The 288,358-nt window shown below is 40.4% G+C and overlaps 3 protein-coding genes, 1 non-coding gene and 1 pseudogene across 6 annotated transcripts; 1 reads left to right on the top strand and 4 right to left on the bottom strand.

Moving 5' to 3' along the window:
* Positions 1-8,274: 8,274 nt before the first annotated feature.
* On the top strand, positions 8,275-56,962 carry LOC126458074 (general transcription and DNA repair factor IIH helicase subunit XPD). Its single transcript, XM_050094888.1, has 15 exons — positions 8,275-8,408; positions 8,619-8,718; positions 8,819-9,073; positions 9,154-9,387; positions 15,874-15,997; positions 19,774-19,870; positions 20,106-20,239; positions 30,317-30,485; positions 38,046-38,234; positions 38,321-38,492; positions 46,183-46,461; positions 54,209-54,385; positions 55,273-55,383; positions 55,470-55,568; positions 56,521-56,962. The coding sequence occupies exons 1-15, from the start codon at positions 8,404-8,406 to the stop codon at positions 56,656-56,658; spliced, it is 2,283 nt and encodes a 760-aa protein (XP_049950845.1). The 5' UTR covers positions 8,275-8,403; the 3' UTR covers positions 56,659-56,962.
* Positions 56,963-58,992: 2,030 nt separating this feature from the next.
* Positions 58,993-238,028, bottom strand: LOC126458075 (juvenile hormone esterase-like). Of its 3 annotated transcripts, none has more exons than XM_050094890.1 (10): positions 237,794-238,028; positions 112,440-112,565; positions 103,665-103,824; positions 103,197-103,382; positions 93,603-93,787; positions 81,069-81,243; positions 64,661-64,839; positions 60,867-61,014; positions 60,616-60,748; positions 58,993-59,303 (listed from the first exon to the last, which is right to left on the bottom strand). In XM_050094890.1, the coding sequence occupies exons 1-10, from the start codon at positions 238,013-238,015 to the stop codon at positions 59,123-59,125; spliced, it is 1,695 nt and encodes a 564-aa protein (XP_049950847.1). In that variant the 5' UTR covers positions 238,016-238,028; the 3' UTR covers positions 58,993-59,122. The 3 variants fall into 3 exon arrangements, with proteins under 3 accessions (XP_049950847.1, XP_049950848.1, XP_049950846.1); XM_050094891.1 differs by lacking the exon at positions 237,794-238,028 and adding an exon at positions 146,987-147,203; XM_050094889.1 differs by lacking the exons at positions 103,197-103,382; positions 103,665-103,824; positions 112,440-112,565 and adding exons at positions 207,033-207,218; positions 207,510-207,669; positions 214,876-215,001 and having other exon boundaries at positions 59,002-59,303.
* Positions 101,587-101,704, bottom strand: LOC126459569 (5S ribosomal RNA; annotated as a pseudogene).
* On the bottom strand, positions 183,397-199,408 carry LOC126458077 (esterase E4-like). Its single transcript, XM_050094892.1, has 5 exons — positions 199,232-199,408; positions 190,195-190,373; positions 186,376-186,523; positions 186,118-186,250; positions 183,397-183,727 (listed from the first exon to the last, which is right to left on the bottom strand). The coding sequence occupies exons 1-5, from the start codon at positions 199,272-199,274 to the stop codon at positions 183,547-183,549; spliced, it is 684 nt and encodes a 227-aa protein (XP_049950849.1). The 5' UTR covers positions 199,275-199,408; the 3' UTR covers positions 183,397-183,546.
* On the bottom strand, positions 218,520-218,594 carry Trnas-cga (transfer RNA serine (anticodon CGA)). Its single transcript has one exon. It is a non-coding gene; the product is annotated as a tRNA-Ser (tRNA).
* Positions 238,029-288,358: the final 50,330 nt, after the last annotated feature.

Genomic DNA, 288,358 nt, shown 5'->3' on the forward strand with positions numbered 1-288,358 from the left:
CAGTTACTTATCTGTAAAGGAAAGTATAAACTGCCTATTTACAGCATTTCCCATAGATAAATATTCTGTAGGAAACTGCTGCAAACTCAGTGGTATAACAATTTAGCTGCAAAATGTAGCTTATATTATAGCATCTATATATAGAGCACCAAGTGCTATTTTCAATAGTTTTATACAATTCGAGGATAGGGTACTGGAGGAGTAAACTAATCTTATGTGGGGATATGAATATCAACTGTTTATCATACAAAAGAGGGGCAGCAGCCTTTTCAGTAGTTGCACGAACAACAGACTGGATGATTAACTCATCTGGCCTTGTAACACTAACCAAAATGGCCTTGCTGTGCTGGTACTGCGAACAGCTGAAAGCAAGGGGAAAATACAGCCGTAATTTTTTCCGAGGGCATACAGCTTTACTGTATGGTTAAATGAATATGGCGTCCTCTTGGGTAAAATATTCCGGAGGTAAAATAGTCCCCCATTCGGATCTCTGGGTGGGGACTACTCAGGAGGACGTCGTTATCAGGAGAAAGAAAACTGGCGTTCTACGGATCGCAGCATGGAATGTCTGATCCCTTAATCGGGCATGTAGGTTAGAAAATTTAAAAAGGGAAATGGATAGGTTAAAGTTAGATATAGTAGGAATTAATTAAGTTCAGTGGCTGGAGGAACAAGACTTTTGGTCAGGTGAATACAGGGTTATAAATACAAAATCAAATAGGGGTAATGCAGGAGTAGGTTTAATAATAAATAAAAAATAGGAATGCGGGTAAGCTACTACAAACAGCATAATGAACGCATTATTGTGGCCAAGATAGATACGAAGCCCATACCTACCACAGTAGTCCAAGTTTACATGCCAACTAGCTGCGTGGATGATGAAGAGATTGATGAAATGCATGATGAGATAAAAGAAATTATTCAGGTAGTGAATTGAGACGAAAATTTAATAGTCACGGGTGACTGGAATTCAAGAGTAAGAAAAGGAAGAGAAGGAAACGTAGTAGTTGAATACGGAATGGGGGTAAGGAATGAAAGAGGAAGCCGCCTGGTAGAATTTTGGACAGAGCATAACATAATCGTAGCTAACACTTGGTTCAAGAATCATAAAAGAAGGTTGTATACATGGAAGAAGCCTGGAGATACTGGCGGGTTTCAGACAGATTATATAATGGTAAGACAGAGATTTAGGAACCAGGTTTTAAATTGTAAGACATTTCCAGGGGCAGATGTGGACTCTGACCACGATCTATTGGTTATGAACTGTAGATTAAAACTAAAGAAACTGCAAAAAGGTGGGAATTTTAGGAGATGGGACCTGGATAAACTGACAGAACCAGAGGTTGTAGAGAACTTCAGAGAGAACATTAGGGAATGATTGACAAGAATGAGGGAAAGAAATACAGTAGAAGAAGAATGGGTAGCTTTGAGAGATGAAATAGTGAAGGCCGCAGAGCATAAAGTAGATAAATAGGACGAGGGTTGATAGAAATCTTTGGGTAGCAGAAGAGATACTGCATGTAATTGATGAAAGGAGAAAATACAAAAATGTAGTAAATGAAGCAGGCAAAAACGAATACAAACGTCTCAAAAATGAAATCGACAGGAAGTACAAAATGGCTAAGCAGGTATGGCTAGAGGACAAATGTAAGGATGTAGAGCCGTATATCACAAGGGGCAAGATAGATACTGCCTACAGGAAAATTAAAGAGACTTTTGGAGAAAAGAGAACCACTTGCTTGAATATCAAGAGCTCAGATGGAAACCCAGTTCTAAGCAAAGAAGGGAAAGCAGAAAGGTGGAAGGAGTATACAGAGGGTCTATACAAGGGCAATGTTCTTGAGGACAATATTATGGAAATGAAAGAAGATATAGATGAAGATGAAATGGGAGATATGATACTGTGTGAGGAGTTTGACAGAGCACTGAAAGACCTAAGTCGAAACAAAGCCCCAGGAGAAGACAACATTCCATTAGAACTACTGATAGCCTTGGGAGAAAAACTCTACCATGTGGTGAGCAAGATGTATGACACAGGCGAAATACCATCAGACTTCAAGAAGAATATAATAATTCCAACCCCAAAGAAAGCAGGTGTTGGCAGATGTAAAAATTACCGAATTATAAATTTAATAAGCCACAGCTATTTTCAGATGAATGGAAAAACTGGTAGAAGCCGACTTTGGGGAAGATCAGTTTGGATTCCATAGAAATGTTGGAACATGTGAGGCAATACTGACCCTATGACTTATCTTAGAAAATAGATTAAGGAAAGGCAAACCTATGTTTCTAGCATTTGTAGACTTAGAGAAAGCTTTTGACATTGTTGACTGGAATACTCTCTTTCAAATTCTGAAGGTGGCAGGGGTAAAATACAGGGAGCAAAAGGCTATTTACAATTTGTACAGAAATCAGGTGGCAGTTACAAGAGTTGAGGGGAATGAAAAAGAAGCAGTAGTTGGGAAGGGAGTGAGACAGGGTTGTAGCCTAACCCCAATGTTATTCAATCTGTATATTTAGCAAACATTAAAGGAAACAAAAGAAAACCATGGAGAAGAAATAAAAACTTTGAGCTTCGCCAATGACATTGTAATTCTGTCAGAGACAGCAAAGGACCTGGAAGAGCAGCTGAACGGAATGGACAGTGTCTTGAAAGGAGGATATAAGATGAGCATCAACAAAAGCAAAACAAGGATAATGGAATGTAGTCGAATTAAATCGGGTGATGCTGAGGGAATTAGATTAGGAAATGAGACGCTTTAAGTAGTAAGTGAGTTTTGCTATTTGGGGAGCAAAATAACTGATGATGGTCGAAGTAGAGAGGATATAAAATGTAGACTGGCAATGGCAAGGAAAGCGTTTCTGAAGAAGAGAAATTTTTTTACTTCAAGTATAGTTTTAGTGTCTGGAAGTCTTTTCTGAAAGTATTTGTATGGACTGTAGCCATGTATGGAAGTAAAATGTGGACGATAAATAGTTTAGGCGAAACGAGAATAGAAGCTTTCGAAATGTGGTGCTACAGAAGGATGCTGAAGATTAGATGGGTAGATCACATAACTAATAAGGAGGTATTGAATAGAATTGGGGAGAAGAGAAATGTGTAGTACAACTTGACTAGAGGAAGGGGTTGGTTGGTAGGACATATTCTGAGGCATAAAGGGATCACCAATTTAGTATTGGAGGGCAGCGTGTAGGGTAAAAATCGTAGAGGGAGACCAAGAGATGAATACACAAAACAGATTGAGAAGTATGTAGGTTGCAGTGGGTACTGGGAGATGAAGAAGCTTGCAGAGGATAGAGTAGCATGGAGAGCTGGATCAAACCAGTCTCTGAACTGTGGACCACAACAACAGCAACATCATACACAAGTCTGAAAACAGAATTTGTAACTCTGCTTAGAACATGTGGTTTTCATAATACTGTTGAGAGTTTTACTATACTGAGCAAGGCCATCCAATCTGCCATTCATTATATAATTATAAACGTTGAATGAAATTGGTATAGATGCCTGATAAATGAAATGAGTTTATCAGAACACAGCTCACAGAACTTAGTTATAAATGGTGTTGTGAAGGTCGATTCTCACTGCTGGTTCTTTTACATAGACATTAGCATCTCTAACATTGGAAAACGAAAATTGGCCAGAATTTTACCTTTATGACACTACATACATATCATTCTACTGGATATTTACTTAAAAGCCATAGAAGAGTGCCTGCCAAGTAAAACAAGAAGAGTGAAGAAAAAAGAGGGTCATATACCATGGTTGGTGAACAGTTTACTTCTATCCTGAAAAAATATAAAACATCTTCTTAGCATTAGTGAAGATGCACACAAACCTGACCATTTTGATTAATATTATAAAGCTTGCAGAACGACTTCCAGTAGGAAAACAAGCTGCAAAAATTTTTATGGGAACCGTAACTCTTTGGTCATCAAACAGTCAGGAGCACAGAAACATAATTAACAAAGAAACAAGAAAATCGTAAGACAGTAATAGCAAATGCCTAAAACTCAAAGTATACAACAGAGTAGTAGAAGATCGCATAGCAGTAGCACTTTCAACAAATCATTACAAACGTATGCCATAGAATTACACAATATAACAAAAGTGAGCCTCTGCAAGCCCTACAGCTACTTAAAAATAAGCAAGACTCAATCACTAACTTATGTTATTTGTAACTTACAACAAGCAAGGGGTAGTAAAAGTGATAAAGACATCATGATAGTAAAATCTCTAGTGACATAAGTGGGCCTTAAATTAAAATTTTAAAGTTAATAACGAATGAAACGGCCAAAATGCTTTGCCACCTAGTTAGTTCATGTCTGACAGAAGGTAGTTATCCAGAGAGAATGAAAATAACCAGTCTCTTACCACTCTGCAAAAATGGAGATCCAATGTATTCTGGCAACTACAGACTAGTTACATTGCAGTCCATTTCCTCAGACTTTTTTTAAATAATGTGCATTAATGTATATCACATTTTGAAAGAAATGACATCATAAATGGTAAACAATTAGGATCCAGAAGGAAAATTCAACAGTTTCAGCGACCTTTGAATGTATAAACGTAATCACGGAGGGGTTAGATGAAGGCGAAAATCCTTTGGCATATTTTGTGTCTTATCAAAAGCTTTCGACCTAGTTGGCCATGAAATTTTAATACGGAAACTTGATCACTATGGAATCAGAGGAATTAGGGGTGCAGCTCTTAATACCATGAAACGATATCTGCAAAACCGAAAACAAACAGTAGGAATTAAATTTCAACAAATAACTCAGGATCTAGCACAAGACAGCTACTAGGTCCTCTGTTGCTTCTGATACTTAGTTCATAAATGACTTACCTCTCTCAACTGAAAGCAAAATGTTTCTATTTGCTAATGTTAGCATCAGCACAACCATTGGCACAAATCTATGTGATACCAATACCTTGACAAAAAGCGAAATGTTACTTGAGTCTACTTGTGTAAATCTGATGATGCAAACATTTACATCCAAAGCTGCTACATAAATAACAAAAAAAAACGCTCTGAACAATATTTTGAAGTCAATACATAGAGCCCTTTCTTCAATACATTGTTTCGATTTTTTAAATTACCAAATAACACAAAAAGAACTGTATTTTTATCCTTCAAGAGAGTTCACTTTATCACTGTCGAAAAGGTTTTTCTTAATGAAAAAGTTTCATCTATTTATGCTCACATTTATGCACAGCGTAGCCCTCTTTCTTTGTCCATGTGTTGTAAAACAAATTCATCTTTCAGTATCAGATATTTGGCCTCTTTTGTGCGAGAATACTCTTAGAAAAAAAAATCCAGCTCCACATGGAGCTTTCAGAAAGTGTCATGAAAACAAAGCAAACAATAAAATGAAGATTGAAGGCCAATTCTCACCGGCTGTCATGGCATCACCAGGTTGCAGTACCACTTGTTAAGGTGTAAGGCCAATTCACTCTGTTCATCACCTCACATCACATCATTGGTGTCAAAACATTCCACAATGGATTTCATATGGTGGGATTCACACTGGTCATCATATCATGTCACATCACAGCAAATTAAAACAGGTTATCTGTAAGTTACATAATAAGAACTGCTTTAATACATCCGAAACTCTTTGATGCCTATTGTTCATTTTTGAAAGTAGCGTTTTAATACGCCTCAATTTTCATTTTGTCGTGCATACATATTTTGGTCGACTTACAGTAAGTTGTAATGTTCATTTACCCTGTTCAGAAAATAGATTATTTGAGTAGTATCACAGTCTAACACAACAGTCACGATATTCAGTGCATTTTTTGTTATCCATTGCAGTTGTTAGCGCCCCAAGAGACCAGGAAGTTATATTGTTGATTTCTGCGAGATCTCGTGAAAGTGAACGCGAATCGTAATTGTTTATATTAGTCTGCAGAATGGTTCTTACAAACGGGACCATCTGAAGCGCAATAAATTGCAGCAACAACGGAAGACAACACCATATTTGCCTTTCTTTAGGTTTCCTAACAACTCTAGGAGGTATGAAAAGCTACTTTACATAACAGCTTATTTACAATTTTCTTGTAACCTATGGATATTTAGAGCGGAACCCCATGTTCTTCAAGAACAAAAATATTGCTAGTAAACAAAAGAAGACCTGTCCTTTTGCAGAAAGGTATCACACATCCACTCAAAAACGTGAAGTTTTCTTCGTTGCACCTCCAGTGAAATTAGTGAATATGGAACATAGGCAATGTGTGTGCAATTAAATACTCGTACCTACATTATTCGATGTAGCAGACAAGCTACCACAATCATAGCTGAAGAAACAAACCACACAGGCCTGATAACAACAGAATAAAAGCAGAAAAATTGTTTCCCAACATAGAAGAAACCAATTTCACAATTGTTGCTGCATCTGAGCCACAAACAGTAAGAAGCTTCAACACATTCGCTTTTGAAACAAAAATAATTATATTTACAAAAATATTTACATATTAGAAAGTCGAATGAAGTGTAAATCTGTGCAAAACATGAAGCTCCCCAAAAAGCTATTACATGTCAGAGAAAGTGCCTGTCATATTAACAGACAAAAAAAGAAATATATTCTCAAAAATGTTCAAAAGTGTGTGAATCCCTAAGGGGCCAAACTGCTGAAGTCATTGGTCCCTAGACTTACACACTACTTGAACTAACTTGTGCTAAGAACAAGACACACACCCAGGCCCGAGGGAAAACTCAAGCCTCCGGCAGGAGGGGCCGCACAATCCGTGACATGGCGCCTTAGACTGCGTGGCCACTCCAAGCGGCCAATATATTCTTCTCATGCATAAAATATGTGTTTATATTCTCTTGTTTTCAGCAGAGTAAGCTGCAATTACACATATATTCGAATGTATTTCTTCATCATTAAGTTGTAGCTTATATCATTGATCTAGGAGGTTCCTCTGTTTTTACTTGTATTTCATGATCATTCATGTCTTGGTAATTTAATAATGTTTGGAACGCAAAAATTTAATAACTATTTCACTAATTGACTTTAAAAATGATTAAAAACAAACTGTACTTTTATGGCTGCTTTCTCGCCACTGGAAGCGCTAGTGTCACATCAGCTGTCAGATGGTAACAATTTTCACAGGAGTGAGTGTGGCCATTGTATATGTTAGATGGTGGTAGTATCTTAGGTGTCGTGCATTTGGTGAGAATTAATGAATCTTCAGATAAAATCAGAGAATTTAAATTTAAACTTGCTGCACAAATTCTTTTCAATTCCTGTTTCAGCGTCTATATCATAAGAGGCGCTCACACGTTCAGTAATATTGTCAACCTGCCAATATATTTACCGTCTGAGGGCGTGTATTGATGTACTGACTATTCTAGAAATATTGACAAGTAGTATTAACGGCCTTCAAAATATTCTCAGTATGTCAACACATACTGAACGTGTGCTTTGACAATATTCTCCAATCAAATGTTGACAGAGCTGGATGTGTCAGCCACAGGGCGTTAGTGTACACTGTTTATATTCAATTCGCCTTTGCTCACATCGTACCTCAAATTAAAATTTTTAAGTGGTCTTTCAATGTACAACAGTTTTAATAGACCTATGCAAGGGTAATCGCTGTGTGCACCACTTTATGGTGGGCAATGGAGGAGTCTCTGTGGCTCTGCTTTGTGTTTGATGGTATTATAGAACTACACTTCGAGCACTCGATTGACCTACATGTCGGCAGGAATCTCAAAGTTACCCCTAATCTCTCGTTGACCGCAATTGCTTCTCTCATTAACGTATTTTGCTTCTCTGTTCTATCTCTTTTCAACATTAGTAACGTGTTGTACCGGTACTGTCCAGAAGTCATCGGAACATAATATGCAATCTTTCTGGTGGATGGTTCTTATTATTAGTAAGTTAACACGTGATCAGTATCTAGTTTGTTGTTTCGATCATTCTCGGACCCATTTCCTCTGTTTCGCTGGCTTCTATTACTTGCGAGCTATAGATAACGTAATTACAGCACACACTTTCTTTTGGACGGGATGTTCTACATACTAGCCTTGTAAAACCGCGTTGTCAATTAACGATTTTTGTCTTTATTATTGGTGGCGTGAAGTCGCTCCAATGTGTTGAAGGTTTGAAAAATCTGTGTCGTGAATAAATATTGGACGTGTGCAGGCCCCTTTGTTGCTTCTCGTTTGGGAATGTCTGCTTTGGAGGTACTTTGGCTGTTCCAGTGCAGCCAATACAACTTACATGCATCACAAATAATAACAGTTTGGCTGTATGTAGTGAGTACGTTGGTAGGAGCGTCCATGAGTCGAGTGATTGTGTTGATACACAAAGTTATAGCTGTGCACAACATGTGAATGTTTGGAATTTTTTGGTCTTGGCATTCCGAAAAATTATTAGAAAATACACATTAAAATAATGAGGTATGAATAGTACGGAACATTTTCTTCCTCATCTTTTTTTTAAATATATAAGGTTCACTCCCGTCATGTAAACGTCAAAAAAACTTTGTTTCATCGTACTCATCATTGTGTCATTAATACTCCTTTTAGTTTAGCAGTACATTATGTGGTTTTGCCCTGTCATGAACGTTAAAAAGTGGAATTACTTATTTTGTGGATTTATATTGATAGGTTGGATGTCGATGGTTTACCGGTCTATTTCCCTTATGATTACATTTACCCGGAACAGTATGCATACATGTTGGAGCTTAAGAAGGGCCTGGATGCGAAGGTATGCAGTAGTGCTGACGTAGTTTTTGGGAAAATGAAATACGTGTGATCATGTAAAATGTGTGAACAATGTTGCTGTGATTACTTTTTACTTTTTCCAGGGCCATTGCCTGCTGGAAATGCCGTCAGGCACTGGTAAAACAATATCACTATTGTCCTTGATTGTGGCTTACATGGCGAACAACCCATTGGATGTAACAAAATTAATATATTGTTCTCGTACTGTTCCTGAAATTGAGAAAGTTATTGAGGAACTTAAAAAGTTAATTGCATACATCGAGAAACAGACTGAAGAGAAACCTAGGATACTTGGGCTGGTCCTGAGTTCACGCAAAAATCTGTGCATTCATCCGCAGGTATTCATTTATCAGATTTATATATACTCCTTCCTTTTTGGAATAAATAGGCCTAACTTAAACTTCACTGTTATTCACAGGTCAGTAAAGAGCGTGATGGCAAAATAGTCGATGGTCGATGTCACAGCTTGACTGCATCGTACATACGGGACCGTCACAGCTATGATGAGTCTGTTCCTGTGTGCAACTTCTATGAAGCCTTCAGTACTTTTGGCAAAGAAGCTCCAATGGCACCTGGTGTATATAGCATAGATGATTTGAAGGATTATGGTCGAGACATGGGTTGGTGCCCATATTTCCTTGCTCGATATGCGGTAAGCTTATGGTTTTACTGTTATAAATCACTTACAATCCACCAAGTGTCTCCAGTTCTTCTGAGTCTGAAAATAGCTGCCCATTGCTATATACCTATGTCAATCATTTTGAAGTAATGAATGAAATGTTGACATTTTGGGTGGTAGATGGACAGCTAATTGTTGAAGTTGTAATCCTGGTAAACTGTATTCCTTGTTACAAAAGTGCTGGCTGTGATTTGTAAAAATTATATTATTTTCCATTGTCTTCATTGTCAGACCATCTTGCATACAAACATATTCATCCTAAATATCTGCCCACTAGTGCTTTTTAAATGGTCCCACTTCTCCCTTCCCACTTATGAGTATAGTTGGGTCAGTAGATGTGTTACATAATAGTAATATTGGACTCCCTCTGAATTCTTGGTTGTGGTGATAGATCTGTAGCAAAGCCTGTGGTCTAGGTTAGGTTGAAAGGTGATCATTTGATTGATGATTGAGGAAGGCTGAATTTGAAACCCAAACATCACCTGTAGCGTAGCTTAATGTTTATATCTGTGCCATATGTAAATGCACTTTGCCATATTTAATGCAAGTTTCGTCATAAAAATTAAAACTGCAAAGGAAATTCAGGATAGGACTGTTAAATAATGGCCACATCTCCTACAGTTATTTCGATGCATATTATGTTCCTATGCTGTATATAAAGTACGAAAAATGGAAGAGGGGTTCACAACGAAACTTTTACTTGAGATACATTTGTTCTGTTAGGTGTTCTTCGGCCTTGTGTCCTCATGTAAGATATTCCTTCATGAGTCTGAGGCCACATAATCCTTAAATGTCAGGCAATATTATGCAGTGTAGTTTCCACCATATTTGTGCAAATGAACATGCTTCTCATGTCAGGGGATTTGGTAACACTGAATACGTAGTGTGCAGTACATAAAATGCTAAATTTTTATAAAAAGAGTCCTCACATGTATAGGAGAAACATGTATTCTATCAGCTTAATATGGAGAGTTTCGATTCTGAATTGTAGATTTCTGTATAAAAATGTAAATTCACAATAAATGGTTTATTCATTGAGCTGTTTGATAAAAGTAAAATTATTAATTCGTGAAAATGAAATGCAAAGTGCGTTCGTAGTTATTTTTTATCTAGTGTATTGCTATCTGCATATATTTTGTTTCCAAGGACAATTTGTAAGTCAGTAATACAGAAGATATGCAGACGGTAACTGTGTATAAAAAAGTAACAGTGATCTAGTGTGAAGAAATCAGCTGTCACTCCTAGATATTATCTAATTTTGCAACATTGTACAATGTGGTTTATACTAGGGTGCACTTATCCACACCCGCATGCAGCTGAAGGCAACTTCCACCATTTGTGTAGTGTTTCAGTGTATCTTCCATGTTGTAATCACCTGATAGAAGAGGCACTGAGCAGTAGACACAGCAGATGTAAAAGAAGACTGAAGTACTGGACAATGTGAGAGTTTAATCTAATTTTATCTGTCTGCCACTCACCGCCACCTCTATGTGATAAGTAGGCTAGCAGTACCGTATTCCTTATTGTTATTCTGTCCGTGATTTTCCATTGTTTGATTTTATCTCCCATGTTGAATTGATACAACATCTTCTAAGGATTGTTCCTCATTTGCCAGGAGAGACTGCCTCCATTAGGTACTGTGATCTCTTGTCATTCAAAAGCAAGAGAAGTGCAGCTAAATAATTAGCTCATTTGGTTGTAAAACAGAGCCCTTCATACAGAACCCCTCTGTAATCCTGACTACATGCCATAAGTAGATGCACACTAGCTTAAAGTGAAATACCCCTGTACTTCTGCCTGTACCTCAGCCCATAATTTTCTTTGTCAAATGCTAGATATTGGGATACACAGGGTAAAATACAAAACAGTGCTGCTTCAGCACACTTAGAATTGTGAAAAGTGAATATAAAAGTTTTATCATTTTATTTTTAGAAATCACAGATTCAGATTAGCCTACATAAGAGCTGAAGGGAAGGAAAAACTCACCAAACAGTTACACTGTTGATTTGGTTGATGCTAGTATAGACTATATGTACATCTACACAGCTAGTGCCCCAGCAGGGTAAATTGTACGAGCACTGCTAGACTCTGAATGTCAAACGTCAAAAGTTTATCATATCTGTTAACATATGCACAGTGAACAATGTCTGGCAGAGATGCTGTCGTACAGTGAGGAGAGTGACAAACAATACCAAATACTAAGCTTCAGGTCTTATCTATAACGCAGTGGAGCATGTCTATAGCTGAAAACAAGGCAAGTACAAAGACTCAACACCCTAGTAAACTCTATACTGTGTAGCATCACATGCCATAAGTGGAAGTACTGTCCTTGGCCAATTTCTATTATCATAGAAATCTGCCAAGGACAGTACTTCTACTTATGGCATGTATCGGTTAGAAAAATGCACCGATGATGACTGATATCAGTCGAAATTGATTTGCAACAGGATAAATAAATCATGTTTCTGTGACTGGTTGCTTCATTCTTTATAATTTTGCAACTGATTTACTTCAATAAAACGTAGATTCTGTCGCATTACAGTGTGGAATAATGTTCGCAAAATTACAGTTTATGAGAAATGTTCTTGGACAAAAGTGCCAAACACAAATTAATCTCTCCCCCCTCCCCTCATCCTCTCTCTCCCTCCCCCTCTCCTCTCTCCCTCCCTCCCCCTCCCCCTTTCCTCCCTCCCTGGCAGATGAAGTTGAGCTTCATCTGCATTCACATTGTGTTTGAGTGCTGAATAGGCACATGTATGAGAACTGGACATAGTAGCTCAGCTACGAACTTTCCTTACTGTTCAGAGTACACAGACACACTTTAACGCGCACACACAGAGTTACATTCCTGGCGATGTGTACTATAGTGGTTATCTTCACTCATTTCATTCCACCCACATATCTGTAGCATTACATACCTGCATCATTCTGTTATTCTTCTTATATAATATCTTGCTCCTCATTAATAATTCAATTCATAGTATCTTTTATTTGTAGGCTTTCAGTTTTTTTCCCCTTTCTGTAGCGTTGAACCATTTATGTATTAGGATATCTTCTTACTATAACAGTTTGTAAAACATGAAAACCATTCAGTCCAGCGGGAGGTATTTATACCCTTTCTAGCAGCCCATCTCTTGATTGCAGAGTTAACAACACATTTTCTATCGCTATAGAAGATATAAATCTCCATTATAAGCGCACAATTTTCTTGAGCAGGTCTTGCATCTGTCTTATTGTCAGCTTTGTCAAATGATTCATTCCTCTCTTTACGCTAGCAATAAATACACAATAAATTTTATTATATAATAGAGACAATCCACTAACAGATTCTATTTTAGTCATAAAATATTTGCCCTTAGATTCTTCTTTATATGTACTGCTCACTGTAGAATTTTGTGGTAAATTCGTATCTTGATTTATACCTGCCTCCGCAGCCAAGGTTTCAAATGCAGATTAGTGTGATAGAATTCTTCTTGGAAGGAGCAAATTTAAATTCTTTCGGTGGGAAATATCTCATCCCACTAGTTCTTGGCCACATAGATGGTAGTGAACTGACTAAATGATGTTTTGGGAGTGAAGCCGGTTATCGTTTTCTACCATCACATAATTTTTCAGCTGGGCACCTGCTAGGCACCTGCAGATCAGCTGCCAGAGACTGACGTCAATTGCCCTCAGCACACAGTTTATTAGTGGGCTGTATGTGTTGTGTGCATGCACCGTGATCATAATTTTATTGCGAGACCGAACAGACTCCCAGCAGGCAGTGCTCTCAGTGAGGGAAATGTGAAATTCAGGTTGGGTTGTTGATTGCCATGGATCTTGACGTTCCCTGTTATCTTCACTGTGAGCAAATCAATGAAATAATCGGGTTCCATCACACTTTCATAGTGTGGTCCCATGGAGAAGACAAAGTAATGAATTTTTCTGCCATCAAACTCCATTCATAAGAAGATCCAGTTTACCATGGTAACATCAAAAGAAGATTTTCTGCCATTCTTGGATTATCTGGTTATGTGGAACAACAATGGCTCTTTGGGTCATTCATTTTAGTTCAAGCTCACTAATGTGGATTTAAATTTGCATATTCACACCATGAGTGTGCTTAAGACTGTTGCACATAAGGCACACATAGTTTCCAATTACAAGTTTGTCTACGGAGCTTGTCCAAAAAAAAAAAAAAAAATCAGCACTGAACAAGGAGCACAGTAAGCTGGCAAAATCAGCAACTTTTCTTTTGTTAGTTGGCAACATGTCATTCAAAGTAGGCAGGATACTCCAGAAATTTCAAGTTTAAGTGTTTTCTGTCCACCTAAGATTGCAGGTCTTCTTGGAACGATAAAATATGATTTATTATTGAGGAAGGCAGGAGTATGCCATGCCAATGTGGTATGGGTTATATACACATATCCTGGAAGAACATTGCACAGAACAGCAACGCTGCACTCACCTTCCGCTACTTAGGAAGTCTGAAGTCTGTCATTGCAGAACATGTATATCCACCAAGCACGCAACGAAATATGGTGAAACAAGTTTAACTACTGCTAATTTATTTTGGGATGACATTATTAAAGAATCTGTGGAGATGAGCATTGTGGAAACCCATATTAACAAGGACAGTAAGCTAATAATGTATGGAAACCCATAGTTTCATGATTTTCTCTCAGAAAAGATAAGAGTATGCCAAGGGCCACAGTGAGTGACAACACACCAGATATCCTGTTTCACATTTCCACCATTGAGGGTACTGCTTGCTGGCAGTGTGGTCAGTGTCACAACTATGATCACGATGCATCCATGTAGCATTTACCATGCGCAAATAAATTGTGCTGTTGGGTAGCCGATGGTATTCTTCGATAGCTCCATTCAACATGTCCGGCAAGTACTAAGATGAAGTATCCTGTGTGGTAGAAAACTGTGATCGGTTGCGTACCTGAAACATCATTGAGTATTCAGTCGTTGGGAAGATTTCAAGATTCACAGCAAGCCTACTGCTGACATCCCATGGGATAATAAGTTAAATATTGGTGTTGCTCCATGCAGCTGGTATGGATGGGTCGAAACGGGGGGGATTCCGTAGGGTGCTCTGTTGTTTTTCCGGATCGTGTCCTCAAGGTTCGACTGCCTCAGACTTTTGATGTCTTTGATGCAGAATTGTCTGCGATCTTGCAGGCACTGGAGCAGATGAGACATTCTTTCTGTCCTAAATTCCTTGTCTGTTCTGATTCACTAAGTGCCCTTCACTCATTGCAATGTTTGTATCCAGCAGATCAAATAGTCCAGACCATCCAGGATGCCCTCCTCCAACTGCAGTCACTGTGGAAGGTGGTGTCTTTCTGCTGGGTTCCGGGACACGTCGGCATTGCTGGGAATGAAAGGGCAGCTCTCAGCCAAGGAGGCGTGTCTCGATCCACAAATATTTCGGTGTCCTATCCCCCTGCACGCACTCACCTCGCTGTTGAGCTCAAGAGACATGTGTCGGTGGGAGGATGATTGGCTGGAAATGACTGACAATAAGCTCCGTTTAGTCAAGCCCACAACGCGTGTGTGGGCTTCCTTCCAGCCCCATCGACGGGACAAGGTTCTCCTCACTTGGCTTCGAATAGGCCGCAGTCCTATGACGCATGGCTTCCTGCTCTGACGAGAGGACCCTCCAATGTGTGGTGCTTGTGGCGTCCAGGTCACTGTGCGCCACGTTTTATTTTCTGACCAGCGGGCCACGGCTGACTTGCCAGCGGACCTGCCGTCTCTTTTAGGAAACACTCGAACAAATGTGGTTAAAGTTTTAAAGTTCTGTGCCTTGTCAAATGTTTCTACAAAGATTTTAGGGAGAGGGTCTTAATTTGCTCGCTGTGTGACAAGCTTGCCCATATTTTATGTAAGTGGCCAGCCAATGACAATTTCCTGTGCCATTCTTGCTACTACGTTTTTGCTTTCCTTACGTTTTACTTTCTTATGTAGCATTTTCCTTCTTTTCCTGCTTTCTTTGCATGTGTGCTTCGATTTTGCTAAGTTTGTCCACATTCGTTGCTTTTAATGTGTGTCAGGGCGCTGATGACCTCGACGTTGAGTGCCCATAAGCCCCAACACGCACGCACACACACACACACACACACACACACACACACACACACACACACAAACACACAGTGCCACAGTGCAGCAGATGGGGCAGAAATTGGCAGAAGCATAATGAAATCAGCTATTATTTTGTTATCTGTATCACATCTTTGCCTTTTTTCTCAAATACTAAATGTAGAAAGGTTCTGTTTTGTAAGCTCGAGGCTAAAATGTGTTTACACTCACTATATTGTTCCTGTTTTTGTGCTTGCTTGCTATGAACTCTTTACCTATTTTAATTTAATTACTGTAATGGTTTTGTAGTTTATGATTTGTCAGTCAGCTTTGTAAAATTTTGATTTCCGCGCACCTAAGCCTTTCTATTTTTATAATTTGTTTCAGATCACACATGCCAACATTGTTGTTTACAGTTACCACTATCTCCTAGATCCTAAAATTGCTGAAGTTGTGTCCAAGGAACTTAGCAAGTCATCTGTTGTAGTGTTTGATGAAGCACACAACATTGGTAAGATAATTTTGAATCCCTTTTCTGGGGCAAAATGGCCTCAGATTTTTGCATAGCTTTTGAAACAGTAACAGTTTCCAGTACTTTTGCTAGTGCACACATTTTAGCCACCATAAGAACAAATGACCGTAATGTCTCATAGCACCTACTGAATCATTGACTTTGTATACCATTGTTCGTTTAAGAGAAAATCTGAGTGCTTTCACAGAAGATATTACATTTGGTCTGTTGAGTAGGAAATTTACCTCTCATCTCAAGGAAAAGTAAGTGCCAAAATTAGGGAGTGAGGACTCAGTGGTGGTGGGAAGCTACATATTTTAAGAATAATTGGGTGCTCCAGGGGCCCTCTTCACTCAGCTCTAATCAGTATGCTGGTCAGTCTCCCAGGGTTAGTAGTGGCATATTGTCAGTAGCAACAGCATGCGAAAGCGATTTATGAAGCAGTGACTTTTCTCTTTTTAGTCTGATAAAGACCACACTTCATCATCAGTCCTCCCCTCTGTTTGCTAGGTATACCATATTTACTCGAATCTAAGCCGCACTCGAATCTAAGCCGCACCTGAAAATAAGACTCGAAATCAAGGAAAAAAAAATTTCCCGAATCTAAGCCGCACCTGAAATTTGAGACTCAAAATTCAAGGGATAGAAAAGTTTTAGGCCGCACCTCCAAATTGAAACACAGTTGGTCCATTGTAATATGAGACACAATTTAGGTCGAATGAATGACGATATAGCTACAGTAGTTTGGTTCGAGTCGTAAGCTTAGCAGTAAAGCTTTACCAGGTAGCCATTGCTATGCGTCAGGCGCTCCGTCCTTATTTATATGGGTACCCTTCCTTTTTCACGTGCTATGTCTGGTTTGAATCGATTGCTTATTTTTCTTTGATCTGATAAGTGCCATTCTCTTTGTTATAGGTGTTTACGTCACTCTATGCTGAAAATGCGTTTTTGTACTGTGTCATGCATTGTTTGTCGCATTCTGATAATGTGTGTGTACGACCTGTCGCCGCTCGCGGCATGGCTTGCTTTTGTGCGCGCTAATGCCGCTTACGATAACAAAATAAAAAAAAAGAGAGGAATTGTCTCTTTAGCATAACAATGGCAAGAGACTGCTATTTGTTGTTTCTTACACTGCTGCTTTCTTTGGTAATGATCAACAAGAACCAAATAATAGACTGCGTATGATAGAAGATGTTCTGAACGAGAGTTTAGCTAAAATTTTTCGCCATTTGAAAATCTTTGCAGATGCCTCTTTTGTACATCACATTCTGCACAGAAATTAGAGTCATCTTAGATTTAAAAATCTAGTCAATTGCCGTGCTTCATTTCTGACTGTATCACTATTAGGCATAAGAATAATACGAATATAAACATGACATGAAATGTATATTCTCCCGTGTTTGCTGTTGTCTCACACTAGTTTCGTCGTTTATTAGGCAAACAAGATTTAAATGAGATAGCAGCAAACACGAAAGAATACATGGCAAAATGTTTATATTCGCATTATTCTTATGGTGAAGAGAATACTGCATGTGATTCACAATTCATAAAAGTTCCTATTAGCAACCATCTCTTCTCACAGGTAGGAAAAAATTCAGAACGTAGAGTTGGCTATATTGACAAACATCCCAAACAGTCTTGCCAGTCGGATTTTCATAGTACATTGAAATGCTGCTACATTCGAAGATGAACAATACGGAATTTGTATTTACTTTGTTGGATAATGTACGAAAATGCAATGGTCGAAACTCGGGGCAGAGAAAAAAAAGCTCGTCTTCCACCTTTTTTTTTTAATTTATTTACTGAGTCAGAGGTTTTGGCGCCAGTATTTATCTTTGTGCCTGCAAAGCATGCCTGTGTAGCGCTACATATATTTGACGGCAGAAGTTAGTTGTGGCGGTACCAACATTTTTCAGAACTTCCGCTTACTTTGCACTCGATTCTAAGCCGCAGGCAGTTTTTTGGATTACAAAAACCGGAAAAAAAGTGCGGCTTAGATTCGAGTAAATACGGTAATGCACAGTTGGACAAAATTTCATTAAGATGTTACATTTCTCTTACTTTTTTCAGCTCTTGGGTAGGCTGCCACCAATCGTTTTGGCTGTGTTCTTTTTCTATGATATAGCATTGTAATTAGCATTCCAACATTCAGTCTCAGTGTATGCTTAGAGTATTGGTAGGATACTGCTGGCCTGGAATACTGTCACTGTTGGGATGATTGGTTTTGAAGGGTACTGGATATCATTTCCTGTCCGTTCTGTTCTTGATTCATAGTCACTCCCAGAAATGTTGAGATGTTTCATAAATATTGCAGTACTTTATAGTATTCAAATGTGCTCATTTTCATATTAATTACTGCCTGTATGTTACATTATATATGTTGACTGGGGTCCGATGGCTCCTTAGTATCCCACATCACAACCTCCATAATAACCTATTTTGTGTATCTTCAATGGTCAGATTTATGTTGGTCATACTCCCTTCCATCCACTGCATCAATTTAAATCATTCTGATCCTCCTGTTTGTCAGTCTATATTTAAATACAGTTTTAGATATTCTTTACTGTCCCACCCCCATTAAGTGGCCAAACCAAAAAACTGAGTATATAGAACACAAACATAATACAGAAAAGTTTATGAAAACAAAGTATGGAAAAATTAAGTGTTGGTAGATTCAAATACCTTGGGGAGTGGATCCAAGCCAATGGACTGGATAATGCAAGAAATAAAGAAAGAATAAAAAAGTTAGAATTTGCATATAAATTAACACAAAACTACTACAATAAGAAATCAATATCCATACAAGCAAAGGTAAGACATTATAATTCAGTTGTTATGATACAAGCAACGTATGGATCAGAGTGCCTAACATTGAATAAAAAAGGCGAATTAAGAGAACTAGGAAAAAGAGAGAGAAAAATACTAAGGAAAAGTTCTAGGTCCTGAGAAAATCAAGGAAAACAGGTGGATTAAAAGGAGAGATGAAGACTTATACAAAAATACAGAAAAGATCACAGATACAATGAGGAAGAGACGGCTAAAATTTTACGGACATTTAAAAAGAATGGACGAAACACGGATTAAAAAGAAAATTTTTAATTACGTTAGTAAGCTGAAAAAAACTGTAGGATGGATAAGAGCAGTAAAGAAAGATGCCAACAAAATAGGTGTTACAGAAGAAATAATACATGACAGGAATCACTTCAGGCTACTGATAGAAAACGCAAACTATGAAGAAGATCAGCCAAAACCTTGACCCAAGAGAGTGTGGACAGATGAGCAGAGATGAGCAGTTGGCGAGAAAATGAAGTAGTACTGGGAAGAACGGAAGAAAAAGAAACACCTTAAGTCTTAAGTTGTATGCAGTCCATAGCAGGCCAAATTCATAAATAATAATAAAAGAAAGTGGTGAATGTTTTGTGGCTGCTAAGTATTCCATGAATAATTACACTACACACTTTATCTAAAATCCTGGTTCATGTCCCTTTTAGAAGTGGAAAAAATTATTTTGATACTGAATTCATTGCTGCTTATGTATGTCTATAAAGAACTGAAGAGTATTGCACTATTTCTATTCTTCCAATATTTATTTTGTGTACTTTTAAAAGTAATAAGTAGTGTTTGAAAATTCAGTGTGTCCATACACTGTACATTTGGCAATGATGTGTGTTCATTAATAACATTAAATTAAATATTGCAAAAATAAAATACAATGTAAATAAACTGCACAATAAAATGAGGGGGCAGTGCTAGTTGTCATGTTGTTCTATTTTCAGATAATGTTTGCATTGACTCAATGAGTGTGAAGATAACAAGGAGAATTGTAGACAAGAGCACTGCCAACATCCAGCTGCTGGAACGTACTATTGCTGAGTAAGATCAACATTCTTATTACTTGATGCAGAACTTTTCAAGCAGAAATAAATTTAAACCAGTTCTGTGACTGATTATGAGACTCGAGCCAGGCGCAGATGTAGGCATGGTAACATCTGGATTTTAATAATTAAAGTTGTATTTAGCAAATACTGTAACAAAATCAGCTGTGAAATAAAGTATTCCTATTTCTTATAAATGAGGAGTCATATTGATGTACGTTACTGTTTTCCAGAATGAAGGAAGATGATGCTCAAAAACTGAAGGAAGAGTACCAGAGATTGGTTGAAGGATTGCGGGATGCTAATCTTGCCCGTGAGACGGATATTGTCCTTGCTAATCCTGTTTTACCAGATGAAGTTCTTCATGGTGAGATATTGAGAATATGAAAATTAGAATGTATGAGTTGAAATGTATTGTTAGTTTTGTGCAGTTGTCTGGTAGAAACAACTCTAAATATTGCAACTGTGTTATTTTTGTTTGTCTGCAGACATTCTATGTAGGACAGAACAGCATTGCACAAATTGACTTTAGCGCAGCAGCAGCGTAGGTAGGTGTTATGAACATCAGTCAGTAGAGAATGGCATAAATAGAATTATATTGGTTACATATTACAAAAAGTTTAGGTCTTTTATGAGATTTTGATGATTCTCTTAGAGCTATCGAAATTGCATAATAACCAGAACCTGTTGTCATATTCCAAAAGTGAGAAAAATTAGTACTACGGAATGATCAAAAAAGTCAGTGTCATAAGACATGTTTGTTGCTGGCAGGCATATTGTTTACTCAATAGCTGTATGGTTTCATTGATAACAGTGTTTGCAAGTCATTTATTTTAATATGGTGTAGTTGTTTTTTGTCATATTACTGAGAAGAATAATACTGGTTTATTTGGAAATGTGATTCCATTTGAGACTGGAAAATATAGAGGTTCTCTTCTGGTTCAACTGGGTTAACTTGAAAAAATTGAAACTGTGTTGCAGAATTCACTTAACTTTTTGAGAGGATCAGTGCTGTCATTGATTCTGTGTAAAAGTGCGCAGAAAGCAATGATCAAGTTTTTCCTATATGATCATATATTTTGTGTGTGCTAAAACTGCAGAAATTGCATAAGAAGAAATGGTCATACTGCAGTTGATGTTTCCAGGCATTTCTTGACAACATTCAAGTTACTTAATTTTGTTCCATCGTTGCAGCTTGATAAACAGCCAGAACAGAAAATTTTGCTCATCCAGAAGCACATGTTCATTGTAGTACATAAACAGTCCTGACACTATAAAAATGGGAGTTTTAAATAGCCCAGCTTTGAATTTTGGTTGATGCCATTTTTCACACATCCAGTGAAATTAAACATCAGCAAAATCATTCGTTTGGCAGGAAATTTCTGCTGAGCAATATTTTTTTCTGTGAAAGTATTGCTTATCAAACCGTGTGACCTAGTAGTATATAATTTTGAATTGAAGACTTTGTATTGTTAGATGGACATACACTGATGAGCCAAAACATTATGACCACGTGCGTAATAGTGTGTTAGTTCACCTTTGGTACACACTATGTGGCATGAATTCAACAAGTCCTTCATATGTTTCCAGATCTGTGTGGTGCCAGACATTTACACACAGGTCATTCTATTCCTGTAAATTACAAGCCTGTGGTTTGTGGACATGGGAGTACTCTCCCACCTATGTTCTCTTGGGTTCAGACCCTGTGACAAAGACAGTTATCATGCTGGAACATACAGTCATTGTTGGGGAAGACATCAGGCATGAATGGATGCAGGTGGTCCACAATAATGCTCACTCCACAGCTGTCATTATGCTTTTGATTACTACGTTACAACAACAGGTCCCATAGAAGAACAGGTGAATGTGCCTCCTAGCATAATACTGCATCCATAAGTCTGCATGGAGTGGTGCATGTTTTGAATAACAGTTTGTCCAGATAATGGTGTATCTGTATACTACATATGTAACAAAAATAGTCATTCATCTTATTGAGCAATGCATTTCCAGTATCGACAGTCCCATACTCACTACAAGTGGATCTGTTGATGGGAATATAGAGATGTTTTTACCCGCAGAACCTCATGTTCAATAATGGACACTGAACTGTGTGCTTCGAAACACTTGTGCCTGCCCTAGCATTGCACTCTATTAGCTGATGAGCTACTGATCTCTGTCTGTTCTGCTTTACACAGTGGAAAGCCTCTGATGTCCACATTCTGTCATGAGGTGTGAACGTCCAGCGTCTTGTTGCCTAATTGTCTCTTCAACCAATTTCCATAGATGATCACAGCAGAAACATGTAAACAGTAGACCAGCTTCGCTGATTTTCACGTGCTCGTTCTCATGTATCAGGCCAAAACAGTCTGCCCTTTCTCAAAATTACTTGTTGAGACTTTCCCCATTTGTGACCTGTAGCGTCACTACAATGATATACCATTTGTCTCTGCTCTGCTTACAGGGTGTTTCAAAAATGACCGGTATATTTGAAACGGCAATAAAAACTAAACGAGCAGCGATAGAAATACACCGTTTGTTGCAATATGCTTGGGACGACAGTACATTTTCAGGCAGACAAACTTTCGAAATTACAGTAGTTACAATTTTCAACAACAGATGGCACTGCGGTCTGGGAAACTCTATAGTACGATATTTTCCACATATCCACCATGCGTAGCAATAATATGGCGTAGTCTCTGAATGAAATTACCCGAAACCTTTGATAACGTGTCTGGCGGAATGGCTTCACATGCAGATGAGATGTACTGCTTCAGCTGTTCAATTGTTTCTGGATTCTGGCGGTACACCTGGTCTTTCAAGTGTCCCCACAGAAAGAAGTCACAGGGGTTCATGTCTGGCGAATAGGGAGGCCAATCCACGCCGCCTCCTGTATGTTTCGGATAGCCCAAAGCAATCACACGATCATCGAAATATTCATTCAGGAAATTAAAGACGTCGGCCGTGCGATGTGGCCAGGCACCATCTTGCATAAACCACGAGGTGTTCGCAGTGTCGTCTAAGGCAGTTTGTACCGCCACAAATTCATGAAGAATGTCCAGATAGCGTGATGCAGTAATCGTTTCGGATCTGAAAAATGGGCCAATGATTCCTTTGGAAGAAATGGCGGCCCAGACCAGTACTTTTTGAGGATGCAGGGACGATGGGACCATGGGGCTTTTCGGTTCCCCATATGCGCCAGTTCTGTTTATTGACGAAGCCGTCCAGGTAAAAATAAGCTTCGTCAGTAAACCAAATGCTGCCCACATGCATATCGCCGTCATCAATCCTGTGCACTATATCGTTAGCGAATGTCTCTCGTGCAGCAATGGTAGCGGCGCTGAGGGGTTGCCGTGTTTGAATTTTGTATGGATAGAGGTGTAAACTCTGGCGCATGAGACGATACGTGGACGTTGGCATCATTTGGACCGCAGCTGCAACACGGCGAACGGAAACCCGAGGCTGCTGTTGGATCACCTGCTGCACTAGCTGCGCGTTGCCCTCTGTGGTTGCCGTACGCGGTCGCCCCACCTTTCTAGCACGTTCATCCGTCACGTTCCCAGTCCGTTGAAATTTTTCAAACAGATCCTTTATTGTATCGCTTTTCGGTCCTTTGGTTACATTAAACCTCCGTTGAAAACTTCGTCTTGTTGCAACAACACTGTGTTCTAGGCAGTGGAATTCCAACACCAGAAAAATCCTCTGCTCTAAGGAATAAACCATGTTGTCTACAGCACACTTGCAAGTTGTGAACAGCACACGCTTACAGCAGAAAGACGACGTACAGAATGGCGCACCCACAGACTGCGTTGTCTTCTATATCTTTCACATCACTTGCAGCGCCATCTGTTGTTGAAAATTGTAACTACTGTAATTTCGAAAGTTTGTCCGCCTGAAAATGTACTGTTGTCCCAAGCATATTGCAACAAACGGTGTATTTCTATCGCTGCTTGGTTAGTTTTTATTGCCGTTTCAAATATACCGGTCATTTTTGAAACACCCTGTATATACTTTCCTTACCACATCATGTGCCCACAGTGCCATGTGTGACATTTGAACATGGACAGTGCTCATAATATTTTGGCTCTTCAGTGTGTACCATAATTTGCCTTGACTAATCAGAATATTTTTCACATTCACCATATAACTTTTGTATGGAAAACATTTCCTTGAATCATTGTCATACAGTAAGTAAGAATCTATCTTTTCCTACCTTGTTGATATTCCTACCTGAAGTCTCCATGGTTTGAGTAAAGATGCGCATAGTAGCACAATTAGATGATTTCAACAACTCAGATCCAACACAGCGTCCCTCTGCATAACCATCTACAAATGGAAGAGAGAGCTTTGGCGCTTTCTGACGAAATCTGTTTCAAACACTTTGTTGATATGTAAAATACAAATACAGATATTTTCATAAACATCAAAAATTAAAAATAGAGGTGTTGATTTCAAATATGAAAAGAGGAAAATATTGTTTAAAAGTTAAAAAAGTTGCATAGAAATGTGAAGACTAGTGAGTTATTTCATAACTGTGATGATGTGCTACAGGGAGGATAAGAAGAGAGACAGTTGCTTAGGTGCACAGAGGTGTTCTACAGTAAAACTTTAGAAGGAATGTTCACACTCTAACTTTGAAGGGCATATTGGCAATGCCTGTCGCAAGTTGTTGCAGAAAGTTATGATAGCAGTACAGCTTATTTGTATACTTAGTCATGTGGTGGGATGATTTTGTTTCGCTCACCAGAGAAATGTTAAAGTATTTAATATAACAACTTTATGATACAGTATACCACATGCTAGAATGGGATCAAATTGAACTTAAACTTTTTTACGTAGGGTCAAATAACTACAAACGCTTAATAAATAATTTAATACTGAGTTTTCATTTTCCATCCTTAAGCGTTTCTTTTAATCATATTTGTATACTGCTGGTGGTCTGTGAATTCAAGTAAACAGAAAATAATTAAAAACAGAACTATCAGCTTCACTACTGATCAGTCAGTCACAACAACCAAAATTTTATATTCACCTTTGTTGACTTTGCCAGCTCACAGACAAATTGTCACCTTTCAACCTATTCTACAATTTGAGCTGCATTTAACTTAGATTTAATATTCACATTCATTGTCTTCACCAACTCTCAACAAGACTCACATTCCAAGACTCACATTCCAATCCAACCTACACCTTGGGCTATGTTATAGATCAATCTTGCCATCACAATGTAGATTTCATCTTTGAGAAGAAATCATTAATAGTATTTCACTTTTTCAGATGTTAACTAGCTGTGTATTAATACATTTTTAAGATATTCAATGACAAAAATGTCTTGTGCAGCAGAAGCAGAATGTGAAGGAAAGGCTGTTCACAAAATGTGATTAGTTCATATGTCCATACCATAAAGATACCTGGTTAACAACTATTTATGACTACCAAGTACCATCCTTACATTGGCTGCCTCCAACTAGCCAGATACCAAAATCTGCACTGTGATGTGGACAAGTTTGTAAAGTTTGGCCCATTTGTACTGTGCATTGAGAACAGATAATTAAGTGTCGGCTGACAAGCATACCCTTGTTTCAATGTTGAAATCTTGGTAGTCAAATGGTTTCAGATAATTCTTTCTGAAACATGTTAGGTAAGGGGTGTGTGTGTGTGTGTGTGTGTGTGTGTGTGTGTGTGTGTGTGTGTGTCTATATATATTAATAGATCTCCGAATGCTGTCTTAATTCAGACTCAGAGTGTATACGACCCGGTTTCAGTTTTCAGTTAAATTTTTGATTTTGGCTGGTAAGAAACAATACCCTAACAAAGGATATTACTGTAGCCCGCTACTGCAGAATAATACTGCAGCATGAATGAGAGAAAAAAGAAAATGAAAATAAAACTTAAGTTGCAAAGGAAAAGCTTCATATACAACAACAAAACACAGTGCTTCTACAAGCGTCTGCCAACAGCAGTGTGTTAAAGGCTTTCGAAAGACTGTGCAATGCTTCATAACAGCAAATTGCCTCCGATGAGTGTGATGTGACAACCGTTTAAATTAGATTTGTTTAAGCAGTTGCTTCTGGTTACATGCGCAGTTGCTTCTGGTTGCAGAAGTGTGGCTGGGTGCCGCTATCTAGTATTGCCCTGGTTCAGAAATATCGTAGACTCGGGGCTGATGCACAGAGCAGTCTGAGGTGTGGTGGGGAGGTGGGTTGTCTGTGGCCAGGAGCTATCAAGTGAATTAAAATACATTCACATAATTACGGAAGGCTAAAATATGTTGTTAGTTTCAGATTTTATTTCCACCTTTCTGACAGTCAAGCATTAATCGCCTTACAGAACAATGAAGTTATTTTTGTCAGTTTGCCAAAGAGATTCGGCTTTTATTAATCCTTTCCACTGAGGCAAACAGTTTATTTGAAACGAAGTGTTTAATTTCACATTATTGGCTAGTTTCAACTGTTCGCTGCATTTCAAGTGCACGTATTGCATTATGCCATAATAAAGAACCAAACATGAGATAATACAGTACTGGTACTCCAAGAAAATTTACATCCGCACCTGAACATACGAATGTGCACTTTAAGCCGAATTGTGCATTTTAGTATGGTTCACGAAATTCCAATGCTCTTGAAGTATCCTCTGATGTCTTGTTTCTTTTATGACATAATGTTAGGTCTTTTAATGTTTTACACGTACGGACGTATGGGATTCCTGCATCATTGTAGCTGCACAAGCACGGTGATGCCTGTTATCTGGTGGTCTCTTGCAACTGCTGAAATGAACCTATTTCTAACAGGTCACAGGAAAATACTGTGAATGGTGGTTTGAAAAGCGTTACATTCAAAGCAAATTTCCTTTTACACAAGATGAACTATGTGCTCGAATGTACGATGAATTTCTTAAATCACAAAGCGTTTGACTCTCATTTAAAAATCAACTCTTTGAGGAGGACCATTTAGAAGAATTTCGAGGCCAGAAGATCAGACATTTACATTGTTACTCAAAATTTAGTGGCACATTTGTATCTTAAAGTGTAACAAGCGCAAAAAAGATCAATATTATATGTTGAAGCTTAGCTTCTTTTCCAGCTTATTAATCTTCGAGACCAATATTATATGTGAATACTATGTATATTAATTTAAACCATTAACTTTCCTTATTTGTGTGTTCGCGCTACTTAAGAGTGATCTTGCTATTGGCTGACTACATCATGTGTCTTATGCTGTCATCAGTTGACAAGATCACGTGGTGCCGGGAAATTCTATATCTGTATATAAAACCATAAATATTCAAAGGATTGATGAGTTTTATAGGGCCAAGGAAGAGTATTCTGTCACTTAATATGGAAAAAGTGTATTTTCATCTGGGAGAAAGTTTATTTTTAACTGGGAAATATGGGAAAAATCTGGGAATTTCTTTTTTTCCTTGTCCGTGTATAAGCCCTGAGACTACAGTGTGTTCTTTAAACCAGGTCTCAAAAGTTCTGTCAGTCAGACCTGTGTACTGTTAATGACATTCGTTGCGCATAATCATATACACACTAAAAGCTATATATTTACAACCTAATTTGTATCGTGTTTTAGCTAAAAACAAGGAGTTTCACTTATGCAAAACCCTGTTCCTGATCTAGTTGTCTGAAACTGTTGTGTTATTGTATCTGTCACCATGTGATTGAAACTAAACATTTGGTAGGACCAATAGAGACGCATCTTGAAATTTTACAAACAACACCTAAGAGACATTTTTTGAACATCTTGTAAGAACTAGAAATATAAGGGAATCACCTGAAAGAACCAGATAAACTACTCCATCTCCAGTGTGACTTCAAGAATTTTATGTACCTCAAAAATTTTGGTGACAGACAGCATGGATAAAATACTTAATGTCTAGTGTGACTTCAAGAATTTGACTTACTTAAGAATTTTGATGACATAATCACTGGTAGGAGAAGAATACCTTAGCAGCTCACCGCACTGACTGGAGACTTGGGCACAGGCGGACTGATCTCAGAGAACCTCAGACGCCTTCTCACGAAAACTCGGTGTAGTCACTTTAACGTAATTGTAAATTTTACCAAGGCGTTTCATTTATTAATGTTAGGTGCATTACTGCAAAATATCAGTTCGTTTCCACTCCCCATCTTATCTTCCCCCCCCCCCCCATTCCCAACTCATAATCAATTATGTATGGGTCTTTATGGTACATAGCGGGTATAGTAAAATGCTAATGCCAAAAGATGTTGTCACAAGTGCGCTATTGTACTGTTTCCTTTATTTTAAAGGTTCAACTATGTTCTTTTTAAAGAATTTTGACTTTTCACAACTCTTGATTGTCAGTCTGTGTCATCTACTTACTCAAAACCACTTAAAAAGAATTAAGTTTTAAATATTTCCCGTCTATAATATCTGCAGAAATAGTTACTTAATAATGTTTTATGTTTAGAACTGAAGATGATCATAAAATGTGATCGAAAATAGTTCTCATGTGGAACTGTTTGCAACTGATACTGTTACAATAAATATTTTAAACACTTGCTGAATCTCTCGTGACAGTGTGTTATCCATTTTTAAAAGTGACAATATTATTAAATTATTTCCTTCTCAGCACATCTGGTAAGTCCCCCTGACCTGGGGTTCTGAGTGACTTTTCTGAACTGTACCCCTTTCCCTAAACCTCTCCAGTCCTTTTCCTTCACCCGTTTTCCTCCCCCTTCAACTCTTCTGCCAGAAGTAGGACCCACTGGCTCCGAAAACTTGTAAAAGTTAAACCTTTTTGTTTGTGTGTTCTCCTGCTGCTGCTTACTGAGTAAATGTTTTATCTATCCATTTACATTATGTTGTCAATATTATGAAAGGGATAGATTGCTTTCACCATATAGTGGAGATGCTGAGTTGCAGTTAGGCACAACAAATAGACTGTCAAACAAGTAAGCTTTCAGTCAAAAAAGCCTTAATCGGAGTTAGATCTCTCTCTCTCTCTTTCTTTCTTTCTTTCTTAGCAGCTAGAGCCAGTGAGTGTGTGTGTGTGTGTGTGTGTGTGTGTGTGTGTGTGTGTGTGTGTGTGTGGTGTCTAATTCCGATGGAGGCCTTTTCAGCTGATAGCTTACTAGCTCAACAGTCTTTTTGTTGTGCCTATGTGCGACTCGACACCACCGCTATATGGTGAGTAGCAATCTATGCTTTTATGATATTGTCATTATTCCAGCCTGGATTTCCATTATTAAAACTTTTTTCTGTGACTTGTCAAGGTGCCTCAATGCTGAAGGCACTTTTTGAATTAACTATCACAAATCACTGCGTGACACATCCCAATTAACATTTTGTTGTATCAAGTCAGATAAATGCCCCAACAGTTCCATAAAAGTAGATGTGGCTAATTTCTTGCCACATCCTAGCTAACTTTATTTTTATTATCCACTTGCAATGACCTTAACATCACTTTTGTATTATTACAGAAGAATAGAATTTAACTGATGCACTCATATTTAATATTGTGTAGCTGTCAAACTGATGTAAGATAAAGCAGTTTCAGTATAAAGGTTGGTTTTGATTACCACAGTGCTTTGCTAGGCCTGGTCCTGTTGGAGGTGTTATGACATTGCTTTCATCTGACCTTTTAATTGATATAACTAGTCAGTTAAAAGGGACCCACAGTCAAACATGAACTCCGAACCATGATGCAATTTGGAATTTTTTGCAGTACACTTAAACATTTTTGAAATTAATTGACAATGTTTTAATTCAATTAATTTTTTGAGGTTCTTTCAAGGAGTTGATTCTTTATGCATTAATAAAGTCTAAGAAAAAAATGAAATACCACTTACATATGAACTATTTATAAATGGTGATAGGTGAGCACAGAAAATGTATAGATGGAATGGTAAAAAGAGATTGTTTATCTCTACTGATGTAGTCCCATATTGTATGAATTCTGCCTCCTATTTTGTGTGTTCATTTATTAGCTGTAGTTTTTATCTTGTTTATTATTAGTTATTACTGTATGGAGACATCACAAAGTTAATAACAGTTTGTATGTGATACTTAAAATATTACTCTTCTGTTTTTGCAGTGTTGTGTATGTCACAAAGGAAAACCTGAAATGTAATAAGCATGTCTTATAATATCTAGAATTAACCCCTTAATGCCTGCATAAATTTCTAGGTGAAAGATAAAAATAAAACATCTTGGTGCTTTGGAGATGCTCGAAACACTCAGGAGAATGCAGCCCTTGTCATAAGCATTGGTAGCTTCATGAAGAATCAGCATCTACCGCCACTGACATTTAAAAACAGTTAACCTTTCAGTTATTAGCACAGCATTGGTATGATGTGAATTCATGACAGTCAGCATTAAGGGGTTAAAGAGCATTGCCCAGGAACTCTGATTCATTGGTGTTTCTCAGAAAAACATTAAGTGATAAACTGTCTAATTGAGAATAATAAATATCTTTACAGAGGTAGTGCCGGGAAACATTCGAAATGCTGAGCACTTTGTTGCCTTTCTAAAGCGATTTGTGGAGTACCTGAAAACACGTCTTAGAGTCCAGCATGTGGTTCAGGAATCGCCAGCTGGTTTCCTCAAGGATGTTGCACAGAAGGTCTGCATTGAAAGGAAACCACTGAGGTTAATATGAGCATATATTAAAAATGAGTAGATCTTCAAGATGTGTTTCATAATGTCTGTATTATATGTACCTCCTGTATCTCTTGTAGTCATTCTAATTTATCTTATAATTGCAATATTATGTATGAGAATTCTGTAGTTGTACTCTGTTAATGCATACCACATGCTTAAGGTGAATGATGGAACGTTTTCTTAAAAATAACATGGCCAATGCTCTGCCACACCCCTCCACTATCAGAGCATGTTCCATGTCTCTAAAATTATGTCCCAATCTTCATTCGTCTCCCACACCCGTCTTTTTTAAATCACTTTGTATCCAAGCCATGTGCTGTATTCTTCATTGCCACAACCATTCCCTGATTTCACCTACTGCAGTATTGAAGAAAGTTGTGTATTTGACATCATATATAGTAGTTTGACCGTAGCAGTGATTGAGTGGATATTTTGAATTTTGTGTGTGTGTGTGTGTGTGTGTGTGTGTGTGTGTGTGTGTGTGTGTGTGTGAACTAAATTACAGTACCTCATTAGGAACCCAATTAATTTTCTTTGTTTTAGACAAATGCCCCACTGCGGATTCGGGGGTAAGAATAGGACCGCGGTATTCCTGCCTGTCGTAAGAGGCGACTAAAAGGAGTCTCAACTGTTTTGGCCTTTTGATGTGATGGTCCCCTAAGGGGTTTGACCCCTCCATTTCAAAATTTTCCGTTAGTGCGTACCATTTGGGGAAGGACGCCTTACGTGGTGCATTCTATATCCATCTTGCCGTAAGATCTGGCACACCAGATATTGTCATGGAGTTGGACTTACACCGAGCATCCGGCCACGTCAGCTGCAGTGTGTTCCGGGTACCATACATTCCCTCCATTGTGCACTTCCATCTTTGCCCTCATGATATACATGGATATTCCACACCTGACATCCAGCACAGTAGCCAGTCTGTTGTGGTGGGGTTGTCATGTACCCTCTTGGTGGTAGCCCCCTGACTACACAGGGATTGCAATGCTGATGCCTGAGCTGCTACCACTCCATGTATGCCGAGGAGTAGATGCCTATCCCTCTGGGGCATCAGGACCCATGGCAAAGGCCATCCTGGCAGGCGGTCTTTGCTGTGGCTGGGTGGCACTCGTGGGGAGAGCCCCTGGTCGGAGTAGGTGGCATCAGGGCGGATGACCCGCAATGAAATGTGGTACATCATTTCTCACTGGTGGGCCTCCACCAGCAGTCTCTAAGCGATCGAGGTCTAACCTCAACGGCAAGCAATACGATCCAAGATCATTTCCCTCCCTGGCCACTCCATGGGAGGAATGTATGGCTAAAGAAGGCAGTGGAGATTATTCATCCCGGTACCTCGTCTGTACGCTAGTTGATGGTGAATCATTTATTCCGACCAAGCCTCAGTTTTTTGTGGAGCATATAGAGGACAAGTTCGGGGAGGTGGAGGGCTTATCCAAAATGCGCTCTGGTTCAGTTCTCATCAAAACAGCATCCTCTGCCGAGTCACGGAGGTTGCTCGCTTGTGACAAGTTGGGGTATGTTTCAGTTAGCATCAACATGGTCCAGGGTATTATATTCCACAGGGATCTTCTTCTGCAGTCCGACGATGAACTACGCGCCAACCTCGAACGACGAGGTGTTCACTTCGTCCGGCACGTCCATCGGGGTCCGAGGGATAATCAGGTAGCCAGCGGTGCCTTCATCTTGGCCTTCGAGGGTGATGTCTTACCCGAGAAGGTCAAGGCGATGGTTTACCGCTGTGATGTAAAGCCATATATCCCTCCTACGATGCAATGTTTTAAATGCTGGAAGTTTGGACATATGTCATCCCTATGTACTTCCAGAATCACGTGTCAAGATTGTGGACGTCCTTCACATCCCAATACTCCGTGTGCCCCGCCTCCTATCTGTGTTAACTGTGTAGAACACCATTCCCCCTGCTTGCCGGACTGTAGCATTTTCCAGAAAGAACAGAAGATAATGGAATATAAGACCCTGGACCGCCTGACATACACCGAAGCTAAGCGGAAATATGAAAGGCTCCATCCTGTGCCAATGACGTCCACCTACGCCGCTGCTGCAACAACGGTTCTCCCATCGTCACGTACGGTTGGCTCTAAGATTGGTCAGAATCCACCGGCCCCCTTGATTGTGAGGGGGCTCTTCACTCCCTGTTGCTCCTGCTCCATCTACTTCAGGAGCAACACCCCCCCAACCATCGGGGACACCTGTTCCCACTTCCCAGCCGGAGAAGCGTAAGACTTCTTCGTCTACTCTCACCAGGAGGGGGCCCCTTGGGGACCTCCTTTCGCAAGTTCCGACCAGCGGAAAAGCGGACACCTGCAAGTGGCTGAAACAACCATCAGTCGCTAGTCGTAGGGCCTCACGGTTGTCGTCCGTCCCTGGAACTGACCCAGTGAGGCCCTCCCAGCCTGAACTGCCGAAGGCACGGCGCGAGAAGCAGAAAAAGAAGGTTCGCAAGAATCACAACAGTGCGGTGGCACCCGTCCCACTGCTTCCTACAGGCTCCGCGTCTGAGGATGAGGTTGAGATTCTGGCATCTGCTGAAGACCTGGATCTCACCGGACCCTCAGACGCAATGAATGTCATTCACGTGGGTACTGAATCAGTGGCAGCCAGTGACCCAGCGGCGTAATCTGGCTCCCCAGTCCCTTCACGCCTTTCTCAGCCATGGACAATATCATCCTCCAGTGGAACTGCAGCGCTTTCCTCCACCATCTAGCTGAGCTCCGACAACTTATCAGCCGTCACCCTTTCTTCTACATTGCTCTTCAGGAAACTTGGTTTCCAGCGATGCGAACCCCCGCCCTCCGTGGCTATCATGGTTATTATAAGAACTGGGCAGCTTATGAAAGGGTATCTGGTGGCGTCTGCATCTATGTCCTTCACTCTCTTCACAGCGAGTCTGTCCCTCTACAAACACCTTTAGAGGCTGTCGCTGTTCGGGTGTGGACGCCACAGGCTGTTACTGTCTGCAGTCTGTATCTTCCACCAGATGGTGATGTCCCACAGCATGTCCTCATTGCGCTGATAGTGCAATTGTCGCCACCTTTCTTGATACTGGGCGACTTCAACGCCCATAACCCTCTTTGGGGTGGGTCAGTGGCAACAGGTCGAGGCGCCACCGTTGAACATGTACTGGCACAGCTCGAGCTTTCCATTTTAAATGATGGTGCCTTCACAGATTTCAGTGTGGTGCATGGCAAGTACTCTTTCTAATGACACCATTGATGCGGTGGTTCACTCGGTCACCATCGGCATCGTTACTGCTGCAGAATCTGCCATTCCCTGTTCTTCTGGGTCCCCTCGGCGGAGGACTGTGCCTTGGTGGTCGCCTGAGATCGCTGAGGCAATTAAGGATCGCCAGCGGGCGCTCCAGCGTCACAAGCACCATCCATCTTTAGAACACCTCATCGCCTTCAAACGGCTGCATGTGCGGGCCCACCGCCTTATCCGCCAGCGCAAGCAGGAGTGCTGGGTACGGTATGTTCCCACTATTGGCCTCCATGTTTCTCCATCGCAGGTCTGGGCAAAGATTAGACGCCTCTATGGCTATCGGACCCCTTTCAGCGTCCTTGCGCTGTCGCTGTATGGGGCAATTTGTACTGACTCCGACATAATTGCCAACCACGTAGCAGACCATTTTGCTCTCAGTTCCGCATCTGTGAATTACCCACTGGCTTTCCGCTCCATTAAAGAGCGGTTGGAACGTCGGAGCCTTTCATTTCACACGCGCCATCATGAATCCTACAATGTCCCATTCACTGAGTGGGGAACTCCACAGTGCCCTAGCCGCTTGCCCTGATACAGCTCCCGGGCCAAATCGCATCCATTGTCAGGTGCTGAAACACCTCTCAGTGGACTGCCAGCGACGCCTCCTCGACCTTTACAACCGCAGCTGGGTCGAGGGTGAGTTTCCATCGCAATGGCGGGAAAGTATTGTTATGTCTTGAAACCTGGCAAGAACCCATTGGAGGTGGACAGCTATTGCCCCATTAGCCTCACCAACATTCTTTGTAAGTTGCTCGAATGCATGGTGAGCCGGCGGTTGAGTTGGGTACTCGAGTCTCGGGGCCTTCTAGCTCTGTCTCAGGGTGGGTTCCATAAAGGTCGCTCTGACGCCGACAATCTGGTGAGCCTGGAGTCAGCCATCCGTACGGCCCTTTGCCCGCCATTAGCACCTCCTCACTGTCTTTTTCGACAATGCGGAAGGCGTATGATACGACATGGCGCCATCACATCCCCTCTACGCTTCATGGTTGGGGTCTTCTGGGTCCACTGCCGATTTTCATCTGAAATTTTCTGTCGCATCAAACCTTCCGCGTGCAAGTCGCGGCCTCCCATAGTTCCCCCCGAGTTCAGGAGAACGGAGTGCCACAGGGATCTGTTTTAAGTGTCTGCCTGTTTTTAATTGCAATTAACGGGCTCGCTGCGGCAGTGGGAACGTCTGTCTCAGCGTCCTTGTATGCTAACAACTTCTGCCTCTACTATAGCTGCATTGGCATTGCAGCTGCTGAACGTCAGTCTTGGGCTGTAGTGCGTGGCTTCCAGTTTTCGACTGCCAAGACCTGCATTATGCATTTCTGCTGGCGACGAACAGTTCACCGTGAGCCGCGGCTTTATCTTTCCGGCAAACGTCTTGCTGTGGTGGAGACACATTGTTTTTTGGGTGTGGTTTTTGATGCCCGGTTGACTTGGCTCCCGCATATTCGGTAGCTTAAACAGATGTGTTGGCGGCATCTTAATGCTCTGCAATGCTTGAGCCACACCAGCTGGGGTGTCGACCGACCTACCCTCTTACGGCTCTACCAGGTGTTAATCCAGTCCCGTCTTGATTATGGGAGCCTGGCTTATGGTTCTGCATCCCCATCTGCATTGCGGGTGCTGGACACAAACCTTCACAGCAGGATCCATCTTGTGACTGGTGCTTTCCGGACCAGCCCTGTGGACAGCATACTTGTGGAGGCAGGTGTCCCTCCACTGCGGTTATGGCGCCAACATTTACTGGCCGCTTGTGCTACGCATGTTTGTAGCTTGCCTGAGCATACTAACTATCGTCATCTGTTCCCACAGTCGGTCGTCCATCTCCCAGGTTGTACAACCGTGGTCCACGTAAGAGAGCTTATCTCCGGGCTTAGGGTTTTCCCTCTTCCGCCTCCTTTCCGGGCCCCTCTGCATACACCCCCGTGGTGTGTGCCTCGACTTTGCCTTCGGCTCGAATTGGCACTGGGCCCGAAGGACTCAGTCCCTCCGGAGGCCTTCCGCTGCCACTTTTTATCCATCCTTGCCACGTATCAGGGCTCTGGCATGTTTTACACTAACAGTTCGATGGTTGCTGGTCGTGTCGATTATGCTCTAACTCTAGGGGACCATTACGAACAATGATCCTTGCCGGCTGGCTGCAGTGTTTTCACTGGTGAGCTGGTCGCCATCTTTCGTGCCCTAGAGTATATCCGCTCCTGCTCAGGTGAGCCCTTCGTTACCTGTAGCGACTCCCTGAGCAGTTTACGAGCTACCGACCAGTGTTTCCCTCACTCTCATCTGGTGATGGCTGTCCAGGAGTCCCTCCATGCTCTTGCCCGTTGCGGCCGCTCTGTGGTATTTGTGTGGACCCCAGGCCATGTTGGGATACCCGGCAATGAACATGTAGACTGCCTGGTGAAAGAGGCCACCAGTAAACCATCTCTGGACATTGGCCTCTCGGTGACTGAATTGCGGGCAATGTTACGCTGCAAAATTTTCGAACTATGGGACACTGAATGGCGCAACCTGACCACACCAAACAAACTCCATCCTATTAAGGCGATGGCGGATGTGTGGCGGTCATCCATGCGAGCCACTTGCCGGGACTCAGTAGTCCTTTGTCGGCTCCACATTGGCCACACCCACTTGACACACAGCCATTTACTGTGCCATGCGGACCTACCTCTATGTCGCTGCGGGTCGGCTTTGACAGTGGTCCACATTTTGTTGCCCTGTCCAGTTTTAATTGTGCTCATGCAGACGTTTGCGCTGCCTGATACGCTCCCTGCCCTTTTAACTGATGACTCTGCTATGGCAGGCTTAGTTTTGCGTTTTATTTGGGCAGGGGGCTTTTATCATTTGCTCTAAGTGTTTATCTTTATTTAGTGTTGAGTCTGGCTTTTGGCCTACAGTTTTAGATTGAGTTTTTAATATGTTTCTCTGTGGTTGGCTTTTCCTTTTTTTCTCTATGGTCGACCGACCACCATCACACTCTGTGTGATTTTAATTCGTTTTGTCTGGTCTTTGTCTAAGTTTCTGTCCTGTGTCGTCTGTCATCTTTTCCTTGTTCGCTTTTATTCTGTGTGGGTGTTTTTAAGTTTTGGAAAAAGGGACCAATGACCGTAGCAGTCCGGCCCCTTCCCTCCCACAAACCAACTAACCAACCAGACAAATGGATGGCATCAGATGGCATTATTTCTGGGAATTTCTTTCTACAGGATTGATTTTTCTACTTATTTACAAAGAATGACTAGGAGGAGGGATAGTGCTAGAGAAAAGTATTATTAGTGTGATCTGATGTATACGATAATAAGGTGTGTCAATACTAGAGGAGCCGGCCGCGGTGGCCGTGCAGTTCTAGGCGCTCCAGTCCGGAGTCGCACTGCTGCTACAGTCGCAGGTTCGAATCCTGCCTCGGGCATGGATGTGTGTGATGTTCTTAGGTTAGGTAGGTTTAAGTAGTTCTAAGTTCTAGGGGACTGATGACTACAGCAGTTGAGTCCCATAGTGCTCAGAACCAATACTAGAGGTGTGGAGGATCTTCTGGATGTTGAAAGCAGTGGTTCAGTGATGACTTTCCTCCTTCCGGTCAGAGAGACTGGACTTAATACAGGAGTTGTCCTCCTCTGGTATTTCCAGCTACTCCACAGGAGGACACACTCATTTGTAGTACCTGTGGTGTACCTGTATCAGTACACACATTTTAATGGAGTGCATTTCATATTCTGGCTGGTAGATTAACAAGGCTTCTGTTATAGTTTAGGACAAGGTGTGTGTTTTAGATGTTTTATAATTTTGTATATTTTGTTGAGCAGTTAGGTTCAAGATTTAATTGGGTTTCAGAATGGCTACCCTGTCCATTTTTGATTTGTGGTCAGCGCCACACACATTTTTTCTGAGATATTTTAGTTTTTCTCTAGTCCCTTATTTTATTACAGGTGTCAATAATTTAGTACACATTTTATCATTAGCATATGTATTTGAGTGTTAGTGTGTTTTATATTTATTTTAGTGGAAAATTTTAATTGTTACTGTTTTTAACTCTATTCATCTCTGTGTATGGGCACAATTGACCATGATGTTGTGGTCATTAAATCCTACCACTACTGCTACCTACACTACACCATACCACACCATTCCATTCCATAGACAAGCATAAATTGCATAAGTGCTGCGCAAAGTAAAATGGCTGCAGTGTGAGGGAGATACTTTTTTTTCCAAGCACAATATATTTTACTTTCTGTATGACTACCGCAAGTAATTTTGTTAATAGTGATGTGTTTCTCTGTTGTTTTGGTTCAGGTTTTGCCATGAACGTCTGACTTCATTGTTAAAGACTCTGGAGATATCTGATCTGACAGACTTTTCCCCACTGGTTCTTATTACCCATTTAGCAACACTTGTAGCAACATACACGAAAGGCTTTACTATTATTGTGGAGCCATTTGATGATAAAACTCCAACAGTATCAAATCCCATACTTCATTTCAGGTTGGTATAACAAATTTCCTTAAAATTGTTTTTTATTTACATTTTATATTATGTAGACTCAAACCATGAAACTTATTTTCTTGTAGTTGCCTGGATTCATCAATTGCTGTTAAGCCAGTATTTGACCGCTTTCAGTCTGTGGTAATTACTTCGGGTACACTATCTCCTCTGGACATGTATCCGAAGATACTGGATTTTCACCCTGTTATCATGAGTTCATTTACTATGACATTAGCGAGGCCTTGTCTTCTGCCAATGGTGAGTAATTAGTTTGTACACCATAAAAATGCACTGGTGTAATGTTTCCATGTATCATCATCATGTCATATAGGTATATGACACTAACTTGTCAGGTAAGGACAGTATAACTGCTTACTCTGTATTTCAGTGGTCACTTCAGTTATTTGTCAAAAAATATTTACAGAATAAAAAGTGTATCTGTGCTCAACCTGCATGTTGATTGGAATGCTATAGTCCTTTATTAGGCATGAGTCTCTATAGCCTACCTCCCACAAGTGAACTTAGTCAGTCATTTAAAGCGGGAACTACTGTTTAATGCTGACTCTAGGCTGTGGGGCACCTGACATTGCCCACAAGATTCAAATCATTGCCAGAGGTGGCAAATGACAGAAGAAAATTCTAGCACTGTGTGTGGATTGAACATCAAATGTTTGGGTTTGTAGTCTGACATCCACTTGGCCAGCAAATTAAGCCAAAAATGATAACAGACAGATTGTTTGAAATACATTAGGTAAAAAGGATACCAGTTGTTGGCATGCCATCTTAAGTCTGGCACACCTAGGTGTAATTAACAAAAAAGTGGAAGAATTATGAATATCAAGATTTTGGAATTAATCTTTCACTGAGAAGTAAGGAAAGAAGGTGGGAAAGGGAAAGGTATTTGATGTGATTAAAAATATAATGGTAATAAGTAAATCGTGTATCAAAGGGTAAATGAAAATATTCCAAGTAAATGGAATAGGAACTTCAACAATTCTATATCCAAGTACATTTCAGACTTTCAATACAGAAATAAAAACAATACAATTGATGAATTGTGTTTGTTTCAAGGTTATGTTGTCTCTAGTGCCTCCTTTTCCAGTACACACTGACTGAGCACTATCTTTTCACCTTGACGGAAGCATTATCAAATCACAAATGCAGTTAACAGATAATAAAACATTCCCTCTGCCATCCTGTCATCTAATATCTTTTAATTTTTATGCATGGTCAGGCTTACTTTATGAAACATTTTACCTTCTGTTCTGATTAAAATTATATGCATTGAACAGCAATGTTCAGATGTACCAGCTCATCCTTGTGCACACAGTTGGCTGCAACAGAAAGCAAACTAATTACATTCAACAGCCTTATAAGCACAGCTCACATTTGGAATAAGTGGGGAGAAATTCCTGTATCATATAGGGGATGACTTCCGTTGCAAAGCATTTTATGGAAGTAGTTTAGATCCTCATGTCTGCCGCTGGAACCTGCTGCTCAAACTGCTATTACTAGCTTAAGTACACAACCAGTGATCTTTCAATGATGCTGCCTTAAACCCTGAATAGTAGTAATATGGATAAGCCAACAGCTGTGCCCACACAGCAGCATTGCCTAACAACTTCATGGATGCCTTTCTTATACAAAGTGGGGCAGAATGGACTTCCTGATTTGATGGGTGAGTTGGAAAAGAACACTGCATTCAGTGCCACCGGTAAAAACCCAGGAATTTTTTGTTGTTCAACTTTTAAGTTAATTTTTTGTAATTTTTACTGGTAAGAACCGATACTCTAACTAAAGGATATTACTATATCCCGCTACTGCAGAATAATACTGCAGCATTAAAACATGAACGAGAGAAAAAAACGAAAATAAAACTTCAATTGCAAAGGAAATGCGCCATATAAAATAACAAAGTTCTCGTACAAGTGTCTGCCAACAGCAGAATGTGTCAAAGGCTTTTTAGTACCTTTTCCCACTTCTGGCTGCAGAAATGTGGCTGTTGGCTGTGTAAGTAGCAGTAGCAGCAACCAGCCACATGGTACCCGGAAAAATTTTACTGGCGAGCCCAGGCTGCCAGATTCAAGCGTGTGCAGCAGGCCCCGGACCGAGGGGAAGGGGGGGGGGGCAAACCATGGTATTTGAACCGGGTGGCAATTTCTGGGAGGGGGGGGGGGCAAATTCATATTCTTGAGGAAAAAAATCTTGTTTCACAAAGCACATACCATCCAACGCGCGTCGATGTATCGATTATTCATATGATTTTGAAACGCACCCCTGCTGGTTTTTGAACACATTCTAAGTTGATTTCTGAATGAATTACAGGTTGATTTTTGAATGTGTGCATATTGATTGTACGTGATGCCTCTGCCAGGGGAATCGTCGTCACATTTAGAAACAAACTTTCCTGCAGACAAAACGGGATGGGGCTACACGAGCTGAGCGGAATAAAGCCGAACCGGTGAATGCCAAGTGCTGCTTGTTTATGTGGTTGATTTGGTTTGCGAATGTTCAGCGTTGTTATAATTACTAGCGAAATCCATAGATTCAGACTACCAGAGTGAAAATAAACGACTAACAGGTCAGACAGATTACGTACTATCTTCTCAGTGTATCCAAGAAAGTGAAATTTTGACAGAAAACTTTTGGCCAGATCGCTACACTAGACAGGGCCAGTTGTAGTCCACTGCTAGCAGCCGCTTAAGCTCCATTCTGGAAGTAGTGCGGGAAACACATTGTAAGAACTCGTAATAACGCCTAACTGGAGAACAATCGCTGGATACCTCAATCAGTGGTTGTGGCAGGGGTAGTAAAGTTAACCAGAGAATGAGTTTTGGCAGTGGTAGAAATAGTTACAGAATTAGTGATGATAAGTGACTGTTAGAACGAGGAAGGAGAAGAAACAGGGGCATCACACAAATTATGGAAGTATATGACGATTCCAAATTTATGCAAAAATTTCGTTCTACTTTTTAGTCTCGTGCATGAGAAACTGGGAAGCATGAATGAAATGTGAAACTATTTCCTAATGTAAAGCTTTTTGATTGTAGTAGGCCAAATAAGTAATTCGTATTGGTACTTCATTAATTATTTTGTCTTATTATAAAAATGATCATTATTGCCAAAACAGTGTCACTTATTTGGTGTGTGTTACAATTGCTGCAATATTAGAAAGGCCTATTTTGTTTTATCCGGCACACAGTGACAAAATAGACATAATCAGATCGAGAAACCACACCAGTCTTGGGTACTAATTGTATTAACAGCTTTTTCAGTATTAGACAGCGACATTTTCATTTTTCACGTAGCAAAACGTTTGACGAACTTTGATAAGGTAATAGTTCTTTTGCAGAAAGGAAAGGACGCCATGTAAAGCTGTAGCAAGATTAGAGAGAAAAATTGCTAGAACCTAAGGATTGAAGAAATGTGCACTGTCTCTTGTCTTTACTGGCTTTAGGTATCCTATATTTAATTTTGTGTTACACACAAGAGCAAGTTATTAGTTAATAGGCAATAAAGAGTCCACATTTTCTGAAGAGTTCTTGTTCTCCTGGTAACAAATAATCCTATACAGTATTAATTGCGAGGGGTTGGGCAGAATGTCAAACCGGCCGACTGGGTGCAGAATAGGCACTGCAGAACATTTTAATTTCCACTGTCCCGATATAGTTTGATGGCATCCATTACAAAATATACACGTTTGAGTTCCACAGAGTGAAATACAGTGACGTGCACTATAAGAATGTTGTTTGAAAAGGCATGGCACTGCACTGCACACTTAAGACCAAATAACGTGTCTTACATTTCCTCGAAGATATATGTTTTATGTATCAGACTCTTCAAAAAGATATGCGCTACAAAACGAACTTATTTTCGAAAAGATTCCGCCCCCCCCCCTCCCCTCAGCGTTCTGCTGAGCAGAGTAGTCTGAGCTATAGGGGGGAGGGGAAGGGGTAGTCTCCACATGATTTTTGTTTCCTCTTCGTTTTCTGCTCTCACGTCAAATGAAAACAAGACGGATTTCTGTGGCTGGGAACTGTCAAGTGAATTAAAATATAATCACATAATTATGGAAGACTAAAATATGTTACTAGTTTCAGATTTTATTTTGTTTCCACCTTTATGAAAGTCAAGCATTAATCGCCTTGCAGAACAATAGTTATTTTTGTCGGTTTGCTAAAGAAATTATTAGGGTTTCCTGCTGAGGCAGTGAATTTATTTTAAACGAAGTGTTTAATTCCACATTATCGTCTAGTTTCAACTGTTCGCTGCGTTTCAAGTGCACGTTTTCATCTTCTAGCACATGTGGCATTATGTCATAACAAAGAATCAAACATGAGATAATACAGTACTGGTACTCGAAGAAAATTTACGTCCCGAAAACTACACTGAAAAGTTTCATATCAGGTCGAGACCTACGTCATTGGGAATTTGGACATACGAATGTACACTGTAAGGCGAACTATGCATTTTAGTATGGTTCACGAAATTTCGACCCTCTTAGAGTATCTTCTGATGTCTTGTTTCTTTTATGACAAGATGTAAGATCTTTTAATGTTTTACACGTACGAACACACGGTCTTCCTACATCACTATAGCTGCGCAAGCGCGGTGACGCCTCTATCTGGCACTGTCTGGCAACTGCTGAAATGAATCTATTTCTAACAAGTCGCGGGAAAATATTGCGAATTGTAGTTCGAGAAATGTTATTTTCAAAGTAAATTTCATTTTACGCAAGACGAACTATGTGTGAGAATGTACGATGAATTTCCTAAATCATAGAGCGTTTGCTCCCTTTTAAAAATCAACTCTCTGATGACGAACCATTTAGAAAAATTTCTAGCCCAGGAGATCAGAGATTTTTGTCGGTATTAAAAATTTTACTAGCGTATTTGTGTGATACATCTTAAAGTGTAACATGCGCTAAACAAATCAACATTACATGTGAAAGCTTAGCTTCTCTTGTGGCTTATTAATCTTTGAGACAAATATTATATGCCAAAGCTTTTCTTTTCTTGTAATAACGCCGTGTCTATTAATTTAAACCATTAAATTTTCCTGTTGATGGAATTCGAATTTATACTTTCGTAATACGAAAATATCCAGCGTACATGTTGCTGCACATCAAAGATCTTTCCAAAACGTGTTTTTTCGCCCTGAGTCCCGGGAAGTTCTACGCTGCTGTATAAAACCATATCCATTCAAAGGATACGTTTTACAGCTCCGAGGGAAAGTATACTGTCATTTAACACGGAAGAAGTGTATTTTCACCCTGGAGAAAATGAATTTTTATCCAGGAGATCCGGGAAAAATCCGGGAATTTTTTTTCTGTGTCCGCGTATACACCCTGACATACTGAGTCGTTCAAAAAAATTTTTGAAAACTCTTCTCAGCATATCTTGTGTTATGCCATCTTCCATGATCCTTGATCAAGCTTTGTAAGCCTCTGCTTTGAGGTATCCCCAAAGAAAAAACTCTCAGGGGCCCAAATCTGGGAAGCAAGGAGGCCATGAAACATCCCCTTGTAAGGAGATCAGATGACTGGGACACCGTTCTTGCAGAATTTGGCATGAATGATGGGCAGTACGAGCCATGGCATCATCCTGTTGAAACCAAAAACACTTCTGTGCCATAGTCCTCACCATACTCATCCATTTTGCAGAGTAAAAATTTCTCCAGCAACTCACAATGACGCACAGAGTTCACGTAACAGTTGCACCTCAAGATCCAAAAAAGTAAGACCCAATAAAGCCCATGGAGGACACAGCGTACCAAACTGTCACTTTGGGGTTGTGCCAAGGTCTTTGGTGAAGTTCACGAGGGTTTTCAGTTTCCCAGTAATGAAAATTTTGCTCTTTATTTGGATAGGTGACAATGCACTTCATCGCTAGACCACAAAATAGGGTTAGATTGCACAGAGGCTAAGACTGCATTGCAAGCATCTGTATATTTCACCCAGTTTTCTGGACTAAGTTCTTGAATAACCATCAACTTGTAGGGGTGAAAGTGAAGGTTAGAGTTTAATATTTGTCTTACTGTTCTGGACAATATTCCAAGAGTAACAGCATGTTTCAGCACAGAGTGCGGCCAAGACTGTTCAATGGACGCTCTCACTGCCAAGATGTTTTCAGGTGTCCTCACTTCTTTAGGTCGGTTAGCTGGTTTTCTAAGAAGTGCACATCCTATCACCCTAACACTAGTAATCCATTTCTTAATGGTTGTAGAATCAGGAACCCTGTCATGACAATTCAAGGCAAACCGCTTATGGAAAGCCCTCTGTGTCGTCACCATGCTATCATTGTTTTTAAAGAATGTTTCTATGACAAAGCTCTGATGTTCACCATAGCATGGCATGGTGACTACTGAAAATGTTGTTGTTGCCCCCACCTACCACCACTACTCCCTTTGCACTACTGCACCTGCATCTTCAGTGATTGATTGAAACAAGAGAGTCCATTCTGCCCCATCTTGTATTTAACAACCTAATCCTTTTTTTGACGAATAAGCTAAAGCTATTTACTTTCACCTCATATGTATTGCCAGACATTTTATATTTTATCAACACAATGGTCTTCAGTACAGCTTTGTGTTGTACAGATTTCTTAAAATGTATACAGTTATTAAAAACAGTATTAGGAATAGGATAGATTGCTACTCACCATAACGATGAGCCAGAGAGTTTCAGACAGGCACAACAAAAACACTGTGACACGCTATAGCTTCTGGCCAAATCCTTCTTCAGCAAAGAACACACACACACACACACACACACACACACACACACACACACACACACTTTCACACAAGCAAGCACACCTCGCACACACATGACCACTACCACCAACGATCAGAGCTGCGGGTGATTGCAGTTGTGTGTGCGTGAGGTGTCTTTGCTTGTGAGAATGTGTGTGTGTGTGTGTGTGTGTGTCTTCTTTATTGAAGAAGGCTTTGGCCAAAAGCTATAATGTATAACAGTGTTTTTGTTGTGGCTGTCTGAAACTCAAAACATCATTGTTACAGTGACGAGCAATCTATCCTGTTGACATTCCAACTTGGAGTTTCTACAGTTATTAAAAACCATGCACCTTTGTGTTGCATACTGAATACCTTAACATGATCCTCCTTGGATGCTTTGTCATACACTTTCTAATTTTCAGTAGCTTTTTTTTTTTTTTTTTTTCTTCTGTATCAGCTGCCAGAGGTCACCAGTAATTTATGTTCTTGTTTCATTCTAAAATCCGAAAATGAATTTTGCCCTCTACACGGTGAAGCTGGCATTTCGTGAAAGCCTGCCGTAACTGTGTTTGCATACAACAGAAAGTAACACTTCCAAAACATCAGTCACTTTCTTTTCAGTTTCTGACTTGCAATTTACCTGGTCAAACAATGGAAAATCTGTGACGGAATAATGAAAGACTTATGAAAGGGATAGATTGCTACTCACCATATAGAAGAGATGCTGAGTCATTAAAATACTTTCTCTCTCTCTCTCTCTCTCTCTCTCTCTCTCTCATTCTCATTCTCTTGTGCAACTCGCACACATCCATGACCACAGTCTCTGGCTGCTGAGGACAGTGTCTAGCCCCAGCAGCCAGAGACTGTGGCCGTGTGTGTGTGTGTGTGTGTGTGTGTGTGTGTGTGTGTGTGTGTGTGTGTGTTTTGGAGAGGACACATCACTAAGAAATTTTGTTGTAAAAACTATAGTATCCTTGAACACATGGGGCCAGCATAAGTTACTGGAGGAGACCGTAGTTTTTGCAGAAATAGTGAAAGTGCTCTTTCTGTCATCTCCTGTTGGTCCCTGTTGTTCATTTTAGAGATTCTTTTCTTTATAGAACTTTCATTCAGTGTTAGTCTTTCAGTTTCTCTTTCAAAAACTAAAGTATGATGTAAAAAAAATGTGACTCAAAAAATATGCTGCTACAGAGAATATATTTTATTTTTTCAGATAGTGTCAAAAGGCAATGACCAGGTAGCAATCTCATCACGATTTGAGACACGTGAAGATGTTGCAGTAGTTCGTAACTATGGTCAACTTCTGGTGGAAGTTGCATCCAATGTCCCTGATGGAGTAGTCTGTTTCTTCACATCTTACCTGTACCTCGAATCAGTCGTCGCTAGCTGGTATGATCAAGGAGTTGTAGATAACATTCAGAGACATAAGCTGCTGTTTATAGAGACACAAGATGCTGCAGAAACAAGCTTAGCACTTCTGAACTACATTAAGGTTTGTAAATTAGTATACCTGTATGCATATTTACTACTAACATTAATGTCCCTATTTGTCCTAGTGTTCTGTGTGTAACTCAGTTTTTACTGTTATTTATTTTTTTCCAAGAAGTGACATTTTTTCTTTCGAAAATGCAGCTATGCTGGTGCATATCTGAAGGGTAGACTCTTATTTTGTACGAGTAGTGTGCTGTATTTCTTTAGGTATGCAATTTATTGACTTTTGTTTTTATATATTTACTTTAGGTGTAATGGAGACCACTCATCGAAGCGTTGAATCTCCGACAGGTGCATACAAATGAGAAAGAAAACTTATTAGCTTTCGAAATAAAGTCTCCCACATTTTGTCAATGGGTCACACAGTAACAGGATTGCATTTTGGTGTATGGACTAGGGTGGGGTGGGGAGGCTTGGGGTTGTGTTGTGTTTGGTGGAGTGAATAGGGGAGGGAGAAGTGGGAGACAGGAGGGGGGGTTGGAGGTGGGTAACTAGCAGCAGGTTTGTTGGTTAGGAATGCGGCATAGTGGGGGTGGCAAGTGCATAGGCTAGGCACGGGTTGCGGAGCCAGTGGACAGCAGTGCATGAGGAAGGTGACATGGATTGGGAGGGGCTGACAGGACAGAGAAAGGGGGAATTGTTGGGTAGAGAATGTGGGGACAGCGGGTTAAAGAGATTGAAGCCAGGATGGCTGCATGAGCAAAGAATGTGTTGCAAGAATAACTCCCTTTGGCATAGCTCAGAATAGTTAGTGATGGAGGTAAGAATCCAGATGGCCTTGCTTGTGGAGCAGCCATTGAACTAAATTGTGTTGTGCTCAGCTACATTTGTGCCACTGGGTGGTCGACTTTGTTCTTGGCCACTGTTTGGCAGTGGCCATTTATTCGGGAGGACAGCTGGTAGTTGTCATACCAACATAAAAATCTGTGAAGTGAAGTGATTTCAGTAGAGTTGGTATACGACATGGATGCTTTCTCAGGTGGCCCTGTCTGTAATGGGCTAGGATAAGTCTGTGACAGGACTGGAGTAGGAAGTGCTGGGTTTGTGGGTTGGACAGGTATTACACCAGGGTCTTTCACAGATATATGATCCTTGTGGTGATGAATTGGGATTGGGAGTGACATAGGGATGGACCAGGATGTTGGTTAGGTTGACTGGTTGATGTAATATCACTTTAGGAGGGCTGAGTAGAATCTTGAGCAGGATGTCCCTCATTTCCTGGCATGAAGATACATGACAGAGGGACATCTTACCCAAGCTGAAGTGGTGTTCTATCACACACACACCCAACTAACATAACATTTTGGTCCATCCCTATGCCACTACCAGTCTCTTGCCACAAGTATCACATCCCTGTGGAAGGCCCAGATGCAAGACAAGCCCACCCCACCCCCACCCACCGCACTTTGTACTGCAGTCCAGGCTCATCCTATCCCATAAGACATAGAGCTACCTGTGAAAACAGCCATGTCATGAACCAAGTCTGCTGCAATCACTTCACAGCTTTTTACGTCAGTATTACAACCACCAGCTGTCAAAATACCATGAGTAGCCACTGCCAAACTGTGTACAAGAACAAAGTTGGCCACCCAGTGGCACAGCAGTTTGTTAGTTTCGTGTTCCACTGATTCTGTGTTCATATATTCTTTTATCAAATACTGGCTACCAGTTTTTAAGTATAAATTTGTCAATGGAATAGAAGTATTTGTCCAAGATAAATGATTTTAAGTTGGATGTAAAACTTGCTTCACTGTCAAACATTTAGTGTTTGTTAGAAAAATGATAAAAAATTTTTGTAGCTGCATGTAGCACTTCTCTCTGCTTCCCTCCCGTGTTGTAGGTACGTACATAACTGTTCATCTCGAATTGTGATGGATTATTTATGACGAATTTCATTACTGAATGTATGTATTGTGGCAGGGCATTTAAATGCCTACATTCTTGAAGAGGTACCTGCATGATGTCTGTAGTCCCTACTGGTCGCTTTTATGCAATCAATATATTCTCTCTCAGTGATGAGTTACCCAGAAAATTATTCTGTATGACATTACTGAGTGGAAATAAGCAAAATATATCAGAAGGTTGATACATTTGTTTCCAAGATCAGCAATTATTCAAAGAGCAAAAGTAGCTGAAATTAATTGTTTGAGAAGCTAAGTAATATACTTCTTCCAGTTAAAGTTTTCATCAATATGTAAACCCAAAAATTTGGAACATTGTACCGTACTTACTGACTCCTGCTCATGTACTGATATGACTGTTTGTTGTACAGAAGTGAATGTAGTGAGGTCTTTTTTTCCAATTTTTATGGAGAGTCTGTTTTCAGAGAACCACTTAGTAATTCGTTTGAAAATATAATTTACCAACTCTTCTGTTGCTTTCTGTCTAATGGGATTTATCATAACATTAATATCATATAAAAAGTACCAGTTTTGCTGCTCAATATGCAGTTGAGCACACCATGCTAGAGTTCAGTGACTGCTTCACAATCTGAGCCGTCTGTATCCTTCCCTCCACCACCTTCTACTCTGAACTGTGTAAATGGGAGTTATCCTTGCAACACATCTTTCGCTTGTGTGATACTCGTGGCTTGAGTCTACATTAACTCACCAATCCCACATTCTTTACCCAGCAGTTTCCCTTTTCTCTGTCCTGTTACCCCCCTCCCAATCCACATCATCTTCATTGTGTGCTGGAACCCACCAGCTCCAGTATTCGTGTATCGTGTACATTGGTGTCCGGTTATCAAGTCTTAATGTGCTACAGTACAATTACGCCATTTCTCTTTGAATGTGTGCTAGTTTGCAAATAAAAAGATGAAAACATGTTTTGTAATGTTCTCTCCACAATAACTAGAAACCAGTATCAAGTGCTGTAATGATCATCAGCTGTGCTATGACAAAGTCAGAGAAGGGATGTGGTTATCTGTTAGTGACTGTGCGTGCTGTGATGTGACATCATCATCGCTCACAGCACCAAGTCATTATTCTTCTTTGAAAGTGTTGTGATGACATTCCCTGCTTTATTTCTTCGTTGGTGTTGATGTAGTGGCTGAAAAACTAGGGGATCTCTACTGTGAATGATGTAGCTGACAGGTGCACACTTGCATTTTACAGTTCTTTACTTTCACTGTTCACAACCCCCAATAATACAGTTATATATGGTCAGTGCACTAGTGTTCTAACTTCCCATAAGCCTCATTAATAGTTTGCAGGTGAACATCCACATACTGCTACAATATTTTACTTTTGAACATCTATGAGCAGTAAAAACATAACTACATAATTCACAGTTCTTTTGTAATAATCAGATATGTATGGAACAGACACTGTCATTGCTTTAACACACAGCCTGTTGGTGTAACACTTATTTCTCTGTTAAGTTGATCTGAAACTCAGCTGTGGGCTGACTCTCGGGACCAAAAATCAGGCCCTTATATATCCTCTCAATAATAGGCGCTGAAACTGCACATTGTTTGAAGTTTAATTTACAGACATTACAATTAAAATTTAACTCATTAGATTAACTGAATACATTAAAAAATTCCATCTTTTTAACAGTTTCTTCTGCTACAAGAGTTAGGCCGAATTATTTGTTTAAATCGTGAAATTAACAAATGTGGTTACACAAACAATACTTTTGACAAAACTGTTAATTACTTTGGGATTAATTAAGGGCAGGCTTTGCTAACATGTTTTCGAATAGAGCCAAATAAATACTTTAAGATTACTAGCATTTCGTCTTCCAAATGTTCATAATTGTTACAGAATTTATATTTATTTATGTGTCAACAATAGAATTTAAGTTACAAAACAATTACTGATTTCGCCGTATAGTGAAAGACAGTAACTAGAAATAGTCAAAATAAATCAGAAAATCAACTACATACTTAAAACTAAGCACAAAATTGGATCTGGTGTTATATTCTTTAAAACTGAGGGCCAACCTTTCTCTTTTATGAAAATGCAGATTATACTCACATATGTTAATGGTAACCAGTTAAAATCGAAAAAATTAATTTAAGCAGGCAGATGTAAAGCAAGAGGGGAAGTAAAAATATCCCAGCATGCCTCATCACAGTGTGTGTAAATATTGTCATATTGTGCAAGTGTAGAGTATGAGAGACTCTTGAGGAGCTGTTGACTTAATGGTGCCATGGCCAAGCAGTCATGCTACCTGAATGGAAATCCACTGACTCAGGTTTGATTCACACTGCTACTATTTTTCCCTGCCTATCACAATATTGAATAATTAATAGTAAAATTTAAATATATGCAAACATTTCAATTTATGTACACAAAAGTAACATATTCAATTTAGTTACAACTACTACACTGTTAACTCAAAGGTAAATAAACCAAGTATTTGTAGAAATTTAGTATTAAAGTGTTTCCTGTAGATGATCTGATTTCCAGTAGATCTTTGAAGGAGAAAGTAAGAGTTAAAGAGTTAGGTGGATCTACTCCAAATGTAAATCTAACAACAGGAAGGTGTGGGACAAAGCTCATCGATTTGGCTCAGATTATGTGAGCAGAAGCTGATAGATGACCCTTTCAGGTTTCTAGTGTATTTTGTCTGAGTGGGTGTTACAAAAAGTAAAACCTTCTCTAAGGATTTACGCATAGAGTAAGAGGGATTTTTGGGCTGCAGTTTACATAATGCCTCGGTAGCACAATGGTGAATCACACCGACTGGCAGTTAGTCAGCATGGGTTCAGTTCCCGCTACTACTGTGATTTATTCTTCATTTACTTCTATTCTTTGCAATGTTTAACAAGTGATTACAAAATTTAAAAATATTTTAACAGGTCAGTTTATACATGTAAAATTAATACATGAATCTAGTTAAGATTACTGTCCTTATAAATCAAAAGGCTATTGAACACCACATTGTAACACATTGGTAAAATTTTGAAGAAGCCACCACTGATCATGTGCCTAGCCCACACACCTGCCACCCCTCCTATCCCGTATTCCTAACTACCAAACCTGCTGCTTCCCTCCAAGCCACTGGCTGCCTACCGCCCCCCCCCCCCTCCCTCCCTCCAAAAAAAAAAAAAAAATCCCTTTCCTGTCTCCTGCCTCTCTCTCTCTCTCTCTCTCTCTCTCCCTCTCCCTCTCCCTCTCCCTCTCCCTCTCCCTCTCCCCTTCTCCCTCTCCCCCTCCCCCACCCCATCTATATGTGTTTGTGTTTTGTGCTGTAGCTTGACAAAGGATTTCTCCCAAAAGTTTTCTTTCTCTTTTATGCATGCCTGTTGATGACTCAGTGCATCTGCTATTCAATGAGTGGTCTCCTTTATTGCTAGAGTATTTACATTTTGCCAGAACTTTCCTATCTAGATATATTGATTTTTCTTTAGTTTAATGGGCAGTGAGCCATTATCACCAGCAGCTTTATTATTTTTAACATGAATATGATAACCTTTAGCATAGCTATAGTCTTCCTACTTTTAGAAGTATTATATGAGGAAATTTTGCTGTGTTTTTATAAATTCTGGCCAATTCACAATTTTTTTTTTCCTTTTGACACATTTGAAATTGAGTAATCTGGTATACAAAATCTTCTTGAACCTATTCTGATCATTTGGTGTATTACTTTTAGCTAGATAGTTCAGAACATTCAAGAAGGCAATTTGCAATGAAACAAGTTGTTGAAATATAATTTGTGGTTTATGTGATGCATTAACTCTTTTTGTTTCTTCTTCATCTGCAGTCCACTTTAGTATGCACATTTTTGGAGACATGCTACGTTATGTAAACTCTATCCACACTTGACGCATCACCTCTTCATCAGGAATGTGATTTGACCGTGACAGGAAATTGGCAAATTTAGTTTACAACATAACCCACAGAGAAAATAGTCTGAGGGTAAAAAGTGAGGGTGTTGTCAAGTTCAGAAACTTTGTTCACCACCACTGTTCTAACGCCAGTGAAAAGTGTTCTTAGGACACATCTTACCACAAATGACTAATGTGGTAGTTCACCTTCTTATTAGAAAGATAAAGCCGATTCACTCCACTAACTGATATGTTTGGTGGTGCTCTAGTACATTGAGGCTTTTATCATCATTAACTGCATCTAATTAAATTTTTAAATACAGTATGTATCAAGATCCACAAACCATTTCTCAGGCAGTGTATGGGTCTGCTTTTGCTCTCTGTGGCGCTCTCTGTTAATATGGAAGTTACACACTGATGCCTTCACGTATGTCCTAGCTAAGAAATATTTATCTTTCTCCATATGGGTTAGTATGCATTATCAACGGACCTGATTCTGTCTTCCCTGCAATATTTTGTGTTAACATGACAATAATATACAGTATAACCCCATCTATCTTCACATAATTAACATTTTCCCACCGTTTTTTATCGGTCCCATCAAATTTTATGTGCCCACAATGTTAATTTGCACCTGATTTTGCGTGAACATATTTATAATTTTCCCGCGATTTACACATTATGAAAAAATGTTTGTGGAGAAAAAAATGATGCTGGCATAATGTTGTCCATCCAGTAGTGTTTACAAATATTACATGGTTAAGTTCCTTGACACCAGGGCACTCTACTCAGAGGATTTGAACCAGTAAATGTGTAAAAATTGGAACAATTCATGCCGTATCTCCCGCTGCTGCCAAGCTCTAATTGGCGTGGTGGCTGATGTGAGTAACTAGGTTCATTTGAATGAAGATATTAGACCAATCACAACCATTTCCTAACTGTCGCTAATGCGCAAACACATTTTTGTGATTGTTATGATCATCGTGACACCTTCGTCGAACCATACTTAGCATGTTTCGGCGTTTGGCCACTTGGAGCACTAGTTGACACCGTCATTCACTTTGTGTTGTTCAACCGTTTGGGTATTTTATTCATGCTGAGCAAAACGTCTTTCGAAAATTACTCTGGTACTCAAATGCAGTATTTTCGCATGTATCTTTTGTGATGTTACACAAACAAACAATGTGTGTGTGTGTGTGTGTGTGTGTGTGTGTGTGTGTGTGTGTGTGTGTGGTTTTGTACATAACTGATGAGGCACAGTACCTGATAACCTCAAAAAGACAGCTACAGTGCAAGAGATGCAGAATAACACATATTCAAACACCATACAAAGTACTTATTTACATATTTGCACTTGACAACAGGAAAAATTCTCAAAAAGTGTCATTTTAAGCATGAAAAATACGTAACTAGTGCAGTATTTCATCATTTAAATGAATGACAGCTGCAGGCTTTCAAAAACATTGATTATGACATAGGAAATTGAGTCAAACATTCCTACTTCCCAGACAGTTATCAGTTCCAGTTACGTTAGCGGTTTTTGTTAGATAATAAACCTTCATTAGATAATAAACAAGTCCCTGACAAGTCTTTTGATGCCTCTAATGTACAGATATCATTCATAAAGGCAAGGGGGTATCCTATACGTAACCTTTACAGCTTAAAATGTTATTTCCTACATTTTACATTTTCCCACATTTTACACCATTTTTTGAAGTCCCTTGAAAAGTGTAAAAATGGGGTTCATTGTATTAGGTAAGAGTATGTGATGAAATTTTGTGATCCAGGAAGGTAGAGCCATCTTAGTGGAACTTCTTGTCTTTGGAATGTACACCATAATTAAACTGTGCACCAGGATTATATAGAAATTTTTCCTTTCATTGTCAGTATTCTGTGACTAAGACATTAGTACATGACCTATGGCTTAATGAAAGAGGTGTGAAATCTGTAGATTTTTTAAAATCCCTTACAGGCATGTGAGAGTGGGCGTGGTGCAGTACTTCTTTCTGTCGCACGAGGCAAAGTGTCAGAAGGTGTCGACTTCGATCACCATTTAGGCAGAGCTGTGCTCATGTTCGGAATACCATATGTGTATACACAATCACGCATCCTGAAGGCTCGGTTGGAGTACCTAAGAGACCAGTTCCAGGTATGTATCCACAGTGAATAAGATTTTTATTTGAAACTGTACATGACAATGCATTTTGTATCAAATTCTCCAACCTTTCTCTCTTGATAAGTGAAAGTGCTGCATGTGCTGTACTCCACTTGAGAACACTTTTTCTACCACTGAGACTGTCTCAGGAAATTGTTGTACATGGAAATGTACCCACCTCGCTTGTCTGTGTAGTATATCATGTGTTGTATGGCACTCTATAGTGATCACTGCAGTGGCAAGCAGATGAAAATCAGTTTAAATGTCAGTGAGCACTTTGAACTGCATCTGACAGACCAAATCAGCACAATGAAGCTACTTTCCAGTGAAACATTACGTGCCACACTTTTTCTCATAACTGACCATCACCCCACTTCTTACCTCATTATGTGTTCACTACTTTTATGGCATTTGTCACAGCACAAATAGATTGTAGTGCTTTTAAGTGTGCAGTCTTGTATATTTTCTGCGTTTATTTAGTCTTAATGTTGCTGTCTTCAAATGAAATATTTTTAGTTTTTACTTTGGCAGAAAACATTCCTATGTACAAATTTATCATCTCTTCTTTTATGATACAAGTTGTCAATGTAAAAACCTCATGTTTTGCTTCTACAATCTTAGCTCCTTCAATGTTACATTTCACTCTGTGCATAACTGAATTCTCTCCAGTTGGTAGTTATTTGTTTAAAGACAGATAAATGTGCACACATTTCCAGACAGTTTTAAGTTACAGAATCCAAACTCACACAGTTCATGTTAAAGTTCTTCAGCAGTTTCCTTCATTTATCCATTATATTTTGCTCAAATTTCAAGCTACCTCATTTTCTGGATGCTTCCATTATTACTTATGAATTGTAATCTACAAAAACACATTTTCACAGATAAGGGAGAATGACTTCCTCACTTTTGATGCAATGCGACATGCAGCCCAGTGCGTGGGTCGTGCACTGCGTGGTAAAACTGACTATGGTATAATGGTATTTGCTGACAAGGTAAGTGACTTTGTGTATTTCGTGTTGATAATCTCAGTTTATTACTTTACAAAAAAAGTATTCAGTGATGATTTTGTATCTTTAAGAGATTCTCACGCCAGGATAAGCGCAGCAAATTACCAAAGTGGATACAAGAACATCTCAAAGATTCATTATGTAATCTTTCAACAGAAGAAGCTATCCAGGTAATTCAAAAAGATTTTTATAAAATGGTTTTGTGTGTGTGTGTATACTCTTTGAAGAGCACTAATTTGAATTTAGTTCAAGAATCTTGTTTTAGAATTAACATACAGATAACATTTATCATTTAGACCAGTTATGCAGATGACATTACATGGTAAATACGTGGTGTTTTGGTTAATAGGCTCTCAACATTTCAATTATAATATTTTTAAATAATTAAAAGGGGCTTTCAAATGCACTTTAAGATTACCTCAGTCTGCTAGACCAGTATTTAAAACAAGACTTTGTCTTGTGAACAATGCACATTCTGAATGAGAGTTGCAGGCATAACTTGTAGGAAGTGTAAAGGTTCAGCCTGTCACTACCTCTCTTCTGCTCTCCAAACTCCACAGAAGCTCTCAAATGTGCCTTGCTGAACTAGCATTCTGAATATTCTTCTCACAAGAGTACCAATGATTTTCTATGAAATTACAATGCTAGTTGCAAAAGCAACAAACCACTGCAGCAAAACAGTACAGTAGGTGTTGTTCATTCTTTTGCAATTAACTACTGTTCATGCCATTATTCTTGTCCCTGCTGCCACACATTCTGTGCTGAGTGGCATTCCTTCAACTGTGCATTTTAGTTTTGTTTCTTTTGCCTTTTATTTTCCTCTTCTGTCATTCTGATCCACCATTCACTTCCCAATCTTATGTTCTGTGTATCATCGTACTTTGCAAACTTTTCTAGTTTGAGTAGTTATTCAATTTGTTGATTGCCATAGCTTCAACTTTATCCACATGCGCCACTGTGCAGACATGTTAGTCAAGTGTATCCCTTTAAAAGAATGCCCAATGAGAAATTTGTGAATGAAGAACTACAAATATTGTTGGCTATAGTGTATGCCCAGTATTATAAATATTACAAGAGCTTCCAAAGTTCTGATTGTGAATGTGTGCCTTTACTTTCTCCCAGATCGCTAAACGATGGCTGAGACAAATGGCACAACCATTTAGCCGTGAGGACCAGCTGGGAGTTTCACTGTTGACACTTGAACAACTTCAGAATGAAGAGATGCGGAGGAATCAGCAAGCAGCTGCTGAACAAAACTAGTACACAGTGTGACCAGTCTGGTTATCAGATAGCCACTGACTGAGGAAAACCATTTGAAAATCACATCAGTGTGTGTGTGTGTGTGTGTGTGTGTGTGTGTGTGTGTGTTTTGCTCAATATTAAATTTCCATTAATAACACTGGTGAAGTATTTATTGCTTTTATTTTTGTATTGTTTCCCAGTCCATGTTGTGTAAATGCATCATCTTCAGTACAAATCATAGTATTTTTTATATGTGTACATTGTAATGTAATTACATGTTCTCATTTTACTTTGAATGTTTGTAATAAATGTGTGTATAGCCTCCTTGCTTTTCTTTTTATACTGAATTATCCTCATCGCTGGAATGTGCACCAACACTGGTTTTAATTCCAGATCACTCAGTAGTATCTTCTGTAGTGAGCTGTTGTAACATGTGTATTCTGGAAAATTTCTGTCTTATATCTTCTAAGGGTTTGCTACACATATCTCTGTGCCACATTAATAAACTTTTTTCTGGAATTTGGTAAAGTTAGTGTGTTTGTAAACAATGGCATTGTGTCATGATTGGCAATTATGGTTTAGTCCAAGCAGCAATATAGGAAATACACGTGCATATAAGTATTAGAACATGAAACTTCTGTAATACATGTTGCCTGATATGAGTTACTGTAGCACAATATTTTCAGTGATTCCTATAGGTTGATAATTTACTTTAATTGCATTGTCATACAATACTATCTTGTAAGGTAACAGCAAATTAAAGTATACAAACACTTTCATGATAGTGCGAAAGAATGTACGATAATTCTACGCCAGTCTCAGAAAAATTACCAGCAATGTGGATTCCATGTGTAAACAGTTTCCATAATGAAAAATTGGGGGAGGTACCGTATTTACTCGAATCTAAGCCACACCTGAAAAATGAGACTCGAAATCAAGGAAAAAAAAAATTCCTGAATCTAAGCCGCACCTGAAATTTGAGACTCAAAATTCAAGGGGAGAGAAAAGTTTTAGACCACCCTAACATGAGACACAATTGAGGCCGAATGAATGAAGATACAGCTACAGTAGTTTGGCCCGAGTCGTAAGCTTAACGGTTAAGCTTTACCAAGTAGCCATTCCTATGTCAATTAACCAAAATGACAGTCACAATCACATTATTTATTTTGTCGCCAACCGGTTTCAACCCGTGATGGGGTCATCTTCAGGGCAATTTACACTGTGAAGTTATAATATTAGTAAGTAATCATGTACAAGCAATTGCTGCTATCTCCACGCAACTATTCATTGCTATGTGTCAGGTGCTCCGTCCGTATTTATACGGGTACCCTTCCTTTTTCACGTGCTTAGTCTGGTTTGAATCGATTGCTTATTTTGCTTTGATCTTATAAGTGTCATTCTCTTTGTTGTAGGTGTTAAGTCACTCTAAGATGAAAATGCATTATTCTACTGTGTCATGCATTGTTTGTCGCATTCTGATAATGAGTGTTTACGACCTGTCGCCGCTTGCGGCATGGCTTGCTTTTGTGCGCACTACTGCGGCTTACAATAAAAAAAAAAGAGAGGGAGGAATTGTGTCATAAGCGAAACAATGGCAAGAGACTGCTATTTGTTATTACTTACACTGCTGCTTTCTTTGATAATGACCAACAAGGACCAAATAATAGACTGCATATGATAGAAGGTGTTCTGAACGAGAGTTTAGCGAAAATTTTTCTCCGTTTGAAAATCTTTGCAGACGCCTCTTTAGTAAATTACATTCTGCACAGAAATTAGAGTCATCTTAGATTTAAAAATCTGGTCAGTTGCCGTGCTTCATTTCTGACTGTATCACTATTCAGCATAAGAATTATACGAATATAAACATGACATGATACGTATATTCTTCCACATTTGCTGTTGTCTCACTCTAGTTTCGTAGTTTATTAGGCAGACAGAATTTAAATGAGATAGCAGCAAACATGAAAGAATACATGGTATAATGTTTACATTCTTCTAACTTCTCTTTTAATTTATTTACTGACGCAGAGGTTTTGGCGCCAGTATTTATCTTTGTGCCTGCAAAGCATGCTTGTGTAGCGCTACATATATTCGACAGCAGAAGTTAGTTGTAGCGGTACCTACCAACATTTTTCAGAACTTCTGCTTACTTTGCATTCGATTCTAAGCCGCAGGCAGTTTTTTTAATTACAAAAACCGGAAAAAAAGTGCGGCTTAGATTCGAGTTAATATGGTAATACTAAGTGGGAATAGCAATAAATTCACACCAAAAAAATCACATGAAATTTAGATCACAGTAAACATTAAAGTTTACACAGTTAATAAAAAGAAGCTGTTTAAACCGATTTTTTATTCATTTAACTTAAATACATTGTCAAAAGCCAGACAGCACCAAGTAAAATATTTTTAGTGTATTTGTAAAATATGCTTCAGTGTGTTAAATACTTTTTAATCACAATTAATTCAAAATAGACCAAGGATATCATTTGTGAGCACTAACACAGGGCAGTGGAAAAAGTTTGCTCCATTCAGACATGCGATCATAGTAGTATAAACCCTTCTTCATTGTGAGTTGTGAGCCTATTTCCATATATTGTTTCTGTGATGCTGTAAGTGGTTTCCAATCCACATTTACTGTGTCATCCTTCTCTGACGTTGGATTGCTAAAACATGAAAGTTTAGTTGAATTTTTAATTTTCACTTTAGTTTCTGATAGGATGTTGCCCTGCCATACACTGTTGAAATTAATGTGTATACAGTAAATAGATTAGACTGAAGACAGGCATCATCAGACATTTGAAAATGACCCTTTCATTCAGACAGCAGATCACAATATGCTAATATTAGCTGTCAGTTTCAGTGATTGCAGTCTGTCCAAAATCCTGATGGAGTTTCCTTTTGCATAATGTTCATAGCTAGCTGCTTCTTAGATTGTAATATTGGTGATTTTTCTCCGCCCAACTACTAAATTAAAAATTTTAATTTTAATAATAATAATGGAGGGAATAAAGGTAACAACTCACTACGTACTTTGAGTGTGGTTGATCTGCACGGCCAGTACAAGATTGCTAGCCTGGATAATGTAGCAATCGTGGAATCGGACAGCTAATATTTGCGTATTACGGTCAATTCTCTGAATGTTTCAAACATTTAGTATGCACATGCATGCTGCAATAGTTAGCTCTGAAGAATGATGTCACCCAAAAGCTTGGCAACATTATTAGTGCCTATCAACCCCTCAGTGTTTCAACTAAATGAGAGTTGTTGCCTTTGCTTCTTCCATTATTTATATACAAACAGGGACTTTCTACTGCAATGGTGTAAATTTCAAGGATTATGGTTTTTGATAACAGTTGTAAGATAAGCATTTATACTCCAGTGACTCAAGGAATGGGATATTCAGCTTGACTGCAGAAAGAATGGGAAAAGGGGAGACAATTCATTTAGAATTTACATCTTAAGATTATGAACAAGTCTAAGATGCGATAGTCAGTATCAGATCTCAACTCTATACTTAAGTTGCTACTGTTCATGTAAAAATATGTAAAGCATGTAACCATATTTCATGCTGCCATTGCAATCCTAACAGCAGGAGAAAAGTGTTATGTGCTCTGATGCTTCATACGGAACACCAGTAATTAGTGGTCTAAGAGGTCATGGAACCATACGTGAGGACAGTTGCAGTGTACATAATCATTTAAGTTGTTGGCATTACTGTGTGTGGTGCGTGCACACAAACACAACTCACACATGCATGACCATAGCCTCTGGCTGCTAAGACTAGACTGCGCAGCAGTGCATGATGGGAGAAGCAACCGGGTGGTGGGTGTAAGGAGGAGGCATGGGTGGGGAGGGGTAAGGATGCAGTGTATTTCTCGATACCTGAAGAAGAAACATTTAGCATGGATAACTTCTGAGTGTTTCACATTAGCAATAAATATTATGATGAATGTAATTAGTTTTATTGCAACTTACCCTGATTTGGCAAAATTGGACCACATTTTAGTCATTCTCTTGACTGTTACGTACTCAGGGTCATCTTTATTAAAGAATGGGAAAAGCGTCGAAATGTAGAATAAGTAAATTAGATCATCATGATGCACAACACCTTTACATGAAAGAAAAAGAAATATATTTGTATTATTCCATTAAAAATAAAACTCAGATTGAGGCAAAAGCCGGATTTTTTTAATGCTCATTCTGCAGTTTCTCTAAACTTTGCATACCGTAAGGTGTAGTAGTTCCAGGTGCATCCACCCAACTGTATCTTCCCTGATAAGTGAACTGGTAGTAATACACTGGAAATGTATTTCTTTTGGATAGCATTCGAGCCGATCGATATACTGGGAATATCGTAATTGAATCAGCGTACAGCTGAAAGAAAAGTGATCTTATTTTAAAGGTAACATACAATAATATGTCTGCTCCACAATACACTAAAGTCTTAGTTCATAGTGGAATAGTGCATACATATTATGCAAAGCCGCTGCTGGGCAGCCATCCAGCGATACTTAGCCTCTAGGTGTAGTAGGGCAACAAACATGCATTGCATTGCATATGTGCCAGAAACTCACTGATTGGAAAGAGCTGCTATACATTTATGTTAAAACAAAGTGTGAAAGTTACCTCATATGTCACCTTAATCGAATTACAGTGTAATTATAGATATGAAAGGTTTGAATTTACTAGGCAGTAGCAGTTACATAAACTAATAACTTTGACATTTCATTATAAAATCTCAAGCTCCCAGGAACTAATTTCCTGTTTTTCAAGTCTCCTTTGTATGCAGTGCTACAGGTCTAAGTCCCTGTTGATATCGTTGCCAATCCAACTGAAACTGATCTCTCTGATTATAAAATAACACATGAATCTTATACAGCAGTAGCAGGATGTGTCTTAAGGCTAATAGGTGGTGGGGAAGGAGATCGATGGTCACTTCTAGCATCACTGTTCATGTTTACTGTAACAACATACAGCGTTATAGCCAGTGTCTTTCTATATGTGGCACACATGGTAACACATTACCCAACAAATAGCCATTATCGCTGATAAAACTGTATCGTTACATCTGTATTTCATGGACAGCTTTCATAGATTTCACTTGCTTGAACTCCCTCACCATCTCTCTCAAGACTTACCACGTTTTAGAATTCCATGAACTATCCTGTATACTTTTACAGTTTGTATCCTAGATGCCTGTCAACTTTGAAGGACTTGGGACATTTGATTCAGCATTGGATGGCTCTATCATAACTTTCTAGAAGACAATGGGGGCCAATACTGTTACTGGGATACTTAACCAATAACTGTGTTTGAAGAAATATCTGTAATAACTCTGACACTTTAGCTTACATTCCGGAAAGGGAAGATTCAGATTTCCATTTGACCATACAGATTTAGGTTTCTCATTGATTGTTTATCCAAATTACTGCAGGCAGAAGACAGAATGGTTCTTCAGACAAGGCCAGGGCCGATTTCCTGCCCTACCCATGTCCAGTCTGATTTCATACTCCGTCTCTAAGGATCTCATCAATGGGGTGTTACTTTTCTGACGTACTTCCACTTACAGGTTCTGCAATCAAGACACTATGCCAGTGGATCAAACACATTACCAAAAATACGTAAGGATTCCAAGCTCCTGTCATGATTCGCAAGCTTATTCACGTAAATCCTTGACAAGACACTGGAAACTGCATGGTGGAGGCTATATGCTACTAAACTTTGAAAGCCATCAGATATTTTCCTGTACTCATTTGCTTTACCTTTAATTTGTATATGTTGAAAAAAAATCTCCCATTAGTTTCAGAAACTGGACATTTGTCAAAATACAAATAATCTGTTTGAATCTGCAGCAGTTCTTACACTCCCTTTTCCTCCTCATCCGTTCAAAAGGAACATAAAGCTAAACACTCAGTATAAATCTATTTTGATTGCTCAAGTCCAGTAATATATTGTCAGAGTGCCTTCATTCATATATTAAAGGCATTATACAAATCTCTGTTCATACCTCTTCTGCACCTTAGTAGTCACCTTTGATGCCAACCCTTTACACCAGTATTTCTCATGTGAATTGCCTATTTACGTGTTGGTTTTTTTAATCTGTCTTTGCCCACTTGAAAGAAAACGTGATCACCTTTCTATTCATTGTAGTCAGTCACGATTTGACCTTAGGCGAGTGGCTTGGAATCTGTGAACCAGAGAATTTCTCTTTTCCTTGCATCCAAGAAGCACCTATCAAAGAGTTGTATAGCCTGGTTGGCTAGAAGACCCTGAAGGATACTTTCTGCCTCTTAATGAGAAAGGGTTTTCTTTGTCTGTGCACACCCTTTTCTCATTGCGTGTAATAACTGTATCTTCCTTGTATCTGTTGGGTGTAAGTGACTATAATGGATTGTGTGTGTATGGTAGTGTGGTGTCATGTTTGTATTGAATGATGACTATGAGAGAAAAGAGAGGCTGAAACCCAGTGATGGCACATACCCTACTCCTCTCGAATAACACTAAGGGGCCACTGAGTTTATGATCCTCATTCAACAGGTGGCTCACCATCAACAGTGTCCTATGGTCTCACTCCATGAGAGACTGCAAAGACATTTTGTATTTAATCAAGGACACTTGTGCAAAGTCCCATGATCAAGACTTTTATGCCTCTGCTTTTCTTGCTGGCCAAATACTAGTGCCGAAAATTTCTTCCATCATTAGGATTCTCATCCGCTATCTTTGAGTCAAGTGCTAGCATGGAGGCATATGTTAGCAACTTTGGCCACGGGGCAGGGGAGGGTGGGGGGGGGGGGCAGATAACAGTCACTTATTTTAATTATGATACAATGATCACATCTGAACCAAGGCTGAAGATGGACTGCTGAACTTTCTGAAACATCTAACCACCTCATGTTCAGTGATAAGGTCCTGATTCTTTTCCAAACTTTCCATTACATATCCTTTAATGTTGTCTATCCAGCTTTCAACCAGTTCTAAATTTTATTGCATGTTGAATCCCTCATCAACCAGTAATATTCCATTTGGCAGTGGATGGCCATTCCATCACTGCTGTGGTGTGGAATGCAAATGTCATCTTGGCCCTCAGGTTTCTATTTTCTGAAAATGAACTCCTATTTGCTACTCTTCCCATACCACCGAAGTAGCTTTAATTGCTCTTACAAGCTCTGCATCATTCTAGTCACATCCTATACATTTTCATTTTCATGAGTAATTTGATGCCATAAGGTTTATATTTGTGTGGCCCACCACTGCAAAGTGTCTCTTAAACACCAGCCCACCACTGCTCACTCCAGCCCGATTACTAAGTGAATTAATAGACATCTTAGTGCTGGCTGCAACATACAGATTTTTGCAATATTCCTTACAATGTCTGCATCTCAGAAATTAGATGGAAACTTAGTACAAGCACTTTCTTGGTTCCCTTCCACCCAAATAACTTCACATCACCTTCATCAGTCACTGTCTTTTACTTTTCACTTCTCCATTTCCCATCCCCTCATTTGTCGTATAATTTTTCCTCATATTCCCTTTGGTATTTTGTTTCATTGTTTTCCTGTTCTTCTTTAACTAGTTTCTCTTTTCTCAGTTACTGTAGATGCTTTTATTTGCAGTATATTCAGTATGTATCTCTGACGATCACTGCTCACTCTGCCAATCCCAAACTTTTTGTTATCGATCTTGTGGTGATCTTTGGTTAGGAGATTGGTTTGACACAGCTCTCCACACTAGTCTATCCTATTACATTATGGTTAAAATAGCCTTTTTTTAAAAATTTTCTCTCATCTTGTTCTTCAGATTATCTGGGCTGCTGGGTGGTTTTCAGTTTCCATTTCAGAATGTGTTTCATCTTTTGCCAGTTAAAAGAGCCTCTGGTTCTGACCACTATGATCTGTATCACCAATTTGTCTGCTACTGCAAAGTAAATAGAAAAGTTTCAACAAGCATTATCAGTTACTTAAATTGGTACAATAACCATAACTTATGCAACTAACGTGCGATTTCCAATTTTTTTACTTACTTCTCCAAGTTCATTTCTTGTTTTATTTGTTATGGGTTGATCATGAAGGTAGAAACTCCTCAGATTCTTGCTAATTGTATGGGAACTTTCTGTATTTCGTTCATATAGAAAAGAAATTGGATAAATCTTTTCATAGTGCTCAGTCATTTCTTCAGCTGCAGAATCATTTGCAAGAACCTCTGAAATGTGGATTAAACGAACAGGGTAATGAAATATGCTTGGACAGTAATAGGGAAGTTATAGTTAAACGTAACTTAGAAAGATGTAAATCCAAGTATTCAACTGGTTTGACTTTTCTTTTTTAAGCACAGTATTTCAACACCTTCATCATATACTGCAAGTGGTCTTGGATGTACTCACTGAAATTTAGAAATATATTCATTATTATATCGAGAAAACATAAAAATAACAAATTGTTGGAAGGAGATTAATAACTGATTACACTTAAGGCGTACATGTGAAACTCCCTTATAAAACATTTAGCAAAAGTGTGCATCATATACCTAATGAAAAGATATAGTACACTCATATGGTGGATGAAGAACCAATACCATTCTTAACATGTTAACTGACACGAGGCTGCTCTCAGTCACAGAAGAGAGTCACACCATGTACTAATCTGGTGGTGAAACATTCATCACTTTGCATGTGGCAGTCAGTGTGTTAAAAAAATCTGTCAAATACTTTGAAATTAAGTTTGCCTAGTATAGGTCACAGTTATTCTAAATGTTAATTAATTAGTTTTATTTTCCATGGATCATTTGCATGATAAATCAAAATGATGTGGAATGAGTCATTTTACATTCCCTTCACAAATTAACAGGTGTGAGTTAGTAATCCCTACCCACCATCTTTTACACATTACAAAAATAGAAATTGTTCTATTGAACAGGAGTAGTTGTCAAGGAGAAACTTTTTCAGTTTGTTTTCAAGTTTTGGTATGCTTTGCTGTCTGCCGGACATTTTATATCTCTGGGTAAGTTATCAAAAATTTTAGTTGCTACATTGTGTGCCCATTTTTGTGCTAAAGTAAGGAAGACTGAATAACATTTGCCAGTCAGAGAGAACTTCACTGTACAACTAGAAATCAATCTATAAAAAAGGTACTGCGAAAGGTATTGTAAAATAATAAAATGTTTAATCATAAATAGACCTTTTTGGCAAAAAGCTTATTTGTTTGACAGTATTGTTGTTGTTGTGCCCATCTGTGATTCAACATCTCTGCTAAATGGTTAGTATTAATCTAACCTTTTCATAAAATTATTCATTAAGGACATAGAATTATTAGATGAATTTGTGAAGCAAAAACTCATACATATCATTGTGAATAGTGAAGCAAATAGTTGCACAAATTCAGAACACACTGATTGTGGTCTTGGTTCAAGTCACATGGTATTATGGAAACCACTGAAGTGCATGGCAGAGGGTACTTCTCATTGTACCATATAGTAGTTCCATTTGTGTATGGAGTGCGGGAAGTCTCTCAATTTACAGAAATTGGTCTAATTTTGTCTCCCCACTCCCTACAGGAGTCAAACACAGGAGGCCATAGTACATTCCTTGATTCCTCACTTAATACTTGTTCTTGAAACTTTGTAAGTATCCTTTCACGGGATAGTTCACATCTGTCTTAAGGGCCTGCAGTTCTGGTTTTTCAACGCTTCTGTGACACTCGCCCATGGATCGAGGAAACCTGTATTCATCTGTGCAGCCCTATCTGTGTACTTCCAGTGTATACTGTTAGTTGGTCATGGCAGTGGTTCAAGTCCTCGCTCAGGCATGGGTGTGTGTGTTTGTCCTTAGGATAATTTAGGTTAAGTAGTGTGTAAGCTTAGGGACTGATGTCCTTAGCAGTTAAGTCCCATAAGATTTAACACATATCTTTTACTGTTAGTTCCGTTTGTTATCAGTCCCACACTCTGGAGCAACAGCTACGGTAAGTTGTGTGTATTTTGTATACCACTGCATGTCTTTTGCTTTCACATTATTTTTAATGTTTTATAGAAATTCTGTGAACTATGCACAGTGAAACCCCACTTTTACACTTTTCAAGGGACTTAAAGAAAATTGTGTAAAATGTGGGAAACAACATTTTAAGCTGTAAAAGTTACGTTTAGGGTACCCCCTTGCACTTTATGTATGATTATGTACATGTTGTTGTTGTGGTCTTCAGTCCTGAGACTGGTTTGATGCAGCTCTCCATGCTACTCTATCCTGTGCAAGCTGCTTCATCTCCCAGTACCTACTGCAACCTACATCCTTCTGAATCTGCTTAGTGTATTCATCTCTTGGTCTCCCTCTACGATTTTTACCCTCCACGCTGCCCTCCAATACTAAATTGGTGATCCCTTGATGCCTCAGAACATGTTCTACCAACTGATCCCTTCTTCTGGTCAAGTTGTGCCACAAACTTCTCTTCTCCCCAATCCTATTCAATACTTCCTCATTAGTTATGTGATCTACCCATCTAATCTTCAGCATTCTTCTGTAGCACCACATTTCGAAAGCTTCTATTCTCTTCTTGTCCAAACTATTTATCGTCCATGTTTCACTTCCATACATGGCTACACTCCATACAAATACTTTCAGAAATGACTTCCTGACACTTAAATCTATACTCGATGTTAACAAATTTCTCTTCTTCAGAAACACTTTCCTTGCCATTGCCAGTCTACATTTTATATCCTCTCTACTTCGACCATCATCAGTTATTTTGCTCCCCAAATAGCAAAACTCCTTTACTACTTTAAGTGTCTCATTTCCTAATCTAATTCCCTCAGCATCACCCGACTTAATTCGACTACATCCCATTATCCTTGTTTTGCTTTTGTTGATGTTCATCTTATATCCTCCTTTCAAGACACTGTCCATTCCATTCAACTGCTCTTCCAAGTCCTTTGCTGTCTCTGACAGAATTACAATGTCATCGGCGAACCTCAAAGTTTTTATTTCTTCTCCATGAATTTTAATACCTACCCCGAATTTTTCTTTTGTTTCCTTTACTGCTTGCTCAATATACAGATTGAACAACATCGGGGACAGGCTACAACCCTTTCTTACTCCCTTCCCAACCACTGCTTCCCTTTCATGTCCCTCGACTCTTATAACTGCCATCTGGTTTCTGTACAAATTGTAAATAGCCTTTCGCTCCCTGTATTTTACCCCTGCCACCTTTAGAATTTGAAAGAGAGTATTCCAGTCAACATTGTCAAAAGCTTTCTCTAAGTCTACAAATGCTAGAAACATAGGTTTGCCTTTTCTTAATCGATTATGTACATAATCGATTATGTACATAACAGGCATCAAAAGACTTGTCAGGGACTTGTTTATTATCTAATGAAAGGTTATTATCGAATAAAAACCGTTGATGTAACTGGAGCTGATAACTGTGTGGGAAGTAGAACGTTGACTCAATTTAATATGTCATAATTGACGTTTTTGAAAGCCTGCAGCTGTCATTCATTATTTAAGTAATGAAATACTGCACTAGTTACGTATTTTTTCAATGTTAGCACAGCACTTTTCAAGAAATTTTCTCGTTGTCATGTGCAAATATGTAAATAGATATTTTGTACGGTGGTTGAATATGTGTTGTTCTGCGTCTCTTGCACGGTAGTCGTCTTTTTGAGGTTATTTATGTAGAAAACCACACACACACACACACACACACACACACACACACACGCATTGTTTGTTTGTAACAACACAAAAAGTACATACGTAAATACTGCACTTGACAACGAGAATAAATCCTCGAAACACGTTTTGCTCAGCATGAATAAAATACGTAACTAGTGATGTGTTTAAATTAAAAACATTTGAGCAACGCAAACTGAATGACAGTGTCAACTGAATGACTGAAAGTAAAATCTAGAGGAACTGTGGTTTAAGGTCAAACATTGTTTTTTTTTAAATTCTACATCTATACTCCACAAACCACTGTGAAGTGAATAGCAGAGGCTAATTATTAGGGTTTCTTGCTGCTCCATTTGCTTATGGAGTGTGGGAAGAATGATTGTCTGAATGCCTCTGTGTGTGCAGTAATTATTCCAATCTTATCCTCAGAATACCTATGTGAACGATACGTAGAGGACTGTAGTATATTCCTTGAGTCATCATTTAAAGCCGGTTCTTGAAACATTGTTAATAGATTTTCTTGGAAGAGTTTACATCTGTCTTCAAGAGTCTTCCAGTTCAATTCCTTCATTATCTGTGTGACACTTTCCCACAGATCAAACAAATGTGTGACCATTTGTGCTGCACTTGTCTGTATAAGTTCAGTATCCCCTGTTACTCCTATTTGGTATGGACCCCACACACTTTAGCAGTATTCTAGAACCAATCCCATAAGTGATTTGTAAACAACCTCATTCATAGACTAATTGCACTTCCCCAGTATTCTATCAATAAACCATAGTCTGCCACCTGCTTTACCCATGACTGAGCCTATGTGATCATTCCATTTAATATCCCTGCAAAATGTTACATTCAGGTATTAGTATGAGTTGGCTGATTCCAACTGTGACTAATTGATATTGAAGTCATAGGATACTACATATTTTTTCATTTGTTAGGTGCACAATTTGCCAATCTTTGCACTACTTTGAAACCTTATCAAGATGTGACTGAATATTTATGCAGCTTCTTTCAGGCAGTACTTCTTCACAAATAACTGCATAATCTGCAAAAAAATCTGAGGTTACTATTCATATTATCTGCAAGGTCATTAATATACAACATGAACAGAAAGGGCTCCGACACACTTCCCTGGCAAACACCTGAAGTTACTTTTCCATCTGAAAATGACCCTCAATCCAAGATAATATGCTGCATCCCCCTTATCAAAAAGTTCTCAATCCAGTCACAAATTTCACTTGACACCCCATGTGATTGTACTTTGGACAATAAGCATGGTGTACTGAGTCAAATGCTTTTCAGAAATCAACAAGGGCTTCATTTACGTGACTGCCTCAGTCCAAAGTTTTCAGTATGTCATGTGAGAAAAGTGTGAGTTGGGTGTCACATCATCAATGTTTCGAGAATCCGTTTGAGGTGTGCTGTGTGCTGAAGAGATGGATGGCTGTTGAGATGGAACAGTCACTGGTGGGAAACCTCTGGGGAACCTGCCGCACCTCGGTTGTATAAGGCTTACTAAGCCATGTGGGGCTCTGTCTGAGTGGACCCTTATTTCCCTAGCTGCTTGTGGGAACGAAATGGTTCCTCTGAAATTTTTTTTCCACCTCCCAGCAGGAAGGGTGGGCTGGTAGGCGGTACTATCATCCAGTGTAACAAGAGGGCTTGTGTAGCCAGTCCTCCTGACTCAGGCTTAACAGGACGCATGCTGCTAGTTAGAACGTGTTTTTAATTGTGAAGCAAAAAAGAGGGCAGGTTTGAGAAGGTTTCACCTTTGTATATTCAGAAAAGTTTAGAGGGCATTGCAGGTGCTCTGAAATTCGTCAAATGATTGTGTAATGGAACACTGTTGGTTTAAGTACCTTCGGGAATATGCCATAGATAAGGAGTTCCACAACAACTTGAACTATAGCTAAGGTGTTGTAATCTGTAGAGATCTTGTTGACATTCCCAAGGAGGAATTGTATGATGAGTGGGCTCAGGAGGGGATCATTTACATGCAAAATATATTGAAAAGTGTGGATGGGTATCTCATAAAATCTGACTCCTTCATCCTTACCTTGAATAGCATGAAACCCCCAGAAAATATCAAGGCAGGGATTCTTCATCTGAGCATACAGCCATACGTCCCTAACCAAATGCTTTGGGCACAACACCTTATGATGCAAGAGTGAAACCATTTGTCGAAAATGTGGCAAGGCCACCTATGATGGCGTTTGCTGCTGCTCCCCTCCAAGATGTGTAAATTGCATTGGGGACACCCTTTCTGGAGTAGAGACTGCAGTGTCTTCTTTGAAGAATGGAAGATAAGGAGATTAAGATGTCGAAACGCATCCCATATCGTGAGGCCAAAAAGATCTATAAGGCCATGCAGCCTCCCACATTCACCACAACTTTTGCTTCTGCCCTTAAAAAGCATATTTTGACAGCCAACGCTTCTGCACAAATGGAGGTTACTAGTGTCAGCACTAGTACTTGCGTTTGTCAGTGCACATGTCAAGCTGCAGTTGTTTCAGAGCCCATAGCCCTCCCGCAAACATCAGATAAAGTGACAGTTGCCACCACTGCGGATCTTCAGTACCTCCAAAGGTAGAGCCCGGTAAAAAATCCAGCACTGCCCATACAGCTGCTGCGATAGCTCCTCCCAAGCCCTCCCAGTCCAAAAAAGTAAATGGGAAGCTTCCATCATAGCCGAAAACAGGTGGTAAATTGTCAGATGCTGTCGATGTCATTCAACTTGATGGCTCTGCTGCTTCTGCTTCAGAGCCAATAGATTGCAAAATATGCCCATGGGAACCATCTTGCCCCAGGGCTGAAACTCCTACCGTTGTGGGCTCCCCACTCCAGCGGAAAGGCAGACGAAAGTACAACCTCCATGATAGATGACTCCTGTACTACAGTGGAACCTGAATGGGTTCAGGACCTATGTGGAGGAACTGAAACTTCTGGCACAGTCACAACCCTGTATTTGTGTTTACAGGAAACACCTTTCAAAACTACTGATGATGCCCCTGTGCTACAGGGTTATACTCTCCACTGTAATGATGACCTGACTGGAGAATGAGCCAAGGGAGGTGTTGCTTTGTTTGTCAATAACACACACCCCTCTTCTGCTCTTCCCTTAGTAACTGACCTACAAGAAGTAACCACTTCAGTTCATGAGAGTCAGTACTTCCCTCCACAGGATGCAATAGACTCTGAGGCTTTCACAGGCCTTATTGAACAACTCTCCCACCCATTTCTTCTACTGAGTGATTTCAGTGCCCATAATGTTTTATGGGGCTCAAACTATACATGCCCCAGGGGTCGAGTCTTGGAGAACCTCATGTCGTCTCGGGAGCTGTGCATCCTCAACGTCGGTAGTCCCATGCATTTCTCAGCTGCTACAGGGTCATCCTCAACTATTGCCTCAGCACAGTGGGAAGCAACTGCTGACCTTCATTCCACTCACCACATCCCACTGTGACTCCACCTACTGGATTGGGGATTGGTTGAACAGAAGCCACTGAAATGGGTGATCAGCAGGGTTACCTGGGCACTGTTCAGCCAGTTGGTCATGTTTGAACACCATCCAGAAGTGGGAAGACCACATTACGCACATGATCCATCATGCCACTAACTTCTCCATACCACAGTCTTCAGGTCATCTGCTGAGGCAACCTGTACCTTGGAGGACAGATGAGTACCATTCAGCAATGTGGGTCAGGCGTGCTGCTCTTTGACGGTTTAAATGCCACCCGTCAGTGGACAACCTCACAGCCTTTCAAGTCGTGAGAGCCAAGGCTCAACACGTCATTAAGGAAAGTAAGAAAAGTTCATGGCAAGCATTTTGGACTCCATCAACTGTTCCATTTGTTCTACAAAAGTATGGGAAGCCAACTGGAGGATTTCCTGTAAACAGTCATTTACCAATAACAGCAGTGCCAAAACAGGGGTGTCTCCAAACAATTCCCAGAGACATCGCTCATCATTTTGCAGAAACTACAGCTGATGCAAGCCAGGATCCGACATTTCATTGCTGCTACCATGCCGCTGTAGAAAGGAGGAAGTTGGACTTCAGATCCAACAGTTCGGAGGCCTACAACTCTCTTTTCTCCATGTTGGTGCAGGAATCAGCGTTGCCTGAGAGTCACAACCAAATCTGGTAATGTATGCTTTGACACTTGCAGTGGCAGCAATGGAAATCCTCCTCAAATGTTTTAATCTTATATGGCAGACAGGCAGCTTTCCCAGCTTGTGGAGGGAGACAATTCTGATACAACTCAAACCAGAAAAGGACGGCACATCTCCAAGAAGTACAGTATCTCCTTAAAGAGTTGTGTAGGAAAGACCCTGGAGTGAATGATTAACCATAATTTGGTCTGATTGTTAGAGACCAGGCAACTCCTTTGCTGCTCTCAGTGTGGATTCCAGATATTTTGGTCCATTGTCAACAACCTGACCCTCCTAGAGGCAGATATTCAGCAGGCTTTCCTATGTAAACATCATTGTATCGGTGAATTCTTCGATAACATTCTGACATTTTATCTGAGTACCATTATGTAACTTTTTACAGACAGATCAAAACCGGGGGACTCTGTTGGTTGCTCTGTTGTTTTTCAGGATCATGTCCTCAATGTCCAATTGCCTCAAGACTTTACTGACTTTGATGCAGAACTATATGTGATCTTGCAGGCACTGGAGCAGATGAGATGTTTTTCCTGTGCTAAATTTTTTGTCGTTTCTGATTTTCCAAGTGCCCTTCACTCTCTGAAACATCTGTACCCAGCAGATAATGTAGCCCAGACTATCCAGGATGCCCTCCTCCTTCAACTACAGTGACTGGGGAAGGAGGTGTTTTTGTGTTTTTCTGCTGGCTACCAGGACACATGGGAATTGCGGGGAATGAAAGGGCAGATCTAGCAGCCAAGGAGGCACGTGATGATCCTCAGATATTTCAATGCGCCATCCACGTGCATGGTATAACCTCACTGTTGATTCCATAGTCTTGCTTCAATGAGAGGATGAGTGGCTGGAAGTGACAGACAATAAACTCTGTGTAGTAAAGCCCACAACGCGGCCATGGTGTACTTCCTTTCAGCCTCATAGACAGGACAAGGTTCTGCTCACTTGTCTTCGCATAGGCCACTGCCCTCTGACACAAGCCTTCTTGCTCCAGCAAGAGAACCCTCCACTATATGGCACTTGTGGTGTACAGATCACTGTGCGCAACATTTTACTGGACTGTGTTTTATTTTCCGACCATCGGGCTGCAGCTGATTTGCTGATGGATCTGCCCTTTATTTCAGATAACATTCAAACGAATATGAGTACAGTTTTAAAGTTTTGTGAACTGTCCAATGTTTTTTCCAAGATTTTAGGGAGTTGGTTTTAATGTGTTAACAGGGTGACTGGCTCACCCACATTTTACATGAGTGGTCAGCCAGTGGAATTCTCCTGTGCCTTCCTTTTAGCTCCTTTGTCATTTTACTTGTGTTTTAGTCTCCTGTAAAGCATCTTTTATTCTTTCCCTTTGTCTTAGTGAATATGATCACATTTTAGTAATTTATTCCACATTCATTTCTTTTAAAGTGTGTAAGGGTGCTGATAACCTCACAGTTGAGCACCCTGTGCACCAAAAACACACACACACACACACACACACACACACTTTTTTCCAAAAAATGGGAGTGGTTTTTTGTTTGCGGGATCTTCTATAGATTACAGTTACAAGAGGGGCTAACTCAGCCACAAATCCAGTATAGAAACTGATAGGGATTCCATTGGGCCTTGGAGCTTTGTTCAGTTTTCACGATTTCAGCTGTTTATCAACACCACTGACACTGATACTTATTTCACTCCTCTTTTCAGTGGTATGAGGATTAAATTGTGGCAGTTCTCCTGAGTTTTCCTTTGTAAAGGAAAATTTGAAAACCAAGTTAAGCATTTCAGCTTACGCTTTGCTACCCTACATTTCAGTTCCTGTCTCATTCTCTAGGGGTTGGAAACCAACTTTGGTGGCACTAACAGCAACTAATTAATAAAATGTGTTTTTATTGTCAAAAAATCTTTGCAAGTTTGTAAAAAATCCGTGTTGGATTCTCCTTACAATTAATTAATAAGGAATTTCATTATTGAGACCAGTCTTATCTTCAACTACACATAATCCATTATGGAAGCCCAAATTATAGAGCCAGCAAACCACTTTGTGGAATTCTATCATAAACAATCCCCTCAAATACTTATGAAATAGATAGGCAAGCATAAGAAGGGCTGATGATAGTCCCAATTTTTGTTGACTGGTGTCATTACAAAGTAGTTACTTCTGTCAGTCACTGTACTATCCTTTTTGGTTGGTTACAAGGAGGATACAGTTCACAAGTTATTTACCCTGCATCCAGTTTTGATACAATATTTGAACCTCTATCATACTCATGTATTTTTATAACCCCTCTATCTATTTTTAACTTCATTCACAGTGGTGTGCTTGAGTACCTTCCCTGGGTTCGGTCCTAGCTGATTTACAACTTCTATATGTAGCTCTGATTCCATAACTGCAATAATCCTACTCCTATTTAACAAATGAGGTGACACCCTTAAGATTTCCAGTGAACAGCATGACATTCCTATTTGTTTTGGTAGTCTTCTTTATTTTAGTGAATAGTGATCCTAGAACTGAATCTGGATTCCAGTCTCCCTGTGGACAGTGCCGCTGAGGTGGGGGCTGTTCGCTACCAACAAATCACTTCTCTTTATGCCTGAAGCAATTTAGAGTGCTTATACAGTGACCCAGCACTTCTATATACAATCTGAACTCTGATACTGCTTGTGACTCTTCACATACACAAATCCCAGTGCAGTAAATGGTCCAGTTGTTATTAGTACTTGAACTATGGATCTTCATAAGTACAACTTGGAATCTGGATCACAATGACAAGGAACCCCTTAAGCGCAAGGTTGCAAAAGGCCAATTATGTTTACGGTATTTGACACCTCACATATTGTCTACCATGCAGCCACAATATTGGTTTGTAATGACAACAGGTGGCGGGATTGGAGGTATCCAATAGTGAGCACAGCATGAGGCTATGGAGCATAGTCGAGCTGCTTAGTCAACGAGTCCCTCGCAACAGTGCTAATGGTGTTGATACAAATCAGAGCAATGGCTATGATAAATAAAGCAAACATTGCATTTTATCTACAACAACAGTTGCTGATGTTGACATTTCATCTGAAAGGAATCCACAGTGTGAGAAAGAAGTGGCAGGTAAAATATTAATGTTTCTGCTAGATGAGTCTGTGGAATGTGTGGTGTCATATATACGCGATTGTGTGGACAATGTACATGAGGAGTACAAAGATGTCGATATGTGCTTAGCAAGTGAAAGTGATACTGAAACAGCTGTCAGGTCATGTAGTTCATCATCCTTATTGGACATAGCTACAAATTCTGTCTCTGAAGTGAAAAGCAGTAAAGGATAACCTTTCTCCTTGGAGCAGATACTAAACATAATTATGTACATGGAAGATCACCCACAACAGTAAAAAAAAAAAATTTGCAGATATTCAAGGGAGAACAAGGTGCACTTGGTACAAATACTTGTTTGCGAGTTTCAAGGATGCTTGATACAGTTTACAGGATGTGTATGGCAGTGATCTACTACATTATGCACATCAAATTGTTTTCAGCATGGATAACAGTGATTCCATTGCATAACTCCAAAACAGTGCTACAGAATTGGAAGATTTAACAAAATTTCAAACAAAATGTGGACTTAACAATGCACAGCAAACTGCAGAATTGGCCTGAAAATTTTTAGATGAGGAAAACAAACTTGACTCGTCATTCAGTAAAGAATTTTATTTTCAACTTCGACCAATCAGGATTTGAAGAGGAAATGCATATAAAAGGAACCTCGGAAATAAGAGGTACCAAGAGAGTTGTATCAAGATCAACTAATACCAATGCCTTAATGCTTTCGTAAGTTGTATACAATAGGCTATTTTCCTAGGTTAAAAATATGGTTCGTTTTGTTGTCATTGTGATTGATTATAATATTTAAATAGCACTTACAGACAATATTCTCACAAAATATATGTTACTTTTACGTAATTAAAGCTTAAAAATCATTAAATATCAAGCACAAAATATATGTTACTTTTACGTAATTAAAGCTTAAAAATCATTAAATATCAAGATCTGGTTACATGATCGAAAATGCTCTGTTACTGGCTGATGCTCTGGTGATGTCACAGGCTAGGAGTAAGATGAAGCTGTACTTGTGTTATAGGAGCATTAGCCAAAGTTACGAGGTTTTTACATAGTTTACTGCAAACATTTTAGTTATATAGTAATGGAAAATGCAATTACAGCTTTTAAATAACAACAGAAAGGAATTTTGGAATGCTGGTAGTGGAAGCCTTGTGAAAGTTGATGCGTTTAAGCTCCATCGATTTAGAGCCGGCGATATGTGCAATGATGGACATTCTTTTCCCTGCTCTATGCAACATCATTAAATTCACTCAAAACTAAGGAACTGTAGAACTTTTGCAAATGAGTCCATATAAAAACTAGATTGTCAAATATCAGTTGTGAGCTATGATCCAAAGCACAACAAAATTATTCTCGGCAGAACTTAGTGCTGATTCCCTATGTAGAAGCCAGTCAGCAGAAATATTGCATCTGTCAGGCATTCTGTGGCACAACAGTTAACACCTTTGACTGGAGTGATGTTCGGATTCTGGAAGGGAAGTTTTACACAAAATACGAAAATAGCTTTAGCAAGAACTGATTGTAGCAGTTCTTTTGATTGTGGGATGTATTGTACATAACTTCACGTTAGTCTTAGTCTGAGAAACAGACAACAGACGATAAATGCACTTACTTTGCAAACAAACGATTCACTTTTTCGGAAAGCATTACTAGCAAGATATCACCATACATACACAGTACAATGAGGTGTAGGACAATGAGGTTATAGGTTATATATAAAGCATGTGCAGCATGCAGGTGAAAGAAATGTAAGGGGTGTGATGTTTTTTAGTGTAAACTTTAGTTAGTATCTGAAGCAGACTTAAGTAAGATGACAAAACTGCAAAAATTTAAACAATAAGGACCATAGCTAGACAGTACAAAGACAAAAACATTGTTTCTAATAAAGTAAAAAGTGTATGGTCACATTAAAAAATACCTTTTAGAATGCGATGTGTGTGACCAGCAATTGCAAATGTAAGTACATGTAAAGAGCAGGGAAAACATAATAATATTCTGTTTCTGATCAATGTGGTGGAGTTTCATAGTCGTGATTTGATTTTCATACTAGAAGACTGTCAAGTCGTTTTACAAATAAGTTGAACTGTTCTTTTGGACTAGATTTGAACCAGCTATCAGTGGACATTGTCTTCTAAAATTTGATGGTTTACCGCTCCACCAACTGAGGAGCAGTTAGGTAAAATGACACTTTTCACTGGGAGTTTAATTTCGTTGAATGATGCTATCCTTTGTTGTAACAATGGGAGAGCATATCTCAGAGATAAGTTTATGTTAAGTTCACAGTGCAACACATTTTTAATTAAGTTGGTGAACTTGTGTGTCGACATGGTGGCAATTTACCGGTACAGTGCAACTGCATTTTACACATCTTCTCATGCTCTGGAACACTCAAAAACAACATTTCAGTAGTTTTTGTAGATGTATTTGTACAGTTTGATACTATACACCACTTGTAACGCATGTTCCGAAATGTAATTTCCAAAACAAGACACCACTGTGAATTAGCATTATGACAGCAGGAACAGTGAACTAACCAATGAATCATAGGAATCATATGACTGTAATGGAGTGTTTTATTGGGCATTCAAATTATTTGAATTTAATTTCTGTTTTTATAAAAAATATACTGAAATTTAAGAGGGAAAGAAAGCATGTTAGAAGCATGTTGTTGTTGTGGTCTTCAGTCCGGAGACTGGTTTGATGCAGCTCTCCATGCTACTCTATCCTGTGCAAGCTTCTTCATCTCCCAGTACCTACTGCAGCCTACATCCTCCTGAATCTGTTTAGTGTATTCATCTCTTGGTCTCCCTCTATGATTTTTACCCTCCGCACTGCGTCCTACCAACCGATCCCTTCTTCTAGTCAAGCTGTGCCACAAATTTCTCTTCTCCCCAATTCTATTCAATGCCTCCTCATTAGTTATGTGATCTACCCATCTAATCTCCAACATTCTTCTGTAGCACCACATTTCGAAAGCTTCTATTCTCTTTTTGTCTAAACTATTTATCATCCACATTTCACTTCCATACATGGCTACACTCCATACAATACTTTCACAAAACACTTCCTGACACTTAAATCTATACTCGATGTTAACAAATTTCTCCTCTTCAGAAACACTTTCCTTGCCATTGCCAGTCTACATTTTATATCCTTTGTACTTTGACCATCATCAGTTATTTTGCTTCCCAAATAGCAAAACTCATTTACTACTTTAAGCGTCTCATTTCCTAATCCAATACCCTCAGCATCACCTGATTTAATTCAGCTACATTCCATTATCCTCATTTTGCTTTTCTTGATGTTCATCTTATATCCTCCTTTCAAGACCCTGTCCATTCTGTTCAACTGCTCTTCCAGGTCCTTTGCTGTCTCTGACAGAATTACAGTGTCATCGGCGAACCTCAAAGTTTTTATTTCTTCTCCATGGATTTTAATACCTACTATGAGTTTTTCTTTTGTTTCCTTTACTGCTTGCTCAATATACAGATTGAATAACACTGGGGAGAGGCTACAACCCTGTCTCACTTCCTTCCCAACCACTGCTTCCCTTTCATGCCCCTCGACTCTTATAACTGCCATCTGGTTTCTGAACAAATTGTAAATAGCCTTTTGGTCCCTGTATTTTACCCCTGCCACCTTTAGAATTTGAAAGAGAGTATACCAGTCAACACTGTCAAAAGCTTTCTCTAAGTCTACAAATGTTAGAAACATAGGTTTGCCTTTCCTTAATCTTTCTTCTAAGATAAGTCATAGGGTCAGTATTGCCTCACGTGATCCAATATTTCTACGGAGTCCAAACTGATCTTCCCCGAGGTCGGCTTCTACCAGTTTTTCCATTCATCTGTAAAGAATTCGCATTAGTATTTTGCAGCTGTGACTTATTAAATTGATAGTTTGGTAATTTTCACATCTGTCAACACCTGCTTTCTTTGGGATTGGAATTATTATATTCTTCTTGAAGTCTGCGGGTATTTCGCCTGTCCAACACATCTCGCTCACCAGATGGTAGAATTTTGTCAGGACTGGCTCTCCCGATGCTGTCAGTAGTTCTAATGGAATGTTGTCTACTCCCGGGGCCTTGTTTTGACTCAGGTGTTTCAGTGCTCTGTCAAACTCTTCACACAGTATCATATCTACCATTTCATCTTCATCCTCTTCCATTTCTATAATATTGTCCTCAATTACATCGCCCTTGTATAGACCTTCTATATACTCCTTCCACCTTTCTCCTTTCCCTTCTTTACTTAGACCTGGGTTTCCATCTGGTTAGAAGCATAAAATGATTAATTATGTCATGTTAGAAGCATAAAATGACATAATTAATCATTAACACAATTTCCAGAAAAAGAGTCAAATGCACTATTATGCAAACTGTTAATCTAGATGGTAAATTGGCTGGATAGTTATTCATTGTGCTTTGAGACGTTGGAGTTGCTCTGCTCCCTACAGTTCTTTCTCATGTGTGTGATCTTGCAACAGTGGAGTATATTTATGTCACAGAAAGCAAGAGTGGGAAAATGGGTGTAAGAAAACTACAACTATGGTATGAGCACTACTTTTGGCCAATAGGTGGTCAAAATAACTTGCCTTTGCTTGATTCCTGGTCTGCAGTTAAAGACCATACTTTCTGTCCCTCCTGATAAGTGCCTGACATTGCAATTCATACCACCTGGAACCACTAGGCAAATTCAGCCCTTGGATGTTTGTTTTTTCCATACCTACAAACATATTATCGCAATATCTGCAGCTATTCCTTACAGGATAGCCAGTTTGACAATAAGCCCCACAACAGAATGTTTCGCATTCAGTTGCATACCATCACATTCCATCAGTTCTCATCACTCCCTTATACCAATATGATTCTATATGCATTCTTTAAGAGTGGATACCAAGCTGTATGTCCTGCATGGGTTGTATCTCCCAATGAGTTCGCCTCTGATCTCAATGGTGCAAACCTTTGTGATCAGTGTGGCATGCAATTCCTCATTCAGTGTTCATGATTAAAGCTAATGGTTTGTTTCGAACATTTCTTGAATGTTGATGATGTCGATTTTGTGAAGTGTTATACATATATTCTATAGAAGATTGATCAATATACCTCTCAGACACTCATTTTCTGTCATCCTCCAATACATGTGATGAGTCATTAGCAGCTAATATTTTTCCTGTAGTAATTGTTAACCAAACACTTTCAAACAAACGTTACTAAATACTGAACTTGCTACCTCACACTCAAGGGGTTCCTTGTGTGTCACCAAGTCACGCTTGACAAAAGACTTAACACTGTCTATATCCTGGCAGACACATTTACACCAGACAACAAACAGTTCTTGGGACAAGATATTTGTTCAGATTCCTATCACACCATCCTGATTTATACTTTACATAGCAGCTGTTTATCACTTCTGGTGCATGACAGAATACTTTTTTAAAGAAGGCAATTACCAATTTCTTCCTCTATTTTCCACAAAAATGGTTAGATTATTCTAGTATTGAGCACTATGGATGTTAATTACTTACGCAAAGCTTTCCATGAAAAATCATCTTTAGTGCTTCCAGTCATCAGTGGCACATGAGTAAAATTTCCTGAAAGGAATTGTTTTGTTGGGTCTTCTGTTAGAAATCTCTCTGCTCCATTCCCATAATCCTTTTCAATAGTTGCTTTGTATATCAGTATTGGATCATACACAAATTCCTGAAGTAGAAAAATTCACTGCAAAATTGATATTTTGACAAAGTATACATATAAGATCATAATACAAATTAATACCACCACCTTCCTCTGTCTCACTTTTTTCCATCTTTTTATTAGTTTTTTCAGCCTCCAAAAATAATCCTTTATTCCAAAATCTTGAGACTGTACTTCAGTCTCCCTAAATATATTCCCTACTTTGGGACACAATTAAATTGTGACTTTATTGTAACAAAAGTTTCAGAGATATTTGAAATTTAAAATACAATTTGCTGTTACATACACATTGTGATTCCGTGATGATGTTACAAATTTTCAGGAATGATGAAGAAGGTTAAGTGCATCAATATGAAGTAAGTGACGCTTGTCTGGAAATGACTGAGTCGAATGTTGTAAGTGAAAACTGTTTTAATACCTTTGACAGTGGACCTCTTCTACTACAGGCTTTTTGCTTCCCATATTTTGGGAGGAAATAGTATGAACCAAAACAAGAAATAAATGTCCAGTAAACATGGGATCTAAGATGCATACCTTAAGAGCTATGAGCACTTGTTCATGTTTGTTACTGTGAAACACATCAGAGGAGTAAAGTTGCAGGTATCTTCTGCGATCTCACAAAAGCATCTGACTCCATGAACTATGTCTTGCTCATCTACAAATTGTACAAATATGTGATTAAGGACAGTGCTATAAATTGGCTTACATCATACTTACACAACAGAAAACAAATGGTAGCTATCACCTCAGATGTAGTGTATTATGATTCTAAATGGAGTACAGTACCACAAGGTGTGCCTCAAGGCCCCATTTTGGGGCCAATCCTGTTCCTAAGCACACTGGATACCTTAGAAAACTGGTTCCAGTTAAATGGGTTGAAACTGTACATTGCAAAAACCCATATGATACAAGTCAAAGCCAAACATTCCAAATGTATGGAACTTAAAATTCAACATAACAATCAACGTATGAAATAAGTTGACACAGTCAAATTCCTGGGGCTAAGTGTGGACAATAAATTAAGCTGGAATACACTTCCTATCAAATAAACCAAGCAGTTTTGCACTTGCAATGCAGATACTAGCAAATTCCAATGACTTGAGTACGCAAGAAATTCTTTGTCATTTTTGTTTTGAATCTGTCATTAGATATGGGATAATTTTCTGGGGAAGTTCAAGTAGTGTATAACGAATACTAAAACTGCAAAAGAAAATTGTCCAATACATGTGTACTACACTGCAAACAGAGTCTTCCCATTATTTTGGAAACTACAAATCCCAACTGTTCCCTCCATATACATTTATGAAATTATAATCTTCCTACACAGCAGACAAAAATTATTTGAGGGAATCATTTTAACCAAACATGTAACACAAGAAATAAAAATAATTTTATGCTATCCATGCACCATTTGAAATTATATGCACGGACTCCACAGTATATCAGGATGACAATATTTAACAAGTCAATGGGCAAAAACATGTTTAATATGAAGCTAGAAATTTTGAAAGCAAAACTACAGCAGATTCTGTGGGAGAAATGCTGCTATTCGATACAAGAATTCATAGAGGATGAAATGATAATTTGAGCAAGGGGGTGATTAAGTGTTAAATTCTATTGTGTATATATATAACAAAATTGTATTATTATTATTATTATGCTGTTTGTTAACATTGGCTGTTCTTTGTTTATGGTGAAACTTTACCACAATTTGACCTGCCTCCTGTACCTGAAGCAAATGATTTAGATTATGTATGTTTTGAGACAAATAAACCATAATTCACAATTCTTCTACTAAACAAGTGCTCATAGATCTTAAGGTATGCAGTTTAGAGTCCATGTGATACTGTACATTTTTTTTCTTATTTTGGTCCATACTACCTCATCCCAAAATATGGAAAGTAAAGGGCTTGCAGTAGAAGAGGTCACTGTCATAGTTGTCACAACTATTTCCATAACTTTTGACTTGATTGTTTCCAGACCAGGTCCTTAACCTCAAACTGATACATTTATCCTTCTCCATCATCCCCAAAAGCTTGTAACACCATCATGGAACCGCCCAGTATGTTCTGTCTTGATCAAAGAAAATAAACAATTAGTCCAATTCAGTTATTTATATTGATGCGTAGAAAACTGTAGGGAGAATAAAAGGAATTTAAAAAAGTAAATTTACAACAGATGAAGTGACAGCTAATGAAAAGAGGAAAAAATAAAACACATAGTGACAATTACAGCTTCATATTTCATAACTCCACCTTTGTAAAAATATAACAGCAAAGGCCCCCTCTTCCACCAATGTGACAATTATGTGTAATGTTCGTTAGTGTATATCTAATGCTGAATTGTGTGTAAAACATTTAGCAACAGTAGCCATTAAATAAATAAAACATACATGAAAAAAATTTCATTGAATGGATGCCCAGTATTAAAATTAGGATCAGTTGCATTTCCCTTGCTGCTCCAGAAATTTAACAGATGACTTCAACTCTTGTTCAGAAGATAATACTACTTTAAAAACTTATATTCATCTAAAACTGAAGGGCTAAAAACACCCAAAATGTCCACTCACTAGTTTGGGTGATGATAAAACATTCACCACTAAGCATAAGAGGCATATGAGCTGCTGTTTTTGAGAATCAGCCATTCCATTTTCAAAACAAGGATGGAGAAGGAAAATGTGAAGTTCTTTCAGAGGATTAGCTATTACAACCATGTAGCTTATGAGGACAAGAGGGCTACCATTAGATGTGGCTGAATGAAAATTCTATAGGAAAAACAAATAGGAGCTGAAAAACTGAAAATTAAGAAGTAACAGAGGGAGCAGTCAGTGTGTCAGAAATATAGAAAGGAGAAACTGAAAAGGCAAATGTGTTAGAGGGTATGCTGGTAGATGCGATTGAGAAAAAGAAGATTAAAACAAAAGAGAACTTTGAAATGTATAAAAAAATGGGGTAGCAAGGGAAAATCCATCAATTAGTAAATATTAAAGGGGATTTAACATGTAAAAGATTGGAAGGAAGTGAAACACAAGAGAAAAGGCTATATTTTCTCACTTTCTTTCTGTTATCCCTTTGCCTCCCTTTCTATCTTTTCATTCCTTTAAATGACAAATCTAGGCAAAAAGGCTATATTTTCTCACATTATTTCTGTTATCCCTTCACCTCCCTTTCTACCTTTTCGTTCTTTTAATACTTATCCTTGTTTTTTGTTTGTATGTTCATTCATCCATTTCTTCCATTTTCATTTGTTTTTCTGTTTAAATAGCCATCTGTAATGACCTCACTATTGATAGAAGATACAAACTTCCTTCCCTTCTTTCCTTTTCAGTTTCTCATTCATTCCTTTGCTTTTAACTTCTCCTACTTCTCTTTTCCCTTTCTACACCTGGCACACTTTTCTTCTCAGTTACTGACTTCCCTCTACACCACTTCTATCTCTCTCATTAGCTGCATTCTGTTTTTTATTTCCATCTGATGATATCCACTCACCTGTTTCCCGAAAGCTGCAGCATGAAACAAATCACATAACCCAGATGGTAAAAAGGTGAAAAAGTTTGAAGTGAATAAACAAAAATGCCAGAGAGGGCATATAGGAAGAGAGCAGAAATAACCTCAGAATGAGAGGTGGAAGAAAACAAAGAGATAACAAAATTAGCAGATAAAATTGTGAAATAGAGCCAAAGAAGAAGATAAAATTGTGAAATAGAGCCAAAGAAGAAGAAAAATTCTGTCATATAGACAGAATTACTTTTTGCTGGCGTGCTAACTCACATATGCAGACTCTGGAATTGAAAAGACACTTAGAACATTAGTAGGAAAAAAAAAGAAAAAAAAAGAAACATAATAATACTACATAGAGCAGCAGGAAATTAGATATTGCTGACTGATGTAAATAACTTGTATTTAACGGCACTCGTATCAATATATATTGCTGGACAAAGGGATGGGTAATTAGTGGCTGAGAGGGAGGCAGCAGATGTTCTGCTAGGAATGCGGGAGAGAGGGATGGCAGGTGCCCAATCTAACCATGTGATACACAGATACTGGAGCTGGTGAAGTGTGGCGCACCACGAAGAATGGCGGCATGGACTGGGAGGGGGTGAAAGGGCAAATGAAGGGGAAACTGTTGGACAGATGCTATGGGGACAGTGGGTTAACAGAGACTGAGATCAGGAAGATTACATGAGCAAATGATGTGTTGCAAGGATAACTTCCATCTTTTTAGTTCAGATGGTGCTGGAGGAAAGGATCTAGATGGCATGGGTTGTGAGGTAACCATCACCTTCAGCATGTTGTTCTCAGCAGCATGTTGTGCCGCTGGGTGGTCAATTTTGTTCTGGGCCACAGTTTGGCAGTGGCTATTCATTCTTGTGGGCAGCCTGTTGGTTGTCATGCTGACATAAAAAGTTGCACAGCAATTGCAACAGAGTTGGTATATGACATGGCTGCTTTCACAGGTGGCCTTGCCTCTGAAGGGATATGACTGACAGAACGGGAGTAGGAAGTGCTGGATGGATGAATTGGGAAGATCATGTACTGATGTGTTCCACAGGGATGCGACTGCTGTGACAAGGGGTTGAGAGTAGGAGTGGCTTAGGAAGAGATCAGGAAATTGTGTAGGTTGGGTGGGAAATAGAACACCATTTTAGGAGGGGTGGGAAGGGTCTTGGGTAGGATATCCCTCTTTTCTGGCCACAATGATAGATGATCAAAGCCCTAGCAGAGGATATGGTTGAGATTCTCCAGTCCATGGTAATAATGGGTGAGGAGAGGGGTGCTCCTTTGTAGCTGATTCTTGGATTTGGTGGGAGGATTAGGAGTGCAAGAGAATATGGCATGGGAAATCTCCCTAACCTGTGGAATCCCACCCACTTACATAACCATAACAATTTTCTTCTCTGGATCCCACCTCTCCTTTCAGTATCCTTCACAGATCTGGTACTGCATCTCCATGGTGCAAACATCCCAGAACCACATCTGTTCCCTCCGCAAGTCAGTGTTACTGTGCAGTCCCTGAGCACTCTACATACCACCTTGATAAATTATTAAACCTGTTGGCATCCGAGTCCTGCCTTGGAACACTACTGCCCATCAACACCTACCCTACCCACAGTGAACCCCTTTATCAGTCCCTCATAGCCTCCACACGCTGCCTGGCTGACCTTTTCAGTTTACCACATCCTCTAAAACTCCACAAAATCCAGATCTCATACAAACTCAAAACACTGTTGTTAACCTTACCACCAAAATCTCAATCCTATGTAAGTTTTAGTGCTACCCAAAGGCCTCAACCGCAGCCCCACACCCAAGTTTAACCAAGGTGCACTCATCAAAGGCCTAAAAGACCTACCCTCCTCCTCCTGATTCCTCCAGTGGAAACACTTATTTGCACCAACCCCTCCAACCAAAGCTAATTAATTCCAACACTGATCCTTGCCTCTCCCAGTTCATATCACCATTCTACTGTGACCCTCCCTCCTTCCCACCCAACCACCCTCTGGAAAACACTGTTGTTAACCTTACCACCAAAATCTCAATCCTATGTAAGTTTTACTGCTACCCAAAGGCCTCAACCGCAGCCCCACACCCAAGTTTAACCAAGGTGCACTCATCAAAGGCCTAAAAGACCTACCCTCCTCCTCCTGATTCCTCCAGTGGAAACACTTATTTGCACCAACCCCTCCAACCAAAGCTAATTAATTCCAACACTGATCCTTGCCTCTCCCAGTTCATATCACCATTCTACTGTGACGCTCCCTCCTTCCCACCCAACCACCCTCTGGAAAACACTGTTGTTAACCTTACCACCAAAATCTCAATCCTATGTAAGTTTTACTGCTACCCAAAGGCCTCAACCGCAGCCCCACACCCAAATTTAACTAAGGTGCACTCATCAAAGGCCTAAAAGACCTACCCTCCTCCTCCTGATTCCTCCAGTGGAAACACTTATTTGCACCAACCCCTCCAACCAAAGCTAATTAATTCCAACACTGGTCCTTGCCTCTCCCAGTTCATATCACCATTCTACTGTGACCCTCCCTCCTTCCCACCCAACCACCCTCTGGTCACCTTCCAGGCATTCCTTACCACCAACTTGGTTTATTTTATTTATTTATTTGAGATACATATTCCACAGATCCAGTAATGCGTGATTACGCACGGATGTGGAACAAGTCAAAGCAGATACAATATAGATATCATACAATACAATACATACTGCTATATTACACATGGGAGGTGAATGATTCTAAACTAGTACAATACAATGATATAATCAAAATAATAAACAATACAATACAATACAAAAATACAATAGTGATAAAAAACAATACAGATAGCAATGACATAGGAAATAATCTGAATTACTACTCAAATTATTTATCTCTGTTGAAGAATTCATCTAAAGAGTAGAAACATTTTTCCAGCAGGAATTCCTTTAGCTTTTTTTTAATAGCATTTTCTTTTCTTTTAGAAACTTTATATTACTCGGGAGTGCGTTAAATATTTTTATACTTGTGTACTTTACCCCTTTTTGTACCAGACAGAGATTTTTCCGTTCACAGTGCATATCACCTTTCCGTCTTGTGTTATAATGATGGTATGCCTCATTTGTTTCATATTCAGAGGAATTGAGAAGAGTGAAGGCCATGAGTGAGAGGAGATATTGTGAGGTAGTGATTAATATACCTAACTGCTTAAAAAGATTTTCACATGAGGTTCTTGGAGGGACACTACGTATAATTCGGACTAGTTTTTTCTGGCTTACAAAAATTTTTTTTGAAAGTGGTGAGTTGCCCCAAAAGATTATTCCATAGCACATCATTGAATGAAAGTAGCCAAAATATGCAGACCTTGATACGTTGATGTCTCCAATTTTGGAGATTATTCTGATGGCAAATGTTGCTGAGCTAAGCTTTTTTAGTGTTTGTTGTATGTGGAATTCCCAGTTGATCCGGTTATCAATGTGAACGCCTAGGAACTTTGTGCACTTAACGCTCTGTAACTGTTGGCTCTCATGTGCAATGTTAATCTCTTCTGGGCTTATGTAACTGGATTGGAACTGCATGTAATTTGTTTTACTGAGGTTTATTGCTAGAGAATTTGCCGTGAACCAGTTCAGAGCATTTGCAAGTGCTTGGTTGGTATTTAATTCTACGTCAGAGGAGGTTTTGCTGGCTGTCACAATACTTGTGTCATCTGCAAACATTGTGATATTGGTAGCACTATTTGAGGACAGGGGTAGGTCATTAATATATATAATAAATAGGAGGGGACCAGGGACTGACCCTTGCAGAACTCCATGATGTACTGTTCCCCAGTCAGACTCTACCTCTCCTACTTGTAGATTGTTAACACCTAATACTATTTTTTGTTGTCTGTCTTCTAGATCTGATCTGAGCCAGTTACCCATTTGTCCACGGATTCCATATTGGGCTGCTTTTCCTAAAAGGTCTCACGATCCTTTCCCAGGTCTCATCCCAAGAACACAAACCTCTCAACAAAAGAAAAGACAGCCATTCACAGTCTCAAAACAGACCATTCCCTGTGATAAAAGTTCCCTCACCATCATGATGAATAGCAGTGACTACTTGACAGAAGGTTCTGCCAACTGCTAGACTCTTCCACATACAGGCTCTGCCATTGTAATCCTTACTCGGGAATCCAACATACCTTCCAGCACCTACTCAAATCTTTGGGCACATCTCAGAACCTCTTCCCTGAGTCCATCTCTGTCCTCACGCCAATGACACGCACATCCCACTTTTATATGCCCCCTGAAATCTACAAAAACGACAATCGTGGACACCATCTGAAAGGATTTCCACTCTTGTTGACCAACGCCTCCAATGAACTGTGTGAAGCCTAACCTCTCATGTCGAAGATACTAACCAGCTCCTTTACAGACTCTTGACCATCTCCATCGCTTTACCACTTGGATCCCTACTTATCACTACTGATGACGCCTCAACGTCCTACACCAACATCCCTCACACCCATTGTCTTGCAGCTATCAGACACTACCTCTCCCATTGTCCTTCTGACACCAAACCCACTATCTCATTCATCATATACCTTACCAACTATATCCTCAATCACAATTACTTCTCCTTTAAGGGGAAGGTATGTAAACAAATCCATGGCACAGCCATGGGCACCCGCATGGCATCCTCTGCTACCAACCTATTTATGTATTTATGGGCCATCTAGAGGTAGCCTTCCTAGCCTACTAAAACCCCAAACCCCTTGTCTGTTTCAAGTTCACTGACGATACCTCCATGGTCTGGACTCAGGGCCAAGCCACCCACCCTACCCTCATTCCTCCACAACCTCAACACCATCTCTTCTATCTGCATCACCTGGTCCTTCTCAACCCAAAATGCCACCTTTCTGGATGTTTACTTCCAGCTGTCTGATGGCTCCACCCGCGCCTCAGCCCATATTAAACCAGCTAACTGCCAACAGTGCCTGATTTTTGACAGCTGTCAGCCCTTCCACACCAAAACATTGCTTACATACCGCCTGGTCACCTCTGGACAGCATATCAGCAGTGATGAGAATTTCCTTGACCAGTATGGTGAAGATCTCACAAGGGCCTTCACAGACAGCCACTACCACCCCCCCTTCCCCCAGACCTAATCCACAAATTTCTCTTGCTATCTGTCCAATTTACCCACCCAGTACTTCCAACTCCTGTCCTATCATTGGTTTATTCTATCTCATCAGAGGCAGGGAAATCACCCTACAGCTTTTTTATGTTGGTATGACAACCAACATGCTATCTGTCAGAATGAATGACCGCTGCCAAACTGTGGCCAAGAACGAAGTTGACCACCAAGTGGCTCAACATGCTAGAGGTCAATGGTTGCTTCACAACTTGTGCCATCTGAATCATTCTGTCCACCACCAGCTTTTCTGTACTACATAGATGTCAGTTATCCTTGCAACACATTCTCTGCTTGTATAATCCTCCTAGCCTTAATCTGTGCTAACCCACTGTCCATACAGCCTCTGCTCAACAGTTTCCCCTTCCTGAATCATGTCATCTCCTCCAAATCCACATCTCCGTGTCACCCTCATTGTGCACCACACCTCACTGGCTCAAGCCCAGTGTATCACATTCCTAGCCTGTACACCTGCCACCCCTCAACCTGCTTTCCTAGCCATCACAACTGCTGCCTCCCTTTGAGCCACTAGCTGCCGCCCAGCCCTAATCCCTCTTCCAGACACCCTCCACTCCATCCCTTTACCTACCCCACCTAACAAAAACATCTCTCTATCCTAGTCCACTTGTCAGACTGCAATACGGGCTCTGTGTCTAGCATATACAATGCAGAAGCAAGCAAGGTTTCACTCTCTTTTGTGTGTTCCTGTTGATAGCTCAATGATTCTGCTATTTCATGAGTGGTCTCCTTTATTCCTAAATTATTTACATTCTGCCAGAACTTTCCTTGATATGTTCATCTCTCTCCTTATTATATATAATTTTATGTAAAATATGTTCTCATAGGTGTCGTAGCTGCAGTACAAAGAAGCAGAGTAGAGCAGAGTAGAACAAAGAAACGTATTTTACATTACAAAGAAAATTTTAATGCTGCTAAGAAGTAAAAGCATGTTGTTAGTGTTTCCTCTGACCCCGTCAATGTCTTTCTGAAAGTAGCTCATAAAATATTTATGGGAAATTGAAGTACTGTGATGAAGCTATTAAACATAGGACGTTACTATGGAATGGTCATTTAGAATGAATGAATGTTAATAGGTGTGAATGAAGCTGTGGAGTCTAGGAATCTTCAAGAGGGGAATTGGGAAGACTTTAAACTACGAATGTTGAGAAGCAAGAAAGAAAATTAGTATGTTAAGCATATTAGTTCATATGGTTCAACTAAGAAAAAAACAGCTTTGAGTAGTGAAAGGATCAACTAATTCTATGGTAGTGGCAGTGACCTGCATTGCAATTATCCTGAACAAAAGTCATTTTATTAGCTGCTTGAAGTGCTAGTGCTATGAAAAAATAAGGAAAACGTAAAATTATCTTGACAGGGAAACATAATATTTTATTTGTGTCACATCATAATTAAGTTTATAATAGCTCTGAACAAACTCTATGTTTAAACTTACTTAGTGCCTAGATATATAACAAAATGGCATCGAATCATCATATTGATAGGCTGACAAATAGTTCAATTTGGAGCAAGATTAGCAACGCCAAGATTGTAGTAATGACAATAAACAGGAAAAAAACAGACTCAAACTTATATTTGGAATAGGTGAAATTAATCAGCTTCTAATTTCCAGTACCTCAGAAGCACAACTTCAAAGACTGGAAATACTGATCAGAATGCAGAAATCACTAGATTTTACAATCAAGTCAGAAACCTGCTTCAGGATAGCAAAATACCACAAAAAGGCAAAAACAACCACATAACACACATACTTTGTGAAACAACCGTATACCACTCATACTTTGTGCCAATTCTCACTTATGGTTTAGAGACATGTACCCTATTGGCAAAAGACTGGAGTGGAATTGAAGTGACAGAGATGAGATTCATAGAAACTATTAACCAGACTGCTAGAAAGGACAAGATCAAAAAAGGAAGTGAACAAGAATATAGCCAGCATTGAAGCCCCTATTACTAGTGCAATATAGATATGCAGACTGCAGTGGTATGGGTAAATTATGAGAATGGGTGAGAAAAGACCAACCAGAAAATATTTTGAAATAAGTGTCCAAGGCAAAAAAGACCTAGAGGAAGGTCCAGAAAATGCTGGATAGGTGCAATGTAATTAGGGGTGGAGGAGAGAAGATTCCAGAGGAAGACGTCCAGGAACAGAAAATCTGTGAAGACATAAAGGGATGGCAAGCACTTGCACACCCCTTCTGGGAGACTGGAGCTGGGAAATGATGATGATGATGGTGGGTTTTACAAACAGAAGTCTCTCTCTTAAATGAACTGACATACAGACAAAATTCTTGCATGTCTGCCATACTTTCGCTCCACAGTGGCTTCTACATCTGCATCTACATCTACATCTACATCCATACTCTGCAAGCCACCTGACGGTGTGTGGTGGAGGGTACTTTGAGTGCCTCTATCGGTTAAGATAATGTTCTGTTGCAGTGTAATAAAAATTAACAAAGTACTTTATTCTGTGTAGCTCTCTCATAAGAGTATCAGGTTAGGTCAATAACGAAAGACTTAAAGGGGCCTCATCAAGCACAAGATTTATCTACAACCTGGCTGGGAATTGAACCTGGGCCCATTGCATGGTAGGCAAACATGTTACCATTGAGCTAAGCAGGCAGACAATATTTTAAGAAGTTTTCAATAGACACAAGGCAGGAAATTGGAAATGTCTAAAAACTCGAATTAAATTAAAGGTACATTTTATTATTAGCTCCCTGTATATAATCTGAATTGTGGGAAATCCCAGGTACTGCATGGATTAATGTCCAAAGCAATGTGAGCCTCCATTCTTGCAATATGAAAACAGCTATTTATCTTTCAAAGCTGTCAGATTACTCATCAGTGTGATGTATACAATAGATGTCAAATATTAAATGAACATAATAATACAAAAAACAGTTTTTTTTAACATTTTGCTTTTGAAGCCTCATTATTGCAAATGTTACATTTTCCATTGAACAGTCTTCTGTGGTCATTTAAGGACTATCTGGTTTTGGAACCTTGCACGAAGAGTCACAGCCTCTTTGTCTATATCAGTGCTAACTTAATCATAGCTTCCATCATTATAATGTGCTGTAAATTTGTGTAACTGAAAATCAATTCTTAACTGTGCAATATTTTGTATTGTGACCAAAATATAACTCATAATGAGATTTTCACTCTGCAACAGTGTGTGCGCTGTTATGAAACTTCGTGGCAGATTAAAACGGTGTGCTGGACCGAGACTCGAACTCAGGACCTTTGCCTTTTGCGGGCAAGTGCTCTACCATCTGAGCTACCCAAGCATGACTCATGCTCCATCCTCACAGCTTTACTTCTGCCAGTGGCTAAGCCATGTCTCTGCAATGTCCTTTCTTCCTGGAGTGCTAGTTCTGCAAGATTCACAGAAGAGCTTCGGTGAAGTTTGGAAGGTAGGAGATGAGGTACTGACAGAAGTAAAGCTGTGAGGATGGGGCGTGAGTCGTCCTTGGGTAGCTCAGATGGTACAGCAGTTGCACATGAAATGAAAAGGTCCTGAGTTTGAGTCTCAGTGTGGCACACAGTTTTAATCTGCCAGGACGTTTTATAACTCATAATGTTTTAGAATGCTTTCTTAGTCTACAGAAAACTAATTAATTGTTTTTATGACTTTCAACACCACAAAGGTGCACAAAAAATTTGCAGATCACATGATACTTACATAAAATCCAGTAATGGAATCAGCAATTTCCTGAGCATCTTTCTCTTTTAAGCAGTTGTATATTTCCTTTGATGAATTGTCAGGGCAGTTCAATAGCTGTGCTTGCTTCTTTGCTTGTCCTAATGGATCATGAAGTACAACTGACTGGACGCCACCACTCATTGCAATTGCCCGATGAAACAATCCTAGGGAAAATTATAATAGCAAGTAGTCAGTAAAGATACATTACATATGTTGACATAGGTACACAAAAGTATTCATAGAGTTGTTCAGTAATATGAGAGTTGAGGATGGCCAATGCAGAACAAGGCTGCTGTTTTATTTTAAGTGGTTTCTCATCATATACATTTAAGCTGCTGCTGGTGATGATTTATTATGTTCAAGTATAGAGGTAAGGAAGATGATTCTGTGTTTTATATTACTCATTATACACTAGCAATAGACTTTTTTATTTCAACTGTCATTACTTATCAATATTTTAAATAGCTAAATGACAGCCAAAAATAGAACTGATTTGAGTGTGTCCAACATTAACAGAATAGGGGAGGAAAACTTCAAATTCTAGGTTGAGGTTATCTTTCTCCTGTTGCTGCTTTTTTAAATGTAAGTTATAATATACTATTGTAGGTACATTTCTCTTACACTCTTGACAATTTAATTTTATATTGTATGTGTGACTCCTCATCCAATTTCTAGTTTCCAAAAATTCTTTCTTAGACAATGAAGATCATGCTATTATTTTGATTGATCTTCTTTTCCCAGTATCTATACACTTGTTTTGTTAGTGGCATCTGGCTCAAGCCAGTGTTAATGTGTGAGTGTTTATTGAGACAATGTGCATACCTGTGTCCTGGGACACATCACTTTTGTATGATGGCATCATAAGCACCAGCAGAGTACAGGGGAGGAGCAAGAGACGACACTTTCCCACATCTACCACCCCCCTCCCCTTCCCAGAATCTAAAGTACAGAGTTTTTATTCATTACAAAATTCTCATACACTTATAGAAGTGATTTCCTGTGATTATTGTTAGCCAACTTTAGCACCTATGGAATTTAGTTTTTTGTGGTATGACACACCTCAATACTGACCAACTCATTCATATCAAAGATGCCAGTTTTGGAGTTCTACTGCCCCCCTTCCGAACAGGAAAAGATTCTTTGGAAACCTGTGGATGGCATCTCTTTTAATTGATATTCCATGACTATCAAGTGTTAATACAATGAAGGATATAAGTATACAGTTCACCAGAAGACATAATACCAATTCATCCATGCTGTTATTCAGGTGTGGAAGACACAAATGAGGAACTCCTCCACCTACAAATCATAAAAAGTAATTGCAGTGCAGTAATTTAAAATGTATACTGAATAATAGTCATGTCTTAAGTGTATCAATAACAATGACAGCTGATGTGATGATAACATTTATGAGTCATAGAACACATCAACAAAGAATAATTCTGGATAAAAACAAAGCCTAATTTGCTGTTGAAATCATTGAACAATGACGTGGATTGCTTTATATAACCATAGAGTTAGTGTAATAAATTGTATTAGAAATCAGTCAGTGTCTTCAATTTGTTTTCGCAATTACAATCTGATTCAAGAACAAACAAGACATTTGAATTCATTTACCAACCATTGAACTGATGATCTCCATTAATTAGTAACTACAACACAAATGATGCTAAGGAATATAGAAGAGGAGTCTTTTTGTTATTTTTGCCATTAATAGACTACATTAGCAAACTGAAAATTCACAAAGAAGCTTGTGCATTAGAATACTGTACCTTCTTCCTGCTTTTAATCACCATGATGATTTGGACCTGAGGTATTGCTGTTCTCTAAGAATGAACTACAACTAAAGATTCACACACACACACACACACACCCACACACACACACACACACACACACACACACACACACACAGCCGGCCGTGGTGGTCTTGCGGTTCAGGCGCTCAGTCCGGAACCGCGCGACTGCTACGGTCGCAGGTTCGAATCCTGCCTCGGGCATGGATGTGTGTGATGTCCTTAGGTTAGTTAGGTTTAAGTAGTTCTAAGTTCTAGGGGACTGATGACCAGAGATGTTAAGTCCCATAGTGCTCAGAGCCATTTGAACCATTTTGAACACACACACACACACACACACACACACACACACACACACACACACAGAGAGAGAGAGAGAGAGAGAGAGAGAGAGAGAGACCATCTCTCAGTGCTGTCTGGAGCTCATCTCCACTATTGTGGTGAGTAGTAATCTATCCGAATTCATATTATTGTTATTCCATCCCAGATTTTCCATTGTTTGCTTTTACCATAATAGTCAGTTTGTTTAGATGTTCTGATCAGTTTAACAATTTGGGATGTATTTTTCTGAAAACTATGTCAGTATTTTCCTTGCAGACTGTTTGATCCAATTTCCTGTGGTGTTGATGATTCAATAAAATATCAAACAATTATTCTTATATAATAACAATGTCTACATTAAAATGTTGAAAGCACCATTAACTCAGACTTTTTTGCAGATAAGAGGGCCATCCAGGAACAAAGGAATGTTTTGCCATACTGATATTTTCTTCAATGATAATTTTGGCTCATACTTTGTATACTTTTCCACATTGTTCCCTTTCACATTAAGGCACTTGTTGTACCTTGGCACCAATTTGTGAATACTCTCTTCATTCCATGTGGCCACCTGACTGCTCAACCAGGTCATGACAGCATCCTTCAGGTCTTCATCATTTGAAGAGTGTTTACCAGCAACGTGCTCCTTCAGTTTTGGAAACAGGAAAAGGTCTGATGGTAGGTCCGGGCTTTAGGAAGGATGCTCAAAAATGTCCCACCTGAATTTCTCATGTAGTGAGGCTTGTAGCTGCCAGGCAGTATGCAGACTTATAGTGTCACGCAATTGAACAATTCCATGGGAGAACTTGCCCTTTCAGTCATTCTAGGTAGCCTGCTGAAGATGTTCAAGGACAGCACAGTGTACATCACTACCTATGGTCACATTGCAGGGATTGAAATGGACAAGTAGGACCCCTTCGCTGTCCCAGTGTACAGAAGTCAGGAGTTTTGAGTTGTTGCAGTTTGTTTGAACTTGCACAGTGATTAAAGATGAAGCCACTCTGTAGGCTGTTGCTTCAGTGTGATAATGTTATGAGAAAGCCATGGCTCATTTCTTGTAACAATTTGATCAATGACTGTATCGGCATCTCCTTCATAATGCTTCAAGAATGCTAATGTAGCACCCATTGTTGCTGCTCTCTGGTCATCCTTGAACATGCGCAGCACCTACTGTGCATGGCTTTTGTGGTATGCTAAATGCTGAGTGACAATTTTGTGCACAACTGAACGAGATACTTCATGATATGTTCATACACGTCACTAATGGTGACTCATCGATTCTCTTGAATTACACGACCAACCTTTTATTTCAGCACCTCTGCTGTGATGGAGAGCCGCCCTGCTCTCTCTTTGTCATGAATAACTGTTCTCCCTTTCTTAAACATTATCCACCATTTCCAGACATTGGCTGCTTTTATTGAACCTTCACCATAAATGGTAATACGTCTGATGCAAATGTCACAGGACCCAACATTTTCTGCTTGCAGAAGATGAATAACACCTTGCACCTTGCAGTTGGCAGGTATTGTGGTTGGTACAGTCATGATCACAGCAATCTCTGCACTTACCACATGTGGCAACTATCTGCATCACACTGACCTAATGAGTGGCTGCCACAAGACAGGTGCACAGACTGTATGCACAAACATTCTTTACTTTCTGTATGGCCCTCACAGATTATAATATGCTTTGTTAGCAAATGAATGTAACACATGCTGACTAGAAGAAAAGTAAGTGGTAGTGTCACATGAGGTATGTGAGTCACTCTTGAACTATCTTATATTCCTAATTCATATTGTAGGCTTAAGTTTTAACACAGCATAAACACATTCAATAAAGCTCACAATTTGCAGCATTGTCCCCAGAACTGATTGTCGCACTTTGGTTCTGAGTCGAGTGGAAGGACTGAACCAGAGACTTTAAAGGTTCTGTGACAAGCTAGGCTGCAACTGCCTGGACTTGCACCACATGCTTGAGAGCTGTAGGGTCCCCCTAGATAGATCAGGTGTGCACTACACATCAGAAGTTGCTGTACTGGTAGCTGACTGTGTGAGGGGTGCACACAAGGGTTTTTTACATTAGGTGACTCTCCATCCAATACAGATAACGACAGCTGTAGGAAACCCAGAAGTTTCACTGAAGATCAAAAGAAATGCTTTCCACAGCAACCAAATGCCAGAGTTAGAAGCACTCATGAAAGCAGAGAAGTTCACATAACAGTAGGTACAGAAAGCTGATCAAAACCTGAAATTGTTAGCAGTGAGAATTTTGAGGAAATTTTAAGTGTATATCAAAAGCAAAGGCAAATGGGAAATGGGGCTGGCGTATTTGTCCCAATAGGCAAGAAACTCAAAACCACTAAGACAGAAATTGAAGCTGCATGTGAGATTGCATGGGCAAGACTTAGTATCAGGGGTGGGCGTCAAATGATACTGTATCCTTCTGTCGCCCACCAGACTCATCTCCTGATGTAGCTGAAAACTTCAGAGAAAACCTCAGTTCACTTGTACATAAGGTCCCCAGTCATTCTGTAATGATCAGAGGAGACTTTAATCATCCATCAATGAATTGGGAAACTTGCAGTTTTGCGAGTGGTGGGCATGATAAGAAATCCTGTGAAACTTTACTAAATGCCTTCTCTGAAAATTGCCTAGAATGGATAGTTAGGAACCCCACTTAAGATGGAAATATAATGGATCAAGTGGCAACAAATCGACCTGACCTCTTTGAGGATGTCCACATCAAAACTGTTATCAGTGACCATGACACAGTTGTGGCAACAATGATTATCAAAGTACAAAGAACAACCACAAGAAGCAGAAAGATGTATATGTTCAGTAAACTATACAAAAAACAGTAATGCTGTATCTCAATGAGTAACTTGAAACTTTTAGCAGAGGGCAGGAGCATGTAGAGGAACTCTGGATCAAGTTAAAAAAATTAGTTGACCATCCACTGAATAGATATGAACCCAGTAGAACAGTTCATAACGGGAGGGAACCTCCATGGTATAGAGTCACTGCAAAGAAAATTCTAAAGAAACAGAGATTACTGCATAATAAACAAAGCATAGAGCTATAGATAAAGAGATGGTGAATGTAACACACTTGGCTATCAAGGCAGCAGTGCAGGATGCCTTCAGTGACTACCATAGCAGAATATTGTCAGGTGACCTTTCACAGAACACAAAGAAATTCAGTGTATGTAAAGGCTGTTAGTGGCACCAAAGTTAGTGTCCAGTATCTATCAAATGAGACAGGAACTGAAATTAATGGTAGAAAAGCAAAATCTGAAATGCTTAACTGTTTTCAAATGTTCCTTTACAAAGGAAAACCCAGGAGAATTGCCCCAACTCAACCCTTGTAGCATTGAAAACACAAGTGAAATAAGTATTAATGTCAGTGGTGTTGAGAAACAGCTGAAGTCATTAAAGTAGAACAATGCTCCAGGCCCCAATGGAATCCCTGTCAGATTCTATACCAAATTTGTGACTGAATTAACCCCCCTCCCCCTTTTAACTATAATCTATCATAAATCCCTCAAACAAAAAACCATTCCCAGTTCTTAGAGAAAGGCAGACCCACCTACAAGAAGGGTATTAGAAGTGATTGACAAAACTACCTTCCAATATCCTTGACATCAATTTGTTGTAGACTCTTAGAACATATTCCGATCTCAGACAGAATGAAGTACATTGAAGACAATGACCTCCTCAATGCCAACCAGCACGGATTTCAAAAACATCGACCACATGAAACTCATCTCGCACTTTTCTCACATGACATACTGCAAGCTTTGGATCAAGCCAGTCAGGTAGAGCAGTATTTCTTTACTTCTAAAAAGCATTTGACTCAGCACCACACCTATGCTTATTTTCCAAAGTATGATCATGTGGAGTATCATGCGAAATTTGTGACTGGAGTGAGGACTTTTTGCTAATGAGGACACAGCATGTTATCTTGGATGGAGTAAACTCAGGCTTTTTGCAAATGATGCAGTTATCTATAATGAAGTACAATCTGAAAGAAGCTGCATAAATATTCAGTCAGATCTTGATAGGATTTCAGTGTGGTGCAGAGATTGGCGACTTGCTCCAAATGTTCAGAAATTTAAAATTTTGCATGTCAAAAATGAAAAATATATTATCCTATGACTATAATATCAATGAGTCATTATTTAAATTGGCCAACTCGTACAAACAGATGGGTATAACATTTTGTAGGGATATCAAATGGAATGATCACCTGGATTCAGTCATGGGTAAAGCAGGTGGTAGACTTTGGTTTATTGGTAGAACACTGGGGAAGCATAATCAAACTACGAAGAACATTGCTTACAAATCACTCATGCAACTGGTTCTAGAATATTGCTCAAGTGTATGGCACCCACACCATATAGGGCTAACAGGGTATATTGAACATATACAGAGAAGGGCAGCATGAATGGTCACAAGTTTGTTTAATCCATGGGAGAGGGTCACAGAGATACTGAAGGAACTGAACTTGAAGACTCTTGAAGATAGATGTAATCTGACCCGAAAAAGTCTATTAACCAAGTTTCACGAACCAGCATTAAATGATGACTCAAGGAACATACTACAACCCCATATCTATTGCTCACATAGAGGTCATGAGGATAAGTTTAGAATAATTACTGCAAGCACACAGGCATTTAAACAATCATTCTTCCCACACTCCATATGTGAATGGAACCTGAAAAAACCCTAATAACTGGTACAATGGTATGTGTCCTCTGCCTTGCACCTCACAGTGGTTTGCAGTGTAGAGATGTAGATGTAGATGTGTAGTAAGGCTGGTATCATCATTTCTTAATTCAAGTTTATTTTCATTAGATTCATGTGGCATAATGTAGGCAAAAGAAGGAAAAAAATTGTTTTGACTAAAAAGCAAATTTAAAAGTCACATACACTGTTTAGTGCAGTCAGGGTGTGTACCATAAAGCCATCTGAAATCGCAGTTCATGAAAGATGTTTTTATGAAACATTTTGAATTCCAATTTAATGCTTCATAGAGACATCAGTTCTCTTGATGTTATTTCTCTTCAAACCAAGCCCAAAGCACTACAAAACCAGCCCGTACCAGTCCTGTCATATGTCAGAATATGAGGGGCCCTGTGGAAAAGTGGCACATGCCACCCGTACAGTGATTTTGTTAATTTAGTACAGCAAGGCAGCCGTTGCCATCTAGTGGGAACTTCTAGCACTGTGGCATGTGCATGTTCCTTTAAAGAGAACATATTATATTTGCTGTTATTCAGGACTGACACATTCACAGTGGAAAAGAGGCCCATGCCAATAGTATCTCTGTGTCTCATGAGTCAATTCATCTTGTTGGCTGACTTGGTTTTGGAAACCCAATTAGAAAGCGTTTCTCAATTGTTGTTCATATGTTTCCAAGATGGCGGCAATAGGTGTTGCTATTAATGTTAACCACGAAGAAAATGCAACAGTGCATGTAAAAAAAGAAGAATTCATTAAAAAAAATGAGCGGAAAGATAACGAAAAAAAGAGATTAAGAAACAATGGAAAGTAATATAAATCCCAAAAAAATAAGAGTGCGCCCAAGAAATTGTTGCATAGTGACAGTGATCATTGCTGCAAAACTAAAACTAAACTCCATCCGAACAGGCCTTGGAAGGCCCAACGGTACCGACCAGCCACCGAGTGAACCTCAGCCCACAGGTGTCACTGCATGCGGATATGGAGGGGCATGTGGTCAGCACACTGCTCTCCCGGCTGTATGTTAGTTTACGAGGCTGGAGCCATGACTTCCCAATCACGTAGCTCCTCAGTTTGCCTCACAAGGGCTGAGTGCATCCCACTTGCCAACAGCAAACAGCACTCAGCAGACCGGATGGTCACCCATCCAAGTGCTAGCCCAGCCCGACAGTGCTTAACTTTGGTGATCTGACGGGAACCGGTGTTACCACTGCGGCAAGGCCATTGGCTTGCTGCAAAACTAGTTTCTGCAAATACGCTACATTGAATGAAGAACAGAAGGAGGCGATATTTATTGACTTTTATTTGTTTGCAGATTATAATAAGCAAAATGCTTATTTATTTGGGTTAGTGCGGCCAATTGCCATTTCTGTTAAACAATTGAGGAGTGTCTGTAGCAATGAAGAATGTGACACTGAGAGTCATGAATCTACAACACATGTATATATACATACACCCAGGCAGGATAGAGGAGGCAAGCATTGATAACAAGAGAAAAAATTAGGTTAGAAATCACATCAAAATGTTTCCGAGGGACACATCACATTATAGTAGAACGCAGAATCCGAACCAGTCCTACATGACCTCTGTTCACTCAATTGCTGGAATGTATTGTTTGTACTATGAAGATATTAAAAATACAGATGAGTTCCTATTGAAACAACATGTGTATGAAACCATTTTCAACACAGAATATAATATTTGTTTTAAATTGCTGTTGAGTGATACTTGTTGAATTTGTGATTGTGCTAAGGCACGTAATAACACCAAATCCACGGACATCAAACTGCACCTTGAGATAGCTGAAGCTGCATATAGTGCTCTGAAAAGTCAAATCAGTATGGTAGTGATGCACTCATTTTGTGCATGGTCTTACAATGACATTGCCAACACAGTTTTTAAAAGAGAAAACTTTGGACATATAATTTCTGTATTCACCACTGTAGTGATGAGAAGGTGGTGATGTGTGTCTGGTCCGAGAATGTTGCATCTAGAGGAGCCGATGAAAAGCAGTGTTTTAATAGCTTTAGACATGGTGAAGGAAGAATGTCGTCAAAGTTCACACAGTCAGACTGAGAAACCTGTGCGAGTTAGTTTACAGAAGTGTCATGGATGATTTACAAAGCCTGCAGACTCCCAGTTAGTTCCTAAATATCCAAATGGATGTCAAATTAAGGCAGCAAAGCTCAAGGACCTTCAAAGCTTACAGCAATTTGTGCCTCCAATATGTTCAAGTTTTTATCAGTCATTGTTATGTGGTTGTAGTGACGATACAATGGAACAGGAAAACATTGATGAGGAGTTCGACTATTGATGACATGCTATGTAATGTGCCTACATGTCAAGGATTTCATTTTCTGTACTTTAAATTGCAATAAAGTGGCCTAATATTTAATAGTATTTGCAAAACACCATCTAGTTACTGTAACAACAGTTGGTATCACAGCAGGAGTTCACATTACTATTCAAAATCATATTTCCTTAATTCCCATTTCCTGACACAACATACTCCGGTGGCATTTGCCCCTTTTCCACTGGGCCCCTCATATACTAGTTTCGGCATATGGTTGCCTTGAATTCACCATTTTTATCACTGTTGCTGTTATCTTTCTTTTTTTTCCGAATACAAATGAAGATCATCATCAGATTGGAATAGCATTTCTACTCATACTTCACTGCATAAATGTTTTAACTGTATAATATGTTAAACCTTTAATGTACCTTTTGACATGGTAGACAGCATATGCAGCAGAACACTGTATGACCCAGCACTGTAACCACAAATTGTAACATTTTCTGGGTCTCCACCAAATGCAGCAATGTTTTTCTGCACCCACCGTAGGACTTCTACCTGGTCCTTGAGGCCATAATTTCCAGGCATAATAGAATCTCCTGTACTCAAGAACCCTGCAAGGATGTTGCAAAAAAAAAACCAAAAAAATTTATTACATACCTCAACATAGGAGAAAGAATTTATGTAACAGCTCTAAACTATATAATATGCCTGAATTTCCACAAATTTCAGCAAAACTATCTTGACAAGTAATAGTTAAAATTATCACACCTGCCTGGCCACACATTGTATCTCCACAAAGCATTCACTGAATATAATATACAAATATCACATAATACCAATTTCACTCCAATTTCTTCTTGTATGTTTCTGTAAAGGCACTGGATAAAACATACCTAGAGCCCCCAATCTATAATTTGCTGTCAGCAGTACAATGTCCTCATCCATGAGATACTCTGGACCAAACAAATCACTGGTGGCTCTCATGCTGTAGAATGCACCAGGGTGAAAAAAGATGAGGACTGGTTTCTTTGGGCTGTCTCTTTTGTCTGGCAGCTGAAATGAACACATATAATTTTTGTATTATATTGGTATTCATCCTTGTTGTCTACAAAAGCAGCTTATGCATAAGACACCATACAAGTCAATTTACATGCACACGGGTGAAAATGATTCCAGTGCATAGGGGTGGAGGAAAAGGACTGGAGAGGTTTAGGGAAAGGAGTACAGTATCACCCAGAACCCCGGGTCAGGGGAGACTTAGCAGATGGGATGAGAGGGAAAGACTGATTCATATATTTTAATATTCTTCAGTGGAGTAAATCAGTAATGCTGCAAATATGACTTTCAAGATTTTCTAAGGGTTTTGATGTCAGTGTTTGTTTCTATGTTTTTGGGAAGTTTATTGTAAAGTTTAACTCTCATGAGGAACCAACTGTTTTGGCAGAGAGATGTGTTGATTTAGGTAATATGATAGGTTTGGTAAAGTGGTCATGAATATAACAGTATATTTTATTTTTGTTTATTTTTTTATTTTTTTGCAGTCTACTTTTCTTACCTATTACATTTATTTTAAAGAATATAAGAGTTTCCATAATGCTGATATGTGGTAATGGAAGAATGATCACAAGGTCGCTGTAGCTAGGCTCAATACTGTTTCTTCCAAATCCACCAGAAACAAACGCAAAATAATTTTATTTTAAAAAGCGGATAAAGTGTCACTAGAAGCCTTCCTAAGAGACAATCTCCATTCCTTCCGAACTGACTATGCAAATGTAGACAAGATATGGCTCAAATTCAAAGATACAGTAGCAACAGCAATTGAGAGATTCATACCTCATAAATTGGTAAGGGATGGAACTGATCCCTATGGTACACAAAACAGGTCCGAACGCTGTTGCAGAGGCAACGGAAAAAGCATGTGAAGTTCAGAAGAACGCGAAATCCCAAAGATTGGCTAAAATTTACAGACGCGCGAAATTTGGCATGGACTTCAATGCGAGATGCCTTTAATAGGTTCCACAACGAAACATTGTCTCAAAATTTGGTAGAAAATCTGAAGAAATTCTGGTCGTATGTAAAGTACACAAGCGGCAAGACGCAGTCAATACTTTCGCTGCTCAGTGCCGATGGTACTGTTACCGACGACTGTGCCGCTAAAGCGGAGTTATTGAATTCAGTTTTCTGAAATTCCTTCACCAGGGAAGACGAATGGAATATTCCAGAATTTGAAACACGAACAGCTGCTAGCATGAGTTTCTTAGAAGTAGATATCTTAGCAACTCAAATCGCTTAATACGGGCAAGTCTTCAGGTCCAGATTGTATACCGATTAGGTTCCTTTCAGATTACACTGTTACAATAGCTCCCTACTTAGCAATCATATACAACCGCTTGCTCACCGGTAGATCTGTACCTACAGATTGGAAAATTGTGCAGGTCGCATCAGTGTTTAAGTAGGGTAGTAGGAGTAATCCATCAAACTACAGACCTATATCATTGACGTCGGTTTGCAGTAGGGTTTTGGAGCATATACTGTATTCAAACATTATGAATCACCGCAAAGGGAACAATCTATTGATACATAATCAGCATGGTTTCAGAAAACATCGTTCTTGTGCAACGCAGCTAGCTCTTTATTCGCACGAAGTAATGCCCGCTATCGACAGGGGATCTCAAGTTGATTCCATATTTCTAGATTTCCAGAAAGCTTTTGACATCGTTCCTCACAAGCGAATTCTAATCACGCTGTGGGCCTATGGGGTATCGTCTCAGTTGTGCGACTGCATTCGTGATTTCCTGTCAGGAAGGTCGCAGTTCATAGTAATAGACAGCAAATCATCGAGTAAAACTGAAGTGATATCAGGAGTTCCCCAGGGAAGTGTCCTGGGACCTCTGCTGTTCCTGATATATATAAATGACCTGGGTGACAATCTGAGCAGTTCTCTTAGGTTGTTCGCAGATGATGCTGTAATTTACCGTCTAGTAAGGTCATCCGAAGACCAGTATTAGTTGCAAAGCGATTTAGAAAAGATTGCTGTATGGTGTAGCAGGTGGCAGTTGACGCTAAATAATAAAAAGTGTGAGGTGATCCACATGAGTTCCAAAAGAAATCCGTTGGAATTCGATTACTCGATAAATAGTACAATACTCAAGGCTGTCAATTCAACTAAGTACCTGGGTGTAAAAATTACGAACAACTTCAGTTGGAAAGACCACATAGATAATATTGTGGGGAAGGCGAGCCAAAGGTTGGGTTTCATTGGCAGGACACTTAGAAGATGCAACAAGTCCACTAAAGAGACAGCTTACACTACACTCGTTCGTCCTCTGTTAGAATACTGCTGCGCGGTGTGGGATCCTTACCAGGTGGGATTGATGGAGGACATCGAAAGGGTGCAAAAAAGGGCAGCTCATTTTGTATTATCACGAATAGGGGAGAGAGTGTGGCAGATATGATATGCGAGTTGGGATGGAAGTCATTAAAGCAAAGACGTTTTTCATCGCGGCGAGATCTATTTACGAAATTTCAGTCACCAACTTTCTCTTCCGAATGCGAAAATATTTTGTTGAGCCCAACTTACATAGGTAGGAATGATCATCAAAATAAAATAAGAGAAATCAGAGCTCAAACAGAAAGGTTTAGGTGTTCGTTTTTCCCGTGCGCTGTTTGGGAGTGGAATGGTAGGGAGATAGTATGATTGTGGTTCGATGAACCCTCTGCCAAGCACTTAAATGTAATTGCAGAGTAATCATGTAGATGTAGATGTAGATATCTTAAACAATGATTTACATGTGTCTCTAGGTTTGTATCCAAACATGACTCTAATAGTCCTTTTTTCAGTTTGAATGCGCTCGTAACTGCTTTAGAGTTTCCCCAAAATATGACTCCATATTTAAGGTCAGAATGAAAGTAGGCAGCATATGCACTTTTATTGTTTTCTTACTACAACCGGATTTTAGTGAACAAAGAAGCTAGTAAGTCTTGCTCAATTTTGCATTAATATATACTACACACTTATTCCTTTTTACATTGCTTTGCAGCCCTAAGTCTAAGAATTTCTATTGTGTACTGTTACCAACTGATTCACTGTTAATTGAGAGAAGTGGGATGTCCACATCCTTGTCTAGAGCATTGTGAACTTTTGGTGTGACTCTTTTTGGTTACTATTTATTAAATACTTGCTGACAATTCTGTAGCTAGTTGCCTAGTTTTGTGACAGTGTTTACTGACTGCTGTAATTCTTTCTTACTTTTCCCTTTAAATGTAATTGTGGTATCATGTGCAAACATGATTGTTTTATGAGCATCCACATTTAAGCTTAGATCATTAACATAAAAAAGGAACAGAAGTGGTCCCATTACTGAGGTATACCATATTTAATTGAGCTGTATTCTGATAAATGCCCAGAAAAATACACAACATTTTCTAATATTTTTAAACTGTAAGAAGCAACTGTGATAGGTCTGTACCTATTTACAGTATTTCCCTTACCTTTTTTCTGCAATAGAATTGCTTTATATGTTTTTAATACATCAGGGGAAGTGGCTGCCTGGAATGAGCACTCACTTGAGTGTGTAAATAGTTTAGTTAGGGTTAGAGCACTCTTCACTTTAGTCCTTTCCGCTTGTGTGATTGTGCTAATGTGCATTGAACAATTATATGTGCTTATTTTATATTTATTGGATTGTGTATTCTTAGTTACTATTTATTCTTATTATTTTTGCTTATTTATGATATTATCTGCAATGCCTATGGAAAAGTTATTAGATGTATTGTCGTTTTGGAAGGGAGTGCTCTCTCTCTCTCTCTCTCTCTCTCTCTCTCCCCCTGCCACTGTCTCTGTCTCTCTCTTTCTTTTTTTTTAATTTCTTTTTTAATAACACTCCACAAGCCCTTCACTTTATTTGCTGAATTATGTATGTATTCATCACTATGCACTATTTTTGCTACTTTCATTATTTGTGTTCATATTTTGAAATATTTTTTAATATATGTGTAATTTAGGTGAGGAATTATTCAAGTTACACGTTTTATGAAATAGTCTCTTCTTGTAACATGAAATCCTTATTCTTCCTGTGATCAAACTGCTTGTTCTAGAATAACCCCTTATGGGCAGTTCTCTGTGGAAATACAATTGGTGGGTTGGTTGGTTGGTTGTTTTGGGGGAGCATCGGTCTCATCGGATTAGGGAAGAACAGGGAAGGAAATCAGCTGTGCCCTTCCAAAGGAACAATTCCAGAATTTGCCAGAGTGATTTAGGGAAATCACGGAAAGGATTGAACCATCGTCCTTCCGAACGTGAGTCCAGTGTGCTAGCCACTGCGCCACCTCGCTCAGTCGAAATACAATTCACTTTTCTCACATGATATACCAAAAGCTTTGGATCAAGGCAGTCAGGTAGATGAAGTATTTTTTGATTTCTGAAAAGCATTTGACTCCATACCACACCTACACTTATAGCCAAAAGTATAATCATACATGGAATCAAATGAAATTTGTGATTGGATAGAGGACGTTCTGGTAGGGAGGATGCAGCATGTTACCTTGGATGGAGAGTCTTGTTAAATGTAGAAGACCTTCAGGTGTGCCCCAGGGATGTATGTTGGGACCCTTTTTGTTCATGTTGTATATTAATGACCTTGCAGATAATATTAATAGTAACCTCAGACTTCTCACAGATGATGCAGTTATCTATAATGAAGTACTATCTGAAAGAAGCTGCATAAATATTCAGTCAGATCTCAATAATGTTTCAAAGTGGTGCAAAGATTGGCAGCTTGCCTTAAATGTTCAGAAATGTAAAATTGTGCACTTCACAGAATAGAAGAAAAAAATAAAATAGCATCCTATAACTATAATATCAATGATCCACCATTGGAACCAGCCAACTCATACAAATACCTGGGTGTGACACTTTGTAGGCATATGAAATGGAATGATCACATAGACCCAGTCGTGGGTAAAGCAAGTGGTAGACTTCAGTGTATTGGTAGAATACTGGGAAAGTGCAATAAGTCTACAAAGGCGATTGCTTACAAATCACTCATTCGATTGGTTCTAGAATACTGAACAGTGCATGGGACCCATACCAAATAGGACTAACAGGGGATATTGAACATATACAAAGAAGGGCAGCACAAGTAGTCACAATTTTCTTTGATCGATTGGAAAGTGTCACACAGATAATGACTGATCTCGAAGACTCTTGAAGAGTCTGAGAAAGTCTATTAACAATGTTTCAAAAACCAGCTTTTTAATGATGAGTCTAGGAATATACTACACGTCCCTAAGTATCACTCACATAGAAATCATGAGAATAAGATTAGAATAATTACTGCAGGCACAGAGGTATTCAAGCAGTCATTCTTCCCTAGTTTCCATACATAAATGGAATAGGAAGGAGACCTAACAACTGGTACAATGAGGTGTACCCTCTGTCATGCACATCACATCGCAGAGAACAGACATAAATGTAAAAGATGTAGAAAGCAATGGGTTACTGTATCAGTGAAGGTGTTAAACTTTTCATTTAGATCATTAATGTTATAAATCTGTGACCATTTTTCTATGTTTAATAAGCTGCTGAAGTAGTTTATGTTATCCTGACTGTGGCATCTACATGTGATTCTTAAAGGCATGTTGTTCACAGTAATGCAATTTACTTTCAAATTTTGTATTTGAGCTAAATGGTCACTAAAGCCTGCAATGAAAATTGTTAGTTAAATGATCAGGGCTGATTTAAAGCCCAAGTGGCACAAGCCGCCACTTGAGTCACCAAGCTGAGAGAGACACCAAAGATGCCACAACTGTAAGATTTCTATACAGGATGAACCACAGTCACTAGTGGCTAGTTGTGGTGCCAAGCTGAGAGAGGCTCCACCAATGCACTAGTACAAGATTATCCTTTGATGAGCTACAGTACACAAACACATACATAGTCTTTATACACACATGTACACGCACCTATGCCCCTCTGTGGTGCCATCTAGCCTGACAGCTTCAATACTCATTTGCGACAGGTCGGCCGGTTGTGATTTATTAGTGTCAGGTGGTACGAAGAGGGACTGGGGGGTGAGTGGGTAGCAGCTCAGAGGGGGGCCAGTTTGTCAGCTAAAAATGTGTGTGTGTGGGGGGGGGGGGGGGGGGGGAGGGGGCAGGTATAGTAGTAGTGGCCGGTGGGCAGCAGCACATGCTGAAGGCTACATGGGGACATGAAATGGGAGGGAGTGACACGATGGTGGAAGCGGAAACTGTTGATTGGAGGGTTCAGGGATGTGGGTTACCTGAGATTGAGGCCAGGATGATTGCAGGAGTGCAGGATGTGTGGTGAGGATAACTCCCGTCTGTGTAGTTCAGAGAAGCTGGTAGAGTAGGGAAGAATCCAGATGGCTCAAGTTGTGAAGCAGCCACTGAGCTCTACCATGTTGTGCTCAGCTGCCTGTTGTGCCACCAGGTGATCAATTTTGTTCATGACAGTGGTTTGGCTGTAACCATTCACCATGGTGGACAGCTGGTTGGTAGTCATACCAACATGAAAGGCTGTGCAGTATTTGCAGCAGAGCTGGTGTATGACATGGCAGCTTTCACAGGTGGGCTGGCCTGTGATGGGATAGGATAAGCCTGTGATGGAACTAGAGTAGGAGATGCTGGATGGGTGGACTGGGCTGGCCTTGCACTTTGGTCTGCCAAACAAACATGACACTTCTGCTTTTTGGTGAGTGGTCTCCTTTAATCCTGAAGTATTTATATTCTACAAGAACTTTCCTACAACATTCATAATTTTTTTCTATAGTTCTGAGCTCTTGTTGGGTAATATTAAGAATTATTTAAAAATATAACTATTATTTTGATCTTATAGTTAGGGTACCTTATCTTAGACTTCGAACTAAATTAACCTTGAAGGAAGGTGGACAAGTATGTCAAAGATCATTTGTAGATTCAGAGTTAATTTATTAGAATAACTGGATCCTTGCTAGTAATTGTTGATGCCACCTATCCCTATCATTGTTCCTTCACAACCTCAACAGCTTCTCTCCAATCTGTTTCACCTGGTCCTTCTCAAGCCAGCGTACCACCTTCCTAGATGTTGACCCCCTCCTCTCTGTTGGCTACACCTGCACCTCTGTCCACATTAAACCCATCAACCACCAACAGTACCTGCATTTTGACAGCTGTCATCCCTTTCACTCCAAAAAAATCCCTCCCGTACAGCCTGGCCACCCACGGACGGCGTATCTGGAGTGACGAGAACTACCTTGCTCAGTATGCTGAGGGTCTCACAAAGACCTCCACAAATAGGGGCTATTCTCCACACCTAGTCTGCAAACAGATCTCCCATGCCATTTCCTCTCACCATCCCTAAGAAACAGCACAAAGGAGTGTCCCCTTCTTCATTCAGTACTATCCCGGACTGGAACAACTGGCCACATCATTTGCCAGGGCTTTGATTACCTATCATCACGCCCTGAGATGAGGGACATCTTACCTGAAATCCTCCCCACACCTCCTAAAGTGGTGTTCCATCACCCACCCAACCTCCACAATGTCCTACGATCTTATCCCGATGGAAGACCCAGGTGCAAGATCTGCACAGTCTACCCACCTAGCATTTCCTACTCCAGTGCTGTCACAGGTTTATCCCACCCCATCAGGGGCTGGGCCACCTATGAGAGCAGCCGTGTCATTTACCAGCTCTGCTGCAATCATTGCACAGCTTTTTATATTGGTACAACTACCAACCTGCTGTCCACCAGGATGAATTACCACTGCCAAACTGTGGTCAAGAGCAAAGCAGACCATCCTGTGTCACAACATGCAGCTGAACATAACATGCTCCATTTCAATGGCTGCTTCACTACCCGAGTCATCTGGATCCTCCCCTCCACCACAAGCTTTTCTGAACTGTGCAGACAGTAATTAGCCTTACAACACATTCTCTGTTCCCATAATTCACCCGGTCTCAAGCTACGGTAACATACTGCCCCCACACCCTTCACCCAACAGTTTCCACCTCCTCTGTCCTACCTCCTCCTCCCCATTCTCATCTCCCATGCTCTTTGTTTGCCACCCTCTGGCAATGCACCCACACACCTTTCCCCACTACTCTGCTTTTTTACTCTTTTTTTTCCTGACACTGTGCCTGTTGGCCTTATAGTCCCTGCACACACTGCTATACAGCATTCAACGTCTCAGCCCCTATCCATGCACTACTATCCTTTTCCCTTCCTCTTCCCCTTCTCCTTCTCCACCTCCTCCAGACTGCTGCTTGCAAACCATGTGATAGTTGATTTCTGGCCCAAGCTGCTGGAGTTGGCAGTCATGTGTGCATGAGGTATACTTGCTTGTGTGTATGAATGATGTGTGTTCCCCTTTTGCTGATGAAGGCCTTGGCCAAAATCTGTATGGGAGTGTCTTTTAATTGTACCTGTCTGCAACTTAACAGGTGTTCTTTATGGTAAGAAGCATTCTATCTTTTCCTACATTGTTCATATTCCTATCTAAAGATGTCATTACAGAGTTAAAAGCTGCTGCTACAAAAATAGATAGTTTTGCTCTTCTGCATCTAGATTTAAGGAATCAGATCATCAACGGCACAAAACATCATGATATGTGAATCAGAAAAATGGTAAAGTTATGCTTGTATCTATTAGTAGCTACAAGTCACGTACCTGTGATGTATACACATTCAGGAACAAGCAGTCTTCACTCCCATTGGGCTTCTCTGCTTGAGGACACCAAGGTCCATCCACTGTGGCATTTAGGATTCTGTCCCATGCGTCCACTGGAGAGGGAGGCTGCAAAAGTCATCATATTACAAGCGGATGGGTCAAAAGTTGTTTTTAAACCAAAATGACAATTGGAATTCTATGCAACCATGTTCATGTAATATATTTTTTTAATTAAGAAAGTGTACATCTGATTATATGTGCTACTACCTACTGTCTCACGAAGGAGGACACCATTAAAAAGAGATTACTGTGAAACATCAATCACAGATCATAGTTGTTTGTCTATATTCATTTAAAGAACACAGCTAATGGCCCTTCTCTTGTGCCTAAATACACACTGTGATGTAAAGATGCCAAAGGTTAGTTTTATTACTATTTTTTGTTTACATTGCACCAAAGTTAATTTCTGATAGTTGATGGAATTGATATGCAAAATACTGGACAGTTTGTGTTTACCATTCCTGCAATCGTATTAAAGAACCAGCTGATTTAAAGGCAAATTCCATAAGAGATGGGGATTTGTTTTACATAGAGTGGTATGGAAGGAAAAAGAACTCTTTTCAACAAAAGTTACAAAGTCTGTAAGATACAATAAGAAGTGGTATGGTAAAGCAGCCATGATTGTTTTCCACAAGCTGCAACATGGTCATGAATTGAACAATGACCTGAAAATAGAACAAATTTCCTTTACTTCTCATCTATGGTCACAACTTTTATAAGTCCTCAGACTACTGGTTTCGGTCAGCAATGACCATCTTCAGATCTGTTTTATAAAAACACATCCTAATACACTGGAGCCATAGTGGCATCATCAAATGCTAAACATAAAATCAGTGCCAGCATCGTCAAACATATATAAATAATAGTATACACAAGAGTCACAGCAGCACTCAGAGTGCTGCTGACAAGATGACTCTTGTGTATACTATTATTTATATATGTTTGACGATGCTGGCACTGATTTTATGATTAGCATTTGACGGTGCCACTATGGCTCCAGTGTATTAGGAAGTGTTTTTATAAAACAGATCTAAAGATGGTCATTGCTGACCAAAACCAGTAGTCTGAGGACTAAAAAAGCTGTGACCATAGAGGTGAAGTAAAGGAAATTTATATGATTGTATTTGACATATACCCTGATGTGACAAGTGAGAGGGGAACTAAATCAGCAGCACAACTGTTGGTTAACACAGCAAAATGAGTGTTTCTTTTAAACAAAGCACCAAATAGCCTCTTATCTCTTTGTTGAGTCAGGCACTTCAAGATCAACACTTCAGAAGCACACTGCTGAAGATGCAGATACTTTAATTGTGGCTAGCATTATTGATGCTGATTATTTTTACATACGTTTAGTGGCTGTAACTCAACTTTGTTATTTTTCGTAGAAAAATCAAATGGTTCAAATGGCTCTGAGCACTATGGGACTTAACATCTGAGGTCATCAGTCCCCTAGAACGTAGAACTACTTAAACCTAACTAACCTAAGGACATCACACACATCCATGCCCGAGGCAGGATTTGAACATGCAACCGTAGCAGTTGCGCGATTCCAGACTGAAGCGCCTAGAACCGCTTGGCCACCGCAGCTGGATTTTTTGTAGAAAGAAAGCTGAAATTACTTACATTGTTAAGAGACAAAGAAGCACTTGTGAGGACCAACAGATGCTACTGCTGATGATGGTGATGACATGGGACAAAAGTTCATAGCTGTATTTTATTCTCATTATGAAATTAAACCACAGCTTAACAGAATGTGTTTGAAAGTACAAGACTAAAAAAGAAAAGAAAGAAACAAAAAAGTGGGACTCACTGCAACTGTACTGGAAGACCTCAAAATTCAGTCTACCGCCATTTACCACTCACAAACTTATAAAGAAGTAACACTCTAGAAGATCCTGAAAACCATATGCCACAGGCCTTGCAAAAGTTGCCTTGGAGTTTGTCTGTTCAAGAAAAATGCAATGAAATACCCTACTATTTGCAAACCAATGCCAAGACTGATGAAATCAATCTTATTACAGATGACTGCAACATAGATTGTGATGCCACCACACAAGAAAAAGAAGAAGAAGGAAGAGAATAGACCTTGATTATGGATTAAGTATGAAGAAATCTAAGAAATATAGTATAACACAATAGATCCTTTCTCCTCCAAACACGTGTAAAATGAGAAAAGCTATTGTAATTTCTCATTATCTTTGTTAATTTAATTAAAAAAAAAAAACATTGAATAAACTGAATCCTTGGTTGGCTTGGATAGTCCAGTCAAATTGCAGATATACCTTGCAAAAGGTGGGGTAGAAGATTTTATTTTTCTAACTCGTTCATATTGTTGGAAAGGTTACAAAACCAAGTTTTTCCAACAAAATTTCTCTTGGGAAAACTTTCTGCAGTCAAAAAACTTCGAAAATTTCGGACTTTTTTCAGTTTTTTCAAAATATCTCAGTTTCATTTGCTCCTATCGCTTTAACGTCTATTTTCTTTTTTAAAAAGCACAAAATTCTCTACAAATTTGATTCCTACCATTTTTTTCTACTCCCAGTATCTAAGGCGCTGCAGCACGTCAAAAAATACCAATTTTTCAAATTTTGAGCATAGTGGCAAGATACCTTATTTTTGAACACTATTTTTTCAGTTTCTGTTTGTATAGTTAAATACATTATACATCATGCTATATGTTGGAATTTACCACCTCACGTTCAGGTATTCAATTTCTCTGTATGCAACATGAGGATTGCTGGGCACCCAACTATTGTGATTCTTACATCACTACCTGAAGTTCACTATGGGCCACCTCAGCCCTGGTATTTGTAAAACTATAAATATAAAAATACATCATTAAGAGACACACACACACACACACACACACACCCACACACAAAATAAATTGTCTCCGGAAACTGAACTATTATTAGTGCAATAGGCAACCTAATTAGGAAGGTAATTATTCTTGTGTATAAGGGCCACACAGTTGACATTAAAATAAGTAGCTTTATTACAATTAAAATGCATTGTCAGTTACTAAAAAATGTTGGCAGTTCTGGATGTGTAATACTTGTAATATCGCACTTTAGCGCACTTGAGACAGATATTAGCATCACTTCCAACGTTTTGATGGGCCAGGTTCCTCAGTGTCACCAGAAATACCTTGAGTTACGGATTCAGGGTCTGTACATAGAGTTGATCCCAGATTGATCTCTTCTTTAAACAGTGAGTCAGCCTCAGCAAGTTTGTTGATTTCGTCAGCGGTTTCCTCAACATCCTCCATAACATCTTCTTCACTGTCTCCATTTAAACATTTTGGCCCGTTTTCACAGTTGACCCCAATACATTTCTTGCAAATTGAAGAACATTTCAAACCCGCTTTTCTGCAGGAGCACGCTCCGCCACAGTTCAGCTTGCATGAGCATGAATCAATGTGAAGAAGTGCTTCAAGTGCTGGATCTTGGCTCATTATAACGAATATTGGACCGTGGTCACTGTGATTCCAGCCCCATTTCTCAGGAGGTTTCCAGTTTCCCATCCAACTTTGGACTTGTTGGTAAGTCCGCAACGAATGATGTGCAGCATCTTGTGTAGGTGGGAACTGTGCAAGATCCAGTTTGCTTTTTGTGGCAGACTTGGCGAATAGCTGGTACCGCAAATGGTCTAGTGTGTGGGAACTGCTGACACCTCCACTATACAATGCGATAGTAACCTGTTCTCCTGCTGTTATTATTTCTTCATGGGTAGCATGTGGTTTATTGAACGTGCAAAGCGCTGAGGTTAGGTCTTCATTTTTCGCAACAATATTGCAGCACTTAATTTTTCCTTGACCAAAAAAAGCGGATGTTGCATCACATCCGCTAAAGGCGTGAGTGAACAGAATATATTCACTGTCAAACTTGTAAGATGCAGTGGAACACCACCTGTCTTCTGCATTTCCTCTTCCTGGCTTTAAGAAACATAAGTTTTCAATGCCTTGCCCCAAACCGGTCATGAGCAAAAGCAGGTCAACATCTTCTTCTACAATGACAACACTTCCAAAATCTTTGGTTTTTGAAATGGCAGATGTTACAATCATAACGTCAGCATCTTCTTGTGCCTGGCTTTGAAGCTGTTTCAGCTATCACCACATCATCGCCATATTTCTGGAAAAGGCGAGCCTTGACAGTTCGAGTATCAGGACGAGGTGATGTGAGTATTTGCTCTAATACATCGTCCATAGAAAACTGACATTCTTCCGTATTGGTTTCCAGGTAGGCAAATATAGCCTCCATGCCTTCATCTACTTGTGTTGCAGGTCGGTAACCTCGATTCTGTCCAGTAGCTGAAACACGGTGAAAGAAGTTTATGTAGCAAAATCTGTGATATCACCCATCTGCAGCAACCAAATCATTTACATTTTGAATCCGCTCTATCACTTGTTGACCAAATTCACCACCACGTCGTTTAGCCTGTTCTAATACTGTCGATTGCACTTCCAATTTCATTACTTTGTAAATAAAATTTCGTTTGGCATATGGCAATCTTAACTGCTTGGTTAAAAAGTCATCAGAATTCCCTTTTGCAAATAAGAATTGAACTGACCTTTTTCCTGCGGTCGACATAGTACGCTGCTATCATTCTCTCATTAATGTACTTCTTGTAGCATGCTTCATGCAACATCACTTCACTGAGCGTGTTCAAAAAACGGGTGTGGGCAGACTCGCTGCGTTTAGCACTACAATCGATAAGTGTGCTCAGTCCTTTCTTTTTCAGAAATGGTTCAAATGGCTCTGAGCACTATGGAACTTAACATCTATGGTCATCAGTCCCCTAGAACTTAGAACTACTTATACCTAACTAACCTAAGGACATCACACACATCCATGCCCGAGGCAGGATTCGAACCTGCAACCGTAGCGGTCACGCGATTCCAGACTGAAGCGCCTAGAACCGCACGGCCACACCAGCCGGCTTCTTTTTCACATTGTGTCCACCACTCACCACCTTTTTCCGCAAATGAAACACAAATTCATGTCTAACATACTCATTTTCGGCACCACAACATATACTGAATGGAAGCGACTCCAAATTGTAGGACCCTTATTGTTGTGTGCTAATAGCTGTCAGTGCGCTGTGAACAATCACCAGAGATAATCGCCTTCCGCCCGCCAAAGAATAAATACGCTTTTGTCCGCTAAAGAACAATTCCTACATATTTTTTCTTATAACTGATCAATAACGTCAATCAACTGTAGAAAATGTACAGCACCTGCATGCAATCGTATTACATACTGTAACATAAATAAACTTCACGCAATCCGACGTGAATGTTTCGTAGTTACTGAATATGATGCTGTTTTTCCTGGCCCTGCAGCAGAGTGAGATGGTAAATTCCAATGAATAGCATGATGAGTTATATGTTTATACTACACAAATAGAAACTGAAATAACAGTGTTCAAAAATTAGGTAATTTGCCACTTTGCCCGAAATTTGAAAAATTGGTATTTTTTGACGTGATGTAGCGCCTTAGATACCGGGAGTAGAAAAAAAAATGGTAAGAATTTTGTGCTCTTTAAAAAAGAAATTAGACGTTAAAGCGATACGAGCAAATGAAACTGAGATATTTTGAAAAAAACTGAAAAAAGTCCGCCGGCCGAAGTGGCCGTGCGGTTAAAGGCGCTGCAGTCTGGAACCGCAAGACCGCTACGGTCGCAGGTTCGAATCCTGCCTCGGGCATGGATGTTTGTGATGTCCTTAGGTTAGTTAGGTTTAACTAGTTCTAAGTTCTAGGGGACTAATGACCTTAGCAGTTGAGTCCCATAGTGCTCAGAGCCATTTGAACCATTTGAAAAAAGTCCGAAATTTTTTTTGACTGCAGAAAGTTTTCCCAAGAGAAATTTTGTTGGCAAAACTTGGTTTTGTAACCTTTCCAACAATATGAACGAGTTAAAAAAATAAAATCTTCTACCCCACCTTTTGCAAGGTACAGGCTTTTTTTCTGACAGTTTCACTGGACTATGGAGGGCACATGTGGGACTTGACATGCAACTGCCTCCTCATGATGAGCCCCTGGGTAGTTCTACTGTGAACTATGGGAAAGTTGCATAATGTTCATAAAACCTACATTATATTGTGCCCATACGATTCATGTTTTATAAAAATAGATTGGTGTAGAATAAACAAGTGATTTTTCAATTTGCCATAAACTTCATGTATTCCACAGTGAGAATATTAGTACCATTAATCCATTTATTTTTTATAAAGTTGTCTCTCTAAGCACAAAGTAATGTTTGTATTATGCAAAAAACTCGCTTTTAAAAGCAAAGGGAAGATCATAATTGGGCACATCAAACCCAGTGAGCAAGGCATGACTGCTAGTGAGACATTTGTATCTTCAATGATACAGGGCATTTTTTTCTCTTCATTGGACTTACTAAATAAACACCAAATTTGATGCACTGCAGGTTTGTGATTATTTCACTGAAATTTCACGCATTGTGAAGACAAAATTGACTTTACAGTAAAAGTCTGACAGGGTACCAGTACCTTATTTGGCAGAGTGTATCTACAATACCCCTCCATCGAAAACTGACTGAGAATTTAATGGTCTTTATGTTATGTATCATGAAGCATTGTTAGCTGCGACAGGCAGAAGGCGTGCTTTGTTGGTGCTGCACATTTTAGCGATTTTGGTCGAGATAAACTTACGTTGCAGCACGTTCTTCTTCGGCACACCAATGTAGAAGTGTGCACAGTATCAGCTTAGTGAAAAACCCGCACAATACGCACGCTTATTTATATACAGGGTGGTCCATTGATAGTGACCGGGCCAAATATCACACGAAATAAGCGTCAAAAGAAAAATTACAGAGAACGAAACTCGTCTAGCTTGAAGGGGGAAACCAGATGGCGCTATAGTTGGCTCGCTACATGGTGCTGCCATAGGTCAAACGGATATCAACTGCGTTTTTTAAATAGGAACCCCCCATGTTTTATTACATATTCGTGTAGTACGTAAAGAAATACGAATGTTTTAGTTGGACCACTTTTTTCGCTTTGTGATAGATGGTGCTGTAATAGTCACAAACGTGTAAGTACGTGGTATCACGTAACATTCCGCTAATGCGGACGGTATTTGCTTCTTGATACATTACCTGTGTTAAAATGGACTGTTTACCAATTGCGGAAAATGTCGATATAGAGTTGATGTATGGCTATTGTGATCAAAATACCCAACGGGCGTGTGCTATGTATGCTGCTCGGTATTTAAGGAAACAGGGAGTGTTCAGCCACATGTGAAACGTCAACCACGACCTGCAACAAATGGTGATGTCGAAGTAGGTGTTTTAGCTGCTGTCGCGGCTAATCTGCACATCAGTGGCAGACATATTGCGAGAGAATCGGGAATCTCAAAAACGTCGGTGTTGAGAATGCTACATCAACATCGATTGCACCCATATCATGTTTCTATGCACCAGGAATTGCATGGCGACGACGTTGAACGTCACGTACAGTTCTGCCACTGGGCACAAGAGAAATTACATTCACCAACAGCAATAACGGAAACCGGCATAGTATGCACTATTGGGCAACGGAAAATCCACGATGGCTGCGACAAGTGGAACATCAGCGACCTTGGCGGGTTAATGTAATGTGCAGCATTATGGGAGAAAGGATAATTGCCCCCATTTTATCGATGCCAATCTGAATGGTGCAATGCAATGTTCTACTGATGTTACTACAAGATGTTTCACTGCATGACAGAATGGCGACGTACTTCCAACATGATGGATGAACAGCATATTTCGTGACAGGTGGATTGGTCGTCGAAGTACTATACCATGGCCCGCACGTTCACCGGATCTGACGTCCCCGGATTTCTTTCTGTGGGGAAAGTTGAAGGATATTTGTTTTTACTCGCTGTTGAGAGGAATGGCGTTACACGTATTGCCAAATGCACTGAGGTTGACGGACATCATTTTGAGCATTTATTGCATTAATATGGTATTTGCAGGCAATCACACGGTAACAGCATGCGCTCTCAGAAATGATACGTTCACAAAGGAACATGTATCACTTTGGAACAACCGAAATAAAATGTTAAAACGTACCTATGTTCTGTATTTCAATTTAAAAAACCTACCTGTTACCAACTGTTCGTCTAAAATTGTGAGCCATATGTTTGTGACTATTACAGCGCCATCTATCACAAAGCGAAAAAAGTGGTCCAATTAAAACATTCATATTTCTTCAAATACTACACGAATATGTAATAAAAATGGGGGTTCCTATTTAAAAAACGCACTTGATATCCGTTTCACCTATGGCAGCGCCATCTAGCGGGCCAACCATAGCGCCATCTGGTTTCCCACTTCAAGCTAGACAAGTTTCGTCTTTGTAGTTTTTTTCGTTTGACGCTTATTTCGTGTGATATTTGGACCGTGTTTTTGGTACTTGCATTGTTTAATTCATAAATTTCGGGCGTATTATAGTATTTGAGAGTGTAGCATCGCGTTTTAGTACCTGAATAGTGTAAATTCGCGTAGTCGTTTGTCTTCTGTTTTTGTTTTGAACGGCCAGTTCTGTTGGTAACAGTCAGTGTGCTCCCTGCCGCCGTTGGATAAGCAGCTGCAGCAGCAAGTCGTATACTCCTAGCTCACTCATTTGTTACATAGTTTAATTCTTAATTTCTTTGCGTGTTTTTGGTACTTGCATTGTTTAATTCATAAATTTCGGGCGTATTATAGTATTTGAGAGTGTAGCATCGCGTTTTAGTACCTGAATAGTGTAAATTCGCGTAGTCTCCTTCCGCCGCCGAGCAGTGTCAGCAGTGCGCAAGTAGCAGCATTACTGCATTTACTAGGCAATCTTGTATTTTAATAACCGTTTAAATTTTGTCGATTTGTTTGCGCTCTCTGTAGATTAGTTCAGACGTTCTTTACAAAACAGTTTTTAGCATGGATAGGGACTGCAACTGCTGCGTTCGGATGCAGGCTGAGTTGGCATCCCTTCGCTCCCAGCTTCAGGCAGTGTTGGCTTCGGTCACACAGCTTGAGGCTGTTGCCAATGGGCATCACTGTGGGGGTCCGGATGGGGGTTTGTCGGGGACGGCCAGCTCGTCCCACGCATCCCCTGATCGGACTACGACTGTGGTTGCCCGGGATACTGCCCGCATTGAAGCTGATCCCTCACCTGTGGTAGAGTGGGAGGTCGTCTCAAGGTGTGGCAGGGGGCGAAAGACATTCCGGAGGGCTGAACGGAAAGCCTCTCCAGTTTGTCTGACGAACCAGTTTCAGGCTCTGTCTCAGGCTGATACTGATCTTCGGCCTGACATGGCTGCTTGTCCTGTTCCAGAGGTTGCCCCTCAGTCTGCAAGATCCGGGCAGTCGCAGAGGGTGGGCTTACTGGTAGTTGTGAGCTCCAACGTCAGGCGTGTAATGGGGCCCCTTAGGGAAATGGCAGCAAGAGAGGGGAAGAAAACCAATGTGCACTCCGTGTGCATACCGGGGGGAGTCATTCCAGATGTGGAAAGGGTCCTTCCGGATGCCATGAAGGGTACAGGGTGCACCCATCTGCAGGTGGTTGCTCATGTCGGCATCAATGATGTGTGTCACTATGGATCGGAGGAAATCCTCTCTGGCTTCCGGCGGCTATCTGATTTGGTGAAGACTGCCAGTCTCGCTAGCGGGATGAAAGCAGAGCTTACCATCTGCAGCATCGTCGACAGGACTGACTGCGGACCTTTGGTACAGAGCCGAGTGGAGGGTCTGAATCAGAGGCTGAGACGGTTCTGCGACCGTGTGGGCTGCAGATTCCTCGACTTGCGCCATAGGGTGGTGGGGTTTCGGGTTTCGCTGGATAGGTCAGGAGTCCACTACACGCAACAAGCGGCTACACGGGTAGCAGGGGTTGTGTGGCGTGGGCTGGGCGATTTTTTAGGTTAGATGGCCTTGGGCAAGTACAGAAAGGGCAACAGCCTCAACGGGTGCGGGGCAAAGTCAGGACATGCGGGGACCAAGCAGCAATCGGTATTGTAATTGTCAACTGTCGAAGCTGCGTTGGTAAAGTACCAGAACTTCAAGCGCTGATAGAAAGCACCGAAGCTGAAATCGTTATAGGTACAGAAAGCTGGCTTAAGCCAGAGATAAATTCTGCCGAAATTTTTACAAAGGTACAGACGGTGTTTAGAAAGGATAGATTGCATGCAACCAGTGGTGGAGTGTTCGTCGCTGTTAGTAGTAGTTTATCCTGTAGTGAAGTAGAAGTGGATAGTTCCTGTGAATTATTATGGGTGGAGGTTACACTTAACAACCGAACTAGGTTAATAATTGGCTCCTTTTACCGACCTCCCGACTCAGCAGCATTAGTGGCAGAACAACTGAGAGAAAATTTGGAATACATTTCACATAAATTTTTTCAGCATGTTATAGTCTTAGGTGGAGATTTCAATTTACCAGATATAGACTGGGACACTCAGATGTTTAGGACGGGTGGTAGGGACAGAGCATCGAGTGACATTATACTGAGTGCACTATCCAAAAATTACCTCGAGCAATTAAACAGAGAACATCTTGGACCTACTGATAACAAACAGACCCGAACTTTTCGACTCTGTATGTACAGAACAGGGAATCAGTGATCATAAGGCCGTTGCAGCATCCCTGAATATGGAAGTTAATAGGAATATAAAAAAAGGGAGGAAGGTTTATCTGTTTAGCAAGAGTAATAGAAGGCAGATTTCAGACTACCTAACAGATCAAAACGAAAATTTCTGTTCCGACACTGACAATGTTGAGTGTTTATGGAAAAAGTTCAAGGCAATCGTAAAATGCGTTTTAGACAGGTACGTGCCGAGTAAAACTGTGAGGGACGGGAAAAACCCACCGTGGTACAACAACAAAGTTAGGAAACTACTGCGAAAGCAAAGAGAGCTCCACTCCAAGTTTAAACGCAGCCAAAACCTCTCAGACAAACAGAAGCTAAACGATGTCAAAGTTAGCGTAAGGAGGGCTATGCGTGAAGCGTTCAGTGAATTCGAAAGTAAAATTCTATGTACCGACTTGACAGAAAATGCTAGGAAGTTCTGGTCTTACGTTAAATCAGTAAGTGGCTCGAAACAGCATATCCAGACACTACGGGATGATGATGGCATTGAAACAGAGGATGACACGCGTAAAGCTGAAATACTAAACACCTTTTTCCAAAGCTGTTTCACAGAGGAAGACCGCACTGCAGTTCCTTCTCTAAATCCTCGCACAAACGAAAAAATGGCTGACATCGAAATAAGTGTCCAAGGAATAGAAAAGCAACTGGAATCACTCAATAGAGGAAAGTCCACTGGACCTGATGGGATACCAATTCGATTCTACACAGAGTACGCGAAAGAACTTGCCCCCCTTCTAACAGCCGTGTACCGCAAGTCTCTAGAGGAACGGAGGGTTCCAAATGATTGGAAAAGAGCACAGATAGTCCCAGTCTTCAAGAAGGGTCGTCGAGCAGATGCGCAAAACTATAGACCTATATCTCTGACGTCGATCTGTTGTAGAATCTTAGAACATGTTTTTTGCTCGAGTATCATGTCGTTTTTGGAAACCCAGAATCTACTATGTAGTAATCAACATGGATTCCGGAAACAGCGATCGTGTGAGACCCAACTCGCTTTATTTGTTCATGAGACCCAGAAAATATTAGATACAGGCTCCCAGGTAGATGCTATTTTTCTTGACTTCCGGAAGGCGTTCGATACAGTTCCGCACTGTCGCCTGATAAACAAAGTAAGAGCCTACGGAATATCAGACCAGCTGTGTGGCTGGATTGAAGAGTTTTTAGCAAACAGAACATAGCATGTTGTTATCAATGGGGAGACGTCTACAGACGTTAAAGTAACCTCTGGCGTGCCACAGGGGAGTGTTATGGGACCATTGCTTTTCACAATATATATACATGACCTAGTAGATAGTGTCGGAAGTTCCATGCGGCTTTTTGCGGATGATGCTGTAGTATACAGAGAAGTTGCAGCATTAGAAAATTGTAGCGAAATGCAGGAAGATCTGCAGCGGATAGGCACTTGGTGCAGGGAGTGGCAACTGACCCTTAACATAGACAAATGCAATGTATTGCGAATACATAGAAAGAAGGGTCCTTTATTGTATGATTATATGATAGCGGAACAAACACTGGTAGCAGTTACTTCTGTAAAATATCTGGGAGTATGCGTGCGGAACGATTTGAAGTGGAATGATCATATAAAATTAATTGCTGGTAAGGCGGGTACCAGGTTGAGATTCATTGGGAGAGTGCTTAGAAAATGTAGTCCATCAACAAAGGAGGTGGCTTACAAAACACTCGTTCGACCTATACTTGAGTATTGCTCATCAGTGTGGGATCCGTACCAGATCGGTTTGACGGAGGAGATAGAGAAGATCCAAAGAAGAGCGGCGCGTTTCGTCACAGGGTTATTTGGTAACCGTGATAGCGTTACGGAGATGTTTAATAAACTCAAGTGGCAGACCCTGCAAGAGAGGCGCTCTGCATCGCGGTGTAGCTTGCTCGCCAGGTTTCGAGAGGGTGCGTTTCTGGATGAGGTATCGAATATATTGCTTCCCCCTACTTATACCTCCCGAGGAGATCACGAATGTAAAATTAGAGAGATTAGAGTGCGCACGGAGGCTTTCAGACAGTCGTTCTTCCCGCGAACCATACGCGACTGGAACAGGAAAGGGAGGTAATGACAGTGGCACGTAAAGTGCCCTCCGCCACACACCGTTGGGTGGCTTGCGGAGTATAAATGTAGATGTAGATGTAGATGTAGACCGGTCACGATCAATGGACCACCCTGTATAAAAGCAGACTTAAGAATTTTCTTTGTGTGAGACCGTTTGTACAAGAGCGTGTGTCGATTTTAAGTTATATATTCGCATATTTTACTGTTAGCGTATCTCCTTCTGCGTAATTTTTCCTTGGTTGTATCAATACCCGTTTCTATGGTCGTATATTGTGCAATTTCGAACATTCCCGAGTGTGGCGATAAACTATTATTGTTATTGTCAATTGCAGGCTTGAACTAAGCTGTGTTCTTTTAAAATTTTTAAGGACAGTAGGCCTATCCTCGATCAAAACAATATTTCTCTAATTTCATTGCGCAGTAACGTGAGAAACAGGTTAGTTTCAAAATTTTCGGACGCATACAAAACTATATTTTCGCACCTTTGTGATACGAGTGTTTTCGATGCGTAATTTAATTCGTAGCAAATTAGCGTTTTTCACACTTCAGGCAAAGTATACATCACCCCTAAATCTCATTGTATATAAACGCAAATAAACGTGCATTTTTGAGAATTTTCGTAAGCTATCATTGTCCTTGCATAATATACGAGCAATTTTTAACAAATCGGGGTTTATGATTTAGTTTCTGTAGCCGATTTTGTAACTAACGTTTTGTGTTACATCTTGTTTTCTCCTAAGAGGTTAGCCCTATATATATTATCTGCATTTATCGTAAATAAACTCTGTTTTCGAGTTTGCTAACAACTATAACTAACGCTAAAACGTTTTAGGAAACTAGTAATTTTTACCAAAGGTTTTTGTGTTGCCTTAATGGAAATCTCGTTTTGATATCTGCCTCAATTCTTATAGGGAATTAGCAACATTTTAGCTCTACAGATTACAAGACAGCCAGCAGATTTAATTTAAAGTCCTTTGTTCACTGCCTTGTAATACAGTGCACCAGCCAAAATGCAGCCCCAGTATGAATGCTGTTCTCAAACACGGGGTGAGTTGGTTGACGTTCGTAACCAGCTGGAAATCGGCCTGACTACTGTCAAACGGTTGACAGCTGCTGCAAATCGGTGTGTTGGAAGAGTCGTGTACCTGTATACCCGTACCAGAGGTAGCTCAAGTACTCTCCTGTGGATTCTTGATTCATCTGCAGAAACTACAGGATCTGTCATTATACGTCCAGTTGACTGCGAGTGGCGTGTTAGTGGTAGATCTAGGCGTCCTGTACGGGGTGGGTGGGGACTGTGGAGGACTGAGGATGTTGTACTAATCACCCTAACAAAGTTTGAGGCGTTGTGTTTCACTGAAACTGAAACTGACCAGTGGCATTCACTTCACCTGTTGTAGGGAAACCTGTTTCTTCCGGTGTCAGGAGGAGGCTTAGGGTAGGGGTCTATTAATCGTGTGACAGTTCAAATGTACGGTAAATGATGGTACCCTTTAGGGAAATGGCAGCAAGGGACAGGAAAGGACACCAGGTGCACTCATTGTGTATAACTGGGGGCCTCATTCAGCGTTTTAAACAGGCTATTCCGACAGCTTGGAAGGAAGAGGTTGCAACCAACTGCAGATTGTGGCGCACATTGGAACAAATGATGCCTGTCGTCTGGGCTCCAAAGTCATTCTTGGGTGATTCCAATGACTGGCAGAGAAAGTTGGGAGGATCAGCCTTGTGCGAGGAGTTTCAATGAAACCCACAATTTGCAGCGTTGTCCCCAGAACTGATCGTGGCCCTTTGGTTCTAAGTCGACTGGAAGGACTGAGCGAGAGACTTCGAAAGTTCTGTGACATGCTAGGCTGCGACTTTCTGAGCTTGCGCCATAGGGTTGAGAACTGTAGGATCCCACTAAATACAGTACATCAGGTGTGCATTTCACATCAGAGGCTGCTACTCAGATAGCTGACTGTGTGTGGGGTGCACACAAGGTTTTTTTTCTTTTAGATTAGATGACTCTCCATTCAATCCAGAAAACGATAGCTGTAGGAATCCAAGAAGTAGCAGTGTAAGATCGAAACCAATGCCCCCATTCCCCCCCCCCCCTCCCTCCCCCCCCCCCCCCGCTCAGATGAAGGTATTAAAATTCTAATGGTAAACTGCCGAAGCATTCGCAACAAAAGTGCCGGAGTTTGAAGCGATATTGAAAACAGTAAATCTCACATAATATTTGGTAAAGAAAGCTGGTTGAAACCTGAAATTGATAGCAGTGAGAATTTTGAGGAAATTTTAAGTGTGTGTCGAAGGGGTAGTCAACTGGGAAATGGAGGTGGTGTATTTGTCTCAGTAGACAAAAAACTCAAACCCACTGAGGAAGAAATCGAAGCTGCATGTGAGACTCAGTATCAGGGGTGGGCATAAAATGATACTGGATCCTTCTATCGCCCACCAGCCTCATATCCTGATGTAACCGAAAACTTCAGAGAAAATCTCAGCTCACATGTTCGTAAGTTCCCCAGTTACACTGTAATCATCAATGGAAACTTTAATCATTCAACAGGTAATTGAGAAAATCGTAGGTTTATTAGTGGTTGGCGTGATAAGACATCCTGTAAGACTTTACTAAATGCCTTCTCTGAAAGCTACCTGGAACAAATAGTTAGGATCCCTACTCACAACGGAAATATATTAGATCTAATGGCAACAAATCGACCTGACCTCTTTGAGGATGGGTCGTGCGGTAGCGTTCTCGCTTCCCACGTCCGGGTTCCCGGGTTCGATTCCCGGCTGGGTCAGGGATTTTCTCTGCCTCGTGATGACTGGGTGTTGTGTGCTGTCCTTAGGTTAGTTAGGTTTAAGTAGTTCTAAGTTCTAGGGGACTGATGACCATAGATGTTAAGTCCCATAGTGCTCAGAGCCATTTGAACCATTTTTCTTTGAGGATGTCTGCATCGAAACTGGTATCAGTGGCCAGACATGGCTGTGGGAACAGTGATTAACAAAGTAAAAAGGACAACTGAAACAAGCAGAAAGATATATATGTTCAGTAAACTAGATAAAAATCAGTAATGTCATATCTCAACGAGGTACTTGAAACTTTCAGCACGGGTCAGGGGCATGCAGAGGAACTTTGGATCAGGTTTAAAAGAATAGTTAACCACACACTGAATAGATATGTACTCAGTAGAATAGTTCATAATGGGAGAGAACCTTCATGGTAAAGAAATATTGTAAAGAAACTTCTAGAGAAACAGAGATTACTGCATAATAAACAAAGCATAGGGCTATAGATAGAGAGATGCTGAATGCAACGCTCTTCTCTGTCAATACAGCAATATGTGATGCAGTCAGTGACTACCGTAGCAGAATATTGTCAAATCACATTTCACAAAATCCAAAGAAATTCTGGTCATATGTAAAGGCTATTAGTGGCACCAAAGATAGTGTCCAGTTCATAGCCAATGAGACAGGAACTGAAATTGAGGATAGCGAAACAAAAACTGAAATGCTTAACTCCGTTTTCAAAGGAAAACCGAGGACAACTGCCCCGATTTAATCCTCACACCACTGAAAAGATGAATGAAATAAGTATTAGTGTCTGTTTTTTTGAAAAACAGCTGAAACCGTTAAAACTGAACAAAGCTCTTGGCCCTGATGGGATCCCTGTCAGATTCTATGCTGGATTTTGGGCTGAGTTAGCCCACCTTTTAACTATAATCTGTCGTAGATCCCTGGAACAAAAAACTGTGCCCAGTTCTTGGAATAAGGCACAGATCTCACCCCTCTAAAAGAAGGGTAGTTGTTGTTGTTGTTGTGGTCTTCAGTCCTGAGGCTGGTTTGATGCAGCTCTCCATGCTACACTAGCCTGTGCAAGCTTTTTCTTCTCCCAGTACCTACTGCAACCTACATCCTTCTGAATCTGCTTAGTGTATTGATCTCTTGGTCTCCCTCTACGATTTTTACCCTCCACGCTGCCCTCCAATACTAAATTGGTGATCCCTTGATGCCTCAGAACATGTCCTACCAACCGATCCCTTCTTCTGGTCAAGTTGTGCCACAAACTTCTCTTCTCCCCAATCCTATTCAATACTTCCTCATTAGTTATGTGATCTACCCATCTAATCTTCAGCATTCTACTGTAGCACCGCATTTCGAAAGCTTCTATTCTCTTCTTGTCCAAACTATTTATCGTCCATGTTTCACTTCCATACATGGCTACACTCCATACGAATACTTTCAGAAATGACTTCCTGACACTTAACTCTATACTCAATGTTAACAAATTTCTCTTCTTCAGAAACACTTTCCTTGCCATTGCCAGCCTACGTTTTATATTCTCTCTACTTCGACCATCATCAGTTATTTTGCTCCCAAAATAGCAAAACTCCTTTACTACTTTAAGTGCCTCATTTCCTAATCTAATTCCCTCAGCATCACCCGACTTAATTCGACTACATTCCATTATCCTTGTTTTGCTTTTGTTGATGTTCATCTTATATCCTCCTTTCAAGACAATGTCCATTCCATTCAACTGCTCTTCCAAGTCCTTTGCTGTTTCTGACAGAATTACAATGCCATCGGCGAACCTCAAGGTTTTTATTTCTTCTCCATGAATTTTAATACCTACTCCGAATTTTTCTTTTGTTTCCTTTACTGCTTGCTCAATATACAGATTGAACAACATCGGGGAGAGGCTACAACCCTGTCTCACTTCCTTCCCAACCACTGCTTCCCTTTCATGTCCCTCGACTCTTGTAAGTGCCATCTGGTTTCTGTACAAATTGTAAATAGCCTTTCGCTCCCTGTCTTTTACCCCTGCCACCTTTAGAATTTGAAAGAGAGTATTCCAGTCAACATTGTCAAAAGCTTTCTCTAAGTCTACAAATGCTAGAAACGTAGGTTTGCCTTTCCTTAATCTTTCTTCTAAGATAAGTCGTAAGGTCAGTATTGCCTCACGTGTTCCAGTGTTTCTACGGAATCCAAACTGATCTTCCCCGAGGTTGGCTTCTACTAGTTTTTCCATTCGTCTGTAAAGAATTCGTGTTGGTATTTTGCAGCTGTGACTTATTAAACTGATAGTTCGGTAATTTTCACATCTGTCAACACCTGCTTTCTTTGGGAAGTCTGAGGGTATTTCGCCTGTTTCATACATCTTGCTCACCAGATGGTAGAGTTTTGTCAGGACTGGCTCTCCCACGGCCGTCAGTAGTTCCAATGGAATATTGTCTACTTCGGGGGCCTTGTTTCGACTCAGATCTTTCAGTGCTCTGTCAAACTCTTCACGCAGTATCATATCTCCCATTTCATCTTCATCTACAGCCTCTTCCATTTCCATAATATTGTCCTCAAGTACATCACCCTTGTATAGACCCTTTATATACTCCTTCCACCTTTCTGCTTTCCCTTCTTTGCTTAGAACTGGGTTTCCATCTGAGCTCTTGATATTCATACAAGTCGTTCTCTTATCGCCAAAGGTCTCTTTAATTTTCCTGTAGGCGGTATCTATCTTACCCCTAGTGAGATAGGGTAGTAGAAGTCCAATATTCTTGACATCGATTTGTTGTAGAATCTCAGAACATATTCTGAGCTCAAACACAATGAGTCACGTTGAACATAATGATCTTCTCAATGTTAACCAGCATGGTTTGCGAAAACATCGATGATGTGAAACCTAACTCCCACTTTTCTCACATGTCATACTAATAGCTTTGGATCAAGGCAACCAGGTACATGCAGTGTTTCTTGATTTCTGAAAAGCATTTGTATCAGTACCGCTCCTATGCTTATTGTCAAAAAAAATGGTTCAAATGGCTCTGAGCACTATGCGCCAACTTCTGAGGTCATCAGTCGCCAAGAACGTAGAGCTAATTAAACATAATTAACCTAAGGACATCACACACATCCATGCCCGAGGCAGGATTCGATCCTGCGACTGTAGCGGTCGCTCGGCTCCAGACTGTAGCGCCTAGAACCGCATGGCCACTCCGGCCGGCCGCATATTGTCAAAATTACGACTGTATGTGGTATCAATTGTAATTCGTGACTGGATTGAGAACTTTTTGGTAGGGAGGACACAGCATGTTATCATGGCTAGAGAGTCATTGTCAGACGTAGAAGTTAACTTCGGGTGTGCCACAGGGAAGTGTGTTGGAACCCTTGCTGTTCATGTTGTATATTAATCACCTTGCAGACAATATTAATAGTAAAATCAGGCTTTCTTCAGATTATTCAGTTATGTATAATGAAGTAATATTTGAGAGAAGCTGTATAAATATTCAGTCAGATCTTGATAAGATTTCAACATGATGCAAACATCAGCTACTTGCTCTAAATGTTCAGAAATGTAACATTTTGCACTTCACAAAACGAAAAAAACGTAGTATCTTATGGCTATAATATCAATGAGACACTGTTGGAATTGGCCATCTCATCAAGTACCTGGGTGTAACACGTTTTGGGGATATGAAATGGAATGATCACATAGGATCAGTCGTGGGTTAAGCAGGCTTCGGTTTATTGATAGACTATTGGGGAAGTGCAATCAGTCTACAAAAGAGATTTCTTACAAATCACTCATGTGGGGCATCCTAGAATATTGCTTGTGATAGGCCTGTACCAGATAGGACTAACAGGGAATACTGAACATATACAGGTAAGTAACATATACAGCACAAGTGGTCACAGGTTTGTTTAATCCATGGCAGAGGGTCACAGAGATACTGAAGGAACTGAAATGGCAGTTTCTTGAAGACAGACGTAAGTTATACCAGGAAACTGGCTTTAAACGATTACTCTAGGAATATACTACAACCCGCTACATATCCTCACAAAGGGATCATGAGGATAAGATTAGAATAATTACTGCACGCACAGAGGCGTTCCCATGCTTCATACGTGAATGGAACAGGAAGGAACACTAGTAACTGGTGCAATGGGACGTACCCTCTACCATGCACCTCACGGTGGTTTGCAGACTGTAGATGTACTTTTGAATTAACTTCTGATAAATATGAGGAAACTGGAAAAAGAGCTAAATTTTCAGGATTTTTTTCAAGATGGCGGTGGAAGCTACAATAAGATATCGGGGCAATCCCAGACTAATTATATTGGAGGCACGCTTGATTTATTAAAACAGTTTTCAGAACTCAACCAATTTTTCAAGTCTACTCCCAGAATCAGAAAATAGTTAGCTTACTATAACCGAGTATTCATTCACGTTTTCTCATCACTTCACCTAGCAGCACAAAAATCTTCACTGGATCATTTCACTTTTGCTTTTCTGCTTGGTTCTCTCTTTGCCAATTTTTTCTGATTTTTCAGTGCTACACACGCCATTTTGGGTTCACTCATTTGTTATTTTCAATTATTCCAGCTCGCTGTATTGTTTCATTTTTATCTTTTTCACTATGATTTTAAACCAGGAGCTATAAAGTAGCACAATATTTAGTTCAAGATAATGTCATTGATTACAAACATGCTCCTTCAAGTGAGCACAGTCCTCGTCATGATGTCAGTAGGCTTTACCAAAAGTGTCCTACAGAAGTGGCACGTTTTATGAACAGATGAGTACGTACACAACTCGTACCCAGTATATTTACGAGTAGTACAAATGATTTTGCAATGAAACATAATTGTTGGAGAGAGATGTTTATGAGACCTCCACTAGAAACTCTTCCTAGATATTATTCCTCAAGTTTGACATCTGAGGTGTTGTGATTCGTTGAATATTTGTAAATAATTGTACACTGATTAATATAACTTTGCGATTAACAGATTGCAACGGCAGAGACAGTGTTGTCAACGGGCAGCCAGTCGTTATTGTTGTTGTGGTCTTCAGTCCAGGGACTGATTTTGATGCAGCTCTCCATGCTACTCTATCCTGTGCAAGCTTCTTCATCTCCCAGTACCTACCGCAACCTACATCCTTCTAAATCTGCTTAGTGTATTGATCTCTTGGTCTCTCTCTACGATTTTTACCCTCCACGCTGCTCTCCGATATGCTACTAAATTGGCGATCCCTTGATGCCTAAGAACATGTCCTACCAACCGATCCCTTCTTCTAGTCAAGTTGTGCCACAAGCTCCTCTTCTCTCCAATTCTATTCAATACCTCCTCATTAGTTATGTGATCTACCCATCTAATCTTCAGCATTCTTCTGTAGCACTACATTTCGAAAGCTTCTACTCTCTTCTTCTCTAAACTATTTATTGTCCATGTTTCACATTCATACATGGCTACACTCCATACAAATACGTTGAGAAAAGACTTCCTGACGCTTAAATCTATACTTGGTGTTAATAAATTTCTCTTCTTCAGAAACACTTTTCTTGTCATATGTAAGATTTGGTTACAATTTTATGCAGCATAGAGAAAAGTATTCACAATAACAGCAGATATAACATATTAAGAAAATATTATTTTGTCCATTCACTTTGGTCAATATTGAAAACTTCTCCAATAGAATATAATGAGTGTTCTTTCAAGTCCTGTGCAATTGTCCTTTTTGAACAGTCCTAGCGGCAGAGACTGCACTTCTCGGTCCAGTGTATTGAGCATTTTTAGGTGCACCGCTGGAAAACTGTCTTGCCTTCCAGTCAGTCAACAACTTGGTACTTCAGTGTTCCTCTCGTTGCAGGTGTCGTGATCATGCTGAAATCACCTTGTTTTTCCTTTACACTGCTGAGGCATAGAAATACATATTGGGTGAAAATTGTCATTATCTGTAACCTGGTAAATATAAGTTTGCAGTGCTCCTGCTTTTTGCTTGATGTAACGATCCTGACACCTGTTTTTTTTTTTTTTTTTTTTGGGGGGGGGGGGGGGAGCATTAACACCTTCTTACAAGCTGCAGAGTGTCCCCATAACAGCAGACCATTATTAATATGGCTATGAAAGAGTGCATAATAAACTGTTAATAAGTATTGGTCAGTTAATGAACCTTTTAGTTTTCTTAGCAGGTATATAACACGAGAGAGCTTGGAACACACATACTCTGTGCGCTTGTTCATTGTCAGTTTGCTGTCTATCATGAAGCCTAGTACTTTGACAGCCTCCATGTTATCCTGGCAGCCGACGTTGCTGAGACTGCATATCATGTATTGCTGCCAACAGAGCTTGTTCAGCCGTGCCGGCCTGGGTGGCCGAGCGGTTCTAGGCGCTACAGTCTGGACCGCGCGTCCGCTACGGTCGCAGGTTCGAATCCTGTCTCGGGCATGGATGTGTGTGATGTCCTTAGGTTAGTTAGGTTTAAGTAGTTCTAAGTTCTGGGGGACTGCTGACCTCAGAAGTTAAGTCCCATAGTGCACAGAGCCATTTGAACTACTTGTTCAGCCGTTTTCCCCTTGGCAAGGAGTGTGGTATCATCAGCAAACTGTAGAATGTCATAGATACAACCTATATTATTGAGGTAGATAAGGAACAGGAAAGGTCCTATGACGGATCTCTGGGGCACATCATGCTCCAATTTTTGCTCTTGGGAGGCTGCTCCATGGACTGATACAATTTGTCTTTGGTTTTCAAGATAGGATTGAAGAGTAGCTATGACCGCACCTTCAGTACCCTAACACTTGAGATTATTAATCAGTATCTTGTGTGATATGCAATCAAACGCTTTGCTCAGGTCGCAGTGTGTCAATGCCACACTGTATCTTCAAACCCCTCCCACATCTTCGTGATTAAGTCCAGTACCGATGTAACTGTAGACTTTCCCTTGCGAAAACCATGCTGTGTGTCCTGGAAGAGTTTATTGTTTTCAAAGTAATTTTGTATCTGATGTTTCATTATGGACTTCATGACATTAGCAAGAATGGGTACCAGCATCATCTGATTTAAGTAGACTAGACTCCGTTATCCTCGTTTTGCTTTTGTTGATGTTCATCTTACATCCTCCTTTGAAGACACTGTCCATTCCGTTCAACTGCTCTTCCATGTATTTTGCTACCTGACAGAATTACAATGTCCTCGACAAATCTCAAAGTTTTTATTTCTTCTCTCTGGATTTCAATTCCTACTCCAAATTTTTCTTTTGTTTCCCTTACTGCTTGCTCAATATACAGACTGAACAACATTGGGGATAAGCTACAATCCTGTCTCACTCCCTCCTCAACCTCTGCTTCCCTTTCATGCCCCTCGACTCTTGCAAGTGCCATCTGGTTTCTGTACAAATTGTAAATAGCCTCTCACTCCCTGTATTTTACCCCTGCCACCTTCAGAATTTGAAAGAGAGTATTCCAGTAAACATTGTCAAAAGCTTTCTCTAAGTCTACAAATGCTAGAAACGTAGGTTTGCCTTTCCTAAATCTTTCTTCTAAGGTAAGTCGTAGGGTCAGTATTGCCTCACGTGTTCCAACATTTCTACGGAATCCAAACTGATCTTCCCCGAGGTCAGCTTCTGCCAGTTTTTCCATTCGTCTGTAAAGAATTCGCGTTAGTATTTTGCAGCTGTGACTTATTAAACTGATAGTTCGGTAATTTTCACACCTGTCAACACCTGCTTTTTTTGGGATTGGAATTATCATATTCTTCTTGAAGTCTGAGGGAATTTCGCCTGTTTCATACATCTTGCTCACTACATGGTAGTGTTTTGTTAGACCTGACTCTCCCAAGGCTGTCAGTAGTTCTATTGGAATGTTGTCTACAGCCGGTGCCTTGTTTCGACTTATGTGTTTCGGTGCTCTGTCAAATTCTTCACGCAGTATCATATCTCCCATTTCATCTTCATCTACGTCCTCTTCCATTTCCATAACAATCGCCCTTGTATAGAACCTGTGTATACTCCTTCCACCTTTCTGCTTTCCCTTCTTTGCTTAGAACTGGTTTTTTTTATCTGAGCTATCACAATGAACATATGGTGCTTGAGAAACAACTGTGATTGACTGGCGGCTGGACCGTACCATTGAGCTCGCTGAAACGTTAATAACAAAGTTATTTTAATCAGAGTAGACCTACACAAGATGTGTTAAAAAAGTATCGAGAATTTTGTAATTTCGCTCGTTGCATCTGTACAGTTTGCGCGATTTTTCGTTGTTGTGTTGGTAATCATATCTGAAACATATCTATGCACTGGTTGCCATACTGGATGTTTATAGTTGAGTAACGAACGATGGAGCTCGAGTTAAGGATTGTTTTGCACACCTTCGTCGTTTTCTCTGCCAGCCAATGAGCGTTCAGTTGTGTTCTGAGCGCTGTGCTGTGAATGTTGTATGCAATGCGAGCATTATACAGGGTGTTTCAGAAGTGATGGTCAATATTCAGGGATATGGCAAGAATGATCATTCGAAACAAAAAAAGTCTAGCGAACACGGGCTCCAAAACGCATGCCTTAAGAGCTATGAGCAGTTCTTGAGCTTCGGTACTGTGAAACAAATCTCTTCTACTGCAAGCTCCTTGCTTTCCATATTTTGGGAAGTGGTAGAATGGACCAAAACAAGAAAAAATGTTGAGTAAAGATGTGCTCAAAATGAAAACCTTAAAAGTTATGAGCACTTGTTCATTACAAGAGTTGTGTTTCAAAGTAGCGAAGATGAATAAGTGCTGACAGCTCTTAAGGTACGAATTTTAGAGAATGTGTTTACTGGACATTTTTTTCATGGTTTGGCCCCTACTACCACTTCCCAAAATATGGAAGGCAAAGAGCGTGCAGTAGATGAGATTTGTTTCACAGTACCGAAGATAAAGAATTGCTCATAGCTCTTAAGGTGTCCGTTTTAGAGCCCTGTTTACTTGACTTTTTTGTTTCGAATGGTCATTCATGTCATATCCCTGAATATTGACCATCGCTTCTGAAACACCCTGTACTTGATCATAGCGAGTTATATTGTGCATTTTTCTTCCAGTTGTTGCGAGTTGTCATGGCTGATGATGGTCGTAAGCCACACATTCTACACAAGCAAGCAAGAGACATAATTTGCGGGATACATGCTTTCATCAAGCGCAAAACATGTGTATGTGCGTACTGCCGCTCGGAACTGGCAACAATGCAATCCCCGTCCTTATCTCGGCCTGCGCGAACTGCCATCGTTCGTTGATCGTGGATCCGGCGCCAGGTGTCAAGAAAGGTGACATGTGTTTCCTTAAGCGTGGCGAGTACTGATTTGTTTTAAAAATGATTACGCGATACCTAGACTCGAACTTAGGACCTTTGCCTTTCGTGGGCAAGTGCTCTACCTTCTGAGCTACCCAAGCACGACTAACGACCCTACCTCACAGCTTCACTTCCGCCAGTACCTCATCACCTACCTTCCAAACTTCACAGAAGCTCTCTTGCAGACCTTGGAGAACTACCACTACTGGAAGAAAGGACTTGGCGGAGACATGGCTTAGCCACAGCCTGGGGGATGTTTCCAGAATAATATTTTCACTCTGCAGCGCAGTGTGCGCTGATATGAAACTTCCTGGCAGATTAAAATTATGTGGCGGACCGGGGCTCGAACTCGGGACCTTTGTCTTCTACAATTTTCGTGTTCCAAGATCGCCAAGGAAAGCTTTTGAGAACTACAAGGTGTGTTCAAAAAAATTCTTGAATGTTGAAATTTTGGAAATAATTTTATTTATTCGTCTACGTTAATGTTATCTCCTTCAAAGTAGCCCTCATTAGATATTATGCACTTACGCCAGCAATCCCCGAAGCGCTTCTGGTACTCGATCTTTGGGATAGCACTTACGTTTTTCAATGCTGCACTTTTAATCTTATCTAACCTTGTAAACCGACCGCGCTTTAAGGCTCTCCTTATTTCTGGAGACATAAAGTCACGCAGAACCATATCCGGTGGGTATGGACGCTCGAGCATTATTACAACTAGTATAGGCGTCGCTATGAGACAAAACCCTTAACATTTTGAGCAAAAGATGATGCCTCCCTGAAACCGCATCTTTTTGGCCGAAAGATGGTGGTAACTTTATGGCAGTCACTTTTTTGCAAAGTGTTGGCAGCTTTCTGGCGCAAAAGTGGCGATTTTTTGGCGGGCACTTTTTTGAAAAATTTCGTAGACTTTTAGGCGGTCGGCTTTAGGCGACTTTTGGGTGGTTGCTTTTCCTGCAACGACATTTTGGCAGACGTTCTTTAGCGAGCGCATTTTGGCAGCGCATTTTCGATGCCATTTATACCCGCCGCCGGTCAGCAGCAGCAACTGGCGAGCTATGTATGAAAATTGAATTGCATAATTGAAATATTTTATGTATCTGTGTATATAATAAAATGCCTGCGAAAGGAAATGACTCGAATAATTATAGTATGCAAGAACTAAAAGATGAACCGGAAAAATGGTTTTAAAAGGTTATTCAAAGATGAAAAAACAGCAACTTATTGACCTTATTAATAATGCTCAAGTGAATGAAAAACAGGAAGAAGAAGAACTTACTCACCTCCTGACTGAACAACAGCAACTTATTCAGATGATTAATGAAACTATCGTTAAATCTCCTTCCCACACGATTTTTCTATAATCTTTAAAAAAAGCCGCCCAGCATTTTCAGCGAGTAAAGTACTTAATTTTCTTTTCTTTGCAACTTTCTGTTGTTAATGAAATTTCCCTCGAATCTTGTGTCATCGTGCAGAGAAGACGTAAGGTGATACAAAACGTTAAGAAACGCCTGGATGCTCTAGCCTTTACATAATGTGCCCTCTTTTCTTGGCACTTACTACACTCGATAGCTGACTTGGAAAATTGTCAACTAGTTTTACATTCGATTTGCCTTCATAGGCAGTGTAATCTGAGCAGTCTTCAAGTGCCGCATTAAATGTCATCATTACCAAACCAGCCATCACCAACTTTGACGTCTATTTCTACATCTTTGTATGGGAAGTTCAAATTATTTTTAGTCGTCTCGTTTACTGGAAAAGACTGCCATTGGTAACTTTCTATTTTGTTCATCTTTATTAAACGGGAAAAAAATTTTATTGCACCATTTACAGAAGCACAGTTACATTCGCACCACCAAAATCTACCACAGAATCGTTTTCATCCGTTATAGTGATCTGCAGATTTTGAACTTTATCGTGAACTGTGAAAATAGCGGATAGCTTGGTTCATATATAATAGGACTGCCAAACTGCAAATGATCAGCTAGTCCAAACAACTTTGGCTTAAATGAAGCGATAATCTTCGTTTCTCTATGAAAAGTATCAGAGTCCTTTACAAACATGCCGTCTGCTAAATTAAAATGGACTTTGATGCTGTCATAAGGAGTGATTTTCGGCAGCTATGCTGCAACAGCGTTTACTGCTGCGAGCTTCACAGTTTGATTCTCCAGAAACCGCCCAATACTGTGCTCTCTACCAAAAACAGCTTATGGCGTGTGCTCTGAATTTCGACTCTGTTGAGCGTACTATTTGGCTTAATCTTTAAATTATCTAGACTGTACTGGCCCGTGGGAATAGTCAACGTGTTAGAGACACCGTCTTTCTCAAAGTGCAGTCTGTTATTTTCACATGTAACATTTGGAGTTAAAAATGTCGAGTAAAAACCAACCACTCTCACTTTTGTAAACGCACTTCGTATCGATACATTCAGCCTTTTTTCTAAAGGCGAAGACTTACCACTGAGTTCAAAAATTCTGTTCATTTATTATTATAATAAATGACGACTGATTGGGAGCCAAAAATCAGAGTTCGTGAACAGGAATGGGAAAAGAAACATGGTTAACTTTTAGCTAATTCTGTTCGATGTACAATAATAGGCCCAAGTGGCTGTGGAAAAACAACGCCAATGACTGACAATTATATCTTAGCGCCGGGATGGTTGAACTGGAAAAAAATTAACCACCTGTATGTTTACTCTAGAAGTTTAGATCAGCCGAAAATCAAGAATTTATAAAAGCGTGTGAAAAATGGAAGATAAACACAAAGAAAAAATTACAACTTTTATCAGCAACACTGATGAAATTATTCGACTAGAAGAATGTGAAGGTAACTACCAGTAAGGTCTTGTTTTCGACGACTTCATTCTTGAAATTCAAGGTATAGTCAGAGAACGCTTGACCAGAGGACGACATAAGAACGTTGACTGCTTCTGTTTAGCACAAACGTTCTCAAAAATTCCCAAGCAGTTGGCGAGAGATAACCTTAATTTTCTGAAAATTTTTAGGCAAGATGCCACAGATTTAAAGCACATCTACGACGAATTTGTGGGTGGAGATTTGAAGTGGAACGACTTTAGAGAAATTCGCAGTAAATCTTGAAACGAGGATTTTGGCCTTATAACTATCGCGAAGTGAATTCAGGTAAAGACAGAGATAAAATTAAAACGTTTATCAGATTTTAATGGAAGCAAACATGTCGCCACTATTTTGCAGGTCTCGCATACCTGTCGTATCGACGGGTGGATGGTACATTGCAAAAAGATGATTATTTTACGCATTATGCGTAGATGTGATGATGACCAAATTTCGAGAACACGTCCATCACAGTCAACAAATACCGCATATTTTTATTGATTTTGGTCATGTTCTTTAGGTTACCAGAATCCATTTCAACCAAGTCAGCTAGCTACAAATCGCCTGTACCAAATGCTGTGACTCCTTTCGTTGGGAAGTTTTTTCTCACCGATTTGTGCAGGACATTCACAATTTCTTTGCGAATATTGACAGTCGACCACTTCACCATTTTTTTTTTTTTTTACCAACTTGCTCTTCTTACCCTTACACTCTGCGCAATTGCCCTCGATTCTGGTTCGACAATTTTTTCTAGTAACTGTCTGAGGGTGAACTGTAGCTATAAATCTTTTGCACTTCAAGCACCAAATATGCTTCTCGTCGTTCATTTATTTTACCTAATGAATTATTAAGTCTTTATTATGATGCGCCATGATTCCGCTTTGTTTATCGAATTCAGCTTTACACACAGCTTTTTGCTGTAGTATTCGCTGAGGTCGGTTTTTCTCACATAATTATTAAATAGTGTGAGAATAATTGGGTATTCAGAATTGGTAACAAGATTATTTAATTGATTCCGCTTTGTTTATCGAATTCAGCTTTGCTCACATAATCACGTAAAAATTTCTCTAAGTCCTTTTTGCTGTAGTATTCGCTGAGGTCGGTTTTGTTGACATAATTATTAAATAGTGTGAGAATACTTGTGTATTCAGGCTTGGTAACAAGATTATTTAATTACACCTTCCTCTCTAGCACATCAATCCTACCTAATGAATTATTTATCTCTTTATTATGATGCGCCATGATTCCGCTTTGTTCATCGAATTCAGCTTTGCTCACGCAATCACGGAAAAATTTCTCTAAGTTCTTTCTGCTGTAGCATTCGCTGAGGTCGGTTTTGCTCACATAATTATTAAATAGTGTGAGAATACTTGTGTATTCAGGCTCGGTAACAAGATTATTTAATTGATTTTCTACTAGATATTTTTTGGTAACTATATCATGGCCATCTATAGGCTCTTTTACATCTACTAATCTCCTGTCCTTGAAGACAATATAACCTTTCGTTATTGAATTCCTTTCGAAATTGTATTCTCTCACCTTCCAAGTTAGCTTTACCAGCAGTCGATTCTAGTTGCTTATCTAATTCTCCCAAGTCATCTTTACTAGCTAATTCTTCCAAGTCAGCATTACTAGCAGTTGAATCTAGGTGCTTTACTAATTCTCCTTGCTTTATCTTGTTCCCAAATATACCCATTTATTATATCGAGAACTAGCTGACCCGACGAACTCTGTTCCGCCTTAATGCCAATAAATAATCAGATTTTGGATGTTAAGTTCAATTTTTTATTAGGAAATAAACATAAAAAATTAAGTATTTTGATGATTCTTTATTCTTTATGTTTTTTGGTGCATAGCTTCCACTCTTCAATTAAGTACCTTGTGATACAGACATTTTTTGTTTTATTATCAGGCGCAAGAAAAAACAACGAAGACGGTCTTCCGACCTGTGAACATGCCACATATAAACTACTTTCCCACTAAGGCAGCACAATCCGTGCGTTTCTCAGGAAAACTTCAACGCGCCATAATACTCGCAAACAACGGCGTTCGGCCGAATGCAAACACAAGGATGCAAGCAGTAATCAGTGCTGCAATCGTATCTAAACGCTGCTCGGTTCAAGTCATCACTTGATAAATCCCTTCTTGTGCTTCGAAAATTATCTAAATGTTGATCTCTGTTGTTCGATCGACGGTTTCGTATTGCCAACCGGGCCGTTTCACGGGCTGCCTCACTTTGCTCTTGTGATAGAGAAGCACGAAGTCGAGCCATACTAACGCGGCGCTCTTCACGGACAATTTGTTCTTCTTCTTCAGTCCTCTCATTCGCAATGTTTTGTATCCTTCTTGCATTACGGCTTTGTCGAGAAATGTTCGATCGTCTTGGTCGCGGCATTGTTAATAATGATTCAAAGAAAATACAAATTATTTCTTTAAATTTTTAATTAATGATATATACTGATACTTAACCATAGACGTTTAGCTGTCATTTGCGTTTTGTTATTCCATGTCAGATGCGTTTTTGTTATACCACGTTTTATAGTGACGTTTAGCTGACATTTGCGTTTTGTTATTCCATGCCAGATGCGTTTTTGTTATACCACGTTTTATAGCGGTCGAGCGGGATAAAAGGTATCCTATTCGCGTCTCCTGCTTCTAAGCTACCTCTCCACCAATTTTCAGCCTAATCGGTCCAGCCGTTCTTGAATTATAAGTAGTGTAACTAACACGACTTTCTTTTATATATATATAGATTTTAACAAACGACCATCCATCCGTAAATAGCTTCAAGAGTAGTAAACATAGGTGGCCACATACACACTGATCGAAATTTTGAACGCTCTCTGCGTTGTAAAACAAGTTATCTCGGCCTAGGTAGTTCACTAATGCTTGTGGGATATCGCCAACGAACGAGTCAAACACAAATTTTTCACCGCCATTTTTGAAATAACATATCCAGTGAGTGCCTACGTTAACAGACGTGCCTAGGTTAGCAATTCCTGCTTCGACTTTTGCTGCTTTTTGCGGTAGTTCATCGATCATAAAGACGCCTCTAAAATTTACGATTTTCAGTTGCTTTACCAATTTTTCTATATCAAAGTTGGTAAGCGGATGGCTCTACTCTTGTATCATTTCTTCGACTTGTTTTTTTTAAGGCTTGATTTCATAGCCAAATTTGACCCTGCTATTCTTTTCTCCATTTCTAGGTTAAGTCTCTTCTGTTTTGCCAACTCAGCACCTACCTGCTGTTTTTTACGGACAGCGCTCGTAATTGCTGCAGCACCAACAGCCAACGATCCAATTGCGCCCAATGCAGCTAGAATCAGCGGCAGGAATCCGCCTGCATGTTTACCTTCTTTTTTTGCTGTAAGATAATCAAGTAATTTTTTCACAACAGAAACAGATAAATTTAGGAGTAAACTGCCACCTTTTTTTAACCTTACTGGCTTTCTGTTTCATCTGTTTTTCAGTAAGAAAATTATCAAGAAAGCCATGACTTTTCAGTTCGTCGTTGGAGAGCTTTAGCTCAATAGCATTGGCTTTTGGCTTGGCTTAAAATCAATACTAAGTCCTTTCATTTATTAACAGGAGAAAAAAATTATAATGTCCACCCATTACCGTCTACTAAACCCATTCTTAATTTTTGTTTTCCATACATTAGTAGCAGTAGAAGCTAATCTTTCGCCTACCGATGCATCTTCGCTTAAAATTCTCTCTTTTCCTGCCTTCTGCAATTCTTTGTCTGCTTTATGCCTATTTTCCAGATCTTTATGGTCTCTGTATGCAGTTTCATGTATCTTGCAAGCTTCATCTAAATGATTAATTCCTACATCTCCACCTGCTAATCTGTCATCTAATTTTGTCCCTGGACCGCAAAATCGAAAGCCTGGAAGATACATTTCGAACAGTAACTTGTTAATTAGCGTATTGACTAGGACTTTACCATGCTTTTCTGACTTCCAGGACGTGTGAGGGAGATTATTCAGAAATCTATTCAGGTACGGAATTCCCTTTGGATTTACTATTAAAATCAGTCTTGATCACGATTTATTTAGTAAGGTGACCGGTTTCGACCTCTACTGTGGTCATCTTCAGACCTACAAGTCGTATACAAAGCTTTAACTAGAGGGCTTCATACATTAAAGAAAATAAAGTTATAAAGCTATAAAACGATGAATTACCATTGAGTAGGAACCCCTTTCTGCTGGAGAATCACTACTGGAGAAACCGACGACGACGACGCACATGATGGAGGGCTGTACCCTCAGCTGGAAACGAAGTTCTAGCGCTTTTTTAATGCGCTTCTCCTTCTTAATTGGTGTGGTGAGAATGTGGGTGTGACATGACGAGTGTTGTTGTCCTTGACTGTTGTGCTGGTTTTTTTTTTTATATATATATAAAGTTGAAAGGATAGTGAGAGTGATAGTTTAAGAAGTGGGAAAACGAATGGCCCAATTGACTGGCCCGTTTTTTTTTTTTTTTTTTTAAAAAAAAAGAAGACAGGACAGTAGTAGGGACAGTAGAAGGGTGAGGGAAAACGAGCGGCCCATAGACTAGTCGGGGTTTACGACTACGTTACAGAATTAAAGAGAGGAGGAGGAATAGTGAGAGATAGTGAAAACGAAAGGCCGTTGTCCTGGCCTCTTCTTCTTCTCCATAGCGGCGTCTTGATGGTGATGGCAGTCAGTCGTGGAGTGTTGGGTTGGGGGGGGCGGGGAGAGAGAAAGAAGTCAGAGGGTGACAGATGAAGGAGTGAAAGAGGAAAGGCCTGTCGTGAATTAGGCCGACAGTAGGGATTGGGGGTGTGGGGTGGTGGCGTGTGTGGGAGTGAATGACATGACATGTTGGGGGGGAAGGTCTATGGTGTGAAAGAGAGTGATTGTCATGAGGTGAGATGGCTATTGTATGTGAAGTCATGGGGGGCGAAATAAAAGGTCAGGCCATCGGGTGGTGGCTAGACGGTGAACACGGGTACCCAGGGAAAGGATTAAGGGATTAGGAGAGAGACGGGTTAGTGCACGTCTTACTATATATAATGGAGGCTCCGCCCACTTCTGACGGCATGATGTCATTACTAACCAATGAGTTATAAGTCGAATAACAATGTAAAATTTCTTAGTTAAAAGAACATTGTCAAGAAATAAAAATAAACACACACTAAACTTAGCTGTTTTAAGTATAGCTAAATTTGTGATAGTTTACAGTAGCTTCTATTTTAAATTGTTTTTAACCGTAACTGTTTTTTGATAATTCACTTACTGATTATTGGTGTGTTGTAGAGTAACAGTGTAGCAGATAGGCAATCAGATACAGTACTGGCACGATTTTCTCAATCGCAACGATTTTAAGTTTCAATCGAGTATTTGTTCCTAGGTACATGATCAGGAATAATTTTTGTAATTTCAGAAAAAGACTGTGGCACATAAAAAGTAAATGCAGTTATTTATAATGGAATAGGAACGTATGTTATGCTTCTATTGCAGGGCTGGCAAGAGGCATAAGTCTGAAAAGTAACCAAGGTAGAACAGTCTCATCTACATTCAAAAATGTAGCAGCTAGTGTAGATGCAGTTGACAGAGTGCTCAGGACACACCGGTATACAAAGCGGGGTGGCAGAAATGATCCACAGAACTACCGTCCAATATCTTAGACATCCATTAGTTGTAGAATCTGAGAGTATAGTCCTGTTCTGAGCTCAGACGGAATGAAGTATCTACAACCAAATGACCTCCTTCGTGCAAACCATTTGCATTCCGACAACATCGGTCATGTGAAACTCAGATCGTGCTTTTGTCAATGACATCCTGAAAACCATGGATCAAAGCAGTCAGGTAGATGCAGTTTTTCCCGATTTCCGAAAATTATTTGACTCAGTACCATATCTACGGTTATTATCGTATGGAGCATCAAGCGAAGTTTGCGACTGGACTGAGATTATTTACGTAGGGAGGACGCAGCATGTTATCTTGGATGGGGAGACATTGACAGTTGTAGAAGTAAATTCGGGTGTGATCCAGGGAAGTGTGTTGGGACCTTCGCTGTTCATGTTGTTTATTAATGACCTACAGACGATAGTAATCCAGACTTTGCACGGATGATGTATCTGTAATGAAGTACTGTCTGACGAAAGCTACACAAAAATTCAGTTCCATCTTGGTAAAATTTGGAAGTGGTGGAAAGGTTGGCAACTTGCTTGAAATGCTCAAAAACTGCAAAACTGTGTCTTCACAAAACGAAAAAATGTAGTATCGTATGACTACAATACCTAAGAATCACAGTTAGAACCGGACAACTGATTCAAATACCTGGATGTAACACTTGTAGGGATATGAAGTGGAACGATCATATAGGCTCATTTAAGCAGGTAGCAAACTTTGGTTTATTTGAAGAATATTAACGAAATGGAATTAGTCTACAAAGGAAACTGCTTACGAAACACTAGTGCGACCCATTCCAGGATATTGCTCAAGTGTTTGGGACCCGTACCCAATAGGACCAACTGGGGATAATAATCGTTACAGAGAAAGGCAGCACAAATGGTCACAGTTTGTTTGACCCACGGATAATGTCACGTAAGTGCTGAAAGAACTGAACTGGCATATTCTTGAAGGCAGATGCAAACTTTTCCTTGAAAGTCTACTTAGAAAGTTCCTAGAACCAACTTTAAGTGATTAATCTAGAAATATACTTCAACCTTCTATGCATCGCTCCCATAGAATTCGTGAAGACAATATTATACTAACGGCAGCGCGCACAGAGATGTTTAATCAGTCACTCTTTCCGCGCACCATACGTGTGTAGACTGGGAAGAAGTATCCTCTGCCTCTGCCACGTCACAGAGGTTTGCAGAGTATGACTGAAGATATACATGCATACCTTGAAGCGCAAGTCACCAACAGGCGCCTTAGCGTAGCGTATTCCACGGAAGGCTGAGAAGTTTTTGCCATCGAGCGTCGTCAGCGTCGAACCCAGAACTCGGCCCAGCGGTGTGGAGGCGATCGGCCGATTGCCGCACGCCGCCAGACAAGTCAGAGGTGCTAACATCACAATGACTAGCGGCTGCCACGAGGCGGACAATGCGGTTCTGTGATGCGCCATAGCAAGTCTGCAACATCCGGTACTGGCGTTTGGTTTTAAGTAGTGGAGGGCGACCTTGCCAGGGGACTTCCCGTCTTCTTCCTATCACTTGCCTGTGTCCCGCCCACTGTCACACTACACGAAAAAGTTCGTGACTAATGAGCAGACGGAGGATATAGGTCTAACCTTTGTAAAAGTCATTTATGACGTTGTCTGTATCACAACTACTCCCTTGTCACCATGTGCAACAAGCACTGCTGATAAACGGTTGTCTTTCGTAAATATACAGTTTGAGCTTACCTTTATCACACATATGGTGTCTGGAACGCGTAAAACAATAAGAAAACAGATTCCTAGAAGTAATCACTTTGCATTACTACCTCTTATCTTTGCTGGCTATTAAACAAATGTACTCATGATTACACACACATACGCACATACACCTGTCCAGAGGAAAAGGCGGAATGAGACAGAGAAGTGTACTACCTGTTTGCCTGTCTGTGAATGATGTAGACTCATTCGTTACAGTGCAGGTTCAGCAAACCTGAGCCTTTTGCCCTATCATTTCACCTTATTTCATCTTCAATGATTTTCTCGACGAGCGACCCATTCATTTCATTTCATTTAGCTGACATAATATACGACAGACCTTCAAAAGGTAAGTTACACGTTATCATACCACGTCAAGTAACTTTTATTGAATGCTCCATCACAGTTCAAACTGATACGTAAACATGACACTGTGGTTAAACAGTCAGCAAGTCTCCATAAATGACTGTCGCAGCATTCTACCAGTCGTTCAGTTCCTCGACGATAGAAAACTGCTTCTTCGTCATCAAGCTATTCGATAACCGCTATGTGAACGTCCTCATAGATGGCAAAGCTCTTCCACCCCCCACCCCCACTCCCCCCCCCCCTTCCTTTGCCTGTCGAAAAGATGGAAACAGCATGGTGCAAGATATGGGCTGTATGGCGGACGCTTCCAGACATCTCATCGGAAACACTGATGCAAAGCTTGAAAGCTTGCATTGAGCGCGCGGTGCATGGCGTTGCATTGTTGTGCAAAATATTTTCCACTCCTCTTGCTCTTTACGGCGTTGCTCAGCGATCTCAGTGTTGCACAGCACGAATCGTCATTAACGGCTGTACCCTTTGCTATAAATTCTTACAGTGCAGGTTCAGCAAACCTGAACGGTTTGTCCTGATATCATTTCACCTCATTTCATCTGCAATCATTTTCTCGACGACCGACCCATTCATTTCATTTCATGTAGCTGATATAGTATACGAGAGACCTTCAAAATTTAAGTTACACGTTATCATACCAGGTCAAGTAACTTTTATTGAATGTTGAATTACAGTTCAAAGGGATATGTACACATGACACTATGATTCAACAGTCAACAAGTCTCTATAAATGACGATCGCAGCATTCTACCAATCGTTCATTTCCTCAACAATAGAAAAGTGCTTCTTGGTCACCAAGCTATTCGATAACCGCTATGTGAACGTCCTCTTCTCTTAGATGGCAAATCTCTTCCACCCCCCCCTCCCCATCCCCCTCCCCTTTTCCTTCAGCCTTTCGAAAAGATGGAAACAGCATGGTGCAAGATATGTGCTGTGCGGCGGACGCTTCTAAACATCTCATCGGAAACATTGAAGCAAAATTGAAAGCTTGCACTGTGCGCGCGGTGCGAGGTGTTGCATTGTTGTGCAAAATACACTCCTGGAAATTGAAATAAGAACACCGTGAATTCATTGTCCCAGGAAGGGGAAACTTTATTGACACATTCCTGGGGTCAGATACATCACATGATCACACTGACAGAACCACAGGCACATAGACACAGGCAACAGAGCATGCACAATGTCGGCACTAGTACAGTGTATATCCACCTTTCGCAGCAATGCAGGCTGCTATTCTCCCATGGAGACGATCGTAGAGATGCTGGATGTAGTCCTGTGGAACGGCTTGCCATGCCATTTACACCTGGCGCCTCAGTTGGACCAGCGTTCGTGCTGGACGTGCAGACCGCGTGAGACGACGCTTCATCCAGTCCCAAACATGCTCAATGGGGGACAGATCCGGAGATCTTGCTGGCCAGGGTAGTTGACTTACACCTTCTAGAGCACGTTGGGTGGCACGGGATACATGCGGACGTGCATTGTCCTGTTGGAACAGCAAGTTCCCTTGCCGGTCTAGGAATGGTAGAACGATGGGTTCGATGACGGTTTGGATGTACCGTGCACTATTCAGTGTCCCCTCGACGATCACCAGTGGTGTACGGCCAGTGTAGGAGATCGCTCCCCACACCATGATGCCGGGTGTTGGCCCTGTGTGCCTCGGTCGTATGCAGTCCTGACTGTGGTGCTCACCTGCACGGCGCCAAACACGCATACGACCATCATTGGCACCAAGGCAGAAGCGACTCTCATCGCTGAAGACGACACGTCTCCATTCGTCCCTCCATTCACGCCTGTCGCGACACCACTGGAGGCGGGCTGCACGATGTTGGGGCGTGAGCGGAAGACGGCCTAACGGTGTGCGGGACCGTAGCCCAGCTTCATGGAGACGGTTGCGAATGGTCCTCGCCGATACCCCAGGAGCAACAGTGTCCCTAATTTGCTGGGAAGTGGCGGTGCGGTCCCCTACGGCACTGCGTAGGATCCTACGGTCTTGGCGTGCACCCGTGCGTCGCTGCCGTCCGGTCCCAGGTCGACGGGCACGTGCACCTTCCGCTGACCACTGGCGACAACATCGATGTACTGTGGAGACCTCACGCCCCACGTGTTGAGCAATTCGGCGGTACGTCCACCCGGCCTCCCGCATGCCCACTATACGCCCTCGCTCAAAGTCCGTCAACTGCACATACGGTTCACGTCCACGCTGTCGCGGCATGCTACCAGTGTTAAAGACTGCGATGGAGCTCCGTATGCCACGGCAAACTGGCTGACACTGACGGCGGCGGTGCACAAATGCTGCGCAGCTAGCGCCATTCGACGGCCAACACCGCGGTTCCTGGTGTGTCCGCTGTGCCGTGCGTGTGATCATTGCTTGTACAGCCCTCTCGCAGTGTCCGGAGCAAGTATGGTGGGTCTGACACACCGGTGTCAATGTGTTCTTTTTTCGATTTCCAGGAGTGTATTTTCCACGCCTCTTGCTCTTTACGGCGTTGCTCAGCGATGTCAGTGTTGCACGGTACGAATCGTCATTTACGGCTGTACCCTTTGCTATAACCTCTGTGTACACAAATCCTTCTCAGTGAAGAAACTATGGCCACGACCTTCCCTGCTGATGGTGCGACTTCGCATTTCTTCCGCGAAGACGCTCTCTTGCAACTGTTAAATACCAGTGGATCCATGTCTCGTCGCCCTTAATGAAACGACTGAGGAAATCATTTACATCGACGGTGTGACTGACGCTCAAGGAAGTCCACAGACGCCACATCCGTGTCCAGATGACAGTGATTACGGAATAAGGCATAAGCACGATTTTTCCTGCAATGATCTCGCACGATGGAATGGGCACTGTCTATTGGCATGCACATCTGCGGAGCAATTCCTGCGACGGTCCATCTTTGATTGCTGCAGTTCAGTTCCTTGACTGCTTATACAACACTATTATTCAATCAGTCATCTAAATTTAAAAAAAAAAAATATTGCCGCAACATAACTGTGACATGAAAGACTATGTGAAAAATGTGATATACGTGATGTTAGTGTTGTTTGCTAGTGTATATTTGTAACTTATGTAAAAAATATGTGAAATGTATAATTTAGTGAATAATACGAGGGTTGTAACTTAAATAGTGGCAACTATTTATTCACAACCGATACAAAAGGGTTACACGTTTGCACCCGTTACTGTCCTTCAAAGTAGTCACCAGCGTTGTGTGGAAGGCGTAGTACCAGCACCCCCTGTAAAAGAAAGCCTGTCTACGTAGTGCGTGACGTCACAAGATGGCTACACACATAGTCCTTTCTTCAACAGTTTCACGGAACAGTGCTTGTGAATAGTCGTTCGACGAGTTTCGCGTCAGTTTACTATTATAGTGAATGGTGTTCCTGCGTTAGTGTACGTGATTTGGTTGTTTAGTTTCTGTGCACTAAACTGGTGATCTGTTTTTCTTGCCTGTGAAAATTTCGTTGCCTGCAAAATGCCGTATCGTTGTTGTGTGCCGAATTGTAGAGGAAATTACGGCGGTGGACCAAAAGTAACCGTGTTTAAATTTCCGGAGGATGAAGCAATGAGAAAGAAATGGTTGTCAAGTATTCGCAGAGATAACTTCACTCCTTCTTCAAGTTCAAGAGTAAGTATTTGTTTTGTTTATTTCTTAAAAGAGGTTAAGTGTGCTAACAAAGAATAGGCACGTATGCAGTAAGGAAGGTCAGCGACATTTTGACTAATATATCAGATCTTAACTGAATAAGTGCCGAAGAAAACAGCGTTTCGTTTTCTTGCCCTGGCAAGTCTACAGTTTAGCTGGTATAGGTTATATGAATTCTGTATTCTGCAAGTTCAACCAGTATAGCCTAAGCACAGTCATACTTACGTAGTTAAATATCTCAGTATATCTTTATACTTACTGTTTATGCTGCCTGTTGTTAGGAATAAAAGTCGGTTTATAATTAAGTACGTGCACTTAAGATACAGACGATTTTCGATGTATTCTGCTTCTGTATTTGTGTTTCTTTTTGCTGTAAAAGTCTTTAGGAAGTTGCCTGTTCAAAAACAAGTAATGTGGTGTACCCAGAAATTGAAAATGAAGTAAAAACAGTGTCTCAGTCGCTTGTTTTTAATAAATTATTGGTGGGAATTTGAAGTCATTGCAAGGAATGTTACTATTAGGGAATATAGTAGGCTTTAGACTTAACAGTGAACCATAGACAGGAAAAATGAATGAGTACATGAATGGATTAACAGGCCATCACAAAATGCAAAGGGAGAAACTGTGAAAACATATAAAAAATACTTGTGGATTTTACAAATTCTTACTTTCTGGGTCTGGAATTTCAGATACATGCCAGTGGCCTACACAGCTGTCTTATAGATACACAGCTAAAGTACTTGAAAGCAATTGTGTGCTCATGTTTAGCCTAATAGGTAGCACATAAGTGGCAATGTATTAGTTCATCATACTGTCAGTTTTTATGTAAGTTATGAACTGATATCAAAAGCAAAACAGTGTCTATCTGATAAAAAGCACTACATTTAAGTATTCCATAGTTCTAAAGGTTACACAGTGTTGACAATTACTTTGTATTATTCTGTTACTGTGTCACAGTTGCTTCTTGGATTACACCTGTGTGAGTTTGGTGTCATCATGCTTTCTTGTGTCTGAGGTGTGTGTGTGGGGTGGGGGTGGGGGGTGGGGGGGAATAGAGCAAGACATTAAGCAAAAATCCCACCCCTCTTGTAAATATGAGCTTCAAGGCTAACTTATAAAGAAAATTGTCACTGTTATTGAATTATGCTACAAACATTAGTCAATGTTTGTAATTTTTGATGGGGAAAGTACTTTCTTCATTTCACCATCTCTTTAAGAGCTTGTTGCCATGACATGTAACTGCATGTGTTTAGATATTGTAATGTTATTGTTTTATAGAGTTACTATGCCATGGCCACATTTATCACTTGAGCATTCTTCTGCATTTTAGTTGGGAGTCTATTTGTATTTTAGAACTAGAAACTAACTTTATATTCATAAATTGTTTTCACACTATTAATATTGTCATCACATTCAGTTGTAAGCACCTTTTTCATTTTTTATTCATTTTTAATTACAGGTATGTCATGTTCACTTCCACAAGGATGATGTTATTTGGGAAACACAAATTGTGGATGAAAGGACTGGTCAGTTATTAAGAGCCCCCCTTCTCAAACCACGCTTGAGACCAGATGCAGTTCCATCACTACTCCCAAACTGTCCTTCCTACCTTTCAAAGGAAGAAAGTAGACGTGAAGGGCCAGAGGAGAAAAAGGAAAGGCTTGAAAATGAGCAGTTAGCTGCAGCATTACAATATAGTTTAGCATCACAGGAGGACTATGAAAACACTTTCAGCTTCAGTTCTTTAGAAGAGTTGATGTTGCGTACGAAGGAAGTGGATTTGCCCAACGAGTGGAGTGTGATCGAAAAACACAGTGATTTTGTTTGTTTTTTAAAGATAATAAGAAATCCAGCACCATTAATCAGACATTCTGTCGTTATAGATAGTAATTTAAATGTTTCATTGTTTAAGAAATGATGTACAAATTAAGACATTAGGAAAAAGATCTTTTCCTGTAATTGTAACCAATATCCATGAAATTGTCAGTGTACTGCAGGAGTTTTCAGACACAGATTGTGGGCACTCAGAAACTTCTATAGATAGTATTGTAGAGATAGTGAAAGACAGTCTAGGAGTGCTGAAAGACAGTTTACAGGAGAGTGAAAAGGAGATGGTAGACTTTATATATGAACAAGTTAGTCTCATAAATGTAAAGAAATTTAATCATAGGTTTAGTTCTACATTTATGATACTGTGTTGTTTGCTATTTTCAATTTCATCTCATGCTTACAATTTTTTACGTAGCAGCTCATTAATTAAAATGCCACATCCAAGCACTCTGCGTAGGATCTGCAGCAAATTTAATGTGAATCCATCTCACGAAAGGCTTGGGGGAAGTAATTTCCTGTCCTATGCAAGACAGAAATTTCAATACTTGAACAGCGATGATGTCAATGTTGTTTTGAGTGTAGATGAAATTCATCTAAATTCTTATTTGGAATATAAAGGAGGTAGTGTTTTGGGCATGTCATATAACTCTGAATGTGCTGCAAATTCAGCATTTGTATTTATGTTGCAGAGTGTCAAGTCTTTGTACAGGGATGTTGTTCACATTTTACCGGTGAAAACCATTTCATCTAATGCATTATACGATGTGCTACTGGCCATAATAAATGGCCTTGAACTAATAGGCTATAGGGTTTTTTGTGTGGTAACTGACAACAACAAAATCAATAGCAAAACCATGTCAATGTTTTCTCTGGATAAAGCTGTTAATATAGTTTTTAAACATCCATCTGATCCTAATCGCCCACTTTTCTTTTTAATTGATGCCATACACATTGTTAAATGCATAAGAAATGTGTGGCTGAACCAAAAAAATGATGGTAAAGATATGTTTTATCCTCAGTTTCCAGTTAGAAAAGAAGTGGAAGAAAATAAGTTTTCTGTAGCTTCTTTTAAAACACTGAAACAGATTTATGACATAGATTCCAGTTCTTTAGTAAAATATTGTCACACATTGTCTCTCAAATCACTTTGCCCTACATCATTAGAAAAACAGAGCATGAAATTAGTGCTGCAGATATTCAATCGACATGTGTCAGAGGGCCTTGAGGTAGCTAGTGATAAATTTGATTTGAGACATGCACCATCAACAGCAGAATACATTCGAATAATAACAAAATGGTTTGATGTCATGAATGTGAAATCAGTGTTTAAAGGGAAACACAAACAGAATCCTTATATGGATCCGTTGACAACTGATAGCGTTTCTATGCAATTTTTGCTAGATTTTCTAGACTGGCTTGATGTGTGGAAAGCAAAAGGTTTGTCAAGTGGGTTTCTCACAAAAGAAACATTTTTTGCTATTCAGCATACAACATATGCCGTTGTAGAGATTGCTCGATACTGTACTGAAGAGCTAGGTATGAGCTATTTACTGACAGCCAAGCTACAAACAGATGTGCTTGAGCGGCGTTTTGGAAAGTATAGACAGCTTGCAGGTTCCCAATACAATGTTTCAGTGACACAAGTCTATGAAGCAGAAAAGAAGCTTCGAATTCAAAGTGTAATGCCTTTAGTTTTATGTTCTCCTTCCTATGGCAATATCACAGTAGGGGCCATAAAAAATTTTATGTTTTCTGAAGTTGAAGAAACAGACACATTAGACATAGAAGTCAGTGTAACTCAAGACGATGTTCTTTCAGTGAAAGATATTGCAACGTCTTTAACTTTCATTGCAGGCTACTGTGCTCATGCAGTGATTAAGAAGCTGAAATGTGAGAGTTGCCTTAATGAAATTGTGATTGAAAAGGAGTTGCCAATAAACGAACATTTTAGTTTGATACAGAGACTTGATCATGGAGGACTAAAATACCCATCAGACACTATTTTAAATATGATTGTCTACACTTATATTGTCATCAGCAAACTTCTCAAAGAACATGAAAGAGATTTTCTTGCCTGTACGAATCAACGTGCTATTGCCTGTGCAGTAGCACTTGCTACTCTTCACGAAAATGACTTTTTATTATTTGATGGGGTATACTGCAATGGACATTCATCCCAGGCAATAATGAAAAGTGTTGTTTGGGTTGGTGTCAATATATTTTTAAACAACTACTGTAAAAAGGTTAATGGAAAAAAAATTTCAAAAAACACTCAGCGAAAACTGCAAACTCTTACAACATAACTTTGAAATCTTTATCTTAGATTCTTTTTAAATCATTAATACAAAACCTGTCATCAGTAATATTGCCACATCAACAAATGCCTCTTAAGCTGAACTAGTCAGGTTAATCTGAAACTAGTCAAACTTACCAAATTGTAACTTATGGCTGAGAGTTTGTATAAATATTTTAATATACAGCTGCTAACAGCTATCAACACTAATAGCCTAACGTGAAATTTTTATCTAAGAAATTAATCTTTAATATAAAGAATCTTACACTAATTTTTTCTCAGTTGAAGTTGGGTGGTGAATGATACATACAGGAGGGAGGGGAGGGGGTGTGGCAGGCAGAGAGGACCAATAGTAATCTTTTTATAGTATGTGAAACCTAAAAATCAATTCGCTTGCTTTTGCGAGTATGACTTAAACCACTTCTTTGCTGCATGCCTTATTCATAGTATTTCTAATTTGTGTAATAAAGTTATGTGGCCCAACATGGCACATGCCTTTGACAATGACAAGACAATGCCATTTTGATCACCTTCCTTTATTATTTTGAGAAAAACTTACACAAACTGTGCTATAGCAGACTCCACTTTTTTTGCAAACAAGGTTACTTTGTTTTGGTGATAAATGGGAGACAAGAGCAAAATTGCTCTATAGTTCTCTACATTCTCTGCAACACTTTTCTTTGTATACTGAAGTTATTACTTTAGCTTGTGATACATGTGAGAAATCTGCCAATTTGTAATGATTCATTAATTGTTACTGTTGAAAAAGCTACTATAGTATTTATGGTTCAAAATGGTGCAAATGGCTCTGAGCACTATGGGACTCAACTGCTGAGGTCATTAGTCCCCTAGAACTTAGAACTAGTTAAACCTAACTAACCTAAGGACATCACAAACATCCATGCCCGAGGCAGGATTCGAACCTGCGACCGTAGCGGTCTTGCGGTTCCAGACTGCAGCGCCTTTAACCGCACGGCCACTTCGGCCGGCTAGTATTTATGGATTCTTTAGGTAGACAAATTTCGATTTCACGTAGTGTTTGTGGTGTTCCTCTGTCTTCTACAACTGCCACTGTTATGAGTGCAGATGTGCATGCTGTGACAATTGCCTCTCTTTTTCTCAGTTTACTACTTTCTCTGCAGCTGTTATAACTGTTGTTTTCTCAACATTTTCTTATGTAGATCATGTTTGCATATATTTTACTACTAATACAAATGGAGAAGCCGTTAGGGGAGGGCTTTGCAGTACTTTCATGGCCTTCTTTGTGTATAATGATTGGCAGGTCTCCTCATCTAATAGTAATGTAATTGTGGAACAGCTCTCACTTCTGTTACAAGCACTATTGAGTGCCACTAATTCTCAGGTTGACTAATTACTGAGCATTTTAAATAGATGCTTGCTCTGTGCCATAAAGTGCCTTCTTGTTAGCTCATCTTTGCTGAGGTGGACTCTCAGGTATGCCCTTCTGTTGGCTTTTTGAATATATTTGTTTATAAAAGAATATTAAAAAAGCTTAAGCCTGTCACAATTGCTTTTCACTCACCTAATCTAATTAATGTAACCAGATCATATTCCAACACCACTTGACACATTTTTGCCACATAACATACACTTACAGTTGGTAATTACTTGCAATTTACAGGGTGACCTAATATAATGTCTATATGCATCGCCATTTTTCTACTACAGTGCTTTCATATGCATTCTTCCTACACAAAACTTTATGGTGCAGTGTTTTATTTGCATTCTTTTAGCGTCCCACTTAAAGACCTTCCATTACTACCCTGGAGATTATAAAATAGCAATTTAATCATTAATGTTGTTCAAAATTTATCATTATTATTCCTAAAATTATGAAACTTAAGTCTCAAGAATGTGGTTATTGTTAATGTTTGGCCTTGGTGTCCATAAGTCTTAATTATTTTGTCACTACATAGTATTCATGCTGTACATTTATAATTTTCTATTGTGAACCACTATAATCTAAAATTTTTCTCATTCCATGTGTTAGTGATTATTGACAAGAGTGTATGGAAGATGAACAAAAGAAATAAATAAATTCATTCATACACAGAATTTTTTTACTTAATTTGCATTCATTCATATCAGCATGGTCAGTAGATGAAACTTGTTTTCCACTTTTAAACAATTACCAGTATATATATTTTGGAATGATGATCTGTTAAAGTATTGCAACTAAATAGAGCTGAACCACCACCCCCACCCCTTTCCCCAAACTTACAGAAGGATGAAGTATCTAAGCCACTGGTGAGTGCAGCCCAAATGTGATGCCAAATGAAGGTAAGTGTTCATTTTTCACAATTATTTCATCACAGGTCACATCACGTCATAAAACTTCTCAACAGATGAAATGAAAGTTTACTTTGTAGTTGAAATTTATTTATGTGCAATTCATGCAAACTGTTTGTTTCAAAGTATATACTTCTTAGTACAGAAACATTCTTTCTTCAAAGGTATTCAGTTTAGAGCAGCGAAATTCTAACCTGGTAATCTGTATTTTGAGACCTCTTGTAATTTCAATACACAATGGAAATTTAGTTAACTTACTGGGAAAAGAGAATTCATTGAAATTTGTATTGGCATACCAAAACTTTATGGCAATACCATTACATACTCATCTCAGGTCAGTGAGATTTTCTTAATGGAAAGAAACTTTCTTAGGGAAAGGTGCACAAACTGAGAAGAGATATCATATCATTCATTAGAACTGCATTTCACTTAAAAAATATTAACAGGAGAAATTTCTTTAAATTTTAAAAAAAAGCATGAATACAAGGTTGCTGAAATGGTGGACTAAAACATATGTAGAACATGTCTTTCAGGGCAGTGTTAGTTTTTGAAACGACTCATACTATTGCTTATTACCAGTGCCTCTCTATAGGGGGTGTTATAATTCGAACACTATTTGCCCAATTTTCGTGTTTCTTTTTTTAATTAACAGGTATATCATCCAATCAGGTTTTAAAATGGATTTTGCTACATAAGGAATAAACAGCGGCAATAACAGTGTCCGTAAAATGTTAGCTGCCAGTGTGCTACTTTGCAAAGTGCCGTCCACATTATTAGACCTGCGTCAAAGTGATGCAATATTTAACTTAAAAAACAGAACAAAACCCCTAAAAGAAAGTCCGCGAGAGCATACGAGAATCTTTCGCGGATGGCTTTCAATCAAAATTTTTGTCATTAAAAATCGTCTTACACAGGATCTGCAAAACGGAAGAATGGTGAATGGTGGTCAGCCATAAAAGATAAATGTATACCGTTGCAGACGTTTAGATTGGCCCTTTCGAGATTTACAATTTATACTACAGCACTTACAGTTTAGGAATGGTATTGGGAAAGAGCACACTGGTGGAAAACACTTGCACTTTGTGTAGCTGACGATCTTTGAACGGCTAACCAGACTGCCATCAAACAAGTCGTGACAATCCCCATTAAAGCACCTTTAAAATAAACTACAATGAAATGGGTCCATTCATTTGGGAGTTTTGATGCCTCAGATAATGAAAGTTATTACAGCCACTTTTTACGTCGGGGCTAAAAGGTATGCAGAAATAAGTTACAGACAAAAGAACTGGGTCATTTGAGAAAGGAAATCTTGTAATTCATGATAGAGGTATGTCAGATTTCTTTACGAATTTTCCTCGTACGGTTCCCGTAACAGTCTATTGCTGTGGCCAAACTGACTGCGAGCACCGGCACCAGACTACGTGCGTGACGTCACTGAGCGGGCGCGCAGGCTTTCCTCTATAGGAGGTGCTGGTAGTACACAATTAGCACAGCCTGTTCTGTTGATGGTGCGAATGGAGCGGTCTACTGCCCGTCGAATTTCTGGAACAGTTCTAAAGAAAATGCCACGAAGTGGTTCCTTCAATTTCGGAATCAAATCAAAGCCACAAGGTCTTAAGTCTGCGGAGTACGGTGGATGGTACAGTACTTCCCAGTCCCATCGACCGAACAGAGCAGCCACAGCTTGTGCTGTATGCGCCCGTGCATTGTCGTCCAAAATGATGGGTGGGTTGCGCAGAGTGTCGCCGCTTCTTTCGCAAAGCTGGTTGCAGGTGATGCTCCAAAAACGAACAGTAAATTAACGGTCTACCGTGGAGAAACGTAATGCGTTAGGATAACACCATCACAGTCCTACACGAGAATCACCATAACTTTAGACCGCTCCATTCTCACCATCAACAGAACAGGCTCTGCTAACGGTATACTACGCCTTCCACATCGCTGGCAACAGGTTCTACCCAACGCTGATGACTGTTTTGAAGGACAGTAAGAAGTGTAAACACGGAACTCTTTTGTATCGGTTGTGAATAAATAGTTGCTACTATTTAAGTTCCAACTCTCGAATTTTGTCATGCATGAATGAACTGAAAATGTTCATGTATGTGATTTTATATATTTGTCCATGTTGTCATTTGCAAAAATGGTACATGCTTAGGGACAAAGTTTGGGATATGTGTTATGTAAAAGATGGAGTGCTTTTCTACTATATGGAAGTTACTGTGGGAAGCGTAAAAGGTGGTTTGGGGTTTTTTGCGCGCTTTCCTGTAGAGTGCGCGGGAACGAGAGGATACCGTCTGTAGGCATCAGTGAAAGAGGCAAAACTCGGACGGAGCAGGCGATACCTTGACTGGAAATTGTTGGACAGCAGCCTCGGATGACGACTTCTGAAGTATTACAGCTTTGGTACAAGTTGCTAGGCTATGTTGTGGACGTTAAAACGACGCCAAGAATAATAAATTAGTCCATACTTCGAGAAACTTGAATTCCGTACTATGGGTAGTGTAGCTGCCATTACTATCCGACACACCCAACGCCTGCAGCCAACTGGTTACAGACTGTAAAATAAGAATTTTAGAAGCTGTTGTTGTCGTGGCCTTCAGTCCTGAGACTGGTGTGATGCAGCTCTCCATGCTACTCTATCCTGTGCAAGCTTCTTCATCTCCCAGTACCTACTGCAGCCTATATCCTTCTGAATCTGCTTAGTGTATTCATCTCTTGGTCTCCCTCTACGATTTTTACCCTCCACGCTGCCCTCCAGTACTAAATTGGTGATCCCTTGATGCCTCAGAACATGTCCTACCAACCGATCCCTTCTTCTAGTCAAGTTGTGCCACAAACTCCTCCTCTCCCCAATTCTATTCAATACCTCCTCATTAGTTATGTAATCTACCTATCTAATCTACAGCATTCTTCTGTAGCGCCACATTTCGAAAGCTTCTATTCTCTTCTTGTCTAAACTATTTATCGTCCATGTTTCACTTCCATACATGGCTACACTCCATAAAAATACTTTCAGAAACGACTTCCTGACACTTAAATCAATACTCGATGTTAACAAATTTCTCTTCTTCAGAAACGCTTTCCTTGTCATTGCCAGTCTACATTTTATATCCTCTCTACTTCGACCATTATCAGTTATTTTGCTTCTGAAATAGCAAAACTCCTTTACTACTATAAGTGTCTCATTTCTTAATCTAATTCCCTCAGCATCACCCAACTTAATTCGACTACATTCCATTATCCTTGTTTCGCTTTTGTTGATGTTCATATTATACCCTCCTTTCAAGACACTGTCCATTCCGTTCAACTTCTCTTCCAAGTCCTTTGCTGTCTCTGACAGAATTACAATGTCATCGACGAACCTCAAAGTTTTTATTTCTTCTCCATGGATTTTAATACCTATTCCGAACTTTTCTTTTGTTTCCTTTACTGCTTGCTCAATATACAGATTGAATAACATCGGGGAGAGGCTACAACCCTGTCTCACTCCCTTCCCAACCATTGCTTCCCTTTCGTGTCCCTCGACTCTTATAACTGCCATCTGCTTTCTTTACAAACTGTAATTAGCCTCTCACTCCCTGTATTTTACCCCTGCCACGTTCAGGATTTGAAAGCGAGTATTCCAGTAAACATTGTCAAAAGCTTTCTCTAAGTCTACAAATGCTAGAAACGTAGGTTTGCCTTTCCTAAATCTTTCTTCTAAGATAAGTCGTAGGGTCAGTATTGCCTCACGTGTTCCAACATTTCTACGGAATCCAAACTGATCTTTCCCGAGGTCAGCTTCTGCCAGTTTTTCCATTCGTCTGCAAAGAATTCGCATTAGTATTTTGCAGCTGTGACTTATTAAACTGATAGTTCGGTAATTTTCACATCTGTCAACACCTGCTTCCTTTGGGATTAGAATTATTATATTCTTCTTGAAGTCTGAGGGAATTTCGCCTGTCTCATACATCTTGCTCACCAGATAGTAGAGTTTTGTCAGGACTGGCTCTCCCAAGTCTATCAGTAGTTCTAATGGAACGTTGTCTACTCCCAGGGCCTTGTTTCAACTCAGGTCTTTCAGTGCTCTGTCGAACTCTTCACGCAGTATCATATTTCCCATTTCATCTTCATCTACATCCTCTTCCATTTCCATAATATTGTCCTCAAGTACATCACCCTTGTATAGACCCTTTATATACTCCTTCCACCTTTCTGCTTTCCCTTCTTTCCTTAGAACTGGGTTTCCATCTGAGCTCTTGATATTCATGCAAGTGGTTCTCTTTTCTCCAAAGGTCTCTTTAATTTTCCTGTAGGCAGTATCTATCTTACCCCTCGTGAGATTACATCCTTACATTTGTCCTCTAGCCATCCCTGCTTAGCCATTTTGCACTTCCTGTCGATCTCATTTTTGAGACGTTTGTATTCCTTCTTGCCTGCTTCATTTACTGAATTTTTGTATTTCCTCCTTTCATCAATTAATTTCAGTATCTCTTCTGTTACCCATGGATTTCTATTAGCCCTCGTCTTTTTACCTACTTGATCCTCTGCTGCCTTCACTATTTCATCCCTCAAAGCTACCCATTCTTCTTCTACTGTATTTCTTTCCCCCATTCCTGTCAACTGTTCCCTTATGCTCTCCCTGAAACTCTGTACAACCTCTGGTTTAGTCAGCTTATCCAGGTCCCATCTCCTTAAATTCCCACCTTTTTGCAGTTTCTTCAGTTTTAATCTACAGTTCATAACCAATAGATTGTGGTCAGAGTCCACATCTGCCCCTGGAAATGTCTTACAATTTAAAACCCGGTTCCTAAATCTCTGTCTTACCGTTATATAATCTATCTGATACCTTTTAGTATCTCCAGGGTTCTTCCATATATACAACCTTCTTTCATGATTCTTGAACCAAGTGTTAGCTATGACTAAGCTATGCTCTGTGAAAAATTCTACCAGGCGGCTTCCTCTTTCATTTCTTAGCCCCAATCCATATTCACCTACTACGTTTCCTTCTCTTCGTTTCCCTACTGTCGAATTCCAGTCACCCATGACTACTAAATTTTCGTCTCCCTTCACCACTTGAATAATTTCTTTTATCTCATCATACATTTCATCAATTTCTTCATCATCTGCAGTGCTAGTTGGCATATAAACTTGTACTACTGTAGTAGGCATGGGCTTCGTGTCTATCTTGGCCACAATAATGCGTTCACTATGCTGTTTGTAGTAAAGCCTGCACTCCTATTTTCCTATTCATTATTAACGCTACTCCTGAATTACCCCTATTTGATTTTGTATTTATAACCCTGTATTCACCTGACCAAAAATCTTGTTCCTTCTGCCACCGAACTTCACTAATTCCCACTATATCTAACTTTAACCTGTCCATTTCCCTTTTTAAATTTTCTAACCTACCTGCCCTATTAAGGGATCTGACATTCCACGCTCCGATCCGTAGAACGCGTTTTCTTTCTCCTGGTAACGACGTCCTCTTAAGTAGTCCGTGAACCATTAATTCAAAATTGATTTTTCTTGAATTATTATTATTGCGTTAAACATAAAATTCGGTGCACCCTGTTATTTCATTCCTAATCATTCGCCTGTATATGGTCCTTTCCTGGTGTATGATTATTCCGAGTAAAACTGTTACAAAAACAATTGAAGTGCGTTATTCAGTATCTACAAGCACTAATTTTCATCTTTGAACAAATGTTTGAAAATAGTTGTTGTGAACTAACTTTTAAAGTGAAGGTAAAACTAATGTATGATTTACGTTCTAGAAGTGCTGAAGCGGAAGTTTGCTTAAGAACTGAAGTAGATGTTTTCAGACAAATTCTTACTCTCTTCCTGGCAATAAGTGAAGTGAAAGTGAATCAATAAGTCTTGAGTAAGATAAAGATAAAACTCTTTTAGTTATAAATGAGGTTCAGTAAAGTACAAAGAGTTATAAAAGAAAATTGCGTATGCAGATCAGTAACAATGAAGTAGGGTTGCATAAAATTACTGAATGACAGTACAGAGTGACCACACCCTACCTTTGGTTTTTGACAGACCCTTTGTTAAGAGAAAGATATAAACAAAGTCTCTTAATAAACACATGTATTACACTATTAGAGTATTTAATTCTTCAATTTGTTGATTATACAAAGTTGTAAACAAAGACGTCCCCCCTGGCCACTTTTTTAGCACATGGTGATGACTAGGAATTCATGGCCTTTCTAGATGAACACTATATATGCATGTGGGTGTAACAGCTAACCATATCCTGAAAAGTTACATTTGTTTTTGAAATTAAGTTAGGAAACAGTAGGAAAATCATTTCTTTGCCTAGATAGACTGGCGACCGTAAATCCATTAAACAAACCACTTAATGAACTTGATACAGAAAGGTGCTAGACTCAGTATTATTCCATTTTACTGTGTTTCTTTCCAACAGCTAGAAAACGCTTAGGAAAAGAACGGATAGTCTGATTTCCAGACTTCAAGGCAGACCAAAACTCTGTACCGGACCGAACCTAGAACTTCTGACTTTCGCGGTTAATTGCTCTATTGACTCAGGAAGTTTCAAAACAGCAGACACTCCGTTGCAGAGTGAAAATGAATTCTGATTAATTTTCATTTTTAGTTAATATTCTGTCCGTTGGGTAGAAGCGTTACTGGCTTACCGGCGACCCTTGATCACTGTATTAAATGCTGGTGTGGAAGGCGACATATCCGCAACCAACGCTCAACAGTACTTCCAAAACTTTCCCATTCGTTCTTTTGGAACGCTATCTCGTACATGTTACGCACTGGCATGGAAGCATCAGGAAGTGCAAGGAGAGTAACACTGTACTCCCCTTTCTCTGAATATAGTTCCTGTCTCCGACACCACCATTTAAGCAAAGTTATGGTCTATTGTTTTCGTTGAATCATTGAAGTCTGATAAAAAGTTATCTTACAGCTGCACAAGGCAGAGCTTTGTACATCATGGTGCAATGAGATAATCTAGGAACATGTTACTTGCGAAAGTGATGTTCAGATAGCAGGAACCATAATTCAGCATTCTGACAACCATCACTCAGCATTCTGACCTATTCTCACGACCACAATCTTATGATTCCCAATCTCCAATTATTGCAGTGTACTGTGGCTAAATAATGTGTTGGAAATTCAGTCTATGTTCGTGGAAAAAAACTGCTTTTGGTTGTCACAATGTATAGTTGTAAATTTCTATGATCATGCAAAGGCCTTTGATTGTGTAAACAACAAACGTCTAATAGACACATCTCCTTGCAAAAATGGAACCTTGCAAAAATACAGCCCTCACAACAAAAAGTAGATGGTTGTATACCCGACTGCCGGATAGGTTTAAAACTAAACTCACAATGGGATAATATAATATATTTTGGTCTTGACTTTCATAAATAACCTGACAATGACATTAAAGGATTGTTCTAATAATGTCATATTCGTTGATGGTCTGGTCATGTTCATCAAGGACGAAAAATACCGGACATGGTAAGAACCGTAGCATAATATACTAAATGAAATCCCAAGTATACACTTCTTACGAGTGTGAAAGCCCAAAATGTGTAGTTCAGTGCGAATTAAACAAATAAAAAGTCTAAATCAAAATAATGACCGGTTGCCATCATAACAGGGCAAAGTAAGATCCCCTAACATTTCTCAAGCGGTTTCAGGTACTGAAACGAAGTTTCCAACAAATGGCACAACACAAATGGGCTAATAATTTTATGCAGGGTGTTAGAAACAGTCTGAAAAGATTGTAAGGATGTTGTAGGGTAGATCGTACTCAGAAATAATTGTCAAGAAGAAAATTGATATGTTCCTACGTTTCCAATTAATTAGCATTGAAGCTAGCCATCCAGAGACGGTGTTTGCAAATGTGTTTTTCGTTCGGTTTCCTAAAAACGAACGAGAGAGAGATACAAAATTTGGACGTGGGACGGATCGAACCCTAGTCAAAGGTGAGCAATCTCGTGCGCACTATGAGAACAATTGATACTAATACAGTATCTGGCAGGCCGACTGAATCTGCGCACACAACGGCCTGACTGGCTAAGTTCAATGCTAATTAACTCGGAAACGGCGCAATCTTTTCTTAACATTTATTCCTCATCGCAATTTACCTTGCAACACACAAGCTATCCAGATTGTTCCTGACCACGCAGCTTTTTTAACTGGCAAGATATTAAAGCAACTACGTTCGTTTTGAATCGAATGAATTGCTTTGTTTTGTGTTTCAGTCGAAACCACATGGAGAGAGACTTTAGTGATATAACAGTTGCAGTCAAATTTTCGCTAAAATACGAGGGAGGTTTGAAAAGTTCTCGGAACGGAACAGAAAAAGGTACTTAGGCCTACATCACTGAAACTTTTTTTACATTTCAATGTAGTCTCCTTGCAGATTAATGCATCTGGTCCAACGATGTTCCAGTGCCTTGATCTCATCTCAGAAATGAGTTTCCTCCAGGCCTACATAATTGTTGTCAACTTCTGCTATCAATTCTTCGTTTGAGGTGAATCTTCGTCCACCAAGAAAAATTTTCAGTTTTGGGAAGAGATGGAAGTCTGACGAAGCCATATCAGGTGAATAACGCGAGTGTGGCAACAATTCATACCTTAGTTCGTGTAATTTTGCCATGGTGACGACACATGTGTGCGGGCGCGCATTGATCCAGCGTCAAGAGTCACAGCACCTATCTTGCAGATAGTTTATTCATTTCTAATTGTTCAGTTAAAATGTGATATACCCCTTCAGATAACACCTGGCAAGAGTGAGCAATTTCACGTACTTTCAATCGGCGATCCTCCATGGCCATTTTGTGCACTTTTGCAATGATTTCTGGAGTAGTGAAACATCTTGGCCGACCTCTGCGTGGATCATCATCTAAGCCCTCCTGACCAAATTTAAATTCATTTGTCCACTTGGCAACAGTTGAATATAAAGGAGCAGAGTCCCCCAGCGTATTCTGGAAATCGGAATGAATGTTCTTTGCTTTCATGCCTTTCTTTATGAAGTACTTAATCACTGCTCGAATCTCGATTTTTTTCCATCTTCGCAAATCACTACGCGGGAACAACAACAGAACCACATCACCGCCACAGCTCTCTTCCAAGAGCACTGACGTAGCATGTGTTTACAGGCAACAGTCCAATGTATATCATGTGAACAACTCGTTGCGCTAGCACTGACCTCTTGTGGTGATTCCGAGAACTTTTCAAACCACCTTCGTAGCTACATAATCTTCAAAATGCAAGTGACAAGACAAGCAGCAATTTCCTTTGCAAGGACTTTCGAATGTCGTTAAAGAAAAATATACGGTTATGAAGGAAACAATTGCTTCAGCTGTCGACAGATGAAAAAAGATCCAAATCTTTTACGCATTTGTACCTGTAGCACAGGCTTGGTTAATCTCTCATCTTGTCTGCCAGTGCAAATCATGTAACCAATGATGCCTTCAATATCTAGAAGTTTAGAAAGGAAATTTAGAGATGGGTGTAAAATATAAATATGACGTCAAACTATTAGATTTGCTTACTATTTACTCGTAATTGTAGTCACAAAAGTACTAAATTTTTCCCCAGTTCTTGAGTTCTAATGACGTTGAACTGGGTTTACCTCTACCAAAACTACTAGGGAGTCTGATACTTAAAGAGGGTGCATCTCGAGATGGTACATTGGGAAACACCTCCCAGATATTTGGTTGCAGAAAGGAAATCAAATGTCTCGGACCAACAGGCATCCATATTCTTGTACAACGTCCAGAGGTAATATGGACAAAGGAGAAATGGTATTATTTTTGTTTCTCGTGATCATGGAGGCAGAGTAAGTCATGCCACACGGACTCGCTGAGAAGCACATCATGATTCGTAAATGTTTTTGGCACTTCTAATGTACTTTCCTGCATGCTAACTAAGTTCACATGTGTCACAGGAGCTAACGTTAGGATCCTAGCACTCGGCTCCCCTGCTACCTGAGATCCCCCTTTAACAAATTCACACTAGTGGCGACGTCGCATATGTAACATAGCTCGACTTCTAAAACTAAATGGCGGTGGAAGCGTTTCCGATGGAGCTGGAAAAATGTTGATTTGGACCTGCATGTTGGTATGAGATTCAGTCCTGCAACGACACTGGTGTGCAAAACGTAAGAGCGAAAGTTCATACATGATGGCTCCCTGGACATTACACAAGTTGGTACATGGTTCTTAATAAGGTGTGTGATCAGCATGAGCGGTAATTCATGCTCTACAGGGTGCTCCAATGCTGGTCACAAAGTTGGTAAGGAGTTCTTGTAGTAGGGTGAACACGTCTCCACAGAGCATTCCACATGTCCTCGACGGGATTTAAGTCAGGGGAACGGACAGGTCAGTCCATTGGCCAATCCTCTCATTCCAGGAGCTCCTTGTCATCCATAAAAATTAATTCATGGTCGTGTGCACCACTAAAAAGAAGTACATGAAGAGGGAGTAACGTCACAATAACATTGACCGGTGAGTGTACTGTGTTCTAAGATTGGAGATCAGTACGACCATGCAGCATTATGCGTTTACACACCATAACACTGGAATCACCAAACCTTGTTTGACAATGTTCCTGGCTGCATTAATTGTTCCCATCTCTCACCAAATGAAGGTACATCCAGAATCACTACTCAGACTGAATATGCTCTCATTCGAGAAGAGTATGTCACCTGGTTCCTCATTGGTCCAGTCCCTGTGCTCTTGGTGCAATAGCAAACAGTGTTGCCGATGTCTGGATGTCTATAGATTACAATGTTCAGGTTGTCAGGCAAAAAAAAAAGAGATCACCGCCATGCAGTCACCGTGCTAGTGTGGAGCGAGAGATTGCGTGTTTTTCACTCCTGGTAAATGTGGTTGCAATTACACTCGCTGTTTGACATGGATCGCTTCTTGTCTATTGCACAATGTAGCAGTCTCCACATCTGCAGCTGAGTGGTCAGTGTAGCTGACTACCATTCAGGGGATCCGTGTTTGACACCCAGCTGGGTCAGAGATTCTGTCCAGTTACGGACTGGGTGATATGTTGTCTTCATCATCATTTAATCATCATCGACCCGCAAGTCGCCGAAGTGGCCTCAAATAAGAAGACTTGCACTAGGCGGCCGAACGCCAGAAAGGATCTCAACGCCAAAAATGAATGGTCAGTGTAGCTGACTGCCATTCAGGGAATCCATGTTCGACTCCCAGCTAGGTCAGAGATTCTGTCCAGTTAGGGACTGAGTGATATGTTGTCTTCATCATCATTTAATCATCATCTACCCACAAGTCGCCGAAGTGGCTTCAAATAAAAATACTTGCAGTAGGTGGTCAAACAACACCCATATAGGATCTCAACGGCAAAAATGCCATATGACAATTTCAGTGTAGCAGTAATCTGCTGACCGAGCGAGGTGGCGCAGTGGTTAAACACTGGACTCGCATTCGGGAGGACGACGGTTCAATCCCGCGTCCGCCCATCCTGATTTAGGTTTTCCGTGATTTCCCTAAATCGCTCCAGGCAAATCCCGGGATGGTTCCTTTCAAAGGGCACGGCCGACTTCCTTCCACGTCCTTCCCTAATCCGATGAAACCGATGACCTCGCTGTCTGGTCTCCTTCCCCAAAAACAACAACAACAAGTAATCTGCTGCTGTAGTTGACCGTGGTCGACCATCTCCTCTCCTTCAGGGTGCATTGCCTGTGGTTTGGAACACTCCCCATGCACAGAAAACGATGTCGTGAGCAATACCAAACTCCTGAGGCTACACTTTCACACTTCATCCTCCTTTCAGTTTCCCAAAGATTCTTCCCCAAATGAAGTCATTCACATGTTGTCTCCAGGCCATCTTGTAACGATGAAAACCACCTCAGTGCACTGTAACTGTGTGCTAATTGTCATACCCCGCCCTTTCCGGTTCCTTCATCTAATTCCCGTTGCGGGGCCAGCCCCACTTGGCGCTGTAGGCACACTGACCTTATCCCATGTGACGTCCAGCTTCCTGTGCACGACTAAGAATCTCTGGCAACGCACTCCCTCACTTTCATTTATTTCCACTGAGTAGTTAATATGTTATGTTACTTTATCTATGTCGTATTTAAGTTTTGAAGAGCACTGTATTATTGGGCAGGCCTCTTTAGGATTACTGCTACCTGCCCCAAATGAGGAAGGCCATAGCAGAAGTAGGATAAATACAGCAAGTTTCACTTTTAGGCTGACTAAGTGGTCGTTTCCAGTGAATCACTACACAAGAGACGACAGAAAAGATTAAAAGGGCAGCGGAAAGAAACAAACGTCGATCATTGGAATGTGAAATGTCAGAACTCTGCCAGACGTGAAAGACTGTAAGAGTGCGAGAGGAAACAGTTCTTGTCACTCATGAGCTGCCTAGGTTGAACATTCGATTCCTTGTGTAAATCCTATCCTCATTTAAAGTTTGTGTTTTGTCAAGAGGTAGGAGCTCATAGTTTGATCGCAACCGTCAGCGTAGATGCATCTAAACGAATAGTATTAGCTTGCATTGACTTCACACATTTGTTTGAAGTTTTCGTATCTTATACAGAAGCAATAATAAGGTTTACATGATCATGAATTGACTATTAAAATACGCGAGAATGTGGTTGCGATATGTAAAAGACATCAATGGCCAAATGCTGGACAATACAGAAATATATATATTTTTTTAATTTCCTCTAATTGATGTACACATTATCACTGAAAGTATACACAATATTTCACTTTGCCTTGTTTAGGAGTGGTATTGTAACAGTGTTGTTATATTCATTATACACTGACGGAATGGAAAGTGTTACAGCATCAAGCACAGTCCGATATTTCATCTTGCCTTAGCCGTAAGTGTTTTATTTTATGACTGCAATTTTGGCACAGTTCCATTTTGAAGTATAAGATTTTTTTGACATAGGTTGATGTTACAATCTATGTAATAAATCTTATGCTGGAAAACGGTAGTAAGCCGAAGTTGTAATTGTAAAATAAAACACTAACAGCTAAAGCAAGATGGCATCATTTTAAAAATGTGTGGAAGCTGTGGACCCACATTACAAGAACGAGTGCGATAATTATCACGCTTTGAAGAGATTTTCACGCGTAACAGGTATTACGTCTGTCATCAATATCAGTACGATTTGTGACCCCCACAGGTACAACTAACTCTTGTAGCGTTGTGGAAAGAAATCAATCGGCCGTGTTGAGGAATTTATTGCCGTTCCTGAAACACGTGCTGCATCAGTTCTTAAGATTGCCGACTGGAGCTTGATATGAAAGTATGCGCCTTCCCGTTGCATCCCAGATATGCTACATAGATGACAAATCTAAGGACCAAGTAGACTTTCTTTTATAGTCAAGGATCCACTCATTTCTCAAGGCTTTTGTGGTGTGAACTGCAGTGTGAGGCCTTGCAATATTCTGATGAAATACACAGACAGAAAAAAAAGTCGCAATACAAAAAAATTATTTATGTAGAGTAATAAAGTGTCTGGGATACATTTGCCTAGGTAACATATTTAAGTGGTTAACATTGCAAGATCACAGGTTAATGTAAGAGCGAGATAGGCCATTGAAAATGTGAAATGCTGGTTTATTAATAACCAGTGTAACTGCCAGAATGTTGAATGCAAGCATGCAAACGTGTTTGCATTGTGTTGTGTGGAATTGAGTTCCATGCCTGTTGCACTTGGTCAATCAATAAAGGAACAATGAATGGTATTTGTGGATGACGCTGGATCTGTCGTCTGATGATGTCCCTAAGTCCTTGACTGGAGACAGATCTGGTGATCGAGGAGGCCAAGGCAACATGTTGGCACTTGTGATGTTACAAAATAGAAGTGATGTTGCTATTCAATGGAAAGTTGGAAATTGAGATTTAGCTTACTGTTTTATCAATCACAATTGGCGTAAGAATCATGGATTGACCATTGTCATAAAATATTGCATTATGAGATGTGATTAGTTTTTACTTGCAGTTTCGCGTGGCTTGAGGCAGTCACAACTAGCGTGCTACTGATTAAGAAATCGCATTATCGTCTTTCTAATTACTTCATGATCGTAGATACGATCATACCCGGTTGTGAAGTTATTGTTATGACAAAAAAAATTTCCTAAGGGACCAGAAAGTTCTTAAGGGCGCAAAAACAACTGTAACATCACACAAAAGAGAAATTCAATATTAAAGCTGATGCAAGAAGACGATAAAACAGTTTTCTTTTTATCAATGTAACACGAACATTGGACTGCTGATCTCCGTGTCTGTAATCTTAGCAAAATGCATAATTAAAATGAAAATAATACTGAGGAGATAATAGAAATGAGCACTGCTAAATGATTCAGTATTCCCAGAACAAATATTTATTATAACTAAAACATATATCGTACCTTAAGCTTAATACTACAATGACGGTAGATTTTTATGTCCATATCATGTCCATTGAGCGCTCTTTTATATAGCCATTGTCCTCTTGAGTCGCTCGTGCTTCGTCACGGTAAGTTACAACAGTTCTTCTTCCTACACTTCACTCAAAACTTAGACGGAACACGTTTTTATTTATTTAGTAAAAATAATTAGATCAGACCGCCACAAATCTGCGTCCGTCTTACTCGAGAAAAACAGTAAAAGTCTTCTTAGCGCTCCAGGCTTCATTTGTTCTCCCGCGAACAAAATAGTGAAGGATCGTATATCTATCCGTATTTTTCTGTTTTTATTGCCGCCCAAAGACGACAAATTACATCACTAGAAAATTCCACCGTCGCTATGCGACGCCTCATTATACATTAATCATTATTTACAAACAAGTATTTGCCTTCTGGCTGAAAGTATTAACTACTCGTATTTGCTGTTTTAATGAAGTCAAAAATAGCGAATATCTCACACTCTGTAGAGCATATTCGGTTACAACAACATAATGTGGGCGAGCGTTATCCTGTTGGTAAACACCCCATGGAATGATAATCATAAACGGCAGCACAACAGATCGAACCACCTTATTAGTGCACGAATTCGCAGTCAGGGTGCCTGGGGTAACCAGGTTAATGCTCCAGTTGTCTTACAAAATCTCACCTCGGATCATTACTCCAGGTATTGGTGGAGTGTCTAGCATGCAGACAGGTTGGTTGCAAGCTCCCAACTGGCCCCCTTCTAACCAACACAGCCATCACTGTCACCAAGGCAGAACCAAGTTTTATCAGAAAACATAACAGACCTCCACCTTGCCCTCCAATGAGCTCTCGTTTGACACCACTTAAGTTGCAAATAGTGATGGTCTGGAATCCGTAGAATGCATGCAACATGATGTGTGGCTCAAAGTAATCCTTGAAGTAACAGATTTTCAGCAGTTCGATGCTTCACTTTGATGCCAGCTGCTGGTCAAATTACTGCTGCAGATGCAGTGCAATGCATCAGAGCCATCCGCCGAACACCATGGTCTTTCCTCTCAGTACTGCCACATGGCCATCTGGAGTCCTGTCTTCCTGCAACCAAACATTCTTGTGACCAATGCTACTATCAGTCATGTACAGTGGCTACATTCCTGCCAAGTTTTTTCTGCAAATCACAGAAGGAACATCCAGTTTCTTGTAGGCCAATTAAGGTGACCTCTTTGAAACTCAGTAAGGTGTCGATAATATGGTATTTTGTTATTTATTCAAATTACATAGCGTTATTTGTGAGTCTATAGCTAATGTGCCTATTCTTCACAATGATTCATTTTGTGTGCATTAAAATTAGCAGGACAGGTATATTATCCATACTAACAGAATGTGGGAATCTCAGTAGTGTATTCATTGTTTCTGCAGTTTGCTCCTGCCTCCAGTTCCGTTCGTGTTGGTTCTTCAGTCTTCAGCTATGGCATTGTGAAGCCTGATGTGAGATTATTTTATGAAGATGAATCCTGAGAAAATTAAATGTGACTTATGCTCAGCAGTGTTGTCGTTTAAAAGTAGTTTAACTTCTTGCTTAAACAGACATTTGCAACATAAGCATACAACAGTTAATTTAAGTGAAACTCAGAAACCAGTTATTATGAATCTGGGTACTGATAAAGCCAGTTCATTTTTCGACAGCAATTGTTCAGGAATCTGCCATTTCAGTGCCTGTGTGTCAAGATGAACAATCTGTGCAAGAAATACCCAGCACTTCCACCAGTTCAGTTCCAGGTAGGTGTGGTAGACAAAAAGTTTACTGGTTTTGCATCAAGACAAGTGCCTTCATTCAAACACGCCAAAATAGATGACAGATTTTAAGACTTGTTAAAGAATATTTTCCATTTAATGTAGTTGAGACAGCAGAGTTTAGAAAAATGACTTACGTATTAAATGAAAACTATGTACCTCCCAGTAGAAAAACACTCTCGAACAGTTCACTCTCTCATGTGTTCGACAACACACTACTGCGACTAAGATCTGCAGTGCCAGCTTCATCCTACATCTGCATTGTGACTGATGGATGGACATCTGTGAAAAATGAGAGTTATATTTCACTGAATGCTCACTTCATTGATGAAAACTGCAGTCTGAAGTAATACTTGTTATCTAGTTTTAAATCCCATGACAATCATACAGCTGAAAAAATTTCCAGTGAATTGCAAAATATGACTTCATCTTGGGATATTACAAATAAAATTGTAGTTTGCACTACAGATAATGCACCTAATATGGAGAAGACAGCGATCATGTACAAATGGTGGCATGTACCTTGTTTTGCACATACACTTAATTTAATTGTGCAACCAAGCCTTGAACAAATTACAGACACAAGGGGAAAAGTGAAGTTAATCATGGAATTTTTCAAAAGAAGTTCTCAAGCACTTGAGAAATTACACAACATTCAGAACTAAATGGGCTTCTATATTTTAACACCAAAACAAGATTGCCCTATGAGATGTAATTCCATGTATGAAATGTTTGACAGGCTTTTAAAAAGTAAAAGAGCCTCTGCAAAGCTCCCTTGCCATCCTCAGTGTGGATTTACAAACAAAGCTATCCAATGAAGACTGGTCAGTTATTGAAAAATCTTGTGAAATACTATCTCCTTTTGAGCAAGTCACAACAGAAATTAGCAGTGAAAGAAATATAACCTTGTCAAAAGTCGTCTTATTAAGCAAAGGTTTACAAAGTCATTGTCTGAGACTGAAAAACTCAGATTACAGCAATGAAGCAATTAATACAGTAATTGATTAACTTGAGGATGAAATCTGTACCTGCCCCATTCAAAACAGGTAAAGCAATTGCTTGTGAAGCAACATTATTGGATCCTCACTTGAGGGAGCTTGGATTTCCAAAAACTGGACACTGATTAAAAGAAACAAAAGATACCATAATTAACAAGTCCTGTGCTGTATGACAGAAGCCCACTCGGTGTTCTACACACCACCCAAACTGGTTGTGATGAGCACATTCAACTCTAGAAGTGGCAACATTTGGCAAGATTTTGACCACACTGTAGGAGGCTTGTAGACAATCCATATGCTGCCAGCATAATTGATAAATATATGAAGATGCCACTGATACACAGATCAAAATATCTGTTGCTGTGGTGGAAAAAAATCATGTGTTGTTTCCTATGCTGTTTGAAATAATGAAATGACCTCTTTGTATTATGGCCTCCTCTGTTCCATGTGAGCACATATTTTCAAAACAGGGGCAAACAATAACAGACGATCCAATCTTTCAATTGAAAAAGTATCAAAAATGATATTTCTAAACTACAACTTAGAATAGGTACAGTAGATCTACTCAGAAATGAAACTGAAATTTCAATTGATTTTGTTCTTCCCTGGACAATGTGCACTGTATTTGTATTTGATGGTATTTTGTTTAGTCCACTAAATCTTGCATGTAGCTACCTTACAAGAACATTTTTCTCAAATTTGTTGCACACAGAAGACACTTATGTTTTTGCTCACCATCCAGTGAGTTTAATTTTTTTGAGTATGTTATTTATTTGTGTTTGGGAATAATTATCTGATTTATGTACGTATATGTTTGTGTGCTTAATTTTGTAAATGTGCTATGTTTGGTTATTACACTATAGGCATCTTAATACTCGTGTATCATAAATAATTCTCAGGCAAATCAACAGTGGTACTTTGATACTTTTGTTTTTGGCGTTCAGATACTGTGATAAAAATTGTATTTCAACAGCAACTTAACTTCATCTCTGATTTCCTGGGGAATTTTATAATAAAATGATAATATTTCTGTTTGCTGTGAGTACTTTAGGAAACTCCATATACCTGTACCTCAAACAAACTTCTTTAGCAAGAACTGTAAGTGGCATAGAGCCATATTTGCCAGTATGTAGTATCTCAAAGGCATTACACTGTATGAATTGTTTCAAATTTTAGTCTGGTTTTACACTTCAAGGAAACATACTGATCTCTGCATTTCATTTACCTTGAAATGCTTTAACATGTCTTCAGGTTCTATCAAGTGTACATATTATGAGCTGTATCCAGCTAACTTGGGAATGTTTGATGAAAAATTGCCATACTTAACCACTGTGCTATTTGCTCCAGTCTGTTATTGTAATTTTTTGATCTGTGTGCATCTGTCACTTTGCATCCTGCTCTGTGTGACAAACAATAGAAAATTTAACTGTGAGTAAGAAAAGTGTAAGTGGCACATTCATAAATGTTAATTTAGTACCTTGCTTCCCAGAATGCTATCTCAATAAATTATCTCATGATATGCCTTTTCAAGAGCACATACTGATTATAGCTCATAAAAGCTATCAAAATTAGGCACTATAATAAGGAGAAACAAGTTTGGCAAAATCTGTTATGTCAAACATACAAAGTCTGTCCTCAGTCAGTTGGAAAGTATGAAAGTCACATGACTCAAAGACAGTGCATTTGCTGCAGGAAATACAAAACTGCCAAAACACCTAAGTGAAAATTTCTTACTTTATGTGATATGATTGGCACTCTCGCACCTCATTTGTGTTTTTATGACAATGTTTGTACAGTGGACACTAAAGATGATATAATGTGGAGGCCTATACTATTACAAAACACAAACTGTTTCACTGTTTTGAAACAGCATTATTGTTTCATTTGTTTCAAAAGAGTTACCTGTTTCATTTTGCCCACCTCTATTTTGCGGTACTCACAATATTCCAAAGAGTTTACAAAGAAAAAGAGTTTACAAACTTTCTTGACAAAAGAAGAATGTTCACTAAAATATATCATTATTTTGTAAATGAGTCCAGAAATAAATTTTATAATTATCATCAGATTGTGCAATTAATAATATGAATTTTAAGTATGCCAGATATTTTGTAATTTCAAATATTTCTAAAAGAAGAATAATTTTAATTGTACATTCAGAGTAGTAACAAATTAATTTCTTTTTACATATTTTAGCATGAAATATAATACATTGCATACAAAATCATATGAAATTCTTTCAGTTAAACAACTGGGATAATGTTCAGCTATACCAGAATCAATAGTATAAATGGTAGCAGTTATTTCCATAAAAAAAAAAAAATAATAAAAAAAAATAAAAAAAAATAAAAAAAAAAAATAAAGGCAATGTTAGAGAAGTGTGTCCCACTACAAACATAACCCATAGGGAAAATAGTCTGAGGGTAAAAAGTGAGTGCCTTATCAAGTTCAGAAACTTTGTTCACCATCACTCTTCTAATGCAAGTGAAATATATTCTTTAGGACACATCTAACTGCAAAGGGCAAATGTGGCAGTTCACCTTCTCTCTAGAAAGATAAAGCTGATTCACTCTCCTAACTGATATGTTAGGTGGCAGTCTAGTAAATTAAGGTATTTGTCACCATTAACTGCATCTATTCTAATATGTAAATACAATATATATCATGACACAGAGACCACTTCTCTGACAGTGTATTGATCTGCTTTTGCCCTCTTTAGTTCACTCTGTTACTATGAAAGTTACGCACTGATGCCTTCATATATGTCCTATCTAAGAAATATTTATCTTTTGCCATACAGGGTGGTATAGTATGCAGCATCAACAGACTTGGTGTTGTTTGCTCTACAATATTTTGTGGTAACACAGCAAAAATATATTAGGGAAGAGTATGTGATAAAATTTTGTGCTCCATTAAGATAGAGCCATCTGAGTGGAACTTCCTGTCTTTGGAATGTACACCATGATGGGGCATGTGCACAGAATATCAATATATGAGGACAGTGCTGTTTACAAACTAAAAAATTGTACAGTGCATTGCCAGGTAGCATAAAAAAATACCAAACACTGATACATTCAAAAAAAGAATTAAAAAAATCTACTAATAAACAACTGTTTCTACAGCATTAATGAATACCTGGAATTTTGCTCAAATTTGTAGGTCTGCTTCATTACTCTCATAATTATCATAAAACCAAACTTCTTTTGTCCTTGTATGTATCTAATTATGCACCTAGCTTTTGTGCCATATGTTACTATGCCTAGTTAAATAAAGTACTGGCATTTAATAGTTTTAGTAAAATTGACCAAGGGGTTCGCCAACTTTTATTTTATCTGTATGTACGTATATAATTTTATAATCAAATTAAGCAGAATAATGTTTTTGTTATAAAGATTTGTTGATACCAATGATAAGATTTTGTACATGATGTAAATATGTAATATTTTATATGGTTCTGTACCTTGACAAGTCCAATATCATGTATGTGATAATATGGGCACTAAATAAATAAATAAATAATAAATTATCTAGAACTTTTTCCTCTGATTGTCAGTGTTCTGTGACCAAGGCTGTGACCCATGGCTTAATGAGGAATGAGCGAAATCTGTAGATTTTTAAAAAAATTCCTTACAGGCATGTGAGAATGGGCGTGGTGTGGTACTTCTTTCTGTTGCACAAGGTAAAGTGTCAGAAGGCATTGACTTTGATCACCATTTAGGCAGAGCTGTGCTCACGTTTGGAATGCCATATGTGTATACAGAATCATGCATTCTAAAAGTTTGGTTGTAGTACCTAAGAGATCAATTCCAGGTATTTGTTCCCAATGAATAAGATTTTTATTTGAAACTGTACCTGACAATGCATTTTGTTTCACAAGTTCTTACTCACAGTTAAGGATGTTCAGTATATTCAGCTCAAACATCTGACGGAAAGAAAATAAGTGCATTCGCAGAATCATAAAGTGACAATGGTAGCGTGATGTCTATCATACAATCTGCAAAACATTTTACTTTCAAGTGACTCATTAGTAATGGCCAAAATCAACTAAAATCATAGAAGAAGTTAATAAGAGATCTTTGAGGTGGACAAAAATCCATATCACAACAAGAGTTGTCGAGAACTACAGTCAGCTACACTGCAATGAGTTTAATCAGGTTTTGTCATGTGTAGAGTTTCTGGTAAACTGGTGGGATAAAAGATATTTATTTTGTTTTTTTAATTGTTTTTGCACAGTAAGTTATGTGATGATAATGAGAAAATATGAGTTATCTCTTCCGAACTTTCAAATTATAGTAATTCGGGAGACGTTGTTCATTGTGATGCACTGAACTTCCTTTAGAAGCACACATTGCTAGACTGGTGTGCATATAGTAAGAAGACAGCGCTTGATATGCTCTGCATGGGGAGGGACTGAGAATACTTTGCTGCATCACCTGTTTGTTCTCTGTCTCTGTCCCTCAACACATTCTCCAACCTTTCTCACTTGGTAAATGAAAATGCTACATCTGCCATACTCTACTTCAGAACACTGTTTCTACCACTGAGACTGTTTCAGGAAACTGGTGTACATAGAATTGTGTCCCTCTCACTTGTCCTTGTAATATTTTGTGTGTTTGCTTCATGACACCGCATAGTGACCACTGCAGTGGCAATCAGATGAAAATCAATTTAAATCTCCATGAGCGTTTTGAACTGCATGTGACAGACAAATCAGCAAAATGATGCTACTGTCCAGTGAAACTGACATCTCACACTATTTCTCACAACTGATCATCACCCTGCTTCTTACCTCATTATGTCTTTCCCTGATTACATAAATTGATAACTCAGGCTAGAAGTAAGATACAAAAATGAAACTTGTGTCGGATTGTTTACAACTATCAAAGTTTTTTTTTCTGTTTTAGGTTCGCAGTACGTAAGTAGTGGATGAGGTGCAGTGTCCAAGAAGCCATGTTAACCAATCAGGAGAAGGCATAGTGTGTCCTGTGGTACCATGAAACACGATCACCAACCATAGTGCAGAGACACTTCCAGACAACATTTGGAAGGAATCCACCTGATGTCAAGAGCATTTAAGCCTGGTATGAGAAGTTCAAGAACACAGGATCGGTTGCTGACCTTCCGAGGTCTGGTCGACCAAGAACCTCAGCAGACAGGGTGGAAGCAGTAAGGCAGTCTTTTCTGCGAAGTCTGAAGAAATCGGCGCGCAGGGCCTCGCATGTATTACAGATGCCGAAAAGCTCTCTCCATGACATTTTACACAAACGTTTATGGTTTCGTGCATACAAAGTGCAAATCGTTTAGGCCTTGTTGCCCAATGACAGTACATGTCGATATGACTTTGCAGTCGAAATGTTATCACGTATTGAGGACAATGATGGTTATCTCAGACGAATGTGTGATGTGTGAAAAAAACTTTGATAGTTTGTAAACAATTAGATGCCTGTTTCATATATGTATCTTACTTATAGCCTGAGTTATCAATTTATGTAATCAGGGAAAGACTTTTCGGACACCCTGTAGATTGTTCTGCTTTTAAGTGTGTGGTCTTTTAATGTTTTCTGTATTTATTTATTCTTAATGTTGCTGTCTTCAGATGCAATATTTTTAGTTTTTACTTGATGCATACAATTTTGTGGCCTTTTTCAGTCTGTATGGCAGACAACCATTCCTATGTACAATTTTATCATCTCTTCTGTTATGATATAAGTATGCAATGTAAAAACCTCATGTTTTGCTTCTAACGCTTCAGCTCCCTCAATGTTATAATTCAGTCTGTGCATACCTGAATTCTTTGCAGTTGGCAATTGTCTGTTTTAAGACAGATAAATGTACATAAATTTCCAGGAAGTTTTAAGTTACAGAATCCAACTCACACAGTTTATGTTAAAGTTCTTCAGCAGTTTCCTTCATTTACCCATTAGATTTTGCTCAAATGTCAAGTTGCCTCATTTTCTTGATTCTTCTTTGAATACTTATGAATTGTAGACTACAAAAACACATTTTCACAGATAAGGGAGAATGACTTCCTCACTTTTGATGCAATGTGACATGTAGCCCAGTGTGTGGGTCGTGCACTACATGGTAAAACTGACTATGGTATAATGGTATTTGCTGACAATATAAGCGACTTTGTGTATTTCTTGTCAATAATCTCAGTTTATTACTTTACAGAAAGTATTCAATGATGCTTTTGTATCTTTGTTAAGAGATTCTCATGCCAGGATAAGTGCAGCAAATTACCAAAGTGGATACAAGAACATCTCAAAGATTCTGTATATAATCTTTCAATGGATTCAAAAAGATTTTTATAAAATGTTTTTTTTTGTGTATGCTTTGAAGAGCACTGACTTGATTTAGTTTTAGAATTAACAGAAAGATAAAATTTATCATTTAGACCTGCTACACAATTGACACTACATGGTAAATATGTGCAATGTTGGTTAATGGGTTCTCAACATTTTAGTTTTAATATTTTAAATAATTAAGAGGGCTTTCAGATGCACTTTAAGATTACAACAGTCTGCTAGACCAGTATTTAAAACAGGACTGTTGCCTTTCTGAGTGGGAGACTCAGGCATAACCTGTAGCAAGTGTAAAGGCTCAGCCTGTCACTACCTCTTTTCTGCTCTCCAAACTACAGAAGCTCTCAGATGTGCCTTGCTGTACATATCCTTCTCACAAGAGTGCAAATGATTTTCTATGAAGTTATAATGCTAAGTGCAAAAGCAACAACCCACGCAGCAAACAGTACAGTAGGCATTGTTCATTCTTTTGCAATTAACAACTATTCATGCCATTATTCTTGTACCTGCTTCCACACATTCTGTGCTGAGTGGCATTCCTTCAATTATGCGTTTTAGTTTTGTTTCTTTTGTTTCCCTCTCCCATCATTCTGATCCACCACTCACTTCTCAATCTTGTCTTCTGTGTATCATCATACTTTGCGAACTTTTCTAGTCTGAGTAGTTATTCAAATTGTTGATCACCATAGTCTCAACTTTGTCCACCTGTGGCATTGTGCAGAAATGTTTGTCAAGTGTATGCCCAATGAGAAATTTGTGAATGAAAATCTACAAATACTGTTGAATATAGTATATTCCCATTATCATAAATATTAAAAGAGCTTCCAAAGTTTGGACTGTGAATGTGGGTCTTTACCTCCTCCCAGATTGCCAAATGATGACACAACCATTCAGCCGTGAGGACTAGCTGTGAGTTTCACAGTTGACGCTTGAACAACTTCAGAATGAAGAGATGCGGAGGAATCAGCTAAACAAAACTAGTGCACAATGTGACCATTGTGATTATCAGATAGCCACTGACTGAAGAAACAATTTGAAAATCACATTGTGTGTGTGTGTGTGTGTGTGTGTGTGTGTGTGTGTGTGTGTGTGTGTGTGTGTGTGTGTGTAAGCGAGTGTTTTGCTCAATATTAAATTTAGATGTACAACACTGTTGAAGTTGTATTTATTGCTTTTATTTTTGTTGTATTGTTTCCCATTCCATCTCATGTAAATGCATCTTCTTCAGTACAAATCATAGTATTTATTTTTATATGTGTGCATTGTAATGTAATTACATGTTCTCATTTTACTTTGAATGTTTGTAATAAATGTGTTTATAGCCCCTTTGTTTTTCTTTATATACTGAATTATCTCATTGCTGGAACATGCACCAACACTCTGGTTTTAATTCCAGATCACTCAGTAGTATCTTCTGTAGTGAGCTGTTGTAACATGTTTGTTTTGGAAAATATCTGTCTTATATCTTCTAAGTGTTTGCTGCACATCCCTGTGCCACATTAATAAACTTTTTACTGTAATTTGGTGAAGTTAGTGTGTTTGTGAACAATGGCATTGTGTCATGATTGACAATTACTGTTTAGCCCAAGCATCAATATAGGAAATACACCTGTACATAAGTATTAAATCACCAAACTTCCGTAATACATGTTGCCTGATATATGAGTTAATGTAGCACAATATTTTCAGTGATTCCTATAGGTTAATAATTTACTTTAATTGCATTGTCATACAATACTATCTTGTAAGGTAACAGGAAATTAAAGTATGCAAACCCTTTCATGATAGTGGGAAAGAATGTTAGATAATTCTATGCCAGTCTCAGAAAAATTACCAACATTGTGGATTCCATGTTTAATCAGTATCCATAATAAGAAATTGAGGGAGCTAATACTAAATGGAAATAGTGGATATACTCACACAAAAAATTATGTAAAATTTAGATATCAGTAAACATTAAGGTTTATGGAGTCAATAAAAAGAAGCTGTTTAAACTGATTTTTATTCATTTAACTTAAATACATTGGCAACAGCCAGGCAGCAGTAAGTAAAATATTTTTGGTGCATTTGTAAAATATGCTTCTGTGTGTCATATACTTTTTAATCACCTGTAATTAAAAACAGTATCAAGGATATCATTTGTGAGCACTAACACAGGGCAGTGGAAAAAGTTTGTTCCATTCAGACATGCGATCATAGTAGTATAAACCCTTCTTCATTGTGAGTTGTGAGCCTATTTCCATATATTGTTTCTGAGATGCTGTAAGTGGTTTCCAATCCACATTTACTGTGTCATCCTTCTCTGATGTTGGATTGCTGAAACATGAAAGTTTAGTTTAATTTATAGTTTTCACTTTAGTTTCTCACTCTTAAAATTAATGTGTATACAGTAAATAGATTAGACTGAAGACAGAAATCATCAGATATTTGAAACTGACTCTTTCACTCAGACAACTGATCACAGTATGCTAATATTAGCCATCAGTTTCAGTGATTGCAATCTATCCAAAGTCCTGATGGACTTCCCTTTTGCATAACGTTCATAGCTAGCTGGTACTTACACACTGTAATGTTGGTGATTTTTCCGCACCCAACTACTAAATTAAAAACTCTAATTTAAATTTTAATAATGGAAGGAATAAAGGTAACAACTCGCCATGTAGTTTGAGTGTGGTCGATCTGGTACAATATTGCTAGTCAAGATAGTGTCGCAGTCATAGAAATGGACAGCTAATGTTTGCATATTGTAGTCAATTCTCTGAATGAAGGAACCAGTTTCAAACATTCAATACACGCATGCATGGTGTACTAGTTAACTCTGAAGAATTCAGAGTTGCCAAAAGTTTGGCAACATTTTTAGCGCCTATCGACCCCTCAGCATTTCAACTAAATAAGAGTTGTTTCCTTTACTCCTTCCATTATTTATATTCTGACTGGGACCTTCTACTGGAATGATGTAAATTTTAAGGATTATGGTTTTTGATAACAATTGTAAGACAAGCAGTTATACTCGAGTGACTCAAGGAATGAATACGCAGATTGACTGCAGAAAGAATGGGAGACAATTCATTTAGAGTTTAAGTCTTAAGATTATGGACATGTCTAAGATGCGATAGTCAATACTAAACCACAACTGGATACTCAGGTTACTGCTGTTGATGTAAAAATACATAAAGCTTGTAACCATATTTCATGTTGCCATCACAGTCCTAACAGCAGGAGAGAAATGTTATATGCTTTGATGCTTCACGCTGAACGCCAGGTCTGAGAGATCATGGAACCATATACAAGTATATTGATGCTCTTACAGCTATGGAACTGCAGAGCATGACAGTTGCAGAGTATGTAATCATTTAAGTTTGTTGGCATCACTAAGTGAAGTTTCAAGTTGCATCAGAGGGTAGAATTGGTTTTCCTCTGCTTCAAGCCACAAATATTCTATTCCTGCCTTTTGGAACCTTTTTGTGTAAACAGCATCAAGTGGAAAATTTAAATACAAAGTTATGCTATCATGTTTCATCACAGTCTGTACCTATCTCTTGCTGTGCAGCCCTATTGACTAAGTAAAAATGGAGACGTTACCATCTGAAATGCCAACACATGGACCATTGGGGCTTTTCCACCCTTTATATTTTGCACCAAAACTACATATAACCCTGAACTGGAGAAATGCAGTAACAAAATGCCGCACTGGATTTCGCAGTAGTAATTGGAAGTAACAATATAATATGATTTGTGCTATTTGTTAATTAATTAAATAAAAAGCTGCCTGCCCTGTGTCCTTTGTGGCTCAAACTCTAGATCTACTTATAATTAGCTGGTGGGAGCATTTCTCAGAGCAGATAAAGGTGAGGGTGATAGGGGGAACAACATGAAAGCAAAAGAAAACTGTTATTCCTCTTTTATTCACACTTTTCCATTTTTCATTCCTTTTCCTTTGTTATTACATTTCATTTTTTTTACTTAGTTTTTATTTCAAACAATGGAAAATCCATGACGGAATGTGACAATATTATGAAAAGGACAGTTGCTACTCACCATATAGCGGAGATGCTGAATCGCAGTTAGGCACAACAAAAAGACTGTCAGACAATTACCTTTTGGCCAACAAGGCCCTTATCATAAATTGACAGCATAACACATAAATGCAACTCACATACACAGGACCACAGTCTCTGGCTGCTGGGCAGCAGTGCACAATGGGAGAAGCAACCGGGTGGTGGGTGTAAGAAGGAGACTGGGATAGGGATGGGGAGGGATGCAGAGTATTTCTCAATATCTGATGTAGAAACATCTGGCATGGATAACTTCTGAGTGTTTCACATTAGCAATAAATATTATTATGAATGTAAAAACAAAGATGAGGTGACTTACCGAACAAAAGCGCTGGCAGGTCGATAGACACACACACAAACACAAACATACACACAAAATTCAAGCTTTCGCAACAAACTGTTGCCTCATCAGGAAAGAGGGAAGGAGAGGGAAAGACGAAAGGATGTGGGTTTTAAGGGAGAGGGTAAGGAGTCATTCCAATCCCGGGAGCGGAAAGACTTACCTTAGGGGGAAAAAAGGACAGGTATACACTCGCACACACGCACATATCCATCCACACATACAGACACAAGCAGACATATATTTTTCCCACGTGGAATGTTTCCTTCCATTATATTATTATGAATGTAATTAGTTTTATTGCAACTTACCCTGATTTAGCAAAATTGGACCACATTTTAGTCATTCTCTTCACTGTTATGTATTCAGGGTCATCCTTATTAAAGAATGGGAAAAGCGTTGAAATGTAGAATAAGTAAATGAGATCATCATGATGCACGACACCTTTATGTGAAAGAAAAAGAATTATGTATGTATTATTCCATTAAAAGTAAAAATCAGATTGAAGCAAAAACTGGATTTTTTTTGTCCAGAATGCTCATTCTGCAGTTTCTCTAAACTTTGCATACCATAAGGTGTAGTAGTTCCAGGTGCATCCACCCAACTGTATCTCCCCTGATAAGTGAACTGGTAGTAATACACTGGAATTGTGTTTATTTTGGATAGTATTTGAGCCGGCCGATATACTGGGAATATCGTAATTGAATCAGCATACAGCTGAAAGAAAAGTGGTCTTACGTTAAAGATAACATACAATAATACCTCTGCTCCACAATACACTTAAGTCTAGTTTATAGCGGAGTAGTGCATACAGCACTATACAAAGGAGCTGCTGGGCAGCCATCCTAGAGATACTTAGCCCCTAGGTATAGTGGGGGCAACAGAAGATGCAGTGCATTGCATACGTACCAGAAGCTCAATGACTGGAAGAAGCTGCTACACATTTATGTTTCAAAAAATATTTTGCATGAAGAGTTACCTCATACATCACCATAATCAAATTACAATGTAATATAGATAAGAAAGATTTGAATTTACTCGGCAGTAACAGTTGCACAAACTGATAACTTTTGACATTTCACTATAAAATCTCAAGCTTCCTGGAACTATCTCCATAATCAGAACTAATTTCCTGTTTTTTATGTCTCCTATGTATGCAGTGCTACAGGTCTAAGTGCCTATTGGTATCATTGCCAATCCAACTGAAATTGATCTCTCTGATTACAAAATAACCAATGAATCTCATACAGCAGTAGCAGGATGCGTCTTGAGGCCAGTAGGTGGTGGGAAGAAGATAAATGGTCACTTCTAGCATCACTGTTCATGTTTACTGTAACAACATACAGCTTTATTGTCAGTGTCTTTCTATATGTGGCACACATGGTAATACATTACCCAACAAATAGCCATTATCTCTGATAAAACTGTATCATTACATCTGCTTTTCATGAACTGTTTTCATAGATTTCACTTGCTTGTACTCCTTCCCCATCTCTCTCAAGACTTATCACATTTCAGAATTCCATGAACTATCCAGTATACTTTTATAGTTTATGTCCCAGGTGCCAGTCAACTTTGAAGGACTGAGAGCATTTGATTCATCATTGGAGGGTTCAATCATAGTTTTCCAGAAGACAGTGGGGGCCACAACTGTTACTGGGATACTTAAACACTAACTATGTTTGAAGAAGTATCTGTACTAGCTCTGTCACTTTAGCTTACATTCCTTGATATGGAAGATTTAGATTTCCATTTGACCATCCAGTTTAGGGTTCCCATTGATTGCTTATCCAAATTACTGCACGCAGAAGATAGAATGGTTCTTAAGACAAGGCCAGGGCCAATTTCCTGCCCTACATATGTCCAGTCTAAATTCATACTCCATCTCTAAGGACCTAATCTTCAATGGCATGTTACTTTTCTTACGTACTGCCTTTTACAGGTTCTGCAATCAAGACACCATGCCAATGGATCAAACACACTACCAAAAGAACCTAAGGATTCCAAGTTCCTGCTGTGATATCGCAAGCCTTACACAAATCCTTGACAAGACACTGGAAACTGCATGGTGGACGATATATGTTACTGAACCTTGAAAATTATCGGATATTTTCCTGTACTCATTTGCTTTATCTTTCATTTTTCTACATTGAAGGAAATCTCCCACTAGTTTCAGAAACAGGATGTTTGCCAAAATTGCTTAATCTGTCTGAATCTGCAGCAGTTCTTACACTTCTTTCTCCTCCTGGCCTCTTCAAAAGGAACATAAAGCTAACCACTCTGACACTCAATATAAATTTATTTTGATTGCTCAAGTTCAGTAATATATTGTCAGAGTGTCTTCATTCATATGTTAAAGACATTATAGTATTACTGGAGTAATACAAATCTCTGTTCATGCCACACCCGCACCTTAGTAGTCACCTTTGACGTCAACTCTTTACACCAATATTTCTCATTTGAATCATCTGTTTATTTGTTGATATATTTTTCAGTCTCGGCCACTTGAAAGAAAACATGTGATCATCTTTCCTTTCATTGCAGTCAGTCACAATTTGACCTTTGAATGGCAAGCTTGCAAAGAGCAAAGGTGAGTGTCCTTGGAATCAGAGAATTTCTCTTTTCCTTGCACCCAAGAACCAAGAGTTGTATTGCGTTGTTGGCTGGGAGACCCTGAGGGATACTTTCAGGCTCTTAATCAGAAAAGGTTTTCTTTGTCCCCGCACACGATTTTCTCATGGCGTGAGATAACTGTATCTTCCTTGTATCTTTTGGGTGTAAGTGACTATAATGAATGGTGTGTGTAGTGTAGTGTGGTGTCATGTTTGTACTGTATGATGACTATGAGAGAAAAGAGAGACTGAAAGCCAATGATGGCATGTAGGCTACTCCTCTCAAAAAACACCAGGGTTTCCACCGAATTTAAGATCCCCATTCAACAGATTGTTCATCAACAACTGGGCCCTATGGTCTTACTCCATGAGACACTGCACAGATGTTTTGTATTTAATCAAGCAAACTGGTGTAAAGTCTGATGATCAGGAGTCCTATGCCTCTCCTTTTCTTGCTGGCCAGTACTGGTGCTGAAAATTTCTTCCTTTGCTAGGATTCACACCAGCTACCTCTGAGTCAAGTACCAGCACATAGGCATATGTTAGCAACCTCAGCTACAGAGGGTAGGTAACAGTCACTTGTTTAGTTACGATACAATGACCACATCCGAACTGAGGCTGAAGATGCTCCACTGAACTTTCAGAAACATCTGAGAACCTCATGTTCATTGATAAGTTTGTGGTTCTTTTCCAAATGTCATTGCACATTCTTTAATGCTGTCTATCCAACTTTCAGCTAGCCCTTATTTTATTGCTTGTTGAATTTCTCAGCAATCAGCAGTATTCCATTTGGCAGTAGATGTCCTTTCCATTACTACCACAGTGTGGAATGCAAAAGTCATCTTGTCCCTCAGGTTATTATTTTCTGAAAATGAGCTCCTATTTGCTACTCTTTCCACAGCACCAAAGTAATTTTAATTGCTCTTGCAAGCTCTGTGTCATTCTAGTCATATCCTCTACATTTTCATGATTAATTTAATGCCATAAGGTTTATATTTGTGTCACCCACCACTGCAAAGTGTCTCTTAAACACCCTCCCAACATTGCTTTCTCCAGCTCAATTACTAGGTGAATTAGCAAATATCTTAATGCTGGCTCTAACATACAGGTGATTTGTAATATTCCTGTCAATGTCAGCATCTTAGAAATTTGCAGGTGGAAACTTGGTAGAAGCACTTTTTTGGTTCCTTTCCATCCACCTCCTTTTCCAATCATCGTGTTTTACTTTTCGCTTCTCCATTTCCCATCCCCTCATTTCTCTTTTAATCTTTCCTCACATTCATTTTGGCAAATTCGTTTCATTGTTTTCCTCTTCTTCTTTAACTGCTTTCTCTTTTCTCAGTTTCTGTAGGTGCCTTTATTTGCAGTATATCCAGTATGTATTTCTGACTTGATCACTGTTCTCTCTGTCACTCCTAAACTTTTTGTTGTTGATCTCGTTGTTGTGATCTGCAGTTAGGAGTCTGGTTTGATACAGCTCTCCACACTAGTCTACCCTATTACATAATGGTTAAAATAGCATTTTTTATTTTCTTTCATCTTGTTCTTCAGTTTCTGTAGGCTGTGATCCTGGGTGGTTTCCAGTTTCCATCTCAGACTGTGTGTTTCATCTTTTGCCTGTTAAAAGTGCCTCTGAACCAACCACTATGATCTGTGTCACCTATTGTCTGCTACTGCCAAGTAAACAGCAAAGTTTCAACAAGCATCCTCAATTACTTAAATTGCCACATAACTATAACTTACACAACTAATGTGCTATTGCCTTCTTTTACTTACTTTTCCAAGCTCATTCCTTGTATTATTTGTTATGGGCTGATTGTGAAGGTAGAAACTCCTCAAATTCTTGCTGATTGTGTGGGAATGTTCTGTGTTTTGCTCATACAGAAAACAAATGGGAAAAATCTTTTCATAGTGCTCAGTCATTTCTTCAGCTGCAGAACCATTTGCAAGAACCTCTGAAATGTGGGTTAAACGAATAGGTAAAGAAATATTCCTGACAGTAATAGGGAAGTTATAGTTAAATGTAACTTAGAAAGACATAAATCTAAGTATTCAAGTGGATTGACATTTCTTTTTTCAGCACAATATTTCAATAGCTTCATCATGTACTGTGAGTGGCCTTGGATGTACTTACTGAAATTCAGAAATGAATACTTTATTAGACCGAGAAAACATTAAAAATGGCAACTTGTAAAAAGGAGATTAACAACTGATTACACTTAAGGTGTACATGTGAAACTCTCCTACAAACCATTTAGCAAAAATGTGTATCATATTCCTAAAGACAATGGTGGATAAAGAACCAAAACCATTCTTAACACATTAACCGAAATGAGGTACTTGTTAATTAACATGAGGCTGCTGGCTGTCACATAAGAGTCTTGCACCATGGGCTGGTCTGGCGGTGAAACGTCCAACAGTTTGCATGCAGCAGTCAATGTGTTGAATATCTTCCTCCACTGCTTCGAAATTAAGTTTGTCTAGTGCAAGTCACAGTGACTATAAATGTTAATTAATTAGTTTCATGTTTGATGGATAATTTGCTTGATAAATTGTAGTGACATGGATGAGTCATTTTACATTCCCGTAACAAATTTATGTGTAAATATGGGCAAATGAATAATAGAAATTATTCTATTGAATTGGAGAGGTGTCGAGGAGAAACTTTTTCAGTTTGTTTTCAAATTTTGCTTCGAAATCTGTGTTATAACTTCAAGTTGAACAAATATATTTCAAGGACAACACAATACATGAAAGTCACAGATCAAGTTAACAAAGTAAGATGTGTGTACACTTTAACAGTCAAATCATTACTGAGTCCGAGTCTAGAGGCCACCGGCTGGCTGGCCGCTTAGGTGGCGCTGCTGCTGCATGGCTGGCAGACAGTGCCGCATGTAGAGGATGCACATAACTGCGCGGCAGCACTTTGAAAGATCGGTGAGTCACAACCGTCGGTCAGACATTTTATATCACTGGGTAAGTTATCAATAATTTTATTTGCAGCACTGTGTACCCCTGTTTTTGCTAAAGCATACAGAAGACTGTATGACTAGAAACCAATCAATAAAGATACTGTGAAAGCTATCATAAAATGTGTAATCATAAACGACAAAATTATTGTTATGCAATGGAAAATCCAAGATGGAATAATCATTATTTTATGAAAAGGTTAGATTCTACTCACCATATACCAAAGATGTTGAGTGGCAGATAGGCACAACTAAAGACTGTGAAACAAGTAAGCTTTCAGGCAAAAGGTCTTCCAAATTAGACAACATACACGCACACACTCATGCTAACACAAAACACACACACAACCACAGTCTTTGGCTGTCCTCAGTAGCCGGAGACTGGTCATGTGTGCTTGAGTTTCTATTGTGCATGGAGTTTCCATGTCTCTCTCTCTCTTTCTCTCTCTCTCTCTCTCTCTCTCTCTCTGTGTGTGTGTGTGTGTGTGTGTGTGTGTGTGTGTGTGTGTGTCATCTAATTCCAATGAAGGTCTTTTTGGTTGAAAGTTTGACAGTCTTTTCATTGTTGTGCCCATCTGCGACTCAACATCTCTGCTATATGGTGAGTAGCAATCTGACCTTTTCATAAAATTATTGATTAAGCGCATTGGATTATTGGATGAATTTTTGAAGCAAAAACTCATAAGTATCATTATCAAAAGTGAAGCAAACAGTTACATAAATACAGAAGAAACAGAATGATTGTATTTTTGATACAAGCCACAGTGTATTACAGGAACCACAGAATTATATGGCAGAGGGTACTTTTATTGTACCACATGTTAGGGTTTCATCCTGTTTGATCGTGTATGCAGTCCAGGAAGCCTTTGGGGGTGCAGAAATTAGTCTAATTTCGTCTCCCCACTCCCTACAGGATTGATACACAGGAGGCTGTAGTACATTCGTTGATTCCTCACTTAATACTGTTCTAGAAACTTTATATACACACTTTCACAGGATTGTTCACAGCTGTATTAAGAGTCTGCAGTTCTGGTTGTTCAATGATCCTGTAACACTCTCGCAGGATCAAAAAACCTGTATTCATTTGTGCAACCCTTATCTGTATACTTCCAGTACATACTGTTAGTTCTATTTGTTATGGGTCCCACACACATGGAGCAACAGTCTAAGGTGAGCTATGTTTATTTTCTATAACATTGCACATCTTTTGCATTCATGTTATTTTTAATTTTTTATAGAAATTCTCTGAACTATGTATGTTGTGAATTATTCCACTATTGCATAGCTTTGGCTCATATGGTACCACAGAATGTCTGTAAAAGAAAATGTAGAGGAACTGTGGTTTAAGATCAAACATTGTTTTCAAATGTGTGTGCAGGAGACTTTTTAATTCTACATCTACACCTACACTCTGCAAACCACTGCGAAGTGTATGGGAGAGGGTATGTCCCATTGTCCAGTTATTAACGTTTCTTAATGTTCCATTCATGTATGGAATGCAGGAAGAAAGATTGTTTGAATGCCTCTGTGCGTGAGTAATTATTCTAATACTATCCTCATGATCCCTATGTGAGCAATATGTAGGAGGTTGTAGTATATTCCTAGCATAACCATTTAAAGCCAATTCTTGAAATTTTGTTGATAGACTTTCTTGGGATAGTTTACATCTATCTGCAAGAGTCTTCCTGTCCAGTTCCTTCAGTATCTCTGTGACACTCTCCCATGGATCAGACAGATCTGTTACAATATATGCTGCTCTTCTCTGTATACACCTATGTTCAATATCCTCTGTTAGTTCTATTTGGTATGTCTCCCACAAACTTGAGCAATATTCTAGACCCAGTCACACGAGTGATTTTTAAGCAATTTCCTTTGTAGATTGATTGCACTTTCCCACAATTCTACCAATAAACCAAAGTCTGTCACCTACTTTACCTATGACTGAGCACACATGATCATTCCATTTCATATCCCTATAAGGTGTTACACCAATGTATTTGTCTGAGTTGGCTGATTCCAACAGTGACTCATTGATATTACAGTCATAGGATACTACATTTTTTTCATTTTGTGAAGTGCATTATTTTACATTTCTGAACTTTTAAAGCTAGTTGGCATTCTTTGCACCACTTTCAAACTTAATCAAGATCTGACTGAATATTTATGCAGTGTCTTTCAGACAGTACCTCATGAGAGATAACTGCATCATCCGCAAAAAGTCTGATGATTAATATTGTTTGCAAGGTCATTAATATACAACATAAACAGTAAGAGTCCCAACATACTTCTCTGATGCACACCTGAAGTTACTTCTACATCTGACAATGACTATCCATCCAAGATAACATGCTGTGTCCTCCCTACCAAAAAGTTCTCAATCCAGTCACAGATTTTACTTGATACTCTGTATGATCATACTTTGGACAATAAGCATATGTATGGTATTGAGTCAAATGCTTTTTGTAAATGAAGAAGTACTGCACCTATCTGACTGCCTTGGTCCAAAGCTTTCAGTATTTCAAGTGAGAAAAGTGTGAGTTAGGTTTCATATGATCAATGTTTTGAGAATCCATGGTGGTTGCTGGTTGGCATTGAGGAGGTCATTCTGTTCAAGATATCTTATTATGTATGAGCTCAGAATATGTTCTAAGATTCTACAACACATTGATGTCAAGGATATTGGACAGCAGTTTTGTGGATCACTTCTACTACCCTGCTTGTAGATGGGTGTGACCTGTACTTTTTTCCAAGAACTGGCCACGGATTCTTGTCCAAGCGATCTACTATAGGTTATAGTTAGAAGAGGGGCAAACTCAGCCACAAATTCAGTATGGAATCTGATAGGGATTCCATCGAGCCTTGGGGTTCAGTTTTAATGATTTCAGGTGTTTCTTGACATCACTGACACTAATACTTATATCACTCACCTTCCTAGTGGTACAAGGATTAAATTGTGGCAATACTCCTGGATTTTCCTTTGTAGAGGAACATTTGAAAAGGAAGTTAAGCATTTCAGTTTACACCTCGCTACCCTCAATTTCAGTTCCTGTCTCATTTGCTAGGTGCTTGACACCAACCTTGGCACCACTAACAGTCACTAGTTAATGAAATGTGTTTACATTGTCAAGAAAATCTTTGTAGGATTGCAAAAAATCCTCATTGGATTGTCCCTATGATTAACTCATTAAGAATTTCACTATTGAGACAATTGTTAACTTCAACTATACAGAATCCATTATGAAAGCCAAATCATAGAGTCAGCAAACAACTTTGTACACTGTGGCATTAAATCCTATTGTAAATGATAGAGAGGCAGGCATAAGAAGGGCTGATGATAGTCCCAACTTCAGTTGATTGGTGTCACTACAAAGTAGCCACACTGGACTTATTAAAAACGATTCGACAGAGTTTTGAAGAGAGAGAGAGTGTGGCACTGACACTCTGTGACCTCAGCAAAGCCTTTGACTGCATCTCACACACAACACTAATAGCCAAGTTAAGATGCTATGGTGTTGGAGGTGTTGTTCTATCAACACTCCAATCTTATTTGGAAAACTGAAAGCAGGTAGTATCAGTGCACAGAGCAACTTCTCTTGAACAAAAACTGGAACATGGAGTGCCCCAAGGACCAGTCTTAGGACCTCTCCTATTCCTCATACATGTCAATGATATGAGCTGTAATAGTCAAATGTTGCAGTTTGCAGATGACACTACCCCTATTGCCAAAGGACATACAGCTGCAGAAGCTCTTGGTGCATCAAATTTGATGTTTGAAGAAATAAAAGAATGGTTCATCATAAACAAAATGAAGATAAATGAAGAAAAAACCCAATATTTGATATGCAGTCTAACCAACATTGAAGACCAATAAAACATGGAGACTGTCAGACTACTGGGCTTCAAGATTGACAGCAAACTCTCCATGAATGATCACACTGCATATATATGTACCAAACTTTCTCATGTGATATACCTCCTGAGGAAGCTGAAGAGGGTAATAACTGACCAGTTTCTCACAATAGTCTACCATGCACTCTTCCACAGCCACATTAGCTATGGACTGTTGTTGTGGGGACACTCCTCAGGCTGCAAAGATGTGTTGCTATTACAAAAAAAAAATGCCATCATGATCATATCCTCTAGCAAAAGACTGGATCACTGTAAGCCTATTTTCACCAGGCTAGGCATCACGATTGTTTTTAGCCAGTATGTGATTTTCTGCCTCATTTATATAAAAGAAAATCAAAGGAATTTTAGCACAAGACAAGAAATACATAATCATGACACTCGCTGTAAGACGAACATTGAAGTGCCAAGGTGTCGCCTATCAAGTACACAAGACAGCTTTCCAACGGTCACCCTAAAAATGTACAATCAACTGCCTCCAGGAGTGAAATCCCTGCCACCTGAATTATTTCGGAAAAAAATTGCTCAGGACTTGAAACAACATCCACTATATTCCTTGGAAGAGTTTTTCAACAGTGGTTTTAGTGAATGGACAAATATTGTTATGTTTTATATATAATTTTGCCTAAATTTAATGTTCTTTTTATGTTCTCAGTTAACTGCACATTTAATTTTGTGTTTTACTTAAAGTACATATTTTGCCAAAACGAAACTTTGTGTGTGTGACCTATATGGTTTTGTAAACATTTTGCTTTATGGTATTTTCATTTGCTGCTATGAAGTTTTACTTTCCTGTTTAGTTATATTTCATTTTCTCTCTGTTCTATGTGCTTTTGTGCACTGCATAAATATTTTCTTTTATTTGTAATATAAATTTTGTATATGGTGTTATATAAATGTTAGTTAATAAACATTGTATTTGTGAAGCAGTCTGTCCAGCCATGGCTGGTAAACGATGAAGATATAGTAATAAAGTAAAGTAATAAAGTTACTTCTGTCAGTCACAGTACTATCCTTTATTGTTCATTTACAAAGAGGTAAAGTTCACAAATTATGTACCCTGCACCCAGTTTTGATACATTATTTGAACCTCTATCATACTCATATTTTTATAAGCACTCTATCACTTTTAACTTCATTCACAGAGGTGTGTTTGATACTGAGAACTTTATTGGGTTCTATCCTAGCAAATTTACACCTTCTACATGTTGGTCTGATTCCTTACCTGCTATAATCCTGCTCCTATTTAACAAATGAGGTGACACCCTTATCATTTTCAGTGAAGAGCATGATATTCCCACCTATTTGGTTACTGATTCCAGTCTCTCTGTGAGACTCTGTTTGCCACGAACAAATCACTTCTCTTTATCCTTGAAGTAATTTCTAATGCATGTACAGTGACCCAGCACTTCTGCATACATTCTTGACTCTAATACTATTTGTGACTCTTCACATGAATAAATCCCAGTGCAGTAAGTGGTCCAGTAGTTATCATTGTTTGAACTATGGATCTTCAGATGCACAATTTGGCATGTTGATCATTCTGACAAGGAACCCCTTGAGTGGGAGGTCACAAGAGTCCAATGATGTTTATGGTATTTGACGCCCAACATACCGTCCACCACGCAAGCACAATACTGGCTGTGAATGGCAACAGGAAGCAGGACTGTAGGTATCCTGTGGTGAGCACAGCATGAGGTTAAAGGAGCATCGAACTGCTTACTTGGTGAGTAACTCACCACAGTGCTACAATGCTAGTGGTGTTGATGCAAAGCAGAGCAATGGCAATAGTAAACAAAGCAAACATTGTGTTATATGTACAACAACAGTTGCTGAAGTTGAAGTTTCATCAGAAAGGAGCCCACAGAATTTCACAGAGTGAGAAAAAAGTGGCAGATAAAATATTAATGTTTCTGTTAGATGAGTCAGTGGAATGTGTGGTGTCATATACACTCGACTGTGTGGACACTGTACATGAGGAGTACAATGATGACGAGTCATGCTTAAAATGTGAAAGTGATACTGAAACAGGTGTCAAGCAATGTATTTCATTATCCTTGTTGGACAGAACAACAAATCATGTCTCCAGTGAAACATAGTAAAGGACAATCATTGGCCAAGGAGTGGGTACTAAACATAATTATGTACATGGTAGGTCATCCACAGCACAGTAAAAAAATAATTATGAACAGATTTTGAATAAGTTTGCAGCATTATGACCGTGTAATGCATAAGAAGACAATTATGAACAGATTTAAAATAAGTCCACAGCAATATGACCGTGTAGTGCGTAAGAAAAGCTATGGATATTCAAGGGAGAACAAGGTGCCCTTGTTACAAAAACTGGTGTTTGCGAGTTTCAAGAATGCTTGATACAATTTACATGCTGTACATGATAGTGACCTACTACATTATGCACATCAAATTGTGCCCAACAAAGATTACAGTGATTTCATGGGAAGCAGTCGATGGTTGCATAACTTGAAACAATGCTATAGAATTGGAAGACCTAAGATAATGAAATTTCAAACAAAATGTCAGCTTGCCAATGCACAGCAAATTGTAGAATTGGCCCAAAAACTTGTAGATGAGATAAACAAACTTATTCAATCATTCAGCAAGGAATTTGTTTTCAACTTTGACCAATCAGAATTTGAAGAGGAAATGCATATAAAAGGAACCTTGTAAATTGGAGGTGCCAAGAGAATTGTATTAAGATCAACTAACATCAATGACTTTAGTGCATTTGTCTACAATTATGCCAACTGTTAATCTGGTTAGTAAATTGGCTTCAGAGTTATTCATTGTGCTGTGAAAAGTTGGTGATCCTTTGTCCCTATGGTTCTTTCTTGTGTGTTTGATCTTGCAAGGGCAGTTGGAAATGTTTATGCCACAGCAGGTAACAGTGAGACAATGTGGGTAAGAAAATTATTATTATGGTATGAGTGCTGCCTTTGGCTAATACCTGTTCAAAATAGCTTGCTTGTGCTTGATTTCTGGTCTGCATATAAAGTTCATACTCATATAAAGCAAACCGCCCCTCATGAAAAGTGTGTGACATTGCAGTTCATACCACCTGGAACCACTGGACAATTTCAGCCATAGGGTGTTTGTTTATTCCATGCCTATGAAACATATTATCACACTATCTGCAGCTATGCCTTATAGGATAGCCAGTTTCACAATAAGCTCCACGACAGAATGTTTTGCATTATGTTGCATGCCATCGCATTCCATCAGTCCTCATTGCCCCCTTACACCAATATGATTCTGTATGCATTCTTTAAGAGTGGATACCTAGTTGACCATCCTGCACAATTTGTACCTCCCAAGAAGTTCGCCTTAATTCTTTATGGTGCAAACCTTTATGGTAACCGTGACACGCCATTTCTCATTCAGTGTTAATGGTTTGTTCTGAACATTTATTGAATGACACAGATGTTCATTTGCAAAGTGTAATACACACATCCAATACAAGGTTTATCAGTACTCCTTTAGACACTCATTTTCTGTTGCCCTCTGATGCACACGGTGAGTCATTAGCAACTAATATTTTTCCTATCATAACTGTTAACCCAACACTTTCAAATGAGCCTTACTAAAGATTGAACTTGCCATCTCACACTCAAGGGGTTCCTTGTGAGTCACCAAGTTACACTTGACTAATGACTTAATACTGTCCTTATCTTACCAGACATGTTTACATCAGACAGCAAACATGGTACAGTTCTTACAAACGGGATTTTTATGTTGGAAGAGTGATGTTCAGATTCCCATCACAACATTATGATTTGCAATTTACATAGTTGCTGTGTATCACTTCTGGCACATGATAGAACACTTTTTTTAAAGAACGCAATTACCAATTTCTTCCACTATTTTGCTTACAAGCAGTTGGAGTATTCTAGTATTTAGTACTATATAAGTTAATTACTTACGCAAAGCTTTCCATGAAAATTCATCTTTAGTGCTTCCAGTCATCAGTGGCACATGAGTAAAATTTCCTGAAAGGAATTGTTTTGTAGGATCTTCAGTTAGAAATCTTTCCGCTCCATTCCCATAATCCTTTTCAATAGTTGCTTTGTATATCAGTATTGGATCATACACAAATTCCTAAAGTCAGAAAAATTTGCTGCAAAATTAATACTGTGACACATAATACAAATTACTACCACCACCTTCCTCTGTCTCACTTTTTTCTTATCTTTTTACTACAGTTTTTATAGTCTCCAAAAATAATCCTTTATTCTAAAAGCCTCAGATTCTTTTTCAGTCTCCTTGTGTTGATATAAATATATTCACCTACCTTAGGACATAATTACATTATGACTGTATTGTAAAAACAGTTTTGGAGATATTTGAAGTTTAAAAATAGAAACCATTCTGTATAATTTTTCTGTTACTTATTCAATGATGATTTTACAAAGTTTCAGGGCAATGGAGAAGGGTAAATGCATCAATCTGTAAGTGACACTCATCCAGAAACAATGGAGTCAAATGTCCTGAGTGAAAATCGTTTCAATACCCTGGCAGTGGACCTCTTGTGCTGCAAGCTCTTTGCTTCCCAAATTTTGGGATGAGGTAGTATGAACCAAAACAAGAAATAAATGTACAGCAAACATGGGATCTAAGATGCATATCTTAAGAGCTATGAACACTTGTTCATAATTGTTTCTGTGAAACAGATCTCTTCTACTGAACAATCGCTCATAGGTCTTAAGGTATGCACTTTTGAGCCCATGTGATACTGCACTTTTTTTATTATTTTTTTAAATTTGGGTCCATACTACCTCCTCCAAAAATATGGACTGTAAAGAGCTTGCCATAGAAGAGGTACACTATCATAGATATCACAACTATTTCCATAACTTTTGATATGGTTGTTTCTGAACTAGGTCCTTCACCTCAAATTGATACATTTACCCTTCTCCATCATCCCTGGAAGTTTCTCACATAATCTGTTCTGTCTTCCCCAAAGAAAACAAACAATTAGTCTAATTTGATAATTTAAGTTATTTACATTGATACATAGAAAACACTAGACAGAATAGACATAACTGAAAAAATTGAGTCCACAGCAGATGAAGTGCATGTTAATGAGAAGAGGAAAAAGTAAAACACATAGTGACAATTATAGCTTCACATTTCACAATTCCTTCTTTTTAAAAATATGATAGGGAAGGTCCCCTCTTCCACCACTACAACCATTATGTGTAATGTTGGTTAGTATACTTCAAGAGCTGAATTGTGTGTAATACATCTAGGCAACAATAGGCATTGAATAAATGAAACACATATGAAATAGTTTTGATTGAATGTATGTGTATTAAATGATCCCCACTTTTAAAATTGGAATCAGCTGCACTTCTCTTTCTGCCCCAGAAATTTAACAGATGACTTCAACTTTTGCTCAGGATATACTACCACTTTAAAAAAACTAATATTCATTTAAAATTGAAGGACTAAAAACACACAATAAGTCCACTCACTAATTTGGCAGATGATAAAACATTCACCACTAAGCATAAGAGGGCATACATACTGCTGTTTTTTGGAATCAGGCATTCCATTTTCAAAACAAGGATAGAGAAGGAAAATCTGAAGTTCTTTCAGAGGATTAGCTGCTAAAACCATGTAGCTTATCAAGACATGAGGGCTACAATGAGACAGGGCTACATGAAAATTCTAAATTAAATATAAATAGGAATTTAAAAACGGAAAATTAAAAACTAACAGAGAGGACAGTCAATGTGCCAGATGTATATGGAGGAGAAACTGCAGAGGTACATGTGGCAGAGCGATGTGGATAGATGGGATCAAGAGGAAAGAAATAAACTGTCATGAGGAGATTAAAATAAAAGAGAATTTTGAAACTGTATAAAAGACAGTAAAAAGACAGTAAAAATTAGAGGATGAAATATGTAAAAGATTAGAAAGAAATGAAACACTGGAGAAAAGGTGCAAACATTGGAGAATATGTGTCAAATTTGGGCAAAAAGGTTACATTTTCTTTCTGTTGTCCATTCGTCTACCTTTCTGCCTTTTTATTCCTTTAATATTTATCCTTGTTTTTTGTTTGTATTGTTCATTCATTAGTTCCCTTCAGCTCCCTTTGTTTTTCTGTTTAAATACCCATCCATAGAGATTTCTCTGCCAGAGGACTAGGTGTTTCTGTTGTCCTCATCATTTCATCATCATCCTCATCATTCATGACAGTGGCTATATTAGACTGTGAAAAAAAAAATCGGATTGGAAAAAATTGGGACTTTGTATGGGTGCTGATGACTGCGCAGTTGAGCACCCCACAAACCAAACATCATCCTCATCGTCATCCATAGCGATGTCACTGTTGATAGAAGCTATATACTTTCTTCCCTTTTTTCCTTTTCAGTTTCTCATGCATCATTTGCTTTTAACTTCTCCTACTACTAATTCTTTTTTCTTTCTACATCTGGCACATTTTTCTTCTCAGTTTTGACTTTCCCCTTTGCCACTTCTACCTTTCTCATAAGGTGCATAAGGTGTTTTTTATTTCCCTCTGATGCAACGAACAATGAAAGGAAAGTTAGAGTAGGCATCAATAACAAGAAGCCAATAAGTGCCTAAAAGAGATCCCGCAAAGTCAGCATGAATACGTTCCCAGGGCTTCTCAGGCGAAGGCCACAGTGACAAAGATGACTTCGGGGCGGCGGTCTGTGATGCATGAGGGCCGCAGGCAGCGAGCATGTGTGCGATTTCAGAGTCGATGCTGGGCCAGTACACATGACGGTGCACCAGAGATTTTGTGCGAGAGACACCCCAGTGCCCTTGGTGAAGGAGGCACAAGACCGAAGCATGCAAAGATGCAGGTACCACAACACGTGGCGAAGCATTTTCGGTGGAAAGGAGGATAACACCATCCCTAGCTGTGAGGCGGTAATGCAAAGTGTAGTAGTTCCGCAACGGATCAGAAGTCTTGGCGGATGGACGATCTGGCCAACCCTTCTGGATACAGCGTAAAACAAGGGAGAGGGTAGGGTCAGAACCCATAGTAGCTGCCAGCTGGTCCCCAGTGATGGGGAACCTGTCCACAACCCACTGCTCGGCAACATCCAGGTGGAAACACAAAAGTTCGTCCCTATCGAATGCCAGATCAGGACCCATGGGAAGGCAAGACAGTGCATCAGCATTTGCATGTTGAGCTGTGGCCAGAAATGAATCTCATAATTGAAACGAGACATGTGAAGAACCCAACGCTGGAGGCAGTATGCAGCCTTGTCGGGAAGTGACGTTGATGGATGAAACAAGGAAACAAGTGGATTGTGATCCGTAACAAGATGAAATTTGGATCCATAGAGAAAAACACCAAACTTATGAAGAGCATAAATAATGGCCAAAGCTTCTTTTTCAATTTGAGAATACTTTTGTTGGGCATCCGTGAGCATTTTGGAGGCATAAGCAATGGGTTGTTCAGAACTGTCAGAAAAACGGTGCACAAGGACTGCACCGACCCCATATTGAGAGGCGTCCATGGCAAGAACAAGATGTTGGCCAGGTCGATAAGTAGCCAGGCACAGGGCCTGTTTCAGCATAGTCTTCCATTTCTGGAAAGCCGCATCGCATGACGTGGACCAGTGAAAAGGTACGTTTTTATGCAACAGGCGATACAACGGCTGAGCCACCGAAGCAGCACACAGTAAAAATTTGTGATAGTATGCTATTTTCCCCAAAAAGGCCTGCAGTTCCTTAACATATGTAGGGCGAGGAAGGGCATCAATCACAGCGACAGTTTGCTGAAGCAGATGAATACCATCCTGAGGGAGTTGAAACCCCAAGGACATGATAGATGCCTGTAAAAATTTTGATTTTTGAAGATTACACTTAAGACCGGCAGTCTATAAGACATGAAAAAGTTTGCGGAGATTTTGAAGATGTTCGTCAGTGGTGGAGCCAGTGACAACAATGTCATCCTGGTAATTTATACACCCAGGGACAGTGAGCAATAATTGTTCCAAGAATCGCTGAAAGAGAGCAGGGGCGCTGGCAACCCCGAATGGCAATCATTGGTATTGATAGAGGCCAAAAGGCGAGTTAAGGACCAGAAACTGCCAGAAAGCAGCGTTGAGAGGAAGTTGATGATAAGCTTCTGACAGGTCAAGTTTAGAAAAATACTGGCCTCCAGCAAGTTTAGTGAACAAATCTTCAGGTTGAGGCATAGGGTAAGTGTCGATAAGGCATTGAGCATTTACTGTGGCTTTGAAATCGCCACAGAGACAAATATCACCAATTGGCTTAGCAACGATGACAGGAGAGGACCACTCACTGGAAGTGACAGGAAGCAAGACCCCTGAAGCAGTGAGACGATCCAGCTCCCATTTGACCTGATCACAAAGGGCCACAGGAATAGGCCAAGCCCGAAAAAACTTAGGCTGAGTGATATGAGCTTCAAAGTCGTTTGCATGGTCTAACCAAGGAGAAAAAAGGGACAAAAATGTCATTGATAAGGAATCCAATTGAGCATAAGAGATGATATTGACAGAGTCATCTATGGAGAACCCAAAAACGCGAAAGGCATCGAAACCAAAAAGATTCTCCGCGTTGCTGTGTGAACAACAGATTTGTAAGATACCTCAGCATCAAATTGTCCTAAGAGAGAAATCTTCTGTTTATTGTAAGTCCGTAATTGCCTAGTGACAGGTGACAGGATTGGAGAACCCAACTGAAGATACATCTGAGAATTGATGATAGTGGCAGCAGAACCAGTATCCACCTGCATGCGAACATCTCTACCAAATATTTGGACAGTGAGGAATAACTTCCCTGAAAGGGAAGAAGTACAATTGACAGACAACACAGAATCAGAATCAGCATCATGTTCATGAACATCATGTATGCGGTCGGACTTCCAAATGGATGACACATGACCCGTTTTTTTGCATTTGTGACACATGGCCCAACTTTGTGGACAATCTTCTCGTGAATGTTTCGTAAAACACCGGGGACATGAAGGAAGTTTCCGTGGGATTTTGCTGCAGTTTCTTAGAGGTTTGTTTACAGTTAGGCTGAGGCTGCGCGTGGGAGTGTACTGCGGCCACGTCCGCGGCGGGGACATGCCACACGCTTCGTCAGCATCGCACAGAGGTTGTATTTCCCCGACGTCGCCCCATGCCTCTATTTGCGCTCCAGCAGCGCGAGAAATTTCAAAAGACTGAGCAATGGATAGGACTTCATCTAGAGTCGGATGTGCCAACTGAAGGGCACGTTGCCTTACTTCTTTGTCGGGCGCCGATCGATTAAGAGCATCCCGTACCATGGAATCAGTGTAGGATTCTTTGTGAACTTCAGTAACAAATTGACACTTTCTAGTGAGGCCGTGAAGTTCAGCAGCCCAAGTGCAATAGGATTGATTTGGTTGTTTTTGACAACGATAAAAGGCAACACAAGAGGCTACCACATGTGTTTGCTTTTGAAAATAGATGGACAGTAGTGAGCACATTTCAGCAAAGGACAAAGACGCAGGATCTTTCAATGGAGCCAAATGTGACAACAACCGATACATTTGAGGTGAAATCCATGAAAGGAACAGAGACTTACATGGTTGTTCGTTTGCGACATGAAATGCCAAGAAGTGCTGTCGAAGACGTTTTTCGTAATCAGACCAGTCTTCTGCCGTCTCGTCGTAAGGAGGGAAAGTAGGTAGAGACAACGACGAGAGACGCCCTGCATTTGATGCCGCGACGAAATCATGAATCACTTTTGTGAGAAGCGTTTGCTGTTCTATGAGACCTCGCAATAGTTGCTCTAAAGTAGCCTTGGAAACATGTGGGTCAACGATGAAAAAGAAAAATCACTACCTCATCACCAATTGTTATATTTGCAAGTTGAACAAATGTATTTCAAGGAAGACGCAATATATGAAAGTCACAGATCAAGTAAACAGAGTAAGACGTGTGTACACTTTAACAGTCAAATCATAACTGAGTCCAAGTCTAGCGGCTGCTGGCTAGCTGGCCGCTTAGGTGGCGCTGCCGCCGCACGGCTGGCAGACAGCGCCGCATGTAGAGGACGCGCGTAACTGCGTGGCGGCACTTTGAAAGATCGGCGAGTCACAACAGCAAAAGTGCCACAAAAAGCAAATACCACCATATACTACATTTACTTTGTACCAATTCTCACTTATGGTTTAGAGACATTTACCCTATTGAAAAAAGACTACAGCAGAATTCTAGTGACAGAGATGAGATTCATAAAAACTATGAACCAAACTACTAGAAAGGACAGGATCAAAAAAGGAAGTGAACAAAAATGTAGCCTGCATAAAAGCCCCTATTATTGGTGCAATAAAAATTTGCAGGTATCATCTCTGAGTTCCATACTTTAGTTATAACTTTGTGAACTACTTCCACCAATTTCTGTCCCCCATTTTTAACTAATTCTGCAGTTATGCAATCTGATCCTGGTGCTTTATGGTTTTTCAATTTGTTGATTGCATCTCTTACTTCCTTTAACGTTGGCTCAGGTGTTTGGGGTTCTGCTGTATGTATTTCGTATGCCTGCTCATTTCCTGTTTCCTGGTGTACACTTAATAGATGCTCAAAATACGCCCTCCATTTACTTAATATAGCATTGGGGTCTGTCAGTATTCCCCCAGCATCCCCTCAAAGTCGATTTGTCCTAGCCTTGAAACCCTTCCTGTACCCATTTATGTCTAGGTAAAGTTCCCTAATGTTTTTTTGTTTTACTGCTTGTCTCCATTTTTGTGATTTGATTGTTCAAATAATCCCTCTTCTTTGCCCATAGCCTACAACCAACTTCCCTTCTCAAGTTCATGAACTCCTCTCGTTTTCTATTTCCCATGCCCTCATAGATTATAATAGGCTTTGTTAACAATTGAGTGTCGTACATGCTGACGAGAAGGAAAGTAGGTGATAGTCTCTCATGTGGTATGTGAGTCCTCGACAACTATCTTATATTCCAAATTCATATTCTAGGCTTAAGTTTTAACACAGCATAAACACATAATTTTTGATGTATGAGCTATGTAATATGTGTCTTTAGCTACATATGTAAAGAAATACACTCTTTTGTACATAGAAAGAGACAAGCCAAACTTTGTATAACCTCCACAAGATGTAATCATGGCATAATAAGTAAAATAAAAAAATAAAATAAAATAAATAAATAAAAAACTCTGCAAAGAAAGTTCTGAAACATGTTTTTGTAAAGTAAACACAAACAAAATGTGTCTTGCACAAGGCAAAATTTGTACCTAACACTGGTATCATTATTTCTTGATTCAAGTTTTTTATTAGATTGATGTGGGTTAATATAGGCAGAAGAAGGAAATATTATTGTTTTGACTGAAAAGCAAATTGAAAATTAACATACACTGTTCAGTGCAGTCAGGGCACATACTACAAAGGTATCTGAAATCACAATACATGATAGATCTTTTTATGAAACATTTTGAAGCAAAATTTAATAATTCATAGAGACATCAATTCTCTTGGCCCTATTTCTATTCTAAACCAAGCCCAAAAGCACTACAAAGTCAGCCTGTACTATTCCTGTCCTATGTTAGTATATCCTAATTTTGGCATATGTTTGTCTTGCATTCATCCTTTTTATTACTATTGCTGTTGTCTTTCATTTTTTCCTCCACATATAAATTAAGGTCATTATTAGACTACAAAAGCATTTTTACTCGTATTTCACTGCATAAATGTTTTAGTTCTATAATATATTAAACCTTTAACTTACCTTTTGACATGGTAGACAGCATATGCAGCAGAACACTGATTGACCCAGCACTGTAACCACAAATTGTAACATTTTCTGGGTCTCCACCAAATGCAGCAATGTTTTTCTGCACCCACCGTAGGACTTCTACCTGGTCCTTGAAGCCATAATTTCCAGGCATAATAGAATCTCCTGTACTTAAGAACCCTACAAGGATGTTGCAATAAATGCCAAAAATAAATTATCACATACCTCACCACAGGAGAAAGAATTTATATAACAGCTCTAAACTGTAAAATATGCCTGTATTTCTGCTAGTTTTAGCAAAAATATGTTGACGGATAACAGTTGAAATTATCACATCTGTCTGACTGCACATAGTATCATTGCAAAGCATTCACTGAATATAATGTACAAATATGGCACAACAACAATATTATTTCAATCCAGTTTATTCTTTTATGTTTTTGTAGAGGAAAGGCAATGGATAAATCATACCTAGAGCCCCCAGCCTATAATTTGCTGTCAGCAACACAATGTCCTCATCCATGAAGTATTCTGGGCCAAACAGATCACTGGTGGCTCTCATGCTGTAGAATCCACCAGGGTGAAAAAAGATAAGAACAGGTTTCTTTGGCCTGCTTCTTTTGTCTGGCAACTGAAATGAATGTATACATTTTTGCATTGTATTGTTATTGGTCCTGTTGTCTACAAAAGCATCTTATGCATAAGACACTGGACAAGTCAATTTATATTAATAGTACAAAAATTATTTCTATGCATTTGTATTTAAAATTATAGATAATAAACTTCACACACTTAAATATTCTTCAGTAGAGTAAAAGCAGTACTGCTGCAAATATAACTTTAAAGATTTGCTAAGGGTTTTGGTATCAGTAATTGTTTTTATATTTTTGGGAAGTTTGTTATAAAGTTTAACTCTCATGTGGAAACCATTGTTTTGGCACAAAGGTGCACTGATTTGCGCTATAAGATGGGTTTGGTAAGGCAATCATGAATATAACAGTATTTTCTATTTTATCTTAATTTTTTAAAATTTTGTGGTGTACTGTCCTTACCCATTTCATTTATTTTAAAGAATATAAGAGCTTCCATAATGCTGACACATGGTAAACAAGAAATGACAGAAATCTTAAACAATGCTAACATGTGTCTCTAGGTTTGTATCCAAACTTGATTCCAATAGTCCTCTTTTCAACTTGAATGTCCTGGCAACAGTTGTAGGGTCCCATAAGTCTAATAATTTCATTTGTGTACTGATATAAACTGATTTGGCATTGATAGAGAGAAGTACGCCATACATATCCTTGTCCAGAGCATCGAGAACCCTTAGTAGGATGGTCTTCTTTTTACGTCATCCTGACTATTCTGTGACTAGTTGCCAAGTCTTGTGATGATGTTTATTGATTGCTGTGGTTTTTTCTTACATTTCCCTTTAAGCAATTTTGTGATATCACCTCAAATATGATTGTTTAAGCTTAGATCATTAATGTACAAAAGGTCCCATTACTGATCCTTGAGGTACACCATGCTTAATTAAATTATACTCTGGTAAGTGTTCAAGCCCCCACATTTAAGCTTACATCATTAATGTACAAAACCTACCATTACTGATCCTTGAGGTACAGCATGTTTAATTAGATTGTACTCTGATAAGTGATCAGAAATAGTTTTAAGGTACACATTAGTGTGCTTAATGTTCACTGCTTGTTTGAGATTGCTCAGGAAGGAACTTATCCAGTTGTTGGACAGACCTTGAATGCTAACTTTTCAAACTTTGAAATCAGAATCTTATGATCCACTATGTCCAAAGCTTTTGATAGGTCAGTAAATAATCCTGTTGGTTCCTGGTGCATGGACATCAGGCTTAGTGAACAATTAAAGCACTCATAAATGGTGATTAGCTTTGACCTCTTTATTCCTGAATCTGTGTTTTTCATTAGCTATATTTTTTTTTTACTTACAAATTTCATATGTTTGCCATACACAAAATTTTCTAATGTTTTTGAAAAGTAAGAGGAAACTGTGATGGGAGTTTAGTTATTTACATTATGTCATCTACCTTTTTTATGTAATGGAATTACCTTACGTGTTTTAAATACATCAGGGCAAGTGGCTGCTTGAAATGAGCAGTCATGTAAGTGTATAAATAGTTCAGTCAGGTTTAAAGCACTCTTCTTTTTAATCCTTTCAGTTTCCATGATAGTGCTGATGTATGTTGGACAACTACATGTGCTTATTTTATATTTATAGGACTGGGTCTCCTTATTTATTATTATTATTGTTTTTGCTTATTTATAATATTATCTGACATTGTTAAATGTACTGGCTACTTGTAAGGGCTCTTGTTTACTTTTTTATTTTCTTGTGATATTGTTAATTTTTACATGATTCTCTGTTTTCACCAGTCTCTTTCTATTACACTCCACACATGTTTAATTAGATTATACTCTGGTAAGTGTTCAATATCTGCATAACTTAAACAAGGAATTATTCAAGTTACACATTTTATGAATTTGTCTCTTCTTCTGGCATGAAATCGTTGTTCCCCTTGTGATTAAACTGTTTATCCTAGAATTGCCCCTTATGGGTATAATTTTCCATGGAAATACAATTCACTTTTCTCACATGACATACTGCAAGCTTTGAATCAAGGTAGTCAGGTAGATGCAGTATTTCTTGCTTTCCGGAATGTAATTTGACTCGATACCACACCTATGCTTATTTCAAAAGTATGATCCTATGTGGTATCAACTGAAATTTATGATTGGATTGAGGACTCTTTTGGTAGGGAGGATACAGCTTGTTATCTTGGATGGAGGGTCTTTGTCAGATGTGAAAGTAACTCCAGATTTGCCACAGAGAAGATGTGTTGGGACCCTTGTTGTTCATATTGTATATTAACAGCTTTGCAGACAATATTAATAGTAACATCAGACTTTTTGCAGATGATGCAGTCATCGATAATAAAGTACTGTTTGAAAGAACTGCATAAATATTCAGTCAGACTTTGATAAGATTTCAAAGTGGTGCAAAGATTGGCAACTTGTGCTGAATGTTCTGAAATGTAAAACTGTGCACTTCACATAATGAAAAAATATAGTAACCTGTGGCTATAATACCAATTATTCACTTTTCAAATCAGCCAACTTGTACAAATAGGGATATGAAATGGAATGATCACATGGCCGAAGTCGTGTGTAAAGCAGGTAATAGATTTAGATTTATTGGTAGAACGCTGAGAAAGTGCAATCAGTCTACAAAGGTGTTTGCTTACAAATCACTCAAGTGATCTGCTCTAGAATACTGCTCGAGTGTGGGGGATCCATACTACATAGGACTAACAGTGGATACTGAACGTGTACAGAAAAGGGTAGCAGAAAAGGTCACAGGTTTGTTTGATCCATGGGAGAGCGTCACAGAGATACTGAAGGAACTGGACTGGAAGACTCCTGAAGGGAGATATAAACTATTCAAAGGAAGTCTGTTAACAAAGTTTAAAAAATGAGCCTTAAATGAGGATTCTAGGAATGTACTACAACAACCTAAGTATCACTCACATATAGATCATGAGGATAAGAATGCAATAATTACTGCAGGCACAGAAGCATTCAAGCAATCATTTCTCCCACATTCCATATGTGAATGGAAAGGGAAACCATGATAACTGGTCCAATGAGACATATCCTCTGTCTTGCACTTCATTGTGGTTTGCAGAGTATAGATGTAGATGTATATAAAAGTAGACAACAATGGGTTACTATAGCAATGAAGGTGTTACACTTTTCATTTAGATCATTAATTTTATAAATCTGTGACCATCTTTCTAAGTTTAACAAATTGCTGAAATAGTCTCTGTTACCCTGGCTGTAGCATCTACATGCGGATATTAAAAGCATGATGTTCTCAGTAACACATTTTACTTTCAAATTTTGTATTGAGCTAAATGGTCACTCATGCCTGCATTGAAAATTGTTAATGAAATGCTCGGGGCTGGTTTAAATCCCAAGTCACACCATCCACCACTTGGATCACCAAGCTGAGGGGGGTACCAGAGTTGCCACAACTGTAGGATTTCTCTACAGAATGTACCACAGTTAGTAGTGGCTACTTGTGGTGCACAAGTGCAAGATTTGTATACATTGCATATAATAATTAGTAATGGAAACTGACACAGATCAAGGTGTACAAGAGAAACATGGTGAGATGGTGGAGGGGGGATATAAAAACATAAGTCACATCACTAGTGTGGAAAAATGATCTCAAACCAGCCTTGGGAGTGGCATATAAACTGTTCTTGTGTAGAAACTGATGTAAAGCTGTTTCACAAGTGTCTAAAAGGGCCTCTGTGTTTCTACCACAAATTATCATATCACATTCCATTTGATTTGCTTTGTTTACCAATGATCCCAGATTATTTAAGAAAAGTTCAAAATTTCCAGATCATGCTTCGGAAACTGTAGCATTACGCATATTGTACTTAGTACCTTTTTTGGCTGTAGTGTCATAGTCCTTTTCGGCATTAGTTAAAGCGTAAATCAAGTAAGGTAGTAAAATCTTTATTTTCTTTTATATAAATTACTGCCGCACCCTGGTTTCTTTTTCTCTTTTTCCCAAAGATAAAACTAATTTAGGTTTTTGTATGTTGAATTGACTCAGGGTTAAGCCATCATTTATGAATACACATTACTGAGAAGACATCCTTTTCCTCATCTATTATTAATATGTTAATTATGCCAGTCATATTACACAGGGATTGCAGTACATTATGATGATAAAGTTTTAGACTCGCTTTATTCATGGCTCTTTATTAGTGGTCTCTACAATTACTGTATGATTATGGACAGTAGAAAAATATAAATAAATACAGTCTTGGAAGATTCATGTGGTATAGTGGGAAGAAGAATCACAAGAACCAAAACTGCAAATCTTACTTAATGCAAGGGACACAACATGCCATTGGGAGCTTTCAGTTGTAAGTGTGAGACACTTAACTACATTCAATCTGGCAGTATCTTCACAGAAGTGTGCTTTTTGTCCCTACTGAAGCTAGAAACCACACACAGGGAAGTGACAAACCAATTTCCAGGTAAAATTTTGAAGTTATGTACCATCAGTGAAGATCTGCATCAAATATCTTTTCCCACAGCTTCCCATAACAGACACTGTACATAAGGAATACACTACCTATTCAATTATGCATTTTCTCATTTTTGATGATGTAATTTTCAAATTTTGTGTCAAGGCCTTTATTGTTTTGCACTGTGTACCAGTTACTTGCAAAGCCATCAAGAAGTGTTGATTTGACATTCTGATGTAATTTACAATATCATGAGATATTAAGCAGCACACAATTTGAAGAAATTGAAGGTAAAGAGCATAATTTTGTACAAGTAGTGTGCAGTGTGGGCATATTGGTCTAGCGAACAGAGCATTAGACTACAGCCCTGAAGGTCTTGGGTTCAGTCCTAGGACAGGGATTTTTCCTCAATTTTTCCTCACTGCAGTCCCTTCAGGACAGCCCCAGTTTCACTCACCCTGCTGTCAAATGAGTACCGGGGATCTTTCGTGGGGATAAAATGCAACCAGAGTGTTAGTTTCACCACTCACCCTCCTTCCTAGTGCTGCAGTGAAAAAAGGCAGTGCTCTACCCATAATCAGGCCAATAGCCCAGTCACCAATTTGTGCCACAGACTTTACTTTACTTTTAGTTCACAGTGTTTCATACCTACTTAACAACTAATGGACTGGTTCCTCCAGGTACCAAATATACCCTAAACAGTTTCATTACAAAGCATAAAGTAAGCATGTATGATCAGATTCACAGATTAATGCAATGCCCAACTTTTCCTCTCATCTTTAAGTTAAGGCAACACTGAAGCAAAAGGGAGTTGCAGAAATTATTTTGGTATTGATAAGTTTCCATGACCTACAAATCTGAAAAAAGTGAAATTAGTATCAAGAAAAAGGATAAGAAAAAAAGATGTTATATTACATTCTTGACTGGGTGATCCTTGCAATTGTTTTAACAATGTCCTCTGGATGAGTTGCTGTGCTGTGTATTGTTTGGATGACTGTGGAAACTAAGTCCAGTTTACTTTAATTTAGTTAGGTACCTGTTCCAAGGGTCATTTCAGATACAGAAAATTGGTTAAGACCCAAAATTGACAGTAGTGATATTTTTGGGGAAAACTGAAGCATATATCACAAGGATGGACTCATGGAAAATAGAAATCGTGTATCTGTTGCAGTCGATAAAAAATTCAAAACTACTGAGACAGAAATTGAAACTGGATGTAAGAACACATGGGCATAATCTTATAATTGGATCCTTCTATTGACCACTACCCTCACCCCCTGATATAACCAAAAACCTTAGAGAAAACCTCCACTGGTTAATATATAAGTTCTCCAAGCATCGTATCGTTAAGCTTGAGGGACATTAGTTATGGATGTTAAACATGGTGCATCTTTGTCATTAAAATAGGGTTAGTATATTTTACAATTTTTTCCTTAGGGTTAAATGAGACCACTCACCAAAAATCAGAAGGGTTAAGTCGTCCACAGGTGCACACAAAAGAAGTAAAACTTGCTACCTTTTAGACATATCCTTTGATGAGCTATAGCACACAAACACAGACACACTGCTTATACACATGCATACACACACTTATGTCCCTACATGGTGCCAGCTAGACTGACAGTTCCAATGCTGTTTTGTGGCACTTTGGTTGGTTGTGGTGGGGTTGTGTCAGTAGGGACAGGTAAAGGGAGAGGGGGGCAGGAAGTAAGGAGAGGGTCTGGGGGTGGATGGTTACCAGCTCAGAGTGGGGCCAGTTTGCCAGCTAGGAATGTGGGAGGGAGGGATGGCATGTGTAGTATTAGCGGCCGGTGGGCAGCAGCACATGCTGAAGGCTATGTGGCACATGGACTGGGAGGGGGCGACAGAATGGGAGTGGGGAAAACTGTCAGGTGGAGGGTTCGGGGACAGTGGATTACCTGATATTGAGGCCAGGATGATTACAGGAGCGGAGGATGTATCGTAAGGATAACTACCATCTGTGTAGTTTAGAGAAACTGGTGGTGGAAGGAAGGGTCCAGATGGCTCTCTTTGTGAAGCAGACATTGAACTCTAGCATGTTGTGCTCAGTTGCATGTTGTGCCAGCTTTGATCTTGACAATAGTTTGGCAGTGGCCATTCATACTGGTGGACAGCTGGTTGGTGGTAATACTGACATAAAAGGCTGTGCAGTGTTTACAGCAGAGTTGGTACATGACATGACTGCTTTCACAGGTGGCTGGTCTGTGATGGGGTAGGATAAGCCTGTGATGGGGCTGGAGTATGAAGTGCTGTATGGGTGGATTGGGCAGGTCTTGCACCTTGGTCTGCCAGAGGGATATGATGGTTTTACATTTTGTTAAGTGATCTCGTTTAATCTTAAAGTATTTATACTCTACAAGAACTTTCCTACAACATACATAATTTTTTTCTACAGTTATTAGCTCTAGTAGGGTAACATTAAGAATTATATAAAATATAACTATTATTCTGATCTTGTAGTTAGGGTACTTTATCCTAGACTTTGAACTAGACTAACCTTGATGGAAGGTGAAGAAGTATGTCAAAGATCCTGAGTTAAATGCTCATTTGTAGATTCAGAGTACATTTATTAAAACAATTAAAGCTATCATTACAGAGTCAAGAGCTGCTGCTACAAAAACAGGATCTTCTTCATCCACAAGTAAGGAAACGGTTCACCAATGGTAACAAATGTTTGATATGTGAATCAGAAAAATTAAGTACAGTAATGGTTGTATCTACTAGTAACTATTTGTCACATACCTGTGATGTATACACATTCAGAAACAAGCAGTCTTCACTCCCATTGGGCTTGTCTGCTTGGGGACACCAGGGTCCATCCACTGTGGCATTTAGGATCCCATCCCACGCATCCACTGGTGAGGGAGGCTGCAAAAGCCATCATATTGTAAGTAGGTGGGTCAAAAATTGTTTTTGAATCAAAAGAACAATTAGAATTCTATGCAGCAACGTTCATGTAACACGTTTTTTACAGTAGTAAGGTATACATTTTATTTTGTTTGCTTCTATCTACTGTCTCACAAAATAGGAAACTGTTAAAAAGAGGTTACCATGAAACATCAATCATAGATCATAGTTGTGAGTCTATATCCAATTAAAGAACACAGATAATGGCTCTTCTCATGTGCCTAAATATGTACTGTAATATAAGGTATTAAAGGTTAGTGTTATTACAATTTTTTGTTTACATTTCACCAAAACTTAATTTCTGGTAGTTCATAGAGTGTGCTGTACCAGTTCCCGAGGTACCACTTGTATTATGTAGATGGATTTTGCACTCTGGTACTGACTGAAGAATTCTAATCTGTCTGTTGAAAACAATAATAAGTGAGTGACAAATGTTCAGTGGAGGCACTGAGACAGCTTACCATTTAATGGAATTGCAATTGCTGATAACTGCATAATACTCTACCCCACTAATCAAACTACTCACCCAACTGAAATACCCTGTATAGATCAAAAATTAATTGTTGTAACAATATTTTTTGTAAATTAAATACTCGTTTTCTCTGAATTTTTGCCTACAATAATAATTTTTACTGTTCCACTGTTCTGACAGATTTACCGGTACTGGACTGGTGATGATATATACTGCAGGTGTGGCAGATGCAGTTTTGATTTAAGGCCCAAGTGACACAGATGGCCACTTGGGTCTCCAAGCTGAGAGGGGTGCTACAGGTGCCCAAGTACAAAATTGGAATACAGTGTGTCTCATAATTGGTGATGAAAGCTGACATGTATATGATAATAAAAACAAAAAGCGTTTGAGTGAACATCAGTCTACAAATGAGCCATCTGTGAGATATTTGTGAATGTGTAATTATGAGTCACCATTGACTTCAGTAATAAATAATGTTCTACTGAGTATAAATGTATTTGAAATGCAAAGTTCTTAATGTAGCCCCCATCTAATTGGGCTCATATTTCATTGATGGCTACTTTAACAAGAAACAATACTACTGCAGTATGTTACATGTTACTGTTGAGTGTTACATGTGCTGTTTTCACATTTTTAGGCGATACTGCACTCATCTCTGTAGTCAGTTACAAATTGTTTCAAACACCCTTGAATCACCTCACAGATTTTGCCAAGACGATACAGTCCATAGCTGCAGGTCTTCAACCATATCAACATGAGTCCTGTACACTTCACTTCTGAGATAACTTCAGACAGAAAAATCTAGAGTAATGAGATCAAGTGATCTTGGAGGACAAGATGCAGGGTGTGCTCAATTTGAACTTACGGACAGTCGTAAGAGCTTCACCTTTCTATACATTATTCAAGATGTGCAGATGCAGGATGGTGGAAAACTAAAAGCCACATGTGTCTCTATTGAGGCTGTTTTAAGTAAGTGTGAAGAATGTGACATCAATGAGAAGGAATTAAATGAGGAAGTATTGATCTCAGTTCTCAACCTTCCTGCTGGAAGTTCTCCACAGAGCTCATTACCTTATATGACAAAAAACAGTTTTATTGACAATTTTCCTAGTATTAGCTTAAGAATCTTCTTGACTGTACATATATACAGGGTGTTTCAAAAATGACCGGTATATTTGAAACGGCAATAAAAACTAAACGAGCAGCGATAGAAATACACCGTTTGTTGCAATATGCTTGGGACAACAGTACATTTTCAGGCGGACAAACTTTCGAAATTACAGTAGTTACAATTTCCAACAACAGATGGCGCTGCAAGTGATGTGAAAGATATAGAAGACAACGCAGTCTGTGGATGTGCCATTCTGTACGTCGTCTTTCTGCTGTAAGCGTGTGCTGTTCACAATGTGCAAGTGTGCTGTAGACAACATGGTTTATTCCTTAGAACAGAGGATTTTTCTGGTGTTGGAATTCCACCGCCTAGAACACAGTGTTGTTGCAACAAGACGGAGGTTTAATGTAACCAAAGGACCGAAAAGCGATACAATAAAGGATCTGTTTGAAAAATTTCAACGGACTGGGAACGTGACGGATGAGTGTGCTGGAAAGGTAGGGCGACCGCGTACGGCAACCACAGAGGGCAACGCGCAGCTAGTGCAGCAGGTGATCCAACAGCGGCCTCGGGTTTCCGTTCGCCGTGTTGCAGCTGCGGTCCAAATGACGCCAACGTCCATGTATCCTCTCGTGCGCCAGAGTTTACACCTCTACCCATCCAAAATTCAAACGCGGCAACCCCTCAGCGCCGCTATCATTGCTGCACGAGAGACATTCACTAACGATATAGTGCACAGGATTGATGACGGCGATATGCATGTGGGCAGCATTTGGTTTACTGACGAAGCTTATTTTTACCTGGACGGCTTCGTCAATAAACAGAACTGGCGCATATGGGGAACCAAAAAGCCCCATGTTGCAGTCCCATCATCCCTGCATCCTCAAAAAGTACTGGTCTGGGCCGCCATTTCTTCCAAAGGAAGATCCGAAACGATTACTGCATCACGCTATCTGGACATTCTTCGTGAATTTGTGGCGGTACAAACTGCCTTAGACGACACTGCGAACACCTCGTGGTTTATGCAAGATGGTGCCCGGCCACATCGCACGGCCGACGTCTTTAATTTCCTGAATGAATATTTCGATGATCGTGTGATTGCTTTGGGCTATCTGAAACATACAGGAGGCGGCGTGGATTGGCCTCCCTATTCGCCAGACATGAACCCCTGTGACTTCTTTCTGTGGGGACACTTGAAAGACCAGGTGTACCGCCAGAATCCAGAAACAATTGAACAGCTGAAGCAGTACATCTCATCTGCATGTGAAGCCATTCCACCAGACACGTTGTCAAAGGTTTCGGGTAATTTCATTCAGAGACTACGCCATGTTATTGCTACGCATGGTGGATATGTGGAAAATATCGTACTATAGAGTTTCCCAGACCGCAGCGCCATCTGTTGTTGACAATTGTAACTACTGTAATTTCGAAAGTTTGTCTGCCTGAAAATGTACTGTTGTCCCAAGCATATTGCAACAAACGGTGTATTTCTATCGCTGCTCGTTTACTTTTTATTACCGTTTCAAATATACCGGTCATTTTTGAAACACCCTGTATGTAAGCAGTTGGTGAAAGCAGTTTTTGAAAGTCAATATGATAGACATACCTCAAGTCAATAGTTTCTTAAGAGTGATTGTGTGGATTGTCAATTTTAGTTGTTGAACGCAATACCATGAAGTCAATAGATTCAGACTCTACTTTGAAAGATTTTGCTAAGTTTAAGGGTAGAAAAATTTTGATACAGTTTTTTTATCTGCGTGAAAAAATTGTCATTACATATACTGAACAACTGTAGGATTTATACATGATTTTTTAAACAGAATATTTCTAGAATGAAATTTTCACTCTACAGTGGAGTGTGCGCTGATATGAAACTTCCTGGCAGATTAAAACGGTTTGCCGGACCGAGACTCGAACTCGGGACCTTTGCCTTTCGCGGGCAAGTGCTCTACCAACTGAGCTACCCAAGCATGACTCACGCCCCATCCTCACAGCTTTAATTCTGCCAGTACCTCGTCTCCTACCTTCCAGACTTAACAGAAGCTCTCCTGCGAACCTGCAGAATTAGCACTCCTGGAGAAAAGGATATTGCGGAGACATGGCTTAGCCACAGCCTCGGGGATGTTTCTAGAATGAAATTTTCACTCTACAGCAGAGTGTGCGCTGATATGAAACTTCCTGGCAGATTAAAATGGGGTACCGGACCGAGACTCGAACTCGGGACCTTTGCCTTTCGCTCAGTTGGTAGAGCACTTGCCCGCGAAAGGCAAAGGTCCCGAGTCGAGTCTCGGTCTGGCACACCATTTTAATCTGTCAGGAAGTTTCAGAATATTTCTCTGTTTTTTCACATACAATTTTCTAAAATTCCACTACTTACAGCTTATGCTGTTAAACAGTGCTTTATGTTTAAAATATCAATATCAAGTTACATTACTTTTTTGTATTTCTGTCCTACTTTTTCTGATGGAAAGAGAAATAATTTGTAAATTATATAATAAAGAACTTACACTATTAAACTGAAAAATAACAGAAATTTTATATTTTCATTCTTTGTACTCAGTTTAATATGTAACACATTTTATAGAAGCCAGGACGATACAATAAGACTGTGGTGTCTCTGACACGAAGGGATACTTCTTTGATTATTCTCTATGGCTTTGCATTCTGTCTTTGTGTTCTCGTGCCATGTTTGACATCCATTTCTGTATTCACTCTGTTCAGTGCCAAACTAAATGTTCATTTTGACTGTAAAAGTGTGTTATTACAGTTCTATGCCATATAATAACCACAGTGGTGACCCCTACTTCACTGTTGTGCATTCGGGAATTATTTTGTGCTTATTTTCATCATTAACAAACCTCATGTGCCGGTCCACATTGTCTTCAGAACAATGGATCTGCCAGTGTTGTGTTGTGCTGTGCCATGCACCCTTTTAACTGCGCTTGTGTATGTACAGGTGTTCCTAATGTACAGTTGGTTAAAAGTGAACAATTTTTTGACCCCTGCCATGCCAGCAGCCACTTAACAATTGCTGGCCCAATATGGCTACCGTCAAATGCAACTACGTAGCAGGGCCTGTTGTCCAGTTAAGCAGTCGCCTTCCAGATGATTCAATGTGCAGACGCAGTTTGAGACCTGTACTCCGAAAGCTCATATGGGTCACACATTCTTACTTACCTGATGTCATTGCACCCCCCGCCCCCCCCCCCCACATGCCGTCCATCTCGGCAACACTGGTCACCTCAGCCGTGCCGGTTGCTGCAAACATCGCTCCATGGTCACATCAAGATCGCTTTCCGCCCAGTCTCATAATGGCACCAGCCGTTTCTTCCGTGCCGGTTTCAGGATCAGCCCGCCCTTGGCTATTTCGTGACCACCTTCCGCCCACTGTTATAGTGGCACTGGCTGTTACAACCATGCCGCACCTGCCTCCGGTACTGCAGTTGGGATACATTGTGCGGTTGGGCCATGCCTCTTTGTGTGCTCCTTGCGGCTGCCCCCCACGCAGACCTTGGGCGATGCATCGCCCACCACTGCTGCACCCCTGGTGTCGGGGGCCCCTCAACCACCAGCATGGATCTGCGCCTGCCTGTGCTACATCAACAAGTGTTAACCAGCAGATTCTCTAAGTTGCCTGCATTGCAAAAGGACAACCCTAAGACTTGGTTCACACTGGTGAACCGTCTACTGGATATCCATGGGATCTCGGACAACAATGCATGTTTTGTGTGCCTGGTGAGCCATCTCCAGGACCACTCTCTGACTTAACCAGTGATCTGCTGCTCTCGCCTCCCACCTCGTCCAAATATGTGATGGCGAAAACTTTGCTTACTGAATGCCTTTCTCGCCCTCCAGCCGAAGCCATACACCACATCATCCATGATGTGCGTCTCAACGAACGCACACCTTCACAGCTCTGGCAGCACCTTTGTACATTGGTTGATGACCAAGCACATGCCACGCTGTGGACTCTGTGGATGATCAAACTACCATCAGACCTACAGCTTCACCTGCTATCGTACATCGCTGACCTTCTCGAGGTCCACAATTATTCGTCACCAACACTGCCTGTCAAGGACGACATCACATTTGCTTTCTGTTGGCATCTCTGCTTCGCCGGTTCCACGTGCTGCTGGTAGAGGTCAATGCGTGCGCCTCAGCAGCTCAGCGACCTGCCAGGAGCTCACTCCTGGCGGCCTACAGGAGGCTGACCATGCCCAAGCAGCAGCCTGAGCATTCTTGAGCTACGTCACAGCCAGCTGCGTCCCCCACTCACCCCGCAATGCCTCGCCTCCAAGCTTACCCGCTTTGCTGGTACCATGTAACCTATGGGGATGCCAATTACAACTGCCGCTAGCCTTGTGCATACCCAAACAACTTCAGTGGGTACGGTTAGGCGCCACGTCCCGCCATGATCATCAACGGCGCCAACCTTCCAATGCCACACTGCTTGCACCAATGTCGCCTCTATGTCACGGACTTGTCGTCAGGCACATGCTTTCTTGTCGACACCAATGCTGATGTCAGCATTATCCTGGCTAAGCATGTGGGCAACGCGCTTTTTCCTGCTAACCTCACAATGGTCGCTGCGAATCAGTCCCATATCGCGGTCCTTGGCTCCATCAAGATGTCGTTTCGTCTGTCCCCAGGCGCGACATTTCCTTGGACCTTCCATGTCACCGATGTGGATGAACCTGTGATCGGGTTGGACTTTCCACACCATTATGAGCTTCTGCTGGACCTAGAGGCTGCTACACTCCACCACGCATCTAAATATACCATTCTGTGCTCGAACGGGTGCAGCATGTCCTCGCTCTCCGCATCCTTGGCCACGCTTTCCACATGTACTTCTCTGCATGAAGATATTACGGCTCGCCTCTCTGATTTGTCGGATGTCCGCAAGCTGATCGATGGACTACGCACTCATAACGCAGAGTTACGCTCCCACATTGCTACCGCCTCTGCTGAATTGGCTCATGCATGGATTATCTTACACTGCCTCTTTGCAGAGCAACTCCTGTCAATGCAGCCTCCCTCTCCTACAGTGTCTTTGCTCTGCCCCGCTCCTGTGTCAAGCTGCACCTTTCATGCTGCCAGTTCCTTGCAGATGCAGTTGGACCTACCGGATGCACACACCCCTGCTTTGCGGGATCCTTCGCATCGTGAGGCTGTCGCGCCACACCCACTGTCGCCATCTCCCGCCAAGGTCCCGCCTACCGCACCATATGCTCAGCTGTCACCTACTGCCGACACTTTGTATCTGCCCCCGCTGTCTCCCCACCACGCATGCATCACTTTGCGGGTCTCGGCAATCAGCAACAGCACCTACCACCAAATCTGCACTGCCCGTACGTCACGAAGCTCGACGACGTCTTAACGCTACGAAATTGTTGTCAGCGAAAAATATAGTTCAGGATTTACTGGCTTTGGGTGTGCTCCGACCTTCTCACAGCAACTGGGCCTCCCCCATTCACCTTCTTTTCCGTATTGCCGGACATTCTGAAAACAGCAATCATTATCAGAATGAGATTTTCACTCTGCAGCGGAGTGTGCGCTGATATGAAACTTCCTGGCAGATTAAAACTGTGTGCCTGACCGAGACTCGAACTCGGGACCTGTGCCTTTCGCGGGCAAGTGCTCTACCAACTGAGCTACCGAAGCACGACTCACGCCCGGTACTCACAGCTTTACTTCTGCCAGTACCTCGTCTCCTAACTTCCAAACTTTACAGAAGCTCTCCTGCGAACCTGGCAGAACTAGCACTCCTGAAAGAAAGGATATTGCGGAGACATGGCTTAGCCACAGCCGGGGGGATGTTTCCAGAATGAGATTTTCACTCTGCAGCGGAGTGTGCGCTGATATGAAACTTCCTGGCAGATTAAAACTGTGTGCCCGACCGAGACTCGAACTCGGGACCTTTGCCTTTCGCGGGCAAGTGCTCTACCAACTGAGCTACCAAAGCACGACTCACGCCCGGTACTCACAGCTTTACTTCTGCCAGTACCTCGTCTCCTACCTTCCAAACTTTCGCAGGAGAGCTTCTGTAACGTTTGGAAGGTAGGAGACGAGGTACTGGCAGAAGTAAAGCTGTGAGTACCAGGCGTGAGTCATGCTTCGGTAGCTCAGTTGGTAGAGCACTTGCCCGCGAAAGGCAAAGGTCCCGAGTTCGAGTCTCGGTCCGGCACACAGTTTTAATCTGCCAGGAAGTTTAATAGCAATCATTATGCCTTTTGGCCTTTTCGAATAGCGCTTCATGCCATATAGACGTAGCAATGTTTCATTGATTCGGTTTTGCTACCACTTCCTTTTGCTTTTGCCTACCTTTGTAAAGCTGTGAGGACGGGGCGTGAGTCGTGCTTGGATAGCTCAGTTGGCAGAGCACTTGCCTACGAAAGGCAAAGGTCCTGCGTTCGAGTCTTGGTCCGGCACACAGTTTTAATCTGCCAGGAAGTTTCATATCAGGGCACACTCCACTGCACAGTGAAAATCTCATTCAGCACCGCAATGCTCCGTTGGTGGAGGTCCTGTATGGTGAACTGCTTGTCCTGCCACCCGAATTCGTCGAGGACATTTCTCCGATGGATGCTACTGACCTGCCGGCGCTCATTGAACGAGTGTGTGCTCACATGGCCCGCCTTCGCCAGCCTCTACCTCAGGTGCACACCACACCACAGGTGTTTGTTCTAGGTGTTTGTTCATGAGGTCTTGAATTCTTGCAATTTCGTCATGTTATGGGACGACTCCGTTCGTGCAGCTCTGCAACCTCTGTACTCCGGCCCTCACCGCGTATTACGCTGCTGGGTCAATACATTCGCGATTCTGCTCAACGGCCGCCCGAGTACAGTTTCAGTATAACATTTAAAGCCTGCGTGGTCCCTCCCAGAGCCACTCCTTGCTGCTCCCTGCCAACCTACCTCCGCCAATGCCTTGCCCGCCACCGCCACCTCTGCAGCCCCCGTTGACTTGCCACAGCCTGCGCAGCTGTCCGTCGCACGAGGCCATGACGACGAAGCACCCGAGCCGCACACTTTGTGTGCCGTATGTCGCCTCCGCCCTCTGTGCTGGCATGAAGATCTTTTTGTGGACATGTGCTAGCTTTGCACAGCCATGCTCCACACTGCCGGAGGGGGGGGGGGGTCTCTGTGGTATCTATGATGTGAAGTGACACTTCTTCGATTATTCTCTTTGGCTTTGCATTCTATCTTTGTGTTCTTGCTCCGTGTACACTCACTATTTCTGTACTCGCTCTGTTCAGTGCCAAAATAAATGTTCATTTTGACTCTAAAAGTCTACGCCAGGTAATACCCACAAGTCTATTTGTTTGTGATCTCACTGAGAGCTTTTAAAGATTTCAGGAATTTCATCAGATGGAAATGAATTGCTTCTTCTTTCAATATTCAGTGCTGGAATAATATTAAGACATTTATTTCTGTTATAGGGGAATGTATATGTAATGCTTACTTTAAAAGAAAACCAATATATTTTAAAGATCACTAATTTTAGATTTATGTTTAAAGATCTTGCCTAGAAATGAAGGAAATACAACTAATGTTTGAGGGGGTGATTTTGGGAGTTGGGGGGGGGGGGGGGGGTATGGGGGTTTCAGGGTGGGGGGATGTTTTTGCTTGGATGGAAAAATCACAGGTAGATGGGAAGTATATCATGTTCTCAGTAGAATATGTTTTAATAAGTCCATATGTTCACAAGATGGAAAATTTATGGTTGGTTTTGAGGCAAACCGTAATGGAGGCTTCACCATTGCCATACAATCATATCATTTTATTTCATTATGGACAAAATTGGAGTAGTTGAATGAAATGTCTCAGGAAAGTAAATCGATGAACAGATGAGCAGTTCTAAAGGAAAAAAGAAGTGCAGATAGGCCTACTGTTTCTAAAGAGACAACAAGAAGCAACTTCAAATATGCTGGACTGCGTTAATCTCGATTAATTGCCTGTTGGCTACTATCTCGGGTTCTTCGTCTGAGTTTTTTTGGTCATTGTTTTGATGTTCCACAGTCATGAGTGTCTGGTATTGTCAAAGCTTCGCCAGTCCACCACCAGCAGCCACTCATGCTGGTGAAATGTCAGAAAAATCATGAAACAAACATCAGTCGAAGAACCTAAGACAGAATGCAACAGGCAATTTGTCAAAAAGTGTCCAAAAAAGCCTTAACAGTTCCGTAATGTTAATCTTATTGACATTAAATTTGTAAGGCATGTGGACAAACTTCATGTGCACTAAAGGAAAAATAGGAACATTAGACTGAGAATGAAGCTGTCTACACCTCTAATAGCGATTGTGTAGACTAAATCAGAAGCTGGATCAGTTGTTTTCCATACGCTGTATTTCACTCGGCTCAACATGTAAACACAATAGTGAAAAAAGGTTTCAGAAATTTGGGCTCGTCTTCTGGACGATATATTGCATCTAAATGTAGTGAATATGTTGGCTCTAATCTTCAGCTTCAAGCCATAGTTCATAAAGATGTTGTGTCTGAAGCACACAATGTCGAAAAAATTCAAAACAACAATTTGACTGCACAGACGGCCATGCATGCTACAAACTGCCAAAAATCACTTGTGGATACGACACAGTTTCAATTTATGGAGCAGCTAGAGCCATTCGAAGCCTACTACGAAGTGATGACAAAATAACTTGTCTCCCATAAAACTCGATGCGACCGCGAACCTCTATAGCAGACGCCAAATGAAGAACTTTGGAGAGACCATATTCGATTTCACCATTTTCACTGACGTATTTAGTTGTTCTTGTATTAGTTCTAGAAGTTGCTTTTATGATGGTATGTCATTCAAGGCAACAGTCTATTGAAGATTTACCACAAACCTGTCACTCTGGTAATATTTTTTTAAAGTAAATGTCAGTTAATCACATATTGGTAGTAAAAGCCTTTGGGAAACCCTTCATTGAAACAAGTTATATGAGTACACCACAATGCAGTGGATAGAAACGTGGAGTTACAAAGTCGAAAGGAGTAGGTACGTGTCCTGTTGCACTGCAATACTTTTTTATGCGCCTTGACATATCTAAAATCTTCTGGAATTTCCTTATTGATTTAATAGAAATATGTTCTGTAATATTCGATGTTATACACATATAGTGCACTCTCTCTCAGGAGTGAGTGTGTTCGAATTTATGAACATTTTACGGAATGTGGGTGAACAGATGCAACAGTGATCCATGACCACATTAACATTAACTGCAAAAACTGTGGAGATATAATGTGCTTACATAAGCACATCAAAACCATTATAAATACTTGATCCGAACAATTGTTAGGAAAGTTTTGTTAGAATAAATGCTGTCGCCAATACTGGAGCACAAGTTCGTAATAATTCACAGTAGGCCACAACGTATAAATAAAACGCTTGTGCTAGTATGTAGTGTGTAAAATGTAATTTAATAAAGTAGAACTACACTGACTGTTGCCTTCAAACTTTTGAAAATACTGTACACTCAGTTTTATTTCAGTGATCTGTTATTTCTAGCACTCTATAAACAGTGCGCAATCCTTCTAAATTTAAAACCGATACGGTTATAGCGGTTATCCCCATCCCCAGGAAATGTAGCTTGCGCAGTGTGGGGACCATTCCACATTCAACTGTTGTACATTCATACCCCGCCTCTGGATACGGTAGGGGAACGAAAGATATCTGGATGAGCAAATTGCAAGAATGGTCATCTGGACCACATCTTCATTAACTGCGAATAACTTAATAATGAATGTTGGAAATAATGTGCTGATTACGTAGTTTCATATATTCAATAGTAAATATATATAAAGTGCTATAGTTCAATTCTTTTATCTTGGCGGCTCGCGCATGCCAGCCCAGACGCGGGAGATTGCTGCGTTGCCAGTTGTAGGCGCTAAGAGAAGCAGCCCCATAGTATAGTATAGAATAGTTCGAGAACGTACGTTTAGGGGGTAGCGCGTAGTTAACGAAGATCATTCGATTTCACAAAAACTATTTGGCCCAAAAATTTGATTTTTACACATCTTGACTGATACCTTCCCCCCATAAATGACTTAATTTTGTTTCGATGTTCAACGCAGTTATTGTGCAGCATTAAATATAGTACACCATTGTACGAAATTTTCAGTTTTCAGAGGTAAAAGTCACAGCGTATACTTTCCGTATGGTCGATTTTAGTTGCCACTACAAAATTTCGAAAAATTACATTCAAACGAAAAAAATTTATGAAGTAAAACACTTCGATATGGTTTTTAAATAAAGAAAATGTTAGACATCAGACAAGGTTTGAACTTGGAACCTTTTGCATAGCAGCAGAATACATTAATCATTACACTACCGCAGCTTGGCAATGAACAATATTCCTGGAGGAGTTTAAACAAGCATCCAAAATACCGACAAACACTGTTGGTATGGCCATGAATTACTCACGTTTCGTATAAGTACAATAGGAAATAAACAATTACCGCTGTTCTTTATTGCGAAAAAGTGGTTAGTGAGAATGAATTTCCCTGCTATCGCCTGAATTAGGAGGCTAATTGCTTGTTTGGTTTAATTAATTAATAGAATATGAAGCAACTGGTATAAAGAATGCTTTTTCCGAACTTTCTTTTATAGAAAGTCTGCTATCAAGACATTGCTTTTGGTCAGTTACTTTATTTATGACTGAACGTTTCTAAAACTGAAGACACTCGTCGGTGCTCTGCACTGCAGTCCAGTTCTGGCAACGTCGTTCTCTCTTCATTGGCTGACTGTTTTGTGACGTCAGATGCGCAGAACGAACCTAAACTCGGCCGCCGTCGTAAATGATGCGCACTTTAGAGTTATGGAACAAGATTGGTTTTTTAATGAGACTAAACTGTGTACTTTGCAACATATGACATCGGCTTTTTTCTTCCAGAACAATTAGACGTTTCATTTTGACGTCAATCCAGAAAGAAAAGCATATAGTTCAATTGTAAAGTAATGTGTTGTCATATTCGAATAAATTATATTGTGTCCATTGGTTCATTCTATATATACCATCCAGCTATATTTCCAGAATATTACGTATTCTGCGTACCTGAGTAATGAAATGCACTTTTAGTGCACATACTCCAGGAACAGTGAATGTACGCATTGAATCCAAAACCGAATGTAATTGCTCTGGCAGAAAATGAATCAGAGCTGTTACAATCTGACTGAAAAAGCGAAAGCTATCACACAACTGTAGTACTTTATATAATGTATTTGCTAATGAATGTGCTATGAAACTTCTTATATCAGTATCTCAATTATAACATTCATTATAACGTTGTCTCCGCTTTTTCGATGTGGTTGTGGATGTGGATAAGAAGGTCGTTGTTGAAATTTATTCGTCCATATTTCCTGTCATGTTCACAAAATCGAATAAACTCGCTCCTGAGAGAGAGTGCTTTTATATGTGTATAACATTGAATATTACAGAACATACGACCATTAATTCAATAAGGAATCCCCATAATCTTTTACAAATGTGAAAGTATGTAAAAAATATTTCAGAGCAACAGGATGCGAACACAATACATTCAACTTTGTACCTCCACGCCTCTTCCACTCCGCTTCTAACACTGTCTTTCATCTTAGGATCTCCTGAAGGCCTTACCGCCGGTATGTCATTCACTGTCATTTAATTATAACAAATCGTACCAGGAGTGACGTGTTTATATTAAATCTTCACTGTGCCGTTGTCATGAAATGGCATACTGTCATAGTACGCAAGTTACAATACGAAAACGACAAAATACGCCAATTTTTTAGCAACCAATTTTCGTCAGTTTATTACAGAAATTGTGCCAATAACGACGTGTCTTCGAAAGATCTTCAGTGTGCTTTCATTTTGAAACAGCGTATATTTGTGGGAGAAGCAAGTGTCATTCGAAGCATGTTGCGTGGTAGCATCAACTTTTATGGAAAGCATGTCATTTTGACGTCACTACCCAGTAAGCTTCGAGGGACAGATTCTCCTTTTGAATCATTCCTGGCCGCCATCTGTCGGATTATATTAATTTACTTCGCGAGTTACCATACTTGGCGAACTTGACGTCTGGCGAGATTATTTGTGAATGGACTTGGAGACATACAAATATCAATTCACGCTCATAACTCCTGACATACTAAGATAAAATACTTATGTGACGAAAGAAAATTCAGCACATGACCGGCTGCAGCAACATTACGATTCCTGACGCGAGGCTGAGGTTTTAAAGTATTAAAACTTTGTTCTGCAATTTCAAAGCAACCTACATAATACATGCAAAGCTATCTACACTATTCTGAAGAAGGATTTAACGAAGGCGATTAAAGTACCTCAATTATGTAACATTAGAGAAAATATCTGTTTGGTGTAAAAAGTGGCAATAGACTATAGATAATGAAGTGTAAAGTCATCCACATGAGTACTAAAAGAAATCCGCTAAATTTCGGTTACATGATAAATCAGGTAAATCTATAGGTTGTAAATTCAATTAAATACTTAGGGATTTCAATTACTAATGACTTAAATTGGAACAATCCATTAGTTAATATTGTGGGAAAGGCGAACCAAAACTACGATTTATTGGCAGAACACTTAGAAAATGCAAAAGGCCTAGTAAAGAGGTCTACTGTTCTGGAGTACTGTTACGAGGTGTGGGATCTGCATCAGATGGGACTGACGGAGGACATTGAAAAGTTTCAAAGAAGGGCAGCTCTTTCTATATTATCGCAAAATAGGGGAGATGATAACCCATGGTGAAAGGGTAGCGCCTTTGATTAGTAATCAAAACGACCACGGTCCCAGGTTCGAACACCTTCTCCCACCCCCCCCCCCCCAATTGCTTATACTTTGAATAATAATCAGCATCGGTGCCAGGATACCTGAGGATCAGGGCACTCTCTTGCTCCTGGGGCGGGAAACTGCCCCTAAAGGCGGAATAATCAGCAATGATCAACGGCATGAGGAAGCAGATGGCAACGGAAACCACTGCATTAAGGACACATAATGTGTATCTATAGGATATGTGGCCTGTAATTGAAAAAGTATCATTATGATGATCCAAGGGGGAGGTGACCAAGGAAAGGATAACGTTCGACGAGTCAGGGTCTGAAATGTCAAGCTTGAATGCGTCAGTAAAGCTAGAAAATCTGGAAAGGGAAATGCAAAGACTCAATCTACGAGGGTTGGAACTTTAATAGTGGTAACTATTTATTACAGCTCGTGGAAAATAGATACGTGTTTAAAAGTTTTACTGGCCTTTAGTCACGAGCATTGTGTGTAACCGTTGCCAACTATGTGGAAGTCGTAGGATACTCTTAGCAGTGCCAGTTGTGTTGACAGTTCGAGCGGCACGGTTTATTGCTCGACGAATTTGTAGCAGTACTGAAGCAAATGCTGTGAAGCGTTTCCTTCAGTTTAGAAATCGAGATGAACTCACCAGGGCTTAAGTCAGGGAAGTGCAGTAGGTGGTATAACACTTAGCAGCCTCATCAGTCAAACAAATCGGTAACAGCTTGCACTGTACATGCTTGAGGATTGTCCTGAAAAATGATGTTCAAGTCCTGCAGAAAGTGTCATCACTTCTATCTCTATGCTGTTAATTTTTGGAACACAACCTACGACGAGCTAAGAGCAGAAGTGAAGACACTTTCTGCAGGACTTGATCATCATTTTGCAGGGCAATGCTCAAGCACGTACAGTGCAAGCTGTTACTGATTTGTTTGACATATGGGGCTGCTAAGTGCTATACCACCTATTGCACTCCCCTGACTTAAGCCATCGGCTACAAATTCGTCGGGCAATAGAGCTGTCAACACAATTGGCACTGCTAAGAGTATCCTACGACTTCCACATCGCTGGCAACGGGTTATACACAATGCTGGTGACTACTTTGAAGGCCAGGAAAACTTTGAAACACGTGTCTATTTTGTACGAGCTGCAAATAAATAGTTGCCACTGTTAAAGTTTCAACCCTCGTAGATATTCTCTGCATGTCCATCTCTCTAGTGATGGTTGTGAGACTCGGCTGTTCGAGAGAATGTCAAATTAAACACCTTTTAGCCATCGATTTTCAACCTTATTTTATTGGCAACCAGTTTCAGTAGGCATGTGATGGTTTAAGTGGTCACTGTGACAAATATCTACTAACACCTGTATTGCTGGCCCTGTTTTGATCAGAAGCGAAGTAGATTATTCCTACACGTCTCTCAGGGGCCTGAAGATGGCGTAGTAAAACGCTGAAACTGGTTGCCCAATAAAATAAGTTTGAAAACTACCGGCTGAAAGGTGTTTAATTTGACATCCTCAATCAAGATATAGTGGGGATCAGTGAAGTGAAATGGAAAGAAGACAAGCGAATCCGGTCAGATGAGTATATATTGTAATATCAACAGAGACAGAAAACGATATAACGGGTGTAGGATTCGTTATGAATAGGAATGTGGGGCAGAGAGTGAGTTACTGTGGACAGTTCAGATAGGGTTGTTGTCATGAGAATAGACAACAAGCCAACACCGACGACGATAGTTCAATTATACATGCTGACATCGCAGTCTGAAGACGAAGAGATAGAGAAAGTATATGAGGATACTGAACAGGTAATACAACACGTAAAGGGAGACGAAAATCTAACAGTCATGAGGGACTGGAATGCGGCTGTAGGGAAAGGAGTGGAAGAAAGGGTTACAGGAGACTATGGGCTCAGTACTAAGAATGAAAGAGGACAAAGACTTATTGAGTTCTGCCATAAACTTCAGCTACTGATAGTGAAAAATTTGCTCAAGAATCATAAGAGGAGAAGGTGTACTTGTAAAATGCTGGGAGATACAGGAAGATTGCAGTTAGAGTACATCGTGGTCAGACAGAGATTCTGAAATCGATACCGGATTATAAGGTATACCAGAAGCAGATATAGACTCAGATCACAATGAACTAGTGATGAAGAGCAGGCTGAAGTCTCTCTAAAAAGGGGAATCACATAAGTTAGAAAGAAAAACATGGGTTCAAAGATGGTAACTGCAAAGAAACCGTGGGTAACAGAAGAAATACTTAAGTTGACTAATGAAAGAAGGAAGTACAAAAATGTTCAGGGAAATTCAGGAATACAGAAATACAAATCGCTGAGGAATGAAATAAACAGAAAGTGGAGGGAAGCTAAGACGAAAGGGGTCCATAAAAAAATGCGAAGAAATCGAAAAAGACATTATTGTCGAGAGGACTGACTCAGTATAGGAAAGTCAAAACGACCTTCGGTGAAATTAAAAGCAAGGATGATAACATTAAGAGTTAAATGCAGAAGAGAGAGTGGATTCGAGAAAAGAATAAGTTGAAGGCCTCTATGAGGGAGAACATTTGTCTGATGTGATAGAAGAAGGAACAGGGGTCGATTTAGAAGAGATAGAGGATCCAGTTTTAAAAATAGAATTTAAAAGAGCTTTGGAAGACTTAAGATCAAATAATGCAGAAGTGATAGCACTCCATCAGAATGGCGAAAATCGTTGGGAGAAGTGGTACCAAAAAGACTTTTCAACTTGGTGTGTAGAATGTATGAGTCTGGCGATATACCATCCGACTTTCAAAAAACATCATCCACGCAATTCCACAGATTGCAAGAGCTGACAAGTGCGAGAATTATCGTACAATCAGCTTAATAGCTCATGCATCCAAGTTGTCGACAAGGATAATATACAGATGAATGAAAAAGAAAATTGAGGATGTGTCAGATGTCAGTTTGGCTTTGGGAAAGGTAGCAGTAGAGAGGCAATTCTGCCGTTGCGGTTGATAATGGAAGCAACTCTAAACAAATCTCAAGACACCTGGAAAAAGCGATCGATTATGTCAAATGGTGCAAAATATTCAAAATCCTGAGAATAATAGGGGTAAGCTTTAGGGAGAGATGGGTAATATACAACATGTACAAGAGTCATACGGGAATAATAAGAGTTGAAGACCAAAAACGAAGTGCTCAGATAAAAAAGGGTGTAGTCTTTCGCCCCTATTGTTTAGTCTATACATCCAAGAACCAACGAGGGATATAAAGGAAGGTTCAAGAGTGGAATTAAAATTCAAGATGAAAGGATATCAGTGATACAATTCGCTGACGACATTGCTATTCTCAGTGAACGTGAAGAAGAATTACATGATCTGCTGAATGGCATGAACAGTCTAATAAGTATAGAATATGGATTGACAGTAAATCGAAGAAAGACGAAAGTAACGAGAAGTAGCAGAAATGAGAACAGCAAGAAAGTTAACATGAGTATTGATGATCACGAAGTAGATGAAGTTAACGAATTTTACTATGTAGGCTGCAAAATAACCAATGACGGATGGAGCAAAGAGGACATCAAAAGCAGACTAGCACGGCAATAAGGGCAGTCCTGGCCAAGGGAAATCTGCTAGTATGAAACACACACTCTAATTTGAGCAAGAAATTTCTCAGTTCGTACGTTTGGAGCCCAGCATTGTATGTTAGTGAAACAGGGACTGTGGGAAAACTGGAAAAGAGTAGAAGCGAAGCATTTGAGGTGTGATGCTGCAGACGAATGTTGAAAATTAGATGAACTGATAAGGTAAGGAATACGGAGGTTCTACTCATAATCGGAGAGGAAAGGAATGCTTGGAAAACACTGACAAGAGGAAGGGACAAGATGATAGGACATCCGTTAAGACATCAGGGAATAACTTCCACGATACTAGAGGGAGCTGTGGAGGGTATGTAGAAGAAGACATCGGGCAAACAATTGAAGACGTAGGCTGCAAGTGCTACTCTGAGCAGTCAGTTGTCATAACGCAGATGAAAGCACAGGAGACTGCTCGGCCTTTGGCTCGGATTCGACCCTTGCAACAGTCCCATGTCCAATTGCTGTATCGCGCTTGTGCTTGGTTTCAGGAAACCAAACGAAGAACACGTTTAATGATAGCATCTCTGGCGGCCACTTGAATTTGCAGGCGCAACAGCCTGATGGGCTAACTTCAATGCTACGAGGGTTGTCCGTAAATTACGGTCTCCAATACTTTTTCACATCGTAAACATCATTTTCTTGCAAAACCAATTACAAATTCTGAAAGCTTGGACTTTTAGCTATTTTTCAACATGGTCCCCGTCACGATCGGTGCCTTTTTGGAGACACTACGGAAGCTTTTTCATACCCGCATCATACCACAACCCCCCCCCCCCCCCCCCTCCCATCCGATTTCCCCTATTCATGAAGGAAGGATTGGATTTCATTCCCCCAAGTGATGTTTCAAGTTGGGGGGACAAATAGCAGTCACTGGGAGCCAAATCAGGGCTGTATGGAGGATTGTCAATCATTTCCCACCCGAATATGGCGATGAGATCTGACATATTGCGGGCGACGTGAGAGCGGGCGTTGTGATGGTACAAACGAAATCCCTTTGTCAGTCGACCCCTCCTTTTGTTCTGTATAGCCCGGCGTAGTTTTTCAATGTGTCGCAGTACCATGCCGCGTTGATTGTTGTACCTCTTTCCAGGTAATCGACCAGCAGAACGCTTTTCCTATCCTAGAATACTGAAGCCATCACCTTCCCCGCTAACAGCATTTACTTGAACTTCTTGACGTTTGGAGAACTGAAATACTGCCATTGTTTTGATTGTTCCTTAGTCTCTGGCGTGAAGTAGTGGACTCCTCGGTTACAACTGAATCTAGAAATTCCTCACCCTCTTCCCGGAAACGGCGCAGAAACTTGCGGGCACTTTCGATGCGTTGCTTTTCGTATTCATCAGTGAGCGTCCGCGGCGCACACCTTGTGATATTTCAAAATGTTTGTCATAATCTTGTCCACGGTAGTCTTAGAGACGTCCCCTATCAGTTAGATAATCTCTCGCACAGTCTCACGGCGATCCGCAAGCAAAACGTCTTCGGCTTTCGTCTCTGTCTCGTCCGAAACGAATGGACGCCCGCGGCCGGCCTCGTCGTGCACATTTGTACGGCCGTCTGCGAACTTCCTACACCACTTAAGCACATTTTTTACGTCCATACACTTTTATCTATAGACATCGGTCAGCTGGCGATGGATTCCAATAGGGTTTGACCCCTTAAACCATAGAAATCTAATCACAAAACGCAATTCGCACTTGGTGGGAGCGTCGATTTTCCCTTCCATCGTTAACGGTTGCTACGCGAAGAATGAGCGTCGCACAGAGATGGGGACTGGTAAGAATAGTGGTGTGGGAAACAAATAACACGGTGTTGTTGTCAGATTAAGCTAGCTGGCTCCATTTCGACGGGAGCTCGTTGGAGACCTTACTTTACGGACAGCCTCGTAATTAACTCGGATGTGTCGAATTTTTTTCTTAACAGCTATTTCTCAGCACATCCTACCCTACAAGCTTTTCAGACTCTTTCTGACCACCCTGCATTTTCCGGTAAACTCAGCAATGAACTTTTCAGTCTAGAGTAATAACACATGTCAACCGTTTTAGAATTATTATGCGCAAAAGGAGGAGAGTCACTAGACTGAACAACAACTGGCTCAAACACATTTTGCGAAAGAGATTTGCGGCACCTCCTGCTCACTTGCTATGGTTTGTCTGCGCAGATCTGATTTGCGCCTGCAGATTTGTGCAGTTTCGTTCAAACTTTTAAATCCAACTACCTGGTTTGCACATCTCGTATCTCCCCAAATATACGGTCCACACACATGTTACGATCTGTCTGTGCAGATGTGATATGTGTAGACAAATCGTTGTGTGTGGACCAGACTTCCACTGGTACTCCAAAATATCGGAGATTCCGAAGAAACTGACGGCGGTTTTCAACAACTGATCCCATTTGTAGTGCCAACCTATCCCTTGATGGGGCACTTTTTCTTTTATATTAGCAAGTTTTGTATTTCCATTATATCTTGTAATATATAATTACATAACAAACTTACAATAAAACTAACTTTCTCTCCTTCATCGAAGAGTCTAGGAGTAATAATAGACGAAATCTAAATTGGACTGAACACGTAACTGCAGTGTACAAGAAGCATCAGCTGCTCCCATTCTGTGCAAAATACGAGGGTTGTCCAGAAAGTAAGGTCCGATCGGTCAAGAAATGGAAACCTCTGTGATAATCTAATAAAGCTTTGTACATATGTGTTCGACAGCGTCTCTAGTATGCCTGTCGGTTGCATCACTTCGCTCCTTTCAGTTCTTAGCGCATGGTGAGCACATAAAGATGCGTAGAAAATAGCGTCTCCCGCCAAGTACGAGGTCCTGGTCAGAGATTTCGCCTGATGTTATGCAGCCCACATTACAGAACTGTCATACGGTTCCTACTTCGTGACAATTCTCGGTCGCAATGAAAATGCTCCTGCAGCGTTTTCGATGGGAAGTGTTCGATCACTCGCACTATAGCCCGTAATTGGCTCCCTACGTGTTTAATTTCTGCTCACATTAACTACTGGCTATGGAGACAACATTTTCGCACAGACAACGAGCTATAGATGAGCGTAGAGAATTGGCGGGAAACACAGGCGGCTGCCTTCTACGACGAGGGTACTGGAAAGTTGGTACAACACTACGACAAATGTCTAAGTCAAAGTGGTGACTATCTAGAACAGTGGATGGAAGCTGCAGCTAACAGTTGTAGATAAAACATTTCTGATTTACACTGTGGTTTCCATTTCGCGACCGATCGGAACTTACTTTCTCTCAACCCTCGTATAAAAAGCTCTTGCTCTTGACTTAAAAAATAAACTTGTACAAAAACACTTGTACTTCCAATTTTTGACTACAGCGATGTTATCCTGCAAGAACGGCACCCATACCTATCATACCTATGGGCAACAGGGGGCCGCCTCTCCCCCAGGCTTCGCGCGGGGTAGCCATGTATCAACGCAGTCAGGTAGATGCAGTTTTTCTCGATTTCCGAAAATCATTTGACCCAATACCGCATCTACGCTTATTATCGTATGCAGCATCAAACGAAGTTTGTGACTGGACTGGGAATATTTTGGTAGGGAGGACGCAGCATGTTATCTTGGATGGGGAGACACTGACAGTTGTAGAAGAAACTTCAGGTGTGATCCTGGGGTTTGTGTTGAGACCATTGCTGTTCATGTTTTTTATTACTGACCTAACAGAGACTGTGTGAAAACTGGATAAGAGGAGAAGCGAAGCATTTGAGATGTGATGCTGCAGACGAATGTTGAAAATTAGATGAACTGATAAGGTAAGGAATACGGAGGTTCTGCTCATAAATTCAGACTTTGCACGTATGATGTGTCCATAATGAAGTACTGTCTGACAGAAGCTACACATATATTCAGTCGGATCTTGGTAAAATTTGGAAGTGGTGGAAAGATTGGCAACTGTTCAAAAAACGTGAAACTGTCTCTTCTCAAAACGAGAAAATGGAGTATCGTATGACTACAATATCAAACAGACACAGTTGGAATCGGACAGCTCATTCAAATAACTGAATGTAACACTTGTAGGGATATGAAATGAAACGCTCATATAGGCTCATTCGGAGGTAAGCAGGTGGCAAACTTTGTTTTATTGGTAGAATACTAAGGAAATGCAACCAGTCTACAAAGGAAACCACTTACGAAAATCTAGTGTGATCCATTCTAGGATATTGCTCAAGTGTTTGGGACCCATACCAAATAGGGTTCAAATGGCTTTGAGCTCTATGGGACTTAACTTCTGAGGTCATCAGTCCCCTAGAACTTGGAACTACTTAAACCTAACCAACCTAAGGACAGCGCACACATCCATGCCCGAGGCAGAATTCGAACTTGCGACCGTAGCGGTCGCGCGGTTCCAGACTGAAGCGCCTAGAACCGCTCGGCCATCCTGGCCGGCTCCAAATAGGGCCAACTGGGGATAATGATCGTTATAGAGAAGGGCAGCACAAATGGATACAGGTTTCTTTGACCCACGTAAGTGCCGAAAGAACTGAACTGACAGATTCTTGAAGACAGGTGCAAGCTATCCCTTGAAAGTCTGCTTAGAAAGTTTCTGGAACCAACTTTACGTGATTAATCTGGGAATATACTTAATCTCCCCCAAAGAACTCCCGAAGACAAGATTATATTAACGGCAGCGCGCACAGAGATGTTTAAGCGGTCACTTTTTCCGCACTCCATACGTGAATAGAATGGGAAAGAGTATCCTGTGACATGCAAGTCACCGTGGTTTGCAGAGTATGGCTGTAGAAGTACATGCGTACCTTGAAGCGCAAGTCACCAACAGGCGCCTTAGCGTAGCGTATTCCACGGAAGGCTGAGAAGTTTTTGCCGTCGAGCGTCGTCAGCGTCGAACCCAGAACTTGTCCCAGAGGCGTGGAGGCGATCGGCCGATTGCCACACGTCGCCAGACAAGTCAGAGGTGCTAGCAGCATAATTACTAGCGGCTGCCACGAGGCGGACATGGCGCTTCTGTGATGCGCCATGGCAAGTCTGCTACATCCGGTACTGGCGTTTGGTTTTAAGTACTGGAGGGCGACCTTGCCAGGGGCTTCCCATCTTCTTTCTATCACTTGCCTGTGATCCGCCCACTGTCACACTACACGAAAAGGTTAGTGACTAATGAGCAGACAGGGAATATGGGTCTATTCTTTGTAAGTTTGTTAAGTTTTCTATATCAGGACCGCTCCGTTGTCATCGTATGCAACAAGCAATGCTGATAAATGGTTGTCGTCCGTAAATATACAGTTTGGGTCTAGCTTTATCACACAGACGGTGAGTGAAAAGCGGGAAAACAATAAGGAAACGGATTCCTAGAAGTAACCACTACCTCTTATCTTTGCTGGCTGTTAACAAAATGTACTCATAAATTACACACACACACACACACACACACACATCCACATGTACAGAGGAAAAGGAGGAATGAGACAGAGAAATGTACGACCTGTTTGCCTGTCTGTGAATGATGTGGACTCGTTCATTACACTGCAAGTTCAGAAAATTTTAACGGTTTGCCCTGATATCATTTCACCTCATTTCATCTTCAATGATTTTCACGACGGCCAAGCTATTCATTTCATTTCACAATATACGAGAGCCCTTCAAAAGGTAAGTTACACGTTATCATACGAGATCAAGTAACTTTTATTGAATGTTGCATTACATTTCAAAGTGACACACACACACGGTCAGCAAGTCTCTATAACCGACGGTCGCAGCGTTTTCCCAATCGTTCAGTTCGTCGGCGATAGAAACCTGCTCTTTGGTCACCAAGTTATTCGATAACTGCTATGTGAACGTCTTCCTAGATGGAAAACCTCTTCCACCCCCTCCCTCCCGCCCCCGATGTTTTAGATGGAACTTGCATGGTGCAAGATATGGACTGTATGGCGGATGCTTCCAAACCTCCCATCGAAAACGTTGATGCAAACCTTGCACTGTGCGCGCCGTTACATTGTTGTGTAGGAGATTTCCCACGCCTCTTGCTCTTTACGGCGTTGCGCAGCGATGGAAATGGAAATGCCGTGTGACTAGGGCCTCCCGTCGGATAGACCGTTCGCCTCGTGCAAGACTTTCGAGTTGACGCCACTTCGGCGACTTGCGTGTCGGTGGGGATGAAATGATGATGGGCACAACACTCAGTCCCTGTGCGGAGAAAATCTCCGACCCAGCCGGGAATCGAACCCGGGCCGTTAGGTATGCGCTGACCACTCAGCTACCAGGGGCGAACGCGCAGCGATGTCAGCCTGGCACAGTACGAATCGGTATTAACGGTTGTGCGCTTTGCTATAACCTCTGTGCACACAAATCCTTCCCAGTCGAAGGAAACGATGGGCACGAGCTTCCCTGCTGATGTTGCAACTTTGTATTTCTTCCGCGGAGACGCTCTCTTTGTTGCAAGCGTTAAATAGTGGATCCACGTCTCGTCGCCCTTAATGATGCGACTTAGTAAATCATTTACTTCGACGGAGTGACGCCCAAGAAAGTCCAAAGACGTCACCATTGTGTGCAGATGACAGTGATTACGGAACCAGGCATAAGTGGAATTTTTCCTGCAATGACCTCGGACGATGGAATGAGCACTGTCTATTGGGATGCACACATGCGGAGCAATGCTCGCTATAGTCAATCTACGACTGCTCCAGTTCAGTTCCTCGATTGTACAACACTATTATTCAATCAGTCATCTACATTTAAAAAATTGCATCTAAAATTTGCCGCAACATAACTGTGACATGAAAGACTATGTGAAAAATGTGATATACGTGATGTTAGTGTTGTCTGCTAGTGTATATTTGTAACTTATGTAAAAAAATGAGTGAAATGTATTAGTAAATAATACGAGGTTTGGAACTTAAATAGTGGCAACTACTTATTCACAACCGATACAAAAGAGTTACACGTTTCCACCTGTTACTGTCCTTCAAAGTAGTCACCAGCGTTGTGTAGAACCCGTTTCCAGCGATGTGGAAGGTGTAGTATACCGTTAGCAGAGCCTGTTCTGTTGATGGTGCGAATGGAGCGGTCTACTGCCTGTCGAATCTCTGGAACAGTTCTGAAGCGAATGACACGAAGTGGTTCCTTCATCTTCGGAATCAAATCAAAGTCACAAGGACTTAAGTCCGGGTAGTATGGTGGATGGTACAGTACTTCGCAGACCCAACGACCGAACAGAACAGCTACAGCTTGCGCTGTATGCGCCCCAAAATGATGGGTGGGTTGTTCAATAAGTGTCGCCGCTTCTTTCGTAAAGCTGGTCGCAGGTGATGCTCCAAAAACGAGCAGTAATACTGTGCATTGATGGTCTGCCGTGGAGGAACGTAATGCGTTACGATAACACCATCACAGTCGCCGACCGAAGTGGCCGAGCGGTTCTAGGCGCTACAGCCTGGAAGCGCGTGACCGCTACGGTCGCAGCTTCGAATCCTGCCTCGGGCATGGATGTGTGTGATGTCCTTAGGTTAGTTAGATTTAAGTAGTTCTAAGTGCTAGGGGACTGATGACCTCAGAAGTTAAGTCCCACAGCGCTGAGAGCCATTTGAACCATCACAGTCGTACACGAGAATCGCCATAACATTAGACCGCTCCAGCCGCACCATCAACGGACAGGCTCTGCTAACGGTATACTGCGTCATCCACATAGCTGGCAACGGGTTCTACACAACACTTGTGACTTCTTTGAAGGATAGTAACAGGTACAAACGTGTAACTCTTTTGTATCGGTTGTGAATAATAGTTGCCACTATTTAAGGTCCAACCCTCGTATTCTGTCATGCATGAATGAAATGAAAATGTTCATGTATGTGATTTTATATATTTGTCCAAGTTGTCATTTGCAAAAATGGTACACGCTTAGGGACAATGTGTGGGGTATATGTTATGTAAAAGATGGAGTGCTTTTGTGCTATATGGAAATTACTGTGGGAAGCGTAGAAGGTGGCTTAGGTTTTTTGCACGTTTTCCCGTAGAGTGAGCGGGAACGAGAGGATACAGTCTGTATGAAGCAGTGAAAGAGGCAACACTCGGACGGAGTTGGCGATACCTTGCCTGGAAATTGTTGCACAGTAGCCTCGGATGTCGACTGCAGAATTATTACGGCTTTGGTACAAGTTTTTGGGCTATGTTATGGACGTTAAAACGACGCCAAGAAGAATTAGCTAGCCCATACTTCAAGAAATTTGTAATCCGTACCATGGGCAGTGCAGCCGCCGTTACTATCCGTCACATCCGTCACATCCAACAGCCAACTGTATAATTACAATTGTAGAAACGTGAACCATTAATTCAAAATTGACTTTTTGAATTATTATTACGTTAAACATAAAATTGGGTCCACCCTGTTGTTTCATTCCTAATTATTGACCTATACAGGGTCCATTCCTGGTGTTTGATTATTGCGAGTAAACCTGCTATAAAAACACTTGAAGTGCGTTATTCAGTATCTACAAGCACTAATTTTCATCTTTGAATAAATGTTTGAAAATAATTGTTGTGAACTAATATTTAAAGTGAAGGTAAAAGTAATGTATGATTTACATAACAGAAGTGCTGAAGTGTAAGTTTGTTTAAGTACTGAAGTAGATGTTTTTAGACGAGTTTAACAGTTTTAATATTCTTACTCTCTTTCTGGCAACAAGTAAAGTGAAAGTAAGTCAATAAGTCTTGAATAAATTAAAGATAAACCTCTTTCAGTTGTAAATGAAATTCAGTAAAGTACAATGAGTTCTAAAAGAAAATTGCGTTTGTGGGTCGCTAACACTGACGTAGGCAGGCATAAAATTATTGAATGAGAATACAGAGTGACCACACCCTTCCTTTGGCTTTTGACAGGCCCATTGTTAAGAGAAAGATATAAACAAAGTCTCTTAATAAATTCAAATATGTGTATTATGCTATTAGAACATTTAAGTCTTTAATTTGTTGATTAAACAAAATTCCAAACATAGAAGTCCCCGTGGCTAGATTTCTTTTCAGCACATAGTGATGACTAGGAATTCGTGGTCTTTCTAGATCAACACTATATATGCAAGTGGATGTAGTAGCTAAAAGATTCCTGCGTCTTTCTTAGAACCATATCCTGAAAAGTTATATTTATTTATGAAATTAAAGTTAGGGAACAGTTGGAAAAATCATTTCTTTCCCTAGATAGGCTGGGAACCGTAAATCTATTAAGCAAACCACTTAATGAACTTGGTACAGAAAGGTCCTAGATTCAGTATTATTCCATTTTACTGCATTTCTTTCTAACAGCTAGCAAACTCTAAGGAAAATACTCTGATTTCCACATCAATTAGTCATTCGTTATGGTCCAATCCTGTAAAAGGGCTGACATTATACGACAGATAGGCCCAATATTTGCAATATTCCCAGAATAATAGCGTTATACATGGCTTTTCCCGGAACAGGATTGTTTGTTCTGTTGACGTATAGTTTTACATCTGGATATTATAGTCTGTGGTTGATTGGCACCATTTCACTTCGGCTGGACGTGACGTTGCGTTTGATCCATATACCGCGTGAATCTATGTGCAGCTTAGACGTTTTCCGACAAGAATCGTGCAGTCCCGCGAACTTCAACTTTGGAGTACGTTTCCAGTTGCCGCGCCATTTCATCGCAAGCTGTCATGCACTTGTTATCCATACTGCAGAGCACCTGAAACGGGTACTCTCTTCTGAAAATCCACCACTCATGCCATGTAATGGTCTTACGAGGAGAACACGGGAAGTGCTGTAACCCCGGTTCTCAGAACATTTCTCAATGGAAGAGGAGTCAAAATAAGCGAACGCGTGTATCAGCTTACCCAAAGGTACTCGACAGTTTCTGAATAAACGACGGTCAACGTTTTCGAGGTATTTACGAGGTACTTGATGCGCCTTTTTGGGGGGGCGATTCTCTCAGAGGAAATGGCGGTTCAGTGATCTGTAAAATTACCACTATATATATATATATATAGTTTCCTCACACACAAAGAAAGAAAATTTGTTATGTGGACATGTGTCTGGAAACGCTTGCTTTCCATGTTAGAGCTCGTTTTATTACTTCTCTTCAAATCACATTAATCGTGGAATGGAAACACACAGCAACAGAACGTACCAGCATGACTTCAAACACTTTGTTACAGGAAATGTTCAAAATGTCCTCCGTTAGCGAGGATACATGCATCCATCTTCCGTCGCATGGAATCCCTGATGCGCTGATGCATCCCTGGAGAATGGCGTATTGTATCACAGCCGCCCACAATACGAGCACGAAGAGTCTCTACATTTGGTACCGGGGTTGCGTAGACAAGAGCTTTCAAATGCTCCCATAAATGAAAGTCAAGAGGGTTGAGGTCAGGAAAGCGTGGAGGCCATGGAATTGGTCCGCCTCTACCAATCCATCGGTCACCGAATCTGTTGTTTAGAAGCATACGAACACTTCGACTGAAATGCGCAGGAGCTCCATCGTGCATGAACCACATGTTGTGTCGTACTTGTAAAGGCACATGTTCTAGCAGCACAGGTAGAGTATCCCGTATGAAATCATGATAACGTGCTCCATTGAGCGTAGGTGGAAGAACATGGGGCCCAATCAAGACATCACCAACAATGCCTGCCCAAACGTTCACAGAAAATCCGTGTTGATGACGTGACTGCACAATTGCGTGCGGATTCTCGTCAGCCCACACATGTCGATCATGAAAATTTACAATTTGATCACGTTGGAATGAAGCCTCATCCGTAAAGAGAACATTTGCACTGAAATGAGGATTGACACATTGTTGGATGAACCATTCGCAGAAGTGTACCCGTGGAGGCCAATCAGCTGCTGATAGTGCCTGCACACGCTGTACATGGTACGGAAACAACTGGTTCTCCGGTAGCACTCTCCATACAGTGACGTGGTCAACGTTACCTTGTACAGCAGCAACTTCTCTGACGCTGACATTAGGGTTATCGTTAACTGCACGAAGAATTGCCTCATCCATTGCAGGTGTCCTCGTCGTTCTAGGTCTTCCCCAGTCGCGAGTCATAGGCTGGATTGTTCCGTGCTCCCTAAGACGCCGATCAATTGCTTGAACGTCTTCCTGTCGGGACACATTCGTTCTGGAAATCTGTCTCGATACAAACGTACCGCGCCACGGCTATTGCCCCGTGCTAATCCATACATCAAATGGGCATTTGGATTTGTAAACATTGCACTGACTGCAAAACCACTTTCGTGATGAACACTAACCTGTTGATGCTACGTACTGATGTGCTTGATGCTAGTACTGTAGAGCAATGAGTCGCATGTCAGCACAAGCACCGAAGTCAACATTACCTTCCTTCAGTTGGGCCAACTGGCGATGAATCGAGGAAGTACAGTACAGACTGACGAAACTAAAATGAGCTCTAACATGGAAATTAAGCGTCTCCTGACACATGTCCACATATCATCTTTTTCTTTATTTGTGTGTGAGGAATGTATCCTGAAAGTTTGGCCGTACCTTTTTGTAACACCATATATATATATATATATATATATATATATATATATATATATGTGCGCGTGTCCGCGCGCGCGAGTGGTGTGTGTGTGTGTGTGGGTGGGTGGGTGTGTGCGCGGGTGCGCACGCCCGCTTGCGTGCGTGCGTATGGTATGTTGGAGGACTAGAATCTTTTTAAATTCTAATTTTCTGATATTTGATTCTCATATCAGTTCTTATAAAAATTATTGTGTTTTATTCCTGTTTACTCTTCAGGAAGATTTTGCGCATTCCCTTGGATGATACCGATGGCACAAACATTTCGAACACTACGAGCATCGCACGAAGGCAGGTTTGCTACAGTGACATTTTTCGAATGGATCTCACTTGAGAAAGAAACGTCGTTAACATTGGTGAAGATCCCGCGCGTTGCTAAAAAATTCGTGGCAGTCTATGCACAACGGACTACTTTTAAGAAAACTGGCGCTTGCACTGATTATGAATCGAGATCCACTACTGGAATTTCACCGAAAACAATTCCAGATAATTTTCCCATTCTTTCTTGTTTTTAATTCATTCATCTGACATACATCTAGTAGATTAATTAGGACAACGTTCTATCACTATACATTCGTATAGTAATATTCTATATATACAGGGTGGTCCACGGATAGTGACCTGGCCAAGTATCTCGCGAAATAAGCATCAAATTGATAGTAACCGGGCCAAATATCTCACGAAATAAGCATCAAACAAAAAACTACAAAGAACGAAACCGTCTAGCTTGAAGGGGAAAACCAGATGGCGCTATGGTTGGCCTGCTAGGTGCCGCTGCCATAAGTCAAACGGATATCAACTGCGTTTTTTTTAAACAGAAACCACCATTTTATTACATATTCGTGTAGTACGTAAAGAAATATGAATGTTTTAGTTGGACCACTTTTTTCCCTTTGTGATAGATGACACTATAATAGTCACAAATGTATAAGTACGTGGTATCACGTAACATTCCGCCAGTGAGGACTGTATTTACTTCGTGATACATTACCCGTGTCAAAATGGACCGTTTACCAATTGCGGAAAAGGTCGATATCGTGTTGATGTATGGCTATTGTGATCAAAATGCCCAACGGGCGTGTGCTGTGTATGCTGCTCGGTATCCTTGACGACATCATCCAAGTGTCCGGACCGTTCGCCGGATAATTGCGTTATTTAAGGAAACAGGAAGTGTTCAGCCACATGTGAAACGTCAACCATGACCTGCAAACCTGCAACAAGTGATGACGCGCAAGTAGGTGTTTTAGCTGCTGTCGCGGCTAATCTACACATCAGTAGCAGACAAAGTGCGCGAGAATCGGTGCTGAGAATGCTACATCAACATCGATTGCACCCTTACAATATTTCTATGCACCGGGAATTGCACGCCGACGACTCTGAACGGCGTGTACAGTTCTACCACTGGGCACTAGAGAAATGCACTATTGGGCAACGGAAAAATCCACGATGGCGACAAGTGGAACACCAGCGACCTTGGCGGGTTAATGTATGGTGCGGCATTATGGGAGGAAGGATAATTGGCCCCCATTTTATCGATGGCAATCTAAATGGTGCAATGTATGCTGATTTCCTACGTAATGTTCTACCGATGTTACTACAAGATGTTTCACTGCATGACAGAATGGCAATGTACTTTCAACATGACGGATGCCCGGCACATAGCTCGCGTGTGGTTGAAGCGGTATTGAGTAGCATATTTCATGACAGGTGGATTGGTCGTCGAAGCACGTTCACCGGATCTGACGTCCCCCGATTTCTTTCTGTGAGGAAAGTTGAAGGATATTAGCTATCGTGATCCACCGACAACGCCTGACAACATGCGTCAGCGCATTGTCAATGGATGTGCGAACATTACGGAAGGCGAACTACTCGCTGTTGAGAGGAATGTCGTTACATGTATTGCCAAATGCATTGATGTTGACGGACATCATTTTGAGCATTTATTGCATTAATGTGGTATTTACAGGTAATCACGTTGTAACAGCATGCGTTCTCAGAAATGATAAGTTCACAAAGGTACATGTATCACATTGGAACAGCCGTTTTGTATCTTAATTTAAAAAACCTACCTGTTACCAACAATTCGTCTAAAATTGTGTGCCATATGTTTGTGACTATTACAGCGCCATCTATCACAAAGCGAAAAAAGTGGTCCAACTAAAACATTCATATTTCTTTACGTACTACACGAATAAGTAATAACAAATAGGGGTCCCTATTTAAAAATCGCAGTTGATGTCAGTCTCACCTATGGCAGCGCCATCTAGCTGGCCAACCATAGCGCCATCTGGTTTCCTCCTTCAAGCTAGACAAGTTTCGTTCTTTGTGGTTTTTTCGTTTGACCATTATTTCGTGAGATATTTGGCCCGGTTACAATCAATGGACCACCCTGTATACGGGTATATAAATGAAAAATAAAAGTAATAATGGGCTTTCGAAGACAGGGCGCGAAATTAAGAAGATGCGACGTTAACCGCTGTGCCACCACTTCGTGTGAGAAGATCGTCTGCAAAAAAGCAATTATAGTAGCTGGAAGGCATTTCGAAAACTTTGACCGTCGTTTTTTGAGAAATAGTCGAGCATTTACGATTAAACCGAGACACGTGTTCGCTTTATTTTGAGCCTTCTTCCACTGAGGAAGTTTCTAGGAAATCGGGTTATGTCATTTGCTGTTCTTTGAAGAGTCTTCTGCCACGGGATGAACTGTAGTAAGGCTGCGAACCGAGAACGGGACACTAGGGACCGGGCAACCACCGCCGCCGGGCTCCCCTGCCTGCTCAGCAGCCCCCAGCAGTGGAAAGCGCCACGTCTCTGTCGCCAGACTTCCTCATGCCAGTGCCCTGGTACTAGCCTTCCACATGCCTCCCCAGTTTGACCGAGTTCCGCATGCCGACCACCGTTACGGTCATTGCTTCTGCTCCAGACTTTTTCATGGTGACACAAAATCGCACTTCTGCAAAATCACCCCAGAGCATATCCATTTAAAACCGAGCGTAGCCAGCCCGTGATTATCGAACAGCTCGGCAGTTACACTGATGTGTTACAGAAACTGGCATAGGCATGCGTATTCAAATACAGAGATATGGAAACAGGCAGAATACGGCGCTACGGTCTGCAACGCCTGTCTAAAACAAGTGTCTGGCGCAGTTGTTAGATCGATTACTGCTGCTAGAACCGCAGGTTATCAAGGTTTAAGTGAGTTTGAACGTGCTTTTATAGTCGACGCACGAGCGATGGGACGCAGCGTCTCCGAGATAGTAATGAAGTGGGGATTTTCCCGCACGACCATTTCACGAGTGTACCGCGAATATCAGGAATCCGACAAAACGTCAAATCTCCAACATCGCTGCGGCCGGAAGAAGATCCTGCAAGAACAGGACCAACGACGACTGAACAGAATCGTTCAACGTAACACAAGTGCAACTCTTCCGCAAATTGCTGCAGATTTCAATGCTGGGCCGGCAAGAAGTGTCAGCGTGTGAACCATTTAACGAAACATCATCGATATGGTCTTTTGGAGCCGAAGGCCCACTGATGTACCCTTGATGACTGCACGACACAAAGTTTTATGCCTCGCCTGGGCTCTTCAACACCGACATTGGACGGTTGATCACTGGAAACATGTTGTTTGGTCGGACGAGTCTCGTTTGAAATTGTATCCAGCGGATGGACATGTACGGGTACGGAGACAACCTCATGACTTCATGGATCCTGCATGTCAGCAGGGGACTGTTCAAGCTTATGTAGGCTCTGTAATGTTGTGAGGCGTGTGCAGTTGGAATGATGTGGGACCCTTGATAAGTGTAGATACGATTCTGACAGGTGACACATACGTAAGCATCCTGTCTGGTCACCTGCTTCCATTGCGCATTCCGAAGGACATGGACAATTCCAGCAGGACAATGCGACACCCTACATGTCCAGAATTTCTACAGAGTGGACACTCTTCTGCGTTTAAACACTTCCGCTGGCCACCACACTCCCCATTGAACATACCGTATCTGGGATGCCTTGCAACGTGCTGTTCAGAGGAGATCACCACCCCCTTGTACTGTTACGGATTTATGGACAGCCGTGCAGGATTCATAGCGTCAGTTCCCCCAACACTACTTCAGATATTATTCGAATCCATGTCAGGTCGTGTTGCGGCACTCCTGCGTGCTCGCGGGGGCCCTACACGATATTAGGGAGGTGTAAAAGTTTCTTTGGCTCTTCAGTGTAAACGCTCTTGTATCTACGAACTGTCTTCTCCTGCTGCTTCTGCATCCATTTTCGGCAGAAAACCGCCGACCACAAGCCAGTCATCCCAGCGATTCCGTTATAATTTGAATTAGAAGTATGTCTATTCCTGTTACATCCATTACAGTATGTACATTTAAATCTGTGCGCAAGTTAAAGTAGCAAGGTAAGTCACATTCCCTCAATGGAACTTTTCCTATCTGGCTATCTAAACTGCAGTAGGGGCCTGCACCACGAAAACTTTAAAAAAGAAACTCCTTGTTTTAATGTTTTGCGGCCTCTCTTGTTATCGTAGAAGACGTAGAGTTAATTACTTTATGTAGACTAAGCCGACTGAATTTTTCAGCGGACAACTGATACCAGTGAAGTCAACACTCGCCTCTCAAACCTCGCGCTCCCTCAAGTCGAATTTCCGACGGTAAGAACGCCAACAGTTTTAAGAGAATGATTAACGGAATTTTGTCACATTGAAATGAGTTAGTTTTCGCTAAAAGTCTATTTCTTCTATGCTTCATTTCATCCAAATCAAGAAATAAAACGTCAAAGGTTTTCCTAGGATCAAGTCTGCTCTAAGAATGTACCTGTTACTCTACAAACAGCAGTGGAAAAAGATCATTTTCAGAATTGGAGTTAATCACAAACAGGCCTCGAACCTCCATAGTAGCAAGAAACTGTTCACGCAGAAGAATCGTATAAACATACTGTCATTATAGAGCGAGGTGGCGCAGTGGCTATCACATTGGACTCGCATTCGGGAGGACGACGGTTCAATCCCGCGTCCGGTCATCCTGATTTAGGTTTTCCGCGATTTCCCTAAATCGCTCCAGGCAAATGCCGGAAAGGTTCCTTTGAAAGGGCGCGGCGGACTTCCGTCCTTCCCTAATCTGATGAGTCCGATGACCTCGCTGTCTGGTCTCCTCCCCCAAACAACCCAACGCAACCCTACTGTCATTTGACCATCGGACAGACTGCCGTATCGACGACATAGAAATAAGCAAATCTGGCAAAGAGAAGCAATTTAAAGATTTGAAAACAAATAAATCACCAGGTCCGGATAAAATCCCAGTTCGATTTTACAGATCTACGGCATTGGCCTCTTACCTAGGTTGCATTTATCGTGAATCTCTCGTGCACCACAAGCCACAGACGACTGGAAAAAAAGCGCAGGTGACTCAAGTATATAAGAAAGTTAAAGAACGGACCCGCAAAATTACAGACCAATATCCCTAACTTCTGTCTGCTGCAGAATCCTTGAAAACATCCTCAGTTCGAATACATTAAACGTTCTTGAGGCTATGCAGCTTACGTGCACGAATCAGCATTGCTTTAGAAAGCATCGCTGGTGTGAAACTCAGTTTGCCCTTTTCTCACATGATATACTGAGAACTATGGATGAAGGGCAACAGGCACATACCGTATTTCTAGATTTACGGAAATCATTTGACGTAGTGCCCCATTGCAGGCTGTTAACGAAGGCAGGAGCGTATGTAATAAGTTCACAGACACGTGAGACGCTTGAAGGCTTCTTAAATAATAAATCCTAGTATGCTGTCCTCGACGACGAGTGTTCATCAGAGACAAGGGTATCGTCAGGAGTGTCCCAGGGAAGTGTGATAGGACCGCTGTTGTTCTCTGTGCACATAAGTTATTTGGCAGACAGGCCAGGCAGCAGTCCGTGGTTGTTTGCTGTACGGTAAGATGTCGAAGTTGAGTGACTGTAGGAAGATACAAGATGACTTGGATAAAATTTCCAATTGGTCTGATGAATGGTAGCTAGCCCTAAATGTGGAAAAGTTTAAGTTAATGCGAATGAGTAGGAATAACAAAACTGTAATGTTCGGATACAATATTATTAGTGTCCAGCTAGACACAGTCAAGTCATATAAATATCCGGGCCAACAGTTGCATGTGAAAACTGTGGTAGGGAAGGCAAATGGTAGAGAGAGAATTTATTGAAAGAATTTTCAGAAAGAGTGGTTCACCTGTAAAGGAGACCACATATCGGGCCCCGGTGCGACTTATTCTTAAGTACTACTCGAGTCTGAAATCCGTACCAGGTCAGACTGAAGGAAGACATCGAAGCAGTTCAGAAGAGGGCTGTTAGAATTGTTACCGGTAGGTTCGAACAATACGTAAATATTACTTTGATGCTTAAAGACTACTAAGAAAAATTAGAGAACCGGCATGTGAAGCTGAAAAAATGGCTCTCAGCTCTATGGGACTTAACTTCTGAGGTCATCAGTCCCCTAGAACTTAGAACTACTTAAACCGAACTAACTTAAGGACATCACTCACATCCATGCCCGAGGCAGGATTCGAACCTGCGACCGTAGCGGTCGCGCGGTCCAGACTGAAGCGCCTAGGACCGCTCGGCCACTCCGACCGGCTGTGAAGCTGACTGTCGAATGATTCTGCTCCCGATAACATGCATCGCGCGTAAGGACCACGAAGATAAGATGCGAGGAATTAGGCCTGGTATGGAGCCATACAGACAGACGTTTTTCCATCACTGTATTTTCGAGTGGAAGAGGAGGGGAAATGACAAGTAGTGGTACAGGGTACCATCCGCCATGCACCTTATGCGGGCTTGCGAAGTATCTATACAGATGTAGAAGTAGATGTAAGCAGCTTCGATAGTACGACATGTAGGCACAAACTAATTAACAAGTAATATTAGACTGCCTGACAAAGAAAATGAAGCAGCCAGAAAGGGAAGAAGAAACGAAATGAAACTTTACGGCCTAACAGGGTATATGACGTTATTTCAGTGATCATATAGTCGACCAAAATTTACAAAGAACTTGGCATTATGAGCGCAGTCGTGAGTATGACGTAGCTGCCCCTCTCCTTGGGTGCATGCACTGTATCTAGTGGGAAGGGCGTAATAAAACAGTTGTATCATCTAAGGGAAGCTGGCCCACAACTGTTGTAACTGGTCCTTGATATCCTGCATACAGAACTGACGTCTGAGCTGGTCCCACACATCTTCTATTGGGGTCAGATCTGGGAATCTTAGTGGCCAAGGTAGCAGCTCAATATCACACAGACAGTTCATAGAGTCCTATACCATGTGTGAAAGAGCATTGTACTATTGAAAAATGGTATCACAATACTATCACACGAGAGGTAACACAAGGAGATGCAGGTTGTTTGTGACGAGACCATTGTGCCGTCTGAGTTGCTTCCATCACTACCAGCCGTGACCTGAACCCATTTTCGAAGGCTCCCCACACAGTGACGCCAGCAGTAACACCGCTTTGCCTTTCCAGATTATTCCAAGAATGGGGCGTCTCCCAGTTCGCCGCCATACTTGCCGACGGTGGCCGGGGTAGTGTTGAATCATCATTAATCACTTAACACAATGTGATGCAATTCATCAGTGGTCCATGCTTCCCAGTCGCGGCACCACAAGGAACGCTGATGGCTGTGTTGTGGTGTTAACGGCAACCCACTACCGTGATTTTAAATTCGAAAGTAGAGGTGCAGGATGACACATTATGTAACACAGAGTCCATTACTTGCTACTGCGTGGCTTGTGCAGATGTGGAGTATGCGTAGTGCACAACACGGTGAACCTCCCTGGTGGTGGTCAGAAGTGGTGGACCAGAATCTTAATGACAAGTGTGCCCATCCTCATGTTACCATGCAGTCCAACATCTAGCCACTGTCATTAACGAATGCTATGCAAATCTGGATATTGCGCGACTCGACCAGCCGGCCAAATCGAGACGCAGAATGAGGCTCCTTTTAAACTCTTGTCAGGAGGTAGTGACGCTGCCTCAAGGAGTACCTGACATCTCCATGTCCTTCAGTCAACACTCAACATCTGACTCTATTGTACAAGGTCTGGTAACAACACTAAATATTGACAACACTAATTGACTGTGCTGGAAGTACACTCATTTACGCGGTTTGAGAAGTGTAGTAAAAAAGGAAGAAAAATGTTTGTTTCGAAAACAATTCACCTTCCTTCTTGACACAGTCTACTTTTCGGGAGATACACTCAGTGCAGTGATCCTCCAACTTTTTCATCGTAACTGTAAAATAGGTTCTTTCAAACTCTGCAAAGTACTTGTTGACTGCAACTATCACTTTTTCATTTGATGATAATTTCTTCTCATCAAGCCAAACAGGAAGAAGTCACATGGGGCTACCTCTGGTGAAGAGACTGGATGAGAGTCTTGACGATTTTTTCCGGTTATCAATATCGGTACTGGCATGATATTGGTCATGGGAAATCCAAGACTTCCAAGAATATTTTAATTTACTTTTAATGATTTTTCATTTATTTTATTAATAATGGAGTTATATTGATATGGTATGTCAACTGGCAATTGCAGATGCGTTGACTTCGTCTGCTCTCGTCCCTGATGCGCGGTCTAATGCGCTGCATCCCGAGTGAGAAGGCGTGCCAGCCCCCGGCACGAATCCGCCTGGCAGATTAGTGTCGAGGTCCGGTGTGCCGGCCAGTCTGTGGATGGCTTTTGATTCGGTTTTCCATCTACCTCGGCGAAAGCATGCTGGTTCCCCTTGTTCCGCTTCAGTTTCACTATGTCGACATTTGCTGCGCAAACACCGTCTCACGTAAGCGTACACAATAATTATTCTACCACGCATACATTTGGGGTTACACTCGTTTGGTATGAGACGTTCCCGGGGGCTCCACTGGGGGCCAAACCGCGCAGTAACCATGGGTTCGATGTGGGGCGGCGGTGGGGTGGGTGGACTCCTGTGGCCTGTTGTAGGGTTGTGAAACACTGAACGCTACGGCGGGACGAAGCCTCTCCGTCATTTCCGGGTCCCCATGTTAATACATACAAACATATTGGTAACGCTTGACGAACTCTCCAGAGAAGAAAACGGTTTAGCCATCCGAATTTTTCTGTGGAACGCTTCATTGGATGTTTTATGGGATGTCAGAAACTCATCCCAAAGAATGGAAGTGCAATACTGCATAGAATACCTTGCTTTGAAACATTACATGTCTCAGGGGTAGGCTGTCAGTCCTGTTTCCCTGTGGCCTTACGCCCATGGAAAAGACATAGCACTAAATATTTGTAAATTATATACACGAACCTTCCTTTTGAATAACAGTACGTGTTACATAAAATCGGATCAAAATCCGTACAGTAGTTCCTGAGGTTGTAGACAGACCGCGAATTCAATATAAGTTTGTAATGGCAAAAAATATATTATGTGATGTGATTATAATTTGACAATTCTCGGAAATTTTTCTTTAGTCGTGCCGTGAAACCTCGCTCCTTTCCAGTTCTCATAATTTCAGGTCAACAGGAAGAACCATTTGGGTTTTGATGAGTGAGTTTGTATCAAAATACGCTGACGGAAACAATCGCGTCACCAAGAAGGAGTTGTGCGACATAAATTAAATGTGGCAGGCGTTATTCTACAACTGAAAACTATTGTTTATTTAAATTTGACACCAGTCGCATAAGAGTGGCTGTAGTAGCGCCACTATGAGGATGCAAATCAGGTTTGCGTAAAACACACGCTTTAACGGTCAAAAGTGTTATATACCTTTGAGATGGGATGTGGTGAGTTAATGATAGTCAAGAATGTCGTTTAAGGCGACAAAGAAGCCATTATCGACATCTCACTGACTCTTAACGAGCTCGTGTAATAAGGCTACAAGAAGCAGAAAAACTTGACAGGAACGTAGCCACCGTACATTATTGCTGGCAGTGGTGGTCTAGAGAACGCACGGTCGCAAGAAGTCCGTGGTCCAGACGACCAAGTGGCACTACCTAGAGGGAAGACCATAGTATTCGACGTGTGGCCCTGGCGCATCGTACTGCATCTGCAGCAGGAGTTTGAGCAGCAGTTGGCACCACAGTAACACAACACATTGTTACAGATTGGTTACTTCAAGGACAGCTCTGTCCCAGTCTCCCTGTAGCGTGCTGCGTTCCACAGATCCCAAACCACCGCCAGTGGTGTCAGTTGAGCGCTCATTGGAGGGCTTGGTGGATGTCTGTTGTGTTTTCTGATAAAAGTTGGTTCCGCCTCAGTGCCAGAGGTGTCCGTGTGTTGGTTAGAAGGAGGTCAGTTGAGGACCTGCAACCAACATGTCTGTGTGCTGGACACACTGGACTTACACCTAAAGTTATGGTCTGGGGCGCAATTTCGTATGACAACAGGAGCACTCTCGATGTTATCCCGCGCACCCTGACTGCATATTTATACCCAGTTTGGTGACTCGATCTACTGTGCTCCATTCATGAACAGCAAGCAATGGGGCGTTTTCCAACAAGATGACGCTCGCCCACATACCGCTATGGTAACCCAAAGTGCTCTACAGTGCGTCGACATTATGCCGTAGCGTACTCAATCACCAGATCTGTCTCTAATCGAGCACATATGGAACATCATCAGATGGCAAATTTAGCGTCATCCACGACCAGCGTCTCTGTACTGACCAGCCAAGTGCAACTGGCATGCAGTCCCACCCCACAAACTGACATCCAGGACCGGTAAAATACAAAGCACGCTCGTTTACATGCTTGCATTCACTATTCCAGCGGTTACATTGGTTATTAATGTACCAGAATTTCACATTTGCAACGACTTACCTCGTGGTTACCTGGTACACTGCTGTTCGGTAAGTATGTGTTTAAGCTTTATCCTGTCTGCCTTTTATGACATGTATGTTTTATGGTATTTGGTTTTATAATACTAATTTGCCACATGACTGGCTTCACTACTTGTGTATTAATCGATACATTTAAGGTAAAGGGTTTCCTGTTATATTTTTCAATGTGGTTTTAAATTTCATATAACAATAATTTTGAAGTATTGTAACAAAATATGTATAACGTTCTCTGATTTAGATTATTTAATTATTGACGTTTGCAGTGTCGTTATAGGGTCGTTGGTTTGTCTTTATACGTTATATGATATGATGTATTTTTGTTTGAAACTACTACCATAGTGCCTCCTGACGGCTGGTTGTAACATCTATGATGTTTACTTGAGAATCTCAGTCTTCATTCTGCTAATGTACGAACATGAACTTGTATAAGCAGTGCAATATGTATGTTATTTGTGTAATAGTTATTTTATGCTAGACTTGCTGATACACTGTTGTTCTCAAGTTCATGAAATATCGTTCTGTGATGTGGTACGATATAAGATGCATTTGGTCAAGATTCAGTGAAATGTAGTGCAGAAGGTATGTTATATTCCATGGTATGGTCCATGTTTAAATTAAACTGTGTTACACCACTTTACATCTGATCCCAGTGTGCTTGAAGATGTTGATCTATGCTTTACAGATCTGATGATGGCAACGAGATCTGCCTTCACATTAACGGTGGCCATGTGGAACACTTGTTGTAACGTGTGTGTCCTCAATTGCATATGTGCTGGTTGTATCTTCAGGATCACTGTTATAGGGTTGTTTCTGTATATGTCCTACGCCAACAGCCTTGCAGCAGCGGCAACACCGATTCCCGTCAGCTCACCGAAGTGAAGCACTGTCGGCGTTGGCTAGCTCTTGGCATGGAGGTAAAAATAAGAGGAGTTGTCATGACGTCACGAACTTGACGCTGACCCAAGTGAAGATCCGCCATGTTAATTACCCCAAAACATTCGCTTCTGGTGGTTTGATTCCGTGTAGTCGTGAAGAGTTTTGATAAAAAAATGCCGGCTTGCGTCGCTTACTGGTGTTCTAATCGTTGTGGTTGTAGTCTAAAGTTTAAACAAATCACATTTCATTCCTAAGTGGGCTTATTTAAGCGATATTTTCTTATATATACTTGAAATTCTGATGCACTGTAAAGTTTTACAGTATGGTCTTATTTCTGTGATTTGACTTTAGATTTCCTATCAACCCAACGCGAAGAGCCCTCAGAAGGTGAGCAATACACTTGGTTTTCATCGTTTGGTTATTCCCAAGTAACTGAAAAGTCCTGGCTAGAAATATCCTGGAAATGGGGACTAATGTTTTAAAATGCAATAATTTAATATACTACATTTAGTTAATTAAATCTTCAGTAAAATGTGTGGAACACCTGTTACAGTGGTTAAATTATAAAGGGTTACATATTTGTTAAAGCAAAGTTCCCTATCTAAGACCAGTCTTAGATAATTACACTAATCACTGTGTTGTCGTGTTACCCTGTAAATTGCTGTTATTTGCCACACTGAATGTCATTTGGTACGTACAATTTAAAAACGAAGCAGATGTGTAAACTACAATGGGTCTGACAATCTTAAATTCACTTCTTTTCCTTCGTAATTTAACGAATCTTTCACTTCGTTGACATGACAGCTTGCTTATTCCATCCCTGCATACATCTAAGGGACACCAAAGGAATCGAGGTAAGTTTTTTGCAAACTGTAACATTTAAAATTTGCGTTTGACTTGAAAATACAACGAATACAAATCGGTGCCTCTAAACTATCAATCATTACTTTTGGAGTTCTGGCTTTATCAATTATCGACACAAACACAATGAAAGTGAGTAGAAATGGATTACGAAAGCACGCTTTTCATAGCACATACTTCTCTTCTCGGTTATTCGAAGTGTATAAACAAAAAGGAATTACTGTACTGAGGCCAGAAGCGTCATATTTTCGTGTCGTATTACTGTATCGAATACGCATTTAAGACCAGAAAAACGTTTGAAGTTGCGTTTCTTATGCTTCGTTGTTCACTAAACCAGTGTAACATTTACTATATAAAACGAATATCGCGTGTACGCGACAGAAATAACGAACAAGACGCAATTGTAAACATTCGTCTGCTAATGTTTTGGGGGGATCCAAGATGGCGGCAGGCCCCGCCCATCGGCTTCAAAACAACGTACAGCCATCTCCCCTTATTCTACCTCCATGGCTCTTGGATGGTTGGCTGTCCGAGTCTGCCGAACGCTGTTGGCAAGCGGGGTGCACTCAGCCCTTATGAGGCCAACTGAGGAGCTACTTGGCTGCAGTCACAAAAACTGGCAGTGAGAGCGAGAGCGGTGTGCTGAACACAGGCCTCTCGATATTGTAGTGTAATAAATATGTAATGTACTGAATCGACTGTGAGGAAGCTAAGTGGCAAAGACGTTATCTGAGAGACTCTATGATAATTATATCGCTGACTCGGAATATTACTCTCTCTGTGGTTTACTCGTAACTAAGGGTAACTAGAGTTTTCTGTTCGCTTCTTTTGATGTTATCTGGAGAATTGTGCAAGAGACACAATAAACCGTTATTATTTCATGAGAACAAAGGTGAGCTTCACGACCTTTATTAGTATTTCTGGAAGTATTGAAATAGCAGATTTGTTTCAGATTAAATGCGACGCGTACGGGAAGAGACATGGACAACAGCACTCGAACCTGCAATCTCATGTATGAATAGTTGCTAAAAATATCCAGCCGTCTCTCCCAAGACTCTTCATACGCGCAACAAACAGTAATTTTTTTAACAGCACTACCACAGACAATTTTATCACGTTGTTACGACCTTTTACTGTGAGCATAATACATCGACAACAGACAAACAAAAAATAGACAAACGCATAAAAGAATCTACAACAATATCCGCATCCAGCGACACCTATCGGCTGAGGATGACATGGCGGACTCTGCGTGGGCCTTCCCAGGTGTTTCGTTTTTTAGTATAAGTCCTATCCGGAAAACCATTGCTTTCTGGACCTGTGGTTATTAGGATTAGGATTATTTGCTAATTTCATTGCCTTCTTCTCGCTCCTTTCATACTTACAATGGTCAAACAGCCTGTATTGGGTCGCAGATCTTTAGGGTCAAAATTATACATACTACAGAAGCTTATAATCTGAGTACTTTGAAATAAGGAACCAATGGTCGGAAATGGATATTCCTGAAGGTATGAAGTCTTGAATGAGCAAGGAGAGCCGTATGATATAGGTGTTATAAGGGACAATAAAAATATTTCCGTTTGACGGCCAGGCATTCCAGAACTGGTATATTTCACTGGCTCTCTCTGCTTTGTTTTATTATTGCTCGCGTAACAACTAATATATGAGATAAAATATGTTGCTACGAAAAGAGCCCCGAAATACCTTATGTTCTTATTATTCTGGATCTGGTTTTCTATTAAAGGAACATTTTTTCGTTACTGTAACTCGCCATAAAGTTCAACATATCTTTCTTACTTTACAGTTATTGAAAAGGTTAATGAAAATTAATTAGTTATCAGTACTAATGTTACAGTACGCAATGATTGTTCAACATCAAAATTTTGCAGTGGATTTTTGTTAACAGTAAAACACCAATAAGTACCACGACGAACACCAGAACATGAGACTATTATCACAGAAAAAGATGTTTTTACTATAAGGTTTGCCAGACCAGAACTACGCACAGCAAGATTTCTTTTATGTTATGAAGGTAAATTATCTTTTTGCACTGTTAATAATATATTATCAGCAGCCCGCGTCAACCTGTAAAACACATCATAAAATCTGCTGCTCTACTCTGCAGTTCCGAAAGCTGAAAGAAATAATTTTGGTTTACTATTACCTGTCCGCTTCTTTGCGGTATGATTGGCTTCATTTAATGCAGTTTTAATGCGCCGCGGCAGCGGCTCGTTCGTTCGTTCGTAGCGCAGCTCTGCACCACGAATAATATTTAAATAACTGAAAATGTCTTAAAAGGATGGGATAAAATACCAAGCAAGCTTATTACAAATCATAACGCAAGTTTTCACTAAGTAACTCTATTCAAAACATTTAAACAGATTAAATTATTACACACCTTTACAATGAGTACGTAAGGGCGTACGTCTCTCAATCTTGACAAAAGAATGCTACGCAAGCGTACAATATAACGTCACAGGCTCTTCCCATAGAGTAAATATCTCTGGAGTGAGCATTCACATGCGCAGAACAGATTTTGTGTTGTCAAGATACATTGCCGACTGGTCACGCGTTCTCGGGACGTCGTGTGTTTGTCCGTCTAGCGCCCTGTATATTTAGAATGTCACTACATCCATGGTACCGGGAATAAACCAGCTACGTAACTTTTAAAGGCAAGTGATACTGCATTCTGCTTCTTTGCGATAGGTGTCACAGTTCAGATGGACTCGATTTTTGGTAGTTTTCGGTTTGATACGGCACTTTATAGTATTACAGAGCCTGACGTACATTTTTGCACTCATTGTCTTGCAAAACGGCTTGACAGTACGCTAGTACTTTTGCAAGTGTCCGAAAAACACCGAATTTGCCACACATTAGCGATTATATCCCTGCTAATTCGTCCTTTCTTTCCTGCTATTTCTGCGTATTTATTTTCTCGTTTTTGCGACCTAAAGCACAATTTTTCTTACTGGTGACACTTTGAAGTATTTATTTCACGCATTTTACGTATTTGCTCCCAGTTTATTAAATAAATAGTAGACTGAGTAATCTATATACATAATCGACAAGCCACTGATAAATGCATGGAGGATTAGTATTTGCTGAAACAACTAACCATTTCCTTTCCTGTTCCTCTAGCAAATTTACGAGAGCAAGAGAATGTTTGTAAGCTTTTGTACGAGCCGTAATATCTAATTATATAGTCATAAAACCGTAGAAAAATAGGTCTACAGAATCAAGCCTTAATTACAATGCGTCTCGAAATTTTTAACATATACAGTGTCTCTTACTAATATATAACTATAATTAGAGATAAATGGTATGTACCCATGAAAAGTTACTATCCCTCCTTTCACATATTTTTCTTTGCATCCGTAGCAACAACAGTAATTCACCATCGCTATTACACTATCAACAAACGGTGAAACACAACAAAAACTCTTTGATATTATAAACTTCAAACGCTGCGGAAAGCACACACGCACAGCGAAGTCCCGAGACCACGTGACAATCCTGGTTTAATGATGACAACATGCGCAGAACACAATGCTCACTCCAGAGATATTTACTCTATGGCTCTTCCTACTCACGTAACTCCAAGAAGACGACAGAGAAATTAATGTTCGGTCATTACTATTTATACTTGTCACATATTCTCATCTTTGTTTGATATTTAATAAGTATCGTCTGTGGCGGTTTCAGTACTCGCCGACACAGATATTATCTTTAAAAAAATCGGTACATAATTCTATACAAGAACAAAACATGACTCATAATGCTTTCTCTTTATTACACAAAGTTCACACAATCGTTGTCCACACAATTACAATCATCCAGTTCAATTATTCTTTTCTCCTTTTTTTACCACATATAATATGTGTTTTGCTAAGAGACGTTACATATACCACTCAGGCAAAAACGCCCTGAGCACTGAGGCAATCATCCCAGGTTGGAAAGGTTGAAGATACGCGTTTAGTAAAACAACATGTTCTGCTGAGTGAAGAAGTCCGTAACTGCCTACTGCACATCCTCGTCCGATAGGAATCATTGACCCTTCGAGGCGTTTTCTAAGGGACCAAAGGCATGATATTCGCATGTGGAGAGATCAGGACTGTAGGGCGGGTGCTCGAAGGCGTCCCACAAGAGCTGGAGCAACTTCTGCGTTATGTCATTTACGATATGGGGACGTGCGTTATCATGAAGCAGCTGCAGCTACAGTGATGGCTTTAGATAGACGTGCTGCCCCATACACGTTCTTCAGTCTCCAATGTATGTCTACTGGTATTTGTCCTTCAGCAGCCAAATAAAGAATAACAGCTCGTTGGACCCGTTTAGACGCATTTGGTAATAACTTTTTTATAGTTCACATATCTGCATTTACTGCAAGCACGTCAGAAGGACGTGTATGACACTCTGATTTCTTGTCTACATGTCGAAGCTTATACGAGGTGCATTCAAGTTCTAAGGCCTCCGATTTTTTTTCTCCGGACTGGAAAGAGATAGAAACATGCGGATTGTTTTAAAATGAGGCCGCATTCATTGTCAATACGTCCCAGAGATGGCAGCACCGTACGGCAGATGGAATTTTACCGCCAGCGGCGAGAATGAGAACTGATTTAAATACTTAAAATGGCGACGTTTTCCTTACTTGAACAGCGTGCAATCATTCGTTTTCTGAATTTGCGTGGTGTGAAACCAACTGAAATTCATCAACAGTTGAAGGAGACATGTGGTGATGGAGTTATGGATGTGTCGAAAGTGCGTTCATGGTTGCGACAGTTTAATGAAGGCAGAACATCATGTGACAACAAACTGAAACAACCTCAGGCTCGCACAAGCTGGTCTGACGACATGACCGAGAAAATGGAGAGAATTGTTTTGGGGGATCGCCGAATGACTGTTGAACAGATCACCTCCAGAGTTGGCATTTCTGTGGGTTCTGTGCACACAGTCCTGCATGATGACCTGAAAATGCGAAAAGTGTCATCCAGGTGGGTGCCACGAATGCTGACGGACGACCACATGGCTGCCCGTGTAGTATGTTGCCAAGCAATGTTGACGTGCAACGACAGCATGAATGGGATTTTCTTTTCGTCGGTTGTGACAATGGATGAGACGTGGATGCCATTTTTCAATCCAGAAACAAAGCGCCAGTCAGCTCAATGGAAGCACACAGATTCACCGCCACCAAAAAAATTTCGGGTCACCGCCAGTGCTGAAAAAATGATGGTGTCCATGTTCTGGGACAGTGAGGGCGTAATCCTTACCCATTGCGTTCCAAAGGGCACCACGGTAACAGGTGCATCCTACGAAAATGTTTTGAAGAACAAATTCCTTCCTGCACTGCAACAAAAACGTCTGGGAAGGGCTGTGCGTGTGCTGTTTCACCAAGACAACGCATCCGCACATCGAGCTAACGTTACGCAACAGTTTCTTCGTGATAACAACTTTGAAGTGATTCCTCATGCTCCCTACTCACCTGACCTGGCTCCTAGTGACTTTTGGCTTTTTCCAACAATGAAAGACACTCTCCGTGGCCGCACATTCACCAGCCGTGCTGCTATTGCCTCAGCGATTTTCCAGTGGTCAAAACAGACTCCTAAAGAAGCCTTCGCCGCTGCCATGGAATCATGGCGTCAGCGTTGTGAAAAATGTGTACGTCTGCAGGGCGATTACGTCGAGAAGTAACGCCAGTTTCATCGATTTCGGGTGAGTAGTTAATTAGAAAAAAAATCGGAGGCCTTAGAACTTGAATGCACCTCGTATGCCCGCATCGGAGTCGCACTACTTTGCATATGTGCTTCAGCAACGCCCTGAAAAGGTATTTATTTCATCGCCCCTTACACTGCAATTATCACAGTTTTACAACAAATAAATGCGCATTGCGTCGATGTTGATGGCGCTGCCATGGAAAAAATTCCATCGTCTGTCATGTATCCATGACGGAATCTACCACTGTGTACACTTTATTACTGGTTGTCGAAGATGGAGCTTTACTCATGATAAGAATTACAGACTTACATTTAATGTATGCAGGATAAGGTGCAGAAGGATAAGGTACCCAAAATGCCAAACGAACTAGCAGAGCCGGCCGGAGTGACCGAGTGGTTAAAGGCGCTACAGTCTGGAACCGCACGACCGATACGGTCGCAGGTTCGAATCCTGCCTCGGGCATGGATGTGTGTGATGTCCTTAGGTTAGTTAGGTTTAAGTAGTTCTAAGTTCTAGGGGACTTATGACCACAGCAGTTGAGTCCCATAGTGCTCAGAGCCATTTGAACTAGCAGAGAAAAGTTTCCCAATTGGCGCCGTGACAGAAACATTCGAGAAATTTGGTTGTTTAAGTCAGTAAACGGTACTCGAAAATATCGATTTTGTTTTGACTACTGTTACTTGAACGCACGAACCACAATGGATGCATGTCCAACCTTGAACATCATGGATATGTTAGACAACCTAGAAAGATGTAAATATTTTTCAACGATTGGTCTTAACAGTGATAATCACCAACGGGAAGTGTCTCCCGAAGTAAACCCAAAGCAGCTTTCGCGACACCTACTGGTCATTATTAATTTCCAAAGCTGTTAGATAGGGTACTTCGTCAATTAAAACCAAGAATCTGTATGGTATATCTTGATGATATAATCGTCTATTCGAGAACTGTAGAATATCATATTAAACGTCTGGATGAAGTATTTAGTTGATTGAGGGCAGCACACCTTGCAGTTAGTGTGGAGAAATGCCATATTGCTCAGACACAAGTAAGTTATCTTGGATACAGTGAGTCCAAAAAGTATTCGTCTAGCTGCAATTTTTTAAAAAAAACTAAGTATATGTCAAGTGAAAGGAAGGGAACATAAAATGTGAAAATCCAGTCATATGCAACGAACCTTCGTAAGTCATTTTTATTGATGGACAAGGAAATAAATGCATCCATAGCGACAACAAATTTGACAAAATGGGGAATTTATTCAAGGGCTACTTCAAAAAGTATTCGTCCACCCACATTTTGTTCTTTACTTTACAATCTGAAAATATGATTTCACTTACAAAAATTAATATTTAGTGGAGTTTCCCTTTGCAGCTGTTACTGCTTGTAGTCGTCTGGGCATCGACTTAACCAAGTTTGCCGTCAGAGAGGCTGGAATTTTGTCCCATTCGTCTTGAAGTGCTTCTTTTTGGTCTCTCTTGTTAGAAATGTGTCTTCTCCTGATGCTGTCTTCCAGTACTTTCCAAAGGTGTTCAATAGGATTAATCTCTGGGCTCTGAGGAGGGATGTTGTTTTGGGTTGTTGCACAGGAGCCACAGCCTTGTATTTAGAGCCGTATGCTTTTGGTCGTTAGCTTGTTGAAAAATGCAATTTCCTTGTAGGCCTAATTTTTCTGCACTAGGATTCAGATTGTCCTTTAAAATGTTGATATACATATGGTGATCCATTGTATCTTCTATAAAATGTAATTTTCCAACACCTGCAGCACTCATACACCCCACACGATCAGGGAACCACCACTGTTTTTAACCGTTGGCACAAGGTTGCGTGGCAACACCTCCACATTCTTCTTACTCCACACCATTCGCCTGCCATCAGACCCGAATACGTTATATTTACTCTCATCAGAAAATATTACGTTTTGAATCTATTTTCCATCGCAAAATGAAGACGCGTCTTTCGATTCTGTTCACTGACCAAAAATTTCTTGCGCGCTACCCGGCCGTGATACCCATACGTTTTGAAGGCATTTCTGATTGTGTTAGCACATACCTTCGTTCCCCTAAACTCTAACTCCCCATCCAACTTAGGAACGCTGATTTTAGGTTTCTTCTTCATTTCTCTCATGATAAATCTCACGTCTGCATCAGTCAAAGTGTGAGGGCGTCCGGTACGTGGTTGGTTTCTTAATGATTTCGTTGTGCAAAATCGATCTATTATCGACCGAACCACCGATCTAGGTCTACCGGCTACTTTAGCAATCTCGAAAGAAGATTTACACTCATTATGTAAGCGCAGAACAAGTTTCCTTTCGATCAGCGCCGTCTCACTACCCTTACGGCCCATGGCGCTAATTGCACTGTATCGGCTCCGTTCAGTACCACAACAGACGATAGAGTTGGGCCTCGCACGTTTGACTCCAGTGTGTGCCGTGGGTCAGCGTTATAGTTTAACCACTGCACGCAGAATTTCGGCGTGTTCACATGGTGGACAAATACTTTATGAACTAGCTCTTGTATTACATTTTCTATTTTGTTAACCTTGCTGTCGATATGGATGTGTTTCTTTCCTTGCTTTTCAACAAAAATGACTTAACGAGGTACTTCTTACATGACTGGTTCTTTAGATTTTGTGTACATTTCTTTTCATGTTACACAGACTTAGTTTTCTAAAAGATATGCAGCTAGACGAATACTTTCTGGACTCTCTGTCAAGACAGAGTGAGGGTGGGTCCTCAACTTACTTCCGCCATACATGATTTTTTGACGTCACAAACTACTAAACAATTATAGTCCTTTATTGGATTATGCAATTATTACCGTAAGACCGTGAAGGGATTTGCTGAAATTGCACTGCCATTAGCAAGTCTGCTACGAAAAGACGATAATTTGCTGTGGACAACACAGTGTCAAGAAGTACTCGAGAAACTCAAGGAGATATTAATGTCAGATCCGGAGATAATATCCCCTGACTTTGAACAGGAATTCACACTTGTGTGTGATACCTCCAACAATGCTGTTGGTTGCACACTACTGGCCATTAAAATTGCTACACCACGAAGATGACGTGCTACAGACGCGAAATTTAACCGACAGGAAGAAGATGCTGTGATATGCAAATCATTAGCTTTTCAGAGCATTCACACAAGGTTCGCGCCGGTGGCGACACCTACAACGTGCTGACATGAGGAAAGTTTCCAACCGATTTCTCATACACAAACAGCAGTTGACCGGCGTTGCCTGGTGAAACGTTGTTGTGATGCCTCGTGTAAGGAGGAGAAATGCGTACCATCACGTTTCCGACTTTGATAAAGGTCGGATTGTAGCCTATCGCGATAGCGGTTTATCGTATCGCGACATTGCTGCTCGCGTTGGTCGAGATCTAATGACTGTTAGCAGAATATGGAATCGGTGGGTTCAGAAGGGTAATACGGAACGCCGTGCTGGATCCCAACGGCCTCGTATCACTAGCAGTCGAGATGACGCATCTTATCCGCATGGCTGTGACAGGTTGTGCAGCCATGTCTCGATCCCTGAGCCAACAGATGGGGACGTTTGCAAGACATCAACCATCTGCACAAACAGTTCGATAATGTTTGCTGCAGCATGGACTATCAGCTCGGAGACCATGGCTGCGGTTACCCTTGACGCTGCATCACAGACAGGAGCGCCTGCGATGGTGTACTCAACGACGAACCTGGGTGCACGAATGGCAAAACGTCATTTTTTCGGATGAATTCAGGTTCTGTTTACAGCATCATGAGGGTCGCATCCGTGTTTGGCGACATCCCGGTGAACGCACATTGGAAGCGTGTATTCGTCATCGCCATATTGGCGTATCACCCGGCGTGATGGTATGGGGTGCCATTGGTTACACGCCTCGGTCACCTCTTGTTCGCATTGACGGCACTTTGAACAGTGGACGTTACATTTCAGATGTGTTACGACCCGTGGCTCTACCCTTCATATGATCCCTGCGAGACCCTACATTTCAGCAGGATAATGCACGACGCATGTTGCAGGTCCTGTACGGGCCTTTCTGGATACAGAAAATGTTCGACTGCTGCCCTGGCAAGCACATTCTCCAGATATCTCACCAATTGAAAACGTCTGGTCAATGGCGGCCGAGCAACTGGCTCATCACAATACGCCAGTCATTACTCTTGATGAACTGTGGTATCGTGTTGAAGCTGCATGGGCAGTTGTACCTGTGCACGCCATCCAAGCTCTGACTCAATGCCCAGGCGTATCAAGGCCATTATTACGGCCAGAGGTGGTTGTTCTGGGTACTGATTTCTCAGGATCTATGCACCCAAATAGTGTGAAAATGTAAACACATGTCAGTTCTAGTATAATATATTTGTCCAATGAATACCCGTTTATCATCTGCATTTCTTCTTGGTGTAGCAATTTTAATGGCCAGTAGTGTATTTTAAGTCAGAATGTTGATGGGAAAGAACATCCGGTGGCATATGCTTTTAGACTCTTCAATAAGGCTGAAAACAATTATTCAGCAACTGAAAAAGAAATGTTAGCAGTTATTTACGGAATCTCTTATTTTCATTGCTATTTGTACGCTAATAAACTCAAAGTGATTACAAACGACGTGTCTCTAAAATGGTTCTTAGGGTTGAAAGATCAGTCATGTAAGTTAACGAGCTGGGCAATAAAATTAAATGAGTTCGACTGTGAAGTAACTTATAAGTCAGAGTCATACACACGAATGTTGATAGCCTAAGCAGGGAGTAGGTGGAAGCCAGGAAGATTTACAAAGGTACAATCAGCAAGTAGTGAGTGTCCATCGTTTTGAACACAACCTCAATGTGAAACACAAGAAAGCTTACTGTGGAGATCGACAAAGTGCGAACCCCACAGTGTAGTTCGTGTAATAGAAGTGTTACATCAAGCACATGACCACGTCTTATCAGGTTACAGAGGGAAAAGAACAACTGATACACCTCCATCTGAAAGATTTTGGTGGAAAACACGTCGCAGTGAGTACAACAATACGTAAGAAACCGCCTCCCGTATGCACAAAGAGCAGGTTGGAATTATCAGAAAATTCAGTTACAGAGACTACCAGAAGTTGACAAACCATTGTCTGTGCCAGAACTGCATGTTTTAGGACATTTTAGTACAACACAAGTTGGTAATAGATATGTCCTTCCGAAGTTAGATCAATTTTTACTTTATTTGTTATGGTAGCTAAATCAGATCAGAGGGCGAGTACGGTACCAAAGACCACGGTAAACAACTGGTTACTGAAATTTGGCGTGCCAGAAACGATTACTACAGATTAAGTTACTAACTTTGTATTGGAAGTAATGAAACAGTTATGTCGCTTACTGAAAATTACGAAGTTACACTTACACCCCCAAACGAATGGATGGACAGAATGAGTTTGCTGTATATTATCCATGATGTTAGGCTATTATTTAAACTCACAGCATTCAGACTGGGAATCATATTTAAACTGTGTTGTTAGTGCATATAACTCAAATGTTCATACTGGAATTGGCCTTTAACCGTACGACGTAGCACACACGCGAAAAATGCCGTCACCTTTTGATGTACTTCAACCTAAACTCCACAGGACGAATCAGTGAAAATTTTTGCGAAGAAGTGTAGAGCAATCTGGCAAACGGTAAAGTGTGCTAAAACCAAAGTTTTAGAGGAGCAAGAACATATTGGGAAATGGACGAGTAAAATGCCGCGATACAGAACAGGGCAATGGGTATTATTAGCTATCTGTAGACTCCAAAGGGAAAAAAGAAATATCGTGGATCTTAGCAAGTTATTTAAATGACTTCGCCAGTCAACATTAAATTGCAGTTGCCGACTAGAGCTTCTACAGTTCACATAAGTAGTGCCAAACTGTTTAGAGGTGAGATTGATGCGTTGTCAGAGATTCCTTCAACCGTTGTGAGAAAGAAGAATTACCAAGGAAAAATGAACATCAGAGGAACGTCCCTTATGCACTTAGGTCTAAGAAATAGCGTATATTTCATGAAGAACACATATATGATATTTGTTAGTTATTTAGGTTAATCTTAATTTTTTCATTACTTGTCATTTTCGCCGGCCAGCGTGGCCGTTCGGTTCTACGCGCTTCAGTCTGGAACCGCGCGACCGCTACGGTCGCAGGTTCGAATCCTGCCTCAGGCATTGATGTGTGTGATGTCCTTAGGTTAGTTAGGTTTACATAGTTCTAAGTTCTAGGGGACTGATGACCTCAAATGTTAAGTCCCATAGTGCACAGAGCCATTTCAATTATTTTTTTGTCATTTTCTGTGTTTATGTACATTTATAAAGGAGGGAAGGGATTGATTGTACTTCCATTTCCCTCAGGAATTAAAACACTCGTATTAGAAATTGAAGACTCAGTCGCAAGAGTTAACATAAGTAGTACCACAAACGCTACTACGTAAGAAACGCGGTTGGTTAGACGCACGAGGGAAACTGTTAGAAACTGCGTTTGGAACAGTGGTTAATTATTTCTAGACGGAGAGACGCTCATGTCACTAAGTCTGTAGCAGATTTAAAAGATTGTATTAGAGAAAATGTTATTTGTCGAACAAGGGTGATACGAATAAACAACGAATCACGTGAAATTCAGTTGTTCTTAGAGAAATTGGAAGCAGAAGAGCGCGAGAAAAAAGTTTTATTTCCTCAGCCCAAATTCCAGAAAATTGGGGATCACTGGATTTACTCCTTATTTACACCTGAAACAGTAATTATCACGTACTATAAAAACGGTAAACCAAACGGGATAGTGAAACTAGAACTGTAGGGCAATGGATTGTTAATTAATGGAACAGGGAGACAATTTAATCTTCTGGCTACCATCACAGCCACAACAGTGATTAATGTGTCCTGACCAATGTTGTATTGGCTGCAGGAACCATCACACGTATTACCTAAACAAAACCTAACTTTTTTAAAAGATATCATAGATTCCAGTTTGCTACAGTCCCTAGACGAATTATTAACTTCAGAAAAGGACAAATTTCAGCCATTCAAATAATGCACAATCACTCAAGTGTACTTCCAAAACGTGCCCATTCGTCTTTTTTGAACGCTATCTCGTACGTGGTACGGGCTGACATGGAAGCTTCGGGAACTGCAAGAAGAATAAAATTGCAGTCCCCTTTCTCTGAATAGAGTTCCTGTCTCCGACGCCACCATTTAAGCAAAGTTATGGTCTATTGTTTTTGTCGAATCATTGAAGTCTGATAAAAAGTTATCTTACAGCTGCTCAAGGGAGAGGTAAACTAGGAACATGTTACTTGCAAAAGTGACGATAGAATCGCAGAAACCATCACTCAGCACTCAAACAACCATCATTCAGTATCCCGACCTACTTCTACGACCACAATCTTCTCATTCCTAACCGCCAATTAGTACAGTGCACTGTGGCTAAATAATGGGTTGGAAATACAGGCTATGATCGTGAAAACAAACTGCTTTTGGTTGTCACGTTGCACATAGTTGTAAATTACTATGATCATGCAACGACCTTTTAATGTGTAAACCACAAACGTCTAATAGACACAAACCCTTAGAAAAGTATAGTCTTCATAACAGAAAGCAGATGGTTGTATACTTGACTGCAGAATAAGTTTAAAACTAAATTCACAGTAAGACAATATAAAATATTGTGCTCTTGACTTTCATAAATAACCTGACAATGACATTAAAGGGTTGTTCTAATAATGTCGTATTTGATGATGGTCTGGTCATGTTAATCAAGGCCGAAAAATACTGGAGACAGTAAGAACCGCAGCATAACATGCTGTGTAATCCCAAGCATTCACGCCTGATAATGTGCGAAAGCCCTAAATATGTAGTGCAGTGCGACTATAACAAATAAAAAATCCAAAGGAAGATAATGACTGGTTGCCATCACAACAGAGCAAACAAAGTTCTTGAAAATACCCTAAAATTTCATAGGCAGTTCCAGGTACTGAAACGGAGTCTCCAGCAAATGGCACAACACAAATGGGCAAGTAATTTCATACATGGTGTCAGAAACAGTCTGAAGAGCTTGTATGGGTGTTGAAGGGTAGGTTGTATTGAAAATAATTGTTAAGAAAAAAACTGATACGTTTCCGCGCGCAGATTCTAGCGGACTGACAGGGAGGTGTCGCCAAACGTGTTCTTCGTTCGCTTTCCTATAAACGAACAGGAGAGCAATACAAAAATTGGACATGGGATTAGAGGAAGGATCGAACCCGAGCCAAAGGTTGAGCAGTCTCGTGCGATATCATTTACGCTATAAGAACAACTGTACTAGTATTGTATCTGGCAGACCGATTGAATTGGCGCGCGCAACGGTCTGACTGGCTAAGTTCAGTGATAATTAACTCGGATACGGCGCAATTTTTTCTTAACTATTATTTCTCAGCACAATTTATCTTCCAACACCTCACAAGCTGTTCAGCCTATTCCTGACCACGTACCTTTTCTAACTGCCAAGATATTATAGCAACTACATTCTTTTTTAATCGATTTGCTTTTTTTTGTGTCAAGCGAAATCACATGGAAAGATTAGTTCAGTAATGTAACGTTTGCAGTCAAACTTTCGCTAAAACAGCTACGTAATTTTCAAAATACACACAACGAAAGAAGTTTTGCATCACCCCCGTCCCTAGAACTCCTGAAGATAGACTTTGACTGTGGGTATTGTATCACAGACACAGTAACTTTGATTTTTCAGAGATGTCACTATACCCGCCCAAAGATGTAAACAACCACGCATGAGCAGCGCCTACTAGATGGAGGGGGTCCGACAGCCGATCAGTTCCATTCATTCCACCAGGAAGGAGGTACACGGCTCGCGTTGTCTGTAGTTCAGCCATGCCTAGACGGTCAATACCGCGCATCGATCGCGTACGCATTGTTACTTTGTGCCAGGAAGGGCTCTCAACAAGGGAACTGTCCAGGCGTCTCGGAGTGAATCAAGGCGATGTTGTTCGGACATGGAGGAGATACAGGGAGACAGGAACTGTCGATGACATGCCTCGCTCAGGTCGCCCAAGGGCCACTACTGCAGTGGACGAAGGGCCACTACTGCAGTGGACGACCGCTACCTACGGATTATGGCCCGGAGGAACCCTGACACGCGACCGCTACGGTCGCAGGTTCGAATCCTGTCTTGGGCATGGATGTGTGTGACGTCCTTAGGTTAGTTAGGTTTAAGTAGTTCTAAGTTATAGGGGATTGATGACCTCAGATGTTAAGCCCCATTTGAACCATTTTTATTTGAACCCTGACAGCCACGCCACTATGTTGAATAATGCTTTTCGTGCCGCTACAGAACGTCATTTACGACTCGGACTGTGCTCAATAGGCTGCATGATGCGCACCTTCACTTCTGACATCCATGGCGAGGTCCATCTTTGCAACCACGACACCATGCAGCGCGGTACAGATGCGCCCAAAAACATTCCGAATGGACCGCTCAGGATTGTGTGACTGTACGTCACATAAATAGACATTTGGAGATAGGGAAAAGAAGTTTTTGCTATGAGACGTGTGAAACATAAATTATCTATAGACCAAGTACATCTGCGTGATGTATAACAAATAGTAAAGATTGTAAATTATTATTATAAAAACACAAATATCGATGTAATTAACAAAACACAGTTTTTTGCTATAATCTCTGTGTAGCATAGGCCATGAAGATCAGAGATAATGCTTTGATTGAACCAGCTCTCCTGTTTTGTTTCGTCTAGCGGTAGACCGCCATTGTAGTGCTGTGTGATAATTAACGTAAGTTCTATCTGTATTTTTAACAAATATAATACAAATTGTTATTAGAAAGTGTGTATTATTGACTCAGTTGTCACCTCTCATGATCGCAACCATTAATTATAATTAACAAAATTTTTACAGAGCTTCGTAGTGCAGGGAGCTCATCTCCCCCAGCAGGATTTAGTCGGCCATTACGCTGACTGTATTATTTAATTAAAATTTCATGTCATAATATTAAATGTAAATGTGAGAGGTTTTTCTGCCTTGATCTTACAATAGTCTCAGAGTTAACAGAGTAAAAATATATTTCGTTTATCAATATTTAGAATACTGAATGAGTTCAGTATGTTTCATTTTGACCGCCTAACGGCAGATGAGATTCTCTCCAGTTTTGTCTTGCAAATAATGAACAAGAAATATTAAAAATCATTATATCAATAAGCTCCGCAATATCTCAGTTAATCTTTGTGACATTTGGTGCATAAATAACCAGTAGCCCCTGAGACCCATATTGATAATTACAGTTTGCATAAGAACACGCATATTTTCTTTTCTAAATAGCAGCGCTCACGCAAACTATTTATTAGAAGATGGTGAGTCGCGCGTTGTGTTTAAAAAATATTATATCGTACGTACTTCGGGGCAGCCGATGTCCGTACGAGTGTTATCGCGGTATAAGTTAATTAAAAGTCTCATGCTAGCCCACAATATTTCAAGCCACCCCAACCAAAATCGTAAAATATAATTATAAAAATAAAAGTATGTAATTATCCCGTGATAAAGTGCCCATCCACATCCATATACAGTTTTACCGTGATAATTTGCATCACTTTCTCTTCACCAATGAGTGTCGCATTTGCGTTCAACCAGATAATCGTTGGAGATGTGTTTGGAGGCAATCCAGTCAGGCTGAACGCCTTAGACATGCTGTCCAGCGAGTGCAGCAAGGTGGAGATTCCTTGCTGTTTTGGTGTGGCATTATGTGGGGCCGACGTACGCCACTAGTGGTTGTGGAAGGGGCTGTAACAGCTATACGATACGTGAATGACATCCTCCGACCAATAGTGGAACCATATCGGCAGCATATTGGCGAGGCATTCGTCTTCATGGACGGCAAATCGCACCCCCAACTTGTGAATGACTTCCTTCAGAATAACGACATTGCTCGACTAGAGTGGCCAGCATGTTCTCCAGACATGAACCCTATCGAACATGCCTGGGGCAGATTGAAAAAGGCTGTATATGGACGACATGACCCACCAACCTCTTTGAGGAATTTACGCCGATTCACCGTGGGACAATCTGGACCAACAGTGCCTTGATGGACATTTGGATAGTATGCCATGATGAATACAGGCATGCATCAATGCAAGATGACGTGCTACTGGGTGTTAGAGGTACCGGTGTGTACAGCAGTCTGGACCACCACCTCTGAAGGTCTCGCTGTATGGTGGTACAACATGCAATGTGTGGTTTTCATGAGCTAAAAAAGGACGGAAATAATATTTATGTTGATCTCTATTCCAATTTTCTGTACTGGCTCCGGAACACTCGGAGTTGGGGCGATGCAAAACTTTTTTGATGTGTGTATAAGTGGCAAGACAAGCAGCAATTTCCTTTGCAAGGACTTTAGAATGTCGTTAAAGAAAAGTATATAGTTATAAAGAAAAAAATTGCTTCAGTGTCTCGACAGATAAAAAAGATCCAAGTGTTTTATGATTTGTATCTGTATTACGGACATAGTTAACCTCTGATCTTGGTTGCCAGTGCAACTCATGTAACTAAACCTTTCTTCAGTATCTACAAGTGTAGAAAGGGGATTTAGAAAACAAATCATGGTATTCTCTAATGGAGGTTTGTTGTAGTAGTAAATAAACAACTTTCTTTCAAAAGAAATAATCTCTGTAGGCCACTCGATAAATAATGGTATGTTTTCTTTTCTTCTTCTTTGGCATCAGTACTTAATTCTGTGTAGAGATGGGTGTAGAACAGGAATGCGACATCAAAAATATTAGACTTTCTTTCACTTCCTTGTAATTACAATCACGAAAGTACTAATTTTTTCCCAGTTATAGAGTTATAGTGACTTGAACTGGGCGTAGCTCTACCAAACACACGGGGGAATCTGAAACTTAAGAGGGTGCGTCCCCAGATGGCAGACTGGGAAAAACCTCCCAGAGTTTTGATTATAGGAGAGAAATCAAATACCTCGGACCAACAGTCATCCATAAACTCGCACATGGTCCAGAGGCAAAATGGTCAAAGGAGTATTGGTATTACTTTAGTTGCTCAACGGTCTTGGAGACAGCTTAAACCATGCCAAACTGACTGGCTGCTGAGACGCACATCATGATTCTAGAATGCTTGTTGTTCTTCCAATGTACTATCCAGGAGCCTTCACTCAATGTGTCGCAGGAGCTAACGCTAGGATCCAGCACTTGCTTCACTTCCCTCCTATATGAAATCCCCCTTTAACAAATTCACGCTAGTAGCGACTTCCCAACTGTTACATAGATCGATTTTTAAAACCCAACGGTGATCGAATGGTAGTGGAAGCAAGAAGAGCTGGAAAAATCTGGTTTGAACCTGCATGTTGGTGTGAGATTTGTGACTGGTTAGAAATTCAGTCCTGCAACGACACTGGTGTGCAATACATTAGAACGGAAGTTCATTCATGATGGCTCCCTGGACATTAAAAAAGACAGTAAATGGTTCTTAATAGGGTGTGTGATATCCATAAACGGACTTCATGCTCTACAATGTTCTCCAATGGTCGCCACAAGACTGATAAGGACTTCTTGTGGTAGGGCGTTCTATTCCTCTACCAGAGCGATTGACGATTGCTGGGAGGTTGTTGGTCCATATGGATGTGCTACAACACGTCTCCCCAGCGCATTCCACATGTCCTCGATGGGATTTAAGTCGGAGGACAGACAGGCAGTCCATTCGCCGAATATCCACTCATCCCAAGAGCTCCTTGTCACCCTTAAAAAACAATTCAGGGTCGAGTACACCCCTGAAAAGAAATACATTAGGAAGGAATAGCATCACAATAACACTGACCGGGGAGTGTACAGCTTTCTAAGACTTGGAGATTAGTACGACCATGCAGCATTGTGCCTCTCCACACCATAACACCGGGATCACCAAAACGAACATGTTCGACAACATTCCTGAGTGCATTACGTGTTTCCACCTCTCGCCAAATGGTGGTACATTCAAACCACTACTCAGACTGAATATGCTCTCATTCGGGAAGAGTATGCGATCCCAATCATCTTTGGTCCAGTCCCTGTGTTCTTGGCACAATAGCAAATGGTGCTGACAATGTCTAGGTGTCAACGGAATACAATGTTCTGGTTGTCTGGCAAGGAGATCAGCCCCATGCAGTCGCCATGCAAGTGTGGAGCGAGAGACTGCGTGCTTTTCACTCCTGTTAAATGTGGTTGCAATTATACCCAATGTTTGATATGGGTCGCTTCTTGCCAGTTGCACAATGTAACACTCTCCGCCTCTGTAGGTGAGTGGTCAGTATAGATGACTGCCATTCAGGGGGTCCATGTTCGACTCCCAGCTGTGTCAGAGATTCTGTCCAATTTGGGACTGGGTGATACGTTGTCTTCATCATCATTTAATCATCATCGAGGTGCAAGTCGCCGAAGTGGATTCAAATAAAAAGACTTGCACTAGGCGACCGAACAGCACCAAATAGGATCTCAATGCCAAAAATGTCATACGATCATTTCAGTGTAGCAGTAATCTACTGCTGTAGTTGACCGTTGTCGACCATCTCCTCTCCATCAGGGTGCAGTGCCTGTGGTTTGTAACACTCCTCATGCACATAAAACAATGCTGTGAGCAATAGAAAACTCCCGGGACTACACTTCACACTTCATCCTCCTTTCAGTTTCCCGATGATTCTTCCCCAAGTGAAGTCGTTCACATGTTGTCTCCAGTCCATGTTGTAACCATGAACACCATCCCAGTGCACTGTAACTGTTCCCTAAATGTCATACACCGCCCTTTCCGGTTCCTTCATCTAATTCCCGTTCCAGGGCCAGCCCCATCTGGCACTGTAGTCACACTGACCTTATCCCATGTAACGTCCAGCTTCCTATGCACGACTAGGAACCTCTGGCAACGCACTCCCGCACTTTCATTTATTTCCACTGAGTAGTTAATGTTACTTTATTTACGTCGTATTTAAGTTTTGAAGAGCACTGTATTACTGGGCAGGCCTCTTTAGGATTACTGCTATTCACCCCAAATAGGGAAGGCCTTAGCGGAAGTGAGATAAATACGGGAAGTTTCACTTTTAGGCTGGCTAAGGAGTCGCTCCCAGCGGATCACTACACAAGAGACCGAAAAAATTAAAAGGGCAGTGGAAAGAAGCAAACACCGATCATTGGAAAATAAAATGTCAGACGTGAAAGATTATGAGAGAAAGAGAGAAAACAGTTCTTGTCACTCATGAGCTGTCTATGTTGAATATTTGATTTCTTATGTAAAACATTCCTTATTTTAATTTTGTGTTTTGTCAAGAGGTAGGAATACATAGTTTGATAGCAACTGTCATCATAGATGCAGCTAAACGAACAGCTTTAGTTTACTTGGACTTCACACATTTGTTTGAAGTTTTCGTATTTTATTCAAAAGCGATAATAAGGTTTACATTATCGAGAGTTAACTATTTAGATACGCGATAATGTGGTTGTGATTCGTAAAAGACATCAACGTCCTAATGCTAAACAATGCAGAAATAATGTTTTAATTTCCTCTAATTCTTGTATGCACTGTCATTGAAAGTATAGATCAAATTTTACTTTGCCTTGTTTAAGAGTGGTACTGTAACGGTGTCGTTATACGAGGGTTGGAACTTAAATAGTGGCAACTATTTAGTCACAACCGAGGCAAACGAGTTACATGTTTGTACCTGTTACTGTCCTCCAGAGCCTGTTCTGATGATGGTGCGAATGGAGCGGTCTACTGCCTCCCTAATCTCTGGAACAGTTCTGAATCGAATGCCACGAAGCCAAAACTGAAACGCCAATCCAACAAACGGCGTCATTATGAGTCGCCGCGAAAGTCGAAAGTGCGTCAGAGCCCCAGTATGGTGATTCTCGTGTACGACTGTGATCGTGTTATCCTAACGCATTACGTTTCCCCACGGCAGAACGTCAGTGCACTGTATTACTGTTCGTTTTAGGAGCATCACCTGCGACCAGCATTGCGAAGGAAACGGCGACACTTTCTGCTCAACCCACCCATCATTTTGCACGACAGAGCGCGGGCACGTACAACGCAAGCTCTGCCCGCTCTGTTCGGTCGATGGGACTGGGAAGTAGTGTACCATCCACCATACTCCCCGGACTTAAGTGCTTGTGACGCTGATTTTATTCCTAAGATGAAGGAACCACTTTGTGGCATTCCTTTCAGAACTGTTCCAGATATGACAGACAGTAGACGTCTCCACTCGCACCATCAACAGAACAGGCTCCGATAACGGTATACTACGACTTCCACATCCATGGCAACGGCTTCTACACAACGCCGGTGACTACTCCGAAGGACAGTAACAAGTGCAAACATGTAACTCTTTTGTATCGGTTGTGACTAAGTAGTTGTAGTATTGGAACAACCTGCGTACCAGTCCGAAGTACCATTATCCGAGACGATGACGTCATCCCAGATGGCGGCCGTGACGTCAAACAAGATGGCGGATTTTGGCGGGAAGTTTGAATTTTGGCGAGAAAGTGCCACGCCTCCCTCGCCCAGAAAAATGGCGCTAAGTTCAAATTCCAACTTGATAATGCGTCACACCATACTTATCTCTACTAAGCAAATAAAACGGCGGGAAAAAGGACTTGTCTTTATCATTTAACCAATTTCAAGCACGTATGTTCTCCACTGGGTCTGGACTGCAACTGGCTTAGTTCATATCGTCGCAACCAGAAGATGCCACCGTGACGTCAGGTGATGACATAATTACCATTATTCAAGATGGCTGCAGCCGGTATATCGGTCACGAGCTTCAGAGCCCAACTGGGTTAGTTCATATCGGTACCACCAGAGGGCGCTTTCCTCAGATCATGACGCAAGTACCAATATTCAAGATGATGGCACCCAGTGTGTTCACTGCGAGCTCCAGAGCCCAACTGACTTAGTTCATATTGTGGGCACCAGAGGGCGCTACCGTGAAGTTGAGTGATGACATAAGATGGTCTGCTCTCTCGCACACGTGCCTTACAACCAGAGACGCCACAGCAGCAGCCCACGAGTGACCACTTACATCACAGCCTCAAGCCCCCATCTTTATACTCGTGCTGGACATAGTCTTCTGTAGTATGCTAACTAATTTAACTGAACACAGGTGACACCAACATCACTCCTCTAACCTACCAATTACCTAAGTACTTAATTCCATTTCAATTTTAAGCATATTCAATAAGTCAGTTTACAATTTCAATATTCAATGATGAAATGAGAAGTTCCACATTTTCCCACTATCAGCGCGGTGTTCATTCATGACCTAGCACACCACATCCCTAGAATGCTGCACTCCTATTGGTTACTGCATTAGTTATGTGATTCAACTTATAAAACCTAGGACTTGGAATTAATTTTCACCAATTAGTTAAAGTGTCCACCCCGATTCTCAACCCAGCACCACGACCCCTTACCGACCAATGTTGGTGGGGTATCATGCACTAACCTGTACTAACGTGTACAAACGAGCACAGCGCATGACGTCATCCAAGATGGTGGGGCAAAATGGCGGGAAAACAGATCTGAAAGCAAGTCTTTATTTTACAGGCAGTGTCTCAACCACGAGATTTACTGTCGAACTGACATAGTACACATTACTGCCATCAGATCGTACACACTCTACAGACACGCAAACAACTCCTAATTTACGCAAATAATTTAATTACAGTCATTCACACTCCTCCTAAATAATAAAGAACATGTATGTATAGACAGGGTCAGTGCTCGTAAACTGTCCAAATAATTCATAGCACAGCCTACACACCTGCTCGCAAAATAATTCAACCAACACCCGCAAGCACCCACCGCCAACTCCCGTCCAGTAGAGCGCACGTACAGCCTCTATGACGTGGCGCAGCCGTCAAGTGTAACACCGCACACAGGCCCCCTCCTGCGTCCTGCAAGCGGCGACATCTCATTCATACTTCATTTCTGAGAAATTCCTATCCAAATATGTGTTCACCTAGAAAGACATGCTGACGTGACTGGGCGGGAGAGCAGCCACGAGATGCCCCAAACGCAGGCGAAAGTCACAGAACTCCATGTCGAAGCCCCATACTTGCGACACCTCAGACCAGCACTGCCTTCACAGTGGATGGCAGAATAGCGCAGCATGCTTCCATGTAACAGAACTTACTTGACGTGTTCCGCTGGGTTTGCCCATCACAGCATGGCTCACGCCGCGTCTCCCGGCGAAACGTCCGCATCACGGTTCGCCATGTAACGTCCCAATCTTATTCTTACCTCACATTGCTTTTTTTAAAAATAATAGCCAACTCGACCTCACCGGAATTGTATATTCTCCCAGAAATAGTTAAAGCTAGCTTTCCACACGTCCCAGCTTGTATGTACGGAAGTTCCTGCTCTAACAGAACCTCCTCACGAAAATAACATCGAATGCACTCACCCCAGCACTCCTAACGTCTTTCCGCTCCAGATTTCAACATACGCAAAGGTTCCCTCCGCTATGTACAGACCCCTATATCCCAGCACAAACGATGGGGCATTTTTATTTGCTCTTATCCAATTTACGCACCCAATTACTTACGCAGTCGGTATCAAAGCACGATCCACCTATTCTTTCTGGTACTAAACTGCATTCACAGTTAAACCCCCAATATTGTCTCCCCATTATCAAATACATACCAGACTCACAAGAATATTTCAAGCCAGGAACATACACTCCTGGAAATTGAAATAAGAACACCGTGAATTCATTGTCCGAGGAAGGGGAAACTTTATTGACACATTCCTGGGGTCAGATACATCACATGATCACACTGACAGAACCACAGGCACATAGACACAGGCAACAGAGCATGCACAATGTCGGCACTAGTACAGTGTATATCCACCTTTCGCAGCAATGCAGGCTGCTATTCTCCCATGGAGACGATCGTAGAGATGCTGGATGTAGTCCTGTGGAACGGCTTGCCATGCCATTTCCACCTGGCGCCTCAGTTGCACCAGCGTTCGTGCTGGACGTGCAGACCGCGTGAGACGACGCTTCATCCAGTCCCAAACATGCTCAATGGGGGACAGATCCGGAGATCTTGCTGGCCAGGGTAGTTGACTTACACCTTCTAGAGCACGTTGGGTGGCACGGGATACATGCGGACGTGCATTGTCCTGTTGGAACAGCAAGTTCCCTTGCCGGTCTAGGAATGGTAGAACGATGGGTTCGATGACGGTTTGGATGTACCGTGCACTATTCAGTGTCCCCTCGACGATCACCAGTGGTGTACGGCCAGTGTAGGAGATCGCTCCCCACACCATGATGCCGGGTGTTGGCCCTGTGTGCCTCGGTCGTATGCAGTCCTGATTGTGGCGCTCACCTGCACGGCGCCAAACACGCATACGACCATCATTGGCACCAAGGCAGAAGCGACTCTCATCGCTGAAGACGACACGTCTCCATTCGTCCCTCCATTCACGCCTGTCGCGACACCACTGGAGGCGGGCTGCACGATGTTGGGGCGCGAGCGGAAGACGGCCTAACGGTGTGCGGGACCGTGGCCCAGCTTCATGGAGACGGTTGCGAATGGTCCTCGCCGATACCCCAGGAGCAACAGTGTCCCTAATTTGCTGGAAGTGGCGGTGCGGTCCCCTACGGCACTGCGTAGGATCCTACGGTCTTGGCGTGCATCCGTGCGTCGCTGCGGTCCGGTCCCAGGTCGACGGGCACGTGTACCTTCCGCCGACCACTGGCGACAACATCGATGTACTGTGGAGACCTCACGCCCCACGTGTTGAGCAATTCGGCGGTACGTCCACCCGGCCTCCCGCATGCCCACTATACGCCCTCGCTCAAAGTCCGTCAACTGCACATACGGTTCACGTCCACGCTGTCGCGGCATGCTACCAGTGTTAAAGACTGCGATGGAGCTCCGTATGCCACGGCAAACTGGCTGACACTGACGGCGGCGGTGCACAAATGCTGCACAGCTAGCGCCATTCGACGGCCAACACCGCGGTTCCTGGTGTGTCCGCTGTGCCGTGCGTGTGATCATTGCTTGTACAGCCCTCTCGCAGTGTCCGGAGCAAGTATGGTGGGTCTGACACACCGGTGTCAATGTGTTCTTTTTTCCATTTCCAGGAGTGTATTTACCACTCTAACTACAATTAAATATTACTATTCCTGCTACAGTCTGACACCAATCAATGTACACGTAATCTCTCCTCTTGACGCTGTACTTCAGTATTTATAGCGAATATAACTTTACACTTAAAAATTCTCACTCATACCCTCATAGTTATCAACCTGATCAATCTATACGTCCCACGAGATTGGACACACAGTCATCCTCTCTAGTCATGCCATAACATAAACCATACTATCTTTAAAATGCAATATATACACAGTTTACACGGTGTAAGCCATAGTAACTTTACAATACAATATATACACATTTTAGACAAACAGTGCAGTTATCTTTTATATCTGTACAGCACACAAAAAAATTTTTTCAGCAAATCATCAAATACATACCAGACTCGCAAGAATATTGGAGCGTGAAACGGAACACCATCCCAGCAATATATCACCGAGTACCTTGCTGATCTAGTAAACATGCAGTTCACATCCCACATCATACAAAATCACCCCTTTCACATCAGCGTACCGAAGTCACTCTCAGAACTGTTCTACAAATTAGAGATCGGTTCCCCTCGACACAAACACATTACTGTCTCTGCTTCCTTGCCTGCTCGCTTTTCTATACACATCTCCAGTCTCGGGAATTACAAGAACACACGCATTTTCTGCCATAATATTATACCATTTTCACTATACTTCTCGATATCAAGTACACAGTAGTAGCCTCCCAATAGCAACCGCAACATAATTCCCGACATATAGACTCGATATCGTTTCTCTACAAACACGAAACTTTAGCTACGTGGAGCATCCTCTAGACCACTGAGTAACTAGAAACAAACATATGAAAAATCATATTTCCAACCGCAAATACCGATATCGTTGATCTAACATACCGGTACTCCAAATCATCCATATAATTTACAAGCGAACTAAGGCACTTCCCATGTCTATAGAACAGGCAATCGTATCTTCCACACACCACATTCGATCTTCTCTCAACTAAATAAAGACGCGAAATGTGCACAAACAGGTAACCGAACAACTTACGTGCGCGGGAATAACACTCCATCGCAATCGTACCATCTTCTCAAAGTTCCACTTGATCACGAAAGCCGCCCAACAGATACTAAGTATTAGCTCGCTATCTGCTCGTCTAGACAAGAGCTAAGTTAACTCATATACATTCCTACAATCCAACAGACCTCTACATTTGCATGGATGCTGCTGTTAACAGGAAACGTGAATCATTAGCACTTCAGACTTTTCATACACAGAGACATTCCGGAACACTGGTCGCATACATCTTTATCATTATACTTACAGTTAAATGTTAGGATCGCGGGATCAACTGAACAGTATTCGGCAATGAGCGAAGTATGGGAAATACACTCTGTTGACCGTTGTGGCTCTGGAAATACCTGTACCTTCCTTATGACTAGACATACTGTTCCCTCGCTATCACAGTACTCCAAGTCAAATCCATACCCTCCCTACAACAGGACATAGGTATTTCCTTTACACAAACACATATACTTTATAAACCTGATGCTGAAATGCGAGCATATCACACACCCAGCACTAATACTAAATGTAATATTCCCTCATCAACAACTGGATGCATACGATACGAAATAATACTGACCGAAAACCAACGATGGGTGTGCATTTCCCTTACGTTTCTCCTGCGAGTCATACTACCGTGTCATGGATATAATCGAGGAGATGTTAAAGAAAACTCGATCCCAACAACTACTGCATGTTACTGTCACAATCAGTCTTGGTTCTACATGTGCACCGAAGTATCCATGTTAAAACCTATACCCGCACTACGAATTGAGGCACGACATTACCTCTGAATGAGGTGGTGATCATAGGAATGTGTCTATTAACAGCCAACAATTTAACCCCGGGATAAAATCACATAACTTTGAAAGTGATTCGGCTAAGGAACGTGGTATGTACGCGGTATTTGCGACTCCATCACACCGGTGGAAATGGGTGCAATGTGGTACGTCGCCAAACTAGGTACAAGTGCTACAGATCCCGAATATGCCATCTTCGTTACTCTATATCCACAGCAAAATAGAAAAATTACGAGCTATAAAAGCTCATCCTATTTACAAGTCACCTAGGTGTCGATGCGGGCGCAATGACGTATAGCTGTGGTCGGCTTCCAGCGCGAGGAAAGAGATTTCACAATACTTCCCCAGAATAGCGTAGCGTGCAGCCATCCAGACATTCCTAACGGTTCGCCAAGTCTGACACCTCAAACTGCAGCTGCCTATGTGGACACGATCATACTAAATGTACAGACACACCACCGATCACTTTAAAGTTTGATCAACTATACTCTAAGTGAATTATCGTATGAGACGCTCCCTCTGGTCCTGATTCAAACACTGTTTTCTATCACGCCTTTGTACATTGCCAAACATTTCGTTTTCTGCCACGACTTCGAGGTCTGTGTCAGATTCTAAACTGACATTTAGATGCTCTGATCCACGACCTCTCACAGAAAACTAGACATCGCACTGTGTAAATCATATTCTTACAGCGGATAGCATAACACTAGATAGTTTTTAAATAAAAGACAGTTACAACATAAGGAAACTAGAACAGTTTGGCAGCATTGTGGAGAGGTTCCAGACTACCGTCCGAAAGTGTCTGACGACCTCTACATTTAAACTCATATGTCACAGTGATGGAATAAATGATGGCTCCATGTTCCATTTCGAGTTATTCCTAATTTTGCACTCATGTACATGATCACTGTTTAGCTGCTAGCAACCCCTAGAAGTTGTCACCCATCCACAAAACTTCTTCCCCAAATCAAACAAGCGATCTCACTCAATCATTATGTGGTAACCATCAGTGCATCAACGCACAGATGTGATGGAAAAGACACCGCCGATGTACTGTGATATTAAGCAACACACTTGATAGCGCGAAGAATTTTACATTAACTCCAACTCCGGTCAGTCATGTGACGTCATGTTTCCCCAATTTCAGTATCGTAGCTAAACATAAACAATCCCTTATCTACTTTGCGAGTATCATACGAACATGGATAGATGAGCGCTCAGCACGCCCATTCACAGTTAATTCTCGAACAAATAAATCATCAACGTATATCAGACGGCGCTCTACATATTTCTAAGACCTCGAGCATAGTACTCAATTTACGATCCATCTCTCGGCGTATGGGAGTCACAGAGTATTCTCGCCGTCTTAGGGTAAAAGAGCATCCTCACACTGTCAGTGACCAATCCGACCTGCAGCACCGTCACCGAATTAATATGCAACCGATCAGAAGAAGACCAATACACTCCACACTTCGTGAATGAATAGAGCTTTCCGAGTCCTGAGATTTCGCAAGATGTCGCCATGACGAGGAGCTGAGCACTCCTTATCGATATATACGAGGGCAGTTCAATAAGTAATGCAACACATTTTTTTTCTCGGCCAATTTTGGTTGAAAAAACCGGAAATTTCTTGTGGAATATTTTCTAACATTCCCACTTCGTCTCGTATAGTTTCATTGACTTCCGACAGGTGGCAGCGCTGTACGGAGCTGTTAAAATGGCGTCTGTAACGGATGTGCGTTGCAAACAACGGGCGGTGATCGAGTTTCTTTTGGCGGAAAACCAGGGCATCTCAGATATTCATAGGCGCTTGCAGAATGTCTACGGTGATCTGGCAGTGGACAAAAGCACGGTGAGTCGTTGGGCAAAGCGTGTGTCATCATCGCCGCAAGGTCAAGCAAGACTGTCTGATCTCCCGCGTGCGGGCCGGCCGTGCACAGCTGTGACTCCTGCAATGGCGGAGCATGCGAACACACTCGTTCGAGATGATCGACGGATCACCATCAAACAACTCAGTGCTCAACTTGACATCTCTGTTGGTAGTGCTGTCACAATTGTTCACCAGTTGGGATTTTCAAAGGTTTGTTCCCGCTGGGTCCCTCGTTGTCTAACCGAACACCATAAAGAGCAAAGGAGAACCATCTGTGCGGAATTGCTTGCTCGTCATGTGGCTGAGGGTGACAATTTCTTGTCAAAGATTGTTACAGGCGATGAAACATGGGTTCATCACTTCGAACCTGAAACAAAGCGGCAATCAATGGAGTGACGCCACACCCACTCCCCTACGAAGAAAAAGTTTAAAGCCATACCCTCAGCCGGTAAAGTCATGGTTACAGTCTTCTGGGACGCTGAAGGGGTTATTCTGTTCGATGTCCTTCCCCATGGTCAAACGATCAACTCTGAAGTGTATTGTGCTACTCTTCATAAATTGAAGAAACGACTTCAGCGCGTTCGTAGGCACAAAAATCTGAACGAACTTCTCCTTCTTCATGACAACGCAAGACCTCACACAAGTCTTCGCACCCGAGAGGAGCTCACAAAACATCAGTGGACTGTTCTTCCTCATGCACCCTACAGCCCCGATCTCACACCGTCGGATTTCCATATGTTTGGCCCGATGAAGGACGCAATCCGTGGGAGGCACTACGCGGATGATGAAGAAGTTATTGATGCAGTACGACGTTGGCTCCGACATCGACCAGTGGAATGGTACTGTGCAGGCATACAGGCCCTCATTTCAAGGTGGCGTAAGGCCGTAGCATTGAGTGGAGATTACGTTGAAAAATAGTGTTGTGTAGCTAAAAGATTGGGGAATAACCTGGTGTATTTCAATGCTGAATAAAACAACCCCTGTTTCAGAAAAAAAATGTGTTGCATTACTTATTGAACTGCCCTCGTAATAACAGATCTAAAAGTGCCGTCATGTAATAGCATACAGTTAAGAACAAGAGCCGACCGGTGTGATGGAGTCGCAAATACCGCGTACATACCACGTTCCTTAGCCGAATCACTTTCAAAGTTATGTGATTTTATCCCGGGGTTAAATTGTTGGCTGTTAATAGACACATTCCTATGATCACCACCTCATTCAGAGGTAATGTCGTGCCTCAATTCGTAGTGCGGGTATAGGTTTTAACATGGATACTTCGGTGCACATGTAGAACCAAGACTGATTGTGACAGTAACATGCAGTAGTTGTTGGGATCGAGTTTTCTTTAACATCTCCTCGATTATATCCATGACACGGTAGTATGACTCGCAGGAGAAACGTAAGGGAAATGCACACCCATCGTTGGTTTTCGGTCAGTATTATTTCGTATCGTATGCATCCAGTTGTTGATGAGGGAATATTACATTTAGTATTAGTGCTGGGTGTGTGATATGCTCGCATTTCAGCATCAGGTTTATAAAGTATATGTGTTTGTGTAAAGGAAATACCTATGTCCTGTTGTAGGGAGGGTATGGATTTGACTTGGAGTACTGTGATAGCGAGGGAACAGTATGTCTAGTCATAAGGAAGGTACAGGTATTTCCAGAGCCACAACGGTCAACAGAGTGTATTTCCCATACTTCGCTCATTGCCGAATACTGTTCAGTTGATCCCGCGATCCTAACATTTAACTGTAAGTATAATGATAAAGATGTATGCGACCAGTGTTCCGGAATGTCTCTGTGTATGAAAAGTCTGAAGTGCTAATGATTCACGTTTCCTGTTAACAGCAGCATCCATGCAAATGTAGAGGTCTGTTGGATTGTAGGAATGTATATGAGTTAACTTAGCTCTTGTCTAGACGAGCAGATAGCGAGCTAATACTTAGTATCTGTTGGGTGGCTTTCGTGATCAAGTGGAACTTTGAGAAGATGGTACGATTGCGATGGAGTGTTATTCCCGCGCACGTAAGTTGTTCGGTTACCTGTTTGTGCACATTTCGCGTCTTTATTTAGTTGAGAGAAGATCAAATGTGGTGTGTGGAAGATACGTTTGCCTGTTCTATAGACATGGGAAGTGCCTTAGTTTTTTTTTTTTTTTTTTTTTTTTTTTTTTTTTTTTTTTTTTTTTTTTGCCATCAGTCTACTGACTGGTTTGATGCGGCCCGCCACGAATTCCTTTCCTGTGCTAACCTCTTCATCTCAGAGTAGCACTTGCAACCTACGTCCTCAATTTTTTGCTTGACGTATTCCAATCTCTGTCTTCCTCTACAGTTTTTGGTCTCTACAGCTCCCTCTAGTACCATGGATGTCATTCGCTCATGTCTTAGCAGATGTCCTATCATCCTGTCCCTTCTCCTTGTCAGTGTTTTCCACATATTCCTTTCCTCTCCGATTCTGCGTAGAACCTCCTCATTCCTTACCTTATCAGTCCACCTATTTTTCAACATTCGTCTATAGCACCACATCTCAAACGCTTCGATTCTCTTCTGCTCCGGTTTTCCCACAGTCCATGTTTCACTACCATACAACGCTATACTCCAGACGTACATCCTCAGAAATTTCTTCCTCAAATTAAGGCCGGTATTTGATACTAGTAGACTTCTCTTGGCCAGAAAT

Source organism: Schistocerca serialis, chromosome 2 (genome assembly GCF_023864345.2).
Source record: "Schistocerca serialis cubense isolate TAMUIC-IGC-003099 chromosome 2, iqSchSeri2.2, whole genome shotgun sequence".
In the NCBI taxonomy this organism is placed as follows: Eukaryota; Metazoa; Arthropoda; class Insecta; order Orthoptera; family Acrididae; genus Schistocerca; species Schistocerca serialis.

Excerpts from the sequence above, each read along its gene's own strand:
- LOC126458074 (XM_050094888.1), top strand. Across the intron at positions 8,719-8,818 it reads AGAAGGGCCTGGATGCGAAG|GGCCATTGCCTGCTGGAAAT; the intron begins GTATGCAGTAGT and ends TACTTTTTCCAG. Across the intron at positions 9,074-9,153 it reads ATCTGTGCATTCATCCGCAG|GTCAGTAAAGAGCGTGATGG; the intron begins GTATTCATTTAT and ends TGTTATTCACAG.
- LOC126458077 (XM_050094892.1), bottom strand. The coding sequence starts at position 199,274 with ATGACTGGAAGCACTAAAGATGAATTTTCATGGAAAGCTTTGC. Across the intron at positions 190,374-199,231 it reads ATTTTCATGGAAAGCTTTGC|AGGTTCTTGCAAATGGTTCT; the intron begins GTAAGTAATTAA and ends CCCACATTTCAG. Across the intron at positions 186,524-190,194 it reads CAAGGAATGAGCTTGGAAAA|CTGTATGCTGATTCAATTAC; the intron begins GTAAGTAAAAGA and ends CTTTTCTTTCAG.
- LOC126458075 (XM_050094890.1), bottom strand. The coding sequence starts at position 238,015 with ATGGCGCATCACAGAAGCGCCATGTCCGCCTCGTGGCAGCCGCTAGTA. Across the intron at positions 81,244-93,602 it reads ATTCCATTACTGGATTTTAT|GAATTTGTGTATGATCCAAT; the intron begins GTAAGTATCATG and ends TTTCTACTTCAG. Across the intron at positions 61,015-64,660 it reads CAAGAAATGAACTTGGAGAA|CTGTACGCTGATTCAATTAC; the intron begins GTAAGTAAAAAA and ends CTTTTCTTTCAG.